Below are 288358 nucleotides of genomic sequence, written 5' to 3' on the forward strand. Positions count from 1 at the left end.
AAAGTTTTAGTCCTATCATCACTGCTAAGGCCCCTCTTCAATTGCCATGGTAATAGAAGAAGCAGCTAGAGGGGTGCAGGAGGGCTTCTCAGGTCTTTAACCCGGAAGTGACATACTTCCTTTCTATCCACATTCCAGTAGCCAGAAATAGTCATAAACTCTGCCCAACTCCAAGGAGGCCGGGAAATACAGGGCACAAACATTATCCAAATAAGCAAAAGGTCTATAGACAGCCAAAGAAGAAGAGGAAATAAAGGAAAAATGGGGAAGGGGAGATGAAAAGTATAGATGGAGGAGGAGGAAAAGAAATGAATGTAATTCAACCGCAGATGTAGAAACAAGAATCTCTAAATTTTGAATTCTAATCTCAACTCTACCCCAGGATTGTACAAGCCTTAGGATTCTTAGCCAAGTAAAGAGAATTTCTTGAGATAGATATGAAAAAGCAGCTTGGAAAAATAACTATTCTAGAGAATAAAGTTTTCTAAAAAGGGGAATTAAAAAAAAAAAAAATATATATATATATATATATATATATGCCAGAAACATAAGAAGTATAAGCAAAAAGCTCACAAAAATAGAGAATACTCTGTATTTTATGTATAAAGTATGAAGACACTTGGGAATACCAGGTACATTTCCACCTATAGGCACCAAAACATTCAACTAAACTTTCAAAAGAACTTATCTGCTTAAGAAACCACAGATTTGACATAGATATTCTGGTGGAGAAGGAGCCAGGAGCCAATATTAGGACTCACATGTGAAAATGTGATAGTAACCAAGCCTTATCAACAATTTTGACAGCTCTATAACTCAAATTCTTATGTGTAAAGTAGAACTAGTACCAGCATCACCTACCTACAATAAAAAAATATTTTAAAAGGCTCACAGTGCTCTATAAAAGAAGCGCTAACCAGAAAACTGCCATATACACAAGATGGCAGTGGCACCTAGAGGTTCCTTCAAAGAGTACTTTTGCATCCAGGAGAATTCCTTCAGTCACATGGTCACAAAGCCATTTACATTTTTGGTATTATTTCCTAAGTGGGAACAATCTGATATTAGTCATTGTCTATTAAAAACACATTTCAGAATTACAGTGGTTCAGGTTAGATTTTTCAACTTTAAGATGAGTTTTTGGGGTTATTAAATGCATTTTCTACTTAAAATGTTTTCAACATACCACGGACTTTCCGGGATGTAATCCCATCGTAAGTCAAGGAGCGTATATTATCTTCGAAGAGCATTTTTATTTTTCTGAAGTCAAATGTTATCTTGCTTAAAGAATATATATATACATTATACATGTTTGTGTACATGCTTGAGGAGATATCATTATGTATTTGTGTGCATACATACAAACATTTATGGTTGGTGTGTGTGCTCATGTGTGTGCTTATGTATATGTTCTTTTCTCTGTGACTCGTGTGTCTCTTTGCTAGAATCTGTAATAGGAGGAATGCAAAATGGACACAAGCCATATGAATTCAGCAGCCTCATGGATGTGGATGCTCAAAAGCAGCAGTCATCTATCAAAGGAAGTGTATTGGACTAAATGGAGAGATTTTTAATAAGAGGCAAGGGGGTGCACTTTACCTAATAAAAAGAGCATAGAAAGACCCTGGCTGTGGCTAATGTGCATAAAAAATTCAGCCTGTCAGATCCTCACTTTTCTAATTCAGTAATCTAAATAATTTATTTGACATTTTAGCTCAAGATGACCTTTCTTAGGAAAAAATTACTGTTTTAAACTTTTAGCAAGTGCAACCTCAGCCACAGAATCCCTATTGAAGTCTGCATTTTCCCAAATGAGCAAAGGTTAATCTCATAGTGCTCAAACACATTGCTGACCCTTTTAAACAGTTCGCAAAATGTCATTTAATTTTTTAATCTAATTTCAATTATGTTGTAACATTTGAGTTGCGTATTTGGGGGTGGGGGTAGTGATGTGAGATTCCAGTCAGGTCCTGCTTAGAGAAATTTAGGCAAATGATTCTTTTTAAATAAAACAGATTAATAGATAATGTCATTCATTTCCCCTATGGTTTGAATATACATATAATCATGAACAAAATATAATAAAATCATGCACACTTCCCCTGAAGGATTAACAAATGGGGATTAAGGTGGTTAGTTCTTGAGAGAAACAATACTGGAATCCAAGGTTCTCAAAGGTGCTGTGTGATTGAGGATATTAGCTTTTAAGCCAAGGATACTCAAAGGAAACCCATGCTCTAAGCTATATAGGGTCCACCTTCTCCTCTCATTCTAGGGCAGGTCTGAATCCACCCAAGAGATAAGGAGGGTGACAGATGTTGTAGATAGATTATTATCTCAGCCATTCCATCAGCCATTAATGAAATTTCAACTTTTTCTCTCAAAAGCTATTCTCTTAGCTTGCTAGCAGATCAGAAAAACAGAAGAAGGTAGAATTGTTACTATGAAGATAATTGGATCTTCCTCTCTGCAGAATAAGCTATCATTTCATCATTGCATCCTAGAAAGCTTATTTAGGAGATTCAGAGATGTTGTAACACTTTGTTAACCAGGATTTCCTCCTACCCCCACCAAAGGATGATAGAATTTGGTACTCTAATTTGACAAACATCCCATTTTCTCACTGTCATTTTTTAAGCAATGTCCCCTTGGGAACATTTGGGTGGCTTAAGGTTCTCTGTTATTTGCAAATCCAAAATATTATCACTGGTGGTTGTACCAATGATCTGAGTAGAATGAGCTGATGTGAATATCAAACCAAGATATGAATGCTCAGCTCCATTACTTTCCTCTCATTATCACCTCTCTTGATATAGCTTTCCCCAGAGAGTCTAGTGTTCCTTATTTGCCTTACCCTGAAATATCATATTTCCCTAAATCAAAAGTACCTATAAGCCACACTCGCAGAAGTTGCCTCAATAAAGGGAGTTTTATACATACAACCTACAGGCAGGTGAATCAGCATCTTGCCTGTTCTTCTCACTTTGCCACTTTACCAAATTTGCCTCCAAAGGATTTAGAATATGAGACACAGATACAAATAAAGATGTCTGATCATCATTTTTACTTTAAAATGCACATTTTTCACTATCATCAATGAGAACTGTGTGAGGTCTAGCATACCATGTTGTTTCATAAATGAAAAATAGTCTATTTCTGCTATTTTCATTATATCCATCCCAAGGGTTCTCGGCTCAAGGTGTACATTAGAATCACCCAGGGGTCACTGCAAAAACACAAACTTAGGAGGCCCTCTTAAATCTTACTGAATCAGAATCTGTGCGTATGGGGCAAGTGTCATATATTTGTACATAGCTGTGTAGAATTGTGTATGCTTACCTACCCCTGGTTAAGAATCACTAATTGGGTAAGTTTTCACATGGGCTATCTAGTGTAACTGGAATAGTGAATGAAAGTGTGCTCTGAAGAAGAGAATTCCCATCATGCCTAGGCTAAAGGATAATCATTCAGAACACCTGAAAGATTTGGAATGTGCAGAAGACAAAAGTCCTTGTAAAAATATCTCCAAACAACACTTTATGACTTATTTTAGATATTTTGATAAAATATATCATATCCCTTGCACTGATCATTGTTTGGAGTATTTGCTATAGCATTTGCCATTGCCAGAAATTGCTGGCATTCGTTTAAGAAAAACACACAGCCAGTCAGTCTTTGGTATAAAAACTACACAGTACTGTATTGCCCTACCACTCATAGAGGAATAACATGAGGAATTTTGCCTGGGAGTTACTGGAATTCCCACATTCCAATTTTCCTGGTTCTGATTAAAGTGCAAATGGAATCAATTGGAATCATATTAGAAAGCATGAAACACCAAAAGCTAGTTCCTAAAAATGTCTCAATCTTTTTCTTTTCTCACTCTAGAAGATTCTACAGGACTCTTTCCACTTCAATATCTCAGGTCCCAAAAGTCCAAGCTGCCCCACATTTTCCTGGAAACAATTTCCCAAAGTTTGATCCATGATACACAATTTCTGCAACAATTCTGAAGGAAAGTATGTCTTTCACATTTTCATATTTTACAGGGTCAAATAAGTTTGAAAGATCCAAATGCATGTTAGCATAGTCAGTCTTGGGGAAGCTATATTACTATAGAAATGAAACATGATTAGTCAGGCTTTCCCAAACTATGAAATAACTATCCTTATTGTATGTGATACATTAACATCCAATGAGAAGCTGTTCCAAAAAACACACTTTGATAACCACAATGACAGCTGTGAATCAGCCAAGACAGCTGTCTCTTCTACCTCTGTGATTTTTTTTTCTTTGAGACAAAGTGTCACTCCGTCACCCAGACCAGAATGCAGTGACACAATCACAGTACACTGTAAACTTGACCTCCTGGACTCAAACAATCCTCCCACCTCAGCCCTCAGCCTCCAAGTTGCTGGAACTACAGGTTGGCACCACCACATCCAGCTTATTTTTTTATTTTTTTGTAAAGATGGGATCTCACTATGCTGCCCAGCGTAGTCTCAACTCCCAGGCTCAAGTAGTCCTCCCACCTTATCTCCCAAAGTGCTGGGATTACAGGCATGAGTCAGTGTATCTGGACCTCTGTGAAATTTTTAGAATTCAGTAGAATTGAAATAAGTAGCAAAGTAAACAGTTGATAGATGTATCTGTTATCTTCCTTTAGAATGACAAATAACTGCCTGAAGACAGAATAAAATTGGGGTAAGAAGAAACTGGGGAAGAGTAAGTGTCTGAACAAGATATGCTACAGATTGAGTGTACAGATTAGGAATCATTTTGCTTTGAAAGCTCAGCAGCATTTTTTTTTTTTTTTTTTTTGAGACAGAGTCTTGCTCTGTCATCCAGGCTGGAGTGCAGTGGTGCCATCTCAGCTCACTGCAAGCTCTGCCTCCCGGGTTCACGCCATTCTCCTGCCTCAGCCTCCCCAGCAGCTAGGACTACAGGTGCCCGCCACCACGCCCAGCTAATTTTTGTATTTTTAGTAGAGACAGGGTTTCACCGTGTTAGCCAGGATGGTCTCAATTTCCTGACCTCGTGATCCAGCCGACTCGGCCTCCCAAAGTGCTGGGATTACAGGCGTGAGCCACCACGTCCAGCTTCAGCAGCATTCTGATGGAATTAACTGTTGCTCCTCTCTTTTTAACTTTGAGTAAACTTGCTTACTACGCCTAAGTGTATGATGGAAAACAATTTAATTAAATTGCAATGCCTGAGTTCCCCTAACCTATAACATAAATGTAGCCATTAATATTAATATTCTAATCTCAATATCTCCAAGCTCCATTCACTCAGGTCCCACTCTCAAATTCAATAAGTTCAATAACTTGCCTCAGTACTTGGAAGAATTTTGATTGGAATTCAGGACTGTGTGGCTTTTAAATACTCCATTCCATCGCTTGAGAAGCATAAATACTTGCTCTCAGTGTTTTCTTAAATTGGTCCCAGCCAACCAAACTTGGAGACCTGCCTGGAATACTGAGAGCTGGCACTGCATCACCAGCCCCTCCAATAAAGCTGCCAGGGTCACCACCAAAGCAGCCACCATAAACTCTATGTGGGCTCCTGCCCAGTGGCCAACGATGCTTTTGCAAAACAAAAGCCCTCCTTCCCCCCTTGCTTCTGTGTAATGGTGACTTTGAGTGTCATCAGAGCCCCAGAGAAGGTTTCAGATCTCTGTGAGACAGATTTTCTCTCAGACAAGCTTTGTCATTCCCACCAGAAGTCCAACTATGACTGCCACCCGTCAAGCTAAATTACTGTACACTCTATGCCTATCAAAGGACAGAGGAGAAATAGCACCACTGTACCTTTTGTGCTAGTTAAAAAGGAGGGAGAATGAAGACAACTTCCCTAGACCTATATATGGATAGCTCCACAAGGGGGCTAAGTGGCTTAGTCCAAAATATTCTGGTATTTTGAGAAAGGGATATTTCAATGAGCAGGCACGCCTCTTTCATCCTTGGGTTACAGAAATTCCATGAGAGCTGCAACATCATTCCCAAGATTGCATTTAGCCCTGAGGACCTGCCACTGAGTTAGCCTTCCTTTGCCAGATTCCATCTTCCATTATGGGCAGGTAGCGTTTTCTTTTCTCTCACCTTTCCCCTAAAATATGACTTCCATTCAGCCCCTCTCCTCATCCCTACCTTCTACCATCAGAAAGTATGTCCCCTGTAATAAGACTTCCAAATACTCCCTTCCCCATTTTATCACCAGACTCTACAATTCCGGTCCCCCCCAGGTCCCTTCCAGGAAGCTCCACACATCTTCAGATAAATCATGGGCTACAAAGAAAGACAGTTTGAGGAAAAGATGTTGTGCTATTCACATGTCCAACGAGGCTGAGTTGTTACTAAGCCAGCCTGACCACAAGTGCCCTTGATTCCAACTCTTCCTAACCCCGGGATTTTGCTTCATTGTCTCCAGCCTTGCCCCCTTTTCCAGCTCCTTCCCCTTGGCCTACAGAGGGCCTAATGGACCTCAATTCCTTATCTCTGGCCTTCCTTTCATTTTCTAATTTTGTTCTCTATTTTTCCTCTTAAGCATTCATTCACTTATGCAGCTCCTACAAACAGACTTCTAAAATTGTTCGTATTCCAATCCCCATTCTTAATAGTTGGTATACCTAATGGCTACTTTTCAGTCCTTAATTTTTCTGACCTCTGAGCAACACCACTGACAACACTCTTATTAACACCCTTCCTTTTGTTCCTTCTACGTCATAAGTCTTTCTCTTTGGGTTATTTTCTTGCTTCTCTGTAAACGCCCTCTATCTCTGGTTTGTTTTCAGGCTTCTGGTATACTGTCCAACCCTGAAGCATTCTTATCATCCCTGTCTTATCATTCTATACACTCTTCTTCAAAAGATCTCTATTTCAAAGTTTCCCTTACCATCAATGTACTCACATCTTCATCTTCTCCACTCAGTTGCATCCCTGGAGCTCCAGACCCTTATTTCCCACAGTCAGTTAGACAGATGCACCTGGGTGTCTAACAGACACTCAAAATATAATTACCTTATCAATTTACTCTGCTACAACATATTTCTCATTTCGGTTTAAATCTACCTAGCCACCCAAGAAAGAAATGTAGGAAGCCCTCTTTGTCTTCTCCCATGTCACCTGGTCCTGTCATTCTCATCATCTCTCTCTCAAATTTGTCTTCTCCCCACTATTCTTACTGCTGCAGTTCAGTCAGAATTTCCTACCTGGCCCCTACTTCATGCTTTCACAGCATTCAACTGCAAGTATGGTCCAATATATTTATACCGAGCTGAATTCAGTTCCTCAGTGCATCATTTTCTTGAATAGTTTTATGATTTCATGCATTCTATTGAGAGTTGAAGCCAGCTGGGCTTCTGGGTAGGGTGGGGACTTGGAGAACTTTTCTGTCTAGCCAAAGGATCATAAACACACCAATCAGCACTCTGTGTCTAGCTAAAGGTTTGTAAACGCACCAATCAGCACTCTGTAAAAATGCACCAATCAACGCTCTGTGTCTAGCTAAAGGTTTGTAAACGCACCAATCAGCACTCTGTAAAAACACACCAATCAGCGCTCTGTGTCTAGCTAAAGGTTTGTAAATGCACCAATCAGCACTCTGTAAAAACACACCAATCAGCGCTCTGTGTCTAGCTAAAGGTTTGTGAACACACCAATCCGCACTCTGTAAAAAGGCACCAATCAGCACTCTGTGTCTTTCTAAAGGTTTATAAATGCACCAATCAGCACTCTGTAAAATGGACCAATCAGTGCTGTGTAAAATGGACCAATCAGCAGGACGTGGGTGGGGCAAAATAAGGGAATAAAAGCTGGCCAAAATAAGGGAATGAAAGCTGGCCACAGGAGCCAGCAGCGACAACCTGCTTGGGTCCCCTTCCGTGCTGTGGAAGCTTTGTTCTTTCACTCTTCACAGTAAATCTTGCTGCTGCTCACTCTTTGGGTCCACACTGCCTTTAAGAGCTGTAACACTCACTGCAAAGGTCTGAGGCTTTACTCCTGAAGTCAGCAAGACCACGAACTCACCAGAAGGAAGAAACTCTGGACACATCTGAACACCTGAAGGAAAAAACTCTGGACACACCATCTTTAAGAACTGTAACACTCACTGTGAGGGTCCGTGGCATCATTCTTGAAGTCAGTGAGACCAAGAACCTACTGGAAGCAACCAATTCTGAACACACTATCCTTCCATTCAAAATGTCTTCCTTCTCCTTGTTCACATGGTAAGAACTTCAAATGTCAAATGTGAGTTCCTCCATGAAGTGATTCCTGACTTTATCATGAAGAGATGTCTTCCTCCTTTGTGCTGTCACAGCACACTGGATGCAAACCTCCATTCACAGCACTGTTCTTAGTGGTTTGCAACTCTGTCTCTACACCTTGCCCCCTGTGGACAGTAAGTGTTCCAAGGGTAGGGAGAAACTATGTTCTATTCATCTTCACATCGCCGAAATTTAACATCGTGGTGGGCTTTTAAAGATTGCTGAACAAATTGATTTGTCTAATGTACATTAAAAGAAGTGACAGAAATTAATGTTAAGAGAGAGGCAGGGATTTCTACTTGGGGGAGGCACAGGGATTTCTAGTTGGGGGAGGGGTGGAGATTTCTAGTTGAGGGGGGCGGGAAAATATACTTGCTTTCAGGGAAAGAATTCTGGACAGTCTTGCACCTGGGTTCTCTTACCCAAGCTCTGCCATTGGCTGTGTAACCTAGATTAAGTCATTCACTGTCTCAGAGCCTCAGTTTAATCATCTGAAAGCAAAAAAAAAAAAAAAAGCTACACAACTCAGTTACCACCAAGATCCCTCTCATCTCAAAGACTTTAAGTACAAGAGTTAGCCAGAAAATAAGGGGAACTGACAAACAGTCTAACATAACATGCAGGCCTGGGTTCAAAGCCTGACTCTACCAATTACCAGATATAACCAGAGTATCTAACTTCTCTAAGCATCAGTTTCCTTGTCTAAAATGCATGCATAAATAATAAATGTTTTCCCATCATAGACTCATGTAAGAATTAAATCAGTGGATACACATATAGCACTTAGAACAGTAGCTGATACAGATGGGCAAAGCACTTACCAAATAGAAGACAGTCTGACCATGAATGAACCTAAATTTGACTTCGTAGCTTTTCACTTTAATGCTGACTAGTTGTATTCCTGACTGAAATCACTTCATGGAGAAACTCACATTTGAGGTTTGAAGTTTTTACCATGTGAACAAGAAGGAAAACATTTTGAATGGAAGGATAGAATGAGTGAAATCATAAAAATGTTGAAGAAAATCATTTATTGAGGAACTGAATTCAGTTCAGTATAAATATATTGGACCATACTTGCAGTTGGATGCTGTGAAAGTGTGAAGTAAGGACCAGATTGGAAATTCTCAGTGTCTGAACTGCGGCAGTGAGAATAGCAGGGAAAAGATAAATTTGAGAGAGAGAAGATGAAAATGACAAGACCTGGTGAACTTAGGACCTCCTACATACATAAGTCAGTAAGCCATTGAGTACCAAGATAGTCTATATGTTTTGTCTCAGGTCTACTGTTTCTGCCAGAAGAACCATCCATTCTTCCACACTGTTGATACTAAGAAATTTAGCATGCATGGAATTGGCAAGCAGGATATTGAGGTTTCAGAAGTCTATCTTGGCATCTATCTTCCACCAACGCCCCCAGGGCCCTGGAACAATTCATGATCAGTTTTCCCTTAATTCTGGGGAAAGGAGTGAGATGATCAGAGGGCACTGGGGGAAAGGAGTTGATTTCTTCTGAACTCTTCCCAGAAAGAAGCCCATCAGCCTGCTTCTTACTAGATAGAAGTCAAAAGAAAGGTGTAACTCTGAAAAAAAAAATTACTTCGAGACCATTGTTTTGACTACTGAGACCATTCTTTTTCTCAGACTCCTTCCTTTTCTCCCAAGCTGATTTCTTTTAGTGAGTTTTCCAAGAAGGACCTTCACCTCCAACTTCAACCTTAGTCTTAACAGACCAACAGGTAATAAAATTGAAAAGACAGGCAACTTTTATTTCCCTCTGGCTGGATCCACACTCAGGTGGTGAGGCTTAGTAATAGGAAGCCTCTCACCTCCAACAAAGGCTAAGTGGACTCTCAGCAAGACTATATTAAAAGTATCCAGCATGTCTCATGCACTAGACAGATTCTATATTTAACCCCTCCATTTGCTGAGTAGCACAATAGGTAAAGGAGAAGCCCAGCATTGTGTTCAGGATGTCTTGAGAACAAATCATGCAGGCTGGCAATGGGATCCCATAACCATTGCTAGGAAAAAGGACTGGTGGGGCCCTTGATATGTGTGAGCCCTGGCTTCGTTATTACAGCCACTTGGAAGAAAAGGCGGGATAGCAGATTTGGGCTACGGGTTTCCACTTATCTGAATTAGTAATAAAGATCTTGAAAGACACAGGAGCAATGCCATTAGTCCCAGCTGCCTTCATTATTTTTAATATGCCTTTGTTCACCTCCATTTCCCTTTAAGATTGGAGAAAGTCCATGTAAGAATTCATGATTTTCTATCCCAATCTTCCTATTTATAAAGTGGTGCACTTGAAATGGCATGTAGCAGACCCCTGCCAGGTGGGCTGCCTCCCAAAGTTCAACAGGAACAGTGTGAGTGGGCTAAGAGATGGATGGCGGCCCTTACCTGACCACGATGGGAAAACCTTTAAAAGGACAAGCAAGCAGCCTAATTTCTTTTATTCCTCAAGGCAATGGTGGGGCGTTTTGATCTTTCCTGGGTTTGTTTCTCAGCCAGCTCTAGTCCTTTGTCTTGCCCCTTTCAATGAGGTTCTGCAGTTTTATTTTATCTAAACCAGAAAACGTCGCGTGATTCTGTAAATGTTTTCTTGCTGTTGTACTTTTCAGACTATTTTCTTCCTTGTTTTTTGGAGGCCTGAATCTGCCTTTGGTCACACTATTTGCTCCTCTATGGTCACCTCGGAGAAGATTAACCCTTTCATTAAAAAAGCCTGGCCAGGGTCAAACTACCGCCTGGCTAGGGACTCTTACATCCCTTTGATCTCCCAGCTATGGAGAAATTATTAGCAAATTCTAAGCCTTCCCATGTGATTTGTTTTTGTAAATTTGTAGAAATTATTCCTAATCCTATTACGTGGCCTAGGGCAAACCTGCATTAAATATAGGAGACTTTTTGTTATGTGGCAGATGGATAATAAAGGAATGCTGAATGCAGCTCCATTCCAAGTTATGGGAATCTGGACACTTCATCAGCATTCACTTAATCCTCTGCCATAGCTCCGCCTTTGATGAATGCTCTCATTTATGACCACTGATGCCGCTCACTTAATTTCAGAGAAGAAAAATAATACCTAGCTGTTAATGTGAATATTTGAGTTTATGGCTGTACAATGAATAATTGTGACATTATCAAAGGAACATCTCCTTATACATTATTCAGTTGTATAGACCACATTAACCAGAGATTGGAAACTTGCAATTTTGCATCTTCCATCTTCTTTGGAACGGAGACACCATGCAGACAAAAGTCAGTGTCTCAAACCAAATTCTACCTGACAATGCGTATCAGCCCGCACTATATTTTGCTCATTGTGGTGCCAATCTCCTATCTTACCAATGACATTTTTTCAAAGAAAGAGGGGATTTCCTAGAGACTCGACCCCATGCAACTTCCATAGCTTATTATTGAATAGGAAAATGTAGTTTTGGTTTCTGCTTTAAAACTGATGCCATGGAGGATGTCTTGAGGGTTAGACTGAAAATTAAGACAGCACACCTTTGCTGCTTATACTTTATATATAAACTGAGGGCCTTTTTCAATGTAAGTTTTCACTTAGACAGCAGGAGAGAATGGAAGTCACCCATGAATTACCAAGCCTTTGCTGGGTTCAGCCAGGCAGAGATCCGTGCTGGTACCATTAAGGACAGTCATGCAAAATCACTCACTTCTCTGTTACAGAATAGATATGCCTCAGCTGCTTCAGCATTGTATGCCTTTGTTTCTGGGGAAGTAGGGGATGAGGTGCCAGAAAAGGCATGTAAAGAGTAGGATGGAACATTTTCATTGTAAAACCTCATTGGATAGTGTTTTTAACTAAGATATGTGCAGATGTTATGCACAGGCATGTTGTCTGAAAATGCCAGGAATACTTTATAAAATAGCAAACTTATTTAATAAGACAGCAAATACCGGTATCAGACTATGAATGGCACCACTGAGCTATTGATTTTTAAAGTATCCTTCCATTTTAGTTTAATTTCAATATTGCTTGGTAAATACACTTTGAGGTTAAGATCAGATTTCTCTAAAGATGTTTTCCTGAGTTGCTGTTTGAGTAATCCTCATGAGATCAGTTATATTCATGATGGCAAAATGCCCGCAAATAGATCTTTGAGACTTGGGAGGTGCACTAAGGTAAATGAAATCAGCAATATGTGTCATTTTTCCAGTTTTAGTAAGCCATAAGCCAAACATTTTCATATTCTGCTAGCTTCCACACTACAGTCAATTTATTGGCATGAACCACTAACTGAAAGACTGTAGAAAAAAAGTATTTTAGCCTATATCCAGAAAATTCATTATGGAAGTTCATTTATGATTGTTCAATGCCCAGAAGCAAGGGTAAACAAGGCATACATAGTTCTACTCAAACTCCACATGATTTAGTAATGCATGGTGAAAGCAATAAACAAGACTTCTAGATGGTTAAAAGAGAGGTTCTGGTCACTGTTCATTTTCCTATTATATGAAATTAATAAACTGAATAGCAAATTTGGAGTTAGACAAATAAGGCTTTCTCACCTTTGCCTCCTGAGGCTGATAGTGATGGCACTGGGAATCAGGTATAGACTCTTGGAACCACTGAGAATGATGCTCAACTAAACAAATACTCTCAGCTGAAGAAATCGCCAAGTTACGTCTGTGATGGGTGACTAAATAAGCACCCTCAACCATTTTGCTTATGGTGGTTGTTCTCCTCGACAGACAAAATGGCTCTAAAAACAATTCTAACAGTCACTCTACCAGCATTTATCAGTGGCCATCTGGATTATCTGTCCCAGAAAAATAGATGCAAAAATATTACAAATGGAAACTTAGATGAAAGAGCCTATCAGCTATACTAAAGACCAATAGGTACTGAATCTAGTGCCAACTTAACACAAATGTCTTCTGTCTTCAGAATTGTCTTATTCTTTGTCTTATTTATCAAATACTTGATTTCCATTCCTGAAAACTAATTTAGTAGACTTAGGGTGGGAAACTGGCATGGAATTTTTTGAAACAGCACAGGTGATGCTGATGCCCAGAATTAACGGTCACAGGCATAGCTTGTCAAGGAATGAAAATCAAGCATTTGAACTTTTTTCAAGTTTTGCAGGAGGTTATTTTGATTCGCAGCCCTATTTGAGAACCGCTCCTCTGCAATTTGCCCTTACTTTAGAGGCATTGTGGAAGAGGGAAAAGAACCATGGTTTTGAAGCCAGACAACCTTACGTTGAAAACCTGGCATGTCTGTCACTGGCGGTGTGCTCTCAGACAAGTCATTTTAGCTCTATAAGTCTCTGTCTCCCACTCTGTAAAATGGGAATAATCCACTTACCTCACAGAGCTACTGTAAAGTTACTACTCCAGTGTCTGGAACATAATAGACACTCAATCACTGTGACTTTCCTGTGAAACTAACTTAATTCCCCATAGTACAGGGAGAAAAAGAGGAGGAGGAGGAGAAGAAAAGGAGGGGAGAGAGATTAGTTTTCCTAAGCCTTCCTTTACTGAAAACAAACAGGCTTTACTGTCCAAATAATTCGCTGTTAACTTGTATTCTGAAAACAAAACCCCTTTTCAAAATAGTTCCAACTCTTTTTTTCTTCCAAAATGACAGCAAAAAAAAAAACAAAAAAAAAACACCTAGCTAAAGTAAAATTTGTTTTCATTGTCACTTAAAGCAGGCAGAGAAAAGACAAGAAATCACCCTAACTCTTTTTCCATGACCTTTACCTCCCTTTGAGGAAAATTTAAAAGAATAAAGCAAAGCCAAATGAGCCATCAGGGTGAAGGCTGTATATATTTTTTTCATGTAGAAAATGCAAAAAGAAAATACCATGCAAAGTGGAATTGGGGTTGCATACCACAGCCAGAGGAAGCTGCCTGGGCAAAAATACATACATACACACATACATATATACATATACACATAAATACATACATGCATGCATACATATACACATGGCATATTAATAGAGAAAAAATTACAGTCTTCCCCCTGACCATGCTAGCATTTTTATTACTTGGAACCCCAACATCAAGTAAAGCCAGTCTCTTGGTCCCACTGGTGGTTTTATAAAGGCAAAGCAACCACTTCAGGGCTCCAGACCCATAGACTGAAATTTTCTACTTTGCTCTAATACGCCTAATGTCAGCTTTCTTCTGTGCAAACAGGTCTACAGCAAATGGGTTGGGAAGCTCACCATCTATATCATGTGTAATAAATTATACTTTGCTGAAATGTTGCCTTGCTAAAATATGCTAAGAAAGCTGTGAACAATATTTACAAATAGTTCAGGTGTCACAACAAAACACCCACCACTCATGCATTCTTACATTTCGCTATAATGAGCATGGTAATAGAGGATACCGCTCTTAAACATTAGAAAAGTATTCTTACCGAGACATAATTGGGAGAAATTCTTTAAATTTATAGAAAAAATTCTTTTTTTCTTCCTTCTTGAAGAGTCTGCTCTCTCAACTGTCAAGACAGCAGCCTCAATTTCACTCGCTTCCAGCATCTCATCACACAGCAGGCTGTTAGTACTTATTTTTATTTTGCTACATTGTTAATTTCTTGACAAAGCAAAAAACTTTGCTTACTGCTATTATATGCTACTGACATTTTAAAAAACTGATGCAAACTAACAAACGCTGTATCATTTCAGGCAAGGAGAAAAGAGTTGCCTTCCATGGAAGCCAAACGACCTGATTGTGTTTCAACCTGGGAGGCACGTGGCAAGGCAGGGCAGGTGTTGCTACTTCCACTGGTCATTGAAAAAGGCTGGGTACAGGAGAGTCAAGCATGCCTAAAGGCCTATAATGAGTAAAGAGAAGGGCCTGTATCATAACTGTTTGCCTGCCTCTAAAGCTCATATTATTTCAAGATGAGAAAAACATGAGAAGGAGTTTTCAAGGTAAAATGCAGCATACTGATGTGAGATGATATTTGGGGAAAAAAAAAAGCAGAAACAATTTACCATAGAAGATGTGTCAAACATAAGATATTTGAATATCAGGCATTTTTACAGTGAAAGAGCTCTTCCTAGGGTATATCTAAGAGAGATCAGCAAAAAGTGCTACACTAAAGGAATATAAAAGTTTTCCAATTTAATTATTCTTGATTTTGTTCATAAATCAACACTGAATTTCGATATTGTGGTGCTCACAACATTTTGTAGTCCAGCAGCTTAGACTGTTTTTCTCTACAATAAGAATCAGTCCCATGTGATGTTAGTATTTTTTAATAAAAAATGATTTTCTCATAAACATGTAAAATCACTTTTTTCATCAAGAAATCAAATATTTTTAAAATAAAGCCTTTGGTTCACTTGAAGCTGCTTTCCTTTTTTTAAGAACAAAATCCTCTCTTCTTTGGTCTTGGGTCTGTTTTCTAAACTCCAACATTGGACGTTTTGTCACTTAATTAAATTAACCCTATATTCTCGTTCTAAAGGTAGTGCTGTGAAAGAAACTCTGAGTTTTTAATTCCCCCTCATGCAAGCACCATTCTCTCAGCTGCCTTTTTGGCAGCGTGAGTACAGAAAACAGAATCAGGTGAAAAATAAATGTGTTTACCTACCATCAAAACACCTTTCAAGTCCAATACACATTTTTGTTCTATTAATGCCAACACGAATATGCAGGCACTGTGGCAAGAGGTGCTTTAAAATACAGCTAGACAGACCGATTAAAACGCGCTGCTTTCTCTCTGCCAAATTCCTGCCTATGGGGAGCAATTAACTGTGCCTTCCACGCATTCAAATACTGAATAAGAAGTGAATCTTGTATCTCTGCCACTTAGACAAGTATAATTCCAATGGAAAGATTTATCAACAACTCACAGGCAGTTTGGGGTTTGGTTTTGTTTGTCAAACAGCACAAGCCCTCACGCTGCATCTGGACTCTGTTACAAAGTCACGCGGGGGACAGGAACCCCAGGAGAAGGGCGCTCATTTTGGCCGATGAACAAGCAAATAAACCCAAACATCAAGGAAGCAGCTTTGAGCAAATAAACTACTCTGTGCTAGACTGAACACACATAACATTATCCAGGAATATAACCCAACAGCAGAAGAGCTACTTTATTGTGGCTTCTTTGCAGTTAGAGAAGTCAGTGTCAAATGTAATTGCAGAAGCCCATAATTGAAATTTTTAAAATGTGAATTTATTCTACCGATACCATATGAAGTCACCAAAGGTTTCCTGTATGATGAAAAATCCCAGCATTTAAGGATATTTGAACGCAATAACAGGATTACAAATTAGTCCAGAAAAAAAAAAAAAAAGAGATTCATGAAGATTTGGTGCTGACATTTTTATTTTTAGGTTTTAAATTTTTTTCTGCTCCATCAATTATTTCATATGTGTAGTTTTGTGATTGCTTGAGAGATAAATGGTTGACGGCTGTTATTACACTGCCCCAGTTCTGACATTTCCACCCCGACTGCCTGGCTTCAATGATCTTTTGGGTATGACATTTTAGCTTTGGCCTTGGTCCCCATCAGCCTCTGAGGCAGAATCCAGGCAATGATCTTTCCGGGACCTGACTAAATGCCTAGTTAACTACAAGGTTACTCACACTGGAGCAGGTCACAAGGAAACATTCAGGCCCCCAGATGTCTTTCTTCTTGTCTCAAACAAAGCAGATGTCTTAGATTTTGCAAGGCTGTGTGTAATCTACTTTGGCTTTGCAATTAAGAAACTATATATTTACCATGTCTTTGGACATTTTGTACTTGTTGTTTCAAGGGGAATATGTCTTTTAAGTGCATATAAGTCAAATATTTGAAACTTTGCAAGTAACAATGCTCCTTCATATGGATTTAGGATAAAATGTGGGAGGGAAAACTGTTTTTTAATATACTAATCAGTATATTCATATCATAACTATCTCAAGATTATTATGCATTGCATTTTTAATAAAAGGTAACTCCGTTAATGGTACTGAAACCATTACTGAGTATTTCTATTTTGATATCTACTTTCAAGTCTTACAAGCAGATGAATTCACACTAGGCTGAGAACTGGCAGACAAATTAATATGCCAGAGCTTTGTTCTTAATGAATTTCAATGTTTCTGTTTCAACATATAAAAACATTTTCACATGATCTTAAGAGGAAGATATTAAATTTCCTGGAAATAAAAAATAAACAATAAATAGATGAGTACTTTAATTGACATTAAGAATATCTGAATAAAACTCAATAGTTTCATAGGCTTTATGTATACACACGCACACACACACACGCTCACACACACACACGAAACAAAGGTAAATATGAGTATCAAATTTTAAAAGCTGTTCCATCAATTCAAGTAATTTGGCACATATCTTCACAGAATCTATCCAAAACCCACTCGGAAGTTTTTCTAAGTATGTTTTTTTCATGTCATTCTTTATTGGTCCCAAACATCACTGCCTAGCTGGTAAGTAACCACTATCTCTAAAGCATTATAAATATTCATTTTTAGACAATAAAGTCTTTTAAAATCCTCTCAAAAAATTTCAGGCTATTGCAAATGGATAAATCACTGCACACCTAAGTCCGTATTTGCATGGCTAAATTATATATTGTAACTATGGAGTCTTTTACTTCTATTATACCAAGGCGCACACTGGTATGTTTCCATGAATCTTTCCTTTAGCGGCTGCAGCATTATCATAATAAAGTCAAATATCCCATATTCTACGATAGGTGCTCCATTTTCACCTGAAAGGGACTCAGGCAAAAAAAGCAAAATGTACCAGCCCCAGAGTCTGAATTCCTTTGATATTGGCTGCTTATATCATCTTCTTTGTAGTAACTGAATTGCTCTTTTTCTGTGCATTAATTTTAGCAGATTTTTTCTTATTTGTATAAAGGCAAAATTTAAAGCACTTTTGAAATAAACAAAATATATTATGTTACCATCTCATTTTAGCTTTGTTTCTCTTTTTTTCTGTAAAAGTGCACAGAAGTACTATGAAGCTTTTTCAAGACTATAAGTTATGGGATAAAGTTTTAATAAAGAGAAGTGATGCCACCCTGATGTGTCAGCCACACTGGCTACAGTCATTCTTCTTTAAACTTAAAACACTGCCTAAAATGCAAGCTTATTAGAAGTTAAGACTTCAGCCAGATTTTGTGAATTCATGTTTATTTATGAGATTTGCTTTTTGGGGTGGGGTTATCTTTAATTTGATGTAATCACTAAAAACATCAACTGGGGGTTTTGGTTGTCTCCATAAATGTCTAACATCACAATAGGCTGTTGGCAGAAACAAGATCTCCACCTAAAGAAAACTTCATTTGTATAAAATTTAAGTGTCTAAAATACAAAATAATCCACAGAACATAGTTGTTCTTTAATATACTATATCTAAATTTTTGTTAAATTAATGGTAGGAAAGCTTTTTATTCTTTTGTTTTTGTATGTATTACCTTTTTTTGTTTGTTTGTTTGTTTTTTGGTTTTGTTTTTACAAAAAGTAAATGCATGAAGAGGAATTTTGTGTTTCGCATGACTGCAAACCTGATTTTTACTTCTGGTGCTCTAAGAAATCAAAGGCTATTTAGAGTAACATAAAGAATAAAAATGTAATCAGTGGAATAAAGTATTTCTGTGAAGTCTGACAAAGTAGAAATTTGAATTGCAGCCCCAAATATTTAAATAAGCTATTACAAAAGGAGTGCTAGAAACCATTATATTGTGTGATTTCTTTTGAATAATGGAAATGCTCTCTATCAGGTATTTTTGTTTAAATGGAATAAATGTTTGAGAGAGATGGTATTCAGTCATTGTAACCTTCCATGCCACAAGTATTAGAACTGTTATAACTTCATCTTTTGAAAAGGGGACATACACTAAAAAGAAATTCACAGAGTTATGAAAAGAAGTGCAATTTAAGCCTATCCTCCATCTCCATCATTTGCAGATAGATCATTTCTCCAAAAGGACACTGATGAAGACTTTCAAGCATCCTTTCCCTGAGAATTCTCCTGTCAAAGCTAAACAACATTATAGCACTCTTTGGATAATACATCTCCTCCAATTCCAAATGCCATGGTTTGACAGTGCTCTCAGAAGTTCTTAAAGAAATTAAAGATAGACTTCCTATAAATAGATTGCCAATGCCTTTATATTAATTGAATTTGCCATCTCCCAAAGATTCTTTGGTGTGGCTAGCTGAAAGGTAATACAATTTGACCATTATCCACTTAAAGCAATTGAAATAAAATCTGTGTTGCATAGAATTAAAATCATATTTGGTGGCAATATTCATCAATAAGGATCATACCTAATCATACTGGAATGCTCTGAATTTCCCATGTGTAAATAACATTTCCAACTAGAGGCTGGAGGCTGGAGAAGACATTTTGGGTATTTCTCTGTTGTAGTCTGTATTACCATGGTAGCAGAAGGAGCACCAGACGGAGAGTTAGAGGACTGGGTAGAAGTCCTGGCATGACCACCATGTGTGTCCAGATGAATCCTGTCCTGTCTATGGACCTGAGTCGCTATTGATCTAAAATGTGACCAGATGATCTAGAAACCTCTCTCCTCCTCTGCAATGGTATGCCTCATCTGAGTAAACACGAACAGGAAGACAATGTGAGATGTTGCTGAGAGAATGTTATTACACCTTGGGTCTTCAGAAATCGGGTTTTTCCCAAAGTTACTGTGTCTCAGCCAGAGCCCCGCAGCATTTTGCTATCATATAAAAGACTAAATATGGAAAATGCTTGTCTGCTAAAGTGAATAGGAAAATGCAAAAATTTTTAAGTCATTTAAATATTTAACCAGAGCATAACAATTTATAATTTATAATTTATTATATTTTAAATAACTTTCAGAAAGAAATTCTGCACAGTTGCTCAGATTGCTTGAGAGTGAAGATTGCCCTCAAGAAAACAAAGCACAACAAAAAAAGTCTTTTGTTGTTGTTATTATTGCTGCTATCCTAGCATTTTAGGTCTAAAATAAATTCTCCTCCAATTAATATTGACAGGCCTCCTTTCTGAAGATCATAGTTCTGATACAAATAACTTTTCCATGGGTGTTTTTTATTTGGCTCTGTGGTGGTAAAATGCTAGCTACTGTTTACAGAGAATTTATGTGAACATTCCTGGGATATGAATTATCAGAGAGAAGCAGTGAATGCATTATATGAGAGAAGTATTAAATTCCTCTTCTCACTTGCTAAAGAAATACCTGATTTCTGGTAACTTATTCTCTATTCTCTATACCTGAGAAACCCGAGTGTGAGAATGAAAACAGCCCCCCGACCCTGTTCACGAAAGGATCACTGTGGCCACAATGTCAGTGCACAGTCTTGACTTCACCCCCATCCCCCGGTCTGTTCCACTTTTCCTTTTTCGTTCTCCAGTTATTGCCATGAACCAGAAACTTCCCACAGCATCTCACGGTGTTTTCTTGAAAATAACAATGCTATTAGAACACAACAAATACATAAACAAATCAATGACAGCAAAATGACAGAGTTTTGAATCATCGTGTCTAGGTGGCAGAAAAATTTCTCCTCATCCTCAAAAATATATAAAACTATTGGAAGTTTGCAGGAAATTTTTTCAATTATGTTCTTTAAAACTCTTCTCTTCAAGTAAAATTCTCTCTTAACAATGAAATTTATGAGAGATACTCACACATTTAGAGTAGACGAATGTGAAACTGGTAGGTCTTCATCATAGTTTGTCTTTACATCTGTGCATGTTTACATCTCATACCTAAATACCGATTTAAATTTTTTAACAAACATAACACTTAAATTCCATTTATTATTTCTTGTAAATCTCAATATATAAACCAAATATAAGATGCACCCAGTTTATCTCTCATTTCTCTAATTACATATGCAATGGTGCCTATTTACCAGGCAGTGCCTGCTTGATCCGAACTTTCCAGTGGATTTTAGATGACTCTGTCAGTTACACAACCAGGTTAGTTCAAAGACAGCGAAAAGCACTTGCATCCAAATGAAATCTATATTTGGTAATTCTTAAAATATCATTTTTCCATGGCTTTGTAGGGCATATTGCTTACTCAGATAATGTGCATGCCTTTCCAGTGAGGCAGTTTTTTGAAATGTGATCTTGGGTCACTTTATGTTAAACTTACTTACTCCACACATAGGATGAGTAATGCCAGATAAAGTACTGTCATTAAAAGCATTTTTATTAAGGGGCTAGTAGAGAAAACCTTTAAGCAATGTTATCAAGCTCTTTGTTGAACCAGGTGGGACATCTATATGAATAGGATCTCTTCAGACCTAGACCTCAGCCACAGCACACCTGGCCTATGTTTGGAAAAGAAAGTCTCTCTTGTTTGGCTACATAGTCGGTTACAAAGAGCCAAGACAACTTTAATTTATCCGTTAAGAATGGAGGCCCATATTTAAGAGTCATCAGCAATAAAGGAAAATACACTGGATCATTTCAAGTGCATGCTAATCATTTAATGTAATAAATGGAGCAACTCTAATTATCTCCTGAGGAAATGATTTCACACTAAAACAATGGGAATGAAGAGGTTACTTCAGGAGCATAATACCCAGCTGAAAGTTACTCATGTGAATCTGGAGATTTCTCTTGCATTTCAGGGGGGAGGGACTTTTTCCCCCACAGCCCTAATTCAGTTGCCTCCTTAACGGGGTTAAAGATATTTAGCACTGACCCTGCCGTGTGCTTGTTTTGTAACCCCAAGCAAAGCTCTCACCAAGCTCAAGATCGGTGTCCTTCCTGACTGCTTTGAAAGCTGCTCCCTAATAAGAGGGTATCTGACTTCAATGCAGCAAAACAAATAAATTAGTCTAGAGATCACTGTAACCTCCTCACTTCCTATTCCTTGCCTCCCCCAAAATGATCAATCTGCCACCTACGCTAGCCATTGCAAAAGAATTTCCAGTGAAATGCTTGAAATAATTTTTTAAATGTTTCAATCTGTCGTGACCAATATTTTTAAAAATTTTAAGTGTAGTTTTTTAAAGCTATTTTTGTTTACTTGTTGGCATCACAAAATTAAGGTTAAGAAATATAATGGAGGATTTGGGGAAGAATAAAATGTTTTAATGATTTGGTTGCTTCTCTTGCAAAAGACAGATTTCACCATAAGCTTAAAATGGTTTGCTAAATTCTATATTTCTGTTGCCTCATTGTTCTGTTTCTTTTGATGAAACACATAAAATGAACACTGTCTGTTTAGGCATTTTAAAAAACATATTCACATTAAATAGAATAACTACAGTGGATGGGTACACAACCCTGAAAACTAGGTAGCAGAATGATTTTGACTTTTTCAAATCCTTCAAGTAAATCCAAATCTAAACAAACAGACAGACAATATAGACTTGATTTTTGAACAGTTCTTCCCCCAATTTCTCATTGCTCTGGTTTTGGGAATAAGGAACACATTAGAAAAACCTTTCTCTTCAGAAATAACAAAGAATCAGGAAATTGTGTCTGTTTAACTTCTACATATAAGCTAAGACATTCTAAGTACATATTTTTCATTATGAAAATAATAAATGTAAATAAATTCATAACTCTGTTTCTGTTTTGGTCATATTCAAAGGTATGTTGAATAAGGAATCAAATCCTCTTTAGATTGAAATTGATAAACACATTAGAGAACATGAAAAAATTACATAAAATAGAAAACAACCCAATGCAAGACTGATTAATTCTCCAATTAGTGTAAAAACCATAAGCGGAAATCACAATTTTGAGGGAGAAGATTTGCATTTATTTAAAGCCCACATCCATATTTTATAAAAGGGAATGCTTTGACTTTCTTTTTACCTTAGTATCCCTGCTGTCTGTGTACATGAAAACAGCCAATATCAGACATGAAGTTAATTGGAATCAACTGCGCCCATCTTTACAGGAACACACCGGAATGTGTACCATTCAGGCTCAGCTTACCATAATATTCTCTACGGAATAGTTGACCACAGGATTCTCATTCACAAACAGCCAGGTTAAACAGTTAAATGCTAGCAAATCCTGCATAGCCCTGTGGGAAATTTCACTTTAATCCCGAACTTATAAGAGGACAATCAAAGCCCAAAGCCTGGGTAACAAATCTGATCCTCTGTTGCAATCTGTGTCCTCATGGGAAGGAGAGAGGTGCTCTCCGTACAAGCCCTAGATGGATAAATACCTAAATGATGAGATAGATGGGGAATGCAGAAGAGGCGTCTGGCCTTAGCCATTCGCTTCCAATTCCATATTACACTGTGAGAGGCAATTCTTGTGCAGCTCAGGAGCAGCCAGTCCTGATTACTAGAAGTTGAAGTGTGGCTTAAGGAATGATTAATGACAGTGTCGGGAGGAAAACAAAGCACAATGAGAGTTATCTCTAATCCACCTGCTTGCAGATGCTATAGTAAGGGAATGAAAATGGCCCCGGTGAGCCCTGATGATAAAAAAATCAAACGAGAAAGGTGCAAAGCTGTAGATATGTATTAATCTGATATATAAAAACTAGGTCTTACTTGAATAAAGCATTAGGCATGAATGGAGCCCCATAGGTGATAGATACTAGGCCATAGTGGACTTCACATTGTCTGTATTTTTTAAATCAAACAGAACTGTTCCCTTCAGTATTGCCTTTGACATTAATAGGTTGGTATTTGAAAAGTCACAGTTCACTAGATGAGCAGGCTTGTGAGTGCAAGCTCATTAAACAAACCCCCTTTTCTTGTTGTTCTTAAAAAATACGATGACACCATACCACCACCTTGTGGTTTTGCTGTGCACGTACACACTACCCCCGGAGACGTCTAAAATTCAATCACATTTTCCAAACGTAGAAATCCAGGTGGAATGTAATTATAAGATCGATGGTGTACTTTATAAGCAAGTATGTTTATGAGTGGCTTTCACCTAAGACAACACAATGCCAATAAGATCATTGAAGTTTCATAATGTATTTTTGGATGCAATATGAGGTCTCAGCCTGGTCATTCCAATTATCTATTTTAATTTCAGGCCACCAATGCAACGAGATCAGAAGACATCAAATATCCATCTATGTGAAGAGAATGAACAAAAGTGTTTCACACACCTGTTCCCTGGCAAGTAGTCACTGACTTCCAATATCCAACAAAGCTAAGTAACAACACTTTGAGCTTTTCATAATTTTTCTATGTGTGGAAAAGATTGTGAAGCAGTGAAATGTGTATGTGCTTTCTTCTAAAACAAAGAACATTTTACTCATGTCTCCACATCTATAGACAGAACTCTAAGCACTTTTAAGAGCTAAATTTTTATGTTTGGGCATTTTGTTGATTTGTTGACTCGCTACGCATTTGCCTTTTGATATGATCTTGATTCGATGGAAGCAATAGCATTCCATAATTTCACCTGGTTAGCAATCATTCCTGCTAGGAGGTAGTGATGGACAATGATGCAGGCAGCCTCAGGATATTCACTTATTCCCAGGTTTGGGAAAGCTGCTTCTGCTTTTGTCCACAGTGCTAAGTGCCTATTGCATTCTCTCCCCTTTAATCTAGCTAGCAACAAGTTAGATGTTAATTCATATTTCATGCAAGATTTTTAATACTGAAAGTCTAATGAAGATTTAGCGTTCCGTTTTTAACAAGGCTGATGTTACTGTTGAAAGAAAGCACATACATTATTTTAATTAATATCAATTCATAAGTGCTCTTGATTTATATATTAAACAAAGAGAGAAAGTGTCTTGTCATACATGACAATTGATTCTGTATTCACCCATCATTTACTCAGAGCCCATTTCCCCCCTTCTTGCGTGGGAAATGCATGATGGAAGCTGCCATGTAGAATTGTGTGTCTCTCACATGCTGTTAATGCTGTGCTGTGATCACCTCACCCCTTATTTCCTTATGACGAGCTTCAAGTCAGTTCCAGCCAACTGTGCTAGTCTCCACCTGACATCTTCTCCTATCAAATAAGCAGCCTCTATTGTTTTAAGCTTAATGCCTTTGTGTATGGCACAGCCTTCCAATAATCGCAGAGGGCCTGACAACTCATGTGTTATAAAGGCATAATGTTAGGCCAAAGGAGGTAATTAATAATAGCAGTTTAATGCAGCTGGGAGCAAGAATTGCCTTACAAACCAAAACATCTTCAGCCATTTAGCCAAGTACAGAATTAGCAAGATGGCAAGGACCTGAATGGAGAAACAAATGCCCTGCCTTATGTGTTATGACACAGTAGGCAGTTAAGAAAATTCCAGAATTTTAGAAGATGCTCTGATCACACCAGACCATTATTAAATTGAATATTAGCTATTAATTAAGTTCTGGGGAATTTTCTTCTTTCTCCATTTCATTCTTTCAGTGGCAGCAAATTGTCTTCTTTTGAAGTCAATGCCATGATTTCCTCATGTGAAACCTCTACACCAAAGGAGGCAGTGTTCTGGTCCTGCTTCCCTACCTCTCTCCTCACGCCCACCCCCACATACATACACGCTGTCAAGTAACTTATGTCAATTTCCAACAACAGCAAAAAAGTAGACACTAGAGCACTTCACATTCTGTGCTTTAAATAAAAAATTTTTTCTCTGAGATTTGTTGCTACATTCCTACCCCAGAAAGACCCTAGAGATACAGGCAGAGCCCAGAAAGATCCTGTGAGTGGGCCAGTGGGAAGGGGAGGAGCTGCAGTACTTATGTAGAATGTTTTTAAGCCAAAGAAAGGATTTTATTTCTTCTTAATTGTTAGGCTGTGTACAAGTTAGTAATTATTTTGTCGTCCTCCAGTACCATGACAAACACACACACACATACACAACACACACACAGGCACACTTAATGCTTCATGCTGGAATCACTCCAACCAATAATGCTGACTGGCCACTATTTGTGGGGAGAAAACATTCCAAAGCCCCAAGTCAAGATATTAATCCCACCCTATTTTTAAGAGAAAAATAAATCATTTGCCAAGAGCAAGACAATTGAGACCATGAGAGAGGACCTGACCTGGAAAGCCAGCCAGATTCCTCTCCAGTCTAACCCAGTCTCTTCATTCCATCGGTTTAAATCTAAAGGTATATTTGTCTTTCAGACTGTCTTTCTGGACTATATGGAGGCTCCATCCCCAGCAGTGGATGTGGCTTCCTCCTCCAACCTCCTGAGAAGTAGAAATGGCATGAGTGTTTTATGCACACTTTAATACTCTGCAGGGTCAGCTCGGACTTGGAAAGATGCTTCGGAAATCAACATGCGAAGGAACACTCCACGCCAATAGGAATGAGAGTTACATTTATGCTCTATAAAATAAGGCATCTCCCAATTTATTTACCCTGGCATGATTATTTATCTGGCATTATATTGCAGCGGTAATCCAGGGAGTTGCTTTGTAGTTACTCTGTTACTGCTCTTGTTTTGCAGTAACTCTGTAAATAACTTGTGTCACCCCTTCTATGTCCCAGTTCCAGATGGAAGATAAGACGTTATTTCTGCTTCAGTGCAAAATCTTAACAGCTGATGTAAGGAGGTGTTCAGATTCCTATCTAAATTACATGCCAGATATTCTGCATTAGCATTGTTAGGCGGGTTATTTATCTACAACCTGAATATATTTCCAGGATATCAAATGATGACTTACAAGCTATCTCCTGTGATGTGATGTGCAAGCGTAGAGCAATGTAAGAAAAATTTTAAAACCCCTCCATGGATGATCTTAGCTTAGAAAAACTGATTCAACATTGTTCTATTTACCTTAATTAACACAAATCTTAGCCATATTTGTTTATAACACTGTGTTAGTGACTAAATAAAACCATTATGAAGCTGCCTACAAGGCCACTGGGTATGCAAGGAAAACTACACAGTCATTACTACCCAGTAGAGGGCAAACACATTGTATTTTATTGCTAATTTGGACCAAATCCCTGTAATTTGGTGTTTAAAGATTGTGCATGGGTTATGAGCATACAGTTGTTGAATAAATGTACCATGGTATGTTTTTAACATCTGTGGAGATTTTGATGGAATAATAGTCTCCTTTCTGTATAGCTTAATGTAATATATTATGTATTTGGAAATTTGAGCAAGGTACACTATTTGGAAAAGAAATCACAAAAGAAGATTTGCTTGTGCTGTCTAGAACTCCCTTACATTGCTAGACTCTAGAAAGGAAGAGCAGGATTAAAACAAAACAAAACAAAAAACCTACATTCAGGTGAAGAAATGTTTTTTTCCACGTGATCTTTGGTTTCCCTTTGTTAGGAATAAAGCTCTTCATCTCTCCCCCACTCCGAGGTTGCTTTTCCTCCAAGTGGAAGGTAGTTTGGGCCAATATGTTGTGTTATTCCATTAGTTTATGTTTTAAGACTAAGAAGAGATACTTCTGTGTTATAAATTATTTATAGCACAAGAACAAAGGGAGGCTGTCAGGGCTGCTGCTACTTTGAGAAAATAAAAAAGAAATGATGAATTTATGGAGAATCCAATTTAATAAAGAGGGAGGAGATGCAACTGCTAATTATTAACATCCATCTGCAGACAGAGACCTGAGAGTAAAGAATTAGATGGATACATTTACATCTGTCTGTCACCAAAAGAAATCTCACTAATGGTTTTCCACACTGTCACCAAACGCTCCCCATCCAGCTTCGAGAACCTTAGAGACACGTGAAGATATTTTAATCAACAGCAGGGCATGGAAGACATGCAAAGAACTTTAGAAATGGGCACTGAAAAACACCACCACTTCCTCCTGCACTCTCTGCCATTCTGAAAACACCAAATAATAAAATGTGGTGTGGACTTTATCTTTGTATCTAACTGATGTGGGGAGCAGTGAGCTTTGAAAACTTTTCTATTGAAGCAGCTGCAAGGCACATCTCTGCTGACATCAGGCACAGTGTAGAGACAGAGGTATGAATGAATGAAGAATGTCCAGCAAAAAAGAGAAGAAATGGTTTATCGTGGGAGAATTTTTTTGTTGTTGTTATTTTATTTTGATGCTGAACCTACCTCTTGTCTTCTGGACGTTGCTTTCATGAACAGGAGGGAACAGAAAATGGAATGCTTTGAAAACTCATGATCCTGGGCTGCTGCCTTCTTTTCTTAAAAGGAGCAGAAGAGAAGGATAAATATATTAAGAATTCGTCAAAGAAAAAGAAATGTTCCATGGCTGTGTGAAGCTTGCTGATGGGGGGGGAGGGCGCAGGGGGAAGCAGCCCTTCTCTCTTGAACATTAGTTTAAGTCTATAGACCCCTGAAAGGGGTCACAATTTCAACTTTGCCCTTGTCATCTTATTTTCAGTAGCAAGGTCATCTATACTTGGGAGGTTTCAAATCACCTTTGAAAAATTTAGGGCACTATTTTTATCTGTCACCCTTCTACACACAAGCCTTGGGCTGGTTCCCATATCGCTATTCATAGATTTGGCAGTTTTTTAGCCTGAATTTTTGATGTGTTGTCCATCATGTGATTTTTCCCAGTTGGTCTGAATTAGCCAGACAGGGTATGGGAAGAGAGGTTTTTCCAATTCTCTGACTTTATCACATATTTTAAAATCAGGCAGAAGGAAAGAGTGGTGTGACTCTTTTCAAAATTTTGGAGATGCCACTTTATTTATAGTTTTCCGCGCTATCGACAAAGTAAGACTTTCTGACAAGATCACACAGCTATTAGTTCAAACCAGATTATTTTTCCTTAAACATTCTTGTATATTTTGTTGAAATTTTCCCAGTTAATAAAACTGCCTTGCAAATTTTTATGAATTTATTTTAAAAGTTCAGGAAACATGGATTTACAAAACTGGGAATAACTATCCAGTCCTAAGATTTCATAAATGTTTCATTCATTTAATGTTTAGTGCAGGAAGTAATGACTACCCACAGGAAGCAATGACTAATGTCAGAGACAAAGACTAAATCAATAAGTAAATAAATAAATAAACCACAACCTTTGCTCTTTCTGGTTGGATACTACCCCAAAAAACATGGGACAGGTAGAAAAATGGATAAATATTTCACAATTATCTACAGGTTGATTTTGATCAAGTTATTTTCAAACATTTTATAATAATTTATGAAATGGAAATTTTAAAAAGTGTTTTCCCTCATTTTCATTTATCATTAAAGTCATTGGCTCTTATTGGGGAAATTAAATGCTGGAAATATGGCTGCAAATCTCTATAGAGTTCCATACAATGGAAAGCTGACCATGAATTTAATGGGGTCACATATGGTGAATTGGAATAGATGGGCCTGTTTTTAATAGCAATTTTGTTAGAAAGGTACAGAGAGGTCAGCCAATAAATCAATCTAAAATAAACTTTTGAGAATTGTTCATTTCTCATTTTTTTCCCAAATACTTTTCATTTATTATCTGGAATGTATAAGATGTACAGAAATTCCAGAAAAAGCTTTTCTAACATGGTTTACCAGATGTCAGGGTTACACTGGGAACCCTAGGGACTAGAGGATCAGGAAATACTCTAGAGCGGATGGACCAGTGTGGAGACTCATGGCTAGAGAAGTGACACAAGACGGGGACCTATTAGTGTCTGGAGTATGACCCTTGCCTTCCAAAGGAACACACTCCCTGGTCTCTAAACCTGTAAAACTTCTACAGAGGAGAGGGAAATAATTGAGATTTGGGGGAGTTGTGAAAGAAAGGAAAGGAACAAAAGTAGATTAACAGAGAGCACTGAAAAGAAGGAACGATTATTCTGTGGGGTCTGTGCCCAGAAACATAGCAATTGAATCCAGCATCCCTTTATCTAGACAGCAGATGTCCGGAGGCCTATCTCAGGGGCTCATTTTCACTTACACGTATCGCTTCTCGGCCTTTTGGCTAAAATCAATTGCACTTACATGTGAAATTCAGTTACTGAAGTTCTGATAAGTATGCCTCCCTGGGCTTAGAGAGAAGAAAGAAACCCTGGTCGGAAAGAAAGGATGTGACCGGAAAAGCAGAAATCCTGCCTCCACCACAAATTAGCTGGCGGATTGAGCAAACTACTTCCCATGAGTTTGGGCCTCTGTTTCTTCACCATCTATGTAAAGAACCTTGGTAACAGGCTTCTTGTAAGAAAGCTGATTACTGGGGGCTGAATTTAGGTGATGAAAGAAGCTGGAAAAAATTACCTCCTTTAGCTCTAGAAATTATATGTTCCTAGAATGTAAGCTAAGGGTATTCTAATCTTATTCTCTCTCTCACCCATACATACACGCAAACACCTGAAGAATAACCTACATAGACTTCCTTTTGGTATAAATCATACCATATATTACAGGAAGGTGAGCTTTCAACTTTTTTTAAATTTTCTCTTATCTAGATATATAAGTTTTACAAACTAAAAATAAAACCACAACCAAAGATTTACAAAGAACAAATTCTCCTCTGTTTTCTCCATCTGTTTTCAAGAGATCCAACCAAGCACACTTTTCTCAACAACTGAACTGTAGGCCTACAGAAGGCAGCAAATTCTCAGTATGTCACACAGCACAATAAATGTTTGATGAAGGCACTTCAAGTCCTGAAGATGGGACTCATGGAAAGAGGAATGCACACTCTTGTAAGAAATAACTCCAAATTTATGAGATTTGATATTAAGATAATAAGATAGATCTGTTAATCCTTTTATGCAAAACATTACTGAAAAAATTACTACGATTTCATCTTTATACTTACAGATTCTCCTCAACTTACGATGAGGCTATACCCCAATAAACCCATTGTACGTTGAAAATGTCAAGTCAAAAATGTATTCAATACACTTAATCTACCAAACATCATAGCTTAGCCCTGTCTACCTTAAACGTGCTCAGAACACTTACATTAGCTGGTAGCGGGTGAATCATTTGGCACAAGGCCTACTCTATAATAAAACGTTGAATATCTTATGTAATTTATTGAATACTGTGCTGAAAGTGAAAAACGGAATGGTTGTATTGTTACTTGAAGTATGGTTTCTACTGAACACGCATCACTTTTGCACCATCGTAGTCAAACAATCACAAGTTGAACCATCCTAAGTTGAGGATGCCTGTACTTCTCTCTCATACCGCACACCAAACTTATCTGCTCCATACCTCCAGCACCCATTTCTTCACCTGTACTCTTCCTTGCCTCTACCAGTAGTGTTCCTTACTGATTCTCATTTTCCCCACACCCAGGTTCTATTCACTCCTCAAGACTTGGCTCCCACATAGGGCGGTTCTATGTCTCTAGTTTCTCCCAAGACAGTTCTAGTGTACACTTAATGGCTCCATATAAATATTAACAACTGTACCTTTTGCTTTCTGGTTTAGGGAGCAAATTACAGAGTTACTGTGCTAGTTATCAACTTACTGCTTCTCACTTCCTAATACATAATATTTCTTTGCTCAGCATTGTCACGGGAGAGCTGGATCTTGTAAACTTTCTCCTTGCCAAATGACACAAAGCTAGGCTTTGCGTAGAGGACGCTGGAAGGACAAGACCAGGGGGCTTTTCTTCCTGGTTCTGTTTTTTTGTTTGTTTTTGTTTTTTTTCTTGCCCAGACCATGCAGTGGCCAGCTAGTGGTTTCCTGGCCAGTGATGCGTAGAACCCAGAAGGACACATCCTCCAACAAGTTCCATGGACACTCATGCATGTGGCATCTCCAAGAGTTTTCATAGCATGCCAAGGCAGTTTCTTGCTCACCCGCACCTCAGCAAACTTCACCATCAAGTGAAAAAAAGGAGAGTTTACAAACCCAGTTTCTGCCTTTTCCAAAAGAAGTATAAGACTGAGGCACTAGGCAGACACCTAACTGCCCCTATTCTGGGAAAATTTGTATGGGAGCTGACAAAGGTAAAGAAAAAACTTCAAGATACCATGTTATAATGAGACAATGTTAACAAAATAACACCCCCTTGGAATAAGGAAATGTAATGTGACTTTTTTGTTTAATGAGTATTCCTGCATAATACAAAAACCTAGAATCCAAAATCAAAACTATCTGGTGAACCCAGTGGGAAGAAGTTCTCTAGAGTGTGGAATTACGAACATATATATGTTTGTATAGCTACCTAAATTTACGAGTTTTTAAACCATTGTAATTTTCCTTAAGGTAGGACTAGTACTTTAACTTGATTATTTGCCCCTAGTATGTGATAAGAAAATATTGGTTGGAGAAGAGACATGCAAAATAGCACAGAAATCTTAGTAAGATGGGAATCTTTTTAACCTCAAACTATTTTTGTGAAGTCAAATACTAATTGATAAAGGATAAGAAGTGAAAATTCCAATCGTCCTCTGAAGAGAGATGTGATCCCAACAAAATATTTCAGCTAAGTCTAAATTGCATTACTTTTTCATCGAATAGTCCACTTTTCCTCTTTGTGCCCTGATCCCTTGACCTCGTGGACATCATGCTTGACCACATAACTTGCTTGAGACATCGATAGGTAAGCAGTAATATGGGTCACTTCCAAGACAAATCTTTCAGAGCCAGGGTGTGGTTGGCCATTTCTCCTTTCACTGTTCCACGAAATTCACCCCGTATCCACAAGGAATATGCCTCAGCCTGGGTCCCACAGCAACCACATGGAGCAGTCAACCCATGATGGACATACAAAAAAATAAACATTTGCAGTTGGAAGCCATGGAAAAGTTTAGGTTGTTACCATAGCATAACCTGATTTATTCTAACTAATTTCAGACAGCAATTAATAATTGGAAATGAGGTAAAAAGGAAAAGGAAGACTCCAAGAAATAGGTTAGCAGCCTGAATGATAGGGAGAATACAGGAGCCTATGGACATTGTAGTATTTTACTAAGAACATCTCCACAACATAACACACATCCAGGCATCCTGTTCTGAGTGACTTTACTCTGGCTTCTAAATTGCCGTTTTTATTACAGATGTGGGAGCCTCTCCACACCTCCACCATTCTAATGAAGGTACAAAATATGTTAGATTCCACATATAAACCAAATATGTGAGGGATAGATATGCATTAACAAGAGGACTGAGGCCAGGAAATACAAAAATTCAGTTAAAAATGTGCAAATGTGATGGTATGTTCATACCCTTAGATATCTACCCATGAAAGTAAGGTAAGGAGCATCTTACTTTTCCCACAAAGTTTGTAGGGCTGTGTGTTAATAGGGGCTGAGAGTTGAGTCTTAATAATGCTGGCAGACTGGTTATATTGGACAAATTAGTATATCTACCTCAATCTTAAAGTGAGAAGAATATTACACTCTAGCATATATAAAATATTAATGTAAATATGTATAAGCATACAAGAATCTATTATTTAGCACAATAAGGGGATTGGGTACTTAAGTTAATCAAATATTTCAGTCTTCTATAGTTTGCCCATTTCTAAGCAATCAGAAAGCAAAAACCAGAAAAATATACTGAACACCCGTACTATGTTGAATACAATTCTGTTTCGCAAAGATTCATATGACACCACAGGATCTTGCAAGGCTTCACGATCATCATTTATTATGATCTTTAACAATGGGAAGATGCAGACATCGCACCCCGTGAGACACTATAGAGTAATGAACAGAGTCAGGAGACCCAGAGACAAGTTCTCACTTTGTTGCTTATTAATAGGATGACCATACACTCTGATTTTCTCAGAACAGTCCCAGCTTGTGCTGTTGAACTGGCATGTTTACTAATGGTGTTCTCACTCACTCTCAAAACTATCCCCATTGAACAACAAATTATATAGTCACCCTACTTATATATGACCTCAAAAATCCATTTAAGATTTTAGAACTCCAGTTTCCTCAATTATAGATCTGAGGATACAACTGAGATAATATACATAAAAGTGCTTTGTGAGCTTCTTAAGCACTATCTACATGTTTGGTATCATTATCATCACTTTATTGGAAAAATTTAGTCAATAGAGCACCAAACAGTAAAGAGTTGCGTCTTAAAAATCACTTTGTCCTTTTCATTTCCATTATTCATTCAAAAAATATTTGTTAGCTTACTACTATGACCCAGAGACTGTTTGGCGCCAGGGATAGAGATAAAAAAAAACAAACAAATAAACAAAAAGTGACCCATACCCTAGCATTGCTTTTACACTAATGCCCCTGTGAAAATTAATCCTATTAGAAAAGACCAAATGAATAAGAGCAACTCTATTTTATCCATCTAATTGGGAGACAACTAAAGTTCAGAAAGATGAGATTCTCAGGTCACTCTGCAACTCAGTCCATTTTGCATGAAGGCTAAAACTTGTGAATCCTAGTTCACATCCATGCTCTGGCCAGTTCATTATTTTGTTTTTAAAGGATTAATGGAAATTCTCACAGAGTCCTTGATCTTACCTCAAGAGATCTCCTAGATCATCCTGGCCTCTAGGCAGGATTGCTCTTAAAGGCAAAACAAGAATCCGGCTAATTCTCACAACTGTGCAAAGTTGGCCAGTCTTGTTTATACAAGCTCCACAAACCAACCTTCAGGATGTATTTTCAAGTTTAATGGCCCCATCCTCAGAACTTTACGAGCTGCCATAGTCCTATAGACCTCAAAACAATTCAACATTCTACACTGAGAATGGAGGACTTTGAAGAGAAATGAAAGGAAGGAGGGAAGTCTTCCATATTCAAACGTCCAAACAAATCACCACTGAACAGACCTTTGGCAAAGAGTCTACAAAGGTAAGTTTTCAGAGTGAATATAAATATTAGTCTTTTTCTGCAGTCATGAAGACAGCAGCTCCTCTTGATATTAATATATCACTACTCTACAAATACACAGGGAATAAGATTATGATTCTCTAATATTAAATACACCTAAATAAACGCCTGTCTTCAATTTCAAAAGGCCAAAGTCAGAGCCTAACAAACTGTGTCTTCAACATTCCTTCCAGGTTCCAAAACCATATTTTAATCAGATCTATTCTATGGGAGTAGGAAAACATCCCTACAATCTGAGCCAAATGCCCTGCTCTGATGCAGCTGTAACAGCTATTCAGAGAGCTCCAAGTGCCCTCTTTTGGCCTACAGGGAGAATTGCAATCCCCTTCTGTTATCAAAGAAGCCCTTTGGAAAAACAATGTGTTTACAACAAAGCCCTTTACTTATGAGCAAACCACAATGATGACTAGACAAATGGAAGTTTCCTCTAGTCAAGGCACCTCTGCTTTCAGAGAGCCTCATTAAATGAGTTTCATTATACATTATACATCTCTCAACCCTGGTCGGCAAACAAGGCTCACTCCTAACCCCCTCCAGTCGAAAAGTGAATTTTAAAAGCAGTTCATCAGGGAGCACACGGCACTCCATGTTAGAAGCTGCCTCCGAGGATGAGTTGTGGCCAACAGTTACTGTCCTCTTCCTCTCTCTCCACTAGCATTTATTTCATCTTGTCCTATACTCTATATAGTTAGATATTTACAAAAGAGTTTGTCCATTCCTTGAGGGCATGAACTATATATTGTTTATTTTTACAACCCCAGAACACGCCACAGTGCTTGGCATGTATTTGGGGCTCTCTGATGATTGAAAGAATCATGAGAGGCAGCAGAGCTCATTTGGAGAAAATATTCTGTTTCATCATTGTTGGAATAAATTTTCCTCCTTCAATCTATTTTGTTCTAATTTCCTGACGAATTTTCGGTAGCTTTCCTTTTAGGAACTTGAGCACAGCAATAAGAATTCAATATGGCGGCAGAAATCTTCAAGGCAAATGGAGGAACTCAGTTTTATGGTCTCCTTAGTAGGTCTCTACCTTTTAAAAATCTAATAAAATGTATAAAGTTAGTTGTAATTCTCAGACTTACACTTTGGCAAAGAGTTATACAGCTAGTTCTACTCAGGTAACAAGTTCAAAACCTACTAGGTCAATATAAAGTCTTATAATATATTGTCATGGGAAATGCATCTTTGAGAAATATCCTTGAGCAACCCTAACGTGTCTTTTTCTTTTTTAAATAACAGAACGTTAAGGGAAATTAAAAATTGGTAGTTTAGAAAGAGCTTCTATAAATTCAATTTAATGCTGAAGTTATCATGTAATTAACAGATGTTTCTTTTTTTGAAAAGATAACTGATTTTTTTATTATACTTTAAGTTCTAGGGTACATGTGCACAACATGCAGGTTTGTTACATATGTATACATGGAACAACCATAATGTGTCTTAAGCAGTATCTTACAATAAACATTTTCTGAGGCAATCTGCATATCGGCTTCACCTTTCTGATTAGTGCTACCGAGGGGTATAATGAATGGGTACTGGAGGTGCTTCCTTTACAAATTACAGTGAATTTTTTAAAAATAACATACACCTCAGATATTATATCATACCTTTACTGAATGTGAGTTTCTGAAATTCAAAAGAATGAAGCAGAATATTCCTAAAACACATAGCACAATATAAGCTCCTAATGGTCACCTGCAAGACCTAAATAAGTTTCATCAGCAGTTATCCCAAAAGAGTATTGAAGATTTACTGGGCATACTTGGATCAGACAGGTCCATTCTTTGTCATGAGTTAGCAATTAATGAAGAGCTGCCAAAGCCAAGATACCTTGGCAGCTGTCTCACTGTAAAGGCTAGAAAGGCAGTGGATGGTGCCAAGGACTATGGTTCCCACACAGTGGAACTCAGTACACATCAGTGACTACCTGGGTTGACATTAACAGAAAGTAGTTGAAACATGAGCCCAACTAAAGGTACCCCAATATAAATGAGTAGAATAAAGCCTATTCCAGCAAGATAGTAATGGATGACACATTCAAGTCTACTTAATATCTGCCAGGATCATAGAAAACAAAATTAATCTTTTGAATGACATTTGTTGGAAGGGGTATGTAGAAGGTATAAAATACCTTCTCCTTTCCCTAGTTCAAGAAGGCTTTACACAGTAGCTAAGACAGAAACACTGCTTCCAAGTAGGAGTTGTGGGAAAGGATCAAAAATAAAAGGTTAGTGGAGAGAAAGATACTTAAGGTAACACATAAATAGAACAATATCTTTGCCAGTAACCAACAATTTTTTTAAAAGTAAATTTTTAAAAATCCAAAGTTTTACCTCTTTTTTGTAATAATATTTGAGAAACTGATAACTAAATTGCAATGTGACATAGAAAATCTAATGAGATAAAAGTAATTAAATAGTGGATATTTTATACATTTTATAAATTATTTTTTAAAACACCAGTGGATAAGAGAGTGATTCATAAACAAGGAATACCAGTCTTTAAGGTAATGAGAAAATTTCATTTTAAGTCTTAGGTCTGAAGTATTAACATTAGTAACAATAACTTAACTACACAATAGATAAAACCTTGATATCTATGTATTTGCATGTATGTATACACATAGAACTGTGTGTACAAATGTACTTGTGTGTGTGTGTGTGTGTGTATATATATATATATATTCCCACATACATAATCATAAAACATAGTTGCTTGGAGAAATATTCAAATCAAGGGACAAAGTGACAAATCTCTTTTGCAGAAATTATTTGTTACCATTTCCTAAATACATACTCAATAAAGAAAATACGTTATTAAATACAATATGTTTATTAACATTTCCAAGATTGCTCCAGGTATAAATTCTCTCTCTGGGCTGAAGCATTTTTTAGTTGCTCATCATGAACAATCATTCAGTTATGCAGAAAAGAAGGTTTTGTGAAAAATATGCCCAGTCCTTTGTTATGGCTATAATCGTCAACAATTTAAGAGTATCCACTGTTGCTGGATCATTCTCTGCTTCATGAAAATAGGAGAGGCAAAGGCGGAAGTCTGTCTTTAAGGTGATGGTATCCATCTGTCTATGTATTTCTATTTATCTATCTATTATTCTAGCTGTAATTCCAAACATTACCTAATCCAGCATTCCTAAGCTTTTTTGTGCCATAGACTCCTTTGACAGTCTGGTGAGATCTGTGGATAATTTCTGAGAAAAAAATATGTTTAATGTATATAGTAAAATACAGAGAATTACAGAGAAATCAATTATATCTAAATATATTTTAAGTTTTCAAATTTGAAGGTATTGTTTACCTTTAAAATTTTAAAGATATTGTCCTATTATGTGTTACCCTAACTATCTTTTTCTACCCTTTATTTTTGATCCTTTGCCACAAGTCTTAAGTAAAATCTACATTTCTTTAACCTGTTACACATCAATATCTAGCAGTTGATTTAATAACTACCATAATTTAAAAATAGAGATGAGATGAGCATAAATGACATTTGCGAGATCTACAACACCTATAACGTGCTGTAAAAATGTGTGACTTCTATTGGTGACAAATTCGCAGGTATTGCTAAAACTAATGTGGTTTGTTGCCTTATTCCTAATTGAAAGAAATGTTCAATTTCAGTGAGAGATTATTGAAAAGAAAGATGTAATTTTTTCCCCATCCATGCTCAGGGACTCCTGTATCTTAAAAATCTTTTAATGTGGTCTTACAGTACAGACATACAAGTCTTCAACAGTCTGATTTGGATAAAGCAATAGTGATATATATATTCCTTGTTTAGGAATAAAATGTGTCTACATCTCCTTCTTCTGTTATTGATACGACTTACGTAAATCTTTACAATGCTGAACTTAAACAGAAAAAGCAATGCTTAAAGTTACACATTTTAAGATAATTCATGAAATTGTCAAGGACAACAGTAAAGCAATGAATTGTTTGTAGACCTCGTGACACACAGAGAGAATATTAGAGAATTAAATGATAAAGGAATAAAAGAAAAGGGGCTTTGATATATATGGATATTTTAATGGACTAGGGAAGGCCCAAATTAAATGATGATTATGCAGTGGTCTGGAGATTTCACATACAAAGATATTCACTACCCAGTGTTTCCAAATGTTGTTCTGTGGCTGCAGATCTGGGATTGTGCAGTGTGGACTACAGAACTAGATGTAGAAAGAGTCTGAAAAAGCTGGAGTGAAACAGATGTCTGAAAGAATAGAAGGAAAGCATTGTTCAGGAGCTTAGCTTGAGAGGACAGTGGGGAGAATTAGTAGAATCAAGTTGGTGATGGTAAGGAGTGGAGTTCAGCATGAGAGAAAAAGAAGTCTGAAAACCCGAAACAAAATTGATGTTTCCCATTTCCTGGACATCAGTACCCACTGTCCTCTGGGTAGCAGTTGAGGCTTTATAATGCATTCCTTACTTCCAAGCAAAACTATTCATTATTTCCTAAATATACTCATGTACTTTCCCATCAGCATTACCTTTTTAATGCTCTTCATTTAGTCTGGAATTTACTTTTCATTTCTACTTATAAAAATCTCACTCATTCTTCAAGGTGCAGCTGAAAAGTCAACTTTTTGAAGTATCTTCTAATCAATAATGTTCAGTTAGAATAAATCTCTGCTCATCCAACTTTGGTCTTTCATCATAGGACTTACTATACTATGTCTTTTCATTGAGTTTGTCATATAAATAACTCATTAGAATGTCTTGATCTTTATAGCAAATATCTTCTGTTCCTCATGTTTGGTGTTCCTGCAGCACTGAGTATTATACCAAGACAATAGGTACCCAATAAATGTTTATGTACTATCAGTGACATCTCATCAACATGAACTGAATCAAATGATTCTGCACCATTCATAGAGCCCTGTTGTTTCTGACAAATAGAAATGTCCAGGATAAAGACATAAACAGCTACTCATTAGATGTTAGCTCCAGAAATGACCTTGCCAGCCATGTCTCCTTTGTTGTGTTTGGATGATGACAAAATTAGAGTTCAGAAACATGTTCACTTGTTACCCAAGATCACAGAACCAAAACAATGATGCAAATTTCCCAATACCCAGTCCACTGATCTTTTTTGTTTCACCACAAAATCTATTAAGAAGAGAAGATAATAGAAACTCTGGATTGAAATGCCATAATTTCTACCACATTAAATTTAGCTTTTAGGGAGTTTGAGTCATGCTCTTTTATTTAGTAGCTACAAATTTAAAGTAAGGGGAACAATGGAGTACTATTCAGCCATAAAAAGAATGAGATCCTGTCATTTGCAAGAACGTGGATGGAACTGGAGGTCATTATGTTAAGTGAAATAAGCCAAGCACAGAAAAACAGACTTTGCCTGTTTTCACTTATTTTCAGGAGCTAGAAATTAAAACAATTGAACTTATGGAGATAGGGAACAGAATGATGGTTGCCAGGGGCTGGGAAGGGTAGTGGGTGGGGTGGGGGGGAAGGAAGTGGAGATGGTTAATGGGTACAAAAAAATAGTTAGAAAGAATGAATAAGATCTAGTATGTGATAGCACAACAGGGTGACTATAGTCAATAATAATTTAATTGTACATTTAAAAATAACTAAAGGAGTAGAATTGGATTGTTTATAGCAGAGAGGGTAAATGTTTGAGGCAATGGATACCCCCATTTACCCTGATGTGATCCTTATGTATTGTATGCCTGTATCAAAATATCTTATGTACCCCATAAGTATATACACATACTATGTATGCATAAAAATTAAAAATAAAAAAATGGAAAAATAAACAATATGGTAAATAATATGTGACAGGAAGAACTGGGACAATCTTGAGCTTGAAGGTGAAAGATACAAATGAAAAAGCTATAAAGAGTTGAAGAAGGCAAAAGAAGCAATGTGGAGGCAGAAGATAGAGAAAGGATGAAGAAAAAAGGAGAAGCTGACATGTCTCTCTGATGTCTCCCATCATCACTGTGATTCTTTCATTTCCTCAGACCAAAAGCCTTGGAGTCATCCCTAATTATTTCTTACCACCTAATCAGCAAATCTTGTTGGCTCTACCCTTAACATCCATTCAAATTTGACCATCTCTCACCATCCCCACAATCATCTCTTAACTAAATTTTTGCAATATCTACCTAAATTATATGCAATTTTGTCTTTGCAATCTATTCTTATAGTAATTAAGATAACCTATTAAATGTTTGTGAGATCACGTAATTTCTCTGTTCAAAGCTCTCCAATGGCTCTCCATCGGCGTCAAGGTAAGTCAATGTCCCTTTAACTCTCCAATCTCAACTCCTACTATCATGCTCACTCACTCTATTCCAGCCACATTGGCCTCCTCTCTATCCTCTCTAATCCAGATCCACTACTACCTCTAGTCCTTTGAATTTTCTCTTTCGAGGCAAGGAAGAGCCTGGCTGATTCCATATGGCTATTTCAAAATTCTAGTTCTCAGTATGATCTTCCCTGGCCACATACCTAGATTGAACGCCCCTTCTCATGATTCATCTGCCTGCCCATGCTTTCTTTTTTCTCCTTAGGTTTTGGCACTAAATAATTTACTCAGTTATCTTGTGCATAGTCTGATGCTCAAGTAAAATGTTAGCTTAATGAGAGATTTTTGCCTTTTCCATTTTTTTTTTTTTTGGATCACTGATACATCCCCAGTGCCTGGAACACTGACTGATATGCAGTAGGTGCTGAACAAATATTTGTTGAATAAGTTAATGAATAAATGTGCAAATCATGTTCTGTTTCCAAGGCCACCACCGAAATTTCTGTCAACACCTTTGTCCTTAGGGGCACTAATTTCTACCACCACATCTTCAAGTGGCCTTGCGCACTCTGTTTTATGGATTTCTCCAATGCATATCCACCTACAGAGTGGTGAGATCATCAGACCAAGGGAAATATGATGCTTTCTACAAATAACAAGTCTTTTCTTGACATATTCTTACTCATATCCTTGATATATTCTTACAGAGTGATTCCCAATGTTACATAGAGAAGTGCAGAGAAGCCCAGATTACCTGGTTGTCACCTGTCTCCATATGACTGTTTGGATAGGAACAGAATAAGGATGTGTTAGGGGGAAACTCTCCATCTCTCTCCAGAACCACACACTTCACCTAGAGTTGGCCTCTCTTCCTGGACTAAGAGGAATTTCATTTTTGTAAAAATTTTATAAAATAGGTAAGATAATAAATTCATTGAAATAGTGATAACTAAACAGAATAATCTCATTAAGATTATGGGATTGAACTAAAGATGAGAATTCACAATTGAAAATCAGAAACAGCCTCTCATAAGGAAGACATATTAAGCCTTGCTCTTAGATAAAGGAAAACTATACCCACACTCTAAACCCATTTAATACCAAGCAAATTCTCCAAAGGATAGTTGCAATTTTTTTTTTTTAGAGATAGATTAGACAACTTTCTACTGACTAAAGAACTACCTACTTGGTCAGCGGAATTTATCAAGCATACCAAATTGCCAGATTATGCATAAAAAGAAGTATATGTGCAAGGAAAAGGGACCAGAGTCACATATTTTGACTCTGAGAGAGGCCACTGTTCTCCAGACCGAAAGATTGCTAAAGCCATGATTGGCAGGTACCAAATCCTTTGACTACCAAGAAACCAGAATAAAGGGTTTGGCCAAAACTGGAGAATAAACTAAGAAAATCTCCAGAAAGGACAGAAACTACATCTAGAAGTCAGAAGTCATTCTTTTAAGCCTTTGGAACTTTCTGTATTTTACCTTTCCCCTAGTCTTTACTGCTTACTTTGTCAGTATTTTCCATGATCATGAATTTTATTCATTTTGTCTATTTTATTATACAAATTCATACAGTTTTAAATCATATGTGGAATAAAGCAAAAAAGCTGGCTAGCTAAATATAGTAGATGTACATGTATAAAGACATATTATTCATATTTTACAGATGAGGAAACTGAAACTCAGAGAATTCAAATGAATATGTCCAAGGTAACATATCTCACGAAATTCTGGAGCTGAGACACATATGAGGATCATTCAACCCATGTCCCCTCTACCAAACCACACTTCCTTTCTGTGATATGCCATCAAACAAGTGTAATGCTTTGTCCAAAATGCTGATATAGTATAAAACATATTACCTTGTATTGTGTTTGCTTGCACAAGGCTGTTCCCCCAGCTATGGTACGAACTCTTCAAGTTTTCGTATGTAAACATGGAGTGATCAGTCAGATTTGCGTGTCTGCACACAGCCCTGTGATAAGCCCAGTGCCAGCAAAGCAATATTCATCCTGGCTAGAAGCACGGTCATGTGAGTGCACACACATTCACGTGAGCCTCAGTCTCTCCTAGTGCTCTGCCCTCTACCCATTTCTGGCTCTCATCCAAGGTCGTTAATGTGCACACCAGGCTATTGTCCAAAGTAGTGTGTTGGACATGAATGTAGGATTTGGGGCTGACTCTCTTGTCATGGTGCAGTACCAATCATATAGTAGATTTTTAGTACGAGAAGTTGAATTACTTAAAATGATTACAATGTTAAAATGAGGGATCAATGAGTTGTACATGGACATTTATATTATATTCATTTTTTTTCTGGCCATAGTAACATTCTTAGCAACATTTAATCTATAATGACTTTGTGAACTCTCTTTAGAATCCATTTGCCTCAGGAGGTTTCCCACCACAACCATTCAAGACAAGTGAGGGAGGCTTCAAGAAACCCGCTCAGAGACCTCAACATGCAACCCCTAGAATTTGGAGGGCACAGAGCCTGGAGACTGACTGCAGTCTGGAAAGAGTCCAAATGTGCAAGGCTTGCAGGAGTTATTGCCTTTTATGGTCGAGGAGAAGAAAGGGCTATGGTGAGAGCAGACAGCACTGCCAGAGTTTATGGGACAAAAGAGCCAAATGGTTCCTTTTAGTCAGAATGGATGCCAGGGAAAGTAGCAGAACTCGAGTTGCCATCAAAGGGCCATGCCCGAGTGGCCATCCTTCAGAGTATGATGACTCCAACAGAAAGAATCAGGTCCTCGGATCAGCCAGAGGGTGCATCTCCTCTGCCAGGGAACGAGACTATAATAGGGGTCTCCAAGGAGCCCCCAAAGTATCTCATTTGCCACCCAGAAGGCTATGATATCATATGAATGACTACTACTAATTAAGACTATTACTCCTCCTTCCCCTTCTCTCCCTCACCTCATCCTGAGCTTGAAAAGTACGCAAAACAGTAAACACAGAAAGCAAAGACAGACTGCACATCCTTTTTCCCCACTGCAGGTTTCTGAAACTGAGTGGAGCTGTGAGTCATGGGGCAGAGATAGGGAGAAGATCTAAACTGAATGAGAGGTTAAATATTTAACATTCCAGACACTGGCCTTCCAAGTTGTATACTCTTTCTGCACATTGTGCTTACTCACAGCAGCTTCCTGTTTTTATAAATACCTATTATACAGTATATATGTCAGACCACATAGGATAGAGCTTAGGAGCTCTGGCTTATGGAAACAGAGACCCAAACAAGTTACTTAACCTCTCTAAACCCCAGTTTCCTCACATGCAGAAAAAGAATAACAATAACAGTACTTGATCAGGTTATTGTGAAAAATGAATGTGATAATATATGAGATGCAGTAAACAATTCATGCATTTAATTGATATTTATGGACTACATTAGTTTCCCAGGGCTGCTATCACAAGTACCATAAGCTCGGTGGCTTAGAACAACAGCAATTTATTGTGTCATTTTTCTGGAGGTCAAAAGTCTGAAATCAAGGTATTGGCAGGGCCATGCTCCCTCTGAAGGTGATAGGGAAGGATGTGTCAAAAACTTCTTCCTAGCTCCTTACAGTTTCTTGGCTTGGGGTGGCATAGCTCCCATCTTCACATGGCGCCCTCCCTGTGTGTCTCTATCTTCACTTGGCCATCCTCTTATCCAGTCACACTGGATTAGGAGCCCATCCTACTCCAGTATGACTTCACCTTCACTAATTACATCTGCAACAACCCTATTTCCAAATGAGGTCACACTCTGAGGTACTAGGGATTAGGACCTCAATATATAAATTTTGGGGCTACGTAATTCAGCCCATAACACCTATTAGGCGTTAAACACTTCTAGTTACTGGCAGAACAGCAGTGAACAAACTGTACTTGGGGCATCTGTGTTCTAGTTGGGAAACTCACACAGTAAATGCACACATAAACCAATAAGATAATTTCAGAAATAGATAAGAACACTGAAGAAAGTAACATAATGGATTAGACCAGTGGTTCTGAAACTTTTTGGTCTCAGGATCCATTTACCTCTTGGACCCCAGGTTTGTGGCTATGTATAAAATGGTCAATATTTACCACTTTAGAAATATACCCCATTTTATTCATTGTTTCAAATTTTAAAATTTGTGGCACATGTTTAATGCTTTGCATGGAAACACCAAGTTTAATACCAAAAAAGCTAAATAAATGTATGCTCATAAAAATCAAAAATTTTAGTGTGAACAGCTATAATTCAAAAAACATTTTTATACTGTTACAGAATGTTGGTTCCAGTGCTCACTCAAAAATCATGCTAGTCAAACCACACCTAGCTGAATACCTAAGCACTGTGTACATACTGGTAAATAATTTATTGCCACTTACCTCTAAATTTGTAGTTCTCAGGCTAGCTGCACCTTAGAATCACCTGGGCAGCTTAAACAAACTTGATGACCAGGCACCACCCCAAACCATTTAAATATTTGATCAGAGTTCTGCTGAGTATTAGTGTTACTTTTTTTATTTCATGATAGATATTTAAGCTACAATAGCTAGGAAGAATCAAAATCAAATGGACACAACTATTATACAGGTAGGTGACTCTAAGCCAGGACTGAGAACTACTGGTCTAGTTGAGATGAATATGAGCTCAGAGGCAGAGATTAGTAAAAATCAACCTCTCTCTCAAATATTTTAAGAGTCCTCAGCCTGACCTTGCTTTACTCCAGGTCCATCAAATCATTTGGATCCAACATAAATAGGATCAAGAATGCGTACATTACATTAATTCCACCTGTATATAGATGGCCAAGTAATTTCAATGCTGGAAGGAAAAGTTCAGCTCTTGCTACCTTGAAAAATGCCCAACAATCTGTCCTGCAAAAAGGTTGAAATGTCAAATTACGTTGCTTCCTACAAAAGCGAATTAGAGTGTGACCTCAAATGTTAATAGATTCAGATCTTTCTTCTACCCTCAGAAGGTCAAGTATTCACAACAGCCATAAAATCTGCACGAATCTACCCTCTCAGGATTTCTGAGTCTGTAGTAACAAATTATAAAACTAAAGAAAAAGAAATCCCCTATTGAAGGAAACTTATAGTCTAAGAAAAAGTAAGATTTTATGAAGATGCAGCTAACCAGAGAAAGATGTCATCAATAACAAATTAATACCAATTAATAAGTAACAATAGTTATATCAAGCTTTACAATTTATAAAACACTTTTGCACTTGTCACCTGATTCAATCCTTGTAATAGTTGTATTTGGTGACTATTACTTATATTTTCATTTTCTATAAAGGGAAATAGAGATTATAAGAGTTTAAGTGACTCATCCAATGTTAATGGCATAGCTAAGACCCAAACTCGGGTCTTTTTCAGGAAATCTTGAGTCTTTCAACTGCCTTTTCCTATATGTGGGAATGTGTCAGTGTTTCTTGAACATGTTTTCCTGTTAGATATTACTAGGTAAGAAAGAAAAACTTTCTTACCACACTAAGTAAATGCAAAAATCTATTTTAAATTTTATCAATACATTATACCACTTATAAATCAGAAAGATTTAATTCATTCACTAAAAGAGTGTTTTTCACCAGAGATTACTGGGCATTTTCTATTCTTCGTTATTATTAACAACAGTTAAAAACCAATAGTTACACAACAGAATCAGTTTGGGACAGAGTCCTTAAATACTAGATAGAATTCTTTTAAAACTTTTTTTTTGTTTCAATATTCTCTAAAGCAAGTCAAATACGCTGTAATAACTCTGACAACTAACCAAATAGACATGAATGCAATCATCTCCAGGAGGCAGTTCTAACTTAAGTAAAGAAACACAAGGCTAAAATAAAGAACTCTCCAGCTTTTCACCTAAAAATCCAATCTAGCAAAGAATGTAGTAATGGTAACTCACATAAAAGGCAAAAGTTTAAGTAATAGTGATGAATATGAGACCCAGTCCATGTCTCATTTTAAATAACATCTGTGGCTCTTTGTAATCAATAAAAATAATAGTATGATTCTCTTTACTCTGTGTTATTGTTTAGAAGCTAAAGGAGAAATAGCTGTCAGCATAACAAGGTACCAGGGAGACTGTCCTCAGATTTTACAAAATCAAACAGCCAAAGCAAGGCTGGACGGAACAAGAGGCCAGGGGCCACAGAAAAACAGATGCCTTGGCATGAAGGCAGCCTATGAATGTTGGTTTCCCAGGATTTTGATAGCGGGAGTGTTTATCTTATTGAAAGCAGAGTCTAATTGAATAAAAGAGTTTTTTTAAATAGTGAGCCATTAATTAGGCGGCATGGGGTAAAGCACAGGCTTTAGTAATGTACAAGGCTTCTGGGAGCCACAGACTATGCTCATCGATTCTGTCAGAGCGCCAGAGGAATAAGAGAGCCGAATGTTTTGCCTCTTCTGGAAACCTACCTGATACATTTGGAAGTGGCTTCCTCATGCATTGCCTCTCTTCAAATCATCCCATAATTACTCTGGCACTGTAAGCTGCGAACTTGGCGGGCTCTGAGAGATATCAGATGTTTTTCTCATGCTTGCTAAACCTCTCTCAGACAAATTTTGCATTGTTTTTTGTGTCAGTTTTATCGTGGAACATCGTGTTGCCATCTGGGAAGAAAAACAACATGGCAGAGGAGCAGCTGGTGAATGGCAATGGCCAAATAAACATTGGCAGGCGCCTGCCATTAGGTGAGATAAGAGGGATGGGCAGCCGCCAACGCCAACGAGCCCTCACCATTGGAACATCTCTCACTGTCCTCTTCTCTTATCTTCATTCAAATTCATGGCAATTTTTTATTCTGAGGCTTAAGCTCTCCAAGTGTCAGGTGTCGGGCCTTCCCTCCTCTGTCCTGGAGGAAGAGGATAGATCTGTAAAATCCTGGCTGATTGAATTTCTCTCCCTGGGCAGGACAATGGGCAAGGGGAAGCATCTGATACCTTAACAGAAGGACTCCCTTTTGGGATGAGAAGATACCAAACCTTTACCAAGCTTTCCAACCAATTTGTTGATCTTTTTCTTTTCTCCCTCATACCTAACACCATCAGTATTCATGGATTTTAAACTCTTAAATCTTTTAAGGACTCCACGTGTTAAACAAATAAAAATAATATAAACTTGCCATTGATAGCAGGGCAACAAGAGAAGGTAAATTACATCAGATTAACAAAATTATACCCCATACTTCTTTGTTTCTAAGATATAATTTTTCCGTCGTAACATTTCTAAAAGTGAGTTGCACAGAATAGATGTCTAAAAAAAATTTGACAACATTCAGACAGCGGAATGAATTGTGAAGTGCCAACAGTCCTCACTGCCTGCACATGTGCAAACTAGTGAACACTTAAAGGTGAACATTTGTTCAACTACTTCCGTTGCATTATTTCTATTGGTGGAGCCAACATAGTTGAGTTTTTAACTTAAGTTTGGATCCCAAGTTTTGTCTTAAAATATCAAAAAAGATTACATTGTGATATAGTATTAATTCCTTTAAATTGTTCAGTTTATAGAAATTTGCTTCATAAAAGGCCATGTAATCAAAGGCAATAAGAATTGTGGAATCAATCAAAATAATTCAAAACTTTCTATGTTAGTAGGCATTGGCATGATGAGTACATGTGTCCTGGAGACTGACCCTCGACATAAAACATCTGTCTGACAAAGCCTTCCAACTGATTTTCAACATATAATTCAATTAAGGGGAAAATTCTCTCTCCCTGCCCCACTGCCTGTGTGTGCGTGTATGTGTGTGTGTGCACCTGTGCGTGTATGTGTGTGTGTGTGCATGTGTGTGTGTGTGTGAATTTAACCAAAAAAGAAATGGAAAAAAATGAAGTTACAGGAAAGAGGAGCAGTACTGTACACCACCATGTCATTTATAAAGGCCAGTGGCTGAGAACCTTTGAATGCTAAAGTGTAAAAAGCTTAAACAAATATTTGGATTATGATCATTACAAAAATGACATCAAATTATATGCATTATTAGTTATTTTTTAAATGCACAAAACTGATGTACAGATAATGGATTGTTTCTTTCATGACCAAAAAAATCATTGATGATGTTACAGGAATTATGCTAACTTTCAGAATGGTTGAGAATCATCTAATTCATCCCTTTATTTTAAAAACTAAGAAATCTGGTCCTAAGATTCCACACCTCATTTGGGGCAGAACTCAAACAGAATTTATCAGCAAAGCAAGGGGACTTCTGAAAAAGGAGAATGTGAAATCATAAAATTGAATGCCTTGTCTCAGGGACAGGTCAAATTAGGACCAGGCAGTAACTCTCCTTAAACAACATTAGAACAAATTCTCCAAAAAAAAATCCCTGGAACTAAATTAATCCTCCTTTATACATCTATGATTAAACACAATCAAGATGATTGTTGAGGAAAATCTAAGAGAAAATAAATCATAAAGAAACTTTTTAAAAGCCTTTTTAGATTCATTTCAACATTACTCATGAAAAAGTCAATCACTCTGAATGTTTCAATAAATTATAATTAATGTGCAGCGAACTTCTTTCAACAATATTCTATTCATTCTTTTGACATCTGTCAGGTAAGTGCATGACAATGGTTCTTACTTTGATTTGATCTCCAGTGAGATTAATCGTATTAGTCTCTTGTTATACTTTTAATTTAGAAAATTTGAGATTATAATCCATTAGTCTATGGTCCATAATCTCTCAATTTAATAAGGTTTTACCTATAGACCAGTCTTAATCAACATTTATAAGACATTTTGTTCTAAAGTAGCAGGAAAATATTTTCCAAAATAAACCCATAATTGTCACAAAGAAGCTACAAGCCTTTTCTTTTCTAAGCTCGAGCATTTATTATGTATGTAAACACCAGATAGACTCTGTTGTGTAATGATGCCAAGAAAGGTGAGTCTTGGCCCCATTTTACTGATGAAGAAAGAAATTGAAGTCCAGAAATGGTAAATAGCTTCCCCAAGGTCAAGCAGCTCAAAAACTTGGAGAATCTGACCCATAGGCCTGTGACTTTAACCACTATGCTGTAATAGAAGGTGTTAAATAATCACCAAATTAGCAGACTATAACTAGATATTGTAACTTTTAAGTCAGTTACAGTAATCAGTTAGGCTTCCTGGAAGAGCTTGAAAATGATATAAGCTTGAAGGATAAATAAACTTGGTAAAGGTAGATGTTGTCAAAGTAAATAAATAAATAAATACAACTGAAAAGAAACTAAAAATAAAAGGACAACAAGGAAGGGAAACTCAGAAGGGAATAGTTGAAATTTTGCAGAAGGCCTTCAAGAGAAAAAATTTGAGTTAGAATTAAATGCTGGCCAAGGCAGTGCAAATTAATTTGTAAACGATGGATGTCCCAGTTGGAAGGCTTCCAGAGAGACACAGCAGTATGGGCAGGAAGTAGCCTCCCTGTGATGAGTAAGTCACCACCTTCCTGTGAAGGGTAATAGCCTCACCTCTCAGTGGGGCTCAGATGACAAAATGCAAGAAGGTGACAAAGCTAATATGATCATTGCATGATGAATTAGAACATATAATAACATGGAGATTTTTCACCCCCAAAGATAACATCTTTTCACTTAATAGAATCAATGAAGAAAGAAGCATATCTTTTCACCATTGCAAATCACCCAGAGCAGCTTCGCCTCTGCAGTGTTGAGATGAGGTGATTTTGAGATAATTACAAGTTAGTCTTCTGATCAAGCAGAAAGTCCCTGTTAGCAACAACAGTTCATAAAAATAGAATAAAATATAACCATTAAATAGTAAATGTCTTAGTCTGTTTGTGTAGCGATAACAAAATACCTAAGATTAGGCAATTTTCAAACAATAGAAATTTGTTTCTCACAGTTCTAGAGGCTACAAGTACAAAATCAAGGTGCTAGCAGGTTCAGTGTCTGGTTATAACTGGGTCTCTGCCTCCAAGATGGTGTTTTGAATGCTGTGTTCTCTGGAAGGGATGGTTGTTGTGTTTTCACATGGCAGAAGAGATGGAAAGACAAAAAACGGCCTAGCTGTTACAGTTATCTTCAGCCCTTTTATCAGGCGCTTTTCCCATCCATGAAGTTGGCACCATCGTGGCCTTAAGGCCCTGCCTTTTAATACTGTTGCTTTGCGGATTAAGTTTCAACATGAATTGTGGAGGGACACAAACATTCAAACCATAACACCAAACATTCCAAGAATTTAACAATAGGGCTATGTAAGTTAAAGTCCAGGCTTTGAAGGGCCCAGATTCAAGATTCTGAGGCAGGAAAATCTTGTCATATTAACATCGGCAAAAAGGGCACATGGAGTTTGAAAATATAAGCAAAGTATCGAGAGTAGAAATCAAAAACGATTCTAACATTGCCTACTTTCAAATAGCCAGGCCTGGGATAAGGGGAAGCAGGTATTGAGGGTGTGAGTTCCTGCCAGTGAGTGTGCATAGATGGGAACCCTGAAGCCTACAGGGTCTGTATAAATATGGAAGGCAATTTATTATGACCTCTAAATGGAGTGCTGGCATGCAATGTCAAGTGCATGAGACCCTCCAAGTGGGAATCCTTTGGGAAAGCAAGTGCTAGGAGCTAAGAAGTTCAACCTGACAATGAACTCCTTAAAAAAATGAGATGATATCTTCTTTATATTAAAATCCTTAGAAGCAAGCACAATTCTCAGTACATATTAAGAGTTCAATAAACATTTGATAAATAAACAGAGGCATGATGTCCCTTCTATGATGCTGTGAGCTGTAGTAGACACAGAAGCAACCTTGCACAGGGATAAAATAGGATCACTTAGGAGATGTTATCTGAGAAGCACAGGAGTCTCCTTCTTTCGCTGACCTCCAGAAGCCCTCATGGCAGGCTCAGATGTGATCACGAGAGGGTAATTTCTCAGCATTAAGTATCACCCCTCTCCCTGCCAAATGGCCCTGGAAACGGCAAGTTCATGAAGTGCTAATATCTAACTGATGTCATTCTCTGAAACATGAGTGGCATTGATAGCCTGATTTGGAGATGTCAAAAACAAGTAAAGAAAAAAAAAGAAAGAAAGAAAAGAAAAAGAAATGTGCAAAAAAAGAAGCTGCTCCCTTAGCAATTTGCCTTGAACTCCAAATGGAAAAGACCCCTCATCCTTTGAAACACATAGGCACTGCCATACTTCAAAGCATTAGGCAATGTTTGGATTCTCTGCCTCTATGTCCCTCCTTTCTTTCTCTCTACTTCCTTTCAACTATTCAGTAACCTCAGTTCCAGGAAAGCCCATGTGTACAGGCAGTCTCCTCTGAGTAAAAACAGACCCACTGTGGTACATCAGCCTCCTGGCACCAGGTCATTCTATGCCCTTTCATTCAAGCTACCTACCATGTACTTACCCTACCAAATATCAAAGTATATTAAATAGCTACAATAGCTACAATTCTATGGATCTTGATAAATACAGACAGAAAAAAGGTCAATAGATGGCTTAGAAATAAACATTAGCATTTATTTTAAAAGATATATATATAGTAAATGTGATATATATAGTAAATGTGATAAATGTGTTTTCTTATATAAGAAAACACCTTGAAACAAAATTTTATGATAGACATCTAATTTATTTGGCAGCTGTGCCTTAATTTTCCTTAGGGCAAACAGTGTTCCCTCTTGGCTTAATTGTAGCTGCCTCCATTCCTCCAGTGGTGGACATTTGAGATCATTGTGACCAATCCCACATTCTACATCCCTATGCAGAATGACCATTTCAGAAATAGGCACATGGGCCATGCCTGAGACTCAGTTCAAGACGTTGTATTAAAACCACTGGGAAAGAGAATCCTCTTTACCCAGGGATGGCTGAGAAGGCTGAATTTCTGCCTGATCATTTTGCTTCCAGATAGAAAAAAATGTTGGCTTGAATGAGGTCAATCCAGAGGAAATCCGAGTTGTGACAACGGACAGATTCTGAGCCTGAATGATGCTATTAAGTCCTTCAACTCAGCTCTCTGTAAAGGCGGTTCTCCAGAGCCTTCAGTGACGTTATCCAATAAATTCTGATTTTTGTTAAGCTAGTTTGAAGTGGCTTTCTGTCTCTTGCAACTAAACAATATTAAAATTCAAAATAAGAAAAAAAGTAAACATTGCATAACAATGGTAATTTTCTGAATATATAAATTACTCATATAAATTGATAAGAATTTTGCCTCAAAAAGAAAATGAGCAATTTAATAAATGGATAAAATAGCTAGTTAAGAAAATTTAAAAATACACCATGTTAATCATCAAAGAAATTCAATTAAAGTGTATTTTACCTAAACCATTTTTTACCTATGAAGTTTACCCAAAAAGTTGTAATAATCATCCAAAATGGAAGTGAAGTTGAGGAAAAACAAGCAACTCTCAAAAACTGTTTATAGGAATATAAATCTGTGCAAATATTTTTACAAAACTAAATTGGCCAATATATAGAGACACTTCAACATGCTAACACTTTGTTACTATCATCCTACATTTAGAAATCTATCCTGGACGGGTGCGGTGGCTCACGCCTGTAATCCCAGCACTTTGGGAGGCCGAGGCAGGCGGAATGTGAGGTCAGCAGATCGAGACTATCCTGGCTAACATGGTGAAACCCCGTCTCTGCTAAAAAATACAAAAAATTAGCCAGGCGTGGTGGCAGGCGCCTGTAGTCCCAGCTACTGGGGAGGCTGAGGCAGGAGAATGGCATGAACCCAGGAGGCGGAGTTTGCGGTGAGCAGAGATCACGCCACTGCACTCCAGCCTGGGCAAGAGAGTGAGACTCCATCTCAAAAAAAAAAAAGAAAAGAAAAGAAAAGAAAGAAAGGAAAGAAATCTATCCTAAGAAATTATCTGAATCAGAGAGAAAATATTACATATAAGAAATTTCAAAAATCATGTAATTAAAATGACATTGACAAAAAGTTTTTTAATGCATAGTAAAATATTTTCATTATATCTCTAAATTATAAAGGCAATTTAAAAAACTTGTGTTTATAATATAACTGTAACTGAAAAATTTGATAAACATGGAGAAAAATGAAAGAAGAGACACCAAGTGTTCACTGTGGCTATCACTGTGTTGTTGTGTAGCATTTCTTTTCTTCTTACTACTTTCCTGAATTTTCCAAATTGCCTATAATAAGCATGATGTTGATAATCAACACGAATGTTTAAAATTCTTTCTAAAAAGTTACTTTCCCCTTTGTCCCATTTTCTCAGAAGTATATAGACTCTTTGAGGGTGCAGAATGTCACAGACTCAAAGGGTACACTAATTGGAAGGGATTTCGGAGGTGATGTGGATCAACATTTTCCCTAACACAGCTATCACATTCACAGCTTCTGTGACAGGTAGTCATTCATTTCCTATTTGCAGACCTGCAGTGAGAGTGGGAGCGGCAAGGCTCAGAGCCCTTTCATATTCAAGAATGCTTCTGGCTCTAGGTGATGAAAAGTTCCTCCTGATATTCACTCAGCATCTTATGCTGAATTTTCTTATGCTGACTCTTCTCTGGGTAACTTTAAGTCATTGATCCTAGTTCTTCTCTCTGGAGCAATAGAGATCATGTTGTAGGAAGATCTCGGCTTATCATCAGATCACAATTTGAATCTCCGCTGCACCACTGTATGTATGATGCTCTTGGACAGCAACTCTGAACCTCTGCTTCCTCACTTGTAAAATGGAGACAATGATACCCATCTGTTAGAGAAGTAAAAGAGAGTCCATGTATAATGTGCCTCTTGTAGTACACAGCAGAAGTTTATTGACTGTTAATTATCTGTCCTTCTATCCTGAGGGCTAGGCATGTTGCCCAAAATACATAAATCCAACATTTTTGTTGAATGAATGAATAGTTTTTTAAACAGCTGTGAATCCAAATAAGCAAACATTAATCTACCCGTGTTTCCCCATCCTATCTTTGAGAATGCTATGAAAGAATGTGAGGTGCTCTATGAAATTTAGGATACACTATATTTCAATGTTACCTTGCGTTACCAGACAAGGAAGAGATATGACTAGTTCAGCTACTGTTCTTCTTGAACTCATGTGTTGCTCTCAGTAATCATACTCCCCTCATAACCACTCATGGTTTTATTTACTTACCAGTCTAGTCAAGAATTATGCTTAGAATAGACATCAAGATCACTAGGATAGAGTTTTCAAAATCCTTTTCCTTTCCTTTTATTTTTCTTAATTTGATATTTTGGCAGGTTCTGTGTGAATTTCAATAAACTTTCAAGAAAAAAAGTGAAGCAACTAAAAAATAAGCTCTTCACGATAAGCAAAATGTAATCAAATTTTTGTGGATTTTTTCGCACTCAGGATATAATATATTAGGGCCTGAAGATAGTAACTTACTTAAAGCACACTGGTGCTCTCTGTTTCACCCTAGTACTTGTGATTTTAGTCCATCTTTAGGTTTTCAGTTCTACTCTTTGCAGGAGAGAGATAAGGCACTCAGAGCCAACAGCAGCAAACTGTGACTTTTGTTTTGTGTTAACTGTTGATATTGCATCTGCCACACATGGACAGTGGCTCTCACCTCCACTCCTTTTAGGATTTCTGGTAAGCCATCTCTCCTCTGGGCCAGCAATTTTTCCCAAATGGTTTATATTGGTTTCTGCCCATTTATCTTTGCTTATGTGACTCTGATTTCATTCTTTTAGGATAGGAACAGCTACAGTGATTTCATTTAATCTTCTCCTCCCTTTGTTTTTCCTCTGGATTGAAGCTAGATATAAAGTAGGAATTTTCCTGTTTTCCCAGAGCTGCATTTAAGATCAAAGTTGAAGACTAAAATATGCTAAGAACCCCCTCCATATTCTAATATATCAAACATCCCTAAAGAGTTTACTAAGAGGTTTTGCTTTTAAAAAAAAGCCTTATTACCAACAACTGCCACCTCTTCATGGACAATATAAGAAGAGAACTTAGAGAGTAGTGAGGAGGATCACCTTTATAAAGAGAAACTATTTCATGAGGGAAAAGGATAGTAGGTGATCGTGCTACCTAAAATCAAAGGAAGAAAGCGTCAAGAGAATTCATTTTAATAATAAGAGGTGACTACATAAAGGCAAGACGGGCAATTCATTTTTCAGTTGGCAATCTGTTTGGCCAGCATACCTGGGCTACCTGAGCCAAAGGAAAGAGGATTAGAGAGCATGGTGAGGTTGAGAGAAGAGGCAGCAATGAAGCTCTCTGACCCCATCATTTAACATTGCCTGAATAGATGACTTTCCTGAGAGCCAGTAGACACTAATAAATGTTGTTGAATTCTGACTGTCTTCTCAGACTTTACCAAGGGAACCGACCATCAGAAAAAGGGTCTTGGTGTTGTGGTGTGCAACTTTTGGAGGGGTTAAGGGAGTGGCAAAGATATAGCAAATTTCTCATCTTGGGAACCATGTACTAGGAAAGGAGGAACTTTGAAGACCCTCAGAAGAACCCATTTATGCAAGGACCAGCAACTGCATGTCTGCCACAGAGAGGGAACTCATGATGACATTGAGCCAAACAAGCAAGAACAACTAACCAAGTAGAGAACTCAACCTCATTACAAGCAGTTAAGTAGGGAGGCATTAGCCATTGTCCCTCTTCTATAATGCCTGAACATGATTTTGAGAGTTAAAAAAAAACAAAAACAAAAAACAAACCTCCTGGCCATAAGATGGAGGAAAGAGAAGTCAATTATTTACATAATAAAAGGGAAGAAAGAACGTTGAATTTAATTTAAAAATTTTGAAATGACAACACTAGAGTATTCTAATAACTGAAAGTGACTGGAACCTTCTGCAATCTTCCAACATTTTATTATTTTATAGACTAGAGGCAGCACAACTGCTAAGTGAATAGTCTGTGATTTCACCCACAAGGATCTGGGAAATAAGCACAAACAAAATAGTCAAGGGCTTAAAATTTAGCTGTGGGAAGTTTACTGCAGCTAAATAGAGAAAAAAACAGTTGATCTCAGGGGAAGCAAGTACATGGTAATGTAGGATGCAATAAAAAGCAGTGGCAAAGTAATTCACCACTACTGTTTGTCTCATCCAGTCACGCTGAGCAAAGGCAGCTGCAATGAGGGAATGGTCCTCTTTACTCCAGTATCTGGGAAATTCTGGGATTTTCAGCACAAAGACGCATCAGTTGAAGGGCGAAGTGACAGCGGATTCAGGGAGATTCGCTGGCTAATGGACAGGGGAATAAATTCTCCCCAGAACATTCCCCATTCCAACCACTGGAAATGGAGTCGCCCTTCAGATAATCTGTATGCCTGTTTCTTTTTTCCATTTTCAATTTATAATAACAATAACGACCTAGACATAGGACATTTCCTGGGCTTTAATGACTGTCTGAGGTTAATGGCCCTCAACTACACCTCAGGCCATCAACCCCTCCCAGCTGGTCATTAATCTCCAGGAAATATCCTGTTTCAGGGTCATTATTGTTTCAATACCAACTATACCTTAAAAGCTTTATGGATTCTGCAAATACAGATCTCTCACCAATAGAGGTTATAGAACCTGTTTAGAATTCTGAAATTATCTTGAGTTTGATCTGTCAGAGACATTTTCTTTAAAACTAAAATTGGCCCAAGAAAGCACTCAACTTTGTTTTTGTTTATCTACTTACATTTTCTCAGGAAAGAGATCTGCTAGATATTACAAAAAACTCAAGCAAAATTCATGACAATTGGTGGGGAGAAGGCCTACTTTAAAGGGAAGCACCTTCTATCCTGAACAATAGCATAACTCAGCCTTTGAAAACATATGTTATTTGTGAAAAGAGCTCTCTACAATGATGTATGTGCTTAAATGTCACCAGATTTTATTACATGCATAGAATTTTCTAAATGTATCTAATTCTAAAGTCTCTTTTTTCACTTTTATGAAATCTATACATTAATATTATTAAAACAAGCATTTCACCCACTACAGAATATCCCATAGGAGAAGAGGCTGAGACAAGAGTGAAATATAACTTTTGGACAGGGATGCTATTAGATTCCGATTCGGCAGCAAAGGGAATGATGGTTGTCCAGGAAAACATCGCAATGTAGAGATCTAGTATAGGCAAAGGAGGAGGACAGAGCAAAATCATGTTTGGAACCAAAGAAATCCAACAAATGGTAATAGTGGCATTCCCCGGTAAACAGGAAGATCACAGAAACATAGTGACTTGGCAGGCAGGGCCTTAAAGAGATGTGGAAGCCCTGGATGGGCCCCAGCTTTGGGGAAGAATTTAGAGTGAAAGATTTATGCAGGGAGGTTTTGACAAGAACAGTGTCTCAGTGCAGATTGGCCAGGACTACATTTGCAGGTCAGGGTTTCAGACCCTGAAACTGAAAATTAAGGTAGGACATTGGTCACAGGAATGAAGCACAAGCTCAGGTACCAGATCAAGAGCACAGAGTCAGTGAAAACAGGAAGGCAGGCTGTTTTCCTCTGCTCAAGCTGCTTTAACAGCATACCATAGACTAGGTGATCTGAACAAAAGAAATATGTTCCTCACAGTTCTGGGGGCTGGAAGTCCAAGGTCAAGATACCAGCCAATTCAGTTTCTGGTGAGGGCTCTCTTTCTGGTTTGCAGGCAGACAACCACCCTCTTCTCCCATGGGAGGGAGGGGAAGGAAGAGACAGAAAAAGAGAGGGAGAGGGAGAGGGAGGGAAAAGGAGGGAGAGGGAGGGAGAGAGAGAGAGAGAGAGGGAGAGAGATCTCCTGTATCTCTTTTTTTCCCATAGGTTATTGGGGAACAGGTGGTGTTTGGTTAACTGGGTAAGTTCTTTAGCGGTGATTTGTGAGATTTTGGTGCGCCCATCACCTCAGCAGTATACACTGCAGCATATTTGTAGTCTTTTATCCCTCACCCCCATCCCAACCTTGCCCCCAAGTCCCCAAAGTCCATTGTATCATTCTTATGCCTTTACGTCCTCATAGCTTAGCTCCCACATATCAGTGAGAACATACACTGTTTGGTTTTCCATTCCTGAGTTACTTCACTTAAAATAATAGTCTTCAATCTCTTCCAGGTCACTGTGAATGCCATTAATTCATTCCTTTTTATGGCTGAGTAGTATTCCATTGCATGTATACACCAGTTTCTTTATCCACTTGTTGATTGATGGGCATTTGGGTTGGTTCCATGATTTTGCAATTGCAAATTGAGCTGCTATAAACATGCATGTGCCAGTATCTTTTTCGTATAATGACTTCTTTTCCTCTGGGTAGATACCCAGTAATGGGATTGCTGGATCAAATGGTAGTTCTACTTTTAGTTCTTCAAGGAATCTCTACTGTTTTCCAGGGGGCTGTACTAGTCTACATTCCCACCAGCAGTGTAGAAGTGTTCCCTGATCACGACATCCATGCCAACATCTCCTGTTTTTTTAATTTTTTGATTATGGCCATTCTTGCAGGAGTAAGGTGGTATCGCATTGTGGTTTTGATTTGCATTTCCCTGATTATTAGTGATCTTGATCATTTTTTCATATGTTTGTTGGCCATTTGTATATCTTCTTTTGAGAGTTATCTATTCACGTTTTTAGCCGACTTTTTCATGGGATTGTTTGTTACTTTCTTGCTGATTTGTTTAAGTTTGTTGTAGATTCTGAATATTAGTCCTTTGTCAGATGTATAGATTGCGAAGATTTTCTCCCAGTCTGTGGGTTGTCTGTTTACTCTGCTGACTGTTCCTTTTGCCATGCAAAAGCTCTTTAGTTTAATTAAGTCCCAACTATTTATCTTTGTTTTTATTGCATTTGCTTTTGAGTTCTTGGTCATGAAATCCTTGCCTAAGCCAATCTCTAGAAGGGTTTTTCCAATGTTATCTTCTATAATTTTTATAGTTTCAGGTCTTAGATTTAAGTCCTTAATCCATCTTGAGTTGATTTTTATATAAGGCGAGAGATGAGGATCCAGTTTCACTCTCCTACATGTGGCTAGTCAATTATCCCAGCACCATTTGTTGAAAAGGGTGCCCTTTCCCCACATTATGTTTTTGTTTGCTCTGTCAAAGATCAGTTGGCTGTAAATATTTGAGCTTATTTCTGCGTTCTCTATTCCATTCTGCTGGTCTATGTGCCTATTTTTATACCAGTACCATGCCGTTTGGTGACTATGGCCTTACAGTATAGTTTAAAATCAGGTAGTGTGATGCCTCCAGATTTGTTCCTTCTCCTTAGTCTTGCTTTGGCTATGCGGGATCTTTTTTGGTTCCATATGAATTTTAGAATTGTTTTTTTCTAAATCTGTGAAGAATAATGGGAGTATTTTGAAGAGAATTGCTTGAAAATTGTGATTGCTTTTGACAGTATGGTCATTTACAATACTGATTCTACCCATCCATGAGTATGGGATGTGTTTCCATTTGTTTGTGTCATCTATGATTTCTTTCAGCAGTGTTTTGTAGTTTTACTTGTAGAAGTCTTTCACCTCCTTGGTTAGCTATATTCCTAAGTATTTTTTTTTTGCAGCTATTGTAAAGGGGGTTGAGTTCTTGATTTTATTCTCTGCTTGATTACTGTTGGTGTATAGAAGAGCTACTGATTTGTGTACATTAATTTTGTATCCTGAAACTTTGCTGAATTCTTTTATCAGTTCTAGGAGCTTTCTGGAGAAGTCTTTAGGGTTTTCAAGGCAAACGATCATATCATCAGCAAACAGTGACAGTTTGACTTCCTCTTTGCCAATTTGGATGCCCTTTATATTTTTCTCTTGTCTGCTTGCTCTGGCTAGGACTTCCAGTACTATGTTGAAGAGGAATGGTGAGAGTGGGCATCCTTGTCCTGCTCCATTTCTCAGGGGGAATGCTTTCAACTTTTCCCCATTCAGTATTAAGTTAGCTGGGGGTTTGTCATAGATGGCTTTTATTACATTGAGGTATGTCCCTTGTATGCTGATTTTGCTGAGAGTTTTAATCATATAGAGATCCTGGATTTTGTCATATGCTGCTTCTGCATCTATTGAGATGATCATGTGATTTTTATTTTTAATTCTGTTTATGTGGTGTATCATATTTATTGACTTGTGTATATTAAACCATCCCTGCATCCCTGGTATGAAACCCACTTGATCATGGTGGATTATCTTTTTTATATGTTGTTGGATTCAGTTAGCTAGTATTTTGTTAAGGGTTTCAGCATCTATGTTCATCAGGGATATCCATCTGAGTTTTCTTTTTTGGTTATGTCCTTTCCTGGTTTTGGTATTAGGGTGATGCTGGCATCATAGAATAAACTAGGGAGGGTTCCCTCTTTCTCTATCTTGTGGAATAGCATCAAAAGGATTGCTACCAATTCCCATTTGAATATCTGTTAGAATTCTGCTGTGAATCCACCTGGTCCTAGACTTTTTTTGTTGGTTTAATTACCATTTCAATCTCACTGCTTGTTATTGGTCTGTTCAGGGTATCTAATTCTTCCTGATTTAAGCTAGGAGGGTTGTATCTTGCCAGGAATTTTCCATCTCTTCTCGGTTTTCTAGTTTATGTGCATAAAGGTGTTCATAGTAGCCTTGAATGATCTTTTGTATTTCTGTGATGTCAGTTGTTATATCTCCCATTTCGTTTCTTATTGAGGTTATTTGGATTTTCTCTCTCCTTTTCTTGGTTAATCTTACTAATGATCTATCAACTTACCTTTTCAAAAAACCAGCTTTTCGTTTCATTTATCTTTTGTATTGTTTTTTGTTGTTGTTTCCATTTCATTTAGTTCTGCTCTGATTTTGGTTATTTCCTTTCTTCTGCTGAGTTTGAGTTTGATTTGTTCTTGTTTCTCTAGTTCCTTGAGGTATGACCTTAGATTGTCAGTTTGTGCTTTCAGTCTTTTCATGTAGGTGTTTAGGGCTGTGGACTTTCCTCTTAGGACTGCCTTTGCTGTATCGCAGAGGTTTTGATAGATTGTGTTACTATTGTTGTTCAGTTCGAAGAATTTTTTAAATTTCATTTTTGATCCAATCTTGATTTCATTTTTGATCCAATGCTCATTAAGGAGCAGGTTATTTAATTTCCATGTATTTGCATGGTTTTGAAGGTTCATTTTGGAGTTTATTTGCAGTTTTATTCCTCTGTGGTCTGAGACAGTGCTTGATGTAGTTTCAGTTTTTTTTTTTTTTTTTTTTTTTTGGAGACAGTTTTGCTCTTCTTGCCCAGGCTGGAGTGCAATGGCATGATCTTGGTTCACTGCAACCTCCGCCTCCCAGGTTCAAACGATTCTCCTGTCTCAGCCGCCTGAGTAGCTTGGATTACAGGCGCCCACCACTATGCCCGGCTAATTTTTGGTATTTTTAGTTGAGACAGGGTTTCACCATGTTGGCCAGGCTGGTCTCAAACTCCTGACCTCAGGTGATCCACCCGCCTCAGCCTCCCAAACTGTTAGGATTTCAGGCATGGCCGTGCCTGGCCATAATTTCAGTTTTCTTAAATTTATTGAGACTCATTTTGTGGCCTATCATATGATCTATCTTGAGAAAGTTCCATGCGCTGTTGAATAGAATGTGTATTCTGTGGTTGTTGCATGGAATGTTCTGTATACATCTGTTAAGTCCATTTGTTTCAAGGTATAGTTTAAATCCATTGTTTCTTTGTTGACTTTCTGTCTTGATTAACCTGTCTAGTGCTGTCAGTGGAATACTGAAGTCCCCCACTATTATTGTGTTGCTGTCTACCTCATTGCTTAGGTCTATAAGTAATTGTTTTCTAAATTTGGGAGCTTCAGTGTTAGATGCATATATGTTTAGGATTGTGATATTTTACTGTTGGGCAAGGCCTTTTACCATTATATAATGTCCCTCTTTGTCTTTTTTAACTGTTGTTTCTTTAAAGTTTGTTTTGTCTGATATAAGAATAGCTACTCCAGCTCACTTTTGGTGTCCATTTGCATGAAATGCTTTTTCCCCTTTTAGTTTCAGTTTATATGAGTCCTTATGAGTTAGATGAGTCCCTTGACGGCAACAGATAGTTGGTTGGTGAATTCTTATCAATTCCACAGTTCTGTATTTTTTAAGTGGCACATTTAGGCCATTTACATTTAATATTAGTATTGAAATGTGGGGTAGTATTCCATTTATCATGCTATTTGTTGCCTGTGTACCATGGTGTTTTGTTTTTGTTTTGTTTTTTAAAGTGCATATTTTTGTTTTATAGGTCCTGTGTGATTTATGCTTTAAAGAGGTTCTGTTTTGATGTGTTTCCAGGATTTGTTTCAAGATTTAGAGCTCCTTTTACAGGTCTGGTAGTGGTGGCTTGGTAGTGGCAAATTCTTTCAGCATTTGTTTTTCAGAAAAAGACTGTATCTTTCCTTTATATATGATGCTTAGTTTCTCTGGATACAAAATTCTCAGCTGATAATTGTTTTGTTTGAGGAGGCTGAAGATTGGGCCCCAGTCACTTCTAGCTTGTGGGGTTTCTGCTGATAAATCTGTGGTTAATCTGATAGGTTTTTCTTTATAGGTTACCTGGTGCTTCTGTCTCACAGCTTTTATCATTCTTTTCCTCATCTTAAATTTAGATAACCTGATGACTATGTGCCTAGGCGATGATCTTTTTTGTGATTAATTTCCCAGGTCTTCTTTGTGCTTCTTGTATTTGGATGTCTAGATCTCTAGCAAGGCCAGGGAAGCTTTCCTCAATTATTCCCCCAAATATGTTTTCCAAACTTTTAGATTTCTCTTTTTCCTCAGGAACACGGATTATTCTTAGGTTTAGTCATTTAACATAATCCCAGACTTCTTGGAGGCTTTGTTTATATTTTCTTATTCTTTTTTCTTCACCTTTGTTGGATTATGTTAATTCAAATACCTTGTCTTTGAAGTCTGAATTTCTTTCTTCTACCTGTTCAATTCTATTGCTAAGACTTTCCAGAGCATTTTGCATTGCTATACCTGTGTCCAATGTTTCCTGAAGTTTTTAATGTTTTTATTTATGCTATATATTTCATTGAATATTTTTCACCCTTCGCCTCTTGTATCATTTTTTTGATTTCCTTGCATTTGGCTTCACCTTTCTCTGGTGCCTCCCTGATTAGCTTAATAATTAACCTCCTGAATTATTTTTCAGGTAAATCAAGGATTTCTTCTTGGTTGGGATCCATTGCTAGTGAGCTAGTGTGATTTTTGCGGGGTGTTAAAGAGCCTCATTTTGTCATATTACCAGAGTTGGTTTTCTGGTTCCTTCTCATTTGGGTAGGCTCTGTCAGAGGGATGGTCTAGGGCTGAAGGCTGTTGTTCAAATTCTTTCGTCTCAAGGGGTGTTCCTTTGATTAGTACTCTCCACCTTTCCCTATGGATGTGGCTTCCTGAGTGCCAAGCTGTAGGTATTGTTATCTCTCTTCTGGATCTAGCCACCCAGCAAATCTGCCAGGCTCCAGGCTGGTACTGGGGGTTATCTGCACAGTCCTGTGATGTGAACCATCTATGGGTCTCTCAGCTGTGGATACCAGCACCTGTTTAGGTGAAAATGGCAGGGGGGTAAAATGGACTCTGTGAGAGTTCTTAGCTTTGGTGGTTTAATGCTCTATTTTTGTGCTGGCTGGCCTCCTGCTAGGAGGTGTTGCTTTCCAGAGAGCATCAGCTGTAGTAGAATGGAGAGGAACTAGTGGTGGGCAGGGCCCTAGAACTCCTGAGTATATGCCCTTCGTGTTCAGTTCCAGGGTGGGTAGAAAAGGACCATCAGGTGGGAGGCAGGACTAGGCATGTCTGAGCTCAGACTCTCCTTGGGCAGATCTTGCTGTGGCTGCTGTGAGGGATGCGGGTGAGGTTCCCAGGTCAATGGAGTTATGTACCTAGGAAGATTATGGCTGCCTCTGCTGAGTCATGCGGTTGTCAGGGAAGTGGGGGAAAGCCAGCAGCCACAGGCCTCACCCAGTTCCCACACAATCTAAAGGGCTGGTCTCACTCCCACCATGCCCTCCGCCCCCACCCCCAAGAGCACTAAGTCTATTTCCAGGCAGTGGGCAAGCAGGGCTGAGAATTTGCTGCAACCTACCTGCCTCCCAGCTACAAAAGAAGGTAGGGCTTTAGTTCTTCCCCATACTCTGGAGTCTGCATGCCAGATTCATGCCCTCCCCTGAGTTCTGGCCAGGTTTCTTGACCAGTTCAAACTGTTACAAAATTCAGCTGGAGGTTTTGCTCTCCCTGTGGCATTTTCCCTGCGCCTCTGGCCACCCTCCAGAAGGATCCCTGTAGTGCCAAGCAGGAATGGCCTGCTTGGGGACCTAGCAAGCTCACAGGGCCTTTCCCATTGCTTCCTCTATCCCTGTATTGTGTTCAGCTCTCTACATTGGCTCAGCTCCAGGTAAGGTCAGAATCTTCTCCTGTAAACTAGACCTTTGCTTTTCCCAGTGGGGGTGTGTGTTCAGGGGCAGAGGATCTCCATTTTCAGCTTCCACTGTTTGGGCACTCACAGTATTTGGTGTGTCTCCGAGGTCCTGCAGGAGCAATCCACTTCCTTCAGAGGGTCTCAGGTTTCCTGATTTATTCCTGCAGTTGTGCCGGAGCTAAAATTCATGATGCGGGCCTCCACATGCTGCTCTGTCCATCCGAGTCAGAGCTACAGTCTAGTCCTGCCTCTTGTCCAGCATGATGGAAAGCTATGCCTATCTCTTCTTATAAGACCATTAATTCCTGCATGGGGGCTCCACCTGCAGGACCTCGTCTAACCTAATCAGCTCCCAAAGGTCTCACCTCCAAATACCATCACACTGGGGGTTAGAGATTCAACATATGAATTTTAGGGGACACAAACATTCAGTCCCTAGCACAAGCTGACTGGATTCTACCTTAATTAGACTCCCCATGATGAATGATAGAGCTTGGCACAGAGCTGAATCTGCAGCTGTATGAATGTGGGGCAGAAAATCAAACAGGTCACACAGAGTTATCTACTCCAATATTCTATTTCCAAAGGGAGAAAAAAACTTACATGAGATGCCACTGAATATTTTAAACTACGTCATATAAGTGTTAAAACTGCAAGGTATCAGGATGCAAAGCAGGGAGTAGAAGTCAACAGCAACTTCCCAGAATTTTCAAAATAAACTCTTAATCAGAGGGAAATGAATCTTTTAACTTATAGAATATGAAATGATGTATTATTGTTTTTCTACATGACTGCTATTATAACACTTTCTGTAAGCACTAAAGTTGACACACTAATTGCTATTGGAATATTTTAATTATGAAATTAGAAAAGCGTAAAACAAAAGATGAATGTGAAAAACACTGAGACAAGGACTTGAGTGTAAATAAGTCTATTTGAAAAACTGTTTAGAATTTAGAATAATCATTTTAAACAAGTTCAGGGAACTACCAGAAAATATTAATAGAAAATTAAATAAAATTTAGGTAATAATTTATGAAAAAAATAAAAGTTTGACAAAGAAATAGAAACAATAAAAACATTAATTCTAAAGATAAAGAACATGATAACTGAACTGAAAAATTCAATTAAAAACTTCAATAGCAGACTTCATCAAGCAGAAGACTCAGTGAGCTTGAAGACAGGACATTTAAAGTTCTCCAGTTAGAGGAGTAATAAGAAAAACAAGGGAAAAGAATGATGAATTCAGGAATTATGGGACACCATCAAGCAAACTAACCTTTACATAATGGGAGTTACTAGAGGAGAAGAGAGAGAAGAGGGCTGATAATGATATTTAAGGAAGTAATGGGTGACAATTTTCCAAATCTGGTGAAAGACAACATTCAGGTACAGAAAGCTCAGAGGTCATCAACCAAATTAAGGCCAAAAAAGAGTTAGCCAAGACACCTCATAACCATCATAACCAAATTATCAAAAATCAAATACAAAGAAAAAATATCAAAAGTAGCAAGAGATAAGAAATGCCATGATCAAGGCAACCTTAATATGGCTTTCAGCAGATTTCTCAGCAGACACCCTACAGGCCAGGAGAGAGTAGGAGTACGATATATTAAAAGTGCTGAAGGAGATAATTGACAAATGGGATCTAATTAAACTGAAGAGCATCTGCACTGCAAATGAAACTATCATCAGAGTAAGCAGGCAACCTACAGAAAGGAGAAAATTTTGCAATCTATCCATCTGACAAAGGACTAATATGCAGAATCTACAAAGAACTTAAACAAATTTACAAGAAAAAAACAAACAACTGCATCAAAAATTGGGCAAAGGATATGAACAGACACTTCTCAAAAGAAGACATTTATGCAGCCAACAAACAAGAAAAAAAGCTCACCATCACTGGTTATTAGAGAAATGCAAATCAAAACCACAATGAGATACCATCTCACACCAGTTAGAATGGCGATCATTAAAAAGTTAGGAAACAACAGATGCTGGAGAGAATGTGGAGAAATATGAACGCTTTAACACTGTTGGTGGGAGTGTAAATTAGTTCCACCATTGTGGAAGACTGTGGTGATTCCTCAAGGATCTAGAACCAGAAATATCATTTGACCCAGCAATCCCATTACTGGGTATATGCCCAAAGGATTACAAATCATTCTACTATAAAGACACATGCACACATTTGTTTATTGCAGCACTCTTCACAACAGCAAAAACTTGGAACCAACCCAAATACCCATCAATGATAGACTGGATTAAGCAAATGTGACACATATACATCATGGAATATGATGCAGCCATAAAAAAGGATGAGTTCATGTCCTTTGCAGGGACATGGATGAAGCTAGAAACCATTATTCTCAGTAAACTAACACAGGAACAGAAAACCAAATACCACATGTTCTCACTCATAAGTGGGAGTTGAATAATGAGAACACATGGACACAGGGAGGGGAACATCACACACCAGGGCCTGTCAGGGGGTTGGGGTCTAAGGGAGGGATAAGATTAGGAGAAATACCTAACGTAGATGACAAGTAGATAGGTGCAGCAAACCATCATGGCACGTGTATACCTATGTAACAAACCTGCACATTCTGATAAATGTATCCCAGAACTTAAAGTATTAAAAAAAAAGTGTTGAAGGAAAATAACATGCCAACACGAATTTTTTTACTCAGAAAAGCTGTCCTTCAGAAATGAGAGGGAAATTAAAATTTCCCAGAAAACAACAACAAAAAAATTAAAAGAGTTCATCACAATTAGGCCTTTTTACAGGAATTACTAAACAGAGTTCTTTAGTTCTTTAAGCTGAAATGAAAATCTGCTAATTAATAACAAAAAACATATAAAGTAAAATAAAACCTCTATGGTGTAAGGAATACATAGCCATACTCAGAATTCTCTTATTCCGTAAGAATGTGTGTAAACAATTTTATCCCTACTAGGTTTAAAAGAAAGAAGTATTAAAAACAACTGTAGCTACCACAAGTTGTAAAGGAGTGCAAATTACAAAAACAAATGTATATTTTGACATCAAAATCATAAAAGGTAGCAAAGGGTGAAAGTGTTAGAGTCTTTTATTGTGATTAAAGACAAGTAGTTGTCATCTTAAACTAGCTTGCTTTAAGGATAAGGTATTTTAGGTAAGCCTCTCGGTAACCACAAAACAAAACCTACAGTAGTTACACAAAATAGAAAAGGAAAGGACTCAAAGCACATCGACATGGAAAATCATCACACCACACAGGAAGACAGCAAGAGAGGAAGAAAAAAAACCATCTACAACAGAACCAGAAAACAAATTACAAAATGGCAGTAGTATGTTCTTACTTATCAATAATTACCTTGAATGAAATTAGATTAAATTCTCTAATAAAAAGACCAAATGGCTAAATAGATTTTTTAAAAACTCCAACCATATGCTGTCTACAAAAGACCTACTTTACTAGTAAGAACACAGACTGAAAGTAAAGAGATGGAAAATGATATTCCACACAAATAGAAACCAAAAGAGAGTAAGGGGAGCTATACTTATATCAAAGTAGAGTTTAAGTAAGAAACCATAAAAAGAGGCAAAAAAGGTTATTACACATAATGAAGGTGTTAGTTCACCATGAACACCCAACAATTGTAAATATATAGGCACCCAACATCATAGCACCTAAATATATAAAGCAATTATTGAATGATCTGAAGGGAAAGATCAATTTCAATACCGTAATAGTAGGGGGCCTCAATATCCTAGTTTCAAAAATGGACAGATCATCTTGACAGAAAATCAGGAAAGAAGATTAGACTTGAGTTGCACTTTAGATCAAACAGACCTAATAGACATACACAGAACATTCTATCCAACAGCAGCAAAACACCCAATTTTCTCAAGTGCACATGGAACATTCTCCAGGATAGGTCATATGTTAGTCCACAAAACAAGACTGAACAAATATAAGATGATTTAAATCATACTAAATATCTTTTTAGATCACAATGGCATAAAACTAGAAATCCATAACAGGAGAAATCTTGGAAGATACACAAATATGTGGAACTTAAACAACACGCTCCTAAACAAACAATAGGTCGCAGAACAAATAAAAAATGAAATCAATATTACCTTGAGACAAACTAAACTGGAAACACAACATACCAAAACATTTGAGATGGAGCAAAAGCATTTCTAAGAGAGAAATTTATGGTGATAAACATCTATATCAAAAAAAGAAGGGGCCAGATGCGGTGGCTCACACCTATAATCCCAGCACTTTGAGAGGCCAAGGCTGGTGGATTGCTTGAGCCCAGGAGTTTGAGACTAGCCTGGGCAACATGGCAAAACCCCACCTCTATCAAAAATACAAAAATTACTTGGCCATGGTGGTGTGTGCCCTGTAGTCCCAGCTACTTGGGAGGCTGAGGTGAAAGGATCACTTGAACCTGGGAACTTGAGGTTGCAATGAGTCAAAATTGTGCCACTGCACTCCAGCCTGGGCAATAGAGTGAGGTGTCTCAAGAAAAAAAAAGAAAGATCACAAATAAACAATCTTAGATTTAACATCACACTTCAAGGAACTAGCAAAAGGAAGAACAAACTAAGCCCAAAATTAGCATAAGGAAGGAAATAACCAAGATCAGAGAAGAAATAAATAAAATAGAGATCAGGAAAACAATAGAAAAAAATTAACAAAGCTAAGAGTTAGGATTTTTTTTCTGGAAAAGATAAACACAATTGACAAACCTTTAGCTATACTAACTAGGAAGTTAAGATAGAAATTATAAATGAAAGAGGAGACATTACAGCTGATACCACCAAAACATAAATGATCATAAGAAACTACCATGAATAATTTTATACTAACAGATGTTATAACCTAGAAGAAACAGATAAATTCTTAGACACATACAAGCTACCACAACTGAGTCATGAGAAAATAGAAAATCTGAACAGACCACCACACACACAAAGAAAGACAATAAAAAATGCCCAGAGATGTGAACATGCATTTCTCAAAAGAAGACTTAAAAATGGTCAATAAGTGCATGAGAAAATGCTCAGCATTACTCCTCATTAGGGAAATGCAAATAAGAATCACCCTACACCTGTTAGAATGGCTTTTATCAAAAAGATAAGAGATACACACTGAAGAGGGTGCAGAGAAACAGAAACTTTTAAACATTATTAGTGAGAAATGTAAATTAGTACAGTTATTGTGGAAAATAGTATCAAAGTTTCTCAAAAAACTAAAAATAGAACTACTATATTATCCATAACCCCATGTGTGGGTATATAGCCAAAGGAACTGAAATCAATATATTAAAGGGATATTTGTACTACTCCATGTTCATTGCAGCACTATTCAGAAAAGCCAAATTATGGAAACAACCTAAGTGTCTATCAACAGATGACTGGATAAAGAAAATGTGATACACGCACACACACAGACACACACACACACACACAATGAGACATTATTCAGCCTTAAAAAAGAAGGAAACCTTGTCATTTTCAACAACATAGATGAATCCATAGGACATTTTGCTAAGTGAAACTAGTCAGGACAGAAAGACAAATACCACATGATCTCCCTTATATGTGGAGTTTAATAAAGTTGAACTCACAGAATTGGAGAGTAGAATGATGGTTACCAGAGGCTGGGGGTGGGAAAAGAGGGAATAGGAAGTTGTTGATTAAAGGGTACAAAGTTTCAGACAGACAGAAGAAATATATTTTGAGATTTATTGCACAGTAGGGTGACTATAGTCAATAGTAATATATATTTCAAAATAACTAAAAGACTCCATTTTAGATGTCTCACTATAAAAAATGACAGGTAAGTGAGGTGATGGATAAGCTAATCAGTTTGAATTAATCATATCACATTGTATACATATATCAAAACATTACACTGTACCTCATAAATGTATACAATTATGATTTATTGATCAAAAATAATTTTAAAAAAAATGTAATAAACAAAGTTGAGCCAAGATTAGAAGAGCAATCTCTTCAGAGGGCTGTGCTGTGACTCTATAGCTCCAAAGGGAAAGGTGCAAGGGCTACCCCTCCAAACCTAGAGAGACAAGAGGACCAAAAGGAAGGATGGGAGACCTGCTCTCCTTATGCAAGGTAAGTGAGGTAGGCTAAGTAAAGAGCTTCTAAACATGTTTACATCCTAATCTCCACAGCCTATAAATATACCTTACATGGTAAAAAGAGTCTCTGCAGATGTGATTAAGCATCTTTAAAGGCAGAGATTGTCCTAGATTATCCAGAGGGACCAGATGTAATCATAAAGGTTTTTATAAGAGGGAGGCAGGAGGGTCAGAGTGAGAGAAGCAATATGCCAATGGATGTAAAGGTGAGAGAGTCCCGGAGAGATTTGAAGATTCCATACTCCTGGCTGCAAAGATGAATGACAGGGCCACACACTAGGAATGCAGGTGGCCTTTAGAAGCTATAACTGGCAAGAAAATAGATTCTTTCCTAGAGCCTCCAGAAGGAATGCAGCTCTGCCAACGCCTTGATTTTACCCCAGTGTATTAGTCTGTTTTCACACTGCTATTAAAAACCACCTGAGACTGGGTAATTTATAAAGGATAGAGGTTTAATTGACTCACAGTCCAGCATGGCCGGGGAGGCTTCAGGAACTTACAATCATGGCAGAAGGCAAAGGGGAAGCAAGGCGCCTTCTTTACAAGGCGGCAGGAAGGAGAAGTGCTGAGTGAAGGGGGAAGAACCCCTTGTAAAACCATCAGATCTCATGAGAACTCCCTCGATATCATAAGAACCGCATGGGGGAAATAGCCCCTATGATTCAATTATCTCCACTCATTCTCTCCCCTGACACGTGGGAATTATCGGGATTACAATTCAAGATGAGATTCTGGTGGGGACAAAAAGCCTAACCATATCACCCAGTGACAGCCATCTCAGACTTCTGACCTCCAAACCTGTGCAATAGTAGATTTGCATTGTGCTAAGTCACAAGACTTGTGGTAATCTGTCATAGTGGCATAGAAAACTAATACAAGATAAAAGGTTTTAGAAAGCCCACAGGACATGTTACTACATTTCCTCTAAATCCCAGTGAACACTGGGTACTGCTATCTGACTCTCCTCTGAAAAGTCCAAGGGCTTGATACAGATCAGCTAACAGCTTTGACATCAGAGTGAAAAACTGGGAATTGGTCTGCATTCCAGAGCTGTTTAGAGACAAAGAATATGTGAGTGTGCCTTTCCTGCAAAGGACTGTCGAGGTCTTATTCATGAAGCCCACCTGCAGGGCCAACTTCATGGACATGGAACTTGTGCAGTTACACAGGGAACTACATTCAAAAGGAATCTGTGCTTAATTTAATGTTCTGTTTTCCCTGGCTTGAAATTCTTAATCATTTCTGAGCAAGGGGCCCTGCAATTTTATTTTGCCCTGGGTCTTGAAAATTATGTGGCCAATCATGGTCACCCAAAAGGGCAAGAGACCAGCAAAGGGATGCTGACAAAATGATAAAAGTCTTGCGGTTAGTAGAGAAGCAAGTGAAGAGCTAGATTAGACATGCTACTGCCCAGGTCAAGGCTACAGATCCCAGTTACACCAAGATACTGGTTGGGCAACCTCCAAAACATCTATAAGAGCAAGTAAGAACTTTAAGTCCCCTTCCCTCTCCTATGTAGTAGGTATATGTTCATCATCATAGCAAGCTTGGTGGGAGGGAAGAGCAGATGTGCTCCATGTGGAAAGAGATAAATAAACAAAGCCTCCTTCCTCAGTTACTGCTTTTCTGCCTATAGTACACCTCAGCTGCCAGAGGGTTGAATACTCAACTCTATACCAAGTTCAGAGTTTTGACTACTGCATGATATCAGGTTTCTTGATTATTGAACTGGAACATTGATCTGTGACTGGAAGCAACCAGAAAATGTCATGGGATTTCCAAGTTTCCATTTGGAGGAAGAATTAGTCCCGTGGAAAAGATAAATAAATTTAAAGAACAATGGGAGACCAAACAATCTATGGACGAGCACTTGTTCAGCCAATGATTATATCATCAGGTCAAAGTCAGGCAGTCAGAGGTAAAAACTCTCACTGACAGTTTGACAGACCTTGTGCGTGTAGAAAAACACTCAGTATTGCCTTTAAAAACCAACCAGAGTATCAATAATATAAAGGGGGAAAACTTCCAATATACTATTTTCAATAGGAAAAAATCCATGGTAAAAACTTGTATACATGTATAGAATTATTATGCGTCAATTAAAAACAAAGGAAAAAAAAGAAAAGATAACAAACAAAAATAAATTTCCAAGTGTACTCTTTTTGGTTGGAGGAAGGAAAAAAAACTTGAGCCTCCATTATAAATGGAAATAAATGTAATACATCTCCCCTCAGACATCTAATCTGAATGCATAGCATAGACAAGCACGGGGATAAGGAGAGGACTCCTTCTTTATATCCATCCTTCACTGCCCCTGAGTTATCTTTCTCAAAGACAATGATTTTACCACTCTTTTCTTAGAAGTCTCAAATGCCTCTTCAGGAGCTTTCAAGGTGAAACCTAAAGTCTGCAGCACACACACGTGGTGCTCCTCAGCCAACATAGCTGTTTCTTCCCCACCATGCCATGCCACATACACTCTTAGAGCTGTTTCCCAGACTTCAGCCACTCACACACCACCTTCACGGTGTTGGCTACATTCACGTTCTCCCAGAATTGCTATCAACTTAATATTTTTCTATAAATCAAGCAATGGTTTTACTTAAAATTATCCTCATGCTAAGCAATGTCTTTTAGTCAAGTTTTAATGTGCTACTTTCAATTTTACTAAATATTTGACTATTACTCTTGAAATTAACTTTTTAAAATTAAAAAGTTGATCTCTGTGTCATGTTATACCACTAGTTGTTCATGTAACACACATTGGTATGCACTGCTCTAGACAGAAACGACAGTGACTTCTTTATTGTACACTGAGCATACTGTGCCTTTGAACCTGTTGGTTTCCTCCTCTTACCGTGCCCTTTGCATTATCTGGTAAAGTTATTCCCTTCCTTTAGGATTAACTTAACCCAAAGTTGCCTTCTCATGGAAGCTTCCCCAAATCACTTAAAGCTTGATGTTTCTTCTCTGTATTCCAAAGCACTTTCTACCTTTCTTCAGTATGACATTTATCACATTGTAAGGCCATACTGTGTACATGTCTGTCTCCCTTATGAAACTGAGTAGTCATCCATGAGTTATCCCATTATCTAGGTCAGTACATAATAGATGCTCAATAAAAATATTTGTTAAACAAAAGAATGATAGGTATGTAGCCAAAGCTAAGTTAATGATGTCATTTATAGCATGACTATCTCAGCACAATATTACTTTGGTTAAACAAAAGATGCCCCAAAGTCTCAATGTATGGAAGATTCTCTACAATTATCAAATAAGACTAAAAAAAATTAAATGATTATGTTTTCTATATATGGCAGAAAGAACACAGAGCTGGAAGACTTGAGAAAAGAGTATAAAGTTACATTGGAAGTCAGTGTAAATTTTTTATAAGACTTTGCATGTAAGTTCTTCCGGTTATTCTTTTTTAGGAATCCTCCATTTAATTATCACTAACTAATTGCAAATTTTAAAGATAAAAGGGAAGCAAATTTAAAATAAAGCAAAGGGTGATTAAAGCAGCAACCAAGCATTGGTTACCTCTGATGAAATGACCTCATCAAAAACAAATTTAAAAAAAGTTACTAATATGAAGCATACATAAATAACTGCTCCATAGTAGCATCTCCATGTTATAATCGAGAAAATTCCCTTTTCCTGTTGCACTTTTCCAGCCTTCCAGAAGAATGAGTCAGAAAATGTTCTGGGTACAGTCATACACATGGGAGATTTTTTAATGTTGCCTTTTAATCCCAGCAAGATAGTTATTCCCTCTTGTCCTTATTTTTCTTATATTTTTTATTTTGAATACTGATTTATAAAGGGTCAAAATATAAGTTTTTTATATTTTGCTTATACTGAAAATGATAATGTTTATAAGATAAAATCTTTGAATGCTTTTATAGGGATGAGGTCTCTCAGCAACTCCACAGAATGGGGCAAAGCATGGCACCGAAAAGTTAACAAGGCAAAAACAGCTGCTCTAAAGCTGCGCTGGGTGTTAATCAAACCATCTCCCAAATAGCAGGAAGGCTTATATCAAACACCTTAATTTGCCCCCAATGCCCTGTTTTTACCTTGATTTAACAATTCCCAGTGATAGCAATCTGTTGTCCTCATCCCACACAAGGCCTCAAGCTTGGGGTTCTGCTGCTCATACCAGCTTGCCTTCGGTAGCCTCTCAAGGAGAAAAGCTCCCCAGGAAGGAGATCGAGCTTTATTTTTATCCCAGTTAAAGTCCCTGTCCAATCCATTAACAGCTTCGATAACCTTGGTCCAGGGCATTTCCTGCAGAAGCTATAACCAGCTGGGGTTAATGAACTCTCCCTACCATTAATTCCTGGGAGAGGCCATTGGCCTGAATTGTTACTTAATTACTCTTCTGTGTACAGCTTCATAAAGCAATGAAATGCCTTCTTTCAGGAAGAAGGGAGATGGTAATGGGGGTCATCAGAGGCCATTAATTTTACAAATAGTTTATTGGAAACTACAGTATGTTAAGAAGTCACTCTGGCTCACAAATCAACTCAATGTGGTCCTTACTAAGTAGAGATCCAAAACTTCCCAAGTTTCCGTGACTTGCATACACAAAAAGTTACAATGGTACAGAATCTTATCAAAGGTATATAGCTTCAGGTATGCAGAACTATATTCTTTAGATTCTGCAACTGATCATACCTTCCCCTCCAGCTCTTGTTCCTAAAGTTGGCAGAAAAGACTCAATAAAGCCAGTTTGAGACATCATAAAATTTTCCAATTTAAAATTCTCTTTCAGGTAATTTCTCAGTCTTTTAAGGAGATTCTCCCTCTCCAGAGTGCTGCTCTTTCCTAAGATGGTGGCAGGTACAAGGAAGAGCTAGGTACCCAGGAAGCATCACAGGAAAAGCTTTGGGTTTTCATGCCTTCCCTTCATGCTCCTAGATCTGCTGGACTCTGTGTCCATCTCAGCACAACTGGAGGGCTTCTCTTGTCCACCAAGCTTCTTACCACATCTACACCCCACTTAACGGGTCTGAGAATGCTCAGTCGCTTCTTCTGCGCCACCCTAATTATACTTGCAACAACCTCCTCACTCTTACCTCCTTCACCTGTTTATGTTTCCTCATGGCAGTGTTACCAAGCAAAAGAGTGTCACTGCCCAATGTGCTGGAAGCCAATACTATGACACAAGGTTTGTGAGAAAAAAAAGGCTTTTTACTGTAGGTCTACTAACAAGGACACAGGAATCCAACTCAAATCTGTCTCTCTGTGCTGGCTCTCAGGCAGTACTTTTATTAGAAAAGGTTTAGGGAGTGGATTCTGGAATTAGCAAATGACTGGTAGAAGAAAAGGGGAGGTCTGGAAAGTCCTCAGGCATGCACGATTATCTCTTCATGCCTCCTTATGGGTCCCATGTGCAAATTCAGGGGAAATTAGTATAAAACATGCAGTGGAAATTCAAGCTGTGACATCAGTAAGCTTGTTCTGCACAGACTCCAGTTGGCCTTATTGGTTCCAACCAATTTCAGCTAGGTTTTTTGTTTTGAAATCTCTCAAATAGAGGGAGTTTCAGCATTTCAGCAAGTTGTTTATTTTCTTATCTGCTATTCTGCAAGCTCAAGAATTTGTTAGTCACTGGTTTCTTTAACTCTTTGGGGTAAAATTTCAGCAGTCTCCTCTTTTATCATATCAAGTAAAAATAATTTTATTTATTTTATTGATTGTGTTACCAGTCCCCCCTACACACACGCGCGCGCGCGCACACACACACACACACACACACACACACACACATCTTAGAATATAAACTTCATGAGGTCAAGGGCTTTTGGCTGCTTTGTTCATTCTTTCCCTCCAGTGCTTAGAACAGAGCCTAGAAGATACACATCGTGTTCATTCAGTGTTTCACTGTTTGTTGAATGAATGAGTAGTTAGTTGGCTACATGATGAAATTAGACTGCTGGCCAAAAGACCTAGACTTTCCATTTTAGTCACACTGAGGCAGGAAGAGAGCTTTATCTGCCAGAGAAATAAAAGATAGAGGTTGCCCCTTCAAACAGCCCAGAAATCAAATCCATTGAACCTACTGCTATCCAGGGAAGACTTGGCCATGAAATCCACACACTTATCTAGGCTCTGGACTCTACACAAATGATGAGAAACCATTGCCACCCACCCCACTATGACATGTTGCCCCGCCCATCCTATGTCATGACCTCTCAGAATGTTCTGAGATTCTATTGGATAGTTCCAGTGGAGAAAGATTAGACTCCTCAGAAGCTAATTGACTAGGGAAGGATCAGGAAGACAAGACACATCAAAAAGGGGAGGTAGAGTTTGTAGAAGAAATAAAGGGGAAAAAAAGAAACTAAGGGGAAGGGAGAGACAAATGATTTACATATACTTGGTTTTCTGAGCCCTCTTTAATACTAAAGATCTTAATATCTGGAAATTCTGGCATAAGCAAAGATAGAGAGCAAAGATTACTTTTCAGGGATATTGTAAACCTACATCCATGCCCATGGGGCTTTATGGAAAGCAACTGGCCTAGAGCAAAAAGAGACTTATTGATTATCTCTATTTCTTTATATTGTCTTGTATAAACTTCCACAGGGTTTTATGTTGATAAACCATCTCTGACTATATCTATTAATAGGACGTATATTCCAGCATTATCTCTGTATCCTGACTGTATCTTTAATAGGGTATAATCAGAACACGGGCAGAAGAATCAAAAGGCTGAGTTTTGTCATGGTTAAAATGTGGGGATTAGAGGGAGAAAATGAGTTAACTTAATTTGATTTCTACTTTTTGGGACTCTTCCCTAGTTACTGTATTCATAAATGAACCCATTTCTCCAATTCATTAGATACATCTCTGTTGGCATTTTAGGGAATCTACAATGGAAGGACACAAGAAAGATCAGCTGGATTAAGTAGTCATGATTATGCAAAGCCATATCCAGAGACCAAGGTGTAAAGCAGGTTCGCTATTGACCCCTTGCCTCATCTTCCAGCCTCCTTCTCCCCTTCTACTCCTGTTATGCAACCACCTCCGCACCCTACCCCAAGCATGCCATACCTTCCTGAAGTGATTACTGTAAATCCCCCATCCAAGCAAGCCCTTCCAAGATAGGACTTAACTTTCCAATATTATCCTTCATTCCTATCTAAAACAAAAGCCTCTGTGCCTCACTGTGCTAATAGTGGTTAATCAACTGAAACACAAACCAATGAATTAATTTACATTAGTAGAAAAAGAAAAATATATCAAGAGCCTCCCATGTACCCTTCCCAAAATACTCTAGAGTTACCATTATTTCATTTAAATTTACTTCAAAAAAGATATTTGCATTTTTGAAAGCTATGCCTAGAGCCTATGTGGGTGTGCTCAATGGAATTACTCTCATGGTAAAAATTTCAAACTTTGTAGCAGGCAAGTGAGGGAGAGGTGTTGAGGTGGGAGAAGGAAGGGAAAGATTGAAGCCCTATCATGCTGGTGGAAACCCCTTGTGGCTCTGCAGAAAGCCAGGCCCAACCAGAAGTGATATGCCAGGTGCTTAGATAAAAGTGTTCAATAAATGTGTATTGTATGAGCAGGTTTTGTGAATAGTTTATCTAAGAAAAGATTGCCAAGAGAAACATTTCTCCCCAGCGCAAGGGGTTATTTAAGGAAGCAAAGCTTCTCAAGAAACCAGAGTGAAGGTGCACTGTTAGATTGAGCACTTTGGAGGAGAAAGCCTGGGAAAGACCCTTGCTGACTGAGCTGCGAATTATCGAAACAGTTGTAGAGCATGATCAAGAAATGTAATTTTTCAAGAATGAAAATGGTATGCCCCCAGAGAGAGTAAGGTTAATAAACTAGATGTGTTCTAAATACCCTTTTTGGCCTGATGATTATTGATCTTGAGATAACTGGCCCTTGTTCATTTTGGGGGCTGAGTCTATAGGTCGGAGAAAATGGAAATCTCAAGATTGGCTCAGTCAAAAAGAAACATTATCAGTTTGAACATGGACCTTGAAAGGGATACGCAGAGAATAGATGAAGCAAATCAGAAACTTCTTCTCAAAATCCAAGAGAGGGAAGATAAGATTCAGAGGTGAGTATTAAGGTTTCATGAGGGAAGTTCCCAATCCAAAGAAGGGGTGGAGGACCAAAACCAAAACTGAATTTTCCTGCTTGTTCTAGAGACTTCTACCTTGTGTGGCAAAAAGTTAATTTTTCATTCTTTGACATTTCTCTTGAACACTGAAGCATAGCAAGTTTCAAATAGATTCCTAAAAGATGGAGTTGAGAGAACACTGGGGTGTTTGGCTTAGGAATCAGGCAGGTCTTCCTGCTTTATGGATTCAGTAAGGAAGAGTTTTCAGCTTGAGATTCATGTACACTGTCCCTGAAGTTCCCTTATATCTGAAATCTGTGTTTTATCAGTTCTGAAACTGCCAAGCATGGGTCCTCATGGCATGTGCTTGTGTTGTCCAGGCTGGAAAGTGAGATCATTCAGACGCGGGGCCTGGTGGAAGATGAAGAGTGGGAGAAGGAGAACCGCACCACGATGGAAAGGGAAAGAGCCTTGCAGGAGCTGGAGGAAGAAACAGCCAGACTTGTAAGCAAGAAGTTGGGAAGAGCCATTTAATAGGTTGCATTCCTCATTCCATCCTTCATCAATTATCAGATAAGCTTGTCTCTCCTTTTTATACATGAACAGTAGCCATCTCAAAAGTCATGATAAAATTTGTCCATGCGTGGAAGGGGATGTGTCTGGCTTCTTGGGCAATGTTTAATCATTGGGAAGCCCTGCAGATGGGCATCTATATCCCTGTATTTCACCTGTGGTTTGATTTCAATATACACATGACATTATGCAAATAAGGTCAAGTTACTGCAGGAAAATATAGCTGGGGTGAAATGGACAGCAATCAACTGAATAAGAACAGATGGAGTACAGAGGCAGATTTACACTGTTATTTCTCTCTCACAGGAAAGGAAGAATAAGACGTTGGTCCACAGTATAACAGAACTTCAACAAAAGGTGAGGTAGGGTACTTGTGTTCTCCAGTGCCCCCACAACAGCCCCATTCATCAAAGGGGCAAGGTTTGGGGGAAGTGATCATAGAGGAACCCATAAGTCAGAGAGGCCTGTATGTGGAGTGCATATTACTCTCTAATCCACTCTCCTGAGGCCAAGGTTCATGACCTAAATGTTAGGGATTTTCTCTGTAGGCAAGAGGGAAAAGGAATGGATGGAATATTTAGTAATCTCATGGGTTCTTCATTCTATCACCAGAAAATGGATTCCAACAGATACTCTGTTGAAGTCATTGACTGGAACCTTTGCAGTGAGAGGTTAATTTTACTTTCAACAGAGACCTTTTAAACAACAACAAAAATAATTAACTTAATCCCCAAGGATTTCCTTTTTCTTGTCTAGCCATTTCCAATGCCTCAATACCTCCTCAGAATACAGTGGGCTTCCAATGACTACCCTACTCTCTGACCCATGAGTATAAAGTAGCCTTCTACTGTAGGGGGCTGTATCCTTGAGTAACCCAGTGCGAATTAGGGGTTCAGGAAAGTACTCCTGCTTTGAGTGGACTCTAGCATCAGTGGCCAAGACTAGTGAGAAGAAGACAGAGGTAGAACAAAGATGTTTCCACAGGTCACCAAATATCTACCAAAGGACCATATCCTGGAAAGGTTTATAAAGGCCATAGTTACTAATCTCCACACACCAGAGAAAGTCTTTGCCTTCTACACCTTTTAATTTAGTATATTTTTTATTTGAAACTATAGCTTACAAGGAAATCACAAAAGATAACCAATTGTGAACAAAGCAGTCCAGATGGAGCCCTAGAAGAGACAAAGGTAAATGAAAAAAACAATCCTAAATGTGGTTGGGCTATGTAACCAGGAAACAAGCTGTTAAGTTGGAAATCAATGTCAACGTTGTGACAAATTCTTGGTAGTTTTCCTCCATGTCAAGCTTAAGCTTGAACCACTGGAGTGCTGAATTCTTCTCTGCCCTTAGGTAAGGAATGTCACTTTTTAGTCTTATTTATTGTTCTCTCTTCTGTTAGGAAGAGCAGGGCACAAATGCATATGTAAAATTTGGGGCAGTTAAAGTCCCCAGTTTAAAGCCACAGAAAATAATTTGGTGTGTGAAGTTGGGTAATTTAATTACTGCCTCTCAGCCTCAGTTTCAAGATTAAATGAAATTGTGTATAAAAAATATTGTCTCCTTTTCTGGATGGCTGCAACTTCAAAAAGTTGTGTGAGTTTTACATTATTATTTAAAATTCTTGCTGAGGTGCATGTATGAATTCATAGAGGCAGAACTAGGATTTGTAAGTCTACTGAGTGCTCGGCAATTTATGTACCCTGTCCTGGATTCCAATCTAGAAAAGGGTTCAATTAGTCACTCAAGTATTTAGTATGACCACTACCTGCTAAGCACATCATACTCTGCTTGGCATGTCTCTAATTGTGTTCCAGAGCTAAGAACCTGAGACCAACCACAACCTATCTGATGAGAGAGAGAGAGAAATTTCTTGTGTATACTCATGGGGTACAAGTGCCATTTTGCCAACACTGACATACTGTGTTGCAGAGACTTTATTTTTCTTCAGAGAGCAGATAAATTTTTTTATTATTATACTTTAAGTTCTAGGGTACATGTGCACAACGTGCAGGTTTGTTACATAGGTATACATGTGCCATGTTGGTGTGCTGCACCCATTAACTCGTCATTTGATTTTTTTGACACCTTCTCTAGAATTACATCTTTGTCCTTGCCTTATCTAACTTCTCTCTACCCTCCAAAGCCTGCACTTGGTTGTGTGTATGAAGCCTCTGAAAATTTGGATACATAGAAAATAGAAATAGAAAATGAAAGTATGGAGAATTACTCCCCTATCTTCTGCTGGCCAATTTAGTTTTGATGACCACAAAAATAGGAAGTCTAAAGCCACCAAATAAGCTTGCTTGGCTGTGCTAATTCAGGTAAGTTATCTGGAAAGAGAGAAATCAGGAAGAAATTGGAGCCAAAATTAGGAAGAGCTATAAAGACCCCTGACTGAACCTGCCATCTGATTGCAGTGGTCAGGACACTGATTTTCTTCCAAGATCACCTCTTTTTCCCAGAAAATAAGACCAGCCAGAATTGAGTGGTGACACTTTCAGTCTGGCTGCACTCACATTGTCAGATGACAGAGAACAAAGTCTAGTCTTAGTCAGAATAATGGCCATTATTTTGCTGGCTAGCCCTAAAGAGTTCAAGAATATTGTTTAATCCTTTGAACCACTCTTTGCCCACCTATTTTAATGAATTATCAGGTGATATCTCTAATTCTGTGAATGTACAGAATCTCTTTTGCTTCTGTTCCTCTGGCATGCTAGTAATCAGTGCAGCAGCTTAATGGGGTGCCTAATTCAACCCTTTGTGACTCACACCATTGGCTTGAAACTATATATCCCTTAGCACATTTGGCTAACTGGTCCTGGATGTAACTGACTGAAGAGTGAACCAACTCTCAGAAGAATCTGGATGTGAAATAATGGCACCTAGATCAAAGTGGGAACAGCAGAGCTGAAAAGGGAAGGAAGAATGGTCATGTCTGCTCTTCTACAAAATTATCTCCCAAATGCATCCATTCCTCTCTACCACTTCTGTTACTACTATCCTTTTGCAAGCCACCATAACCCCTTACCTGGACAACAGGAGTCACCACTCAACCAGTCTCCCTGCTTCTACTCTCACTCCCAAACAATTCTTTTTTCCAGACACAGAAAAGGCTATTCTCTAAAAACACAAATCAGATTGTGTCTTTAGACTTCAAGCCTCTCCTGCCTTCTCACTGCAATTAGAAGAACCGAAATCCTTTTAGAAGCCACAAGGCCCTGCACAATCTAGCCCCTGTCTACCTTATCCCACCCTGTCTCGGCCCTACCTACCAATTTCCCTTATGCTCTGGCCACACAACTCCCTCATATAAGCCAAATCTGTGATAACCTCATGGTCTTGGCCCTTGCCATACCCTTCACAGAGAACATATTTCTTCCAAATCTCCATTTAGCTAGCATTTATCATTTAGACTTTAGCTCAAGTATCATCACATCAGGGAGGCCTTTGCCAACCACCTACCACCTCCTCTCACACCACCACTACCATCACTATCTTTAAACATTAATTTTTTTTCCTTCATAGCACATACCATTATCATGTAGATGTATTTGTTGTGTCTCCCTACCAGAATGCCAGCTCTGCAAGGGTGGAAAGCTGGTCCATCCTGTCTACTACTGTATCCTAAGTACTACCCCCTGCCACCTGATACACACATGCTTCACTCCAGCATAGCAGCTGATATAGAATGGTCTTTTGCCAAGTATTGAAGGAAATAAAAGGGTGAGCAAGGCATACAGGGAGGGAGAAAGGAGTGAACAAACACCTTAGAGTCTGACTGACTATATTAAAAGGAAAAGGAAGAGTGAAGTTTTTCAAAACTGGTATTATTTTTAAGAGAAATGGCTAAGTAAGAGTAGGAAGCTCAGAATTGAAGTTTAGGGGTGAAGCTAGCACCAGATGAAGACTAAAAGGTAAGGAATATAAAAGAGCAAGTTTACCAAGCAGCTGCAAACGGTGCTGGGTGGCTTAATTCCTCTATCAGGAGACGTGTGAAGTCATGGCCCTGAGGCTCCTCACAGCTCGTGAGGCCACCTTGGTGACAGCATTCCATTCCTGCACAGCTTTTACCTTGCCAAGTTAGCAGTCTCTTTTGCTTTCTTTAGGTTAAGTTACAACAGCTGGAAGCTTCCTATGCATGCCAAGAGAAGGAGCTGCTCAAGGTAACAGCAGGAACTTCAATGTGACTTCTCCCCAAAAAGGGAAATGTGATCTTTGGTCAGGCAATCTATTTCTCAAGTGATTGATTTACATTAAGGTTCCAGATCCAAGACCATGATGGGGCTAGGGAGGGGTAAAGAAAAGGAAGATAAGCACAATCCCTGAGGTTGCTTTCTCTTCAAACATTTTTTTACAGAATACACTCTACAGTTTGTATCTCGCAAATATTAGTTATCTATCTATTCCTCTCCCAACTGCCCCCAAATTCCACCTTTGACCAATAACTCCCATTTAGCTTTTTTACCCTAAAAAAAGGAAATACATTTATCTGTACAGCAAAAAAGAAAACATATTTAGAACAATTAGAAAACCACATTTAGGACCTGGGACCCAAGAGAAAACAAGTATGCTTGTGTTCTTATAGCAATTTACCGAAATATATTTACAACTAAATTTTGATTTCCTAGGTAATGAAGGAGTATGCATTTGTGACCCAGCTCTGTGAAGATCAAGCCCTCTACATAAAGGTAGAGCTTCTTGGTAAAGGGATAGCAAAGGGTTTATTAAGGTACAGGATGAAATAGAACAAGGATTTTCAAAGACTACTGTCCAGAGCAATTTCAACAGTTCAAGGTGGCACTACTAGGATACTTTAAGGTCATCAGCACCCCACCTCACTATCAATATCACTCTATTTGTCTTTGTCTCCCTGGGAATTCCTGCCCTGCTCTCCCACTCTCTGTGCTGTTAAGTTAATAATTCACACTTCTGCTATTTATAATGTCAATGATGCCCAGAAACCTGTCCAGTGGTAAGGCATAGTGAGAGATCAAGAGTAGTAGGGGGGTGAGTTTTATGAAAGCAGAGAAAGTGGCAGTGGGAATACCAAGCATTCATGGTATCATGTAATAACAAGTGCTTATTATGCTTAGAAAAATTGTAAACCTTCTAAGTAGTAACTGTGGCTTTCTTTGTTTCTCTTTGAAGAAGTACCAGGAAACGTTGAAGAAAATAGAAGAAGAACTAGAGGCTCTGTTCCTTGAGAGAGAAGTGTGAGCTTTGGCAAAGGAACATCCTGGTTTTGGTAGAAACTCCATCTCAGCCTGAGTCAGAGCAAACAGTTCTCAGACCAATTTCTATTTGGAATTGAATGAGTCCCGACGCCACATATCTTTGCCCTCTGTTAGTGATCTGGTTGACCCCAGTAGATCACACCAACTTAAAACTTCCAGTCATTCTCCCATCCTTCTAAAAAGACCACAGAAACACATCTCCCTTCGTAATGTTATCACATTATCACATTATTATTCGGGTTGATATTAAGAGTAAAAACATGTACTTTAGAAAGAGTTGGTGGTCAGTCACCTTGATAAGTAGGGTATTCCTTATATATCACAGAAAGGCCTTTTCATTAATACCATCCTCACTTCCCCCAAATATATGGACACCCAACCATAAGGGATAGGCATGAAACTAATCTCTAGACTCATACTACAGCTACCACATTATATAAATCAGAACTGTACACTGTATTGAACTACGAACATTTAAAATTAGAGATGGGAAAGCACTCCTCAAAGTACAATGAGTTTGTCAAGAGTCTAAATGGTGAGAAATCCAAACCAAAAACCTCATCTCCATTTCTTGACCCCCTCTGTAAGTTAAATCTTAATGCAGTCAAGAAGTATTTCTATTTATGAAATATTTTTAAATCCTTAGATCAAGAACAAGAGATCAAAACTGCATATAGCCTCTCTCTATATATATATAGTCCAGGGTCCTAGGACTTGTAGGTCCTTGCCCCTAAAGGACACCTTCAAGTCACTCAAGATCCCTGCTGAACATTGGTTTATGGCTTAACTGTTAAGCCAAGATTCTAGAAAAGGTTGCCCAGTAGAATTTTCTGTGCTAGTTAGTAGGTAAAACTAACTACATATGGCAATTGAGTACATAAAAGATGTACTCAACTGAGGAAATTAATTTAACTTTAATTAATTTAAATAGCTATAGGTAGACAGTAGTTACAATATTGGACAGTACAGATTTAGAATATAAAGCTTTTTTAAAATAACCATAGTGTAGTATGAATATTTCAGTGCACTTTGTTCAATTTCTGTCCTGGCTGTTATCTTCATAGATCAAAACTCGTGAGCATGAACCCTGTGGAAAAAGAGCATACCAGCCAAAATAATGAGGTAAACACTCCATTCTCTCTTCAGCTCCTCACAGTGTCATTGCCTTTCAAAGCCATCTCCAGCAAACTATAAGGCACCAAATATATACCCAATCTTGCCATGCGCATTTTCCAAGAACAGTACCAGCTATAATTACAGAGCATTCCAACCCTAAACAAACAAACTAGACTCTAAGGAACAATCTACTTTCTTCTCATTCAGCCATACAAATAACAGGCTCTCAAAAAACTAGCCGAAGACCTAAGAGAACTCAGAATGGAGGCAAGAAGCAACCTTAATTGAGGGTATGCTCTATAGAAAGAGGCCAATATAGGGCACATACACCACCTCTTCCATCTCCTACAATCACAGTACTCTTTCCTGATGATCTTGACATGGTTCCTAATCTCTCACAACACAGAGCACCCACCATCTGTCATCATCTAGTCAGAATTGGCCTGTGAGTTAAAACATAGAACGCTATTGCTTCTTTGTGACAGAGTTTCAGTGTCTGTTCATATTTAATATAGCAAAGCCACCAGCACACATGTAAAGGTCTGAAGGAAAAGAACAATTTCATACAGAGCACCAATCCTCTTGGCCTGCTTGATGTCTTGTGGCAGCAAGGATAAAAGGTTAAAGTTAAACTTTGGTTGGGCTTTAATTTTGTAATTTATATTGGCTTTAGAGTCCAGGTTGACAAACATCAGAAATTACAGATAGTCAAGATAAATACTTAGAAAAGAGAACTAAACACTTCCTTAAAAGCAAATATCAAATATTGGCCATTGTGTTTGGGTCATCCAAATGTTTGGATATATGTTAGGCCATGTCCATGGTTCTTAAGAGTACTGAACAAGTCATTCTGGCCCCGAAGCTTGCATATTCTGCTTAGTAAACAAAATCCCTGAAATTAACTCGACCCACTTCTGTAGAACCAAGTTTTTGACATCTCCAATGTGTCCTACCATCTCTCCCCACAGCTCATCAAAATATTCCTTCTAACTATGTGTCAGAGGAAAAAATTAAAGTTGTCTACATCAAGCTCATCAGGGTCCCATGATGGTTCAATGACCTAGTGATGTCTGAGCAACTTTGGAGACAGGATGCCTGAGAACTGACTGTTTGGCAGGCCATGTAATCTTACTCAAACTATAGATCAAAATTTGTAATCCTAAAAGTTTCTTTCTAATTCAAATTCTGTAAGCCTCTTTTCCACAGCTCTAATTTTTTTTAGTAGAAAGATGAAGTCTCACTATGTTGTTCAGGCTGGTCTTTAACTCCTGGGCTCAAGGGTTCCTCCCACCTCAACCTCCCAAGTAGCTAGGACTACAGGCACCCACCACCATGCCTGGCTGGCTCTAAAATGTGATCATAATTCCTCTTTTTATCTCACAAGGAAGGTTAAAGGACAATGAAATAACTGAGAAAATATTTTGAAACCAGAATGCCACAGAAATACAGGACATAGCCTCATCTTTAGATTTTTTTTTCTTCAACTTTTAAGTTCAGGGGTACATGTGCAGGATGTGCAGGTTTGTTACATAGGTAAACGTGTGCCATGGTGGTTTGCTGCACAGATCATCCCATCACCTAGGTATTAAGCCCAGCATCTACTAGCTATTCTTCCTAATGCTCTCCCTCCCACTACCTCAACCCCACTGACAAGCTCCAGTGTGTGTTGTTCCCCTGCATGTGTCCATGTGTTCTCATCATTCAGCTCCCACTTATAAGTGAGAACATGCAGTGTTTGGGTTTCTGTTCTTGGGTTAGTTGGCTGAGTAAAATGGCTTCCAATACCACCCATGTCCCTGCAAAGGACATGATATCATTCCTTTTTATGGCCGCATAGTATTCCATGATGTATATATATCACATATTCTTTATCCAGTCTATCATTGATGGGCACTTAGGTTGATTCCATGTATTTGCTATTGTGAACAGTGCTGCAATGATATTTGTGTGCATGTGTCTCTATGATAGAATGATTTATATTCCTTTGGGTATATACCCAGTAATGACATTGCTGGGTCAAATGGTATTTCTGCCTCTAGGTCTCTGAGGAATTGCCACACTGTCTTCCACAATGGTTGAACGAATTTATACTCCCAGCAACAGTGTAAAAGCATGCCTTTTTCTCTGCAACCTCACCAGCATCTGTTGTTGTTTGATTTTTTAATAATAGCAATTCTACTGGTGTCAGATGGTTTTTCATTGTGGTTTTGATTTGCATTTCTCTAATGATCAGTAATGTTGAACTTTTTTTGTGTGTTTGTTGGCTGTATGTATGTCTTCTTTTGAGAAGTGTCTGTTCATCTTCTTTGCCCACTTTTTAGTGAGGTTGTTTTTTTCTTGTAAATTTGTTTAAGTTCCTTGTAGACTCTGGGTATTAGACATTTGTCAGATGCATAGTTTTCAAAAATTGTCTCCTATTCTGTAGGTTGTCTGCTCACTCTGATGATAGTTTATTTTCCCGTGCAGAAGCTCTTTAGTTTAAGTATATCCCACTTGTCTAATTTTGCTTTTGTTGCAATTGCTTTTGGCATTTTCATCAAGAAATCTTTGCCCATGCCTGTGTCCATGGTATTGCCTAGATTTTCTTCTAGGGTTTTTACTATTTTGGGTTTTACATTTAAGTCTATAATCCATCTTGAGTTAATTTTTGTATATTATGTAAGGAAGCAGTCCAGTTTCAATTTTCTGTATATGGCTAGCCAGTTTTCCCAGTATCATTTATTGAATAGGGAGTCCTTTCCCCATTGTTTGTTTTTGTCAGGTTTATTGAAGATCAGATGGTTGTAGGTGAGCAGTGTTATTTCTGAGTTTTCTATTTCATTGGTCTATGTGTCTGTTTTTGTACTAGTACCACGCTGTTTTGGTTACTGTAGCCTTGTAATATAGTTTGAAGTCAGGTAGCGTGATGACTCTAGCTTTGTTCTTTTTGCTTAGGGTTGTCTTGGCTATTAGGGCTCTTTTTGGTTCCACATGAATTTTAAAATCATTTTTTCTAATTCTGTGAAAAATGTCAATAGTAGTTTAATGTGAATAGCATTGAATCTAGAAATAACTTTGGACAGTATGGCCATTTTCATGATATTGATTCTTTCTATCCATGAACATGGAATGTTTTTCCATTTGTTTGAGTCCTCTCTGATTTCTTTCAGCGATGGTTTGTAGTTCTCCTTGAAGGAGTCTTTCACTTCCCTTGTAAGCTGTATTCCTAGGTATTTTATTTTTTTGTAGCAACTGTGAATGGGAGTTCATTCATGATTTGGCTCTCTGCTTGACGGTTGTTGGTGTATAGGAATGCTGTGACTTCTGCACATTGAATTTGTAGCCTGAGACTTTGCTGAAGTTGCTCAAGATGCTTTTGGACTGAGATGATGGGGTTTTCTAGATATAGGATCATGTCACCTGCAAACAAAGATAATTTGACTTCCTCTTTTCCTATTTGAATAGCCTTTATTTCTTTCTCTTTACTGATTGCCCTGGCCAGAACTTCCAATGCTATGTTGAATAGGAGTGGTGAGAGAAGTCATCCTTGTCTTGTGCCAGTTTTCAAGGGGAATGCTTCCAGCTTCTTCCTATTTAGTATGATATTGGCTGTGGATTTGTCATATATGACTCTTATTATTTTGAGTTATGTTTTTTCAATACCTAGTTTATTGAGAGTTTTTAAAATTAAGGGATGTTGAATTTTATCAGAGGCCTTTTATGCATCTATTGAGATAATCATGGGTTTTTGTTTTTAGTTCTGTTTATGTGATGGATTATATTTATTGATTTGTGTATGTTGAACCAAACTTGCATCCCAGGGATAAAGCCAAACTTGATCACTCATCTTTAGATTTTTTATAGCTTTTAAGACTTATCTCTTAAGATATGTTTATATAGTTTTCTTAGCCTATAAGCTTCTCTAAGGGTCACTGGCTGAGCAGAAGATAGAATGGTATAGTTGAGAGAGCCAAGAATGTGGAGTCAGAGTATCCAGGTTCCAGGCCCCATCCTGCCCCTAACTGGCTATGTGACCTTGGGCAACATCCTTTGTCTTTCTGTGCCTTAGTTTAGTCATATAAATATGTAAAAAGGTAGGACAAATAACAATAATAATAAACATATTTTAAAATTTTGGCCTGAAAATTATATGTGCTTATGCATATAAAAAGAATTTGTTAAAGTTATCTAAATAACATATAACTAATGGCTCACTAAATATTATTGGATGATGATAATAGCCTCCAGAAATTGCTTATTTATCAATATCCTTTCTTCTTCCAGGGTACTCCTACCCAAAAGACAGCAAGATTATTCAGTAAAAAGTAAGTAAAATATCTTCAGGTAAACTTCCTATAAAATTGGGAGCCCTATTTAGCTATTCGGGCAGAGGGAAAAGTCTAGACAAGGAGAGCCTTGTATATGCGTGTGCACACATACACACACACACACAAGTCAGCAAACTAATGTCTTTGACTGTATTTCTCAATTCTAATGTTATGACTTACTTGTTTAAAGGTAATTAATAATCTCAACTTTCCATTATTAAAAATCAACAGCCTTGTGGTATTAAGAAATAGAAATTTGATTATGTAAAAGAGATGTGGCAGATCTCTTATTTACTGCCTTTTCCCTTTAACAATTTGGATTAGCTTGATGTATCTGGTTTCCTAGTACCATTGGTAGATTAGAATGAAGACTGTCACATGCTAGTATACCACTGTCTAATAAGAGATAGAAGAGAGACAAGCATTATGAGAAAGAGCATCTAACAGTATCCAACACATAATGGTTGCTTGAAAATACTTGTTAAATTGAATAAAAATTTAAGATTCAAATACCTGAGTAGATATTCATCCTGAGGGAATCACTGTGATAGCAAAGTAAAATTGGTATTCACGAAGCTCCTACATTTTCAAGAAAAGGTCAAATTATATTCAATATAATCTGTTTAAGAAGGCATAAAGAAACATATATTCAAAATGGTATGAAATATGATTTAGAGAGAGTTCCATCAAAATGTTTAACATAAAATTATTGGTGGTTAAAGGTCAGCTCCAATTGTCTAGAAAATTTGCTTAAGTAGAATACCCCTTCATACCAGATAAATGAAATATTACATCTTTCAATATTCCTGAATACAATATTCCTAAAACAACTAGCAGAATTTTCTCTAGAACTCCTAGTTTGTTCTCTTATACTCCAACACAAGGGCCCACAATGGAATTGACTGTGTGGATTTCTAGAATAAGGACTGTCTGCCTAAAGAGACTTGGTATCCTGAAGGAAATCTTAGAAAAGAGATCCTGAAAGTCTAGCTAATCATGTCAAACTATAAATGTCTTTCCTCTCATTCTGCTTCAACATCTTGTGGGGCACTGGTACACTGGGCACTAACTCAAGAGACAAGAAAGCTAGGCTACTCCTAGGATTTTCCCTGGGAATGCAATCCCAGAACCTTCTCATGCGTATTGGCTGAAATTTCATGGAGAGTGGTGGGAAGATGTGTCAAGGGCTTCTGATTCTAATTTTGACCAAGGTGTTGTACTGAAATGAGTGCTGGCTCCTGTCACCAAGATCAACCATAGCAGCAAACTTGAGAAAAGTAGAGGGAAAGGGGCTGTTTTTGACCTTTAAGGGTGAATAGTGAATTTGTCCTGGGGCAGAGGCATCCCAAAACAGCTGGGTAAGAATAATACAGGAAAGAAATGGGGAAGGTTTCCTCATGCAATTCATATTAAAGCCATAAGGCCTAAATAACTCATCAGTTGAAAGAAAAAAAAATCAAGACCACCATAAGAAGGTTTATAAAAAATTATTACAAAATGTTACAGATAACATGAATGAAAGAAAATAACATAATCATGGATAGAAACTCATATCAAAAAAGTAAGAATTGCCTCCAAATGATTAATAAATTCAACTCAATTTCAATCAAACTCTCCAAATGGTTTTTCATGGAATTGAATAAAATAATTCTAAAATATACTCTATATGGAAGAATAAAGGGTCAAGAATAACCTGGACAGTTTTAAAGAGCACGGAGTGGGGAACATGCCCTTCCAGATATCAGGACTTACTATGACGCTATAGTAATTATTATAGTGTGGTATTGGGACTGGAATAGGAAAACTGCCTAGTGGAATGGAAGAAAGAGTTCAGAAATTGTGCACATAGCAAACTTTGGTATGTGACAGTGATTGCATGTCAAAGGAAAAGGCAGAACGAACTGTTCAATAAGAACAGCAGGGAAAAAAATGGTTATCTGTATGAGATTGGATCACTAAATACAGTATATACAAAAGGCAAGCCCAGATGTGTTAAAGATGTAAATGCTAAAAAAAAAAAATAAAAATCTTCAAAACTCTGTATTATTTTCTATGCTACATAATAAATTACCCCCAAAACTTAGTGACTTCAAAGAACAAACATTTATTAGCACAGTTTCTGTGGGCCAAGTGGTACTAGCCAAGTGGTTCTAGCTAGTATCTGTCAGGAAGTTGCAGTTAGGATGTTGACCAAAATTGCAGTCATTAAAAGGTTTGGCTGGAGCTAGAAGTTATATTTCCAAGGTAACTAACTCACACATCTGGCAAGCTTTTTCTGGTAGTTGACAAAGTCTCAGTTCCTCACTGCATAGACCCTTCCATAAGGCCGCTTGAGTGTCCTCACAACATGACTGCTGTCTTCCTCCAAAGGGTGTGCAGGAAACTGCAATACCTTTATGGTGTAATCTAGGAAGCTGCACTACATACTGTGACTTTCACCATATTCCATTCTTTAGAAGTAAGTTATTAAATCCAGCCCAAACTCCAATGGAGGGGAATACTCTTGAAAGGAGGAGTAACAAAGAATCTGTAGACATATTTTTAAACTAACATAGACTTTTAATAGAAAATATAAGTATATTTCAGGTCTTGGGATAGGGAATTTTTTTAAAAAGGACACAGAAAGCATCGATCCTAATTAAAGAAAAGATGGACAAACTAGACCCTATTAAAATCGAGAATTTTTTTCTTTAACATCTTAGAGCAAGTGAAAGTTATGAAGTTGGGAGGATACATAACAATACACATAATGGAAAAGGATTGATATCAAGAACATGAAACAAACTCTTACAAATCAATAAGAAAAGCTAAAACTACCTTGTAGATAAATGGGCAAGAAGAAACACATAAAACCAATAAACCTATAACAGATGTTCGCATCATTGTTCATCAGGGAAATGCATATTGAAGCCATAATGAGAGATTATTTTACATCCATTTGATTAGCAAAAGTGTTTAAATCTGATAATATCAAGTGTTGGAGAGGATATGGGTCCACAGAAACTTATACCTTGCTAGAGGGTTATAAGCCAATGAAACTGTTTTGAAAAACAACTTGCCAAAACAAAACCAAAAATAAACAAAACAAAAAATCAGAGAACAAAATTATTTTAGTGACAAATGCTACCCAGAAAATAAAACACGGTAATGGACAGAGAATAACCAATAGGACAGAATATGGGAGGGGGAGCTGCCATTATAAAAGGTTGTCAGGAAAGGGGGTGATAATCCATTTGAATATCAATTAGGAGCCAGATATGCATTCAGGTATGATTTATTTTTTGTTCCAAGTTTTCTAAGCTTCTGGTTAACAGTTTCATGGCATTCTCTTTTTAGGATTTTTTGCTGTCTCTTTTTCATCACCCTATTTTTCATCAGACTGCTGAGCTACATGTTTTTTCATGTAAGATTCATAAATCCAGATCTCCTCGTCAATGTACTGCCCAAGGTACTGGGCAGGAGCACCTTGTGGAAGCTCAGATGCTTCTTCTTTCCATCTCTCACACTTGAGACAGAGGACATGTTACCCCACTGATTCCCTAAGAAATATCCTTGAGCAATAGAAGGGAAGTGGGATCCGAGCCTGTAGAAGGGAGGCATGAAACTTGTGGAGGAAAGAGATTTGCTTCAGTTTTTTCCTCACCGTTTGCCTGCTTGACTACCTTCTGTCACCACGTCATCTTTCCAGGATTAACCTTGACCAGTAAAAAGCTCTGTAATAGATTTATGTGGCTCTGTGGATCGGCTGAATAGTACTTGATAGTAAACAAATTTGACCATTTGGGGAATTATATAGATGCTAAGAAAAGTTAATTGATAAATTATTCTAGTGAATCTCAAAAATCTGACACACTGGATTCCTGAAATACAGAAGATTACTTACTGCTTATATTAGAACTCATAGGTTATAAGTGACCTTAGCTTAAGATAATTTATAGCAAATACATAAGTATTTATACTTACATATTTAAATATAAAATAAAAAGTCTGTGAATAAATAAGCCAGGCAAGAAATCAGAAGACTCCACCAATTATCCCCCTTCAAGGACACCAATTTAACAACTATCTAAACAAAGAAAGCACCTTTTTAAGAATCAAAAATCAGGAGAGCACTCAGAGTCTGTAGTTTTAACTTCATATTGCTGAGACACGGAAGAGATAGGAAAAACAGTCTGGAATCACCAACACCCCCCCTTTCCCATCCTCCAGCAGCAAGGGTGTGGTGTGGAGAGCATTTCTGTGTGGTGAGGAGAGAAAGACTGCAGCATTTGTGAGACATTGAACTCAGTGCTTCCCCATTATAACAGAAAACAAAACCAGACCAAACTCACCTGACACCTGCCCACAGAGGGCTAATTTAAACCAGCCCTAGCTAGAGGAGAATTGCTGATCCCAGCTGTCGGAATTTAAGTTTCTGCAAGCCTTGCCGCTGCCAAGCTAAAGTACTCTGGAGGCTTATATAAACTTGAAATTCCTAGGTGAGTCCTAGTGCTGCACTAGGCCCAGACACAGTGGACTTGGCAGGGAGTGGGGGTGGTCACAGAGTGGCTAAGGGAGTGCTGGAATCACCCCTCCCCTAATCCCAGGCAGCACAGCTCATGGCTCCAAAAGAGACCGTTTCCGACTGCTCAAGGAGGACTCAAGTTGGGAAGACTTTGTCTTGCATCTTGAATAGCAGCTCAGCCACAGGAAGATAGGGCACCAGTCAGAGTCATGAGGCCCCCTTTCCAGGCCCTAGCTCCCAGATGACATTTCTAGACACACCCTGGGCCAGAAGGGAGCCTGCTACTTTGAAGAGGACTCAGTCCTGGAAGGACACATCACCTGCTAACTGAAAAGCCTCTGGGCCCTAAATAACCAGCAGCGATACTTAAGTACTATGTGGAGGGCTTTAGGTGAGACCCTGAGAATTTCTGGCTTCAGGTGAGACTCAGCATAGTCCCAGCTATTGTGGCTATGGGTCAAGATTCCTTCTACTTGAGAAAAACAGAGGAAAAAGCAAAGTGGACTTTGTCTTCCAGCTTGGTCACAGTGAGGTAGAGCACAGAGTGAGCCCTTGGGTTCCCAATTTCAGGACTTGGCTCTTGGAATACATTTCTGGAACTGCCCTAGGCAAGAGGGGATCCCACTGCCCTGAAGGGCAAGTCCCAGGCCAGGCAGCATTCACTACAAGCTAACTGAAGAGCCTTGGGGCCTTCTTTAAGGAAACATTAGTGGTAGTCCGGCAGTACTCCCCATAGGCCTATGGTGGCAGTGGCCATGGTGGGAGGCATCTCTGCTTTTGGAAAGGGGAGGGAAGAATGGGAAGAACTGAGTCTTTTGGTTTGAATGCTACCTTATCTGCAGTACAGTACAATATCAGATGGACTTCTAAAGCTCTTGACTCTAGACCCTGGCCCCTGAAAGCACCTCTGGACATGCACAGGGCCAGGGGTAACTCACCACCCTGAAGGGAAGGACACAAGCCTGGTTGCTTTGCCACCTGCTGATTGTAGAGCCCCCAGGGCCTTGAGTGAACATAGACCATAGCCAGGTAGTGACTACAGCAGGACTCGGGTAAGACCCAGTGCTGTGCTGGCTTCAGGTCTAACGGTTCAGCACAGTCCTAGTGGTTTTGGCCACAGAGGTACTTGTGTTACACCACCCAGAGCTCCAGGTGACTCAGAAAAGAGAGAGATGCCATTCATTTGGGGGGAAGTAAGGAAAGAGAATACGAACCTTTGCCTGATAATCCAAAGAATTCTTCCAGATTTTGCTTAAAACCATCAAGGTGGTACCTCTACAAGTTGGCAAGAACCACAGTATTACTGGGCTTAGGGTGGCCCCTAAAGCAGATATGGCTTAGATCACAACATCAAAGTCCTTTTGAATATCTGGAAGGCCTTCCCAAGTAGAATGGGTACAAACGAGCCCAGATTGAGAAGACTACAATAAATGCCTAACTCTTCAATGCCCCAGCACCAAACATCTACAGGCATCAAAAACATCCAGGAAAACATGACCTCACCAAACTAAAGTAAGGCACCAGGGACCAATCCTGGAGAAACAGAGATATGTGACCTTTCAGGAAGAAATTTAAAATACCTGTTTTGAAGAAACTCAAATTCAAGATAACACAGAGAAGAAACTCAGAATTCTATCAGAAAAATTTAACAAAGAGATTAAAATAATTTAAAAGAATCAAGCAGAAACTCTGGAGTTAAAATGCATTTAGCATAATGAAGAATACACCAGAGTCTTTTAATAGCAGAATTGATCAAGCAGAAGAAAGAATTAGTGAGCTTAAAGACAGGCTAATTGAAAATACACAGTCAGAGGACATAAAAGGAAAAAAATAAAATAAAAAACAAAGCACACCTACAGGATCTAGAAAGTAACCTCAAAAGAAAAAATCTAAGAGTTACTGGCCTTAAAGGGGAGATAAACAGATAGGCATAGAAAGTTTATTCAAAGGAATAACAACAAAGAACTTCCCAAACTTAGAGAAAAATATCAATATCCAAATATAGAACACCTACAGATTTAACCCGAAGAAGACTATGTCAAGGCATTTAATAATCAAATTCCCAAAGGTCAAGGATAGAGAAAGGATCACAAATGCAGCAAGAGAAAAGAAAAAAATAATGTACAATGGAGCTGTAATATATCTGGCAGCAGACATTTCAATGAAAATCTTACAGACCAGGGGAGACTGCCATGATATATTTGAAATGCTAGATGAAATAAACATTTATCCTGCAATAGTATTCTGGTGAAAATGTCCTTCAAACATGAAGGAGAAATACAGGCTTTCTAGACAAACAAAATCTGAGGGACTTCATCAACACCACACCTAGTCTACAAGAAATGCTAAAGGGAGTACATTAGTCAGAAAGAAAAGGACATTAATGAGCAATAAGAAATTATCTGAAGGTACAAAACTACTGCTAATAGTAAGTACACAGAAAAACACAACATTATAACATTGTAACTGTGGTATGTATACTACCTTAAGTAGGAAAACTAAACAATGAACCAATCAAAAATAATAACTATAACAACTTTTCAAAACATAGACAGTATAATAAAATATAAATAGAAACAACAAGAAGTTAAAAAGTGGGGGTACAAAGTTAAGAAACAGAGCCTTTGATTTCTTTTTTCATGTTTGTTTATTCAAGTAATGTTAAGTTGTTATTAGCTTAAAATAATGGGTTATAAGATAGTATTTGCTAACCTCATGGTAATCTCAAAAAACATACAATGAATACACAAAAAAATGCAAAAGAAAAACTAAATTATATCACCAGACAGAATCACCTTTACTAGAAGGAAGACAGGAAGAAAAGAAAGAAGGAAGAGAAGACCACAAAACAACAAGGAAACAACAAAATGGCAGAAGTAATTTTTTACTTATCAACAATAACATTGAATGTAAGTGGACTAAACTCTCCAATCAAAGGACATAGACTGGCTGAATGAATTTACAAACAGGACCCAAGGATCTGTTGCCTAAAAGAAACACACTTCAGGCAAGAATAACTATTCTTATATAAGACAAAATAGATTTAAAGAGTAAAAAAAAAAAAAAAAAAAACTTAACAAGATTGAACCATGAAGAAATCCAAACCTGAAAAGACCAATAACAAGTAATGAGATCAAAGCTGTAATAAATAGTCTCCCAGTAACGAAAAGCTCAGGACCTGATGACTTCACTCCTGAATTCTACCAAACATTTAAAGATGAACCACAGGGGTTGCAATCCTAGTCTCTGATAAAACAAACTTTAAACTGTTACAAATATCAAAAGAGACAAAGAAGGGCATCACATAATGGTAAAGGGATCAATGCAACATGAAAAGCTAAATATCCTAAATATATATGCACCCAATACAGGAGCACCCAGATTCATAAAGCAAGTTCTCAGAGACCTACAAAGAGACTTAAACTCCCACACAATAATAGTGGAAGACTTTAACATCCCACTGTCAATATTAGATGGATCAACAAGGCAGAAAATTAACAAGAATATCCAGGACTTGAACTCAGCTCTGGACCAAGCAGATCTAATAGACATCTACAGAAGTCTCCACCCCAAATCAACAGAATATACATTCTTCTCAGCACCACACTGCACTTATTCCAAAATTGACCACATAATTGGAAGTAAAACACTCCTCAGCATATGCAAAAGAATGGAAATCATAACAAACAGCCTCTCAGACCACAGTGCAATCAAATTAGAACTCAGGATTAAGAAAGTCACTCAAAGCCACACAACTACACGGAAACTAAACAACCTGCTCCTGAATGACTACTGGGTAAATAACGAAATGAAGGTAGAAATAAACAAGTTCTTTGAAACCAATGAGAACAAAGACGCAATCTACCAGAATCTCAGGGACACATTTAAAGCAATGTGTAGAGGGAAATTTACAGCACTAAATGCCCACAAGAGAAAGGAGGAAAGATCTAAAATCAACACCCTAACATCACAATTAAAAGAACTAGAGAAGCAAGAACAAACAAATTCAAAAGCTAGCAGAAGGCAAGAAATAACTAAGAACAGAACAGAACTGAAGGAGATAGAGACACAAAAAACCCTTCAAAAAATCAGTGAATCCAGGAGGTGGTTTTTTGAAACGATCAACAAAATAGATAGACCACTAGCCAGACTAATAAAGAAGAAAACAGAGAATCAAATAGACGCAATAAAAATCATAAAGGGGATATCACCACTGATCCCACAGAAATATAAACTACATCAAAGAATACTATAAACACCTCTATGCAAATAAACTAGAAAATCTAGAAGAAATGGATAAGTTCCTGGATACATACACCCTCCCAAGACTAAACCAGGATGAAGTTGAATCCCTGAATAAACCAATAACAAGTTCTGAAATTGAGACAGCAATTAATAGCATACCAACCAAAAAAGTCCAGGACCAGATGGATTCCCAGCCAAATTCTACCAGAGGTACAAAGAGTAGCTGGCACCATTCCTTCTGAAACTATTCCAAACAATAGAAAAAGAGGGAATCCTCCCTAACTCATTTTATGAAGCCAGCATTATCCTGATACCAAAACCTAGCAAAGACACAACAAAATAAGAAAATTTCAGGCCAGTATCCCTAATGAACATCGATTTGAAAATCCACAATAAAATACTGGCAAACCAAATCCAGCAGCATATCAAAAAGCTTGTCCACTACGATCAAGTTGGCTTCATCCCTGGGATGCAAGGCTGGTTCAACGGATGCCAATCAATAAACTTAATCCATCACATAAACAGAACCAATGACAAAAACCATATGATTATCTCAACAGATGCAGAAAAGGTTTTCGACAAAATTCAACAGCCCTTCATGCTAAAAACTCTCAATAAACTAGGTATTGATGGAACATTTCTCAAAATAATGAGAGCTATTTATGACAAACCCACAGCCAATATCATACTGAATGGGCAAAAACTGGAGGCATTCCCTTTGAATACCGGCACAAGACAAGGCTGCCCTCTCTCACCACTCCTATTCAACATAGTATTGGAAGTTCTGGCCAGGGCAATCAAGCAAGAGAAAGAAATAAAAGGTATTCAATTCCAAAAAGAGGAAGTCAAATTGTCTGTGTTTGCACATGACATGATTGTATATTTAGAAAACCCCATTGTCTCAGCCCCAAATCTCCTTAAGCTGATAAGCAACTTCAGCAAAGTCTCAGGATACAAAATCAATGTGCAAAAATCACAAGCATTCCTGTACACCAATAATAGACAAAGAGAGCCAAATCATGAGTGAACTCCCATTCACAATTGCTACAAAGAGAATTAATATACCTAGGAATACAACTTACAAGGGATGTGAAGGAACTCTTCAAGGAGAACTACAAACCACTCCTCAAGGAAATAAGAGAGGATACAAACAAATGGAAAAACATTCCATGCTCATGGATAGGAATAATCAATGTCGTGAAAATGGCCATACTTCCCAAAGTAATTTACAGATTCAGTGCTATCCCTATCAAGCTACCACTGACTTTATTCAAAGAATCAGAAAAAACTACTTTAAATTTCATATGGAACCAAAAAAGAGCCCATATAGCCAAGACAATCCTAAGCAAAAAGAACAAAGCTGGAGGCATTGTACTACCTGACTTCAAACTATACTACAAGGCTACAGTAACCAAAACAGCATGGTACTGGTACCAAAACAGATATATAGACTAATGGAACAGAACAGAGGCCTCAGAAATAATGCCACACATCTACAACAATTGATCTTTGACAAACCTGACAAAAACAAGCAATGGGGAAAGGATTCCCTATTTAATAAATGGTGTTGGGAAAACTGGCTAGCCATATGTAGAAAGCTGAAACTGGATCCCTTCCTTACACCTTATACAAAAATTAACTCAAGATGGATTAAAGACTTAAACGTAAGACCTAAAACCATAAAAACCCTAGAAGAAAACCTAGGCAATACCATTTAGGACATAGGCATGAGCAAATACTTCATGACTAAAACACCAAAAGCAAAGGCAACAAAAACCAAAATAGGTAAATGGGATATATTTAAACTAAAGAGCTACTGCACAGCAAAAGAAACTATCATCAGAGTGAACAGGCAACCTACAGAATGGGAGAAAATTTTTGCAATCTATCTATCTGACAAAGGGCTAATATCCAGAATCTACAAAGAACTTAAACAATTTACAAGAAAAACAAACAAACAACTCCACCAAATAGTGGGCAAAGGATATGGACAGACACTTTCCAAAAGAAGACATTTATGCAGCCAACAAACATGAAAAAAAGCTAATCATCACTGGTCATTAGAGAAATGCAAATCAAAACCACAATGAGATACCATCTCACATCAAAACCACAATGAGATACCATCTCACACCAGTTAGAATGGCGATCATTAAAAAGTCAGGAAACAACAGATGCTGGGGAGAATGTGGAGAAATAGGAACGCTTTTACACTGTTGGTGGGAGTGTAAATTATTTCAACCATTGTGGGAGATCATGTGGCATTTCCTCAAGGATCTAGAACTAGAAATACCATTTTACCCAGCAATTCCATTACTGGGTATATACCCAATGGACTATAAATCATTCTACTAAAAAGACACATGCACACGTATGTTTACTGTGGCACTGTTCACAATAGCAAAGACTTGGAACCAACCCAAATGCTCATCAATGATACACTGGATAAAGAAAATGTGGCACATATACACCATGGACTACTATGCAGCCATAAAAAAGGATGAGTTCATGTACTTTGCAGGGCCATGGATGAAGCTGGAAACCATCATTCTCAGCAAACTAACACAGGAACAGAACACCAAACACCATATGTTCTCACTCATAAGTGGGAGTTGAACAAGAGAACACATGGACACAGAGGGGAACATCACACACTGGGGCCTGTCAGGGGGTGGGGGGTTAGGGGAGGGATAGCATTAGGAGAAATACCTAATGTAGATTATGGGTTGATGGGTGCAGCAAACCACCATGGCACGTGTATACGTATGTAATAAACCTGCACATTCTGCACATGTACCCCAGAATTTAAAGTATAATTAAAAAATAAATAAAGATGAACTAATACCAATCCTATTCAAACTATTCCAAAACACAGGAGAGGAGGGAATACTTCCAAACTCATTCTGTAAGGTCAATATTACCCTGACACCAAAACCAGACAAAGACACGTCAAAAAAGAAAACTACAGGCCAAAATATCTGATGAATATTGGTGCAAAATCCTCCACAAAATACTAGCAAACCAAATTCAACAATACATTAAAAAGATCATATATCATGACCTGGGATGCAGGGATAGTTCGACATACACAAATCAATCAATGTGATTCATTATATCAACAGAATGAAGGAAAAAACCCTATGTTCATTTCAATTGATGCTGAAAAAGCAATTGATATAATTCAACAATGCTTCATGATAAAAGCCCTCAAAGAACTGGAGATAGAAAGAACATAGCTCAACGTAATAAAAGCCATATATGACAGACCCACAGCTAGTATCATACTGAATAAGGAAAAACTGAAAGCCTTTCCTCTAATATCTGGAACATGTCCACTTTCATGACTGTTATTCAGTATAGTACTGGACATCCTAGCTAGAGCAATCAGAAAAGAGAAATAAAGAAAGAACATCCAAATTGGAAAGAAAGAAGTCAAATTCTGCTTGTTTTCAGATGATATTATATTTGGGAAAAAAATTAAAGAATCCACCAAAAAAAACTATTTAGAACTGATGAACAAATTCAGTAAAGTTGCAGGATACAAAATCAACATACAAAAATCAGTAACTTTTTTTATAAGTTATTGGGGTACAGTTGGTATTTGGTCACATGAGTAAGTTCTTTAGTGGTGATTTGTGAGATTCTGGTGCACCCATCACCCCAGCAGTATACACTGCACTACATTTGCAGTCTTTTTTAAAATATTTTTTTCCCTACATTTTTGTCCCTCACCCCCTACCACTCTTCCCCACAAGTCCCCAAAGTCCATTGTATCATTCTTATGCCTTTGCGTCCTCATAGCTTAGCTCCCACATATCAGTAATAACATATGATGTTTGGTTTTCCATTCCTGAGTTACTTCACTTAGAATAATGGCCTCCAATCTCATCCAGGTTGCTGCAAATGCCATTATTTCATTTCTTTTTATGGCTGAGTAGTATTCCATCATATAAATATACCACAATTTTTTTATCCATTAGTTGATTGATGGGCATTTGGGTTGGTTCCATGATTTTGCAATTGCAAATTGTGCTGCTATAAACATGAGTGTGCAAATATCTTTTTTGTATGATGACTTCTCCTCCTGGTAGATATCCAGTAGTGGAATTGCTGGATCAAATGGTAGTTCTACTTTTAGTTGTTTAAAGAATCTCCACACTGTTTTCCATAGTGTTTGTACTAGTTTACATTCCAACCAGCAGTGTAGAAGTGTTCCCTCTTCACCACATCCACGTCAACATCTACTGGTTTTTGATTTTTTGATTATGGCCATTCTTGCAAGAGGAAGGTGGTATCACATTGTGGTTTTGATTTGCATTTCCTTGATCATTAGTGATACTGAGCATTTTTTCATATGTTTGTTGGTCATTTGTATATCTTCTTTTGAGAATTGTCTATTCATGCCCTTAGGCTAATTTTTAATGGGATTGTTTGGTTTTTCTTGCTGACTTGTTTGAGTTTGTTCTAGATTCTGAATATAGATTCTGAATAGTCCCTTGTCAGATGTGTAGATTGCGAAGATTTTCTGCCACTCTGTGGACTGTCTGTTTACTCTGCTGACTATTCCTTTTGCCATACAAAAGCTCTTTAGTTTAATTAAGTCCCAACTATTTATCTTTGTTTTTATTGCATTTGCTTTTGGGTTCTTGGTCAGGAAATCCTTGCCTAAGCCAATGCCTAAAAGGGGTTTTCCAATGTTTTCTTCTAGAATTTTTATAGTTTCAGGTCTTAGATTTAAGTCCTTAATCCATCTCGAGTTGATTTTTGTATAAGGCAAGAGATGAGGATCCAGTTTCATTCTCCTACATGTGGCTATCCAATTATCCCAGCACTATTTGTTGAAAAAGGTGTCCTTTCCCCATATTACGTTTTTGTTTGCTTTGTCGAATATCAGTTGGCTATAAGTATTTGGGTTTATTTCTGAGTTCTCTATTCTGTTCCATTGGTCTATGTGCCTATTTTTATACCAGTACCATGCTGTTTTGGTGACTATGGCCTTATAGATTTGTTTGAAGTCAGGTAGTGTCATGCCTCCAGATTTGTTCTTTTTGCTTAGTCTTGCTTTGGCTATGCGGGCTCCTTTTTTGTTTTATATCAATTTTAGATTTTTTTTCTATTTCTGTGAAGAATGATGGTATTTTGATGGGGATTGCATTCAATTTGTAGATTGCTTTTGGCAGTATGTCATTTTCACAATATTGATTCTACCCATCCGTGAGCATGGGATGTGTTTCCATTTGTTTGTCATCTATGATTTCTTTCAGCAGTGTTTTTCAGTTTTTCTTGTAGAGGTCTTTCACCTCCTTGTTTAGGTAAATTCTTGAATATTTTATTTTATTTTTGAGCTACTGTAAAAGGGGTTGAATTCTTGATTTCATTCTCCACTTGGTCACTCACTGTTGGTATATAGAAGAGCTACTGATTTGTGTACATTAATCTTGTATCCGGAAACTTTGCTGAATTCTTCTATCAGTTCTAGGAGCCTTCTGGAGGAGTCTTTAGGGTTTTCAAGGTAAACAATCATATCATCAGCAAACAGTGACAGTTTGACTTCCTCTTTACCTATTTGGGTGCCCTTTATTTTTTTCTCTTGTCTGATTGCTCTGGCTAAGACTTACAGTACTATGTTGAAGAGGAGTAGTGAGAGTGGGCATCCTTCTCTTATTCCAGTTCTCAGAGGGAATGCTTTCAACTTTTCCCCATTCAGCATTATATTGGCTGGTGATTTGTCATAGATGGCTTTTATTACATTGAGGTATCTCCCTTGTATGCCAATTTTGCTGAGGGTTTTAATCATAAAGCGATGCTGTATTTTGTCAAACGCTTTTTCTTCATCTATTGAGATGATCATGTGATTTTGGTTTTAATTCTGTTTATGTGGCATATAACCTTTATTGACTTGTGTATATTAAACCATCTCTGCATCCCTGGTATGAAACCCACTTGATCATGATGGATTATCTTTTTGATATGTTGTTGGATTCAGTTAGCTAGTATTTTGTTAAGGATTTTAGTATCTATCTTCATCAAGGATATCAATCTGTAGTTTTCTTTTTTGGTTGTGTCCTTTCCTGGTTTTGGTATTAGGGTGATGCTGGCTTCACAGAATGAATTGGGGGATGGGGGTTCCCTCTTTATCTTGTGGAATAGTGTCAAAATGGTTGGTACCAATTCTTCTTTGAATGTCTTGTAGAATTCTTCTGTGAATCCATCTGGTCCTGGACTTTTTTGTGTGTTGGTAATTTTCAAATTGCCATTTCTATCTCACTGCTTGTTATTGGTCTGTTCAGTGTATCTAATTCTTCCCAGTTTAAGCTAGGAGGGTTGTATCTTTCCAGGAATTTATCGGTCTCTTCTAGATTTTATCGTTTATATGTGTAAAGGTGTTCATAATAACCTTGAATAATCTTTTGTATTTCTGTGGTGTCAGTTGTAATATCTCCTGTTTCATTTCTTAATGAGATTATTTGGATTTTCTCTCTTGTTTTCTTTATTTATATTGCTAATGAGCTATCAATTTTATCTCTCTTTTCAAAGAACCAGCTTTTTGTTTCATTTATCTTTTGTATTTCTTTTGTTGTTGTTGTTTGTTTCAATTACATTTAGTTCTGCTCTGATCTTTGTTATTTCCTTTCTTCTGCTGGGTTTGGTGTGGTTTGTTCTTGTTTCTGTAGTTCCTTGAGGTGTGACCTTCGAATGTCAGCTTGTGCTCTTTCAGTCTTTTTGATGTAGGTGTTCAGGGCTATAAACTTTCCTCTTAGCACCACCTTTGCTGTATCTCAGATGTTTTGACAGGTTGTGTCATTATTGTCCTTCAGTTAGAAGAATTTTTTAATTTCCATCTTCATTTCATTTTTGACCCAATGCTCATTCAGGAGCAGGTTATATTATGTCCGTGTATTTGCATGGTTTTGAAGGTTCCTTTTGGTGTTGATTTCCAGTTTTATTCCACTGTGGTCTGAGAGAGTGCTTGATATAATTTCAATTTTCTTAAATTTATTGAGACTTGTTTTATGGCCTATCATATGGTATATCTTGGAGAAAGTTCCATGTGCTGTTGAATAGAATGTGTATTGTGCAGTTGTTGGATAAAATGTTCTGTATGTATCTGTTAAGTCCATTTGTTCCAAGATATAGTTTAAATCCATCGTTTCTTTGTTCACTTTCTGTGTGATGACCGATCTACTGCTGTCAGTGGAGTATTGAAGTCCCCCACTATTATCATGTTGCTGTCTATCTCATTTCTTAAGTCTATTAGTAATTGTTTTATAAATTATGGAGCTCCAATGTTAGGTGCATATATGTTTAGGATTGTGATATTTTCCTGTTGGACAAGGCCTTTCGCCATTATACAATGTCCCTCTTTCTCTTTTTTAACTGCTGTTGCTTTAAAGTTTGTTTTGTCTGATATAAGAATAGCTACCTCTTCCTTGAATATTTCTCCCTTCACTTCTTGTTTCATTTTTTGGATTTCCTTGCATTGGGCTTTGCCTTTCTCTGGTGCCTCCCTGATTAACTTAATAATTAACCTCCTGAATTCTTTTTCAGGTAAATCAGAGATTTTTTTTCTTGGTTTGAATCAACTGCTGTTGAACTAGTGTGATTTTGGGGGGTGTTAAAGAGCCTTGTTTTGTCGTATTACCAGAGTTGGTTTTCTGGTTCCTTCTCATTTGGGTAGGCCCTGTTAGAGGGAAGGTCTAGGACTCAAGGCTGTTGTACAGATTCTTTTGTCCCATGGGGTGTTCCCTTGATGTAATACTCTCTCCCTTTTCCTAAGAATGTGGATTCCTGTGAGCAGAACTGCAGTGATTGTTGCCTCTCTTCTGGGTTTAGCCACCCAGCAAATCTACCAGGTGCCAGGCTGGTACCAGGGGTTGTCTGCACAGAGTCCTGTCATATGAACTGTCTATGGGTCTTTCAGCCATGGATACCAACACAGTATTTGGGGTGTCTTCCGGGTCCTGCAGGAGTAGTCCACTTCCTTCAGAGGATCTGTAGGTCCTCTCAGAATTGCTGTTTTTTTTTCTTGAAGTTGATCTGGAGCTAAAATTCACAATGCGAGCCTCTGCATGCTTCTCTCCCTGTCTGAGTTGGAGTTGCAATCTAGTCCTGCCTCCCATCCACCATGATGACCTGTCCCCACTTTGTGAAAATCAGTAGTGTTTCTATATGCCAACAGTGAACAATCTGAAAAAAAATAAAAATAATTCCACTTATCATAGCCACAAATAAAATTAAATATCTAGGAATTAACCAAAGAAGTGAAAGAACTTTATAATGAAAAATGTAAAACACTGATGAAAGAAATTGAAGAGGACACCAAAAAATGGAAAGTTATTCCAAGTTCATGGATTGGAAGAATTAATATTGTTAAAATATCCATACTACCCAAAGCAATCTACAGATTTAGTGCAATTTTTATCAAAATACCAACGACATTCTTCACATAAATTTAAAAAAACTATTCTAAAATTTATAGGGAGCCACTGAAGACCCAGAATAGCCAAAACTATCCTAAGGAAAAAGAATAAAACAGGAGGAATCACATTACTTGACTTCAAATTATACTACAGAGCTATAGTGACCAAAGCAGCACGGTACTGGCATAAAAACAGACACATATACCAATGGAACATAATAGAGAACCCAGAAACAAATATGCACACCTAAAGTGAACTCATTGTTGACAAAAGTGCCAAGAACAAACACGGCCGAAAGACAGTCTCTTCAATAAACGGTGCTGAGAAAACTGGATATCCATATGCAGAAAAATGAAACGAAATCCCTGTCTCTCACCATATACAAAAATCAAATCAAAATGGATTGAAGTCTTAAATCTAAGACCTCAGCCTATGAAACTAGCACAAGAAAACATCAGAGAAACTCTCCAGTACATTGGTCTGAGCAAAAATTTCTTAAGTAATACAAGCACAGGCAACCAAGACAAAAGTGGACAAATGGGTTCTCATCAAGCTATAAAGCTTCTGCACAGCAAATGAAACAATCAACAAAGTGAAGAGACACTTCACAGAATAGGGGAAAATATTTGCAAACTACTCTTCGGACAAGGGATTAATAACCAGGGTATATAAGGAGCTCAAACAACTTTATAGGAAATAAGTCTAATAATCTGATTTAGAATGGGCAAAAGATTTGAACAGACATTTCTCAAAAGAATACATACAAATGGCAAACAGGCATGTGAAAGGTACTTGACATCATTGATCATCAGAGAAATGCAAATCAAAACTACAATGAGATATCATCTCACCCCAGTTAAAATGGCTTTATCCAAAAAGGCAATAACAAATACTGGCAAAGATATAGAGAAAAGGGAACACTCATACATTGTTAGTGGGAATGTAAGTTAGTACAACCACTATGGAGAACAGTTTGGAGGTTCCTCAAAAAACTAAAAATAGAGCTACCATATGATCCAGCAATCCCACTGCTGGGTATATACTCAAAACAAAGGAAATCAGTACATTGAAGAGCTATCTACACTTTCATGTTCATTGCAGCACTGTTCACAATAGCCAAAATTTGGAATCAACCTAAGTGCCCATCAACAGATGAATGAATAAAGAAAATATGGTACATCTACACAATAGAGTGCTATTCAGCCATAAAAAGAAAATGAGATTCCATCATTTGCATTGGAACTGGAGGCCATTATGCTAAATGAAATTACCCATGCACAGAAAGACACACATCACATGTTCTCATTTATTTGTGAAACCTAAAAATCAATACAGTTGAACTCATGAAGATAGAGAGTAGAATAATGGTTACCAGAGGTTGTGAAGGATGATGGCAGGGAGGTGAGAATGCTTAGTGGTTTTTTTTTTTAAGTAAGACCTAGTATTTGATAGCAAAACAGGGTGACTATCATCGATAACAATTTAATTATACATTTTTGAATAACTAAGTATAATTGGTTTGTAAATACAATGGATAAATGCTTGAGGAGATGGGTACATCATTTTACATGATGTGATGATTACTCATCGCATGCCTGTTTCAAAACATCTCATATACCCCATAAATATACACACCTACTATGTACCCACAAAATTTTTTTCAGTGCGTGAATAGACTTGGGGCTTTAGGCAAGGCTACAGCAAGAAACCTCAAAACAATGTCTTGGGACATCATTTCTTTTTCTTCTCTCTTCAGATGGGCCTCCTCCTTTTAGTGGCAAGATGGCTGCCAACAATCCAGATCTCGTACTACCAGATTGGCAACCTTTGCAGAATAAAAGTCTTTTCCAACAGGTTCAGCAGTAAAGTCCAGAAAAGGTCATAAACTGGCCTATCTGAGGTCAATTGCCTACCCTGTCCCACAGTCAATGTGGCCAGAGGGATGGAGTACTCTGATTGGTCAAGCTTATGTCATATGTTCAGCCCCTTACTAAGGATTAAGAGCAGTCAAAGAAGAAGAACAAAGTAAGGGAATGACCTAAACTATATGAAATGCATTTCTCCCACTAAAAGGGGCTCAGTGCCTATGGAAGAGAAAAGGGATGCTGGACACGCAAAAGCAGAGGTCTACTTCATTGCTAAACTCTGTGTCTTCCTATAAGCAAAAATTATAACTTCTAAAGATAGTAGATTAAGACGGTGAAAGCTTCTACAAAGAGCTCAGTTTAAGAACCATGTAAATAATCAGGTCACTAGGGCTAAAGTAAGCAACAATTCTAAAATAAGTAGAATATGACTGGTATAAATTGCTTCACCAACTCAAAGTAGCATATATATCACACCTCTTATTTTTCCAATTAATTGCTGAAACATTCACATGCCTTACTAATAGGATATACTCTACATTATTTTCCAGTACAAGAGAAAATTATTTTAAATGGTAAGGTTTTAGGTCTAAAAGTGTCTCAATTTTAAGAAAGCTGATATCAAGCAGGTCATATTTTCTAGGCATTGTGCAATGACTATAGAAATTATGAAAATGTGTAACCAACCAGTAATATCTAGCCACAGGCAAATTTTATAAAAGATCCTTTTAATTAACTTCTGGATTAAATGGAAAATCCAAACTGAGATTACTTTTATAGGGTCAGTTACATGCTAAGGAGGAAGCATAGAGAGTAGAAGAATGGTTACCAGAGGCTGTAACCTTCTTAATTTAAGGTAAAAAATTCTACCTATTAGCTTAGTATTAGATGAAAACAGAAATTCTTGTCACATACAGGCACTATTCACTGCAGTGAAGTATATCTTTTCAGAAAGTTGCATAAAATCGAATAAAATACCATGTATTAAATTAAAAAAACTGGATATATTTGAACTCCTTCTTGAAGTTATTCCTCGCTCCTAAATTGTCAGGAGCCTTTATAGCTCTCAAGTCCAAGGGCAGGGAGGGGTCATTCTAGCATTCACACCAGCCAGGAGCCAACCTGGGACTCCTTGGTCCACTGCCATTGCTTTGTGAGAACACATAATGTCACTGTTGAAAACTGATCCTACACAACGTGGTCAAGTAATTTATTGTACAAATTGAGACACTTGTGATAATAGAAAGGAATGCTGTTAATAATTATGCCAGGACTGTTTCAGAAAACCAGGATGTATTGTTACCTTCTATGTAATTTGAGATCTTGTTCACCCTATGTGGTTTGCTGAGGCAGGTGGATTTCATTCTTCAGTGCTAAGTGCAGATAACAGTGTCCCATGCTTAGAATCTCAGTGCCAGACTCAAGGTGCACTTCTTCTTCCATTCAAATACTCAGCCCTACTCTGCCCTGTGCTCCAAGGTCAAGCTCCTAGAGGATCAAGATGAACTCAGGTTTCTGCCTCCCTCACCCTTGCTTCTCCAGGATGCCCTTCAGGAAGTCAGGCTACTCTCTGGAGATCCACCCCTTTGGAGGTCAGAAGTCTTACCTTCCAAAGACTCACCACCCAAACGCAAACAGCTCAAAGATACACTCCAAGGAAAGCTCCAAGGTGCACACCTTTCCTTCCAGACACTTTCCACACTCCTTTGAAGGTTCTGCATCTGGAGAAGAGAAACAGTTCACTAAAAGCCAGTGTTAGAGACACCATTCGTTTCTACGGTCAAACCTGAGTTTTCTGAGCTGTTATCAACTGGCCTGTTTAGGCAACATCTCTACACTTCTACATTTCTTTTTTTTTTTTTTTTTTTAGATGGAATCTCGCCCTGTTGCCCAGGCTGGAGTGCAATGACATTATCTCAGCTCACTGCAACTTCCACCGCCCAGGTTCAAATTATTCTCCTGCCTCAGCCTCCCAAGTAGCTGGGGTTACAGGCGCCCACCACCACGCCCGGCTAATTTTTGTATTTCTAGTAGAGACGGGGTTTCACCACATTGGCCAGGCTGGTCTCCAACTCCTGACCTCGTGATCTGCCCACCTCAGCCTCCCAAAGTGCTGGAATTACAGGCGTGAGCCACCGCACCCGGCCTACTTCTACATTTCAAAATAATTATTTATCAGAATGATAAGTTCATATTGCTCATGATTTGAGGAAAAAAGGGAAAGGAAGAAAAAGAATATTTGTTAAATCCTTAGTACTGTGTAGTGTTGGGAATACATGGATGAAGAAGACATAATATCTGGTTTTGAGAAGGTGGGAAGGAGAGACAGATATATCACGTGTATATATGATAAGTCCTATAACAGAAACATAGAAGGAGTAATTCTCCATGTCTACGTCCAATAAGAGGTGACATTAAATCTGTGAATTATGCTAGACTTGGAAGAAAAATGACATGCCACATATTAGATAAGCTGACCATGTGTTAGCAAAGCCATTCTTTACTGAAGGACTAAAAACATTTTCCATCCTAGATGAATATCTCAAATGGAAGTACCAAATACAAGTATCCCCAAAAATGAGCAACTTAGTATATCAAGTTGTCTGGAGTTGGTAAATTCTTTATAACACTAGGCCTCAGAGAAAACCAAACCCTCTTCTACTGGCAATTATTAGAGTAGTGCACAAATACCCACATTCTGATAATACCAGTAACTCTAAGATATTTACTCAAGACCCCATCACCCTAAATGAGAATACCCAACACTATGTCACTGCCTTGAGGGTTTCCAATAAAGTTCTGCTTTTTGTGTATAACTTTTTATAAAACTTTTATTTTAGGTTCAGGGGTACATGTGCTTGTTTGCTATATAGGTAAATTGCATGTCACAGGGCTTTGTTATACAGATTATTTCATCACCTAGGTAATAATCTCACTATCCAATAGGTGGTTTTCAGTTCCTCTCCCTCCTCCACCTTCCACCCTCAAGTACACTTGTGTTCATGTGTTGTTGATGTTTGCTCCCATTTATAAGCAAGAACATGCAGTACTTGGTTTTCTGTTCCTGAGTTAGTTTGCTTATGATAATGGCCTCAAACTCCATTCATGTTGCTGCAAAGGACATAATCTTGTTCTTTTTTTATGGTTGCATAGTATATATATACCACATTTTATTTATCCTGTCTACCATTGATGGGCATTTAGGTTGATTCCATGTCTTTGCTATTGTGAGTAGTGCTCTGATGAGTATATGCATGTATGTGTCTTTATAGTCGAATGGCTTATATTCCTTTGGGTATACACCCAATCATGGGACTGCTGGGTTGAATGGTTAATTCTGTTTTAAGTTCTTTGAGAAATTGCCACACTGCTTTCCACTATGGCTGAGCTAATTTACAGTCTGTATTATTCTGTTTTCACACTGCTGATAAAGACATACCCGAGGCTGGGCAATTTACAAAAGAAGGAGGCTTATTGGACTTACAGTTCTGCATGGCTAGGGAGGCCTCACAATCATAATGGAAGGTGAAAGTCATGTCTCACATGGTGGCAGACAAGAGAAGACAGCTTGTGTAGGAAAACTCCCATTTTTAAAACCATCTGCTCTCCTGAGACTTATTGACTATCACAAGAACAGCACAAGAAAGACCTGCCCCCATGATTCAACTATCTCCCACCAGGTCCCTCCCACAATACGTGGGAATTCAAGATGAGATTTGGGTGGGGACACAGTCAAACCATATCATTCTGCCTCTGGCCCGTCCCAAATCTTATTTCCTCACATTTTAAAACCAATCATGCCTTTCCTACAGTCCCCCAAAGTCTTAACTCATTTCTGCATTAACTCAAAAGTCCACAGTCCAAAGTCTCATTGGAGACAAGGAAAGTCCCTTCTGCCTATGAGACTGTAAAATCAAAAGCAATTTAGTTACTTCCTAGAGACAATGGGGATACAGGTATTGGGTAAATATGGCCATTCCAAATGGGAGAAATTAACCAAAACAAAGGGGCTACAGGCCCCATACAAGTCCAAAATCCAGTGGGGTAGTCAAATTTTAAAGCTCCAAAATGATCTCCTTTGATTCCATGTCTCATATCCAGGTCATGCTGATGCAAGAGGTGGTTTCCCATAGTCTTGGGCAGCTCTGCCCCTGTGGCTTTGCAGGATATAGCCCCCCTCCTGGGTGCTTTCATGGCCTGGCATTGAGTGTCTGTGGCTTTTCCAGGCACCTTGTGCAAGCTGTCAGTGGATCTACCATTCTGGGATCTGGAGGATGGTTGCCCACTTCTCACAGCTCCACTAGGCAGTGCCCCAGTAGGGACTCTGTGTGGGGGCTCTGACCTCACATTTCCCTTTCATACTGCACTAGCAGAGGTTCTCCATGAGGACCCCGCCCCTGTAGCAAACTTCTGCCTGGGCATCCAGGCATTTCCATACAACCTCTGAAATCTAGGCAGAGGTTCTCAAACCTCAATTCTTGACTTCTGTGCACCTGTAGACTCAACACCATGTGGAAGCTGCCAAGGCTTGGGGCTTCCACCCTCTGAAGCAACAGACTGAGCTGCACCTTGGCCCCTTTTAGTCACAGCTAGAGTGGCTGGAACACAAGGCACCAAGTCCCCAGACTGCACATAGCAAAGAGACCCTGGGCCCAGCCCACAAAGCAATTTCTTCCTTCTAGGCCTCCAGGCCTGTGATTGGAGGGGCTGCCATGAAGACCTCTGACATGCTTAGAGACATTTTCCCCATTGTCTTGGGAATTAAGTAATTCCTCATTACTTATGCAAATTTCTGCAGCTGCCTTGAATTTCTCCTCAGAAAATGGGATTTTCTTTTCTATCACAATGTCAGGCTGCATATTTTCCAAACTTTTATGCTGTTTCCCTTTTAAAACAATGTTTTTAACAGCACCCAAGTCATATCTTTAATGCTTTGCTGCCTAGAAATTTCTTCCACCAGATACCCTAAATCATCTCTCTCAACTTCAAAGTTCCACAAATCTCTAGGGCAGGGGCAAAATGCTGCCAGTCTCTTTGCTAAAACATAACAAGAGTTACTTTTGCTCCACTTCCCAACAAGTTCCTCATCTCCATCTGAGACCGCCTCAGCCTGGATTTCATTGTTCATATCATTATCAGCATTTTGGTCAATGCCATTTAACAAGTCTCTAGGGAATTCCAAACTTCCCCACATTTTCCTGTCTTCTTCTGTGCCCTCCAAACTGTTCCAACCTCTGCCTGTTACCAAGTTCCAAAGTTGCTTCTACATTTTTGAGTATCTTTTCAGCAGTGCCCCACTCTACTGGTACCAATTTACTGTATTAGTCTGTTTTCACACTGCTGATGAAGACATACCTGAGACTGGGCAATTTACAAAAGAAAGAGGTTTATTGGACTTACAGTTCCACGTGGCTGGGGAGGCCTCACAATTACAGCAGAAGGCCAAAGGCACATCTCGCATCGCAGCAGACAAGAGAAGAGAGCTTGCTCATGGAAACTGCCATTTTTAATACCATCTCCTGAGACTTATTCACTATCATGAGGACAGCATGGAAAAGACCTGCCACCATGATTCAATTACCTCCCACCGGGTCCCTCCCACAACCCGTGGGAATTCAAGATGAGATTTGGGTGGGGACACAGCCAAACCATATCACAGTCCCACCAACAATGTATACGCATTTTCTTTTCTCTGCAACTTTGTCAGCATTTGTTATTTTTTGAGTTTTTAATAATAGCCATTCTGAGTGGTGTGAGATGTTATCTCCTTGTGGTTTTGATTTACATTTCTCTGATGATTAGTGATGTTGAGCATTTTTTCATATGCTTCTTGACCATATGTATGTCTTCTTTTGAAAAGTGTCTGTTCATGTTCTTTGTTCACGTTTTAATGGGGTTGTTTTTTTCTTGTAAATTTGTTTAAGTTCCTTATAGATTCTGGATATTCGACATTTATTGGATATATAGCTTGCATATATTTTCTCCCATTCTGTAGGCTGTTTACTCTGTTGATAATTTCTTTTGCTGTGCAGAAGCTCTTCAGTTTAATCAGATTCCATCTGACAATTTTTGGGTTTTGTTGCAATTGTTTTTGGCAGCTTCATCATGAAATCTTTGTGAGGACGTATGTCTACAATGACTTTTTTAGGTTGCCTTCTGGGTTTTTATAGTTGTAGGTTTTACATACAAGTCTCTAACCTAGCTTGCATTGATTTTTGTATATGGTGTAAGGAAGGAGTTCAGTTTTAATCTTCTTCACAGGGCTAACCAGTTATTCCAGTTCCATTTGTTGAATAGGGTGTCCTTTCCCCATTGCCTGTTTTGTCAACTTTGTCAAAGATCAGACTATTGTAGGTGTGTGGTTTTATTTCTGGGGTGTCTACTCTGTTCCATCAGTCTATGTGTTTTTATTTTCTTTTTTTCCTTTTTTTTTTTTGTACCATGCTGTTTTGGTTACTGTAACCTTGTAGTATAGTTTGAAGTCAGGTAATGTGATGTCTCCAGCTTTGTTCTTTGTGCTTAGTATTGCCTTGGCTATTGGGGCTCTTTTTTGGTTCCATATGAATTTTGAATAGTTTTTTATAATTATGTGAAGAATGCCATTGACAGTTTATAGGAATAGCATTGAATCTATAAATTGCTTTGGTCAGTATGGCCATTTTAACAATATTGATTCTTCCTACCCATAAGCATTGAATATGTCATCTCTGATTTCTTTGAGCAGGGTTTTGTAATTCTCATTGTAGAAATTTTTCACCTCCTTGGTTAGCTGTATTCCCAGTGATTTTATTCCTTTCCTGGCACTTGTGAATGTGATTCATTCCTGATTTGGCTCTCGGCTTGGCTATTGTGCATTGCCCAGTGATTTTTGTGCATTGATTTTGTATCCTGAAACTTTGCTGAAGTTGTTTATCAGCTGAAGGAGCTTCTGGGCTGAGACTATGGGGTTTTCCAGATATAGAATTATTTTGTCTACAAAAGGAGATAGTTTGACTTCCTCTCTTCCTATTTCTATGTCTTTAGTTTCTTTCTCTTGCCTGATTGCTCTGGCTAGGATATCCAGTACAATGTTGAATATGAGTGGTGAAAGTGGGCATCCTTGTCTTGTTCCAATTCTCAAATGTTTCAAGTTTTTGCCCATTCAGTATGATGTTTGCTGTGGGTTTGTTACATATGGCTCTTATTATTTTGAGGTATGTTCCTTCATTGCCTAGTGTATCAAGGGTTTTTAACATGAAAAGATTTTGCATTTTATCAAAGGCCTTTTCTGCATCTATTGAAATGATCATGTGGTTTTGGTTTTAGTTCTGTTTATGTGATGAATCACATTTATTGCCTCACGTATGTTGAACAAACCTTGCATCCCAGAGATTAATCCTACTTGATTGTGGTTGATTATTTTTTTGATGTCTTGCTGGATTTTGTTTGCTGATATTTTGTTGAGGAATTTTGCATCTATGTTTATCGAGAATATTCTCCTGAGGCTTTCCTTTTGTTCTTTCTGTGCCAGGTTTTGGTATCAGGAAGATGCTGGCCTCATAGAATGAGTTAGGGAGGAGTCCCTTCTCAATTTTTTGAAATAGTTTCAATAGGAATGGTACCAGCTTTCTTTTATACATGTGATAGAATTTAGTTGTGACTTCATCTGATCCTGGGCTTTTTATGATTGGTAGGCTTTTGATTACTGATTCAATTTCAGAACTCATTATTGGTTTGTTCAGGGATTCCATTTCTTCCTGGTTCAAACTTGGGAGGCGTAGGTTTCCAAGAATTTATCCATTTATTCTAGGTTTTCTAGTTTTTGTGCTTAAAGGTATTAGTAGCAGTCTCTGAGCGTTGTTTGTATTTCTGTGGGTTGGTGGTAATGTCCTCTTTATTTCTGATTGTGTTTATTTGGATCTTCTCTTTTTTTCTTTATTTGTCTAGCTAGTGATCTACTAATCTTATTCTTTCAAAAAACCAACTCCTGATGTGTTGACCTTTTGTATGGTTTTTCACATCTCATTTTCCTTCAGTTTGCCTCTGATTTTGGTTATTTCTTGTCTTCTGCTAGCTCTGGGGTTGGTTTGCTCTTGTTTCTCTAGTTACTCTAGGTGTTATGTTAGTTGCTAATTTAAGATCTTTCTATTTGATGTGGGCATTTAATGCTATAAATTTTTCTCTAAACACTGCTATAGCTGTGTCCTAGAGATTCTGGTATGTTGTATCTTTGTTCTCATTAGTTTCAAAGTATTTCTTGATGTCTACCTTAGTTTCATTGTTTACACAAAAGTTACTTAGGAGCAGGTTGTTTAATTTCCATGTAACAGTGTGCTTTTGAGGAGTTTTCTTGGTATTGATTTCTATTTTTATTGTACTGTGATCCAAGAGTGTGTTTGGTATAATTTGGGTTTTTTAAATTTGCTAAGGATTGTTTTATGGCCAATTGTGTGGTCTATTTTGGTGTATGTGCCCATGCAAAGGAGAAAAACGTATATTCTGTTGTTTTTGGATAGAGAGTTCTGTTAAGTGTATGTTAGGCCCATTTTGTCAAGTGTTGAGTTCAGGTCCCAAATATCTTTGTTAGTTTTCTGCCTCAATTATCTAATACTGTCAGTGGGGTGTTGAAGTCTCCTACTATTACTGTTTGGTTATCTAAGTCTCTTTGTAGGTCTTTAAGAAATTGCTTTATAAATCTGGGTGTCCCTGTGTTGCATGCATATATATTTAGAAGAGTCAGATCTTCTTGTTGAATTAAACTCTTTACCATTATATAATGTCCTTCTGTGTCTCTTTTGATTACCATTGGTTTAAGGTCTGTTTTGTCTGAAATTAGAACAGCAACCCCTGCTTTTTCCTGTTTTCCATTTACTTGGTAGATTTTTCTCCATCCCTTTACTTTAAGTCTATGGGTGTCATTACATGTCAGGTGATTCTCTTGAAGACAGCATAGAGTTGGGTCTTGCTTTCTTTATTCAGCTTGACATTCTTTGCCTTTTAATTGGGGCATTTAGCCAATTTACATTCAAGATTAATATTGATCAGTTGCGGTTTGATTTTAGCTTGTTATTATTAGACTTGATTGCCTAGGCTGCTTTATAGTGTTAACAGTCTGTGTACTTCAGTGTGTTTTTGTGGCGGACAATATTAGTCTTTCCTTTCCATATTTAGCACTCCCTTAAGGACCTCTTGTAAGACAGTCTACGGGTAAGAATTCCCTTAGCATTTGCTTGTCTGAAAAAGATCTTGGTCAGGCATGGGGCCTCACGCCTGTAATCCCCAGCACTTTGGGAGACCAAGGTGGGTGGATCACCTGAGGTCAGGAGTTTGCGACTAGCCTGGCCAACATGGTGAAACCCTGTGTCTACCAATAATACAAAAATTAGCCAGGCATGGTGGTACATGCCTGGTAATCCCAGCTACTCGGGAGGCTGAGGCAGGATAATCGCTTGAACCTGGGAGGTGGAAGTTGCAGTGAGCTGAGATTGTACCACCGCACTCCAGCCTGGGTGACAGAGCAAGACCCCATCTTAAAAAAAAAAAAAAGATCTTATTTTTTCCTTCATGTTAGTCTGGTGCAGTTCCCTTTTTAGTGATCTGCTCCTTCTTTCTAGATGCCTTTAATATTTTGTCTTTCATTTCAGACTTGGAAATCTGATTATTGTGTGTCTTGGGGATAGTCATCTTGTACAGTATGTCACAGGGGTTCTCTGTATTTCTTGAATTTGAATGTTGGCCTCTCTAACAAGGTTAGGGAAATTTTCGTGGATGATGTCCGTAACTATGTTTTCCAAGTTGCTTGCTTTCTCTCCCTCTCTTTCAGGATAGCCAATGAGTCATAGGTTTGGTCTCTTTTCATAATCCCATGTATCTCAGAAGTTTTGTCAATTCTTTTTGTTTCTTCCTTACTTTTGTCTGATTGAGTTACTTCAGAGAAGTAGTTTTTGAACTCTGAGATTCTTTCCTCAGCTTGGTTGATTCTGCTGTTAATACTTGTAATTGTACTATGAAATTCTTGAAGTGAGTTTTTCAGCTCCATCAGATCAGTTTGGTTTCTTTCTTTCTTTCTTTTTCTTCTTTCTTTTTTTTTTTTTTTTTTTTGACAGAGTCTCACTCTGTTGCCCAGGCAATAGCACAATCTCGGCTCATTACAACCTCCGCCTCCCAGGTTCAAATGATTCCTCTGCCTCAGCCTCCTGAGTAACTGGGATTACAGTGCCTGCCACCTTGCCCATTTTTAATACAGACAGGGTTTCACCATGTTGACCAGGCTGGTCTCAAACTCCTATCTTAAAGTGACCTGCCCACCTTGGCCTCCCAAAGTGCTGGGATTACAGGCATGAGCCACCGCATCCAGCCTGGTTCTTTCTTAAAATTGCCATTTTGCCTTTTATCTCCTCTATCATTTTATTGTATTCCTTAGATTCCTCGGATTGGGTTTCAACTTTCTCCTGAATATTGATGATCTTTGTTCCTATCCATATTCTGAATTCTATGTCTGTCATTTCAGCCATTTCAGCCTGGTGAAGAACCATTGTTGGGGAACTAGTGCAGTTGTTTGGAGGTAAGAAGACACTCTGGCTTTTTGAGCTGCCAGAGTTCTTGTGCTGGTTCTTATTTGTGTGGGTTAGTGTTCCTTTAATTGTGGTGTAATTTGAGTATAGTCTGTTGTCTTCATTTCTGGATGTTTTCAGCAGGCTGAGGCTTCGTGCAGGGTCTTTTGTAGCTGAATTCTTGTCCTTGGTTTCACGGGGTGTATATTAGCAAAGTATTTTTGGTGTTGAAGTTTGGGTTCTGATCCAGTAGATGGCACTTAAGTGTAATAGCCAGTAGATACGCTCTTGCTTAGCCACGTGGCTCCTCTGTATTTCCTTGTGTTTGCAGCCATGCTCCATCTCTGTGCTTTGAGAGTGTGGACTCCTCTCCCACTCAAGTGTTGACTGAAGATCTCAGTTTGGCACTCCTGGGTTGCATATCCACAGCCTTGGGGCAAGCTCAGCCTTTATGTTGCCTGCCTGGCTTGGGGACAGCAGGGCCAGGGACTTCAGCAGTGGCAATGGCAAAAGGTCTTTCACTTGTTTCTTACAGCTCTACCCTCAGAGAAATGCAGGGCCCTTACCAATCTGGGAGACTGGCCTGGAGTGGGGCAGCTGTGTGGGCTTAACCTGGGGGCCCTGTCTGGCAACAAATAGTGGGGGCAGGGAACTCATGCGGAAGACAGACTTGCCTCTTCTCCTTATGGAGGCTGCAGCATGCTAGAGGTGTAAGGCACTCAGGGTCTTTGTTCCTTCCCAGTCTGAAGTCAGCAAGGGCAGTACCCCTACAATGGCAGTAGCAGTGGCAGAGGTGCTTTCAGTTGCCTCTGGGAGCCCCACTCCAGAGAAACACAGCCACTGCCAACGGGAACGGGAACGTTAAGCCAAGGGTTGGGACAACTGTACTGTGGGCCTGAGCCAGGAGCCCTGCTTGGTAAAGAGCAGGGTGTCAGGGCTTACAGGGAAGACAGAATGAGCTCCTTTCCTTAGGGTAACTGTGGCGTGCTGGAGCACAAATAAAGCCCTCAGACTCTTTGTTCCTTCCCCAGTCCAAGAGGAACAAGGGCAAAACTGCTGCAGTGGCAATGGCAGAGAGATTGTCAGTTGCCACTCAGAGCTCGGTCCTAGGGAAACACAGAGCTACTACCAGTGGGAATGCGCAGTCAGGGGTGGGGCAGCTGCTCTGTGGCCCTCAGCCGAGGACCCTGCCTGGTGAAGACTAGGGGGTGGGGGCTCACAGGAAAAAGAGTCTGAGTTCCTCTCCATAGGGTGGCTATGACATGCTGGAGGTGCCAGCAATGTGACCAGGCCCTTTGTTCCTTCCCCTGCCCAAGGGTAGTAAGGGTGGTACCACTGCAGCCACAATGCAAGAGAGCCTGAGGGTTGTCTCTGGGATTTCCTTTCCAGGGAAATGCAGAGCCACCATCGATTGATGTGTTCAGGCAGAGGCAAGGTTGTTGTGCTGGGTTGCCCCGTTTGAGAGGCTGTATTAGTCCATTCTTGTACTGCCATAAAGAAATACCTGATAGTAGGTAATTTATAAAGAAAAGAGGTTTAATTGGGTCACGGTTCGGCCGGCTAGGAAGCATGGCGGCATCTGCTTCTGGGGAGGCCTCAGGGAGCTTTGACTCATGGTGGAAGGCAAAGCAGGAGCAGGCATCTTAATGGCAGGAGCAGGACCAAGGTGGGTCGAGGGGCATTGCCACACACTTTTTAAAAACCTGATCTAGTGAGAACTCACTATCATGACAGAGTACCAAGGGGGAAATCCACCCCCATGATCCAATCACCTCCCACCAGGCCCCACCTCCCCATGATCCAATCACCTCCCACCAGGCCCCACCTCCAATACTGGGGATTATAATTTAACATAAGATTTGGGCAGGGACACAGATCTTAATTATGTCAAAGGCCCTGCCCAGTGAGGAGTAACAGGACCTGCCTGGAACACAGTCTTGTTGCTTTTCCGTAAGGCAGCGGTGCTGTGCTGGAGGTCCTCCTTAGTCCTTAGTCCTTAGTCTTTTTGCTCCCTCCCAAGCCTGAGGGCAGCAGGAGCAGGAGCTATAGAGAACAAAAATAACAGGTCTGCCCACTATTGCTGGGAGTTCTGTCCGAGGGCAGTGCAGGGCTGCCAATGCCACATGAAACTGGACTTCATTCTTGGCAGAATGTGGTAGGCTCCCATTTACCAGCACCCTGCCACACGACAGATCAAGAAATCCACACCCTCTAAACTCATGAATCTGAAAATTGGCATCATAAAAAACTACTTTCACACATTGTGGGTTTAGAACCTGCCTGAGCACCCAAGCGGGGATGGGGTGAGTGGGGACCCAGGTTATGAGGCCTTGCCCAATAAGGAGTAGTAGGGACAGCGAACCATGAGGAAAACAGAGTGGCCACTTTTCTTTAAGGCAGCTGTGCTCGGTGGAGGGCTGCATTAGTCCTTTATCTTTTCACATTCTCCCAAGCCTCAGGGCAGCAAGGGCAGGAGCTCCAGAGCAGCCAAAAAGGGCAGGCCTGTCTGCCACCACTGGGAGCTCCATCGCAGGGCAGAGCTGCTACCAGCACCCCAGGAGGGGTGAGATGGCTGGGGTCCCAGGTTGGGAGGCCCTGCCCACTGAGGGTAAGTGGGGGCAGTGACCCACATGGAAAACAGTCTGGCCACTTTTTCATAAGACAGCTGCACTGTGTCTTATGAAAAACATTCTGGCCACTTTTTCATAAGACAGCTGCACTGTGTTGGGGGCTATGTTAGTCTTTAATTGATTTGCTCCCTCCTGAGTCTGAGGGCAGCGGGAGCTGGGAGCTGCAAAGCCAGAAAACTAAGGGGCCTGCCTGCCACTACTGGAAACTCCATCCCAGGGAAGTGCAGAGGCCAGAGAGTTCAGGCGGTACCGGCGGCTGCACTAGGGTCCTAGGCCAGTGGGCCTAGGCTGGTGGGGTGCAGTGGAGGTAAGGCCTGCGGTCCGTCCACTCCTCAGCCCTGTCGATTCAGCCTCTATCCCAGGGAGGTGTGAAGGAGTCTTGCTGCCCCCACCGCCAGAGCTGCAATAGCTGGTGCCAGGGTGCCCAGGGGTCTAAGATCCTCAGGAAGCCACGTGTGCCTGAGTGGTGGCTCTGCCCAGGCTCCAAGCAGCTCATGTCAGTCTAGAGGCCCATTTCCCGGCAGTGGGGAGCCTCTCCCGGCTCCCTGCCGATCCTGGGTGGGTAGCTGTCCTGTCTCTCTCTTCTCCGTTCTCCATGAGTTGTGTTGCTTCCCCGATGAATCCCAACTTGTCCACCTGCATGATCCAGTTGAAGAGCTAATGTTTATTCGCCTTATTCGCCACTCTTTCTCCTCTCTGTGAGAGCGGCGCACACCAGCCGCTTCTAGTCAGCCATCTTGGCAAAAAAAAAAAAAAAAAAAAAAAAAATCTAGTGTCTTTCTTTCTACACTGAATGGCAGTGGAACTCTGAGATTCAGTGGAACCTGGAAGTTTGTTCCCACTGGGTGGCCAATGCTACATCAAACTGGACTTCATTCTTGTCAAAATGTGGTAGGCTCCCATTTACCAGCACCCTGCCACATGATAATGCAACAAATCCACACCCTCTAAACCCATGAATCTGAAAGTTGGCATCATAAAAAAGTGCTTTCACACATTGTGGTTTTAGAATCAATTTATTTTAAGAAAACTTTTTTTAAAATTTTTCTTTCATGAATATTTCATTATTCATCACTCTATTTTCTCTGCTGTAGCTAAGCAGAATAATGCTGAGAAAACAGTTCAAAAGTTATTGTAGAAGAATCAAATCTCCACTGCCAGCTTAAAATCCATAACATTTTCCCTTTTGTTGTTTAAAGTAAAGGTAAATGTTGACTGCATTCTTTGGAATCATACCCAGAATATAGCTGCTGAAGGTGAGAATACAAAGTACAAATTTCTGCTCAGAAGGTAGAGAAAGCCAGCAAAAAAAAAAAAAAAAAAAAAAAAACTGGTCCCAGAAGGCGGAGCAAGCCAGCAGAATAGTTTTGCCATGTAACAGTATTACCGTAGAAGGAGATTCAGTGGTATTTTAAATGGTTTTATTTTAAAAGATAAGAAAGGAAAAGAGAGAAAGATTCCTCGCCAGTGTAAACTTTTGACAATGAACAGCTGCCACTTTATGTGCTTTTATTTTACTGCAGCTATTAACTTTGCTTCCTTAAAATGATTTAAAATTTTTGATTTTATAATACTCAGAAACAGAGGTCTTAAAGGCAACACCCAATGGTTAAAATCATTGCTTTAAAAAAACCTTTCTAGCTGGGCACAGTGACAAGCGCATGTAGGTTCAGCTACTCAGGAGACCGGGGTTGGGAGGATCACTTGAGCCCAGGAGTTCAAGGCTAGCCAGGGAAACATGGCAGGACCCTGTCTCTGAAAATATAGAAAACAAAATACATTTCTGATAAGGAGCAAAACTAATAGCTGCTTTTCTGTGTTTACAGTGCAGACCTGGGAAGGTAACATTTTTATGTAGCATGAGGTTACAGCCTGACTAGAAACTATTGTAGGGGAGATAAACGGCTGTTGGCTGGCTGGCTTGCTTCTCCTGATGAATATTTACAGAAGAGACTGGCTATAGATGCCAGCAGCTGGCCTTCCCAACAGTGTCTTAATCATTACAGACAACGGAGCAGCCTGCATTGGCCTTTGAAGCAGTGTATTCCCTTATGATTTGACCACAGTAGCCTGTTTCCCTCATGAACAGTAGAGGCCACTATTCCATGACACTTGCAAGATCTCTTCAGAAGCTAGTCATTCATGTAAGTAAATTATATTCCTGCTAGATGCGGAACAGATGGACCAAGGTCCAAGATAACAGCAAACTTGTCCCATTTTTCACAGGTACATAGGCTGTAGCCAGATTTGAGCTTCAAGAGAATAGATGTGGAAAACAGATAGATGTGGATGATAAAGTATTTGAGTATCAATCCCAAGGGCTGAGACACTACCTACCATTTTAATCCACCTTAAATCTTCAGAATATGCATCCTCAGTGAATTTCTTTATGAGGTCTCTGTCCTTACACCTATGCGCACACTGAAGCAGGACTTCACACTTTGACAAGTGCCAGAGATAGATCTCACTCCACAATGCCACATATATTAGGTTACAATAATCTTATGTCTTTATAATTCTATATCTTATATATTACAATTATATACAAATATATATAACACCTATTATATAATAGATATTTTATGTATTATATATTATCTATATATAATAGATATTATATATTATCTATATATAATAGATATTATATATTATTATGATATATAATTGTTTATATATTATTTAATATATTATATATACTATAATTTATAATATATAATTATATATTATATCTAACATATAATATAGATATATAGTAGGTATATGATATATATCAGATATAATATATTAACACATATGTTATATGATCTATGTTTATAATTATATAAATATCTATAATATATAAATATATATAAATATATAATATATAAATATATTGAGTTATATTATATAACAGACATATATAATAGATATTATATTTCATATATATATGTGTGTGTATATATATATTTATATATGATTCATGGAGACAAAGGCAAAGGATGCCTGTCAGTCATCATACTGCAGAAACTGAATCATCCCCTTGGACATGTTTTATTTTTTCTATTCATAGTCCTCTCTCTTCCCATCTCTTTAATCAATCTACCTTTCCCCTCCTCATCGTAGCCTAAAATAAATTGCTGCCTAGAACCATTCAGCTCTCTCTCTTAACTTTTATTTTCTACCCAGTAAAACTAAAGTTTGGGAGCTATCCGTACAGTAAGCTGAGTTCATTCTTCCATATACATGCAAGTGTGTCAGCAGACCCAGAAAGAGCATGTCATGTGCTTGCCATGACACTCACCTTTCCCCCTTATACAAACATGATAATGTTCCATTTATGGGCACTTACGATGTGCTAGGCACTTCACTTTAGTGCTTCATGTGCATCATTGTTTTACACAATCTTCTAAGGTAGATATCATTATGCGCAGTTTCAGTTCACAAATAAGCCAGATTCACTGAGTAAACAGCACAACCTAGGTTCTGAGTTGAAAAAAAACAGGATATATGCCTGTATCTGGCCCCAAAGCTTGGCCTGTCTGTAAAATCTCTATTGCTTCTGACAACAGGCATTGAGCAGATGGCTGGCCAGGGAGATGTTGGGGCACAGCCCAAGGTAGGGGAAAGTTCACCTACCTGTGAAGGGAGAAACCCCAACCTTGACTACATTTATAGAAGAACTAGGCACCAGAGGGACTCTCAAATCACAGACTCATAGAATTGGCAAGAAATTTAGAGATTATTTCTCAGGTACCATGAGGTACTTTCCCAAGATCACACAATTAACTAGTGACAGAGCTAGAATAAGATCCCAGTCTTGTGAGTCCTTTTTTTTCTTTTTACTGTTTTTTTTTTTGTTTTTTTTTTGAGATGGAGTTTCGCTCTTGTTGCCCAGGCTGGAGTGCAATGGCATGATCTCGGCTCACTGCAACCTCCGCTTCCCAGATTCAAGTGATTCTCCTGCCTCAGCCTCCCAAGTAGCTGGAATTACAGGTGGCTGCCACCACACTCAGCTAATTTTTGTATTTTTAGTAGAGACGTAGAGACGGGGTTTCACCATGTTGGTCAGGCTGGTCTCGAACTCCTGACCTCAGGTGATCCACCCACCTCGGTCTCCCAAAGTGCTGAGATTGTCAACTACACTTATGTCTTCTGAGGTCATGAGAGGATACATGTTGCTCATCTAACTCTTCTAAGTCTTACGTATTCTAAGTGTTGCTTCTGGGGAAATAAAGCTTCATATTCCTCTCCATGCTTCTGTAAAAAGTAAGGGGGGCAGGGTAGAGAAGAAAGGGTAACACTTGAAATACATGAAGCTTTTTTTAGCAAAGCACATTAATAAATCTTAAGCTGTGCAAAGTGTGAATGAGGGAGGAGGTGGTAAGTGCTAGAGCTAAAATGCTCTTCATAATAATATAAGGATTTTTTTTTATCACAACTGGGAGACAGAGAAGCAGTAGGAGAGAAAGCTGAACAATGTCATGAGACTCTGAAATCTAAGTTGGTGGAAATGGAGAAGGGACTTTCAGAGGACCAGAAAAGCTAATATTCAATGTTAGAATATTTTCTAAACAGCGCTGCAACATGAGTACATGATTACCTCAATATCCAGTAAAATCTGCCACACATAGTTGTAGATATTTGCTTGTGCAAGTTGCTTCTTGTTGACTGGTTGTTATGGTTTGAATGCATGTGTACTTTCAAACTTCAAATATTGAAACCTATCACCAAGGCAATGGAGTTACAAGGCAGGGCCTTTGGGAGGTGATTAATGTCCTTAAAAAAGAGGCTGCAGAGAACATTTGTCTTTTTTTTTTTTTTTTTTTTTTTTTTTTTGCCTTTCCACTCTTCCACCTTGTGAGGACACAGCAACAAGCTGCCCTCTTGGAAGCAGAAAGCAGCTCTCACCAGACATCAAATCTGCCAGCACATTGATCTTGGACTTCCCACCCTTCAGAACTGTGAGACATTTCTGTTGTTTATAACTCACCCTGTCTATGGTATTTTGTTATAGCAGGAGAAATGGACTAAACTACTCTTACAAGTGAATTTTGGAAGAAAGAAAGAGTCATGTCTGAACTTTAGGTCAATGCTGGATTGGAGATAAACAAATAGCCATTAGTTATAGAATGAAGTATTCCACAAATACTAGAAGAAAGTATTTGTAGAAATGTTCAGGGAAAAAAAAAAAACAACAGAACAGAACATAGAATGGGGGATGGAGCAAGGCAATCTTAGAATCAAAGAGTGGGTGGCTTCTTCTGACATCTAGATTATAGAAGATTCTTCAACAGTGTTGTCTTCTTTCCTCTTCATTCTCTCAAAGAAGTCAATAAAAGCTCCCTCTCACTTTCCCACCACACAAGAGGCAAACCATGTGGAAGGTTATAGAATTCCACCAGATTTTAATTGTGAGGTTGTAGGGTAGGTAGGTGTTAATTTTTCTCCTAAAATTAGAATGATTTTCCCTGGGTTGTTTTATTGGATTCCATGCTCTGCTGTAAGAATATTTTAATGCAAATGAACTAAAATTGTATAATTTTTTGCTGTCATCTTTCATCCAAAGCACATAAAATTCCTAAGTTTCACTCAAATTTCTAGCAGTACATTGTAAATTTCTTAAAGTACTGTGGATAGCTATAGAAAATGTTGTACTTAACTATGCTAAGAAAATATTTTTTAAACAAAATTTTCTGTTTATTCTATTTTTAGAAAATAATCAGTTAAATTGACTTTCTCACCTCTAGACACTTCTCAGAGAACCATGAAAACAAATTCAAGGCAGAATAGTGACCTTCTTTGAGTCCCTTTAATTCATTATCTGCATCTGCATCTCCATTCTGATGCAAGTAGATGGACGTTTTGCCTTGGTCATTCCTGTTAATTGAAAACACTCTGTTATCTTTTCTAAAATCAAGTTATGTTCTTGAGAGTGTATTTATTTTAAAAGATTCTGAAACTCAATTTCTCACTAATTCATATTAGCTTTTCTTTCATATCAGCTTTTTTTTTAAAATTAACTTGTACTCTATTCTCTGTGGAGTTAATATCTTGGTTGGAACCTTTCCACTCAAGAAATAAATGGTCCAGTGAAGGAAGTAATGTGCCATTATCATCCTTATGCTTTGAAAATCTGTAGAATTTTGGAACTAGAAAAAAACAACTGAGACAATTGAGTTCTAGAGAAGTTGGGTTACACAGATAACTAGTACTAGAAGGCAGAACACACAGAATCATAGAAACTTGGGTTTATAAGAGATTTTGAAGGGCAGTTAGTTCAATCTCTCAAATATATTTTTAAAGAGAGGCTTGCACATAGTGAACATTCAACAAATAGAAATTAAATGAATGTAGAAATGTACATACTGACCAGCCTAGTGATTACTCAGCTTCTGCTTAGAAGCCATAAAGAAAAACCCCAATAAAAGTATTTTCAAATTTGAAATATAACTGAATAAAACTCTTTCTGATGGAAGCGAAAAAAGAGCCAAGGGGGGTAAGGGATGGTGTGTGTGTGTGTGTGTGTGTGTGTGTGTGTGTGTGTGTGTGTTTAAATCAAGCATTTTTATTGTGGTAAAAAATACATACGAAATTTTTCATCTTAATAATTTTTAAGTGTACAGTTCAGCAGCATTAAGTACATTCACACTTTTGTGTAACCATCACTGCCATCCATCTCCAGAGGTCTTTTTATCTTGCAAAACTGATACTCTGTACCCATTAAACAATATCTCCCCATTTCTCTTTCTCCCAGTCCCTGAAAAACACCAATTTACTTTCTATGAATTTGACTACTTTAGGTACCTCATATAAATGGAATTACACAGTATTGGTCTTTTCATGACTGGTTTATTTCACTTTATATGTCTTCAAGTTTCATCCATGTTGCAGCATACAAGATTCCCTTTCTTTTTAAGACTGAATAATTCATCTGTTAATGGACACTTATGTTGCTTCCACATTTTAGCTATGGTGAATAATGCTGCTATGAACATCGGGGTACAGATATCTCTTCAAGATTTTCCTTTCAATTCTGGCTGTATATCCAGAAGGAGAATTGTTGAAACACATGATAATTCTATTTTGAATTTTTTAAGGAACCACCATACTGTTTTCCATACAGTAGCTGCCCCACTTTACATTTTGACCAATAGTGCACAAAAGTTCCAATATCTCCACACCTTCATCAACATACATTTTTTGTATTTTTGATAGTAGTCATCCTAATGTGTGTAAGGTGATATCTCACCATGTTTTTTATTTTCACTTTTCTAATAATTAGTGATGTTGAGCATCCTTTCATGTGCTTACTGACCATTTGTTTATATCGTCTTTGAAGCAATGTCTATTCAAGTCATTCACCTATTTTTAATTAAGTTGTTATTATTGAGTTATCTCTATATTCTGTATATTAATCCCTTATCAGACATATACTTTGCAAATATTTTCTCTCATTTTGTGGGTTGCCTTTTTACTCTGTCAATTAAGTCTTTTGAGGCCAAAAGTTTTTAATTTTTATGAAGATCAATTTGTTGTTGTTTTTGTTTTGTTGCTTAGGCCTTTGGTGCTATATCTAAAAAATTGCCAAATCTAGTGTTATAAAGACTTTGTCCTGTGTCATATTTTATGTTTAGGCTTTTGATCCATTTTGAGTTAATTTTTGCATACGATGTTATGTAAAGGTCAAAATTGATTCTTTTGCAATGTGGTCATACAGTTTACCCAGGACTGTATGGTGAAAATACTAACCTTTCCCCCAGTGAATTGTCTTGGCACACTTATCAAAACTCATTTGACTATATATGTGAGGATTTATTTTTGGGCTCTCTATTCTGTTCCATTGGCCAATGTGTCTGTCTTTATGCCAGCACCACTCTGGTTTGATGACTGTGGCTTTTTAGTAAGTTTTGAAATCAGGAAGTATAAGCCTCCCATCTTCTTTTTAAATATTATTTTAGCTATTTATCGTCTCTTAAGATTCCATGTAAATTTTAGGATAAACTTTTCTATTTCTGCCCAAAAAAAAGTCATTGGGATTTTGATAGGCATTGCACTGAATTTGTATACCACTTTGGGTAACATTGACATCTTAGCAATTTTAAGTCTCCCAATCCATGAATGTAAAATGTCTTTCTATTTATTTATTCTTTAATTTATTTCAGCAATGTTTCATAATTTTCTTTGTTTCTCTTTTACTTTCTAGGTTAATACTTAAGCATTTTATAATTTTTGAAGCTATTGTAAATGAAATTTTATTAATTTCCTCTTCAGATTGTTTATTGTTAGTGTGTAGAAATGCAAGTGATTTTTGTTTATTTTTGTTTCCTGCTACTTTGCTGAATTCATTTATTATTTTAACAATTTTATTAGGTGAAATCTTTAGAGTTTTCCATGTATAAAATCATGCCATCTGTAAACAGAGATACTTTTACTTTTTCCTTTCCAATTTAAATGCCTTTTTACTTCTTTTTCTTGCCTTATTGCTCTGGCTACAACTTCCAGTACTATGTTGAATAGAAATGGCAAACATGGGCATCCTTTCCTTGTTTCTGATCTAAGAGGAAAAGCTTTTAGTCTTTCACCATTGAGTATGATGTTTGCTGTGAGTTTTTTCATACATAGCTTTTATTATGTTGAGGTAGTTTTCTTATCTTCCTAGTTTGTTGAGTGTTTTTAAAATCACATAATGGTGTTAAATTTTGTTAAAGGCCCTTTCTGCATCAATTGAGATAACTGTAATTTTGCCTTTATTCTGTTAATGTGGTGTATTACATTGATCAATTTTCACATGTTGGACCATCCTTGCATTCCAGGAATAAATTCCACTTGGTCATGGTGTATAATCTCTTTAATATGCTGTTAAATTTAGTTTGCTAGTATTTTGTTAAAGATTTTGCATCAATGTTCATAAGGGATATTGTTTTGTAGTTTTCTTTTCTTGCAGTGTTTTTGTCTGGCTTTTGTATCAGGACAATGCTGGCCTCATAGAATTAGTTAGGATGTAATTCCTCCTGTATGATATTTTTCAAAAGTTTGAGAATTGGTATTCTTCTCTAAATGTTTGGTACATTTCTCCAGTGATGCCATCAGGCCCAGGGTTTTCTTTATTGGGATTTTTTATTGCTAAGCCAGTCTTCTTACTACTTATAGGTATATTCAGGTTTTCTAATTCTTCATGCTTCAGTCTTGGTAGGTTTTGTGTTTCTAGGAATTTATAAATTTCTTCCAGGTTATTCAATGTGTTAAAATTATTCATAGTACTCTCTTATAATCCTTTTAATTTTTGTAGCATCAATAATAATCCTTTAATTTCTGATTTTAGTAATTTGAGTCTTCTTTTTCTTAGTTTATCTAGCCAAAGCTTTGTCAGTTTGTTGATAAAGAATCAACTTTTGGTTATGCTAATTTTCTCTATTATTAAACAAAAAAATTTCTGCTCTAATCTTTATTATTTGTTTCTTCCTGCTAGCTTTGGGTTCAGTGTGTTCTTTTTTTACTTTCTTAAATTATTATACATTTAAGTAGTTTATTTGAGATTTTTCTCAAATATAAATATTTATATCTACAAATTTCCTCCTCAGCACTGTTTTTGCTGCATACAGTAAGTTTTAGTATGTTGTGTTTTCATTTTCATTTGTCTCAAGGTATTTTCTAATTTCCCTTGTAATTTCATCTTGGATACATTGGTTGTTTAAGTGTGTTTCTCCACAAATTCATGAATTTTCCAATTTTCTCTCTGTTATTGATTTCTTCCTTCATCCCACTATAGTTAGGGAAGAGGATCTCTTAATACATTTGTGCTGCTATAACAGAATACCACAGACTGGGTAATCTACAAAGAACAGTTTTGGAAGGTGGGAAGTCCAATATCAAGGTGCCAGAATCTTATGAATGTCTTTTTGCTACATTCTAACATGGTGGAATAGGGAAGCACAAAAGGTGGATGAACACGGTCCTCACACAGCATAGGAGCAGAAGAAAACCCACTCCTGCATGCCATTTTTCTAAGAGCATTAATCCATTCATGAGGAGAGAGTTCTCCCAAAAGCCCCACTTCTCAACACTGCCAAGTTCCTAGCACATAAATTTGGAGAACATATTCAGACCACAGCAGATACTTTATATTATATCTCTCTTTTTAAATCTATTGAGACTTAATTTCTGATCTATCATAGGTCTGTCCTGAAGAATGTTCCATATGAACCTGAGAAGAATGTTAATTCTGCTGTTGTTGAATAAAGTGTTCTGTATATGTCTGTTAGATCTAATCGGCTAATTGTGTTGTTCAAGTCTTCTGTTTTCTTATTCATCTTCTGTCTGGTTGTTCTATCCATTACTGACAGTGAGCTATTAAAGTCTTCAACAATTATTGTAAATCTACTTCTCCCTCCAATTCTGTTTTTGTTTCATATATTTTGATGGTCTGTTAGTAGGTGTAAAATTATTATATCTTTTTCCTGTATAGAAACTTCTATTAAAATATAATGACCTTCTTTGTTCCTTGTGATTGTTTTAATCTGAAGTCAATTTTGCCAGATATTAGTATAGCCACTCCCACTCTCTTGTGGTTACAAGTTGTATGGAATATCTTTTTCCATCATTTTACTGTTAACCTATTCATATCTCTGGATCTAAAGTGAATTGCTCGATGACAGCATATAGTTGGATCATGTGTGTGTGGGATTTTTTAAAATTTATTCTGCCAATCTCTGTCTTTTGATTGGAGAGTTTAATCTATTTATATTTAAAGCACTTACTGATAACGATAAACTGATTTTGGTCATTTTGCTATATTTTTCTATATACCTTTTATCTTTTTTCACCCTCATTTCCTGCATTACTGTCTTCTTTTGTGTTTAGTTGATTTTTATATTGAAACACTGTAATTTCCTTCTAATTTCCTTTTGTATATATTCTATAGCCATTTTTATGATTACTATGGGGATTACATTTAACATCCTCAAGTTATAATATTCTCATTTGAATTTATATCAGCCTAACTTTACTAACATACAAAACCTCTGGTCCTATACAGCTCCATCCTCACATCCTTTCAGTTATTGATCACAAATTACGTCTTTATACGTTGTGTGTCCAAAAGCATAAATAACTGTTTTATGCATCAATTTTATAAACTATTTAAAAAACAAAATGTAGAGTTACAAATCAAAGTTTCCATAATACTAGCTTTTAGAATAGTAATTTTAAAAATGTTAGTCTCTTAAATCATGTAGAAAACAAAAAGTAGAGTTACAAACCAAAGTTACAATAATACTAGCTTTTATAATTGCCCAGATATTTACCTTTGCTGAGATCTTTATTTCTCCATAGAGCTTCCAGTTACTGTCTTGAATATTCTCAAGTGCATATGGAACATTTCATTTCAACCTACAGGACTCCTTTTAGTTTTTCTTGTGGGACATGTCTAGTGGTAATGAATTATCTCAGCTTTTATCTGGAAACATCTTCATTTCTCTCTCACTTTTGAAAAACAGTTTTAAATGTTTCTGAAGGACTTTGGCTTCTCACAGTTTGATTATAATGTGTCTCAGTGTGGGCCTCTTTGAGTTCCTACTAGGAATTTTTTGAGCTTGATAAATGTTTACATTTATGTCTTTTATCAAATTTGGAAAGTTTTCAGCTATTCTTTCTCTGAATACTCTCTGCTTCTCTTTCTCTTCTTCTAGGACTTCCGCAACATGTATGCTGGTCTGATGGTGTCCCACAGATCCCTTAGGACCTTTTCACTTTTCTTCCAATAGTCTTATCTTCAAGTTCCTCAATTGTTTCTTAGGCTTGCTCAAATCTGTTTTTGAATCCCTTCAATAATTTTTTTATTTCATGCAATCTTTGACAAAGCTGACAAAAACAAGCAATGGGGAAAGGACTCCCTATTCAATAAATGGTGCTGGGATAACTGGCTAGCCATATGCAGAAGATTGAAACTGAACCCGTTGCTTACACCATGTACAAAAACCAACTTAAGATGGATTAAAGACTTAAATGTAAAACCCAAATATATAAAAAACCCTGGAAAACAATCTAGGCAATAGTATTTTGGCCATAGGAACTGGCAAAGGTTTCATGATGAAGACTCCAAAAGCAATTGCAGCAAAAGCAAAACTTGACAAATGGGATCTAATCAAACTAAAGAGTTTCTGCACATCAAAAGTAGCTATCAAGAAACAGCCTACAGAATGGGAGAAATTATTTGCAAAACTATGTATCTGACAAAGGTCTAATATCCAGCATCTATGAAGAACTTAGACAAATTTACAAGAAAAAAACAACCTCATTGAAAGGTGGGCAAAGGACATGAACACACACTTTTTTTAAAGAAGACATACATGCGGCCAACAAGTGTATTTTTTAAAAGTTCAATATCACTGGTCATTAGAGAAATGCAAATCAAAACCACAGTAAGGTACCATCTCACACCAGTCAGAATGGTTATTATTAAAAGTCAAAAAATAACAGATGCTGGAGAGGTTGCAAAGGAACAGGAACTTATACACTGTTGGTGGGAGTGTAAATTAGTTCCACCGTTGTGGAAAGCAGAGTGGTGATTCCTCAAAGAACTAAAAACAGAAATACCATTTGACCCAGAAATCCCATTACTGGGTATATACCCAAAGGAATATAAATCATTCTATCGTAAGGACACATGCACGTATACATTCACTGCAGTACTATTCACAATAGCAAAGACATGGAATCAATCTAAATGCCTATCAATGGTAGATTAGATTTTAAAGATGTGGTATACATACATTGTGGAATATTATGCAGCCATAAAAAAGAACTAGATCATGTTCTTTGAAGGAACATGGATGGAGTTAAAGGCCATCGTCCTTAGCAAATTAACGTAAGAACAGAAACCCAAATACTGCATGTTCTCACTTATAAGTGGGAGCTAAATTATGAGAACACATGGACACACAAAAGGGGAACATCAGACACTGGGGACTACCTGAGAGTAGAGGATGGGAAGAGGGAGAGAAGCAGAAACAAATAACTATTTTGTACTAGCTTTATTACCTGGGTGATAAAATAATCTGTACAACAAACCCCAATGACATGAATTTACCTATATAACAAACTTGCACAAGTACCCCTGAACCTAAAATAAAAGTTTTTAAAAAATTAAAATATTTTCATTTCAGTTATGATATTTTTTAGCTCCAAAATTTCTTTTTAGTTTATTTTTTTACAGTTTCTATTTATCAATATTTTCATTCTGTTCATACATTGTTGTGTTTACTTTTTCTAGATCTTTTAAGTCCTTGAGCATCTTTATGAGAGTTGCTTTAAAGTATTTGTCTAGCAAGTTCACCATCTGGATTTTCTTGGGGTTTCTGTTTTTTTTTAAATGGGGGCCACATTTTACCAGTTTTTAATATGCTTGGTGATGTTTCTTGTTGAAAATTGAACATCTGGATTATAATGAAGTAATTCGGAAAAGAAGTTTCTCCTCCTTCCCCAGGGTTTGCTAATTTGGGTTTTTTTTTTTATTTTTGATTGTTATAGACTGTCTGCGAGGGATGAGCCTGAGGTGTCAGCATCTTCACAGGTCTTTTGAGCCTGCATGCACAAAAGGGTCTACTGTCCCTGGGTATGCACATTAACTCTCTGAATTTCTCTGTATATGTGGTTACTTTTGAATGTCTTAGATTTTAAATATCTGGTTCCCAAAACCAGATTACAATGAAGGGATAGGAGATTGGGGGTAGAATATCAAAAGAGTGCTGACCCTTTAAATCCTCTGAAAGTTAATTCAGCTTTGGGGGAGAGCCTTGCAATGGTGTGGGGAGGGTGTAACAATGGCTGCCTACCTATGTGTCTGCATCTCCAAGATCAAAAATAGCAATCATGGATCAGATCATAGATCCCCAATTTATGAAGGACAGGGCTTTGAGGCTTACCCGGCTCCCACAATGGGTACGGATGTGTTGCCTGCCCTTGGGGTGGGGCATGGGAGATGGGTAGCTGCTACTCTGCTAAAAGCTGAACTTACCCAGTTTGTCATCCAAACTTTCCCCTGGAAGTTGTAAGCCTTCAAACAGATTCTAGATCAGACAGGTTTTGCCAGTGCAGTTGTTGTCTAGGTAGGAAGACAGATTCCTGGTGCTTCCTGCTCTACCATCTTCCCAGAATCCTCGACTTAATCTAGTTTTATAAAATTGGGGAACCAACCTTAACTCAAAAAAAGAATTTAAACCTCTCCTCCATCCAGTCTTTCTCTGCAGAGCAGAGGATCCACTGTTGGTGTCCCTGTGGCCCAGCTGGAAGGTGAGGGAAGTAATACAGTGACAGAGAGGGAGAAGTCTACAGTGAAAGCCTAGTGACCCCAGAGAAAAGGGCCCAAGAGGCTCCCAGGCCTCCATTAGCAGGCTTCCAGATTAAAACAGTGTTCAATAAAAAGGACAATGCAAGATCCGGCTAAGAGAGTCAGGAACTAGAGGAGGAGAAGCATGACAAGATTTTCCAGTGGCTAGTAGGAAACAAGGCTCACATATTCCCTGAGCTGGAGTCTCACTGTTCTCATGGCTTTTTACCTGGTGCCCCTACCCTCAGATATGGATGTAAGGAAAGAGTTAAAAAAGATTATGCTAAAAGGATACCAAATATACTAAATATACGACTTGATAGTCATTGCAATTGGTTGCGCTTTTGATTCAACCTCTCATTCCAGCTGCTTGATAATCTCTGGGATCCTGCATCTGCACTTACCATGTCAGCTGGTCCACCCAGCTTCCTATCACACTTCAGTTCCATAAATGGCTGCCTACAGAGGAAAGCTTCACATGTGCCTAAAAACTCCCTTCAGATCGTCATCAGCCCGTATTCAGCCACAAGGAGGTCTTTCAATCTGAAACTCCAGAGATATTAATATCTATCGCTGTACAAGCCAGCCCAGTTCTGGGAAGGAAGGAAGGGAAGGGAATGTGTGAAGACAAGAGTGAGTGGTGGGTGGGGAGGACTGTTCTGTGCATGTTCCTATCACTTTAGTAGCTCATCAAAGAGAGCAAACGTCAGCACCTCTTGATTTGGTTTTGACTCCCCCAGATTTCTACAATTTCAGATTCTTGTTTTAAGTGCCAGTAAAACCTTTTCCCTTGGGGCTAGGGAACTGTGCAAAGGAAATAATAATACTGGCAGAGTGATTTGTTAGGTGTTCAATGGTGCTAAATCCTTATAAGCAAAAGCTCTCCCTACCTCCACCTATTTGTGCCCTCCCTACGCCCACATACCAGCCAATCTGGAAATGAGGAAAAACACTACAAAAGAGGAAAGGCAGACTCAGCCCCTCTCTAGGGACCTTTGTGCCAGCTACAAAGGAAAGACCACTACAGAGGTAAAAAAAAAATCTTTCTCCTGTCTTTGCCACCCACTCCCCCAATCATGCTCTTAAGACTTAAAGCCACAAGTCAACAGAGCTTCTCCACATTGTTCTTTTTCCCTTTTCATTCAGATTCCAAAATAATCAGAGAAACCCCACCTTACTTTCTCACTCCACAGGAGATGAACCATGCAGTTTGGTAAAATTATTTTGCATCCTGCAATCAGATTTTTATTTCTCCTCTTTCCCTCTGATGTAGCTTGCATTTCTTGGACAATAATGGTTAGAAAGTTGCCTCAGTAACAGGCCTTGGCATTTCTCACAAAGTCCAAATTGGTAACTTCCACCGAAGAGCCCAGTGGCTAATCCCAAATGTGCTTTCTAATTTATGCTCTGTCTGATCCAAAACTGCTCTGTGAATTTCCCACTGTCATGTTCCTGCAGTTCAGTCAGTCATTTTGTAGAAGCACATGATCCTTAGGATCCCAGCACTATATGGCACGGCTGCAAAAATTATTTTTATCTCTGGCTGCTCTATGAGGACTCAGAAAAGATATAAGAAATAGATGAGAAAATAACAAAATTGCGTTTCCAGAGGTATATTAGAGTGGACTGTTATGCAATCCCCTCCAAAAAAAAAACAAACAAACAAACAAAACCTGTATTCACTTTATCCACACGATGGTGCTAGCCTCAAAAAAATCGCCCTTCTCAGTCTTGCAAGAAGAATGAAAACAGTTCCACTTCCCTCTCATTAATGGCAAAGCTGTATACTGTAGCCAAGGCATCACTTACCTAGGGGGACGTTAATTCTGCAAATAAGCACCTAAAATAGATGGGTTCATCCTAATCCCCTTCCCCACCCCACTTCCCAGGGAGATAAAAAGGAACAAAATCACTGTTCTTTTCAACTCACTGATTCAATCATTTTAGCAACCCTGGGGCGTAAGAGTGATTCATGCTGGGCTTTTGGATGTGTGCAATCTTGGCACAGACCCTCACTACGCCTTAGAGGGAGCTGAGTGACTTGGGAGTATGTGGGGGAGCACTAGTCAACCAGCAGTCTAAAGCTCCTCATTGGGTTCTAATAAGTGTTGCTGGGAATGAAAGAAGATGGGAGCACCAGACATTTCACCAGGGTCACTGAATGAAAGAAGTGGATTCAACGTGGGCGCCTTCCAGGCTAATGGGCAAAGAAAACTAGGAAGTCTGTTTTGGGCTTCTCAACTCAAAAATATGCTCTCTACCTGTCTAATGACCAAGTTTCACCAGCTGCCTCTTCTTTTTATGGAATTTAGATCTTTCACTTAAATGTCTTAAAAGCTCAGGGTAATCTTGTTAAGCATGCTAAATAGTGCTTAGGTAACATTAAGATGCCAAATGGAACCAATTACCAGGTGTATAAACAAATAATTTTTAAAAGCAGGAAACCTGTCAAAACCAAAAAGCACTCTCAACTTTAGAAAGGGAGAACCAACTGAAGCTCTTTAATGGCTCTAAGTAAGCCCTTACCTGAAGCTGATACTAATAACAATGATAACCATGAGCAGTGATATGGGTCCAAAATGTCTTCAGACCTGGCCCTGGACACTGGCAGCTTGATGACGCCTGTGATTTGGGAACTAGCAGAAGGCACCACTTACCATTACACCCAAACATCCCCCTGTGGCCCTTTTACATGTTTAAACCCTCCAACTTTAGCCCAGCTGCGAAGAATATTATTTCTATAACTTCTATCTTAAAACATACATTCTAACTGAGAAGGAAGAAACGACTGAAGGAAAAAATTCTCATTAGGATGAATGAGTTCATTAGATTGGCTCATTTATCCTTAGAATAACAAGGGGGTGGCACGTGAGGAGATGGCATGTAGGATAACTAAATGTCAACAAAGAACAAACAGTTTGACAGTCATAAGTTCTGGGAGAAAAACGACCTGGGAGACGGCAACAATGAGTTTGAAAGGATTTTTCTGTTTATCACAGATCAGACATAAAAATGATGATTCACAAGTTCAAAAGATTTTACAGATGCACTCACTTCAGCTCACACCGTGTCTTTTGTTTTAATGTGTAGTTGTTGCAAATATTCTAAATGACATTTTAAAATGCAAATATTTTTAAATGACATTGTAAATTCTGAAAATGTCATTTAAAGCCCAGATTTAGGGCTTCTCTTTAAAAAGTAAAAAGGTTTTTTCCCATAAGTTCAATTGTTTTAATTTTTAACTCCCAAAATAAGTGAAAATGTGGTTTGTCTTTCCCTCCTTGGCCTATTTCACTTAATGTCCTTCAGTTCCACCCATGTTATTGCAAATGACAGGATCTTGTTCTTTTTTATGGCTGAATAGTACTCCATAGTATGTATGTATCACATTTTCTTTATCAGTTTGTCTGTGGATGGACACTTAGGCTGCTTCCAAATCTTGGCTATTGTGAATAGTGTTGCAATAAACATAAGAGTGCAGATATTTCTTCAGTACACTCATTCCTTTTCTTGTGGGTATATGCCTAGCAGTGGGATTACTGGGTCATATGGTATTTCTATTTTTAGCGTTTTGAGAAACTTCCAAACTGTTCTCCATAGTGGATGTACTAATACACATTCACACCAACAGTGTACCATGGTTCTTTTTTCTCCATATAATCGCCAGCATTTGTTATTGTCTGTCATTTGAATAACTGGGGTGAGATTATATTTCATCGTAATTTTGATTTGCAGTTCTCTGATGATCAATTATGTTGAGTGCCTTTTCATATGCCTGCTTGCCATTTGTATGTCTTCTTTTGAGAAATGTTTATTCATATATTTTGCCCATTTTTAATCAGATTGTTAAAATTTTTTCCTATAGAGTCGTTTGAGCTCCTTATATATTCCACCTATTAATCGCTTGTCAGATAAGTAGCTTACAAATGTTTTCCCCCATTCCGTGGGTTGTGTCTTCACTTTGTTGAATTTTTCCTTTGCTCTGTAGAAGCTTTTTAACTTGATGTGACCCCATTTGTCCACTTTTGCTTTAGTTGCATGTGCTTGTGGGATATTACTCAAGAAATTTTTGCCCAGACAAATGTCCTGGAGAGTTCCCTAATGTTTTCTTTTAGTAGTTTCATAGTTTGAGGTTTTAGATTTAGGACTTTAATCCATTTTCATTTGATTTTTATATATAGCAAGAGATAGGGATCTAGTTTTATTCTTCTGAACATGGATATCCAGTTTTCCCAGCACCGTTTATGAAAAGACTGTCTTTTACCCTCTGTGTGTTCTTGGCACCTTTGTCAAAAATGAGTTCACTGTAGAGGTATGGATATATTTCTGGGGTCTCTATTTGATTCCATTGCTCTCTGTGTCTGTTTTTATGCCAGTATCATATAGTTTGGTTACTATAGCTCTGTAGTATAATTTGAAGTCAAGCAATGAAGTTCCTCCAGTTTTGTTCTTTTTGCCCAGGATGGCTTTGACTGTTCTGAGTCTTTTGTGGTTCCATATAAATTTTAGGATTTTTTTTTTATTTCTGTGGTGAATGTCATTGGTATTTTGATAGAGATTGCATTGAATCTGTAGATTGCTTTAGGTAGTATGGACATTTGAACAATATTGATTCTTCCAATCCATGAACACGAAATAACTTTCCATTTTGTTGTGTCCTCTTCAATTTATTTAATCAGTGTTTTATAGTTTTCTTTTTTTGTTGTTGTTGTTGTTGTTTTTTGAGATGGAGTTTCGCTCTTGTTGCCCAGGCTGGAGTGCAATGGCATAATCTCAGCTCACCGCAACCTCCACCTCCCAGGTTCAAGCGATTCTCCTGTCTCAGGCTCCCTAGTAGCTGGAATTACAGGCATGCGCCACCATGCCCAGCTAATTTTACATTTTTAGTAGAGATGGAGTTTCTCCGTGTTGGTCAGGCTGGTCTTGACCTCCCGACCTCAGGTGATCTGCCTGCCTCAGCCTCCCAAAGTGCTGGGATTACAGGCGTGAGCCACCACACCTGGCCCAATCAGTGTTGTATAGTTTTAATTATCATGATCTTTCTCTTCTTTGGTTAAGTTTACATCTAGGTATTTTATTTTATTTGTAGCTATTGTAAATGGAATTGCTTTCTCGATTTCCTTTTCAGATTGTTCACTGTTGGCATATAGAAATGCTACTGATTCTTGTATGTTGATTTTGCAGTCTGTACCTTTAATGAATATGTTTTAGTTCTAGCAGATCTTTTGGCAGATTTTTTAGGTTTTTCCAAATATGAGATTACATTATCCACAAACAAGCAGAATTTGACTTCTTCCTTTTGAATTTGCAGGCCCTTTATTTCCTTATCTTGTCTGATTGCTCTAACTAGGATTTCTAGTACTATGTTGAATAACAATAGTGAAAGTGACATCCTTGTCATGTTCCAGGTCTTAGAGAAAAGATTTTGGTTTTTCCTCATTCAGTGTTATACTAGCTGTGGATCTATCACATATGGCTTTTATTGTATTGAGGTATTTTCTTCCATACCCAGTTTTTTAAGGGTTTTTTTCATAAAGGGATGTTGAATTTTATCAAATGCTTTTTCAGCATCAATTGAAATGATCATGATTTTGTCCTTCATTCTGTTGATATAATGTATCATGCTGATTGATTTGCATATGTTGAACCATCTTTGCATCCCTGGAATAAATCCCACTTGGTCATACTGAATGATCTGTCTAATGTGTTGTTGAATTTGGTTTGCTAGTATTTTGTTGAGGATTTTTACATCACTGTTCATCAGCGATATTGGCCTGTAGCTTTCTTTTTTTGATGTGTCTTTGATTTTGGTATCAGGGTAATACTGGCCATGTAGAATGAGTTTGGAAGTATTCCCCCTCCTCAATTTTTCAGAATAGTTTGAGTAGAATTGGTTTTAGATCATCTTTAAATGCTTGGTAGAATTCAGCAATGATGCCATCAGGTCCAAGGCTTTTCTTTGCTAGAAGACTTTTGATTATGGCTTCGATCTTGTAACTTGTTATTGGTCTGTTCAGGTTTTGAATTTCTTCATGATTCAATCTGGGTAGGTTGTATTTGTCTAAGAATTTAACCATTTCTTTAGGTTTCCCAATTTATTGGCATAAAGTTGCTCATGGTAGCCTGTAATTATCCTTTGAATTTCTGTGGTATTGGTTGTAATGTCTCCTTTTTCATCTCAGAATTTTTTTTATTAGGGTCTTCTCTCTTTTTTTCTTAATCTGGCTAAAAGTTTCTCGGTTTTGTTTATCTTTTCAAAAAACAAACTTTTCATTTCATTGATCTTTGTGTATTTTTATTTAAATTTCATTCATTTCTGTTAAGATTTTTATTACTTCTGTTCTTATACTAATTTTGAATTTGATTTGCTCTTGTTTTTCCAGTTCTTTAAAATGTATAATTGTGTTATTTATTTGAAGTTTTTCTACTTCTTTGAAGGTGCTTATTGCTATATCCTTTCCTCTTAGTACTGCTTTTGCTGTACCCTAAAAGTTTTATGTTGTGTTTCCATTATCATTTATTTCAAGAAGACTTTCAATTTCCTTCGTAATTTCTTCATTGACTTGCTGGTCATTCAGAAACATACTGTTTACCAGTGTTTGTACAGTTACCAACATTCCTCTTGTTATTGATTTCTAGTTTTATTCCATGTGGTCAGATAAGATACTTGATATTATTTCAATTATTTTGAATTTTTAAGACATTCTGTGGCCTAACATATGGCCTATCCTTGAAAATAATCCATATGCTGAGTAAAAGAATGTGTATTCTGCAACCATTGGATGAAATGTTCTGTAAATATCTATTAGGTGCACTTGGTCTATAGTGCAAATTAAGTCAGATGTTTCTTTGTTGCTTTTCAGTCTAGGAGATATGTCCAATGCTGAAAGTTGGATGTGGAAGTCTCTGGCTATTATTGTATTGGGGTCTATCTCTCTCTTTAGCTCTAATAATATTTGTTATATATATCTGGATGCCCCAGTGTTGGGTGCATATACATTTAAAATTCTTATATATCCTCTTGCTGCATTGACCCCTTTATCAATATATAGTGACCTTCTTTGTTTCTTCTTATAGTTTTTGTCTTGAAATCTATTTTGTATGATATAAATATGGCTACTCCTGCTCATTTCATTTTCATTTGCATAGAATATAATTGTCCATCCCTTTATGTTCAGTCTATGTCACTTTACAGGTGATGAGTGTTTTTTATAGGCAATAGATCATTGGATCTTGTTTTTTTTTTTTTTTTAACGAATTAGCCACTCTATGTCTTTTGGTTGGAGAGTTTAGTCCATTTACATTCAATGTTATTATTGATAAGTAAAGACTTACTCCTGTCATTTTAAAATTTGTATCCTGATTGTTTTGTGGTCTTCTCTTCCTTCTTTCCTGTCTTCCTTTAGTGTAGGTGATTTTCTCTGGTGGTATGTTTCAATTTCTTGCTTTTTGTTTTGGTACATCTGTTGCATGTTTTTTGATTTGAGGTTACCATGAAGCTTATAAATAATATCTTATAACTCCTTATTTTAGACTAAGCTCAACTTAATGCTGATTGCTTAAACAAAGTAACAAGCAAGCAAAGAGAGAAGTAATACAAACTCTACACTTTAAATTCATCCCCCACTTTTTAACTTTTTGTTGTTCCTATTTATATCTTATTATATTGTCTGTGTTTTGAAAAATTTTTGTAGTTACTATTTTTGATAGGTTCATCTTTTAGTCTTTGTACTCAAGATATGAGTAGATTACACACCACAATTATTGTGTTATAATATTCTGTCTTTCTGTGTACCCACTATTACCAGTGAGTTTTGTATCTCCAGATGATTTCCTAATGCTCACTAATGTCCTTTTCTTTCAGACTGAGGAAGTGGATTTAGCATTTCTTGTAGGACAGGTCTAGTATTGATGAAATCCCTCAACTTTTGTTTGTCTGGGAAAGTCTTTATTTCTCCTTCATGTTTGAAGGATATTTTCACAGGGTATGCTACTTTAGGATAAAAGGTTTTTTTTTTTTCCTTCTGCATGTTACTTATTTCTTTTCTCTTGCTGCTTTCTTTATCATTGACCTTTGGGAGCTTGATTATTAAATGTCTTGAGGTAGTCTCATTTGGATTATATCTGCTTGGTGTTCTATCACCTTCTTGTACTTAAATATTGATATCTTTCCCTAGGTTTGGGAAGTTCTGTTATTTTCTCTTTAAATATACTTTCCACCCTGGTATCTCTCTCTCTCTTTCTCTCTCTCTCTTTCCTCTTTAAGGCCAATAACTTTTAGGTTTGCCCTTTTGAGACTATTTTCTAGATCTTGCATTTATGCTTCATTCTTTTTTATTCTTTTTTTTCTTTTGTCTTCTCTGGTTGTGTATTTTCAAATAGCCTGTCTTCAAGCTCACTAATTCTTCTGCTTGATCAAGTCTACTGTTAAGAGGCTCTGATGTGTTCTTTAGTATGTCAATTGTATTTTTCAGCTCCAGAATTTCTGCTTGATTCTTTTTTTAAAATTATTTCAATCTCTTCATTAATTTCATCTGATAGGATTCTGAATTCTCTCTCTGTGTTATCTCAAATTTTGTTGAGACTCCTCAAAACAGCTATTTTGAGTTCTCTGTCTGAAAGGTCACATATCTCTGTGTCTTTGGTACTGGTCACAGGTGCTTATTTCATTCATTTGGTGAAGCCATTTTCTGGGTAGTCTTGATGCTTGTAGATGTTTGTGGGTGTCTGGATGTTGAAGAGTTAGGTATTTATTATAGTCTTCTCAGTCTGAGCTTGTTTGTGCCCATCCTTCTTGGGAAGGCTTTCCGAGTCCCTTTTCAAAGAGATTTGGGCACTGTGATCTAAGTCTTTGGTCACTGCAGTTGCATGTGCATTAGGGGGCACCCTAAGCCCAGTGATGCTGTGGCTCTTGCAGGCTTGTAGAGGTACTTCCTTGATGTCTTGAGTGAGACCTGAGAGAATTATCTGGATTATCCAGCAGAGACCCTTGTTCTCTTCCCTGACTTTCTCCCAAACAGAGTCTCTCTCTCTCTCTCTCTCTCTCTGTCTCCTCCCATCACTCTCTCCCCACTTGAAGCTAGGGGAGGAGTGACAGAAGCACTCCTGTGGCTACCACAACTGGGATTGTGCTGGGTCAGACCCAAAGCCAGCACTGGGGTCTCACTCAAGGCCCGCAGTTACCACTGCTTGGCTATCACCTATGTTCATCAAGGCCTAAGGGCTCTGTAACCAGCAGGTGGTAAATCTAGCCAAGCTCATGTCCTTCCTTTCAATGCAGTGAGTTATCCTTGGCCCATGGTGGGTGTGGGTCCAGAGATGTCATCCAGGAGCCAGGACCTGGAGTCAAGAACCTTAGGGATCTACTTGGTGCTTTATTCTACTACTGCTGGGCTGGCACCCAAGCTTTAAGACAAAGTCCTTCTCACTCTTCCCTCCTCTTTTCTCAAGCAGATGAGTCTCTCCCCATGGTCACCACTGCCCCAGGCCCACAACAAACAGTACCTGGCTACCACCATGTTCACTCAAGGCCCAAGGACTCTTCAGTCAGCTTGTGGTGCATGTTACCAGGCCTGGGATTCTCTTTTCAGGGAAATAGGCTCCTCTGTGGCCCAGGAAGGATCGAGAAATGCTGTCCAGGAGCCAAGGCCTGGAATCAGGAACCCCAGGAGCCCACTTGGTGCTCTACACCGCTGAGTAGAGCTGGTGGTACCCAAGCTTCAAAACCAAGTCCCCTTACTCTTCTTACCTCTTCTTTCCTTAAGCAAAAGGAGTCTCTTTTTGTAAGGCCCACAGCTGGGAATGTGCTGGGTCACACATGAAGCCAGCATGGCTCTGAGTCTCACCCAAGGCCCAAGGTGAATACTGCTTGGTTGCTACTGCTGATTATTCAGGACCCAAGGGCTCCTTAATCAGTAGGTGATAAATTCTGCCAGGACTGAGTCCTTCCCTTCAAGACAGCGGGTTTCCTTCTAGCCCAGAGTGTGTCTAGAAATGTCATCTGTGAGCTAGGGCCTAGAAAAGAGGCCTCAGGACTCTGCCTGGTGCCCCATTCTACTATGGCTGAGTGGATATCCAAGTTCCAAGACAAAGTCCTCTTTACTCTTCCCTCTCTTCTCCTCAAGCAGAAGGAAGAAGTTTCTCCCTGTGCTGCCTGGGGTTGGAGGAGAGGTGACCTTCCCCTGGCCACCCCATCTGGTCATGTGTGCCCCAAGTCCACTGGCTCTGAGCCAAGCACCGCACTGAGATTTGCCCAGGAATTGCAGTGCTTGTGGCTTAGACTGCCTTTCAAGTTTATTTTGAACCCCACAGCAGTTTAGCCAACAGTGGTGCTGGTGAAGCTTGTTGGAACTCAGGTTCCAACAGCCAGGATAAGTGATTCTCCTCTGGCTAGGGCTGGCCTAAATGCTCCCTCCGTGGGTGCCAACTGAGTTCTGCCTTCTGTTGCTTTCCACTGTGATAGGACAACACTGAGGTCATATGTAAAATTGCACAGTTACTGCATTCACCCTCCCCAAAGTGCACAGATTCTCTCTGAGCCAAATGGGTTAAGGGAGAAGTGATGGAGGCGATTCGAAGCTGTCTTTCCTACCCTCTTCAGTACCTCTTCCAGTGATGTGAAGTTAAAACCAGGTATTGTGATTGTTCACCTCAGTTTTCAACTTCATGAAGGTGCTTTTCTTGTATTGCTTAATTTGTTGTTCCTCTGGGGGGGTGTATAATTGCTGGAGGCTTCTATTTGGCCGTCTTGCTCTCCCTTCTGTTGAAGAGTAAAAAGATTTGTCACTATTAGACAGAATTCTCATGTGACAATAATTGCTCAAACAGAAATAACAGCTATTAACAGAGTACAGGTCTGTTTCTTTACAATGGTTTCCATCACCCCTATTGCATTATGCCCAGTCTATTTTACTCATTTGTGCCACCAGTATGCCCTTGTAGGTCTTAATCAACCTTTATTCCTAAGGGCACCTAGAGAGAGGATCCTTAAAAGGGAAATGACAGTGCCAATTGTTTGGGGAGGTGCCAAAAGACAGATAACTTTTGGAAAACAGTACTTGACAGAAAAAAAAAAAAAAAAAAAGGAAACACCAGACTGAGCACAATGGCTTATGCCTATAATCCCAGTTCTTTGGGAAGCTGAGCGCAGGTGTTTGAGAACAGCCTGAGTACCACAGCAAGACCCCATCTCTACCAAAAAAAAAAAAAAAAAAAAAAAAAAGCTAGGCATGGTGGTGCACACCTGTAGTCTAAGCTATTTAAGAGGCTGAGACAGGTGTCAGGGGAGGATCCCTTGAGCCCAGGAGTTTGAGGCTGCAGTGAGCTATGATCACACCATTGTACTCTAGCCTACGTGACAGAGTAAGACGCTGTCTCTAAAAATAAATTAATTAATTAAATAAAAAATTGTAAAAAGGAAACAACTTAGAGCAAAGTTAATACATTACAGCTCATACTGGGCTAAGTAGAAAGCACAAGTGGTTCCGGTGATTTAGAGCAGTGTGAGGAAAAAAAGACCATTGAAAACTGTATGATGAAAAAGTTTTCCTGAATCTCAGCTTCTGATTTATAAGAAGGCAAACCAGGAGTCTTCTTAACAGGTCATATGAACTTTAGAAATAGGCAAAGACTCCCTGTGCAGCAGGGATGCAGCCTTAAGTACTTTCTTTCTCACAGTTCATGGATGAAGACCGAAGGAACTGAACAGCAATAACGGAGGTTTGGCTTAGGCTGAACATTAGGAACAAACCCCCTTCCAATATTATATATGTTAAATCTGAGATAGCTGCACAGAATGATAAATTATTTGCACTTAAGTGATCTGTACCCAGTCTTAATTTATTGCTGGGGAGTGAGTGATGATATGAAGAGGTCAAGGCCATTGAAAGAACAATTTGTTGCTACTCACAGTTCCCCTAGAAACAAGAGGCACAGCACACCATGCAAGGCCACATGGGGAAGCAGCAGAGTAGATCAGGAGGCAGAAGCAGGAAGGAGCATGGCCTAGAGCCTTTATTGTGTTTTCTTCATGAGAGGCAAGGTGGGACAGGAGAAACAGCTTAGTACTGGCTAGTTTGAATAATGTCTGTGGGCTCTGATATAGCATAGGAGTGGTGTCTAGTTGCCTGGTATGATTCAGAGCAGGGAAAGTATTGAAATGTTGTATGGGAGTTAGAGAAATGAGGTGGTTGAGCTTATGGACTCAGGATTGGTTGGAGAATTTGTAATACGATTTTGAGCACCTGCAAAAGCTTGTTCACAGGGGATACGTAAACAACTTTGCCCACTGGTTTGGCCCTGTGATTAATGAATGCCAAATAGACAAATACAGAATCTAAGAAAACACAGAACATAAGTGAACACTGAGAAGCATTCAGTCCAGTCACTTCATTTTACAAATAAGGAAGTTGATATTTAAAGATGTGACCTCATTTGTCCAAAATCCACTGAAGCTTGCTAGCAGCACTGCATAAAATAAAATCCCTATGCACTATTCCCAACTCTATGATCTCTTGGCTACACTATATTGACTTATGCAGATAATGCAATTCCATTCATGTATTGGAAATCTAAAGCAGGGATTAGCAAACTTTTTTGTAAAAAATCACCCAGTAAATATTTTATATTAATGCTAATATTTATATTATTTTAATATTTATATTATTATTTTTGTAACAAGTCACCTAGTAAATATTTGCAAGTCATACAGTCTCTGTCACAACAACTCAAATCTGCCATTGTAGCACTAAAGCAGCTGTAGACAATGGATTAAAAAAAAATGGGTGTGGCCATGTCCCACTAAAACTTTATTCAGCAATGCTAAAATTTAAATTTCATATTAATTTTCATATGTCATGAAATATTATTTTAAAATTTGTTTTCAATCATTAAAAAATGCCATAACTATTCTTAGCTTGTGGGCTATATACAAAGACAGCAGGCTGAGTTTTGCCCATGAACCATAGTTTACTGACCCTTGGGCTAAAGAATTTGTGTGTAGACTTCCTATGTAATCTCAGATGATTGAGCCAAATGAGAGTTCAACACTCCAGGTCTTTATTTCTCCATTGATAAAATGAGATAAATACACTATAAGGTCCCTTGTGGACCTGTGGCCTTGAGGTTTTTGCAAAGGATACTCTAACACAAAAATGGGCTGTAGGCTCTTTTATGGGAAGCTCTTCAGAATACTTCTACCTGAAATATCTCCAGGAACCACAGCAATTCAGGAACTACAGTGTGAAGAACATTAGATACACAGAATATTAAAATTAAAAAAGATCTGTTGGATGATGTTTAGGAAACATGATAAGAGACATTTCTGTACTTCTCAAAGCTACTGTAAATTAGGAGTACCCAAAGAATTGGAGAAGGTCCCCTAAAACACACTCTCAAAGACTTGAGTGCAGGTAGTTAATGTCAAAGGCAAAAATAAGAGACACAAATGAGACAGGGAAAATTGAGATAGGGAAATGAGTAAACAATAAAATTGTGTTAGTGAACAAGTAAGTGCCATGAGTAACTAGAGGTCAGTTCTGCTGGAATCTGTCTAAGAAACTATGATGTGGCTTTGGAATTGTTTAACAGAGGGTGGGGAGGCCTAGGCATTTATCTATCAAGTCCAGTTTTTCAATGATTGAGGGTTGTTCTGAGGGTGTAAACTCACCCACACTTTTTTTTTTTTTTTTTTTTTTTTTTTTTTTTTTTTTTTGTGAGACAGAGTCTCTCTCTGTTGCCCAGGCTGGAGTGCAGTGGCACGATCTCGGCTCACTGCAAGCTCCGCCTCCCAGGTTCACGCCATTCTCCTGCCTCAGCCTCCCGGGTTGCTGGGACTACAGGCGCCTGCCACCACGCCTGGCTAATTTTTCATATTTTTAGTAGAGATGGGGTTTCACCATGTTAGCCGGGATGGTCTCGATCTCCTGACCTCGTGATCTGCCCACCTTGGCCTCCCAAAGTGCTGAGATTACAGGCGTGAGCCACCGTGCCCAGCCAAACTCACCCACACTTTCAGGTTTTACTTGCAAGAGTGCAGACTCTCCCAGATTGCTGAAGAAATTCGTCAGGCAAAGAAAAGAACCTGGATGAAAGTGGGAAACTATAAAAATGCTAGAAATACCGACCGTGGTACTCAGAGGGGAGCTAAAGAGATAAAGTGTGGTTGTCAATATTTTAGCTGCAGGGATGATAGAGGGAAGGGGGAAATCAACATTTTCTAAAGTCATTTGACCTCAAAACACTTTTTTCTATGAAGCATCCCAACTTAATTGACTCTAGAACTCCTTCATTCATAAAGCATCTGTCCTTGGGGAGATACTGCAATAAGGTAGATAGGATAATCTTAGTAAAATTAGAAGATCTCTTCAGGGTCTATTTTCTAGGATCAAAATGACAAAGCATTCACTAAATACCAATAAGCTTCTGATATCCCTGGGGCAGAAAGTAGGCCAATTCATTCCACACAGTGCCAGGCACGAGGTCAACTCCAACATGAAAAGCACAGTGAAAAACAATTTACCTCCAAATGAGGTTGCCATCTGAAGTGAGGCATGTCAGAGGAGGGACAGAATGTTCAAAGTGTGGTTGGAATCAAGACAACGCATGACCATCTGCCATCCAAGTACCATCTTCTGAATCGTTTAGCCACCTGCACACCTGTGCAGGCATGTCACATTGAGGAAGGGATTGCCATGCCATCATAATGAGCAATAAAAACAAAAGCTCAAGAAATCACTCTTAGGCCTCTGATACCATTACTTTCCTAAATTTAGAATCTGCCCCCAAGAAGAAACATATGGAAAAAGAGATTCATAAGCCTAAATCCTAAATCTAAACAAGACTGAAGTTTCTGTGTGATCTGAATTTTTAGACTACCGGGTCATATGTGGAAAATCAGCAAGCTGTTAAAGGAATAGCATGGCAAATGCTGAACAGATCCTAATCTGGAATCCATTACGTATCTTCTCATTTTGAACTTTGATCAACACAAAAATCACCTCTTCTCTAACCTCATTCAGATTTCACCTCTAGATCTACTTTTCCCAGGAAAGCCAAATAAATCCATCCAAAACTAATTATAGAGAAGTGCCTCTAAGTGCTCAAAGCAATCAGTTCCCCTAAAGAGCTTTGCACAAAAGAGCACAGCTCGCCTATTCTAGTTCTTTAGACCTTCAACACCAGAGATTGGGTTTGTGTAAATGTGATGTGCTTGTCTAGGATTCATTATGTGAGAAATGTTATTTACTTGGTCTATATTCTCTAGGCAACAGTATTTTTATTCTAAATGTTAGATAAGGTCCTCCCAGTTCAAGTGCCTCTCCTTAAAAAGACGTTTCAATTTGGGAACTCTAAAGATACCAAAAGTCACACCATTAGTAAGAACTCACCAAATATATTATATCCAGGAAAATAGATATGCCCTTTTCTAATTAGTTAGCTTAAGCATATAATGGGAAAGCAACACAGCAGAGCAGTTAGATATCCAAACTTAGAGGTCAGATTGCCTGGGTTCACACTGGCTTCACCACTAAATAGCTGTGTGACCTGAGTCAAGTCACTCAAGCTCTCTGAGACTCCATTTCTGTATATATAAATGAGGCATGGTAACACATGTAAGTGAAATGCATGTAAGTGAAAATGCATATAAAGTGTTTAGCATTGTATCTGGAGCATAATGAGCTTTAAAACAGTAGGTATTTATGGTAGGCTGAGAATGCCCCCCCAAAAATTATTCATGTTCTAACTCCTGGACTCTGTAAATGTCACCTTATATAGAACAAGCACCTCTGCAGATGTGATGAAGGTAAGGATCTTGAGATGAAGAGATGATCTGGATTATTAATAGAGTGGACCCTAAACTCAATTGCAGGTATCTTTATAAGAGGGAGGCAGGTCCGGGCGCGGTGGCTCCCGCCTGTAATCCCAGCACTCTGGGAGGCCGAGGCGGGCGGATCACGAGGTCAGGAGATCGAGACCATCCTGGCTAAGACAGTGAAACCCCGTCTCTACTAAAAAAAATACAAAAAATTAGCCGGGCGTATTGGCCGGCGCGTGTAGTCCCAGCTACTCGAGAGGCTGAGGCAGGAGAATGGCGTGAATCTGGGAGGCGGAGCTTGGGTGAGCTGAGATCGCGCCACTGCACTCCAGCACTCCAGCCTGGGCGACAGAGCGAGACTCCGTCTCCAAAAAAAAAAAAAAAAAAAAAAAGAGGGAGGCAGAGGGAGATCACACACACACACACACACACACACACACACAGGAAGGGGCCATGTGAAGATGGGGGTAGACAGAGATTTAAAAGTGCCATCCACGAAGGCTACAATGATGTTATCACGAGCGAAGGAATGTCAGCAGCTGGCAGGGGGAACCTGCAGAGGGAGTGTGGTCCTGCTAACACCGTAATTTCAGCCTAGTGATACTGATTTTGGACATCTGGCCTCCATAACCATGAAAAAATAAATTTCTGTGGTTTTAACCCACCAACTTTGTGGTAGTTTGTTACAGCAGCCACAGAAAACCGGTGTAACGATACTCTTTATTTATTTATTTGCTTACTTATTTATTTATTTTTGAGACAGTGCCTCACTCTGCCACCCAGGCTAGAGTGCAGTGGCTCAATCTTGGCTCACTGCAACCTCCGTCTCCCAGGTTCAAGTGATTCTTGTGCCTTAGCCTCCCAAGTAGCTGGGAGGCATGTGCCACCATGCCCAGCTAATTTTTGTATTTTTGTAGAGACAGGGTTTTGCCTTGTCAGCCAGGCTGGTCTCAAACTCCTGGCCTGAAGTGATCTGCCCACCTCGTCCTCCCAAAGTGCTGGGATCACAGGCATGAGCCACTGCACCCAGCATCTTTTATGTATCTATTGCTGTGTGACAAAACTTAGTTACTTAAACAGCAAATGTGTTATCCCACAGTATCTGTGGGTCAGGAACCTGGGCACAGCTTAGTTTGGTGTCTGTCCCTCAAGGTGTCTCACAAGGTTGGAATCAAGATATCGGCAGAGGCTGTGGTCTCATCTCAAGGCTTGAGTGAAGAAGGAACTAAGGAAGATTCAGTGCTGCATAATAGTAGACTGAGGGCCTCAAATCTTGCTGAGTGTGGACAGAAGCTACTCTCAGTTTCTTGTCACACGTGTCCCTTCATACAACAGCTTACAACACAGCAGCTGACTTCATCAGAATGAGCATGACAGTGATCGAGAGAGAGAGAGTGTGTGTGTGCGATGGTGGAAGTCAACACCTTTTTAAACTTAATCTCAGAAATGATAGCCTATCACTTTTGCTGCAGTGTCTTTGTTAGAAGTGAGTCACTAGGTCTAAGGACATTAACTATCCAGAATAGTTACCTGCACCAAGTCTTTTCATTTGACAGCTGCCCTGGCTCTTTATCACCTGCTGACCTTTTTTTTGAATACTAACCTAATCTAATTCACATTGGTCTGTTTATTATAGAATGCAGGACTGTTAATAGAAAAAGTTCCCAGTTGTTCAATCTGCAAATGCCCAAAATTCAGACTTTAAAATAAAAATCTACCATGTCTATGTAGATTTATGGTTTTACATTTGCTTCCACGTGTTTCTGTGTATCTTTTCCTGCTCTGAAAAATATGTCTGTTATGTAGTTGCCTAAGAATGGCTTCTTCTGGCCAGGCATGGTGGCTCATGCTTGTAATCCCAACATTTTGGGAGGCCAAGGCGGGCAGATCACAAGGTCATGAGATCGAGACCACCCTGGCTCACATGGTGAAATCCCATCTCTACTGAAAATACAAAAAAGTAGCCTGGCGCAGTGCCGGGTGCCTGTAGTCCCAGCTACTCAGGAGGCTGAAGGAGGAGAATGGCATGAACCTGGGAGGCGGAGGTTGCCGTGAGCCAAGATCGCGCCACTGCACTCCACCCTAGGTGACAGAGCGAGACTCCGTCTCAAAAAAAAAAGAAAAAAAGAAAAGAATGGCTTCTTCTATGTGGTGAGAGGGTTTTCATAGATTTCCTTGCATTTGGCACAAGGAGAACAACTTCCAGCCCAGAACATCTTTTCTTGCTCTCAATGGTCACTCCATATGTCTCTCACGGTGCCTCTCACCAGCCCCAGAATCCATGGCTAGCCTTCAAAACTGTCCTTTTGTTTCACTAACATTTTGCTGTTTGACATTCACACCACTCAAATCAAATATTATCGATTTTTTGAGCAGAAAATATCTTCAATTTATCTCATCAAGCCTCAAAGAGAAAAGCTCAGAGGGCTTTCTCTCTGATATTCTCAGTGCTAGTTAAGGACACAGTTGATGTTGAAGCCTGTTGTCTCAACTCCCAATAGGAGTAGTCGTGTGTGTGTGTGTGTGTGTGCACATACACGTGTATGTGTGTTGCTCATTTTGCACTGCTTTTAGATGTTATGATTAGTTCTCAAATACACAATATGTACTCAGGAAATGTTTGTAAGCAACATCAAAATCCATGCTAGAACAAAAATGATATCTAAAAGAAGCATAAAATTGTGATGAGGAGGCTGATGAGAAGTGATGTTCATGTGTGAGCTTGGTCCCATGCAGAACACTAATTCTTTCTTCGGCTTCCTGTCCTAGTATCAGTCAAAGTCAGGAGACAGAAAGAACACAGTAATTTGAAGAGGAAATGTTAATGTAAAGAATTATTAATCATTTATAGGGGATTAGCTACCAAGAAGGGATAATAGAGAAATCTAAAGATTACCTGAGGTCTGAATGAGAGAACCCAAAGAAGGAACAAACTTGGAAGGGGGCCTCTTCCTCAGGACTGGGATACAGATCACAATAAAGGGACTGTGGCTTCAGCCTGTAGGATAGGAGAGAAGTCACAGTTGGTCCATAGTCTGCAGGCCAAGGGTGGCAGACAGAGAACCACCACTGGGTGCCAGTGAAACTCCCGAGGAAGCTGTCAGCAGAGGCTGCTGATGAATTCACTGAAGGCTGTCAAAAGTTACCTACAGAACTCATCCAGAAGCCACCCACAAAGATGTTGCTAAGATCACAAAGAAGCCACCTTTCCAGGAAGCTGCCTGTGGCTAGTACCACTTAAACTTGCCAGGGGTCATCTCCACTGGGTATCCTGTATAGGCAGGCCAAGCACCACAGGAAGGAGGGAAAAGGACAGCTAAAGCAGGAAAAGAAGTCCCTCCCCCCCTCTAGTGTTCCTCTATTGCCATCTACTAAAAAACTTGACATGGTGCCAAGAGGTAAAGAAGAAATGCTTACGAGATCCATCTTGGCTATCAAGCACAACATTAAAGGGTGGATTTGGAGCTGAGAGACAGTAATTCAATAACAGCCACACTCTTGTCATCAGTGATGTGATAGGAGCTCTAATCTCAGCTCTGCTAATGTGCTAACACCTAGGGACTTCTTAAACAGATGATTCCCTGCATGTCACCTTAGTATTGCTTCACTTTTCTTAATCCAGTCTATGGAACATTTTGAGTTTGATAGACCCAATGAGCCACTCTATTACTTCAACATGTGATAATTTAAAATAGCAAATAATTTTTTCTATTTTATTTTTCCTGATACCAATCACTAAGATAATCTGGATTCAATTTATACTGTTACTATAGCAAATTATCATAAATTTAGTGACTTAAAACTATATACAAATTTATTTTCCTACAGCTCTGGAGGTCAGAAATCAAAAATGGGTCTGCTGGGCTGCATTCCTTCTGCAGGCTCTAGGGAAGAATCTGTTTCTATTTTTAGCTTCTAAAGGTGAACTGCATTTCTTGGCTCATGACTCCTTCTTTCATCTCCAAAGCTAGCAGTGTATCATCTTCTCTGCTCTCTGACCCCTGCTTCTGTCCTCACATTATCTGACTTTGTTCATTTTGCCTCCCTCTAAGGACTGTTGCAATTACATTGGGTCCATGAGGATCATCTAGAATAATTCCCTCACCTCAAGATAGTTAATTTAATCATACCTGCAAAATATTTTTTTGCCATGTAAGGTAATATATTCATAGGTTCTGGATACTAAGGCATAGATATCTTTGGGAGGCCATTATTCTTTCTATCATATACTCCTTCCTAAAATTAAAGTCTCTTGGATATTACCTAGTTTTGCTTCGTGTACATTTTGTCATTTAAAAGAATTTCAAAACCTCCCTGCTCTGACCCTGGCTTTCAAGACACCAAGATACGATCGATTACAAACACTTGATTTCCCTTCAGCTCCCCATTCTTAATTTCAAGAAAATTTTGTTTCCTCAACTTTAACCCTCCTTCTAATTTCTTCAAAAATAAAATAGAAATACTTTAGCTTATGAATTTGCTAGAACTAATGACATAAGCTTCCTGCAAACCATTAGGTATACCAATCTCTCTGTAGCTACTTCAATTGTCTTCCAAGAGTTAGAGGGATTTCTGAATTGATAGAGAGAGGTGAAAATGGCATTCAGTGCGTGTGTGCACACATGTTCTACCCCCGCAAGTTCTACCCCACAAGACTAAAATTGTTTAATGTGTTTCCCTTTCTTTCTATGTTCCCTGTACTCTCCTTCTGCCTCTCAGTATATGGCAGTAGAGAAAGTTGAATGCATAATTAATTCTAAGTCACTTAAAGATCCTAAAGGAAAAGACACTGTATTAGTCAAGGTTCTCTTAGAGGAACAGAACTAATAGGAGAAAGATTATATATATATATATATATATATATATATATATATATATATATATGAGTTTATGAAGTATTAACTTACACAATCATAAGGTCCCACAATAGGCCATCTGCAAGCTGAGGAGCAAGGAGAGCCAGTCCAAGTCCCAAAACTAAAGAACTTGGAGTCCGATGTTAGAGGACAGGAAGCATCCAGTATGAGAAAGATGTAGACTGCGAGGCTAGGCCTATCTCTCCTTTTCATGTTTTTCTGCCTGCTTTATATTTGCTGGCAGCTGATTCAATTGTGTCCACCAGATTAAGGGTGGATCTGCCTTCCGAAGCTCACTGACTCAAATGTTAATCTCTTTTGGCAACACCCTCATAGACACACCCAGGATCAATGCTTTGCATCCTTCAATCCAATCAAGTTGACAGTATTAACCATCACAGGAACTTTCCAATTAGAGGACAGAAAGTCAAATGCAACTAGGAAACAATAAGATACGAATACCCACTAACCACCATTTAATGATATTAAATTAATACCATTAAAATTGCCAAAACTCAAAACACTGACAACACCAAGTGCTAAAAGATGTGGAACAACAGGAACTGTATTCATTGCTGGTGGGAATGCAGAATGGTACAGCCATTCTGGAATATGCTTTGGCAGTTTCTTACAAAACTAAACATACCCTAATCATAAAATCTATAAATCATATTCTTTGGTATTTACCCAAAAATTTGAACACTTATGTCCACACAAAAGGTGTTTTCACAAAGATGTTTGTCACAGCATTATTCTTAACAGTCAAAGCTTGGAAGCAACCAAGATGGCGTTCAGTAGGTAAATGTATAAATAAACTATGGTACATCCAGACAATGGACTATTTATTATTCAGTGATAAAAATAAATGAGCTATCAAGTCATAAAAAGAGATGGAGGAATCTTCAACATATATTACCAAGTGAAAGAAGCCCAACTGAAAAGGCTTTTTACTATATGATTTCAACTATATGACATTCTAGAAAAAGCAAAACTATGAAGAAAGTAAAAGCATCAGTGGCTGCCCAGGGTTGGGGGAAGGAAGGGATGAATATGCAGAGCATAGAGGATTTTTAGGGCAGTGAAATTATTCTGCATGATACTGTAACAGTAGATGTGTGTCATTTTATATATCCATCCAAACCCACAGAATGTACAACACCAAGGGTTAACCCAAATGTAAACTACGGACTTCGGATGATACTGGGACGTCAATGTAGGTTCATCAGTTGTAACAAATGCACCCCTATGGTGGGGGGTGTTGATAATGGGGGAGGCTATGTGTGTATGGAGGCAGGGGCTATATGGGAAATCTCTGCACCTTCTGCTCAATGTTGCTGTGAACCTAAAACTGCTCTAAAAAATAAAGTCTATTTTTTAATGGGATTATGAAGAAATGAAAAAGGAATTTATATTAGCCCATTGCCAATAACAGTGAAAAGTGAAGATTAAGACCAGCAAGAATATTTGTGCCACTTATGAGCAATCGAAAACCTGTCAGTGTAGCCACTGTATCAGGCTCTGTGGGCAATGGGGACTCCTCATGAACTCCCAAGGTAACTTGAAAGTAAATTAACCAGCCTAAGACAGATAATCCAGTGGTCCTAAAAGATGGATGATTTGAGGGGTGCTGATTTGGTGCAAGACTAAATGGCAAAGGAGTTCAATCTCTGCTCAAACACCAGTGAATACATGAGCCATCTCAGGATCAAGCACCTACGGTAACTTCCAGAGCCGCAGAAATGAGCAGTGGTCAGTTATACTTTCAGCCTGGGCAAAGTCTAGTCCCCAAGCACAAAGGAAAGGTATATAATAAGGCCTAAGTTATAATGGAAATTATGGAATGCTCCTGCTTTAAATTTTTGGAAATATCACCCTATAATCCTCCCTTTCTGACCACTGTGTCCTCTGCCGCTTGCCTTAACACTGTCAAAAAGTTTATCTGGGTTTATTCACACCCATAACTACTAGTAGGAGAAAAGAATAAAGTTTGTTGTTGCTGTTGTTGTCATACCATAGGGGTTAGACACCCTGACCTAGGCTTTTTTTTTTCCAACTATTTAAACCTCTAAAGAACAGATTATGAACACTGGATCACAAAGACAGAGTGCAAGAAAGAGAGACACAGAATGAGAGACAGAGAGAGAGAGGATACGGCTGTATTTATATGGCCAGGGGTCTTCCACTGAAGATAGTGGACTGAGTTCAAGTTTTTTTCTTTGCATTGCTTCCACTAAAATTTCACTGACATAAAAAAATACTAATAAATATACAGCACCTGTGAAAGCAATGAAACCTTCTGCAAATGACCAGAAACTTAAGGAATTTCTGGATATTATAAAAGCATATAGAATCAAATTAATTTATAAGTTAATTGCCAAAACTTCTGCCTCCTAATACTAGTAAAGAAGGAGGGGTGATGGAGGAGTGCATAGTTTGGTTTCCTAACGGAGTTCAGAAAAGTTTAAATCTCCGAGAAGCAGGAGTGGGTCATGGAAGCATGGGAGTGCGTGGGGTCTTAGAAATATGGCAGGAGCTGGGCCAGAATCCTGCTCTGTGCAAAGCAACTCCCTAACAAAAATGGTAACCTGCCTGCCGGAGAGGAGCCAGAGAAATGGCTGTGCCTTGTTCAAATTTAGATCGGTATAATGGAAGAAAAGGAAAAGGAAAAAAGCACTCAGTGGTACAGGAAAGGCTTTTAAAGCATTGTCTTCATCATAAGAAGTTCCTGCTTCCTCAGTTGAGGGGCTCCTATTCTGTCAGTCTGCTTACCATTAAAACATCCTAGAAGAAAACACAGCTTTTAGAAGTGCCCACCTACTCACTGCATCTGAGTAAGGGTACTCAGAGGGCACCGCAGGCAGTCATCTGAAAAGCAAGGAGGCCTGCAGATATGATTTGTCTCTGTGTCCCCACCCAAGTCTTATCTCCAATTGTAGTCCCTGTATGTTGGGGGCAGGGCCTGGCGAGAGGTGATTGAATCATGAGAGTGGACTTCCCCCTTGCTGTTCTTGTGATCGTGAGCGAGCTCTCATGAGATCTGGTTGTTTGAAAGCGTGTGGCACTTCCCCCTTCACTCTCTCTCTCTCTTGCTCTGCCATGGGAAGATGTGCCTTGCTTCCCCTTTGCCTTTTGCCACAACTGTAAGTTTCATGAGGCCTCCCCAGCCATGCAGAACTATAAGTCAAACCTCTTTTCTTCATAAGTCACCCAGTCTCAGGTAGTTTTTTATAGCAGTGCGAAAATGGACTAATACACCTGCTTAGGGCTGTGTATCAGTGACATTCACAAATTCTGAAGAAACCCACACTTGATACCATCGTTAATCAAGGCAAGCCTTTACTGGTAAACAGTAATAGACAACAAAGAAGAAAGTCAACAGGCTAAGAGAAGGGCACCAACATAACTAAGCTGAAGACTTAACTCTAAGTAAAGAGCGTTAAAGCAAGAAATAGGAGACAACTTTAAGAAATTTTTAAAATTATTGTCCTCAGAGAGAGTTAAGTGGCCATTAATTAGTAAAATGAAGAAATCTGGTTTCAAAAAAGAAAGCCATTGGAGAACAAGTGCACTCTAGAAATTAAAAACATGACTTTAAAAGTAAAATTTCAGTGGGAGGCAAAATAGTAGAATGAAAATAGATTAATAAAAATTGTTGGCCTGTAAAAACAAGTAATAGAATTCTACCCAACTGGCAAAAAAAAGAGATGTAAATGATTAAAGATAAATGATATGGAAGATAGGTCTAAAAAATTCCACATATAGTAACAGGAGATGAAGAACGAAAAAAATAGAGAAAATGAATGAAAGCAATAATCAAAGAAATAATAAAGAAAATTTCCCTGATCTAAAGTTTTCTATCTTCAGATTAAAAGGGTTCAGTAAGTGAAGAGCAGTAATGTTATTTTTTTTTTTACATACAGATTTCAAAATCCAGGATTAAAATTAAAATATTTTAATTTTCCAGAGAAACACAACAATTTATGCATAAGAAATGAAAATTAGATGGGCATGGAACTTCTTACATACAACACTAGATGTTAAAAGACAATGGAGCTCTGTTTATGAAGTTATGTGGAAAAGTAGTTTAAACCTTAAATTCAATATGCAATCAAAATTATCACTAAGTATGGAGGTAAAGAATATTTTCAGATATGCAATGACTCAGATAGTATACCACCCATATATTCTGAGAGAGAAATAAAAGAGCCCCCAGAATGACTTCTGTAAAATGAAAAATAAATCATAGTGAAGAATTCAAGAAAGAGGAAGATGTGAAACTAAACCAATAAAATAGTAGTGGGCAAAGAAATCAGTAAAATCCTTGAGTCAAAATGATTGCAGATAATGTTGTGAAACTTAATGGCACTGTTAGGAAAAAGATGACTAAAATAGAAGTTAATAATATTTCTAAAACTGAAGCAATCTGGAACTAAAATTCTTAGTAATTTCAATCTCAAGTAACAAGGAAAAGGGAAGTAAAAGCTAACTAGAATATTTATTTTGCATGGATGGGATAATACAAATTCTGGTTAATTCTTCTAAGGAAAATATAGGTCAGTTTATCAGAAGTTTCAATTTTCCTTTTTTTTGTAAATAGACTTTACATTTTAGAACAGGTTTAGGTTTGTAACAAAATTGAGTTGAAAGTACAGAGAAGTCACATATTCCTCCTACCCGTTCACATTCACAACCTCCCCCACTGTCAGCATCCCCCACTAGAGTGGTACATTATACTAGAGTTCACTATTTTCTTAAGACACAGGGTCTCACTCTGTCACTCAGGCTGGAGTGCAGTGGTAAAATCATAGCTCACTGCAGCCTCAAATTCCTGGACTCAAGTGGTCCTCTCACCTCACCCTCCTGAGTAGCTGGGACTACAGGCAGTGCCACTATGTCTGGCTAATTTTTTTTTTTTTTTAATTTCATAGAGACGGGGTCTTGCCTTGTTACCTAAACTGGTCCTGTATCCCTGGCTTCAAGCAATCCTCTAGCCTCTGTCTCCCAAAGCACTAGCATTACAGGTTTGAGCCACCATGCCCAGCTGTGGTTCTATGGACTTGGACAAATGTATAATGACATGTACAGCATCAGAGGTTTTTTTTTTTGATAAATTAAATGTAATTAAAAAAATTTTTTTTTAGAGACAGGACCTTGCTCTGTCACCCAGTCTGGAGTGCAGTGACACAATCATAACTCACTGCAGCCTCAAACTCCTGGGATCAAGTGATCCTCCCACCTCAGCCTCTGGAGTAGGTAGGACTACAGATGCACCACCATACTTGGCTAATATATTTTTTTCATTTTTTTTGTATTTTCTGTAGAGATGGAGTCTCCCTGTGTTGCCCAGTCTGGTCTTGAGAGCTTCAGTTTTAAATAATAAATTGTTCTCGTCTTTCTAAATTTCAATCAAAACACAGGATGTATTTTAAAAGGGAAAAACTGTGAGGTAAAAGAATAGGGTGAGGGGAGGAAAGAAATAACTTCATAGAGAAAAATTCAATGAACCCTTGGAAGAAAATATATGGAAGTATGGTTACTGACTTGGGAAAGAAGAGAAAGGTACAATGTAACTGCACATAGAAGCCAGTCCTGAAAAGAAGCAAGCCGGCTGAAGTTATCTGCAACTCAGAAGCACTTGGTACCACCCAAGGGGAGATAAGAGGTAAGGTGGGAAAAAGGGCAGTGATTGAGACCACTACAGACACCTGGACTTGCAAAAGATAGCAATGGATACGTAATAAGCCAAGCAAATTCAAAATAATTTGGTGATGAATATGCTAATTAGCTTAATTATGGTAATCATTGCACAATTTATATGTGTATCAAAGCATCACATTAAACATCTTAAATATATATAATTTTATTTGTCAATTATACCTCAATAAAGCTGGGGGAAATTTTAAATAAAAATAAATAAATAAAAATAAGTTAACTAGTAAATTCTGAAGAAACAAAAATAATCATAGTATTGCTTTTTGGTTTAAGAGAAATAAAATTTTAGGTAAACTTTGTTGGTTTAATTTAGTAAGGTTGGTTTCAGGAAACTGTGGATGGATCAGCAATAGGAAATCTGTTAATGTATTCATGTTGTTTACTAGATTAAAAAATACAAAATGCATGGTTATTTAGGTGGATAACAAAAATGTGTTGGACAAATTTGCATTCCGGGTATTTAAAAATGTATTAGTAAACAAAAAACAATGGATACTTCCTACTTGTCAGAAACCCAAAGCAACTAAGCAGTTACCAGTACAGCACTTTTTAATGGGACATTACTATTAAAATAAGGACAGACTAAGATCCCTGACTCAGCTTTGTTTTAGAAATCATAATAAATGGAAAATATGTCTGTTTGCAGATGATATGATCATCCTTCCTAGAAAATCCAAAGCATTAATTAAGGTAGGCTAAACCACTATAACAAATGAGCACTAAGTTTCCAGTTGCTTAAAAAGAAGCTTATTTTCATTTAGATAAAGTGCTCCAGGTCTGCGTGCAGCTCTCCATGATGTAACTCAGAAACTCAGCATATTTCCACCTTGTGGCTCCACTATTCCCTGGGGACTTAATATCACATGCATAGAAGGGTGCATGTGGGGGGATTTTTTTAGAAGTGACCCCCATTGCTTGTATTCATAATCTATTATTGGACTTGGTCACATGGCCAGAGCTAACAGTCAGGGTGTTTAGTAATAAGTTTTAGCTATTTGTCCAGAAGGAAAGGGAGACTAGGTTTTGATTGACAATAGCAGTGTTCCCCACAAGAACCACTTGAAATATCCAAATGCTTATCAATATAAAAATCTAAAAAGATAAAATTTAAAAATCAGTCGTGTTTTATTACAGATTACTCAATTAAAATATACAATATTAACTTTTTAATTTTTTTAATTCAATGTAGCAAAAAACTATAACATCTTTGGAAGGTAGTTCGACAGTTTCTTTTTTTTTTTTTTTTGAGATGGAGTCTCACCCTGTCACCAGGCTGGAGTGCAGCGGCCCGATCTCAGCTCACTGCAACCTCCACCTCCTGGGTTCAAGCAATTCTCCTGCCTCAGCCTCCTGAGTAGCTGGGACTACAGGCAAGCGCCACCAAGTCCAGCTAATTTTTTTGTATTTTTAGTAGAGATAGGGTTTCACCATGTTGGCCAGGATGGTCTCGATCTCCTGACCTCATGATCTACCCGTGTTGGCCTCCCAAAGTGCTGGGATTACAGGCGTGAGCCATCACACCCGGCCAGTTTCTTACAAAACTAATCATACGCTTATCATACCATTCAGCAGTCGTATTTCTTAGTATTTACCCAAAGGAGCTGAAAACGATGTCCACACAAAAACCTGCACACGAATTTATTTTTAATTACCAAAATTTGGAAGCAACCAAGATGGCTTTCAGTAGGTAAATGGATAAACTCTGGCACATCCAGACAGTGGAATATTATTCAGTGCAAAGAAGAAATGCAAGCCAAGAAAAGACATGGAGGAAACCTAAATGTATATCACTAAGTGAAAGGAGCCAATTTGAAAAGGCTATATATGATATTATTCCAACTACATGACATTCTGGAAAATATAAAACTATGGAAAAGTTAAAAAAATCTCAGTAGTTGCCAGGGGTTTGACGGGGAGAAGAGAGGACTAGGCAGAGCACAGAGGATTTTTAGGGCACTGAAAATACTCTATATGATACTATAGTGGTGGCTACATGTCATTATACATTTGTCCAGACCCACAGAATGTACAACACCAAGAGTGAACCCTAATGTAAATCCATAGTTTTATGGGGTTTGGGTGATAATGATGTGTCAATGTAGTTCATCAATTGTAACAAATGTACCACTTTGGTGGGAGATGTTGATAATGGGGGAGGTTATGCATATGTGGAGGCAGGGGTATATGGGAAATCTCTATACCTTCCTCTCAATTTTGTTGTAAATGTAAAACTGCCCTTTTAAAATCTTTAATAAAATAACTATGATATTTTAGAAATAAACAACAAATAATATATAAAATCAATATAAAGAAAGTATGAAACTATATTAGATACAAATAGATTTGAATAATATAATTATTCTATTTCCTCTTGAAAACACTCAATTGTATAAAATAACCAATTCATTTTAAATTACTGTATAAGTTCCATGCAATCCCAATAAAAATCCCAGTGGCTTTAGTTGATGCTCTTTGAAACTTGAGTCTAAAGATCATCTGGAAATGTAATGTGCAAAAAGAATAAGAAAAATTTGGGAAACAAAATTTTTACATCTCAAGCTTTACAACAGTAATCGAAGCAGTGTGGCACAGTAACAAAAATAGACAAATTGATCATGATACAAAATAGAGTCCAGAAGCAGACATATATATTGTCAGTTAGTGATAAACCACCTCACAACATAGTAGCTTAAAATACAAGAATATTTCACTCCTGAATCTGCAATCTTAGCAGGGATGACTAGTCTCTGCTCCATATGAGCCCTGGGGGCTCTAACAGGTAGAGCTGGCCAGACATCTCTCTCTTTGTTAGTCTTCAGACCTCTCAATATGTTTTCTTATATGATCTTTTTAGCATAGCAACCTCAGAGTAGTTTGACCTCTTACATGCTGATCAGAGATCCAAGAATGTTTTAAAGGTAAACATTCTAAGAGGACTGGGATGAAGTTGCAGGCATTTTATGACCTAGCCTCAGTCATTTCTGACACTTTTCAATGGTCAAGCAGACCACTATGGCCAATCCGATTTAAGTGGAGAGGAATTAGGTCCCATCTCTCAATGCGAGGAGTAGCAAAGAGTTTGTGTTAATTTACTACATATGAGAATGCAAGGTGACAATTGGCAAAGCATTTGGCGGATGAAGGAGAGAAAAGATTGATCTCTACCTCACACCATACACAAGTAAACTATCACATGGGTTTATCTTTAAAAGTAAAAGTAAACCAAGAACATAACTTACAGAAAAGGATTTAGTATGTTTAAAGGACTAGGTAATATAAAATAGTGAAATAGCTCTGTTCTCTCATGTTACCACTCTTCAAAGTGGTTCTGCCAGATCACCATTCATTCTGTATTCTACTCCAGAAAGATCTCAGAGCTTTTCCAGTCATTTTCAGACATTAGGACATGGGAACTCCTGTGGAAAGAGTGTGTCAATTTTCAGATATTAAACACCACAATCTCATCAAAATCAAAACTTTAATCTCACATCCTAATGTACAGCTTTTCTGCTTTCCAAGCTTGGGCCTGATCAGCTGGAGAGAAGGGACAATGGTCTCTGGTTTTAATTTTCCTCTTTCTTGCCTTTCCACTCCTTCTACTGCCACACACCATGCTGCCACTGAGCTTCTCCAGGAAGAGGAAAAGGGATGAGAAGAAAGGACTGGTGCTGTCGTACCTGTTCTCATGTCCTCCATCATGGCAGTCAACTCAGTGCTGGATGTGTCAAGAGTTCAGCTGAGTTAGAAGAGAGAGCAGAACTGTCAGGTGTTGGAGTAGCTAATTAAAGTAACATGCAAAAAACAAGAGTTGAGCCTGTAATCACTCACTGTGATGGTATAAGCAAGAGATGAAAAGCAGAGAAAATGTTGACTCACCCTGTTCCATTTTCCCCCATTGAATTGTACCCTGGTGGAGGATCAGGTGAATCAGCATAGATGTGGGGGTTGTTTCACTGCTCAGGAAGCCCCAAACAAAAGATTTCAGCAGATTTATGGATCCTGAGGCCAGAGGGAAGGCAAAGGCTAAGGGAAGAGTACTAGTTATTGAGTCAGAGTGGGGAAAAATGTCTTCAATGTTTCCCCTCTTTCCCCCTTAAGGAGATCTCATCAGAGGTGCCTGAAAAGCACCTCAGCCGAAGGCCTCACATAGAGAGACCTAAGAATGAAGGCACCTGGACTAGGAATGTGAATATGTGAAAGAACATGACCGGCCAGGGGCCCTGAGTTATTGAATGCAACCCCCTTCAGACACTGCAACACACAGGCTGTGCACCAAGCCTAGTATGGGAAGGACAGCTTTTCTTCATGAGGCCTGCCAGGTAAAGCCAGCTATGAAACAGGAAGTTGACCTTCACCAGACACTGAACCTACTGGCACCTTGATCTTGGACTTCCCAGCCTTACAAACTGTAAGAAATAAATGTCTGTTGTTCATAAGCCACATAGTTTGTGATAGTTTGTTATGGCCACCTGAACAGACTTAGGCAGGGTGCCTCATTATAACCTGGCAAGGGTGTAAATTTAGGTGGTTCCCTTCTTGGACTTTTCTGGTGGAAGTGGAGGTAGGGCCACAGCTTTTGGGTGTGTGTGTGTGTGTGTGTGTGTGTGTGTGTGTGTGTGGAAGCAGAAAATGTGGTGTTTGGTGGAAGCAGAAAATGTATTGTCTAGATGTTTTCTCTCTTATTATAATAGATTACCCCTTTCATGGTCTTTTGGCTAGACAGAGTAACCTTTTTGGGGGTCTTTTTCATCAGTGCCCATTGGTGCTTTCAAGTCAATGGCTTCTTTAGCTCCAAAAAGGTACACAAAGACAACTCTGGGACCTCACCACCATATCATTCCTTAAATTCATAGTCTGCCTTCTTCTCTCCATCTTTCAAGATATTTTTATGTTTATATGTTATCTAGAGTTCTAAATTTTACTTAGCAGGAGGAATAGGGAAAAATACAACTACTCTATCATCCTGGCAACAGTTTAATATTTAAAATATGTATTTTTTAAAATCAGATAAAATACATGTTTTTTTGAAAGATTTAGTTCAATCACAAGTTACTTCAGGAAGTTTTTCCTAATCTCTCAGTCTTAGGTTAGGGCCCTGATAAGGTTTGACTCTGTGTCCCCACCCCAATCTCACTGTACTCCCATAATTTCCACATGTCCCCATCCCAATCTCATCTTTAATTATATTCCCATAATTTCCACATGTTGTGGGAGGGACCCAGTGGGAAACAATTTGAATCATGGGGGTGGTTCCCCCATACTGTTCTCAGGGTAGTGAGTAAGTCTCACAAGATCTGATGCTTTTATCAGGGGTTTCTGCTTTTGCATCTTTCTCATTTTCTCTTGCCGCTGCCATGTAAGAAGTGCCTTTCACCTCCCACCATGATTCTGAGGCCTCCCCAGCCTTGTGGAAATGTAAGTCCAATTGAACCTCTTTTTCTTCCCAGTCTTGGGTATGTCTTTATCAGCAGCATGAAAATGGACTAATACAGTAAAATGGTACCAGTGGAGTGGGGTATTGCTGAAAAGATACCCAAAAATGTGGAAGAGACTTTGAAACTGGATGACAGGCAGAGGTTGGAACAGTTTTGAGGGCTTAGAAGAAGAAAGGAAAACGTGGGGAAGTTTGGAACTTCCTAGAGATTTGTTGAATGGCTTTGACCAAAAACCTGAAAGTGATATGGACAATAAGGTCCAGGCTGAGGTGGTCTCAAATGGAAATGAGGAACTTTTTGGGGACTGGATGCAAAGGTGATTCTTGTCACGATTTAGCAAAGAGACTGGCAGCACTTTGCCCCTGCCCTAGAGATCTGTGGAACTTTGAACTTGAGAGAGATGATTTAGGGTATCTGGCAGAAGAAATTTCTAAGCAGCAAAGCATTTCAGATGTGACTTGGGTGCTGTTAAAGGCATTCGGTTTTATAAGGGAAGCAGAGCATGAAAGTTTGGAAAAATTGCAGCCTGACAATGTGATAGAAAAGAAAACTTCATTTCTGAGGAGAAATTCAAGCTGGCTTCATAAATTTGCATAAGCAATGAGGAGCCAAATGTTCATCCCCAAGACAATGGGGAAAATGTCTCCAGGGCATGTCAGAGGTCTTCATAACAGCCCCTGCCATCACAGGCCTGGAGGCCTGAGAGAAAATGGTTTCATGGGCCAGGCCCAGGGTCTCCATGCTGTGTGCAGCCTAGGGACTTGTTGCCCTGCATCCCAGCTGCTCCAGCCATGGCTGAAAGGGGCCAACATAGAGCTCGGACTGTGGCTTCAGAGGGTGGAAGCCCCAAGCCTTGACAGCTTCCACGTGGTGTTGAGCCTACAGGTGCACAGAAGTCAAGAACTGGGGTTTGGGAACCTCCGCCTAGATTTTAGAAGATGTATAGAAACACCTGGATGCCCAGGCAGAAGTTTGCTGCAGGGGTGGGGAGTTCATGGAGAACCTCTACTAGGGCAGCATGGAAGGGAAATGTGGGGTCAGATCCCCCACACAGAGTCCCTCCTGGGGCACTGCCTAGTGGAGCTGTGAGAAGAGGGCCACTGTCCTCCAGACCCCAGAATGGTAGATCCACCGACAGCTTGCACCATTTGCCTGGAAAAACGGCAGACACTCAATTCCAGCCCAGGAAAGCAGCCAGGAGGGAGGCTATACCCTGCAAAACCACAGGGGTGGAGCTGCCCAAGACCATGGGAGCCCACCTCTTGCATCAGCATGACCTGGATGTGAGACCTGGAGTCAAAGGAGATCATTTTGGAGTTTTAAAATTTGACTGCCCCACTGGATTTGGGACTTGCATGGGCCCTGTAACCCCTTTGTTTAGGCCAATTTCTCCCATTTGGAATGGCTGTATTTACCCAATACCTGTACTGCCATTGTATCTGGGAAGTAACTAGCTTGCTTTTGACTTTACAAGCTCATAGGTGGAAGAGACATGCTTTATCTCAGATGAGACTTTGGACTGTGGGCTTTTGGGTTAATGCTGGAATGAGTTAATACTTTGGGGGACTGTTGGAAGGGCATGATTGTGTTTTGAAATGTGAGGACATGAGATTTGGGTGGGGCCAGGGGCAGAATGATATGGTTTGGCTCTGTCTCCCCACCCAAATCTCACCTTGAATTTTAATAATCCCCATGGTCAAGGGCAGTAGCAGGTGGAAATAATTGAATCATGGGAACAGTTTCCTCCATACTATTGGCATGATAGTGAGTGAGTTCTCACCAGATCTGATGGTTTTGCAAGGGGTTTCCCTCTTTGCTTGGTTTTCATTTTTCTCCTGCCTACTGCCATGTAAGACGTGCCTTTGCTCTTCCTCACCTTCCACCATGATTGTAAGGCCTCCCCAGACATGTGGAACTGTAAGTATATTAAGCGTCTTTTTCTTTATAAATTACCCAATCTTGGGTATGTCTTTATTAGCAGCATGAAAACAGACTAATACCCATGGTGTCTTGCATATAATAGGTACTCAATATACATGTGTTGTTGAAGAAAGAGAAATTTTAGATTTGGAGTGTTTTAAGAGGACACAATATGAAACCGCAAATTAAGAAAATTGGTTTGTCCTAGCTCAGCTGCTTATTATAACATAGTAGTAAATAGATGAAGTCACTTAGCCCCCTGTTTTCACTTTCTTCATCAGTAACCTGAGAATAAAACATGATCATATAGACAACGTAAAATATATTTGAGATTGGTGGTGATTATGACCATGTGGTGTTTAACAGAATTGGTTTTGTCTGTGTCTTTGTTAAAGATGGCTCAAGTGACCAGTTTCATAGGAAACAGACTGTGCAAGTGACCTCAAGAGTGCAGATGTAAGTTACTAGCTCCACATTAATTCAGCCGATCTCAAGGCTCATTATATGGCAGTTGCCCCTGAGACAAGAGTCTGCCTTAGGTGACTGTCACAGTTGGTGCTGATGTTCCATTCAATCATTCTCAGCAAATGCATCTACCTGTGCCAACTCGCTTTTTTGCTCACAGATTAATTTCTCCATGAAATGTCTCAAACACAAATATTGAAAGAGTGTAGCACAGGGTCTGTTTCCAGGGTGAGTTTTGAAAGAAAAAAAAATAGTCAAGATAATTGTAATTGCACAAAGGGCTTCCTCCAAAAGGACATGGAGTCTAGCATTAACAATCAAGGGCAGATAGTGTCTGAAAAGCAGCAATGGTAGAAGGTAGTGGGCAGAGGACAGGGTAGCAAGCAGCTCAAGGTAACACCTTGTGCGCCTGCAAAGGATCTCCAGTGCACTTGATGCAAAATAGTGAGCCCTGCTGGACTCTAAAAACTACTTCCTTGAGACCACGGAAAGGACCAAAAATGACCTCATTGAAACAAACAAAAAAGTAAAACAAGAAAGTCAGAAAAAATCATCTAAAATGAAGACCCAACTTTGAGTCTATACTCAATGGAACCTAAAGGTGGAGCTTGGGATTCTAGAGAAATGCTGTTATAACTCAATAGAAAATAATTTTAGCAGTTTCTGTAGGAGGCAAGGAGGAAAGAGAAGCAGATGAATCAGACTAGCTTGGGTGTATAAAAAGGCCAGTGGGAGTAGTGATGATCTGGGAGAAAGTGCAGAGTAAAAAGAGGCATATGGGAAGTTATTTGGCTCTCTGTGTTTAACATAATTTTAACTCTTGACCCCCAGTGCCGGTTGGGTGTCATTTAGGGCTGCTATTAAGTATACAGTCTACACACACACACATATGCATACACTTTCACAAATACAGGCACACATACACATGTGCACATGTTCACACAAACATGTGTGCATGAATACACCACACACACACACACACACACACACACACACACACACACTGTGTTTGACTGCTGATAGTTCATTATCCTGAGAAGCATAATCCACAAAATCAGTAGTTTATTTTACTTATCTTGAGACAGGGTCTCTGTGTCTTTCAGGCTGAAATGCAGTGGCACAAACATGGCTCACTGCAACCTCAACCTCTGGGCTCAAGCAATTCTCCCACTTCAGGCTCCAGAATAGCTGGGACCACAGGCATGCACTACCATCCTTGGCTAATTTTTTTAAATTTTGTAGAAGCAGGGTCTCACTATGTTGCCTCGAACTCCTGGGCTCAAGTGATCCACCTGCCTTGGTTTCCCAAAGTACTGGGATTACAGGTGTGCGCCACCATGCCCAGCCAAAATTAGTATTTTAAAGTGGATTATGTTGTTAATTCAACTCTCTCAGAACTGAGAAACTTGAAGAGAAAAAGTATAGGACAACTGGCACGCACTTATAAACAGGAGGCTTTCATACCATTAAATAGGATGCAGTGGGGTTTTTTGGCAGCAAACTTGCTGTTGCACAATGGTTATGGTAAGAAATCGCAGCTGATAATACACTCTTCCTTTACCACCATATAAAACCTCATAAGATTCATTCTGTTGCCTTCTAGGCTGTGGCTTATCACGGGTAGAAAAAATATTCATAAGTCTGAGGAAATGTTTAATTTCCTGTTCTCCAGCCTCCATGGTAAGGAGTCTTTTACATTTATAGGCTCCCTTCTTTCCAGCATCTGTGACATAACTTTCAGGAGACTAAAAGCAAAATCCACCATATTGATTGTCTCCTAGCCCTGTGGGCGATTCCCAGTAACTGGATCAGACAGACTCATCCCAAACCTTGTACCTCAATTCTGATCGTTCTATCCCTGTCTAACAAATTTTGTGTCAGTTCTGGTCACCATCCAGAACTCAAGAAGATTAAGCCATGATCCTAGGCATTACCCTAGACTTCTTCATCGCCCAACAGAATCATCACCAGATTCTATTCAGTTTAATTCCTAAACCTCACTTGAATCCAATTCTCATTAACCACAGTTTGAGCCATTATCAGTTCACAGCTGTCTTATTATCACAGCCTCTAAATTCCTCTGCCAGCCTCCAGGTTTGCTGCTCTCAAATTATTCTCTGCAGCCAGAGTAATCATCATTCTAAATGATCCACCCTCTTCTTAAAGTCCTTTAGTAACTTCCTCCTGCTCCCCAAATAAACTTCAAACTCCTTAGCAAGAATAAAGGGCTCGACCTGACGTGACCCTGATAACCACACTGACTTGGTACTGCTCACCCTTCCACTCACACCTACCTGCAATCTGCACTCCAGAAATGTTGAACTACTTGCAGTTCCCCCAAACAAGCCTTTCTCTTTCTCACTTCTTGGCCTATGTTCATGCCGAGAACATAACCTGTTGCCCACTCATCCTTTGGGTCCCTGTTTACATGGCACCTCCTCAAGGAACCCTTTGATTGCCCAAAATGAGTTATATGCCTTTCGAAATGACCTCATAGAAACCTGTACTTTACCCTGTGATGGAAATCTTGCTGAGGTATAATTGCCCACTTACTTACCTTTGTCTGCCCTTGGACAGTAAGCACCAGAAGGTCAAGGTGTAAGTAGATCTCATCACCTCTGCATCCTCACATCCAATACATATCCTGGCATATCAAAGCTCCACCATAAATATTGGCTGAATTAGCATATAAACACCCAGGCTTTAGAAATGAAGTCATGCCTCCATCTTTCTGCTTTCCCTTGCACCCTTCAGGGAGAGTAATCCTGCCTAATCTCCAGTCCTGTGGATGGACTCTGTTTAAAATCCTTCCATGTCTTCTCCCTAATCATAGAATAAAGTCCAAATCCCTTAATATGACCTAAAAACTCAATTCCGCTGGGTCCCTGTTCCATTACCACTTGTGGTAACCAGCCTCCAAGATGGCCCCCAATGACCCCAGCCTCCTGGTCTTCACATCTTTGTCCCTCCCGCATTGTATCAATATTAGTCTGTGTGACCAACAGCACATAGTAGAAGTGACAACATACAACTCCTGCACTCAGGTCATAAAAGCCATCAAGTCTTCTGCCTCTCTCTCTTGAGGATTGCTTACTCTACAGGAAGTTAGCTGCCATGTCATGAGCAACCCTATGGAGAGACCCATGTGGTGAGGAAGCAAAGTCTCTACAGCAGTGAAGAACTGAAGCCTCCGGCCAACAGTCATACACCGGCACCTTTGTGGAAGCAGATCCTCCAACCCCAGTCAATCCTTCAAATTACTACAGCCCCAACCAATATTTTGGTTGCAACCCCATGAGAGACCTTGAGCCAAAAATCACCAGCTAAGCCACTCCAGAATAGCTGACTCCAGAAATGATGAGATAATAAATGATTACTGTCTTAAGCCACTGAGCTCTAGAGTAATTTATTATCCAGCAATAAATAGCATTCTAGCCCTGCCATAGCCCACTGCCCCTTGTGAGGCTTTTCTCAATTCCAGAACTATGCCAGGCCCCCTCTGGCCTGGGGCCCTTCTCACATGCTGTTTCTTTGCCTTTCTTCACCAGGACAATTGCTTTTTTTTTTTTTTAGATGGAATTTTGCTTTCGTCGCCCAGGCTGGAGTGCAATGGTATGATCTCGGCTCACCGCAACCTCTGATTCCCAGGTTCAAGCGATTCTCCTGCCTCAGCTTCCCGAGTAGCTGGGATTACAGGCATGCACCACCACGCCTGGCTAATTTTGTATTTTTAGTAGAGACAGGTTTTCTCCATGTTGGTTAGGCTGGTCTCAAACTCCCGACCTCAGGTGATCTGCCTGCCTTGGCCTCCCAAAGTGCTGGGATTACAGGCATGAGCCACCGCTCCCAGCAGACAATTGCTTTTATGTATCAGCATAAACAGCATTTCCTCAGTAGATTTCCCCATCTGCCCCACCAGATCAGGTCATCTTTCACCTACTTTAAGGACAGCAGGCATTTTTTCCTTCCTGGCATTTTTTACATCTATTATATCATTCAGTAACTAGCTGTGGAATGCCAAATGTGTGGCAAATGCTATGCTACGTAAAGGGGCAAAACAGGCATTATTCTGCCCTCATAAAGTTCAGAATCTAGAGTAGTTCTTCACTTAGTTATTAATACTTAATCATATACTTAATTACATGCAGTTGGTCATTTATAATTATTTGTTAATTTCTGTCTTTTCCACTGACATAAAATCCAGTGGGGTCAATGCCTCGATGTTCCCATGAGTGTCCCAGTGGGTAGCCAGGCATTAATTCATTCAGAGACAGGCTACAGCAGAGGCCATGTCCATAATTCTCAGAGGACTGCTCAGCAAACCAAGGGTAGCACTGTTAGGAAACCACATCATCACAAAACTCATTCTGTCTTACTTCCCTAATGGACTATTTTGCCACACATTTTGTATGCTTTGTGGATCTTTTTCTTTTCTCTCTCTGAGGACACTCAGTGGTATGTTTAAAGAGCTGTAATAGTGGAAGTAGACTGTGTTGGCTGATCTTTGTCATGAAATTTGGTCTCTTTTTTTTTTTTTTTTTTTGAGACGGAGTCTCGCCTTGTCGCCCAGGCTGGAGTGCAGTGGCGCCATGTTGGCTCACTGCAAGCTCCACCTCCCGGGTTCACGCCATTCTCCTGCCTCAGCCTCCCGAGTAGCTGGGACTACAGGCGCCAGCCACCTCGCCCGGCTAATTTTTTTGTATTTTCAGTAGAGACAGGGTTTCACCGTGTTAGCCAGGATGGTCTCGATTTCCTGACCTCGTGATCCACCCGCCTCGGCCTCCGAAATTTGGTCTCTTACCCTTCTGCACTCTCTCTTTCCTTAGGTGGAAAATGAGTCAGATAAGATGATTATGAAAGCCCTTCCAGAGCACTGAGCTTCTATTTAAAATTCTTCAAAATTAAAGCGTTAGAACCAGCCTTTCTCATTACATTTGTATAGAACATTTAATTTTGTCTAAGTGCTATTCTGTTATTTTACTTGATTCTCAAAATAAACTAATGCTGATATAATTTATCTCATGTTACAGTTAAAGAAATGGACACCTAGAAACATATGAGAATTTGAGATCTAAGATATTTCCTCCTTAATCACAAAATAGCCTTTCTCTGAATACCATATTCATGCTTCAAAAAGGCACTATATTTCTCCCTCCATTTTTTTTTTGTCTGTTTTTCTTTGTTGGTTTGGTTTGGTTTGTTTGGGTTTTTTTGTTTTGTTTTGTTTTGTTTTTTGTTTTTAGAGAGAGAGTCTCGCTCTGTCACCCAGGCTGGAGTGCAGTGGTGAAATCTTGGCTCACTGCAACCTCTGCCTCTTGGGTCCAAGCACTTCTCCTGAGTAGCTGGGATTACAGGTGTGCCCCACCATGCCCAGCAAATTTTTGTATTTTTAGTAGAGACAGGGTTTCACCATGTTAGCCAGGCTGGTCTCAAACTCCTGACCTCAAGTGATCCACCCTCCTCAGCCTTCCAAAGTGCTGGGATTACAGGCATGAGCCACCACACCTGGTCCCCCTCCATGTCTTAGTCCATTTTCTGTTGATATAACAAAATACCCAAGACAAAGTAGTTTATTAATATAAAGAATGAGAATTTATTTCTCACAGTTCTGAAGTCTGAAAGTTCAAGATCAAGGCACCATCATATTCAGTGTCTGGTGGAAGTTGCGTTCTGTTTCTGAGATGGTGCCTTGTTGCTGCATATTCCAGAGAAGACAAACACTGTGTGGCAGAAAAGATGGAAGGGCAAAAAGGGCCTGTCTAGCTCCCTCCAGCTCTTTTATAAAGTCACTAATCACATTCAGGAGAGCTCCACCCTCATGACATAATCACCTCCTAAAGACCCCACCTCTTAATATCACATTGCCAATTAAGTTTCAACATATTAATTTTAAGGGACACATTCAGGCCACAGCAACAGGTAAGAGATTGAGCACCAGAGTCCTAAAATAAATCCCTGTCCTCAAAGTCTCAGACTGCTTGTGAGCAGCTATATAATAAGAATTTGTATACCTGGGACATTGAGTGAGCACAGAGGAGAAAATGCATAAGCTTCATCGTGCTGCATTATGGATTAACTTATAAAAAATAGGATTCCTTTAAAATATCGAAACGATGAATTTTAACTTACTCCCAGAGGCTGTTGCTCCTTAGCCTCTTTCCCTGGCTCCACCTCCCCAACCACCCCCAGAGCTCTGTCCTTAGACCTTCTCTATTCATTCCAACTCATCTTCCCAGTTACAGCCATCATTCAATGACAATCCACATGCTACCAACTCCCAAATATTTATATGAAGTTCCAACTTCTTTAAGCCATAAAACTGTGTTACCAATTGCCTACCAGACAGCTCCACCAGGATACCCAATGGACACACCATGCCTAAATACAACCAAAAGGGGCCCCTGGACTCCATGCTTTAAAGTGACCCCATGTGGCTCTCCTCTGGGTGTGACCCTCCCTACATAATGAGGATCTTATGGGACAAAAGAACCTGCCCACCCAGAGCCCATGCCCCCACTTCCAAACCATGTTCCAGGTACCCAGGATCCACATCCAGAGCCTACACAGTCCTTCTTCCTTGGTTGATTCTCCTAAGGGCAAGCTGCACCACCTTGTACACATCCCAAGGTGTGAGAGTGGGTCTTTGTTGGGAGTATGGATAGAGCTTGCAGACTGGAGTATGGATACATAGTGCATGATAGAGACAGAGATGAAAAGGAAAGGAGGATGGGTCATGGGTCTGAGCATTTTCACATAGCTGCATTCTTGCATGAAGCTCAGAGGAGCCCAAGAATTCTACATCCAAACATATGCAAGTACATGGGAGAATATAACATTTTATTCAGCTACGTATTGGCTTGATTTATAACTTTTTAATATTTAGACATGTAGGATGCCAGCCTCTGTATGTACCATTTAACCAAGGCCTAAATATAGTGCCATTTAGGCTTATATATGCCTAAACTATAAGCAGAGATCCTGGACACTGCAGTTTTAACATATCCAAAACCAAACCAATCTTTTCCTCCCCACCTGTCTTAGCTTAGGGTGCTTGAAAAGTAGAGCCTAAAATAAGAACTTACACAAAAGTAGTTAACTTGAGAGGTGATTCTAGGGAGCAGAACTGCATGAGTGAAGAGGCTGAGACAGGGAAGAAGAAAAGCCAACATAAGAGTGTATTATGGAGGCTCCACTGTGGGCAAGAGAGCTTGATTCTGCCAGAGTTTCTGCAAAGGTACAGAATGCCTTAAGATTGACCACCCAAAGGATGGAAGTGGCAGCATTTACCCTTTAGTTCCTTCTACTACTGATTGATGACTGTACTGGGAATGTTAACCCCCTCAAAGTTTATTTGCTTGTATTCAGAAAGCCCCAAGGCATGAAATGAAGACCAGGGCACTCACAGGAGGCAAGATGCTCTCGCACAAAGTGTATTGAAGCTGCCCTAGAATGGTTTGCCCTAGAATGGTTTGCCCCAGCCATGGTCAAAAACAGAGAGGATGCCAAAAGGATATGAATCAGACACCAGATATGTTTGATGTACCACCCTATTTCCCTTCCTCCCTCCCAGCTAAACTTCTATCTTCTCCTGTATTCAATTTTTATTAATAATGCCACTAGCCAAATGGGTCTCCCAAGGTGAGAATACTGGAGTCAGCCTCACGTCCCCTCCATCACCCAGTCACAAAATCTTGACAATTCTACCTTGGAAATGTTTCTCAGCTGGAGCTCTTCCACTGCATTCCCCTCCAAGTGACTTAGTTTAAGTTCCAGCTCAATTGCAAGAGCTTCATACCCAGGTCTGCTAGTGGAGGATTTCTTGGAGCTGTCTCCTGCAGGCAGCCTTAACTGACTTTTAATAGAGCCTCCCTCTGCTCCATCTTTTCCAATGCTAGTCTCATCTATACACTGCTACATGTACTATCTCTTATCATGTAAATATTCTGTTTTAGGACTTCCACTACTCCCTATTGGTACAAAATCAAGTCAGAATTCCACACCCAGCCTACAACATCCTTCTCTCTCTTTCCAAACTTCTCCCACTCCAAGCTCATCACCCAGAGTCTTTCTCTCTGTTTTTGTCTCTCTCTCTCTCACACACACACACACACACACACACACACACTCTACACACTACACTTCAGTCACACCCAACTTCTCACTATTCTCAAACCAGCCATTTCCTTTCATGCCTCCATACTGTCGTTCATGTTGTTTCTCAGGCTAGAAATTATTTCTGCCGCCACCACTCCCTCATACATACCTAAACAATCTGATAAATCCTCATGGATCCGTCAAGACCCAACTAAAACACCACCTTTTCTTACTCCTGCAGGCTGATTCAGTGTTCCTATCCCTGCTAGAGGACTTATATCATGGTATAATTATGTGCTTGCATGACTCTCTCCATCTTTAGAAGCTCCTCCAGGTCAGGGACTAGTGTTTTATTCATCTTTGTATTCTCGGTACCCAGCACAGTGGTTGGCACAAAACGAGGTGACATGATTGTTAGAGGAATGCAAGAATGAGCACTTCTGAGTAAAACTAAGAACAACTGGGGTATGTACCTCCTAACATACCTCTCATTTAAAAGGCATTTGAACAGAGACACTTAAAAAAGGGGGAATTCAAAAGGTAAATAGTGCTGAACAGAGTCAAAGTCTGAGAAGTAAATTAGACTGAAAATCAGCTCAGTCATTGATGTTACTTGTGGAAATACCAGCGAGGTGTTAATGTGGTGTTTAACACATCAACAACAAGTAACAGCACAGACTGAACTGCAATAGGTGGGGCTAATGCTATGAAAATGACTTAGTGCAGCCTATATTTAAGAGGAAGAAATAAACAGCAAAATGCTTAGAATCAGCTCTATGTTGGTTTAATCCTAATGACAATGTATGCATTACACTTACTTATTTAAAGCCTTGCCCTATAGAATATTGTACAATTGATAGCTGTAATGTAAAATTAGCTCATTTCTGTTTGGGTCCAAATTAACAAGCACATATTGCCTCTATGAAAGGGCTCTGTGAAGCATTTGGAATTATGATTGTAGAACCAAGGGTAAGTAGAGTGATATTCCCAAGTTAAGGGGGCCAAGGACCTGTACAATAGGAAGAGCAACCAAGATAGTACTTGCCATCCAGAAAATTCCTACTAATAGCCAAGAGGAGTAAGTGCAGACCAATAAGTAGAGAATCAGGGGCTTCTGTTGCAGAACTAGAGATGTGGGCAATGGAATGGAGAAGTAGGGCCACATCACCACACAATGTCCCACATCATAGAGAGGTGAAAATATTTTACTGACAACTGTAAATAAAAGTAATTGTTGGCCAGGCACGGTGGCTCACGCCTGTAATTCCAGCAAGTTGGGAGGCCAAGGCAGGCAGATCACAAGGTTAGAAGTTCGAGACCAGCCTGGTAAATATGGTGAAACCCCATCTCTACTAAAAATACAAAAATTAGCCTGGCATGGTGGCACATGCCTGCAGTCCCAGCTACTCTGGAGGCTGAGGCAGAATAATCGCTTGAACCCGGGAGGCAGAGGTTGCAGTGAGCCAAGATCACGCCATCACACTCCACCCTGGGCAACAGAGTGAGACTCCGTCTCAAAAAAAAAAAATAAAAAAAAAATACTAACAATAATTGTTAAAGTAAATGAAATCAACTATGTAAATATAAACATTCCTCACCATCCTATTTGCTCCATCAGAGTGTAATTATACATTTTCTTTTATAGATATAGAAAAAAAGTGATGAGACCCTGTTCATAGAAATGTCTGTTCCTACCGTGTCCAAGTAATCTTTGTTTCCTAGCAAAACTCTTCTATGAAGTACATCACATAAAATATTACTCCATCCATTTCATCTCTGTTTCCTATGATGGGACGATGGCACTGCTATAAATAAATATAAGGGGAACCACAGTTGATTCTATCCTCAGCAGAACAAAATTTTGCTTTGTTATGTATCTACTGGTATGAGATATGGAAGATGAAAATTTCTTTTTTTTTTTTTTTTGAGACGGAGTCTCGCTTTGTCGCCCAGGCTGGAGTGCAGTGGCTGCGATCTCGGCTCACTGCAACCTCTGCCTCCCGGGTTCATACCATTCTCCTGCCTCAGCCTCCCGAGTAGCTGGGACTACAGGCACCCACCACCACGCCCGGCTAATTTTTTATATTTGTAGTAGAGATGGGGTTACACCATGTTAACCAGGAATGGTCTCGATCTCCTGACCTCATGATCTGCCCACCTCGGCCTCCCAAAGTGCTGGGATTACAGGCATAAGCCACAACACCCGGCCTCGGAAGATGAAAATTTCAGTGATGCTTGAAACTTTTACTCTACTGGGTTTCAGACATTCATTTCCCATCAATTTTAAATTGCTTCATTCTCCCAACTAGGAAACTTCCAAGTCATCTGAGGTGAGTCTGGTAATAGTTACTCACTGTATGTTATAAGCAGCACGACTTTTCATATTAGTTACTGCACACTGAGTCATCTCTACAGTGCTTGAAATTAAAGTCAGATCACCAAGGAAGTGGAGGACATTCCACATGTATCCCTCTGCTACAGGATAAGATCCACCTTACTCTCCTCACTTAAGTCAGTCAGGAATTAAATGTAACAAGACAAAATGATATGACAAGGACAGTCAAGAGATTCACATCATCAGCTGTTTCCATCTGTCTAGAGGCAGGTGGAAAAAATGCAGGTTTTAATAGAATAGATTTAATTTAATAGATTTAAATAAGCTATAAGTTAAAATTCTGAGTGTAGGGCTGTTAAATATAGATATGGATGACTAAGAAAAATGGAATCATCCTAAGTAAATTCCAAAAATAGAAGTGGTGTTCACCAGGCTGGGCTTGTTTTGCTATTATTTGGCTAAAGAAGTGTAAGAGAAAACGAATGTTAAGTTCAAGATTATAGCTTCACAGTGAGCTAAGTAAATTATAACTACAGTATAACATAAGCTATATTAGGGCATGGCCTCAATTTCATGCATATCCTCTCAGTCCCATAGTCCCTAATAAATAGTAGCTCTCATTACATAAGTTATCGTTCCTCTTGTGTTCTGATCTTTTAGTGACTCTTTTTGGAACAGGATTTGTAGAGACTCCTATATGAGTCAAGCAGACAGAGTGGAACTCTGTTTCTTACTTCTGCCATCCCTATTTTCTCATTCTAGAGTATACCCCACAGGTATAGATTACTCTATAGCAACCAAGCACATACTTGAACTTCCATGGCAGTTTATCTTTTGTGATAATCATACTGATAAGTAAACAGAATATTTGCCTTGACAAGTAAACTCAGTGGCATCCAGCCCAGATTATATAATGGAACCAAATTCTCGACTGTTCTTAATGTTGCATAACAAATTGCCACAAACTTAGCTACACAAACACCACATATTATTATCTCAGTCTTCGTGGGTCAGAAGTCTGGGCACGAATTAGCTGGTCCTCTGCTCAGTTTCAAAGGCTGCAATCAAGGCATTAGCTGGGCCACATTCTCATCAAAGGTTCAACTAGGGAAAAATCCACTTCCAAGTTCATCCCAGTTGTTGACAGAATTCATCTCTTTGCAGCTACATAACTGGAGCCTCAGCTCTTCACTGACTGTCCTCAGGTTCCAGGGGCCACCTGCAGTTCCTTGCCACATGGATTTCTCCAGCATAGCTGTGTACTTCATCAAGGCACAAGGAGAGTCTCCAGTCTACCAGAGCCCTATGTAATGTAACATAATCAACAAAGTGACGTCCCATTCATATTCAATTGGTCAGAAGCAAGTTACAGTCCCCACCCAGGTCAGAGGGAGGAGATATGACAAAGAAGTAAACATCAGGAGGCTGGGACAATGGGGATACTTAAGGTCCATCCTGCTACAACTTCCACAATGGCGTCTTGACCATGAGGGCTCCACAGACACTGAAGCGGTCACCCAGGCTGCAAGTCTTGGAGGCATTCTCTAGGAATCACAGTCCCATTCTTCTGCAGGCAAACGGAGTCGCCATATGACCCAGTAAGTTTACTCTTAGGTACATTCCCTAGAGAAATAAAAATATATGTCCGTGCAAAAACATGTATGTGAGTGTTCGTAGCAGTGTTATTCATAATAGCCAAAAGGTGGAAACAAGCCAAATGTTTGTCAACTGATGAATGGAGAAATAAAATGTGGTATAACCATACAATGGAACATTAAACAGGAATAAAAAGAAATGGAATGCTGAGACATGCAACAACATGGATGAACCTCAAGTACATTATGCTAAAAGAAAGAAGCCGGTCACAAAGGACCACAGCTTGCATGATTCCATTTATACAAAATGTCCAGAATAGGCAGATCTACAGACTGGAAGTAGAACAGGGATTGCCAAGGGCTGTGGGAAGGGAAAAGTGGGGAACAATGCTAATGGGTAAGAGCTTTCTTTATGGGATAATAAAATGTTCCAAATTTAGATTGTGGTGATAGTTGCACAATTCTGTGAAAATACTAACAATTTTTAATGGGCGACTATTATGGCATGTGAATTATATCTCAGTAAATCTTTTTTTATTAAAAAACAAAAAAGACCCACAAGTTTTGTCATGAAAAATTAAATCTAAAACATATTGCTTAGATACTAAAATATTGAAATATTCACATTTCTCTGGCATTTAAATGATGTGTAAGAACTATAAATATCCAAAATTAGGATCATCTCAGAAAATCTATGCTGCAGTAAGATCTCTTCATAGTACACACACGGAGAGGCAAAAACCAGGTACTGTACATAGATGACAAGTGGTTTTCCCAAGGGCCCAGCAAAAATAATTTAGTTTTGCCATAACATGTGCCAGAATCCATTTCCACATTTTTTGATGAAGATCTCTTCCTTTTCCCTCATTAATTCAAATATTAAATAGGTACTGGTATGGTTTGATAAAACAATAATTTCCAAAATTACTCTGTGTTTTAGAATATGAAAGTTTAACAGACAGCACTAAGGCTATCCTCTCCTGTGTAGTTTAACAGGCAACAGCTCCAGATACCTTTAAGCAAAAGCATACCGGCTTTTTAAGGTGAGGTTCAGCAGGGATCTAGAGAGCTAATAGAGCCAGAAATCTTAGCCAGACAAAGACACCTGCTAATACCAGTTTACAGGTAAGTTTAAACTGATACTAATATAGAGATGTATTTTACACATTGATTGACATGCCCATTTATAAGTTCCCTTTCCATCCAACCTACCTGGCACTTCCATATACCCTACTGCCCAGACCCACATGGAAAGGTTTTATCCTGAGAAACAGTAACTAACCAGAGGCTTTACATATCTGAGTCATTTAACTGCTGCAGACGTGCTACAGTTTTACAAGGCAGTGGTATTTCCTGTAACTTCTTTAGTGTTCTAGTTGATGCCTGCTCTGTTCCCATCCCTTATCACTTAATGGAAGAAGGAAAAAAATAAAAGTGCATTATATCCCTCGAAGCAATCTAGGGATTTCAAATACAACAATACACCTTTTCATTCAGTGCTGTTACCTAATATCTGGGTGACTTCCTAAGGTTTCACCAGAGAAAAAGATAGGCCTTTTTCTTAGCTGCAGAATATCCTTTTAAAAAAAAAAAATCACCATTTTAGGCACATTCATTCCCAGAGGTCCAGGGAGCCGGTTAAGCTAAAGTGAAGGTCCCACTGCTTCATGGCTCCCAGCAGTCATCTAAACTAGGAACTTCATCCATTTTCATAGCCCTTTGGTGAAAAGTAAAAGGGTAAGCCATTCTGTCCCCTTGAGCAAGGACTGCACCTTAGCCAGCTCTGACGTGTTTTGACCAAATTTCTAAGAAATCTATGGTAAAGAGGGCTTCTCCAACCACATCCCCAGGATACTATCTGTGCAGTGACCATTCTCAATCAAGCTCAAGCTCTTTGGCACCATCCCTTGAATGTATGCAAAGTCTCCTTTCACTCCTAGCTAGTCTTGAGAAAAATGTAAAGTGAAATAGGATTCTTTTCAGATTCCACTGAACTATCACTAGGAATTTTAACAATCTTTGGGTGCTACTATGTTTTTAAAATTCCTAAAGATATGACCAAGGATAAAACCAAATGTTTCTGCAATGTTCACATTATGGGGTCCTCTTCATAGTCATGTATCCTCTTCTTATTTTTAATCTCCCCCACTAAACAAAGACATTTTCCTGGTATAGACTATCTCCTCATTGGAAAATGCCTATTGCCCCAGTATATGACACAGTGGGAGGATGGGAGAGGAGGAGCAGTGGGGAAGCTGAGCCCACAGAAGGCATCTAACTAAAGCCTGTGGTCACAGTCGCAAAGCATAGCTCGACACATCTCTCTGGAGTGATCACTGCAACCTCTTCTAGCTCTAAAATTCCCCCCACGTTCCCACTCCTCCTCCGAGGCCCCACCTTCAGGGATGCTGGTGCCGAACAGTCTCAGAGAATCTCAAGCCCAACACCCTGTCTGCAGTTCTGCTTTATTGTTCCTCTCAGGCTGGCTGCTTACAAAATTGTTTGTTCTCCCACTTCCTTTGTCACTACTTCCTCTGGCAGCCAAAACAAGCAGCATTAGGGCAACACACCAATCCCACAACTGGAAAACAAGAAAGAAAATGAACATCTCACTGCATACATGTGGCACAGACACACAAAAACTCAACTTCTGGAGGAAAAGACAAAAGGTATTCTCTCTGTGCCTGTTTTTCTTCCCTCCTTCCCCAGCCTTATCTTTCTTCCCCATCCCACAACAAAACACAGAGGGTTTCTTCAGCCTGGGATCCCTGCCAGGGGGTCAAGGATGCTGGCGGCTCCCAGCTCACAGTCCTTCCTGAGAGGCTGGCATTTGATGGCCAGGGCTGGGCGTCCAGGTTCAAGGTCATCCACGAGAACACTGGTGTGTGTACCATTGGTGGAACCTTGCAGGGAGGTTCCAGGAGCCTCTCTCATCTAAGGATTCCCTTTCCCCACAATGGATCCACTGACGGGCCTTCAGAAATTATAATCTGCTGGTGAGAACAAGCATGAGTGTAGGGAAAAGCCCTTCACTGGGAGAAAACTGACCTCATTCTGATCCATTTCTTCCATTGCCTGCTTGTCCCCATTCGCCCCCACCAGGGTGAGGTTAGGCAGAACATTTAAGCCAGGAGGCTTTTGCTGTTAAATAGAGAAACTAAATCCTGACCTGACTAAAAGCAAAGTCAGGGCCCTGTGACAGTCTGAAGTCCCCTTCAGTTCCAGTATCAACAATTCCATGATAGTGAACGCCAAGGATGGCAAACCCAATTACCAAGAGGGCACGTGACACAAATAGGTGACACCAGCTGGAGGATTCATGCTGCATCTAAAGAGACAGCCACTATTTAGCTCCAGTAGAATTTTGGCATTGAAGAATCTAGACTTGGTTTTGCCAGAAATTCTGTATTACAAGAGAAGGCAGAAATATGATGAGGTTTTTGTACCTGTGAAATATCCTGATTTTAAAATTTTGACAACTAATTCAGCAACTTGACAATTCTATGAAAGCCAAACAAGCCATATCTTCTGGACCTTTCAACCCACACAAGTTTGTAACCTCTGTCTCAAAGCAACTCTCAACTCCATATGACCCAGTCGAGGGTGATGTGGTGAGTAGCCTCATTAAAATCTCTATGAGAAGCTTTTTCAACTAACCAAGCTCCCACTTACAATATATCTCTAGGCACATATTCCCAAACCCCCAGTCCTTGCTTTGCCCTTGGAAATTATTGTATGACATTGCATTATACATGTGAATGTTGTGACAACAGAAAAAGATGGACAATCACTAGAAAGGAAGAGCTTATGTTCATTTGGACCACACAGTTTTACAAAGTGTTTTCATGTACATTTCATATCCCTATTTTTAAAGAAAAAGAAGGAAGGAAGGGAGGGAGGGAAGGGGAAGGGAGGGAGGGAAGGGTAGGGGAGGGGAGGGAAGAAGGGAGGGGAGGGGAGGGGAGGGAAGAAGGGAAGGGAAGAGAGACAAATTACAGCTCAGTCATTAAGTCACTTGCCCGAAGCCACATAGCTGGCAAGTGGAATTCAATCCAAGATCTTCCAATGTGGAACTTTTGAGAGGCCCCTGGATACCTACCCAAAGACCTTTAGCATAACAGTCCTGGCCCATGTTCCCTTCTTCTAGGCCCTGGTCTTGCTTGGCTTTCTGGATGTTCTCAACCTTGACATGACTCCTTATTCTCCAATTCATTTGGACCTCAAGACACTACTACTCTGGCTACAGCCGGTAAGAGCTATATATACTATGGCTAGACCATTGCCTATAGTGAAGATAGTGGTTTCCCCAAATGAAATGGATATTGCCACTATTGATCATCCTAGGTTAAAAAAAAAAAAAAAAAAAAAAAAGAGGCAGGGGGGAAAAAAAGGAAAGAATCCCTCTCTGTTGGGGGGTTGACTGGGGATCCATTCAGTGGGTCAGATTTTGGACTTGGGAAAAGAGGTCAAGAAAATTACCACTGGTAAGGTAGACTGGCCCTTTCACCACGACATGACTAGGGACTGAAGAGAGAGGAAGGCAGTGAGGAACTCCCTGCATGAAGCATGGCTAATGGATCTGTGATAGCTGATGTGAGGCTTTAAATTTGCTTTTGCTTCATTGGAAACCCCTGTTATCCTCAAACTTTCAGTATAATGTTTTAAATACTACAACCTTGTCTTACTTATATTATTTACACTTGGGAGAATTACCATACACACTTGGAGTGAAGTGATTCCAGGAAAATGGAAAACATTCTGCTGGATATCTTCTGATTCTCCCTCCAATCTCCTCTCCATCCTTCTCCACCCTGCTCTGTGCCCTGCCAAGCTGATCTGTATAGACTACATCTTTGGGCCTCTTTGCTCTCAGGCTTCTAGTTGGGTTCATCTAAGGGGGAGATTGGTAGGAAGGAAGGAGGGAAGAGTCTGAGGTTAGGGTATTTATTCCTCCAGTTCTCTCACCATAGGGTTATTAGGTACTGGCTGAATCCCTACAGCTTCTGCCAAATGGTCTTCTCCATGCATTGTTCTCTGTCTTTGCATTCTGGTGACTGCTCCCTTCTATAATGGAAACTCAGGTTTCCAGTCCTGGGGTGCTACATCCTACTGACCCTTTCATAAATTGGCCTTTTATTAAACTCTTCAAATTACCCAACTGAGTGGATATCTGTTTCCTGCCAAGATCCTGACTGACACAACCACTTTGTCATTGTTGCTGCTGTTAACTAGTTGTATTTAGGAATAATTTCCATGGAGAAAAACATGTATCTTAAGGGTCCACTTCAGTAACTACTGACGATGCACACATTCCTGTAACCAACACCCCAATGAGTTAAATTTCTAGCACCCCAAAATTTCCCATTGAAAATTTCCACCACTGACTTCAATTGTCTGTATTTTCTGTATTTCTAGATTAAAATTTATTTCTATGCATTTAGAGAATCAATAAAATTAAAACTTGTACTTCATAATGTACATAGCTGATTTCTCTCACTTTGGCCTTTTCTATCACTTTACCAATATTTACAACATTTTTCCTCTTAGTAGTTGAAAAGACATGTGTCGACCCCTGTGCAAATACTCCATCTTGATGCTCCATTAAGCTCACACTTCAGAACTACACTAAATGAAGAAACGAAGGGCCCCCTCTTCTCCATTTCCCTAACCATCCTCCTTGATCTCCAGTTTCTCTAGCATTCCTGAATACCTGTGATGTCCTACCCTATGCCTGACCCCACATCAAGTTCCAAGTGTATTTCATCAGAATTGTATCTCTTCACTGCAGCTGACTTTAGTTAAGTATACAAAAGACAAAATCAAACTGAGGGTGCTCTAAGGTACAAAAATTCCCCTAAGGGATGCTCGCATTTTGCATTTTTAAAACAGATCTCCAGTTAACTGAAATGATTTGCTCATTGCTCATGTCATAGCTAAGGCAAATCTAGGCAATAGAGTGGAAATGGTTTGGAACAGCAGGTCATTTCCATCCGATGAGATGAGATCTAGCAATCTTTTACCTACTATGTCTATCCACAATGTTGCTCTGACTCATGAAAATGAGTGCATCCACTTATTCCCCCTCCCAACTCACAGGCTTGTGTGACAGAAGAGTAAGTCCTGGCCCCTTTTTAAACCATTTTCCATTAATTAACAATCTCCAACCCTGACACACACCCACATAAAAAGAAGTCAATTAAGTGTTTAGAAATTTTGGAGATGGGGAATAAGAAAGCAGCTGACAACTACGTTGCAGGTTTGAATCTGAAAAACATAAAATTTAATAGCTTTCTAAGAAGGACAAGGAAGCAGCGAATGGAAGGGGAAATTTTTCAAAGTGCTAGAGAGGTACAGATAGTGTTTAATTTTAGATACCATGCTGCTTCTATCAACAACATGAAATCCAGTTGACTATTTCAGCAGCATATGTAACTCAGCTAATCAGAAAAATATGCAAGCAGTTGAGTAGCTGTCTTCTTGACAAACTTTAACATATGGATCTGGAAAACATCCTGAATTCTGGGGCAAAATCAAATCAATCAAAAAGGCATTAGGGATTTCTTGCCATTTAGCAACAAAGCAACCCTCTTTTCAAAAGGTTCAATAACATCCTTTGGTTCCAAAACAAGGTCTCTTGAGCCTCCCTTTGTTGCAAGGGAAAAGTCACTGAACCTGAAATTTTGATTCAGCTCTGTCTCATTGACTCCATTGGTCTTGAACAAACCACTTCACCTTTCCAAAAGACTAGAGGAAGTCTAAGGTCTCATCTAACTCTCCCATTTGACAATTGTATTTTCCTGATTAGTTTTCTGACTCATGTTAATAGCTATCCATTTTATCAAGAAGTTGCAGAGCAATAAAAAAAAGGTGAGTTAACATTTTTATACCTAAACTACCTAAGATATATCTAGGAGAATCTATGCCAAAATATTTAAAGTGTGTATTAGTCTGATCCTGCATTGCTATAAAAAACTACTCGAGACTGGGTAATTTATAAAGAAAAGAGGTTTAATTGGCTCACAGTTCCACAGGCTGTACAGGAAGCATGGCTGGGGAGGCCTTAGGAAACTTACAATCATGGCGGAAGATGAAAGGGAAGAAGGTCATCCTACATGGCTGAAGCAGGAGGAAAAGAGGGAAGGGGGAGGTGCTATACACTTTTAAACAACCAGATCTCATGAGAACTCACTCACTATCATGAGAACAGCAAGGGGAAAATCAACCCTCATGATCCAGTCACCTCCCACCAGGCCCCTCCTCCAACATGGGGATTATAATTGGACATGAGATTTGGGTGGGGTCACAAATCCAAACCATCTCAAAGTGTTTCAGTCAAATTGATGGGATTGCGAATGATTTTTTCTTCCTATGGGTGAAGAAGTCATTCTTGAAGGAGGGGTAATAAAAGGGATTTGTAGCTGTATAACAAAGAATTTGGCTTTTCTCAAAGAAAAGATCTGGCCTATGCCCTGGGCCCTCCTGATGGGAGGGTGTTTGCTTGCCTGGTGGCCTTAGGTCATACTGGATGGTCTTAACAATGGGATTTAGGGTAGGGGGTGACCACAACCATACAGTCCTAGGACAAGGGCTGGCAATAGATCAACAATGTGACATAAAGTGGGGCCTTTGGGTAACACAGTAACAATCAACCTGAAGACTGAGATCAAATACGTATGCAATCAATCATGTCTACTAAATAGAGCCCCAGTAATAACTCTGGTCACTGAGGCTCAGACGGGCTTCTCTAGTTGGCAATTCTCCATGGGTACTGTCACACATCAGTGCCTGCAGAGTGATGTGTTCTGCCTTCATGGGCTGAAAACAACATATGTGTTCTTCCCTTGGCTGATTTAATCTGTATCCTTTCCTTGTAATTAACCATAACTATGAGTAGAATAGCTTTCAGTGAGTTCTGTGAGTCATTCTAGCAAATTATCAAACCTGAGGATGGTTTTGGGAACCCCCTGAACTTTTAGCTGGTATCAGAAGTGAGAACAGTCGTGGGTGCTATAGCCTCTACTTTGTAGTTGGCCTAAACTCTGCAATATCACAGCAATTAAAAAAAATTAAGATTTAAGATCAATATTTTGCTTCCTAAAAATGCTATGGCCTTTGACAATTTCCCACAAAACAGCCAACAGCCTCCAAACATGCTCTTAATTTATCCTCTCCCTTCTCTTCTGTCACTGTCCCATGTCTGCACTCCACTCTTCCCCCACCAAGAAATTATTATTTACTTTTAATGAAGGTCAGTTTTCTTATTTCTCTGGACTTTTGACTACTAATATTCATTGGAATTTCACCTTCCAATTAAGAGTTATCTTTCTTTCTTCTGGTTATTTATGTACACATTTAAAATTTTCTGCTAAGAAAATGTACATATTCTTTTAATAAAAAAGTAACCTCCTCAAAAGCAGGCCCACATATTTTTCAGTCTTCAGACAGATTTGCACATGAAAATAAAACTGTGCAGCCAGAACAACTAATTGGAAACAATTTATATTTGATAGGTTTAATATTCTCTTTTCTGATTTTTGACATTCTTGCCATAACTTATATCCTAGTTTCTAGTCCCCCAAAGTTTCTCTTCTATTTCAAAATTTTCCTTAAACTTTGGCTGACACACCCTTTACATCCTGGCCCCTTCTTCCCCTCTTCTCTATAGCATTGTCTTCTTTTCTGCTAGTTATTCTCTGCTCTTTGCTAAGTAAAACCTGCAATCCTATCTACGTTTCCTTGTCTTTTTCTCACAGAATGTCTCCAATATTCTTTTTAAGACAAAATCAAAATCATCTACATCCACACAGCTTACTGACTATATTAACATGACTTTACTACTTCAAAGTGGTCATAAACGTAATTTTACTATTCCAGGAAATTTGCTCATAAAAATAAAAGTTAAAAATGAATTTATTTTTTATTCCAGCAACTTCCTGAAATACCAATCAATTTTCAATAGAAAGCATTAAATGATAATGTATACCCCAAGACTCTTTGAACCCCTCGTCAGAATTCTCACCTCATTGTGTCCATTAACCCTAACCTGTTGTATCATAATCCATATCCAACTCTAACCAAGCCCTGCGTTGAAAGACCCACTTTCATCTAGATGAGTCTCTAAGTCTCTAAAATTTCAATAAATTTCCTGACTTTGCCTTCCCTCTTTTGAGGCTCTGTTAAGACTATGTCTACATTATGGTCTCTCTTACCATGGTAAGAACAAACTCAGCTTTGTGCCATTATAGGTAGTTTGGTGATGTTTGGGGAAGCCAGCATTCACCACAAAGCTCAGGAGAAGAATAAGATAACAAGCCATAATTTTCCTCTGTGATTGAATGTTTATACATGTGTTTTAGGTGGAGTGGGAGGCAGGGAAATGTGTTGTAGGGTGGTAGGAAAGAGAAAGAAATATACAGACATATGCCACTTTAAAATTTTAGCAGATTTCTATAACTAATGTCTCATTAGACCCTTAAAACAATGCTATGTAGCACACAGGACATATATTAGGGTCCTCATTTTAAAGACGGAGACTCTAGACTCATGGGGTGACGTGAGATTAAGATTTGGGACACATAACATGAAACAGCTAGAGGAAATTGCTAAAGCAGGAGTCAGCAAACTGCAACCTGCAGGCCAAATCCGGCCCTGAGGCCTGTTTATGTAAATAAAAGTATATTGAATACAGCCATTTTCTCATTTGTTTGCGTAATTGTCTATAGTTGCTTTGCTGCTATAATAGTATTGTTAAGTAGTTCTGACAGAGACCATATGGTGCACAAAGTCTAAAATATTTTCTGGATGGCCCTTTATAAAACAGGTTTGCCAATCCCTGTTCTAATGCAACACAACATAAAGTTAACTTCCCCCAAAATGTAATAAAATTATTAAACTCTAAAGGCCTTGAAGATGTGAGTTGGATAGTTCTTCATCAGGCAAAGGGATATACAATAATATGAAGTGATAAATTACCAGGTTCTAAAGGGTTTCTAAATAATAGGAAAGAGTTCTCCTGGGAAGTTCTCAACCCAGACACAGATAGCAATGATACTGTGAACTGAAATAGTGTAGGTAAAGGCCTATCATTCACCCAGCACTGTAGGCATCTAGGCAGCAGCAAATAGGAAGAGAAATCGCTATAATAACAAAAATATTGTTGATAAAACTTGAACTTTAAAGACAATGAGAAGAGAAAAGATCAAGAGAATGCTGTACAATTGCTGACTCAACAGTAGCTAAGAAAGGAAACAAAGCTGACACAGGCAGGCATGAATTGTTAGGAAATCAATAGCTTAATGAGTAATCGAGTCAGCTTTCCTAGAACACCCAGAATGAGTTATGTCTGCGTTTTTGCTTTTCTTTTGCAACCTAAACTTCAGGCCTCTGACTGGTCTCTCTGCTTCCAGGCTTGCTCCCCTATATTCTACTCCCCAGAAAAAATTATCCTTTTACAACAGAAATTAGGTCATGTTAATACTTTGCTCAAAACCCTCCAGTGACTTCACATTTCACCAGAGGTTGATCATTCTTGAAGCTAATAAATCTGCAGATTGAGGGCCCCTCATTGCACAGGGCTCTTCCAAGGCCCTGGAAGGGGCTCTGGCAATGTGCTCATGTGGTCATTTTTTTTTAAAATTTGCAAATATGAGATATTTTTACCAAAGCTCTTTATTGCTTATTTCCCTCTGTCACATTTCTCTTTAAGTCAAGTGGTGTGAGAATAGACAGACACTTTAGGGCCCAGGGAAGGAGAAGTTGAATTGGAGAAGCATTTAGTTTGGGTTAGTAGGATGTATTATTGTGGTTCACAGTTACTTCAGTGTAAAAATTTTCCTGGTGTTGGAATGGCTTCCAGGAATACTTCTGCCATTCTCTGTACCAATCTATGTTGTGACATTAAAGTTCACAGCCTGAGATTATAAAATAAGAACTTGTCTTCATCATACCAGAAATATGTGGCTAGTAGAGGAGAAAAGGGGGTTGAAATATATGCAGCCAGAAGCGAGTACACAGAAAATTCTTACAAATCTTATGGTCATATAAAGAAAGAAAGTTGAGAAAAGTTTTCTCAAATTGACGACAATTCTAAAAAACATACATAGCATTAGCAGTAATGAGTTATAAAATTAAAGAAGGTTTTTTCCATGAAATCAACAATAAAAAGATAAATTTTGTCCCAACAAGCTAAAGACTGAATTATCTTCAGTTCTTCCTATAGAAAATGATGTTAGAAAATAATATGAATAATCAGTTATTTCAGTGTAAACTAATGAAGAGGGAAAAAGTAATGCAACTAACTTTGTTTATACCTTTAAAGAAAAAAAAGGAGAAAAAAGTAATACAGAGAGGTGTCACAGTTAGTAAAATTATTACGGTTTGGGTTTTTTTTTTGGATTTTGTGGTATGTGTAGTATCTTTTAAAACTGATATTATTATGATTTTTTTCATTCCAAATAAGTATTAGGTTCGTAGCTAATTTTGTATTCTTTTACTTATAGAAAGCCTCAGGATTATAAGCTTCAAACCCTACAAATCCTGGATCCACCCTTGATTCTCAGAGTTAAATACAAAGCCTTTAAAATTGGCCTGTCAAGCCCCCATGATGACGGCTTGCTACTCTCTGACCCATCTCCAACATCCCACCCTTACTCACTCCATGCAAGCCACTGTAGCCACTTGCTGATCCTAGATCATACCCAGTACCTTCCTGCCACAGGACTTTTGCACTGGCTGTTTCCTCTGTATAATACGCTTTCCCCAGATATCACCATGACTTTTCTCTAACTTTCTTCAGGTCTCTGCTAACATATTACCATAACAGAGCAGCATTCCCTGATTACCTATAAAAAATAACACTGTCATCCAGCTCCTGCCACTTTCTATCACCTTACATTGTCTTATGTTCCTTAACAATTAACATCATGTAATACTTTAGTTATTTATTACCAACTTTCCCAAGTAGAATGTAAGCTTTGAAAGGAAGGAGACTCATGTTCGCTGCTGTGTCCCCATCCCCAGGGCCTAGAACAGTTCCTGGCTCATAGTTAGAACTTTAAATTCGTTACTGAGTGAATGACTAAATGAACAAAAGAATGAATGAGTGCATGGAATTATTAACACCAGAATTTAAAGGGATTAATAGTAAATACAAGACCAGATTGTGACCATACTTTATTTCATTTGCAATTTGCTGTATATAATACATAGTTTGATAAACTACATCTAACTCATTTGAGAGAAGCGTTTTAGTTCTTTTCAACTAGAACTTACAGTTGCAAATAAAGAGGCCAAAGGAAGAACCTTTTCAAGTACTCCCGAGGGCAAATAATTAAACTGTTTGGGCACATCATTATGTCTCTTTCTGAGAGGGTAAAACAGGTAAGCAAATTTTTATCAACGAGCACCTGACTGAGGCCCATTCCTATTGGCTGATAACATTCCTTTTATAATATCTTAATCTTGAAGTACCAATTGCCTTTTTAAAATATTCTTAAAATTGTGACTTACCTCTTATATAACTAAGCACAGAAATTCACATCCTACAAGTTGGAAGGAGCATCAGAGATCACTGGGCCCGATGGTTCCCAAACCAGTTGTGTATTAGGAGGACCTGAGGAATTAAAAAATATATAGATTTCCTGGCCCTGGAGCTGCTATAGCAGAATCTAATGGTGGAGCCTACAGAGCTATATTTTTTAGCAGGCTCTCCTCATAATTTTTTGCAGCCTTCCTGACTCACCAGTATTTGAGAACTACTGATCTTGTTTTCTCTTCTTACTTACTGTGTTTCCCAAATGGTGAAACTAGTATGTACACATAACCCTTGACTAGGAAATAGAAAAAAAGAATCCATTATCGTCTAGATGGTGGTTCTCCATCTGACTGAACACATGGAATCATCTAGAAAGCTTTTATTTTAATGGCTAGGCTCTCCTCCCAGCTGATGAAATCAGACTCTCTGGGTAAGACCTACAGCACTCGTGTTTTTAAAGCTCTATAGTGAGTCTAATGTTCAACCAGGATTGAGGAACCCTGATCAAGAAGACAAGAATTTCAAGAAACAGAGAAACTATATTTGTCTTTCTTCCTTAGGCACTTCCTACTTTCTGAGTCTGACATTCATATATCTAAAAAGGCAACTTGGAGACATCCCCTCCTACTGAGGTTTTTACAGTTGAGAATCTTAGATTCTAGAGAGAAACTTGCCCAAGATCAAATAATTAATTAGAGGCTGATTTAGAACCTGAACCCAGGTTTCTCATTTCCAGAGCTGATGCAACTTTTACTACATCAAAATCTTCCTATTCACTGTATTTCATTTCATAAGCAAGCCTCTGTGATCTCAGAGAATCTTTATTCAGTCTCCTGGTCATACCAGCACTCTTTCAGTGAATTACAGGCAGGAGCTAGTTATAAATTCAATGGCGGGCCAGATAAGCAGCTGCCCATGACACCAATCTATAACAGCATTTTCCAAACTTGCCTGGTCAAAAGATTCTTGTGGGGAAATTGTTAATAATACAGATTCCCAGATTTCGCCACTGAATATTTTGATTCAGTAGACTTAGTTCAGGATCTTGAAATACGTAAGTATGACAAAGGCTACAGCTGATTCATATGCTTGGCAAGTTTGGGAGAGACTGTACTAAAATATTATTAAAATAAGTGATATTTTATCCCACTTAAACTGATTTCTATATGTGACTCTTTAGAGCAGGAGTTGACAAATTTTTCTATAATGGGTCAGATGGAATTTGTTTAGGTTCTGCAGGCTGTGTGGTTTCTGTTGCAACTACTCAATTTGTTGCGGTAGTGTGAAAGCAGCCATCAACTATATAGATGAATGGGAATGGCTATATTCTATCAAAACTGTTTACAAAAACAGGCAGTGGACTGGACTGGACCCACACACTATAAGTTGGCAACTCCCTGATTTACATAACGATAAAAATGTAAATTTATAATTGTAACAAATATTTGCCTACAAGAAATAAGAATAAACAAAAATAGTGACTTAAATAAATAAGGATTTATTTCATCTCACATAACAAATTTAGACTTAGGTGATTGCTGTTGTAAGTTTAGCAATTTAATAACATGTCAAAAGTGGGACCATTTACCTTCAGAAACTTCTAGAAGGCATCTTCTTTTGTATTATTGGTTAGATTTGGATCACATGCCCACACCAGGTTTTATGACTAAGTACACTGTTCCTGAAATCAAGGGAATTCTGTCCAAAAAGTGCTGGGGTGGGGAGCAGGGAGTGTGGAGGTGGATGACTAAGATCATTAATATAGAAGAAAGCTGGGTAAGTAGTGCTTTTATGTAGCCAGCTCACAGTGTCTGTCACAGTCCAGCCCTTTGGCAATCTGACATCCACACACATCCTTCTTCCTACACATGCAGTTTTTAGGTGTACTCACCCTTCTCCCTAAGGAAGGAAAACTATGACATTCCTCTAACTACTACATTCACATCCAAATCTAGTATCTCTAGACAATGTTCGATCTTCATTTGGTCCAGAGATAAGTTCTTTCAGGTGTGGAAATTTTCTCCAAAAATCAGGTTTCCTGCTTCCAACATATCTAATATACAATTGTTGGAAAAGACTAATCTTTAATATTTGCTAGCATATACTTCATCCTGTTAGAAAGACATAGTGAGAAATGCCTGCCCTCTCAATGGAGACAGTCTTTGATTAGTCAATCTGACAATTCCTGGTTCTATTCTTGACGAAACTCTCCTGATTTTTCTTCCATAGCCTCTGGTTCTTCCCTCTAGTAAGATATGCCTTAATCACTATTTTTAATGCCTGTTTCTGAAATGAGCATTCAAGAGAAATTTCTCAAATGTTAGCAACCTCTGCGTGTTCGTACAAATTCAGATACCTAAAGATTGCCTTTGGGGTTCAATAATTACATGCAGTTGTTGGTGAGGCTTGGAGTATCTTTAAGCAATAAAGTTCCTCTCAAAAACTCAGTAGATTCCGTCTATTTGTGTCTGGTCAATTCCTTGCATTAGTAACCACAGCTAAAGATCTCGTCTAGACAGTCTTTGAGGCTAAGAATCCTTGTCTCTCTGCAGCTAGATCCTGTGCTCTTCTAAATCCTCTCGGTATTTAACTCACACAATCAGGTTTTTGTGCTAAAAAATCTCCAGTTTTATCAGTCTTAAAGATGCCACTTTCCCACCTCTGCTTGTTTTAACTTGAGATATCAAAGACACCTTCTCCAACCCTACAAAGTATGGAATTCTGTTCATTTAGACTGGAGGTCACAGTTAGAAAGCATCTCTCTCAGCAGTCATACTTTCTTCCCTCTCTGATTAGAGATTACCTATCTAATTTAAGTTTGCCTCTCATAGTAAGACTTTTTTTGCTAACAGCCATTAAAGTAACCCAACACACAGGAACATCCTGAATTTTTCCTTTCATTTCCCATGCCACTCTAACCTTAGTCAACCTGTGGTCTGCATTATAAGACAGATCAGGCCAATGGTTGCTTAAATATTTTGCTATACCGAAGGTTTTCCTGCCTGACAGTTGAGTCCGCAACCTCCACTCTGACCTAACAAAAAGTGTGTTTCTTGCAGTATTCCACTTCCAGGACCCAAATTCTCTATCAGTTAGATATGCTTTCAGCTATAAACCATTAAAACTCAATGAACTACAGATGAAACAAATAAAAATATTTTTCTCTAACAGAAATCTAGGTGTGAGTAGTAGCATTGGTTCCAAGGCATCAAGGCCCTAAGTCAGCATCTCTGTGATTCTCGTGGCCTCCTGCTCATAGTCACGAGATGGTTGCAGCACATCATCACATCACCTTGGAAGGCAGGAAGCAGGTGGTAGTGTGATGCAGAGCTTTTCTTCTCAGCCTCTGTCTCTTATATCAAGAAGTAAAATTTTTCCCAAAGCCCCTCAACAGCCTTTTACTTAAATCTCATTGGCCAGAATTGGATAAGAAGCCTGCTCACCTTAGACTTGGGCATACCTTCCATGGAATCAAAGGATCTGCACTGGGGGAAAAAAGTTAGGGTCCCTTAAGCAAGGAATACTTAGCCAACGGTGTCTGCCGTAGACTGCCCCCAACAAAACTGACAAGAGCCCAAATGGAAGTTTTAAAACTTAAGCTAAGGCTGGGCGTGGTGGCTCACTCCTGTCATCGCAGCACTTTGGAAGGCCGAGGCGGGAGGATCACTTGAGCCCAGGAGTTCAAGACCAGCCTGGGCAACATGGCAAAACACCATCCCTCTCTCTCTGTCTCTCTCTCTCTCTCCACACACACACACACACTACAAAAACTTAGCCAGGTGTGGTGGCTCATGCCTGTGATCCCAGCTACTCGAGAGGCTGAGAGGTGGGACGATCACCTGAGCCCAGGAAATTGAGGCTGCAGTGAGCTGTGATCGCATCACTGCACTCCAGCCCGGGTGACAGAGCAAGAACTTGCCTCAAAACAAAAAAAAATTAAACTAAAAACAAATAAAACCTCCTCATAAACCTTTTCTCATGACACTGCAAATTGCACAGTACAACTATGGGCTGCACTGAAACTCTGGAAATGAGCTATACTCATTTTCCTTCTTTCTTTCTTTCTTTCTCTCTTTTCTTTCTTTTCTCTCTCTTTTCTCTCTTTTTCTCTTTCTTTTCTTTCTTTCTTTCTTTCTCTCTTTCTTTCTCTCTCTCTCTCTCTGTCTGTCTGACTTTTTGTCTGACTGTCTTTTTTTGACACAGGGTCTCGCTCTATTGCCCAGGCTAGAGTGCAGTGGCACGATCTCGGCTCACTGCAGCCTCGACCTCTTGGGCTCAAGTGATCCTCCCACCTCAGCCTCCCCAGTAGCTGAGACTGAGACTACAGGCCACCATGCCTGGCTAGTATCTTTTTTTTTTTTTTTTTTTTTTTTGTAGAGACAAGGTTTTGCCATGTTGCCCAAGCTGGTCTTGAACATCTGGCCCCAGGTAATCTGCCCATCTTGGCCTCCCAAAGTTCCAGGATTGCAAGTATGAGCCACCACACCCGGCCTTATATTCATTTTCTACTGCTGCATAACAAACTACTACAGACTTAGCATCTTAAAACAATACTCATTTACTATCTCACAGTCTGTAAGTCAGAAGTCCAGAGGGTCTCTACTGGTTTCTCTAGATAGAATCTCAGGAGGTTAAAATCAAAGCTTGGCTCTGGGGAAGAATCCACTTACAAGCTCATTCAAGTTGTTGGCAGAGTTTATTTCCTTATGATTGGTAGGACTGAGGTCCCTGCCTTCCTTGCTCTCAGTGGGGAGTTGCTCACAGCTCCTAAAGGCTGATCTCTGCTCCTTGCATTCGCCTCCCTCATCTTCAAAGCCCACAGTGGCATTTACATCCTTCTTTTGCTTCGAATTTCTGACTTTTTTCCCATGACCAGCTGGAGAACACTCTAAGTTGTAATATGGTTAGATTAGACCCACCCTGATAATCTCTTCTATGGTCTACTGATAAATAACCATAATTATACCTGCAAAATCTCTTTTGCCACATAAACTAACATAACAAGCACAGTGATACCGGGGGCAAGCGTATTGGAGCCACCTTGGAATTCTGCCCATCACACAAGCAATTCCATGGCCCCAGTTAAATAATAGTTAAAACAGATATTTAAAGATTATCAGTCCAAAGTCACCAGCAGAGGCTGGTTGCATTTCATAGTCCATGTACTGGGCCTGGCATATGAATACATATGCTAAACACATATCTGTGGCTTACTGATCAAGTAAGCCTGGCATATAGGCTAAGCTGCCCATCCTAAGACAAGAATTGAGAGGTGACCATGCCCCTTATGTTTTATGAAGCCAGTACCACACGGATGAGGGGTGGAGACACAAGCAGATACTAGTGGACAGGAATGTCACCAAAAGGGCCAGAGAGTCAAGAGAAGCTAAACACAACCTGGGTATCTGTACTTTTTTTTTTTTTTTTTTTTTTTTTAGGCAGAGTCTTGCTCTGTCGCCCAGGCTGGAGTGCAGTGGCATGATCTTGGCTCACTGCAGCCTCGATTTCCCAAGTTTAAGCAATTCTTGTGCCTCAGCCTCCCAAGTAGCTGGGATTACAAGCATGTGCCAGCACGCCAAGCTAATTTTTGTATTTTCAGTAGAGACAGGATTTCACCATGTTGGCCAGGCTGGTCTCGAACTCCTGACCTCAGGTGATCCACCCGCGTCAGCCTCCCAAAGTGCTGGGATTACAGGTGTGAGTCACCACGTCCTGCCACTATCTGTACATTTTAAATAGACCTTAATATTTCATCCTTCCCCAAGCCCTAAAACAAATGGAGAGGGTTCTTTTTCTCCACATTCCTCAGTCTGCATTTTGACCTTTGGGAACCCCCTTTCCCTTTCACAGCTGCCCTTTGAATTGCTAAACTTAGCTAGATTCCACTGTCTGGGACTTTCCAGGGCTCAGCACTTTTCTAAAGATTAATTAACATGCAGGCCACTTTCCAAATCATCCTCTTAAAAGTTATCACCGTCTTCTCTCTCACTCCTCTCGTAATCCACCTCACACATGCTCACACGCACACTCGCACGCACACCCGCACACACCCTCGCGTGTGCACACACACTCTTCTCTCTCTCCACCCCAAACCTAAGTTTCAGAATGCTTTTACAGCTGGTTTTGCTAGTATATATAGTCCACAATGTGGAAGGAGTTTCTTGCTTAATTTTTACAGTTTTGAAAAATGTGTAACTAGGAACCTGTTGCCCAAACAGGCTGCAAGTTCATATCCCTCTGGAGTTTTGTTTTGTTGTTTTTGTTTTCCCCGAATCTAGTTATTCTCACCATGGAGTTTGGTTTTTGTTTTTTGTTTGTCCTCACAGGTTCCAGGTTATCTTGCTATAAAATTCCCAGGGGTGTCCCTAAGTCTATTGCCCTGGACCTTCTAGGAACCCATGGAAAATATAGCTTATTTATAGTTTGTCGCAAGTCAAGATGAGGTTAATTAAACTATGTTGGTTGTTTAAGACGAGAGAATTAAATGGAAGGAAACAAGTGGAGAGCAGTTGGTATTTGGGGCTAAGCAAGATATTTGCAAAGTACTGACAACCTAATCAATTACCTGAGACAAAGAGGACTGAGACACAAGACTGTCGATCAGAGGGAGGGAAGCGATACTTTACCATAGATGGACTTTCTAAGAAACCAATACCTTCGTCCTCAGGACCAACACAAAAGCACTCAAATTCAATTCCTTTCAGACAGGAGCCATTGATACCTAAAAGTGGAGCAGCTCTGGAGTTTTGTTTTAATTTCAAGATATTTAGATTTTACGCCTTTAAGACCTCCAGTTACCTTAGAGAGTCCAAGTGCATTATGTATAATGTGCATATGTCTCTGCAGACCACATAGTACATTCTCAGGAATTCCTTAAATAAATGTTGGCCTCTGAGTCATTTCTTGATTTCACTTGCATGTCTTCTTTTTTTTAAGCCAGGCATTAAAAAGATGACACAGAAAAATTACAGAGTCAGCATATATTTGAATACTGGATAAAAGGGAAGAGGATGAAATGGATTTTTCAAAGCTTCTAAAGAAAACAGAACTAGGTAATACATGATGTTGGACTTAGTCTAATGATTTGGACATTTAATGAGACATGAATAAAAATGGAATAAAGTGGTAGAGTTGTGGCTTTTTATCCTTATTTTGAAAATAAATTTTCAAAAGAGAACCCAAATACAAAAAGGATAAAAATAAAGATTCTCTGCTTGAAGTAAAGACATGGAACCCAGAGCCCTATTCAATGTCTGAGCTTAATTTATCCTCCAAGTTTGTCCTGACTTAACTCTATGGAACTTTCAGAGATCTTTGGAGCACAGTTTGAAAATATACAACCATCTGATGGGTAAATTACCTGAAACTTTGACCCCATATAAGTTGCTTAATTTTTGACTGGCAACTGGGTAGTATGAAGGACAGCTAGAAATGTTTCACCAAAGCCATCTCAGGTGACATAAGACATTGAAATATCAACACAAGGGAACAGTATATGTGGCCAGCACCTTTGAAAACCAACTTATATATTTAGTCTAAATGTAAGAAAATCCGCAGTAAAAACCTTGAATGATATTTCTTTGTCAAGGCAAGTGAAGCTAAATCTGAGACGAAAAAATAACATGTGCAAACTCTCCCTGATTGCCTCATTTCTTTTTTATAGTGTTGAATAATACATGTATATTTATACATATGTATATATTTGCGAATCACCTCAAGCTCTTTTTGGCAAGAGGTGAGAAACGGAAAATAGTGAAGGAGGAAAGAAAGACTTCAAAGACAAGGTGGAAAAGAAAAGCTAGGTGTGATAAAGATCCAGGGGTCAAAATGGATAAATTTGGGGAGAATTCAGCCACTCATTCATTAATTACTTATTAAACACTGAGCTAAGGATCACATGCCAGGCCCTGGGATACAAAGATGAGAGTACTGCCTCAGTAGAGCTGACAAGCTAATAGTCCCTTCGTCTGCAAAATGAGGCTAATAATAGTAATCACTTCACAGGGTTGTGAGGATTAAATGAGATGATCTGTGCAAACCACCTTGCATTACTGAACTACTTAATAAATCAACTACTTTTCTCCTCGTTTCTTCCTGATATTTCACTCTAAATTGGAGACGGAAAGAGAGATTCATAAGAGTGTTTGGATTTTAATACACTCACACTCCAAATTTATTTTGAGCTGCTCATGTTAATAGCAGCAGAACATTTCTTTCTTCTTTTACTCCTGGTGTTAGAAAGCTTTAAGCAATGAATTGCAGTAGAGACTATAGGAGTAAAGTGTGAATGTATGCAAGAATATTTGAGAGAAGAAATAAAAACAGAAAATAAAGACCAAAGGGATGTGTACAATAATTGAAGAGTGGCCATTGTATTTAGGACAACCTTCCAATTATCCATAAGGATCATTAAATAAGGGAAAGAAGAATCAGCCAGCTAGTGCAGCTCCAGGTGACAGTCTCCAGGCCTATTCAGAGGTTTGGAGTACATTGGAATTACAAATCAATGCAGATTAAAGTCATCTCTCCCTGATCAGCACCAGGTACCGAACCTCAGCATCAACAAGACCGGCCCAGATTCACTTGGATCGCTGTAAGGCCGCCTATCTCATGGAGGCAGTCTAGATGAGTCTAGATAGAGGACAGATACGTTAAGATTTTTGTTTTTGTTTTTTGTTTTTTAGGCCCAGTGCGGTGGCTCTAGCCTGTAATCCCAGCACTTTGGGAGGTCGCAGCAGGAGGATAGCTTGAGCCCAGAGTTTGAGACCAGCCTGAGCAACACAGTGCGACCTCCATCTCTACAAAAAAAATTAAAATAAAAATAAATTAGGTGGGTGTGGTGGTGCATGCCTCTTGTCCCAGCTACTCAGGAGGCTGAGGTGGGAAGATCGCTTGAGCTTAGGAGGTCAAGGCTGTAGTGAGCTGTGATCACACCACTGCACTCCAGCACTGGGTGACAGAATGAGATGCTGTCTCAGAAAAATAAAAAAAAAAAAAAAGTTTTTTCAGAAAAAGAAGAAACAGGAGCGCAGTCATTAGGGAGCAGCAGAGTAAATAAAATCCTAAACACCTGTCTCCAAACCTCAATCAATGGTAAACAGCCGCTGCTTGCTGTCCTTAATTTTAACGTTTTTTTTCTTTTCTAGTGAAGAAAATGTCCCGATAGAAGAAATGACTGATGACATAAGGACAGTGCTAAATTAATAACCAATCATTCCTCTTCCTCCTCCAGCTGTGTAGCAGACTCCTCTTATAAACCTCTGCGAAGTTCTACTTGAAAAGCTGTGGTTTCATTTCAAAGGAAACCAGCAATCAGGGGGATCTCTACAGGAAAATCTCTTCCCTATGTCTTCTTTAGACTCTTCAAAAAGGAGAGAGAGCACAAAAAAAGAAAATACACAAGTAAATAGGTTCAAGTACATCAAGAATCACAGTTTCTAAAAAGGCTAGTGAAAGGTCAATGACTTCAGAGTCAAGAAATCCATTTCTAATGTTTCTTCAGCTGTGACTCATTGTGAAATGTTGAGGAGGGTCACAGAAGCCTCCAGCCCTCGGTTTCCCCAGCTGTAAAACAAATATTTGAATAAGTGGCCAGTCCACATTATAGCTGATGTGCTTTCAGGGACTCAAAATGAGAATCATAAATATGTAAAAATACAAAGATAAGGTGTTCCCTGTAGAAAAACACTAAACTAGCAGAAAAAGAAACATCACATTTGTGTGCTAATTGGGTATTCCAGATTAAAGTAATTTGTTAAAAATTATTGGAAGAAAAATCCATAATTTGGCAATAAAAAGGATTTCCGTAAGAAGAGACAGACAAGATCATAACAGATTCAGTGACTCTAGGTTACTCAGCCAAATTAAAATGCTCTCCTTTCATCCTCGAAGGGAAATCCTTGAGAAGTTTGTGGACCGTCACCATCTGTTCAGCAAAACATGCATCAACATAATATTTTCCACATGTTTTTTGTTTTCTTTTTAATTTTGCAAACGGAGATTAATCTTTTCCTAGTCAGAATGTTTTACTATAACCATTGTCAGAGGAAATAAGTGGAAACTCGGTTTTGATCCCACTTCTCTCCCTACCCACTCGCCACCATTTGCGTTTTCTATGGTGATGTGTGGATTAAAGCTGAGGAGAAACTAATAATTCACATCCTTTGCAGATCATGACAAGTCTGTATTTCATAAAACTGGAGAAATCCTGCTCTGAAGCTCATTTTTCATGCAGCTACAAAATCATCTCTTTCTTCTCATCAGAACTCCATAGTGACATCCATCAATAGCTGGATCAAGGCCAAGAGTGCCATAACCACCTACGGATTCACTCTTCGCTGTGCCATGCCAGTCAACTATGCCCTTCCCTACTATCCTTCTTCCACCACCATTCCTCTGACTGTCAGGCTCAGCAAACAGCTTGCAGTTGGTCAATGAGTGCTTACCAAGCCCCGGCTCTGTGCCCAGCATCATGCAAAGCATAAATGGACATGGACAACAGTCTTAAACTACTTCCTACCCACAAGCAGCTCACAAACTTGTTGGGAAGAAAGTAGAACAAGGAGAGGAAAAGACAGTAAAAGCACCCACTGTGACATGGTAAAAATGATGTTGACAACAATAATGATGGTGCTGGGATCTAACTCCTCTATTTTGCCTGTAACTTGTCTTCCGAGTTTCTACACATTGGTTGGCCAGAGGAAAATTAACTTTGAATTCCATCTAGTCAAAAGTTTAGTATGGTCCAATAATTATAGTAGTCCCTTTAAGAAATGCTCAGCTGTACAATACTCATTTTCCAAAAAGCTTAAATCTTAGAAAACAGTTCCCTTGTCCATTTAGGTGGGTTTGTGTAATGCTGATCAAAGTCTGGTCCATCTAGGACCTCTGATAATATTACTGTCACTCCCAAAGCTAGGTTTATTTCCACCTGGTTGCAATACTCATAAAGAAAGAAAACCACTAAGTGATGTGTTAATAACAGGTATGTATAGAAAGCACCACTGTTATTTTAAACAAGTAAAATGAAACCCAAAAAGTTTGGCAATACAAGAAGTGCTATGGGCTAAACTGTGTCCTCACAAAAATTCATATATTGAAGCCCTAATGTCCAGTACCTCAGAATGTGACCGTATTCGGAGATAGGGCTTTAAAGAGGCGATGAAGTTAAAACAAAGTCATTGAGGTGAGGCTCTAATTCAACGACTGATATCCTTATAAGAAGAGGAAATCTGGACATAGATGGGCCCAGAGGAAAGATCACATTAAGACAGAAAAAGAAGATGGCCGCCTACAAGCCTAAGAGAGAAGCCTCGGGAGAAACCAACCCTGATGACAACTTGATCTCAGATGGCTGGCCTTTAAAATTGTGAGAAACTAAGTTTTTGTTGTTTAAGGCACCCAGTCTGTGGTACTTTGTTATGGCAACCCTAACAAGCTAATACAATAACCAATCTCTAAAAAACATCTCTCTGTGAATGATACAAGAATCCAGGGTTCTGTTTTTCTCACTGACATTTTTGCTGTTTTAATACTAAAATGGTGTCTGGCATAAAAAATGTTTGATAATGTTTGTTGAATTAATAAGTAGATATTATCTTTGCTGTTAATTCATGATACAATTTTAATACATTTTACCAACCTAAATAGAAAATCAAACTGAAAAAGTAACTTCCTCATTAAACAAACACAAAAAAATTCTAAATTTACATGCTAGGTAATTTCTAACAATAATTTTTTAAAAGGATTTTATCTTAATTTTCATTTATGTTTCTATAGCCAGAGTCTTCCCAAGATTCAATACTTTGTTTGGTTTCCTATCATCTCAATGATCTCTTCCAAATCCTGCTGAAGTTGTTAGAAGTAAAATTATCTCCATCTTATAAATGGGAAAAGTAAACTGGCAAGTCAAAGAATTTTCTAGAGAATAGGCCCACAGAGAAGGCTGTTAAACCAGGATGGAGAGATTTAAACACATACACCTAGGGGAGGCAGAGAAGAGACGGGAACATGAGGTGGCCTGAAAATGAGCACAGTATTTGAAGGTCTCCCAACATGAGTTTGATCACATTTAAAGCCCACCAATTTAGAGCTTTTTCAAACTCCATTCAAAGGGGGTTTTCCTGACGTATCTGCAAAACCTAATAAGAAGGCCCTGTCCTCTGTGTAAGCAGCTTTTCATACATGCATATATTCATTTATTGATTCATTCAGTAACTACTTATTGAGCATCTACTATGTGAAAGGCATTCCTATCAGCCCTGGAGATGCAATCGTGAGTAAAACAGACAGAAATGTCCCTGCCCTCACGGAGTTTACATCCTGGTAGTGGGGACAGAAAATTTAAAAAAAATAAATAAGTAAAATATGTGTCAGTATTAAGTACCATGGAGAAAAAATTAAACAGCGATGAAAAATATAAAACGTAAGGATGGTTGAAATATTCGGTCAGCCAGGAAAGGTGTCATGAAGTTGAGTTAGGAAACTGACTACATGAGAAACATTTAAACACCTTCTTACCTTGTCAGACGGTATTCTGAGTTCCAGATTCAAGCAGCCTGGTTTCCATACACAGTACCACTTTTTATTTATTGTGAGAAAATTGCCTAATTTTGTGTCTCAGTTTCTTTATCTGTAAAATGGGGATAATTTTTTTAACTAGTAGAGTTGTGAAGAGTCAATTTAAAAACAAAACACATTTAGTGCTTAAAACAGTGCCTGATGTATAAGAACTCAATAAATATTAGGTTTTGTAGTTGCTTTTGTGTTTTTTTTACTTTCTATGATCTAATTTCAAGATTGTTAAAATGGGACTCATAATGCCAGGCTTCACTGAATTTTTGTAGGAATCTCACGAGACAAGACATAAAGAGCCCTTGGAGTTTGGATCATAGTAAGCACTAAATGTATGCTTCCTGCTCCTGTTACCATTGTAACCAGGCAACATTTTTGTTTTCTTAACTATTGCAACAGTATTTGACTTGGAACAATAGCCATCGGGAATAGAAGGTTAGATCCTGAGGACATGGACGTACATCCACAATAATCTTAGCATAAAAGAAAAGAGAGATAGTTAAGCTTCTCTGCACTTGAAAACAAGAGGATGGGAGTATTGGGAGAAACAGAAAGCAGAAGAGAAAAAGGGGAAGGAGAGAGGCACCGAGGAGCTGTTGTGAAGCTGGGGATTTTATAGGATGAGGGAAGGGTATCTATTCGCTAAGGATGGGATAGTGGAGAAACATTTTACAAATAAAGATGAGTCAAGTTAAATTTGAAATTATTTTTGTTTCAACATGAACTGCACTTCTGTCTCCTCATGCCACCAAAAGTTTTAATAAATACATTATACTCACAAGTGCTTTGTAGGGTCTTTTGTGCAAATTAGATGTGCCAAAAATGACCGTGAAAATGTGGACTTCACAGAATTTGGAGAAAACTTAGGGAGGACTTTGGACTTCTACAGGGAATGAATAGAGCTTGAGACAATCCTACCTAGGTCTTTGATATCTGCATAACAACATTAATATTAGTAATATTAATTCAATCGGAGAAGCAAAACCATTAGGAAGTGTGTGTGTGTGTGTGTGTGTGTGTGTGTGTGTGTGTTTTGCTTGGGAGGAGTGGATTTATTATGGAGATTTGAACTTACACAATGGGGGCTGGTTAAAAAGTCTTTGTAAGGCTGTTGTCTTTGTGCCTGATGCTGGAGCTTGAAGTCCACAGCATGGGTCTTCAGGAAGAGAAGATAAGATAGAAAGTAGGAGTGAGCAAGTACAATCCGGAATTTACAAGGACAGGAACAGACTGCAACCCATATCAGTTATAATCGCCTCTAACCTTGATGATGTGGGCATCGTGCCTGAAGGAGCCAGGGCTCTTTGTCACAGAACTAAATACACATGTGGCCCAAGAGTCAGAAAACTGAAGGGAGGATCCCAGAAAGGTGGGGCAGTTTTAGGCCAAGCTAAAGCTATAATTCTAATCAAACTAAATTAAATGTATTTATTAATAAATCTTAATAAAAATTCCTTAATGTTTTAAAATCAAAGATAAGTTATTATCTCTGGTAATTATCCCTTCTGGCTACTTCATTCTCAATGATGAAAGCCTGTGGTTGGATAGAGAAGTCAGAAAAGACAAGAAAGGGAAATGTCCTATTGATGACCGCATCCAATGCTCAGTTTAATTTCTTTAAGCCCCCAGGATAATACTGTTTTGTTGTCTTCGATTATCGTTTTCTATAAGCTAATGGCCCTTCACCTATTTAAGCCTGGTGTTCCATTATTGGAATGCTAAGCACGTGGGAATTATTTATATCCTACTGCTCAAGGTCATCACCAAGGTCTGATTCCAAAAATTCCAAAAATTGCAACCTCAGGCATGAATGGGTTAATTGGAAGAGGAATCCTTAGTCCGTCGGTAAGTTCTAGTACAGGGAAAAAAAAATAGGCAAATCAATACCTAATTTTCTGACAGAGAAAATCCATTACAAGGATGGTTGCCTTTGAAAGTATCTCAATAGGAGTCATATCAAGTCTTCTCATTTCAATGACTAGAAAAATGAATAAACTCTGGCTAGACAACTTATGAAATTATCCATCCCTGCATCATCCATCAGTCAGATGATAAGGTCCCAAGCTATAGTGACTGGATAATATTCATATAAAACTTCAGCCTGGTGGGAGAAAATAAATCAAGTTGTTACACTGTCACTATTTCCTAATAAAGATTTTACAGCCTGAGGTTGTGAAAGAATAAGGGTAATTTTTAATCGTTCCTTTAAATATACATTTCTATGTGTATAAATACACAAGCATATTAAATATATTATTTTCATTAAAATAACTTTCTCATATCAGGTGAATATCTGGAGCTAGGTAAGCAAAGCTAAAATGCAAATGTGGTCCACCATAGTAAGACAAGCCATTCTACTTATAGGATGACCTTACATAAAAATTTCCAAGGCGTGGTAGGAAAGCAAGTGCTGATCTTTCCATCTTCTTGCTAAGTGAACATTGCTCACTCCCAGTACCATGTTTCAAAGACCAACGGGCAAATATCCAATTCTCCCAATTGTTCATTTTTCTAGAAAAATAGAGATTACAACAGAGACCACCTAACTGCAATCAATTACAATATAGATGATGATGATTGATTGATTGATGATGACTATGATAGCCAGCATTTTGATGACATATTTTTACACATGTAGCTATTAATTTTGACTAAAACTACTTTTTATATTCCATTGTCTTCTGCGATGTCATGAAAAGGCCAAGTATAGCACTCCAAGTACTGGTGGACTGGGGATTTTTTAAGAAAGAGAGGAAAAGTACAGAAACAGATGCAAGAACTCTGGGTCAGCCAGATCAGCAATCAGGGGGTGTCTGAGGGTTTCAGTCCTCATCACTCCACCACCATAACTCCCATTCACCCTTTAAAATTCTATTTTGTCTTTACTGTTATTCTTCTAATATCAGCACTATTCTCTATGAATGAATCCTTCTTATCATGCAGCCAAAACTTATATTACTTGGGTACAGAGAACAATCACATCATACCACAAGTCTCCCTGAAGCAAAATAGTTAAAAGCACATTCTTTTTAGTTTAAAATTAAACAGCCTCATCTGACTTTCTTTTTCTTTTTTTTTTTTTCTTTTTTTTTTTTTTTTTTGATGGCAGCAAACACTGGATCTGCCTCAAGCCTTCCCTGGCTGCCCTGCAAACTTACACCAGTCCACAGAGGTGCTGAAACCTCTGAGAGGCAAGTAACAAGCAGCATGAAAATGGAACTAATGATCCACAGCTTCATCCTTTGTTTCCAGAAGCAACTGGTGTCCGCTTTCAGAATCTCTGAGACTGGAAATGATGGGAAATAGTAAGGGAAGCTATGTGGTCCAGAAAAAAAATAGTTGTGGACCTGAATGGCTTGCCATTATTACATTTCCCTATTGGGCCAGCATACTGCCTCTTTGCAGTTTGCCAGATTTCGCCTAACCTCATCCACATTTAAAAGTCTATGGAAAAACAGGAGGGCCTTTCAGGGGGAAATTCATTCATGTTTGGATTCAGGCAGATTTAGGAACCTTTAATAGCACTGTAATTACCCTGCAGGGCACACCACAGAGCAGCCAGCAAGCTCTCCCTCAATGGACACAAAATTTCCTCTGGAATTTACAGAGCAGAAACCTTAAACACACATCGCCATAAGAACCAGATTACATAATGTCTCCATCACCCTCCTGACAGCTACAATTATGAGTCAATCCCTGGTTTAAATATGAAACCGGAAGCTCCGTGTTTCCCCTCTGACTATGTGGCAGGCTGAGTTGAGCTCTTCGGGGCTGTCAGTTTGGAGATCTAAGCTGCTCCCACAGTCACTAATTTAGCATGAGACCAAATGACGGGGTAATTAAAAGCAGTGCTGCAGAGACCCGCTCCAGGACCAGATGTTCTCCTTGTTTAATCGCTGCCCACATAAGGAACAGAAATAGCCCCCTCCTTTAATTTTTCCTTTTCTTTATCCTCTCCAGATAATTTCCGGCTTCTGATCTTTCAATCCCACAAAATAAAATAAAAATAAAAGCCCCATTAGGAAAGATGACATGTTATTGAACATATGACTGTAAGTTGTAATGCACTCTTGCAGTCTCCTCTTTGTACTTCTTGAAGCATTCCAACTCATAAGACATTAAGTTGCCCTGGCAACCTCACATGACTAACAGCTCCAGAGAGCCCCACCTAACTGCAAGGGCTCATTTAAGTCAACATGGGCCACCCCAGCACTTAGTAGCCCAGGTCTGAGTAAATAGCCTTGCTTTTTGGCTTTTTAGAACAGGCTGGAGGAGGCGGCCCCTCCCCTTTTATTGCCCCAAACACAGGACAAATAAGTCTCCACCCTAACTTCTCCAGGAACTTGACTAAAAAGGCCAGGGGTCATCTGGCAAATCAAGGCGAGGTCTTCTCTTCACGTTTCTGGCTTCTGGACAAATAAGGCAGAAGAAAAGGGAAGTTGAGCTAATAATGTATACCTTCCAAAAATGGAAAAGCAGTATGCAATATGGCTATCTCAATCTTATCAAATCAGACGAGGCAGCTTTCTTATGTCCCTTGGGATGCAGAGTCTGGTCTCTATCTAAATAGCAGGCTTCCTTGGCATTAAAGCACTAGAGGCCTTGAGGACAGTCTTGGAAATCAGGAGAATAGAGATCCAACTCTAATTCCACCGTTTGTGACAACAGACAAGCCACTTTACCTCTCTGAGGTTATTTCTTAATTGGCAGTACGGAATGACCATCCTTGTTTTTTTCTCTTCTGGGACCTGTCTCTGCAAACTTCATCCTCATCCACAATTCTCAAGCATGTGGAGTTCTAGGTTTTTAAGATAAAAGGTGCTAATGAATTGTATTTCCAGATAAATAGGTATAGTCTTTTTAAAAAAACAAGTTAATCAAAATTTATAAAACATGATCACTTGAGATTTTTGACTTTATGGAGGTAATCAGACAAGAACCTTTGATCCTTGCTTTCACTAATCCCTTCTGAATCATTGATTATTTGCTAGTGTCAGGTAGATCGACTCAAGTCACTGCCTAGTAATGACCAATCTGAAATGAGGATAAAGGTGCTCTACAAAAGCATATTGTAAATCAGAAAGAAACAGAAATACCCAATGATTTGATGAAAACTCACTAGTTCTGTAAAGGGAGGGAAACCACAACTGTTACTGTTGTACAACTTTTGTTCTATCCTGGAATCACCTCACATGTGAGATTTTTAAGTGGGTTGTACTCACCTGGTTAAATAGACACGAATGGGACAGTCTGAAAAACAGTCTCCACTCTCAGGGTTGATGCCCACATCAAGACAAAAAGCCAAACGGACCCACAGGACAAGAAACAATGTTGTGGGCAGCCGTGTGTTTCGCATATTGCCCCTGACACAAACAAGGAATTATGGAGGTCCCATCTTTAAACAGACTTTATATTACTCACCATCTGATCAGTGTGTGTGTGTGTGTGTGTGTGTGTGTGGTGTAAGAGTGAGGGAAAAAGACAGGAGCAGGCATTTGCTTACCTAGGCATTACTTGAATGGTATTTCCTGCAGACATGTGGAGGTATATTTAAGGTAGCAAGTACTCTACTATCTCATGTTTATCAACTTCCTGATTGGGATGCAAAAGTGTATTGGATTTTCTGAGTGGAAAACATATTCGTGTATTCCAGACCTCAGAGGAAAACAACCAAATAGAAGTCTAAACCAGGCCCAAAATAACAAGAACCATGGGGACACATTTAGAGCAACGTATAAGAAACAATGATGTCCATCATGCATGGCCATTACTCTTCCCGCCCTGCTTCTCTGGGGTGTTTAAAGAATCAGTGATTGACTAGGCACACTCCTTATGAATATAAAACATGATTCATGTTTGCCAGTATTAACCATCCACTCAGTTGGAAAAAATGACTCCTCCACCTGAGTGCTGCACTCTTCTTTGGGGCATTTCAGGAAACACTTGTAGCATGTTTGTGCTCTCAAAAATGTTTTCCTACCCTTTCCTTCAAACTTCTCCTGAACTTACGCCTCGCCGAGGACCCCAAATACCTACCATGCTCTCCCTATTTCTTATTTAGATTTATAAGGAACAGAAAACAGCCAACAAGTTAGTATCAATCCCTACACTCCTGAATGTATTTGTTCATTCACTCAACATATTTGTTGAACCCTTATCAGGGCCAGGGACTGCTCTGGGCACAGGAGATACAGAATAAAAGACAGGTTTGGCTGGGTGCAGTGGCTCCCTCCTGTAATCGGAGCCCTTCAGGAGGCCACGGTGGGGCAGGAGGATAGCTTGAGGCCAGGAATTCTACCTTACTGTAGGCTGCGATTGCACGATTGCACGCTGCACTCTAGCCTGGGAGAGCAGACAGGACTTTGTCTTCGTGTTGTTATTGTTGTTGTTGTTGTTTAAAGGTTCATGTTCTCAAGGAGGCATACACTAGTGGAAAGAGACATTAGACAATTAGCCCTAGTAAAAAGTGACACAAAGTCAACCAAATAGAGGTCCCAATAGGATCTTTTTGTTTACCGGAGTTCCAGACCCACATATCTTCCACCTGTGCAGGTAGATAAAGTGTCCACCTCCAACTTAGAAAGAATTCCACAAGCACCCAGAACTTCATCACATTCGTTCTCCGGCTTTGTGATACTCATTTTAACACACACACAAAAATACTAAGTTCAGAGAGGCTATGTGGATTTTCTGAGGTCACACAGTTGTCTCAATGGAAAAAGCAGGGAAATGTTATAAAATAATACGAGTATCAAAATAGCTGTCCCATCGTCGTCCTTCAACACTTGCAGGTTACATCATTTTGCAGGTCTGGCTGTGACATCACTTCTGGATATGCGACACGGCCCACCCCACCACTGAGAAAATGGAAAATGCTGAGCAGTAACCTCAGAAACAACTTCCTCCTGCAAACGCAATTTCTTTTCCGCCTAAACCTTTACAGCAGGGAAGGTGGGTGTAAGGCGCACCAAAGAGCCTTTCAAAGTAGGAACCCCGGCCTGCAGGTCAGCCTGGATCGTGTCCAAATTGAGTTCCACCCCTGGTGAAAACCAATCTGTTTATGGGTACGCTTTTCTGATGTTACAGAACGTCTGCGAGAGAGGGAGCTCAAGTTCCCGCCTGGTCTCTAAGTAACCCGGCCCACAAAGGTGCATACACACGTCCGAGACAGAAAAAAGCTTGCCGGTCGTTCCCTCCTCCCAGGCCTGCAATGAAATGCGCTTTAATTGCATCAAAGGGTTCTTCTCAATGGGGTTTCAGAGGCGCGAGAGCGGCGTTCCCAGCGAGGGTTCCTTTCCGGCTGGCCAGCATTCCTCAGCCCCGCGCGGGGAAGGGGATGGGGCTCCTTCGGCAGGGCCTGAGGCTCATTTCCATTCCTCTCGCATACAGCCTCTGTTGTGCGGGCCGGGCCTGCAGAGGGTAGCCGCGGCTGCCTACGAACAAAGCCCCATTCATCCCCAGGGACGCTTCCTCCCCGCCGGCCCGCGGCCGCAGATGGGCTGGCCTGGGCACGCCATCCTGCAACCCGGGCGCGCGGCCCGGCCTGGCGCGCACAGGGCTCCGATTCAGGACGCCGGGGCTGGCCGGGGCGACCCGGGCTGCTTTTTCAGCAGGCCCCACAATGAGGATCGGCTGAAACTCGCTTTCATTTCTGGGCCGGGGACAGGCAGACACTGAGTCCTTTCAGCCGGGAAATCCTCAGTTTACTCACGGCTTGTTGAGAACGAAGATGTCAATTTCCACTGCCCTCTCCCGGCCTCCCCCACCCTTGCCCCCTCGGGATGGTACGGTCCGAAGTTTCCCGAGTTGTGAGAGGACTTTGTTTCTCCTCTGCGGCCTCTGAAATCCCGACGAAAGGGTCATTTCCTGACTTTTGTGTCTCTTCAATCCAGTGCCTTGAAAGTTCTTACCCTCTTGTTGTGACTGAGTGCATAATTGCAAGGCTGCTCCCTAACTTTTTTTCAGAGCTTTAACATTCCTCTAGGTTCAAGTTTGGGACCGTGGCTTCACAACAAAGACCAGTTTTTTCCTCCCCCTCCTCACTCCTGGGAAAAAGGAAAAAAGGAAAAGAAAGAAACCAAAACGCGTTTGTTCAGCAACCATGTTCACAGATTTCGAGCACACTTCTTCTGGCCCCACAGGTTAGACCAACAACAGGTTAATGCCACGGAGAGCTCTAACGCCAAATCAAAGGACTGCAGTCTCACTTTTTCTTAAGTCTCAGGCAGCTGGGGGAGTTGGGGCGGTGTGTGCTTAATTTCTAGTGCACAATCTAAAACAGAAACAGCCTCCAGATCTAGATTCCTAGGCTCTGGCTTAAACAGGGAATGGCAGAATCAAAGAACACCAGATATAGGAAGACTTATCAACCCTAATGCATTCATTTTACAGATAAGAAGCAGATAAGATCTAAGAGGGGAAGAGACTTGTCCGCCCTCCAAAAGAAGCTGGTTCATCCCAGTAAAAATTGCCTCAAACAAACTTAAAAATAATTTTCAAAAAGAAAGCCTCCAAGAAAAAAGTGTTGTTCAAAAATATGTTTTCTTTTCTCCCTTTGTGTCAGAAAAAGTTTTCTCTGAGTTGGTGGGAAAAGGGTGGGAACCCAGGTTTGAGCTGAGGATTAGAAAAAAACCTTCAAGTATCTTTCCAAAGAATGCTCTCTGTGTTTCTTTCACTTCCTGCATTTTGAACATTGCTACTCTCTCTCTTCAAAGTACAGTCATTCCCCCGTATCCGTTGGGATTGGTTCCAGGACACATCCCCACCCATAACCCAAACCCTGGGTGCTGAAGTCCCGTATATAAAATGCAACATATTTGCATATAACCTATGCACATCCACCCTTATACTTTACTTCGTCTCTAAATTAACTTACGATGCCTTAAACAATGCCTACACATCACTTGATTCTCCTGGATTCAATGTAGTACTTGGCGTGGGACAAATTCAAGGTTTGCTTTTTGGAACTTTGTGGAATTTATTTTCTGAATATTTTTTATCTGCGGTTGGTTGAGTCCATGGATGCAGAACTGACGGATACAGAGGGCCGACTGTATTGCATCCTTGGTGTGGCTAAAAAATACAACGAAATAAAAACTGGTTACTTGCTACTCCAAGACTTCTTTCGTCCTGCAGGAAAAAACCTTCACAATCTTAAAATGGAGATAGGATTACTTTGCATGGGTTATTTCTAAATGTACAAAATGAATCAGTATACACACAGATAGAGAGAGAGGAGTGCTTGTCATATACCAAGTACCATACTAAGCACTTTACACGCATTCCCTCATTGAATGCTCACAATAGCCTATGAGGAAGATGCTATTACTACCCCCATTTTACAGAAAACAGACCAAAGCTGAGAGGGGTTAATTTTAACTTTATCAAGGTCACACAGATGTTAAATGGCCAAGTCACACAATGTGACTCCTGGGCCTGATCTCTTTCACGCTAGGCTTCACTGATACTTGAGGCACAAACACGTGGGGACACACTGGACACAGAGGTCTAGACTTGGAAGCCAGGAAAGCTCCAGCCAAGACATAGGTTTTTGTGTTTCAGCAAGGGAGGGGCTACAATGGCATGCCTGAAGGCCACAGGAGGGAGAATCTGCCTCATCCTACCCCACTTGGAAAGAAAGAAGGCCATGTGAGGACCTGCTAATTTCACACCGAAACTCTCTTTTGAGAAAGCAAAAGAGTGTGAATTCAGTCACTCCCTATTCTGAGCGGTCTTGTGATTTTATCTTTTAAACAATGCTCTGTAAACAATCGTGTCAAACCTTGCTAGTTGTCACGGCAAAGGGGACAAGACAGTGCTTAATTATACTGCTAATAAAATGTGCAGCCTATAATTGACACACATCACTTTTCCCCCATAACTCATTAGTCAAAACTAATACACCACCTCAACTACGATAAGTCCAGGAAATGAATTCCAGCCCTGTGCCCAGAATAGGGGACAAGAAGGACTAAAAATGCATGGTAACCAGCCCTAGTGATGACCATGACGCTCAATAAACACTGCTCTTCTTCCGATGAATGGCGAATACCAGTCCTTTTTTATAACTTCCTATTTTATAGCTAGTCCATGAGACTTTAGAGCAGCTCTCATGTGGAAGGCTCTGTAATCTCAGGAGTCATGCGTGTCATGACAAGATTCAACAAGAGCTTCTGGCTGCACCAGGCTACAAAGGCGTTCTCTTGCTTCTTATGAGCTCCACCATCCCAGAAGAGGAAAAAATGAAAATAAAGTCTTAAGGAAAATGGTCTGCTTTGGCATACCCAACTTGAAGATCATTGTGGGAGGGAGCAGGAAATATTCAAATAAAAGCAAAAGCAAATTTTGACCACAGAACTAAGAAAGTCTGTAGGAAAGATGCTGGAGTGACAGGAAACATCACTGACATTTTCATTTTCTCTCACATCAGATTTGCCCAGCTGTGTCTTATGGAAATGATTCTTAACCTCTCCTCAATATTTCCCAAACGAACTTGCCTTTGTTTTGGTGTTTTCTGAGCAATTCAAAGCTCATCTGGAGTTAATACGATACATACTTTGTTCATTGACTGACCTGTGTAGAAATGCCGATCAACTTCTCTCTTTTTTGACTTCTGCTTAACTTCAGACTCAAATTATCCTATCCTATTCTTATCTGATCATTCCTCGATTGTTGGGCATTGTAGATTGTTACTAATTTTTAAAAATCATACGTATAAAAAGAAGCACTAAAATAAATATTCTGGTACATAAAATCTCTCTCTGCGTATATAATTGTCTCCGGAGACTGGAATCACTCAGTAAAATTGTGCAAATTTTGCTCCAGAAAAGCACCCTGACCCGTGTCTTTACCTCTACTTGTAGAAAGACCACACAAAGGGAGTAGCTGCTGAAGAGAAACAGCATCACCTGGAGTTATGGGAATTACCTGGCCTTTGTGTTTCATGGACGACAGTGGAATTCAATTCTTCAGGAATATTGTTCAGGACGGTATATATGTCTCAAGATTTCCCTATTTACAAAATGTAGCATAAAAGTGGCCTGATTTTAAATGACTATACAACCACATAGCAACAGACTGCTTATGATCCAGTAAGTGAAAAAAGTGGACCCTACAATGACAATCAAATTTTTTTTAAATGCTGGCAAAAAGGAATGTCAAATACAACCTCAAAGTATCAATGTGTGCAGATAATAGGAATGTTTTTTTCTTGAATCTTCCAAAATTTTAGAATATGATGAGATTGGTTTATAATGATGTAAAAAAAAAAAAGTTGCATAAAGGACACATCTGATGAGAATGTGAGCTGGGAAAGCTGTGTCACAGCTGCACTTTCAGAAGTACCCGGCCATTGTTGCACTGGAGCCAGCCCCAGTTGCCTGGATGTAGAGGCCACATTTGGCATCCCCAGGGTTTTCATGTAGCTACTTCCTCTCCCCACAAACAGGCAACCACCCGGGCGGCTAAGCCAACAATGCGATGTCGTGCTTCATCACCAGACCTGACTGGGAGGCCCGCTGCAGGCCCCAGACCTCCTCCGAGAGAGCGGACTAAACTCGCAGGGGTGTTTCAGAGCAAAATGGTTTCAAAGCAAGAAACCTTTTAAAACAAACAGGAAACGAGCCCCTCAAACCCAAACCATGTGGAAAGATAGGCCACATGATTTAAACAAACCAACAAGAATACAAGTTTGTATAAATACCCTGGTACTTGCGCATTTCTAAAAATCATTGCAGTCCAATTGGGAAAAACCTGTTTAAGAAACATTTATTAAGAACCTTCATAGGCCAGGCATTGTGTTCATCTTAAGGTTTCAAATTAAATAACATCTCAGCCCTCCTGGGACACCCATTCTACCGAAAGAGATACACATGCAAATAATGAATCAAGCCTGGCAATATGAAAATTTTAATAAAAAAGGCAACGCATGCCTCTATCTTAACAGAAAAGGAAACTAAAAGGGCCCACTAGATTTAGCAATTAAGTAAAAAATTCCTAGGCTAGGGGATGAAAGATGCAGTGAATTGAGGAGGTAAGGTAATGGAGACGAAATAAACACTATTCTCTCAAGAAGCTTAGCTGAGAGGAAAAGAGAAAAGACAGGAGGATAACAGGTTAAGTTGGAATTCAGGATTCATGAGGCTATTTTCCCTAGTGGGAGAGGTGTGAATACGTTTGTAGAGTGAGAGGAAGATTTCAAGGTAGAAGTTGAAGATACAAGACAGGGACGATGGAAGGGGATGGCGTTCAGCACATATTTAACTAGTACAAGCTTTTCCTCTTGGAATTTTTACCCTACCAACCAGAAACACAACGTTTCTGCCCGTATAAAGAGCTCATCTTTTCCAGCTTTTCACCTTGCATGGTTTTAGCAGGACATTAGATGTATGATCCTGTCTTATGTAAATCTGGAATTTTAAAAAATAACAAAGATCATTTAGAATTTACGAATTTTTGTCTACTCTAAAAGGAAACAAATTTATAGCTATTTCATACTTCCCTTTGCATTTTCTTTCTTCCTCAAGATCATTACGTAAATGATGCGACTTCCAAGTTGTAAGAAACAAAGATGCACTGCAAATCACTGAGTCGAGAGAAACCCCGTTATCCATAAGTTAGTTTGATGAAGAAAAAGGGAAGCATTACCAGGGAGAATATTATATTTTTCTTTTCTTTTTGAAGTGTTTGAGATTTTAGTTACATTTCCTTTTAACTTATTTTAAATTATTTATTTTTTCAAAATTCACTGGTTTATCACAAATGTGCATCTGTTCACCAAACATGGATAAAATCAAAAGAATGAAAATATTTCTTAATAGAAATAATACTTTTTCCATGCATTAGTTGCTTTGCTTTTTTCTTCAGTTAATCAAAATTAATGTTGGTTTCCTAAAAACAGATGTTTGAGTGGAAAAGACAATAATAAAATGAAATAATCCTTTGCAATGAATTTTTTCAAGTCTTTCAAATATGAAACTTTCTGCAGAGTTCTAGTGGTCAAAGGAAATTACAGGATACAGGGTCTAGTCAGCTTGAATAGCAAATCTTATTTTATCCATTCTTGATCTTTTAGAGATAATGTTACAATCTAAAAATGAACACTTCCTGTTGCTGTGAACAGTAGACTGCCCATCGTTGCTAACATACAAGATATTTATTATTTCACTTCACACAGAACCAGGACCCAAACTAGCACTGATAAACGAAGTGGCCATGGAATCTGGAGTGGAAGCAGAGAGCTGAAAATACCACTGTCTTTTTTCAGATGGTAATTGTGTGTCTGAAAAGTACATAAATATTGTTTTCCTTTTCATTGCATTTTTGCTTTAAATACATTGTATTAGGTTGATCTTCAATTAACAGTCTTTTTTGATAATTTAGCCAGTTTTTCTCTCCCCAGCTTCCTCCTATGTTGTTTAGTAAGATATTGTCTGTAAATAAATAGTGTGGTGTCAGGGAAGGACAGAAGCATTTTAGAGAAACCCTTCAAGGAGTTATTTTGCAAAGCAAGAAAATTCTTGTTAGGTGAATAACCATCCCCTTTATTTACTATTTTGAAATTTGGGGTCTTCTATATTATGTTTTCTTAAAACAGAGCATTCCTGAATAGAAGAAGCCTATCAAAGAAACCTTCAACTCTGCCATTTCTGAAAACATAAAAACCCAAATGTGACTTATCACATCAGTACAGCATAAAGAATTTGGTCAAATTTAATGAAAATGGTCATAAGAAAAAAGATGGACAGAATAGAAAGCAGGAATCAATTATTTTACCACGTGGAAGCAACCTATGGTCTGGGCCGGGGATTGGCACACTACAGCCGTGGGCCAAGTGCAGCCTTCCACCTGTTTTTGTAAATAAAGTTTTATTGGAATGCAGCCACACACATTCGCTTATGTATTCTCTATGGCCATTTTTGTGCCACAGTGACAGAGTTGGGGAGCTGCCACAAAGGCCATATGGCCTGCAAAGCCTAAAATATTTACTCTCTGGCCCTTTATGGAAAAGGTTCGCTGAAGCTGGTCTAAAGGAGCATGAGGGCTGATGTCTGTTGGAAACATTACATAAACAATTACAAAATCTTTTAGACCTGTGGCTCAAAGAATGTCTGTACCTTTACCCAGAAAAAAAAGAGCAATTCAAAACTTATTTAGATAAACAATTGTTTCTTAAACTTTTAAATTGTCTGTTCCTGGCAACTGTAATAAGAAGTAGTAACTCCTTTTCTAATGCACTTTGAAAATTCATCTTTAAAAAGTATGGTTTGCCTTCCCATACCACTTTAGAATGTTAAGAGCCTCATCTAATGCTATATATATATACATATTTTGGTCAAAGTGGTTTCTTCCCCCACGTAATGCTCAGTTCTATTTTCAACATTTATCCTTCTATGTGAGGTTCTTCCTTCTAAACAATAGCTAATATCTTAGCCCACTTAGCTATTATCTCTATCCTTGGGCTCCTTTCAGTGTATTTGGGTTGGAGTTTTTTTTTTCTAGTGTATCTCTGGAAGTGTACTTGTCTATATTTATTCTGCAGATGACTAGTTCAGTGTGCTTCATTTTACTTCCTTCCTTAATAAACTATTTGTCAACAGTGTTTATTTTTTCCTCTCACCCTTTATCCTGTTGCAGTTATTTTTAAGGTGCTACTGATTCCCTGACACCCAAAATGCAAGGTAGAATATGTGACTTCAACTTCTCACACAGATTGTCAAAGGATCACATTAATCTTTGTTTCTCCTAAGGTAATTTCCACTGTTGTCATTCTCTGAAAAACCTGCCTGCTTATTAAAGGTCCTTTCTAATTGGGCACGGGTGGCTTATGCCTGTAATCCCAGCACTTTGGAGGCCAAGGCAGGCAAATCACCTGAGGTCAGGAGTTCAAGACCAGCCTGGACAACACAGTAAAACCCCGTCTTTACTAAAAATACAAAAGTTAGCCAAGTGTGGTGGTACAAGCTTGTAACCCCGGTTACTCAGGAGGTTGAGGTGAGAGGATCGCTTGAACCTGGGAGGCAGAGGCTGCAGTGAGCTGAGATTGTGCCACTGCATTCCAGCCTGGATAACAGAGCAAGACTTGACTCAAAAAAAAAAAATTGTTGGATGAAAACTAGTACACATGTAATTATTTCTTCTTAATAATCATTGCCAAAGCCAAAACCTTTCCAGATGGCTTCCAGAAACCTTGCCTTTCCCACATTTGAGAAAGTCCCCAAATAATAGCTTTCAAGGACTAAACTGCTTCTATTGATCTATAGGTCCCTACCGAGAGATAGTTTTACAAAGATTTCCATTGCCTTCACAGTTTTAGAAATGATGACTTTGCTTTTATCCCTGAAAGAGCCCATATTTTGAAATTCAATACTACACTTATCTTATTTAAAAGATTAGTAAGAGTCTTAGAAGAATTTGTGTGCCTCCCTGATAAGGAAGCCTGTGATATGCCCCCACATAGTCCTTGAAACAACATCCTGGTTTTTGAAATAAAATTTTTATACGGATAGAATATCAACCTACCCCCAATACATTTCAGAAAGATGAACAATCCCAGCTTCTTTACTTCCTCTAAGATGCTGATAGCAAGCAAATGTTGCAAGACTGCATGGCCTTTTTAGACCACAATTTATGTTGCTAATAGGCACATTGAAAACATTAAGACAGAAATATTTCATATTTTGCTGAATTGTAAAATCTGTCATTTGTTTTGGTATGATTCAATTTACTTTATAATATCTCGTTTGCCTCTGGTATTTAATAAATACTCTATTACCAACTAAGAACAATTTTAGAAAATACTACAAAATAAGAGAAAACTAAATTCTTTATTCCCTCTCTGGCAATATCCAATACTTCATCTCAGTTAGATCTATACAAAAACAATACCTGAAGTATCAAAGATTGATAATTTTTTATTGCAGCCAGCAAAGCCCCATAAAGAACCAAGTGTAGGCTAGGTACATCTAAAGAAGCAAAAGATGATAGACCCCAGATGTGGTCAGACTGGCAAAATTCATCACAAAAGCAATATAAAGAACCAGACTCTAGAATCAGGTAGACCTGGGTTTGCATCCCTCCCCCATTGTTACCAGCTTTGCTAGCTTGGGCAAATTATTTAACCTTTTTAAATGTTAGATTCCCTCTCTGTAAGGTAGTAATAATAATGGTGCACACCTTAAAGCGTTATCCTGTGAGTAAAATGAGACAATAAATTAATTATCTCAGTCCCTCAAACATAGTAAACTGCATCAGTTACTTATTATTGCATGGCAAGTCATGCTAAAACTTAATGGCATAAAGCAACAACTATTTATTTGCTCATGATTCTGTGGATTGGTGATTAGGGCTGGGCTCATCTGGGCAGTTTTTTTGCTTGTTTGTTTTTGTTTTTTGTTTTTTGTTTTTTGTTTTTTGTTTTTTGAGGTGGAGTCTCGCTCTGTCGCCCAGGCTGGAGTACAGTGGCGCAATCTCGGCTCACTGCAAGCTCCGCCTCCCGGGTTCACGCCATTCTCCTGCCTCAGCCCCCCAAGTAGCTGGGACTATAGGCGCGAAACACCATGCCTGGCTAATTTTTTGTATTTTTAGTAGAGACGGGGTTTCGCCATGTTAGCCAGGATGGTCTCGATCTCCTGACCTCATGATCTGCCCGCCTCGGCCTCCCAAAGTGCTGGGATTACAGGTGTGAGCCACTGCGCCCAGCCCGTTTTTTTTTTTTTTTTTTTTTGTCTCCACATGGCAATGACTGGACTCACTCATGTGATTACAGTCTTTTGACATGTTGGCTGGGCCAGAATGGTCCTGAATGGCCTTATTCACATATCTGGGGACTCAGGTGGGATATTTGGAAAGGTCAGAATGACTGAATGGCCTCTTTCTATTTTCCAAATGTTCTCTCTTTATATATATGTGTGGTACCTCATTCTAAAGGAGGTTAGCCTGGGCTTGCTCACCAGTAGCAGTATTCCAAGAAGACAAAGCATAGGAGCTTTGTTAGGCTTCTGCGTGCATCATGTTCACTGATGTCCTATTAGGCAAAGCAAGTCACACGGTCAAGCTCTGCATGACTCTAGGAGTACACTACACAAGCTGTAGATACAAGTTCACAACTCATTGGGAGCCATTCCTTGTTTACTGCTGTGATAAACTAGTAAACTGACTTAGTAAATTCAACTGTCTTCAGCATTATCACTATACTCATCATCATCTATTCAGGACATCTTAATCTGAATTGAGTTTATTATCTTTGGAGGAATAAAGAATTTCAGATTTCTAAGATCAGCAATTTAGCAGGCAGATACACATTACACAAGTATTTATTGAGCACCTGTATACACTTTGTTCTTTTTTAGGTGCTGAACATTGATAACAGTAAGTGACTAAGGCGCTCCCTGCCTTCAAGAAACTCATGTTCTAGTAGATAGAAGAGGAGACTTCAGAAAGAATGGTAAACACATCAAATGTTAAGGAAACCTGGACAATATTAGGGCTTTTATACTGAAGTTGTGAGCCTACTGAGAAATTTCTTCTATTGAATACATCGTGAAAATTCTTAGTCTTGATTGTCAAAGATTAAAGAAAATATGATTAGAAAATAGCACAGTGCATGATACATTGTATATATTTTATTTTATTTTACTATTTTGAGACGCAGTTTTGCTCTTGTCACCCAGGCTGGAGTGCAATGGTATGATCTCGACTCACTGCAACCTCTGCCTCCCAGGTTCAAGCAATTCTCCTGCCTCAGCCTCCCGAGTAGCTGGGATTATAGGTGCCTGCCACCACGCCCAGGTAATTTTTGTATTTTTAGTAGAGACAGGGTTTCACCATGTTGGCCAGGCTGGTCTCAAACTTCCTGACCTCGGGTGATCCACCCACCTCCACCTCCCAAAGTGCTGGGATTACAGGCGTGAGCCACCGCACCCAGCCAGATACATTGTATATATTTTAAAAACCCATGCCTGGGCATGGTGATTCACACCTCTAATCTCAACACATTGGAAGGGTGAGGCAGAGGATCCCTTTAGGTCAGGAGTTCAAAACCAGCTGGGGCAACATAGCAAGACCCTGCCTCAACTGAAAAAAAGTGAGAATAGAAAAAGAAAACCCTGAATACATCAGTGATTATTTTTACTCCTCTAGGGAACTTCATCTCCCTTTTCCTGCCATATGCCTTCAACCTTGGTTTTCAATGGAGAGTCTCATTATTAAGCTAGATTAGGGTTCAACAAGAGTGTTCCTACTCTTGTCTGGAGCTGTTTGAAATGATTAGCTCATAAAGCAATGTGATCAGCCTTTAGCTTAAAACTCCACCTAAGCAAATTCTTACAGTATAGGATTACACATCCAGGACCCTAAAATTCAGCAGATCTTTTTTACCATCACTTTGGAGGTAAGTCAATAGATATCTATTATAATTCTGAAGTAGTCTGAAAATCCCTGGACATTGCAAGGATATTCTAAGGACATACTTGGCATCTTAAGGGATAAACCCACAGCCTCAGGGCAATGAAGGGAATGTAGCACTATGCCAGATATCATGAGGACACAACAGGCCGCAGGAGCCCAGCATCAATTGATTATGTACAGAACTCTGGCTAGAAGTGGGGAATCAAAAGCTCCAACAAATAATTTATCATGAAAGTTAAAATTGAGGAGAAATGTGGGATTAAATACAAAAAGGAAGATCCATTCTATGCATAAAGGAATGAGGATGGAAGCTTATTGAAGCCATGAGCCATCATCGTTTCAGCTGAACATTGATTAGGCACCTATTATATGCCAAACACATATCCTGTCTAGATTCTAGAAATATATAGAAAAATAGAGTATGAGTAGAATATGAGCTTCAGGCAGACTGACCAACCAAAGGAAATGATCAAAAGCAAAAGTTGGGTCAGTCAGAAATCAAAATGCAGGAAGCTGGCTGGTGTTATACCACAAAGTGTGCTGTTTTTACATGGTATAGAGTCAGTTCCTCTGGTTGAGCCTTCCTTGACCACAGGCAATTAGTCATTGCTTCCTCCATCCCTACAGCTCTCTGTTCTTACCTCTACTGGAGAATTTATCCTGTTCTACCTCTTTTACTTTTTTATTTTCTTTTCAACAGAATTTGTAAGTCTCAATGTTCTACCTCTTTATGTTTGCTTTTCCCTAGATTGTATCTTCAACCCCTAGCACAAACCTTGGCATATAGGAGACATGTAATAAATGTGTTTCCATGATAAGCTTGAATCAATTAATAAAAGAGGAAAGTAACGTGCCTTGTTTGAAACCTCTCTTTAAGGCCACAGGTCTTGTCCTGCTGTATTAGAAAAGGCTGTTCTAAGAAAAAGGACTGAGTTAGAATGAAGTACATCCTTCACTCATCTTACAAAACCCTCTTTAAATTTCTTTAATACATAACTTGATGTAACACTGCAGAACTCTATAACTAAGTTAATGGCAATTCCAATTTAATAATTTTATTTATCAAGAAAGCTATAGGAAATAAAATCTTTCCATTACAGTAACAATTGGTTTGTCTATTGTACACTTCTTAAGGGCAAAAATTAAAAAGCATGTTTAAGGGAAAATAAAAGTTAGACATTTCAAGAAAATTGATATACCGTGAACCTCATCTTTCTATATGATGGTTTTCATATTCACTCGAAGAATGGGATTTAACTCTCTTCTCTCTCTCTCTCATTGTCTCTCCCCACCTCTCTCGCACGTGTGCGCGCTCACACACCCACACCCACCCACACACACAGACACTGTGGTACTTTAGTCTCATTAACAGGTGCCTTTCAGCTACTTCCTTTTTCTAAAACAAGAAGTATTGAGTCAGCAACTTGGCCAGGGGGAACTCAAAACAATGTCTATTAATAATGAAGACTTCCTAATGTTGGCAAAATCTGTTTCCCCTTTAGAAGACTGAGAGAGCAAGCTACTAAAAGTTAGTATCCCTCACGAAGTCAAAGAGATTTAGGAAAAGCTTTCTAGAAGTCTTGATTTAGTTAAAATTTGGGCCACATATTTTGGGACAGAGCCCAGAGTTCTTTATGTTGGCTGTTGATAGAGGCAGCTTCCATTTCAAGATAAAAACTAACAAATAATTAAAATGTGTTAAATATTTACTGTGTTCTAAGTATTGTGATAAGCTCTTGTATGAACTTATTATTTGACCCCAACAACAGCCCTGATAGTGAAGCTGGGAGTGGAGATCTGGTCTTTCTGATTTAAAGGAGATGCTCTTTGCTGTTACCTTAAACTGTGTTCATCTGAAGTCCCTAATTTAGGATAAACGTGGGTGAGACATGGATGGAGTCTCTATTCTGAAGAACTTGCATTCCACAAATTTCTCATTGAGAGAAGCAGAGAAAGAGAATGCCAGTTTCCCAAGATGTCTCAGGAATAGGATTCAGGGTTTGGGATTGAATATCAGACAAACCTACATATTCCCTCCCTCTGCTTACATTGTAAGGTGTTGGCTCATTTCTGAAAGCAAAGGCATTTAAACTATCTCACGGACAACTCACTCTGGCCCAAACCACCACATTCACTTGAAACAAGAAGTGTATGCAGTGGTTCAGGGTGACCCAGCTAAGAGCAGTCCCATTTAAAGCTATTAAGTGTGGTTTCTTTTTCAGTGAGGTCATCCTGTTTAATCTCTCTGAATTGAAACAGCCTATAAAGCAGCCTCTCAAAAAGCTTATCTCAATTTGTTTCTGGGTGGACTAGAAGCTTCAACTTTTTAAGAGTGCCTTCTTAAAGTGAGGAGGAGGAAGAGTTTGGTAGCAAGAGGAAGGACTGGTAAGAAGGACAAAAGCAGTAAAATGTAGTCACATGGAGAAACTACTGAAGGGATTGCAAAAGGACACAGAAAGAGGTTGGGAGCACAGACAAGGAGGAAGTTTGAAGACTCCCTGTCCATTTTCTCACCATTCAGTAGATCTGTTCTTGCTTAGAACCAACTGTAAGAAAGAGAAGATATAGGAAGAATCACATTTCAGAGAATGTGTTTCCATATCCCACCATGGAAAACTGCCCACTGCAGTTTCAGCTTGTTTATAATGCATCACAGTGATGCCTTCCTGGAAACATGTATAAAATAAAAGGTATATGTCTTATTTAAAATTCTCTATTGACAGGTTTCTAAAATCAGAAACTTTGGGCGGAATGGGGAGGATGTGAGTAGTAATCTCACTTGAACATGCCCTCCAGGTAAAGTTAGAGGACCAGTGGCTTCTATGCCTTTGTCTCACCCACACATCTCCAGCAGGAAAAGACAGTCAAAGCCATGTGAGCGTCCTTCAATTCAGACCACCAGATAAAAATAGATCTGTATATTCTGATTGCTCAAGTGAAAAACAAGTTGCAGAATAATATGAAGAGCATGATATCATTTTATCTATATGTATCTGTCTATCTGCTTTGTTTATTAACAGCAAATTTCCCAAGGAACTTTGTTTTTTTGATAGTTACATTTAGGGATCAAGATATTTGGGGGTGGGAGAGAGGAGACGAACTTTTTATGTTTATGAACTTTTATACTTTGGTCACCATAAGAATTCCTTCCTTTAATATTTTTGTATTTTTTAAGTTTCACAGATGAATCTGATCAGCCCAAATTAGGAAACACTGTAGACAACTGGTTGTTAGTTTCTATCAGTTTAGTAGCCATTAAGTGACTGTTTAAACATTTGTTCATTGACTCTGTGATTCTCTCAGGCTCACTGTTTTCTGTAGCTTCCTTAGAAGTCTTGCTCCAGAATATACGTGCATTCAAGATGGGACATCCTTGGGGTAGCACCAGTCTACCAGGACCAGCCTTGGAGCTCTGCAGCACAGAAGCTTCTCAAATTCATTGCACCAACAGGTCCACAGTTCCCCACATTGATTCAGCAGCAGTGTGGCCAGATCCAGGAAGATGATACTGAGAAAACCAATATGGTTTGCACGGGTGAATTCAATTAGCAAATATCAAAACCATTTGTCTAAAAGCGTCCTGCTTGTTCCCTCTACAGAGATCAATATGCCCTGTTAGCATCCAGGATGGAAAATAATATCCAAGAGCAAAACAAATCTGTGTCAGCATTATAATAGTCTCATCTTTTTCATTCACCTAAAAGCAAGAAGAGCCCCAGGCATAATTGTTAAGTACCTTAAACTTGTGTTCAGGTCTTTCTAATCTCCACTTTCCAAGCCTTTCTCATCCTCTTACTGCCAGGTGTTATGCTGGAAACCGAACTCCGTGTCTGTGCCCTGGAGTACCCAAAATTGACATTGGAAGGGAGCAGGAATTCTGCAGCACCCTCCCATGACTGCCTACCATGAAGAATGTTTAAAACTATTCAAGCAGCCGGATCATTTGAGGTCAGGAGTTCAAGACCAGTCTGGCCAACATGGTGAAAGCCCATCTCTACTAAAAAAAATACATAAAAAATTAGCGGGGCATAGTGGCATATGCCTGTAATCCCAGCTACCAGGCAGTCTGAGAAGGGAGAATCGCTTAAACTCGTGAGGCAGAGGATGCAGTGAGCTGAGATCATGCCTCTGCACTCCAACCTGGGCAACAGAGTGAGACACCATCTAAAAAAAAAAAAAACAGAACAAAACTATTCAAAATTGCTGCACCCAGCATCAAAATTATACCTTCTTCCTCCCTTCCCCATCCAAATGTTTAGTGTCTTAATATTTCAGTCTTATTTAGCTGTAACTAAAGAAGGCAATTCCAAAAAATCACACCAAGGATTACATCAGTAGTTCTCCATCTTGTCCCAAACCAGCATGCCTGGAAGCTAAGACACATGGAATAGTGGGGAAAAGGAGGAGAAAAGGGGGAGAAAAGGGGGAGAAAAGGGGGAGAAAAGGGGGACTGTTTCAGAATTTTAAGGAGGATGAAGCATGTAGTTTGAAAGAATCCTCAATTTCGATATGTAGTCTTTGAGTGACCTCTTTGAGAGTCATTTGATTAGCTATCTATTAATTTCATAGTCAATTTTCCAGGGGTATTTGTATGTCAATGGGGCAATTTTTTAAACCAAAACTGAATCTTGGCTGGGCCCAGTAACTCATGCCTGTAATCCCAGCACTTTGGGAGGCCGAGGTGGGTGGATCGCGAGGTCAAGAGATCGAGACCATCCTGGCCTACATGGTGAAACCCCATTTCTACTAAAAATACAAAAATTAGCTGGGTGTGGTGGCGCGCACCTGTAGTCCCAGCTACTTAGGAGGCTGAGGCAGAAGAATTGCTTGAACCCAAGAGGTGGAGGTTGCAGTTAGATGAGATCTTGCCACTGCACTCCAGCCTGGGTGACAGAGCGAGACGCAATCTCAAAAAACAAACAAACAAACATATAAACAACTGAATCTCTAATTATGTAACTACAGCTACATTGCTGGTCAGGAAGATATTTTGGAAGAAGGGAGCCTAGCTGGGTTTCCTCCAAATACACCAGTGAGTAACTATCTCACCTAATATTGGGCTTGCTGTTCTGCTCAAAACTTTGTGAAAGATTTGCTAAAAATCCTGTAGAACCTTCCCAGTAGGTCACTTGAAATTCCACTTATTAGGTTGGTCTTGCCAAAGTAAGGCAAGAGAGGAAAACTATGCATTCCATCACCTCTTTGTTTTTAACACAGTATTGACTCTTGAAACCCAGAGGAATGCTAACTTCCATAAGTTTCTCTCCTCAGAATGATATTTTAAGTCTGGAATGCTAAGAACTAACAACCTTCATTCTGCCCTTGTGGACAGGACATTCGTGGCTAGTTTACCTGACCTAGAATAGCCAGCTCTGTTTTTCTGATGAAAATCTTGGAAACCAATGTGGAAAATATAATGACAGTAGCCTCAGAAAACAAGGAAATATCCACCCACAAATACTCTTTAGAGCCCACAATATAGCAAATGCTTTGCCTTCATTTGAATGGTCACTTTACTTTCTCTAGGATACCTAAAAAATACCAATTTCTTAGCCCCTCTAACTGAAAATGAACTCCACTCTCAATATTGATCTACTCATTATACCCTAACCCAATCTCCAAATGTTTTTGTTGTCACCAAAACCAGAGTAACATCACTTTTACAAAAGCCAAATACCACCCCTAAAAGTGAACTACAAAGACATTGTCACCAAACAAATGTTTTGGTTTAGAACAATTAGACTTGGGGTCAGACTAACCTAAATAATCTTCCACAGAGTGAAAATATAATAGTCTAAAAGGCTAATCACATTTTTTATGAAATTCATTGCAGAAAAGCTGAATGTTGATTCCAGGCATTAAAATTACAGTCTAAGATCTAAAAGATGAATCTGACGTCCTTTCACCAAGAAAAGCTACCGTCACTTATTAGAAATCGACATGCTGACCAAAGCCTCAGAGTGAAATTCACTTGAAATTCTGGTACCCTTAAAAACTGTAGCCTTGAACTATCTGCTAGGAAGTTAACAAATATCTTACAGCAGTTTTTGTTTTAACAAGTCTCGTTGGTTGCAATTAACAGGAGCCTACTTGAACCATCTTAGTGAAAACAGGGGTTATTAAGGCAATCTCATGGATCCCAAGAGCAGGGAGAACAGGCCTAGAAGGAGCAGGGCGACACAGGAGAAAATTCTCCAGAACTAAGGCAGCAATTCATTTTCTTTCTCTCTCTCTCTCCCCCGCTTCATTCTGTCTCTCTCTTTCCCTGTGTGTTTCTATCTCTCCCTCCCTGTCCCTCCCTTCTCTGTTTCTGAGGATTTGCCTCCTTTTAACTCTCAACAGAAGCACTTTCTTGCTTCTCCCAGCCCAAGCTACAAAAGACCACCTCTCAAACAGCACAGTCTGACCAGAAGTTCAGTGGCAAGCTTCCGAAAGACAATTGGATTGGCCCATCCTGGGTGTGCTCTCTCTCTCTGAGTCAGTTGAGGTACATAGGGTCAGGGTCTTATACGATAAACATCAACATCTTGGGCTCCACTCCCAGAGGGGAGGAGGCAAGTCGCCTAGAAAAGAGAGTCCTTTTTGGCTGGGAAAATATTAATTATCCGTCTTCCTGAAAAAATATTTTTTAAATGTAAAGGTCAACAAATTGACAAATGGAAAAACTATTAGCCTAAACCTTTGGGAATTCTTTCCCTAGTTGTTTTCCACTAACATGAGAACTTATAAAATATCCTTTAGTGCTCTTTCTTGGGGGAAAAAACAAATATATACATATAAACAATAAAAAGACTCTTTTTTGGTCTGCTAGACTGAGAAGGTTCAGGAGACTCAGGCTCCACCACTAACTAGCAATGAGTAACTTTACTCCCTTCTCCACTGCTTTGGGGCTTTCCTTGCCCTATGCCAAACTCTAAGGCCCTTTCCAGCTCTGACGTTCTAATTCTTCGGAGGTTTTAACATCTGCTGTCATGATAACTATGTAGAAAAAAGGCCATCTGACTTGCACAGTGCCTTTTGGAGAAATATTTATTCAACGCAGAGATCAGCCAGGTCTATGTCTTGTTTGATTTTGTGCTTAGTGCTTTGGAACTCTGGAGATTAGAATTCATGGGGTAAATTGCTTGCTGTTGGTAGCTTTATTCACTCTTTTAAACTGTTTGGGTGCCAATTATGGAAGTCTCTAAAGGAATTGGAATATTAAAAGTGAATTAATTTACCTTATATTCACCAACAAAATTAACCTCCAGGGCATTCAAACATACTCCTGCTAAATGGGGCATTTTTTTGTGTGTCACTTAAATTCCAATGCGCATTCAAAATAATCCCCATGATAGTGCCCTAGGCCTTATTAAGTTCTGCTCTGGGAATTCATGCAAGAGTGATAGTGGAAGAGCATTAAACATAGAAAGAGAGCATCTTGAAGCCTGCTAACTCATTTCCTCTGATGCAAATCAATAAGCTTTTGACCACCACCACCAACATTATCAAAAAGCAGTTGCTCAGCAGGCCAGCCACACCTTCGACATCACATCCTTTCCCATTAGAACTGCTGAGTATGGCTTTTGAACTGGGCTGGATCAATCAGATAGGAAAGAAGATATCTCTATCACAAGTTTCCGCTCTAAAAGGAAAGTGGGTGCCTATTTTACAAGACTGATAATAAATCAGGGAAGTTTGACATCCACCAGGCCAACCATACTTTCTTTTCTTGAATATGTTTTCAATACTTTGAATACATTTTCAATACTTCAATACTTTGCTATTGAAGATACTTACAAAAGTCAATTAGGGATTTCACTACTAGAAATATTATCTTACAAATGGCCTCTCACCCAAAGAAATACTATGACTACCAAGAAAAAGCAAGGCTAGTCATATGTTCCATTGTAATGTATACAACTTATTGAGCACACATACCTGTCACATAATAAGTGACCAATAGATGTATGTTTTTCCTTCTTTTCTTCAGTTGAATCAAATGTGCCAAAAAAAAAAAAAAAGAGAGAGGGAGAGAGAGAAAGAAAGATGCTGGGCTGGGCACGGTGACTCACGCCTGTAATCCCAGCACTTTGGGAGGCCAAGGGGGCAGATCACCTGAGGTTAGGAGTTTGCGACCAGCCTGACCAACATGCAGAAACCCCGTCTCTACTAAAAATACAAAATTAGCCGGGGCATGCCTGTAATCCCAGCTACTCTGGAGGCTGAGGCAGGAGAATCGCTTGAACCTGGGAGGCAGAGGTTGCGGTGAGCCAAGATCATGCCATTACACTCCAGCCTGGGCAACAAGAGCAAAACTCCGTCTCAAAAAAAAAAAAAAAAAAAAGAAAGACAGATGCCTGAAAAATTTTAAAAATATGTTCATATGACTTATTTTTTATTCAATTTAATTATAAATTTTCCTCATGATCTCAAAGTATTTTTCACATTTATTATTGATCCTTTACAATCACTATGTGACACAAACAGAACTAAATAATTTTAAACTTTATCTTTAATAAAAAGTAATTTAACCAATGAAAGGACAAGACAGCCAGATGTGGTGGCTCACGCCTGTAATACCAACACTTTGGGAGGCTGAGGCAGGTGGATCACTTGAGGCTTGAGGTCAGGAGTTCAAGAACAGCCTGGCCAACATGATGAAACCCCATCTCTACTAAAATTACAAAAATTAGCTGGGCATGGTGGTGCACACCTGTAATCCCAGCTACTTGGGAGGCTGAGGCAGGAGAATCACTTGAAGCCAGGTGTGGGGGGAAGGTGGAGGTTGCAGTGAGCTGAGATCATGCCACTGCACTCCAGCCTGGGTGACACAGCAAGACTCCATCTCAGAATCTCTCACACTGGTTTATTACCCAAGTGATAATCCCTCATTAAGAATCCTATACCAGGCTGGGTGCCGTGGCTCACACCTGTAATCTCAGTACTTTGGGAGGCTGAGGCGGGCAGATCACAAGGTCAGGAGATCGAGACTATCCTGTCTAACATGGTGAAACCCTGTCTTCACTAAAAATACAAAAGAAACAAAAATTAGCCAGGTGTGGTGGCGGGCGCCTGTACTCCCAGCTACTCGGGAGGCTGAGGCGGGAGAATGGTGTGAACCCGGGAGAATGGCGTGAACCCGGGAGAATGGCGGAGCTTGCAGTGAGCCAAGATAGTGCCACTGCCCTCCAGCCTGAGTGGCAGAGCGAGACTCCATCTCAAAAAAAAAAAAAAAAAAGAATCCTATACCAGGGCTGGGCACGGTGGCTCACACTTGTTATCTCAGCACTTTAGGAGGCCAAGGCAGGCGGATCATGAGGTCAGGAGATCAAGGCAATCCTGGCTAACATGGTGAAACCCCATCTCTACTAAAAATACAAAAATTAGCTGGCCATGGTGGCAGGCACCTGTAGTCCCAGCTACTTGGGAAGCTGCGGCAGGAGACTCGCTTGAACCTGGGAGGCAGAGGTTGCAGTGAGTCGAGATCACGCCATTGCACTCCAGCCTGGGTGACAGAGTGAGACTCCATCTCAAAAAAAAAAAAAAAAAAAGAATCCTGTACCAATAAGCCTGTGTAACATGCTGTATGATTTTCCTTAAAGGACTTGTTTATATTCTTTAAATGATAAATTACCAATATCATACAAAAGAAAGAAAAATTAATAGTCAATTCGACTTTCTCCTTCTTTCTCTCTCTTTGTGTATGTATACATAAATATATATACATACATACACATACATACTAGCTGATCATATCCCAGAATTACTTAACAGAAGAATTCCAATTCTGAAAATCTGGTAAGTTTAAATACAAAAAATGAACAAGATTCTACCAAAGGTGTGCCATTCATATTGCAATCCCATCTCAGGACTAGGCCCCTCATGACAAACTCTGATGGAGTTTTTCAGCTTGAGCAGAAATAATATAGAATTTTCATAGCTTCAGATGCAGTAAAGCAATATCTAGAAGACGAAAAACTGTTATAGCTCCTAATTGCATTCAGGGGTCATTTGGAGAACTCAGCAAGTCTAGAATAATGAGCAGGAGGGTGATTTTTACTCTGTAGTTTATAACAGACTATTATCATTGTTATCTTTTACATTTTTGCCACACACCCATCACATGAAATCTGATTCGTAGCAGTAACCAGCATTGTTATCATGTTCCCTGGAGATGCCATTTAACCGCAACCCTACCTAGTGCCAAAGCCTGAGTATGAAAATGAATAAGCCTTTCAGTAAGAACCTCCCCCTTTCCATTCAGGCCTCCCTACGCTCACTTTCCTTATGCTGCAGTTTACATCAGATATGGACCCAGTATTCTTAAACTTTGATGAACTGGTACGCACCAATGAACTTGAACTCGTGACGATGCAGTGGAAGACGAGGAGATTCATACTTTCCTTCAGCCATCCACTAAAACTGCCCTCTGGTCTCTTTCCCACTCCTTATAGATGTGTGTGTGTGTGTGTGTGTGTGTGTGTGTGTGGCCTTCATTTTTTTCATTTTTTTCCTTTTAAAATTTTCTTCATTTTTTTTCTTTTTAAAACTTTGATTGAATATTCAGATTCCATTTTCTAAAAAACATATGTGCATGTATCAGGTCATATAAAAGGTCAAATGGTACCAAAAATCTTATAATAAAGAATAGCAGTCTCCTGTCTCATTTCTGCCCAGAGGCAACCACTTTCTACCCTTTTAACTATTTCTTCTGTTTCTTACCTCATATTTCTAGATAATTCTCTTCTACTGTTATTTCTTTCTCTCTTTCTTTTGATTTATTTATTTATTCATTTATTTATTTATTTATTTTGAGATGGAGTCTCGCTCTGTCACCCAGGACAGAGTGCAGTGGCACTCCCTTGGCTCACTGCAAACTCCGTCTCCAGGTTCAAGTGATTCTCTTGCCTCAGCCTCCCTGGGATTATAGGCATGCACCACCACACCCAGCTAGTTTTTGTATTTTTAGCAGAGACAGGGTTTCACTATGTTGGTCAGGCTGGTTTCAAACTCGTGACCTCAAATGATCCACCCACTTTGGCCTCCCAAAGTGCTGGGATTATAAGCGTTTGAGCCACCATGCTTGGCCCTCTTATACTGTTATTTCTTAATTTAGTTTTTCTCCTCTGTATTTGATCTATTGCCTTCTTATGGGACAACATGGAATTTAATACTCTTACATAAACTCCTCACCAAGTACATACATATATTTCCCATTTTCCCAATATTGAGTTTTTTATTAAATCACTTGTTGGTATTTATGTTATTCTAACTGTATGAATATAATTCATAGATAAGACACATAATGTACTTTGATTGCATTTTCTTTCATATAAAACTTCTGTTTTTTCTTGAGCTAATGATTGTCATTACTTTGATTTTCTGTGTACCTATCACTAATCCATGCCCAACTTTCTGTTAGTTATGAAACTTTTTCAATTAATCAAATACACCATGTAGTCTGTATTAGTCAGGGTTCCCTAGAGGGACAGAATATATATATATATATATATATATTACATAAAATATATTAAGTATTAATTTACATGATGACAAGGTCCCACAATAGGCTGTCTGCAAGCTTGAGGAGCAAGGAGAGCGTCTGAGTCTCAAAACTGAAGAACTTGGAGTCCCATGTTCGAGGGCAGGAAACATCCAGCATGGGAGAAAGGTGTGGGCTGCGATGCTATGCCCGTCTTGCCTTTTCATTTTTTTCTGCTGTTTATATTCGCTGGCAGCTAATTAGATTGTGCCCACCAGATTAAGGTTGAGTCTGCCTTCCCCAGCCCACTGACTCAAATGTTAATCCCCTTTGGCAACACCCTCACAGACACACCCAGGATCAATGCTTTGCATCCTTCAATTCAATCAAGTTGTTATTACCCATTTCAATTCAATCAAGTTGTTATTACCCATCACATAGTCCGTAAATTCCTTCCTCCTTCTCCCTTGAATCAACCCCTTTTGAAGCCCTCTTCCCTCTAGCTCCAATCTGAACCATTTCCTCTTGAGGCCTACTACAAAACTGCCATCCTGAGACTTTCCATCACCATCATTCTGAAAATGCCCTTTACTTTTCTTCTGTGTTGAATCCCATTTTTTTTTCTGAATCTCATGTGTTCTTTTTATTAGTTGTATTACCTATTTTTAATGCAGCCTTTATTCCAGTAAGTTTCTCAGAGAGGTTGCATGGTAGGTAAATGACACATGCAGGTCTAAAATGTTTTTCTCTATCTACATACTTGATTGATAGTTTGGTTGGGTATAGATATCTAATCTGGAAAAAGGTTTTATGCAGAAATTTGAAAGGATTGCACCATTGATTTCTGGTTTACAATGTTGCTATTGAGAAGTCTTAAAATAATCTAACCTTCAATCCTTTCTGTGACTTTTGTTCCCTTTTCACCGGAAAGTCTAGATTTCCTATTTGACACTAAAGTTCAGAAATGTTACAATGATATGGGTTTTTAAAAAAATTTACAGTTCTAAAACCTTTGAGAAATATGGGACTATGTAAAAAGACCAAACCTATGATTGAATGGAGTACCTGAAAGAGACAGGGAGAATGGAACCAAATTGGAAAACACACTTCAGGATATTATCCAGGAGAACATCTCCAACCTAGCAAGACAGGCCAACATTCAAATTCAGGAAACACAGAAAACACCACTAAGATACTCCATGAGAAGATCAACTCCAAGACACATAATTGTCACATTCTCCAAAGTCGAAATGAAGGAATAAATGGTAAGGGCAGCCACAGAGAAGGGCCAGATCACCTACCAGGGGAAGCCCATCAGACTGACAGTGGACCTCTCAGCGAAACACTACAAACCAGAAGAGAGTGGAGGCTAATATTTAACATTCTTAAAGAAAAGAATTTTCTTTTTTCTTTTTTTTTTTTAATTATACTTCAAGTTTTAGGGTACATGTGCACATTGTGCAGGTTAGTTACATATGTATACATGTGCCATGCTGGTGCACTGCACCCACTAACTGGTCATAAGAAAAGAATTTTCAACCCAGAATTTTATATCCAGCCAAACTAAGCTTCATAAGTGTAGGAGAAATAAAATCCTTTCCAGACAAGCAAATGCAGAGGGATTATGTCACCACCAGACCTGCCTTGCAAGAGCTCCTGAAAGAAGCACTAAATATGGAAAGAAAAAGCTGCTACCAGCCACTGCAGAAACACACCAAAATATAAAGACCAATGACACTACGAAGAAAATGCATCAACTAGCGTGCAAAATAACCAGATGTCATCATGATGACAAGATCAGATTCATACATAACAATATTAACCTTAAATGTAAATGGGCTAAATGCCCCAATTAAAAGACACAGACTGGTAAATTGGGTAAACAGTCAAGACCCATCAGTGTGCTGTATTCAGGAGACCCAGCTCACATGCAAAGACACATTTAAGCTCAAAATAAAGGGATGGGAAAAAAAACTTACCAAGCAAATGGAAAGCAAAAAGAAAAAAAAGGCAGTGGTTGCAATCCTAGCCTCTGAAAAAAGAGACTTTAAACCAACAAAGATAAAAAAAGACAAAGAAGGGCATTACATAATGGTAAAGGGATCAATTAAACAAGAAGAGCTAACTATCCTAAATATATGTGCACTCAATACAGGAGCACTAAGATTCAAAAAACAAGTTATTAGAGACCTACAAAAAGATTTAGAATCACACACAATAATAATGGGAGACTTTACCACCCCACTGTCAATATTAGACAGATCAACGAGACAGAAAATTAACAAGGATATTCAGGACTTAAACTCAGCTCTGGATCAAGAGGATCTAATGGACATCTACAGAACTCTCCACAATAAAATATACCTTCAACAGAATATACATTCTTCTGAGTAGCTACATGGCACTTATTCTAAAATTGACCACATAATTGAAAGTAAAACATTCCTCAGCCAATGCAAAAGAACAGAAATCATAACAAACAGTCTCTCGGACAACAGTGCAATCAAATTAGAACTCAGTGCAATCAGAACAGTGCATCAAATTAGAAACTCACTCAAAACCACACAACTACATGGAAATTGAACAGCCTGCTCCTGAATGACTACTGGGTAAATAATGAAATTAAGTCAGAAATCAAGAAGTTATTTGCAACCAATGAGAACAGAGAGACAATGTACCAGAATCTCTGGGACACAGCTAAAGCAGTGTTCAGAGGGAAATTTATAGCACTAAATGCCCATATCAGAAAGCTAGAAAGATTTCAAACTGACACCCTAACATCACAATTAAAAGAGCTATAGAAGAAAGAGCAAACAAATCCAAAAGCTAGCAGAAGACAAGAAATAACTAATATCGGAGCATAACTGAAGGAGATAGAGACATGAAAAACCACTCATGAAATCAGTGAATCTGGCCTGATTCTGATGTGTAAGAAGAGTTTGGGGCTGGGCGCTTTGGCTCACACCTGTAATCCCAGCGCTTTGGGAGGCAGAGGCAGGCAGATCATGAGGTCAGGAGATCGAGACCATCCTGGCCAACATGGTGAAACTCTGTCTCTACTAAAAATACAAAAATTATCTGGGCATGGTGGTGCGTGCCTGTAATCCCAGCTACTTGGGAGGCTGAGGCAGGAAAATCACTTGAACCAGGGTGTCAGAGGTTGCAGTGAGCTGAGATCGTGCCACTGCACTCCAGCCTGGTGACAGAGTGAGACTCCATCAAAAAAAATTAAATAAATAAATAAGTCTATGAAACCAGAAGCTGGTTTTTTGAAAAGATTAACAAAATAGATAGACTGCTAGTTAGATTAATAAAGAAGAAAAGAGACAAGAATCAAATAGACACAATAAAAAATGACAAAGTGGTCACTACTGACCCCAGAGAAATACAAACTACCATTAGAGAATACTATAAACACCTCTACGCAAATAAACTAGAAAACCCAGAAGAAATGGATAAATTCCTGGACACATACACCCACCCAAGACTAAACCAGGAAGAAGCTGAATTCCTGAATAGAGCAATAACAAGTTCTGAAATTAAGGCAGTAATAGCCTACCAACCAAAAAGAGCCCAGGACCAGACAGAGTCACTGCTGAATTCTACCAAAGATACAAAGAGTCGCTGGTACCATTCCTTGTGAAATTATTCCAAACAATTGAAAAGGAGGCTCCTTCCTAACTCATTTTATGAGGCCAGCATCATCCTGATACCAAAACCTGGCAGAGGCAGAACAAAAAAAGAAATCTTCAGGCCAATATCCCTGATGAACATCTATGCAAACATCCTCAATAAAATACTGGCAAACCAAATCCAGCAACACATCAAAAAGCTTATCCACCATGATCAAGTCAGCATCATCCCTGGGATACAAGGCTGGTTCAACATAGCAAATCAATAAATGTAATCCATCACATAACAGAACCAATGACAAAAACCACATGGTCATCTCAATAGATGCAGAAAAGGCCTCTGATAAAATTCAACATCCCTTCATGTTAAAAACTCTCAATAAACTAGGTACTGATGGTATGTATCTCAAAATAATAAGAGCTATTTATGACACACCCACAGCCAATATCATACTAAATGGGGAAAAACTGGAGGCATTCCCTTTGAAAACTGGTGCAAGACAAGGATGTCCTCTCTCACTACTCCTATTCAACGTAGTATTGGAAGTTCTGGCCAGGGCAATCAGGCAAGAGAAAGAAATAAAGGGTATTCAAATAGGAGGAGAGGAAGCCAAATTGTCTCTGATGGCAGGTGACATTCTATATTTAGAAAACCCCATCATCTCAGCCCCAAAACTCCTTAAGCTGATACGCAACTTCAGCAGTCTCAAGATACAAAATTGATGTGCAAAAATCACAAGCATTCCTATACACCAACAACAGACAAGCAGAGAGCCAAATCATGAATGAACTCTCATTCACAATTGCTACAAAGAGAATAAAACACCTAGGAATACAGCTAACAAGGGATGTTAAGGACCTCTTCAAGGAGAACTACAAACCACTGCTCAAGGAAATAAGAGAAAACACAAACAAATGGAAAAACATTCCATCCTCATGAATAAAAAGAATCAGTATCTTGAAAATGGCCATGCTGCCCAAAGTAATTTATAGCTTCAATGCTATTCTCATCAAGATATTATTCACAGAATTAGAAAAAACTACTTTAAATTTCACAGGGAACCATAAAAGAGCCCCTATAGCCAAGATAATCCTAAGCAAAACGAACAAAGCTAGACGCATCATGCTACCTGACTTCAAACTATACTACAAGGCCACAGTAACCAAAACAGCATAGTAACCAAAACAGATATAGAGACCAATGGAACAGAACAAAGACCTCAGAAATAACACCACACATCTACAACCATGTGATCTTTGACAAGCTGGACAAAAACAAGCAAGGGGGAAAGAATTCCCTATTAATAAATGGTGCTGGGAAAAGTGGCTAGCCATATGCAGAAAACTGAAACTGGACCCCTTCCTTATATCATATAAAAAAATTAACTCAAGATGGATTAAAGACTTAAACATAAGACCTAAAACCATAAAAACCCTAGAAGAAAACCTAGGCAATACCATGCAGGACATAGGCAAGGACAAAGACTTCATGAGAAAATGCCAAAAGCAATTGCAACAAAAGTCAAATTGACAAATGGGATGTAATTAAACTAAAGAGCTTTCGCACAGCAAAAGAAACTATCATCAGAGTGAACAGGCAACCTACAGAATGGGAGAACATTTTTTGCAATTTACCCATCTGACAAAGGTCTAATATCTGGAATTTACAAGGAACTTAAACAAATTTACAAGAAAAAAAAGCACCATCAAAAAGTGGGCAAAGGATATGAACAGCTCTAAAAATAAAACATTTATTAGACCAACAGACATGAAAAAAAGCTCAACATCACTGATCATTAGAGAAATGAGAATCAAAACCACAATGAGATACCATCTCACCCCAGTCAGAATGGAAATTATTAAAAAGTCAAAAAACAATAGATACTGGCAAGGCTGTGGAGAAACAGGAATGCTATTATATGGTTGGTGGGGATGTAAATTAGTTCAACCACTGTGGATGACAGTGTGGCAATTCCTCAAGGATCTAGAACCAGAAATACCATTTGATGCAGCAATCTCATTACTAGTTATGTACCCAAAGGAATATAAACCATTCTAATCATTCTACTATAAAGACACATGCATGTATGTTTATTGCAGCACTATTTACAATAGCAAAGACGTGGAACCAACCCAAATGCCCATGAATGACAGACTGGATAAAGCAAATGTGGTATACATACACCACGGAATACTATGCAGCCATAAAAAGGAATGAGATCATTTCCTTTGCAGGGACATGGATGAAGCTGGAAGCCATCATCCTTAGCAAACTAACACAGGAACAGAAAACCAAACACCACATGTTCTCACTCATAAGTGGGAATTGAACAGTGGGAACACATGAACACAGGGAGGGGAACGTCACATATCAGGGTCAGTCGGTGGGTGGGGGGCGAGGGGAGGAAGAGCATTAGGACAAATACCTAACACATATGGGGCTTAAAACCTAGATGACTGGTTGATAGGTGCAGCAAATCACTATGGCACACATATATCTATGTGACAAACCTACACATTCTGCACTTGTATCCCAGAACTTAAAATAAAATAATAATAAATTTAAAAAATAAAAATAAAAACAGTTGAAAAAAAATTTACTGTTCTGGGAACTTGGTAGACCCTTTCAACCTAGAGACTTGTATCTTTCAGTTGTGGAAAGTTCTCTCATATTATTTCTTTGATAATCCCTTCTTCTTCATTTTCTGTTCTCTTCTTGTGACATTTATTTTGGTTGAGGCTAGATCTTGTGGATGAATACTCTAATCATTTTATCTTTTCCTTCTCATTTTTTATCACTTCTTTTAGGTTTCTTCAACTTTATCTTCCAATCCTTATTTTGAATGTTTTTACTTCTGCTCTCATACTTTAACTTACAAACAAGTTTCCTTGTTCCTTAAAGTTCTCATAATGCATTTTCTTCTTTATTTTTCTGAGGATTTTTTTTCCTGAAAGTTTCTACTTGCTAAATTCTCTTTTCAAAAAATATTTGTTGGATTTAGTCTCTTTTTTATATTAGAAGAATCTGGTAAGCCTTCATTCTCTGTTTATATTTAAACAAGGCACTAAAGAGCTGATAAAAAGCATTTTGGGTAATTCATATGTTTGGTCAGAGTTTGATAACTGCTTGGCCTTACTGTAGTATGACCAGGAATATTTACTGGGTATGCCAACTGTTAGTGCCTGTAGGTTTTTTTTTCCTAAGCCAGTCAGATTTTCCAGATAAATCCCTCTATTGCCTGCCTGGCTGCAAGTGTTCTATCCGCCATGTAAGGAAAGGAAACTCAGGTTCACACTCCTCAGGCCGCAGATCGTCATTAATCCCTCAACTTTCAATACTGTTTCTCACACATATTCTCATATGCGTCTTGGGTTATTTAATCCCAAACCCTGCTGGTTAAACCTCTTTAAAAGGTATGCTTTATTTCAACTTTCTGCCAGAGGAGATGGAGGAGTCACAGCTGAACTGATTTGAGGAGGAATCAGGAAATCTAATTCTTCCTTTATAGAACCCAATTTTCAGCTCCACTCATACCCACTTCCAGAGTATCTTGCGTCCACTTCCTGAGTTTTTCTTTTTTTTTTTTTTTTTTTTGAGACGGAGTCTCGCTCTGTCGCCCAGGCTGGAGTGCAGTGGCGGGATCTCGGCTCACTGCAAGCTCCGCCTCCCGGGTTCACGCCATTCTCCCGCCTCAGCCTCCCCAGTAGCTGGGACTACAGGCGCCCGCCACCACACCTGGCTAATTTTTTTGTATTTTCAGTACAGAAGGGGTTTCACCGTGTTAACCAGGATGGTCTCGATCTCCTGACCTCGTGATCTGCCCATCTCGACCTCCCAAAGGGCTGGGATTACAGGCGTGAACCACCGCGCTGACCCAATTCCTGAGTTTTTCTTAGGTTCATCAGCAAGAATCCACTTGTTTCCTTTCATCCCACGTCCTACAAGTGCACTTAATTTTTTGGCTTTCCCTCCTTTACTAAGTCATAATGTCTTTTAAATTTTGATGAAATCTCTTTTACACTTCACATCTTGTTTCTCTGTTGGATGAGTTTAAATCTTTGTCACTTCTTTACTGTCAATTTAGTTGAGTTGGGGGAGATGATTCATGTGTTTCACCCACCATGTTGACTGCAGATGCCTTGGTCCTCTTTCCGCCATGCTTTGTTAATGACTAATATTCTCTCAGTATGAGTATATGCCAGGGGATAATAAGAAATACAAGAAGGTATAATATATATATAATTACTTTATACATATACATTAGAAAACCCTTAAACAAATTAACACAAATTTTAAAAATATCATAAAGTCCTAATTAGGTACTATATATGATTAAGTGAAAGGAAGTGATATATAGCTAACCACTGCAGGTATTCAAAATTGAGAAAAATCTCCTTCACCAAGAAAGTGAAGGCAGGTTTCACTAAACATGTAGGACTTAAATTTCACAGAATTTGCAAAACTTTTGAGAGAAGGGAATTCCAGGCGAGAATATAGAAAACATAGAGAAGGCATGGGGAATGAGAAATGAATTTGGTAAGAACAGAAGACTCATGCAAGGAAACTATAACTTGGTTATCATCAATTTCACCACTTAGGTGAAAAATATGCTAAGAAAAATATAAATAATAATTTTTAAAAAGCATTGTGCTGAGACTCCAGGTTGTGGTCCTCGCTGGACCTTGAACTTAATATATAATTAGGATGAGTCACTTACTGCCTCACATTCAACTTCCTACCCATAGTTTGTGAATTCAATATAACAGGACTGCCCTTTCTTCTTTATAGTGGAACTCCCAGGTACAACAATTAGCCTCTGCTAGAAGAATTAGCAGATGAAGGAGAAGATTCTATAATACCTGCTTTCTGAATACTGTATACAGAAGATTTGTGTATCAACATGGCTAAAAGTTAAAAAAAACAAAAACTAAAACTAAAAGCAGGTAGGTGGACTACAACTACAAAGACTATGGTAATGAACTTTTAGAAAGAGAGAAACTGAACACAGTATAAAAGATTCTCTGGGACAGCAAATATGCTGAAGGTTGTACCTACATAAGAGTTCAGAGTATAGTATTTGCACTCCTGTGTCTATTGCAGCACTATTCGCAATAACCAAGATATGGAATCAACTTAAGCGTCTATCAACACATGAATGCATAAAGAAAATGTAGAAATATATATATATATATATATACAATGAAATATTATTCATCCATATAAAATAATGAAATCCTGTCATTTGCAGCAACGTCGAGGGAACTGTAGGACATTATGTTAAGTGAAATAAGCCAGGCACAGAAAGATAAATATCACATGCTCTCATACATTGTGGGACCTAAAAAAAAAGCTGATCTCATGGAGGTAGAGGGTAAAATGGTGATTACCAGAGTGTGGAAAGGGTTGGGGGCACAGTGGAATGAAAAGAAGTTGGTTAATTGGTTTCAAAAATACAGTTACAAGAAATAAGGTGTTTAACAGCACAGGAAGGTGTCTATAGTCAACAATAATTTATCGTGTATTTCAAAATAGCTAGTAGAGAAGATTTGGAATGCTCCCAATGCAAATAAATAATAAATGTTTGAGGTGATAGATATCCCAATTACCTTGATTTGATTATTGCACATTGTATGCATGTATCAAAGTATCACATATAACCCCACAAATTTGTACAATTATTATGTATCAATAAAAAAGAGTTCAGAATATAACTTAGCACAGCATTAATGCATACTATCAAAAGAAGAAAAAGAAACAGGAAGAAACAATTCAATCTGGAACACTGTACATTTATAAGAAACTAAAATATAATTAATTTATTATCAGAAATGGCTTATAGCTATTTAGTGGGAGAGAAAGATTTGTAAATATATGAAATTATAAATACTGTTTATGGCATGCCAATATCTTCCAAAATGTACTAAAATCTGGATAACCAATCTGAACACTAGTAACTTTTGAGTTTTGTTCCTTTTTTTTTCTTTATTCTTCCTCCTACCCCAGACCCTTCCAGGACCCTTCAATATTCACAGGTTAATATTCCTCCTTCCATTTTCTTTTAGTTTTCTTGTTTATTTTGTTTTGAAAGATACCAAGAAATCCTTTGTATCAAACTCCCACGGCACCTCCCCAAATGGATGGATACTTGCCTTTTCCTTGGAAATGCTGAGAATAGCTAGATGTTTCCCTAGTGACCTTGCAAAGAAGCTGCCTTTTTCAGCAAGGTGTAAGAAGGACCTTGCTTCTATGAAGTGACCGACTGCCCTATCCCTGCTGAGACTCGCTACAGGAGCACAGCTCTTCCACTAGCAGCAACAGATGCAGTTGCCAAAGGCAGGCTCAATGCCGCACAGTGGCCAGAGAGAGGTCCAAGAAAGCCAAATTTGAAGTCACTTTCTTCACATCTGAAGAGAAACTGTGTTCCTAAATTACATCTTTATTTACAGAAAAAGCCAACTGTCTGTAATTACTGTCAGTGCATTTTTCATGTGTGTTGTGCTGGATGCCTTCTACTTGCCCTTCCAGATCCACTCTCCATTGTACTCTGTGCCTTGCTAGGCTGACCTACGAGGACCACATAAACAAGACTACCCTGCCCTCTGGCCTCCCACTGGGTTTTGGCCAGTGAGAGCGTTGGCAGGATATCAGAGGGTGGGACGAGAGAGAGAGAGAGAGAGAGAGAGAGAGAGAGAGAAGGTGTGTAGTCTTCTGGTCTCCTCCCTGTGAGGTGGCCCTGGGTTGGACATGTCCTTTCATCTAGGGTCAGTGTGCCTCTCCCAGTGACCTTCTCCACACCATTTTTTGTTCAGGCCCAGGAACTGCTCCTTCTTCTGACCCTTCCAGATCTAGGTGTAGGGACACTTCACACTTTATCCACAGCCCGTAGCCTCAGGTGGCTGCATGGTATCTTGTGATTCCATTATGCTCCATCCCCCACCGCACACACACCTTTACAAACAGTCTTTTTGTAAACAAACTCTCCTGGAATCTTCTTACTTTGCGTCTGCCATCTGTTTTTGGCTAGAAACTGACAGAGGTAATCACTCAAGAAACAAATCTATTCTTTTATTTATTTATTTATTCATTGATTTATTTTTTGAGATGGAGTCTTGCTCTGTCACCCAGGCTGGAGTGCCGTGGTGCAATCTTGGCTCACTGTAAGCTCCGCCTCCCGGTTCACGCCATTCTCCTCCCTCAGCCTCCCAAGTAGCTGGGACTACAGGCACCCGCCACCATGCCCCACAATTTTTTTTTTTTTTTTTGTATTTTTAGTAGAGACGGGGTTTCACCATGTTAGCCAGGATGGTCTCAATCTCCTGACCTCGCGATCCGCCCACCTTGGCCTCCCAAAGTGCTGGGATTACAGGCGTGAGCCACTGCACCCGGCCACAAATCTATTCCTGATAAAAGATTTTATTTAAAACGTTTATACTTGAAAAAATGTTAAAATATTATTAATATAGCAAGTAAAAACATTCCAGCTTTGAAGTCAGAGAAAGGTTAGTTCGAGTTTAAACAACTGAGGCTCTGAAAGTTTTGAGTATCTTGTCCAAGGACACACAGTTTATAAGAGGAATATCTGGAACTTGAACCATCTGAGCCTACCAACATACTTTTCAGCTACCCAGTCTTTAAGACCAAATTCAAGTTCATTGTCTGGATTAAGCTTCCTTCAGAATAATTAATCATTAGCTAATAAATATTTATATTATTATTATGATTGTTTTTATTAGCTAATATGAATGGAGAACTTGCCTTATAGGAACTCATTTATCTCAATTCATCATTTAAACTCATTTAAAATTATGTCACTTAATCTTCACACAAATTCTATGATGTAAATATCATTATCTTTATTTTCAGGTGGGACTTACTGCAGATATATTTTTTTCACACAGGATATAAGAATGGCTGCTTTTGATTTTCCATCAGTGTTATACTACCAGACTTCTAAAAGGAAAGTTACTTTGAGATTTTATAGAGTATCAAGATCAGAAGTCACTTCATTTGTTGCCAAATATAGTGACCACCTTGCCCAGAAATCCTCCCCAAGATGGTCATAAACAAGTACCATTGCATATATCTGTAACTTCATTAAAAAGGAAAACAAGGGCCATCATTCTGCTATCAGTACCATGAATTAATCACTAGCTTTAATTAAGAATCACATTGCAGACGCCTCTATAATTGGAGAGTTAATTTAATGAGCTATTACAAGTTAAAGTAATTTCCACCTCCTTGAACTTAACTGTGTTGAATGGAGTATTTTCAGGAAACCTTCATTACCTGCCCCATTATCCTAAGCCTTCCAGGCCATCTACTTTTGATCGTGTTTGACTACAACATAGGGAGCAAAATCCTGCAAGGGTTTGAAATCAGAAAGAGGATGACAGTATGTTCATGAAGCAGATATACTTTTGTTGCCCAAAGTTTACATATGTTAACAGATTTAAATTGATCTATGAACAATGTCAGTTGCCATTTCTTGATTATTCATATAAATTAAAGGATGGCTTAATTTAATTTGTACCATGTGTGCTCTCTGGAAATAAAGTTGCTAAAGATTTCAGTTCTTATTTTTCAAGAGATTGGAGAAGAAAGACTACCTACTATTTGCCAGCATTTAGCTATATTTCATAAGGGGCAGTTTATTTCGGAGCCTATAATCTAATCAAGAAAACCATGGATCTGATGTAACTTCCCCCTACTCAGCTCCAGTGCCTCTCCTAGAAAAGACCATAAACTGCAAACAAAAGAAATAAAGCTGTATAGGATTTCACCACCAGGCACAGTCCCAAATCAAGACATGCAATTTTAAGGGTCTTGACATCATGGCCAAAATAGACAAAGCAGATGTGGTTAGCTTGGTTGACCATGGAGTATTGGGAAAAAATGGCAGCAGCATACATTAACCCGTGTACCCAGAATCAAAGAACGAGGTGCGTCTGAAGACAAGAGAGAAGGATTTGTGATTCTTTACCAGTATTGGCTTGTATGTATGTGAAGACAAACCTATTCATTGAACACTATCACTAAATAGCTCTTTTTCAGCACCTCCATTTTTTGGGGAAAAAAAAAAAAGCCCAGGTGCAGTGCCTCACACCTGTAATCCCAGCACTTTGGGAGGCCAAGGGGAGCAGATCACTTGAGGTCAGAAGTTTGAGACCAGCCTGGCCAACATGGTGAAACCCTGTCTCTACTAAAAATACAAAAATTAGGTGGGCATGGTGGCGCACACCTGTAATCTCAGCTACTCAGGAGGCTGAGGCTGGAGAATCGCTTGAACCCGGGAGGCAGAGGTGGCAGTGATCTGAGATCATGCCGCTGTACTCCAGTCTGGGTGATAGAGCGAGACTCAGTGTCAAATATATATATATGATATATATATAATATATGTCATATATATATTATATATATATCATATATATGTAATATATATATTACATATAATATATATATGTAAATTACTGCAGTAAATTCTAGCACCTTTTTGATAGAGGGTCTCCAATACGAGAGCAAATAAGAAAAAGAGGAAAGTTTTTGACTTATCTCATATATAGCTCTATCAAGGCTTGGTTTCCGCAGTAAGAATGGGTAGGACCTAAAGTTCTTGCCTGAGTTTCCCAACTCAAGATAGATATACTCTGCCTCTACTTACTCTTGTCCTCTATCCTAAGAATAGGTAGGGAGGGAGGATCATGTCACAGCAGCAGAATTGTTTCTAACCTCATTTCTGCCTCTAAGCCACTTTGTGTCTTTGGCCAGGTAACATAACACCAAGCCTGAAAGGTAAAGTTGAATTGTTACATAGACATGAATTTTAGAAACTTTAAAGCGTTCTACAAATGAAGGTTGAATGACAAGAAACTTAGCTCTATATTTCTGTTTCTGGAGGCCGAGGCAGGAGAATCACTTGAACCCGGGAGGTGGAGGTTGCTGTGAGCCAAGATCGCCCCACTGCACTCCAGCCTGGGTGACAGCAAGACTCCGTCTCGAAAAAAAAAAAAAAAAAAGAAAGAAAAAGAAATAAAAATCTAGTTATTAACACGTCAGTAGTAAAAAGAAGTACAAAATTTTCTCATTGATATTTTTGTAGTCAATAAAAAAGGTAATTATAGGCATAAGGCAATACAGTTATACATTTTATGTAATAAAAATATATTAAGTTTTTAAAATGCAGCTTATAAACTTTATTTTCTGAATCACCTTTATGGAAAAAAGGTTCTTAGACCAATGTCGTAGATAGACTCAAGGGTAATTTTACCAATGGCTTAGATACAATCAAGGTTAATAATTCCATGAGAGGTAATAGAGTTATAAATGAACTTTAAAAATAACATTTTGTATCTGATTGCCAAGAGTAGTGCATGCTTATTGGAGAACATTTGGAAAATACATATATATATATATATATATATATTTTTTTTTTTTTTTTTTTTTTTTTTTTGAGACGGAGTCTTGCTCTGTCGCCCAGGCTAGAGTGCAGTGGCGCAATCTCGGCTCACTGCAAGCTCTGCCTCCCAGGTTCACGCCATTCTCCCACCTCAGCCTCCTGACTAGCTGGGACTAAACATCATTAATATTTTTAAGTATTATGATTCCCTTTTGTCCCCTAGTCAAATTATGTATGTATTGCTCCTTATAAAATGTTCTCTCCTTCACCAAAGATTAGATCATATTGACAATTGTATCCACCTCTATGCTACCTTCTGGTTCCATAAAGTGATGGTACTAGACTCAGTGGGTGAGATCTATTCCTTGATAGTAGTTTTTTTTTATATGGTCTATGTTTTAACAGAGCAGAGAAAGGAGTGAAGTTAAGAGTGTGGTAGGCAGAATTCTAAGATGGTTCTCAGGATACCCAGACCCTGGTGTACGCACATCTTCTCCCAGGTATTCAATCAAACACAGATCCAGGTGCTCCTGTAAAGGAATTTTGCAGATATATATAATTAAGGTCTCAAATCAGTTGACTTTAAGATAGGGAGATTTTCCTCAATAGGCCTGGCCTGATCAGATGAACCCATAAAAAAAGACAGGGCTGGCCGGGAGTGGTGGCTCAAGCTTGTAGTCCCAGCACTTTGCGAGACCGAGGTGGGCGGATCATCTGAAGCTAGGGATTCAAGACCAGCCTGGTCAACATGGTGAAACCCCGTCTCTACTGAAAAATACAAAAATTAGCCGGGCGTGATGGCAGACACCTATAATCTCAGCTACTCAGGAGGCTGAGCCAGGAGAATCGCTTGAACCGGGGAGGCGGATGTTGCAGTGAGTGGAGATTGAGCCAGTGCACTCCAGCCTGGACGACAAGAGTGAAAATCCATCTCAAAAGAAAAGAAAAGGAAAAAAAAAAGACAGGGCTATTCCTAAAGAAAGAGACTTGAAGCATGAGAAGGATTTGACGAAAGAGAGATGTTCCATTGCTGGCTTGGAAGATAGAGGGGGACACATGGCAATGGATGTGGGCAGCTCTAGGAGCTGAGAATAGGCCTCCAGCTGACAGCAAATAAACAGGTACCTTGGGCCTATAATTGCAAGGAACTGAATTTGCCCACAACCTGAATGAGCCTGAAAGCACATTCTTCTCTATGTCCTTCAGAAAGCCCAACACCTTTATTTCAGCCATCTAAAAGCCTGAGTGGAGAACACAGCCATGCCATGTTTGGGCTTTTGACCAACAGAACCATGAGTTAATATGTGAGTGTTTTTTTAAGCTGCTATTTGTGGTATTTTGTTAGACAACAATAGAAAACTAATACAGAGTCCTATTTTCAAAGGCCTCTGATTTGCTTTAAGAAAAGTTGTTCATTCCTTTTTATTGTTGCTGTAGTATTCTACTGCATAAATGTACCACCATGTATTTACCCAGTCAGCTGTTGAGGAGCATTTGGGTTGTTTCCAGTTTGGAGCTATTATGAATAAAGTTGCTATGATCATGTGTGTACAAGTGCTTTTTGAGGAACATCTGGTGCTAGTTTCAAGGCCAGCACAGGAAGCATATAAGGAACAATTAACTCCGGGATACATCAGGTCAACATCTCACCTGTTATTCAGTCAGCCCTCATATATTAGTTCTGATCCCTGAAAATCAAGGGCCATGGATGGGTCCCTCAGCCTATTTCCCCATCTAGTCTTAGGCCATGCTCCACAATGCCTGCTTTGAACTTTTTGGCAGTCCTATACAGATAAAAAGCCTAAAGATAACCAGAGACCACAGCAGCTTACTTTCAAATTAGCTAGCCAATGAAAAGACAGTAAATGAGCAGAACAGAAATCACCTGGTTTCCATACTTATGAGTGAAAATAAGCTTTACCACGAATGCTAATGCCAGTACCTCTGCAAATTCAATGCTCTTAACAATGCTAGTAAGACTTTCCACTGGTTATCATCCCATTTTTCCTTCCCCAAAGAAACTATTAGAGAAGCATTTTATAATCACTGATGCCATATTTCTCACCCAGTGATAGAAGAGAATAACAACTTCACAGGCTCTTTTTTATACAAAAAGTGGAGAAGAATAAGTTTGGCAATTTACCTAGAAATTCGGTAAATCAACAAGAGAGTAAGAATGCAGGTGTCTGGAATTCCCAGCAGGTACACTCTACATAGGCAAATAGTGCTTTTCACATGAAATAAACCTAGAATAAGAGACACTAGAAATACAGTCAGCCACAATGAATACTTACATAGTTTTAGCTTAAGCTTAACTTTTTTGCGAGTGTTTTTCCCCCGGAGGGGAGGGGTGAGATTTCTTTTTAATCTAGTTGGTTGGTTGAATGAGATTTGTTTTTGTCAATGTCAAGAGCCACAGAAAACAAAATGGAAAAGGGGAGAGGGAAATACTGACTTGGGAAGCTTTCTCCAGATGTTCCATTCCAAATTTATATTGCCTCAAAATGCCTCTCTTGGTTGATAAAAGACTATCAAATTATCAGATACATACAGGTTTTAGAAATGCTTACTTCAAGAATGATTGTCAGTCATGAGAGGTAGTACATTGAAGTAACCAACATTGAGGAAAGAGAATTGTTACAGAAACTGGCATGATGAGATGTATAATTTATTTGAGAAGAGAGAGAAATTTTTCCAGACAGATAAAAGTGGGCTACATAACAGGAACATGTCAACAGAACTACTGGAGAAGGTAAAAATGCCTTTAGCGTCCAGCTAATTTTAGAACAAGCATTTTCGGCTAAATACAATATCCATTTGACCACCCCCTGCTTTTTGAAACCCTGGCTGACTGTGAAGTCCTTTCTTCTATCTGAAATCAACAATAACCATCACCACTTAATTCTCCCAACTTCTTTCAGCATTGGGGCCCTCTCAATGACCTAGCTTGTGCCTGTTCATCTGTGTGTGCGTACGTGCGTGCGCGCGTGTGTGTGTGTGTGTGTGTGTGTGTGTTTTCTCGCCAGCTTCTCAGACTTGTTCCCATTCATCCAACACTAGGTCCTTACCTTGAATCCCTGAACCATTTCCCACTCTGAAGTCCTTGATTGGTAGCAACAGGATGTTATTGGCAGGAGAAAACCTTTCAATAAGTAATCCTTTGACCTTTTTAGTCACTCTAAACTAGGAGCACTCGGTGTGAGTGGGACTCTGGAACTTCCATATCAATTATTCATCTAACCGTACCCAAAGCCCCAGGGAATGGCTCATTTCCTTTTGGGATGATTCTTTCTCATATTCCTTTGGGCTCCCCCATTGCTTTTGGCACCTGCCTGTTTTGTGAGTTACATCTTGTAAAGACTTTATAACCCAAGGGCCAATGCCATGGTTTTGAGACTATCCTTTATTTGTTGTAGAACTGTCCCACAGGTGATTTTAGGAAACACTACTCTTTGGCCTACAGAGTCAGGGAGGGCCAATGCATTTAATAATACCTGCAATTCTTAAGGGAATAACCCCTACATTCCACCGGAGCAGGCAGCTGCCTCGGGCATGGAGCTTTTATAAATTTCCTGTTGTGTTAGAGTCAATTCCAGTTTGTGAAATTGAGTCTCACAGAGGGAGGTCAGTAATTGGTAGCACCTGGCTTGGATGAAGGGCTTCACTCATATGAGAGAGAGAGAGAGAGCATGTGTGTGTGTGTGTGTGTGTGTGGGTGTGTGTAAATACAGCAGCTTCTCACAGGTAAAACTTTCTACACCAAAGTAGGATCTTAAGACCATTTTTCTTCATCTTTCTTCTCTGTTTGCCAGGGTTTGATCATTTCCTGAAGGAAAGACTCCCCTGAGAGAGGGAGCATAAGGGAAAGGGCAAGTCTAACTTCTGCCACCAACTAACCTTGTGAACTTAAGTTAATAATTTAGTTCTTCATTTGTAAAATGGGAAAGTATCCTCTTGGCCACAGGATGCCTCTTGAATACATGATCTCCTAAGAATCTGTAGTTCTATGATTGATCTACCTGCTTCATATGACTAAATATATGACAACCCTAAGAAGCCTCCCATGTGGCCACAAAGATATACACATGTAGGGATATGGACACATACATTGTATCTACTCAAAATGTTTAGTTAACTAGTTATGCATACATATTCAAAATCATATTTATAAAATAATCTGTTGATTTTTAAAATACTGTATTTTTCTACTTTCATTTTGTAAAACGATGTTATTCCTCACCACTGCCATTTTGTGACTAATCCAACAGTTTTCCCAGCACATCATCATCACTTCCAAGTTATTTGAGATTTAACACTGAGTCCATGCACAATGCTGTCACTAGAAATGTTATCCCAAGTCACCAACACCCATTTGCATCACATGCAGTCATTTTTTCATTTCCTATACGACTATATTTGTAATCTCCATAATGTATCACTTAGCGTATTGCAGTTTTACTTGATCTCTAAAAGGACTATTTTTAAAAATTCTAACACTTGCATTTCAGGGCTAAAAACTTCAGGAATGACTACTAAATCAGTGATACATTTCTTTTTTTCTCTTTTTAAGTAGTTCTAACAGATGATCTTCAAAAGCATCAACAACAGACATTAACTTAGATCATTTCACCCCAATTCATCTTCCACTAACAGTAGTTTTTTATTCCAAGTTTGGTATCAAGAGAGCACCAAAAGATGACTAAATAAGGATGTGTACAAAAGGTGACTTCCTTTTTTTCTGGGAAATAATTTTGGAGACAAAAAAATTCACCTTATATTTGGAAAAATGGGTATACATAAGGCCATGAGTCAAATTAATTTCAGAAATGTAAAAGTAGCATATGCTTTGTTTTTCCTCCACTTATCCTTGGAACCCAAAGTCACATCATTCTAAGTAGACGATTTATTTTAAGATTATATTATTATTATTCTCCATTTAAAAGGAAGCATCAGAATTTGATGTATCTGCTCAAACAACAAGCCTCACTCTACACTGCAAGAAAACTAAAAGCAAGCTCTTTTAAAAGTAACCACCCCAGTGGTTTATCAGGCACAGCCCAACACTGGCAAAGATGGTAGAAAAAAGAGTGAAAAGTTCACTCAGTACTCTTTGCTTTCAGTTTTCCCTCAGAATTCAACTTTCCAACAATAATCTGAGCCCTGTCTTCTTCCTCTGAATTTTGTCCTTTACATGGAAGGGAAAAAAATGCTGGTGCCTATAATAGTTGCTGATAGTTACTGCCTTAAATTTGCTCTCCTGGTCATGAGAAAGTGTTTCCACTTTCTAGTGACCCTTCCCACGTACTAGGGCATTCTTGCCAGGACTCAACTATGGAAACTTATTCCAATTAGGCAGGAAATGAAAAGAAACCTGTCCTACCATTTGGCTCAAAGTAAGAACGAGTATATATAGAAGAGTCCCAGAAAAAAAAAAAAAGGCAAGAAAAATAAACTCAGCTTCCTACCACCAACACCACCACTGTTTTTTGTCCCCAACAGAAACCTACAGGCAATCTGTTCTCCATAGATGTTAAATATTCAAAATTCTAGGAGGGAAGTGTTATGAGTGACTAGAGCAAAAAAAATGGAGCAAAGCTGTTGTGTTCTCTTTGACTCTATTACAGGCAAAGCTATTTGTATGACCCATTGTCCAAATGCCTCCTTCACCTACTTCAGCTGGGGGATGGGAAGAAGAAAGAGGCTTTGGCCGCAACAACAAAATAAGTCAGTTCTAAAGACACCGAGAGTCACCTTTTTAGAGCTCAACTTTTATTTCCACCTGAATGAAAAGCTCAGTCTGAGGTGAGAGCATCCTCAGGCAGCCAATCATTGGGATGCATAGTTCCTAACCCTTTGGAGTCACTGGGAAATCCCAGTGATGAATGTCCCCTTCCACATCCTGGACATTTGTCACTCAATTTCACCAGGTCTCTGTTTCCTCTCTTGAGGCAAAAAAAGAGAAAGGTCTCCCAGTGTCTTTATTAGGAGAATTTTGAATAGAATTGTTTAAGAAGAGGATTAACATTGACTTGGTATTGAAAATGGCCAACTCCTCTAGACAAAAATCTGAAAATAATTCTGATAAAAAGAGCAATTCTGCTTGTGAGCAAACCAGATGGCTACACACCCCTTCATCCAGTCTGTTGGTTTTCACATTGCTGCCTTGGAAGTTTCTCCCCAGAAAAACACATGGACGTGAGACTTTCTGACTGAGTTAGGAATCTGGTTCGAAAAAGGGCCTATCCACACTAACCCCTAGGTCTGCCCAACATAATTGCCCGCTTCATTTTCTTCAGGATATTTTCCCTGACAGATTGACTACACTTCTGAATAACTAAATATATCACTTATGGTCAACAAAGAGAAAACATTGAGGCTTCTTTGTGGAGCATTCAAACCAAAGCTTAGCGTTTGACCAAATTCCCTGGATTCATGCAGTAAATTGGGTCCAGGTGTGCTCTGAAGAGTTAGAACACTCATATTTAGAAAATTTCTCAGCTTCTACTTGAATGTTTATTTGTAGAGCTGATCATTAAAGCATGAGTAGAAAGAACATCAGAGGCCATCTATTAAGGGAGGCTTCCTGTTTCATCAGGAAGTGGTGATTGAACACCTTATAATCCCACACAATCCCACTTCCTCTAAGTAATTGTCATATCCCAAAAAGATGTGATAATTAAAGTTCAATCTTGGAACTCACACAATTGGTGCTAGGAACTGACACAATTGGTGCTAGGGTGAGTGTCAATTGCCCAAGACACTGTGGGAGTCCATTAAGAAAAAAAAAAGTTTATCATCTCAGCAAATACAGGATTACTGACAATAGCTTGGATTGACCAAAACGAGCATTAGTATGGACTCAACTATTCTCCAGGTTGGTATGGAGTTCTCAGCAATGGGTGAAGAGTCCATGGATGAACTTTAGAGTGGACCTTCTAAAAATATTGTGGAAAAGCACATGTGCATTTTAGAGGGAGGGCCCATAGCTTCTTTCATACTGTCATAGGTCATATTGTACCTAACAAAAGCCGTTAATGACCATAAGCACTGTACATTAAGATGTTATAACCTCAAGACTTGATTTTACGAAGTCAATCTTTGACGTAAATTCAGTGCCCTCTTCCAAAATCCTAACTCTGCCATAAGTTAATGATTATATGTTATAGTTAATCTAGTTTAAACCATAACTGTGTATGAGATATTGATAAGCATATTTCCTTCTCCCAGTTAATCTTTTTTTAAAAAAATCTCTTTTTAATTATATGACTCAATTAACCATCAATCAGAATAAGTCATATCTTGTGAAACAAATTTTTAAGAAATGAATGTTGGTGATAATTTAGTATCCTTCTCACTAATTCTAATTTAAACTTAATCATCACTATGGATTGTAATCTGTCTCATGCAATGCCTAATCTTGCTTAGGATCAAAGCACTCTCAAATCTTGTGTTATATGTGAAAAGTTTTTTTAGAAGTGTTAATCACCCATTATATATGTTAGATATAATCAAGGAGATCCAGTATATGATAAGATTTTTTAAAAGCATTAGATTTAGGCTGGGTGCGGTGGCTCATGCCTGTAATCCCAGCATTTTGGGAGGCCGAGGTGGGCAGATCACGAGGTCAGGAGATCGAGACCATCCTGGCTAACACGGTGAAACCCCATCTCTACTAAAAAAAAAAAAAAAAATTAGCCGGGCATGGTAGCAGGTGCCTGTAGTCCCAGCTACTCAGGAAGCTGAGGCAGGAGAATGGCGTGAACCTGGGAGGCAGAGCTGGCAGTGAGCCAAGATTGCGCCACTGCACTCTAGCCTGGGTGACAGAGCAAGACTCCATCTCAAAAAAAAAAAAAAAAAAGCATTAGATTTAAATAGAACTTCAGCACTTTATTAACTTCATCACTTGATCAATGTTTAACCCAATTTTAACTTCCCTATCTCAGCATACTTATGTACCAAAATTTTCATAGGAGCATCTCAAAATTTTTTTATGATTAAAAACACTTTTATTGAGATACAATTTATATACAATAAAATACACCATTTTAAATGTATAATTTGATGTTTTACAGTATACCCACAAAGGTTGTGAACCATCAAGTCTGTCTAATTTTAGAACATTTTCATCACTCCAAAAGGAAATCTCATATCCATTAGCAGTCGCTCGCCATGCCCTCCTCCTCTAACCCCTAGCAGCCACTAATCTACTCTCTGTTTCTATTGATTTGTCTATTCTGGACATTTCATTTAAATGGAATCGTATACTATGTGGCTTTTGTGCCTGCCTTATTTTACTCAGCATAATGTTTTCAAGGTTCATCCACATTGTAGAGTCCATCACTACTTCATTCTTAGTGGCTGGCCTTTTGGAATTTCAAATGAGATTTTTTTTTTGGCTATTACTAAGCATTATGGTGATGTCTGTCAGATGTCATTGTGCTGAACAGGTCCTGTGGCACAGTACATAGCAAGGTGTAGCAGTCAGTAAGAGGCATGGCATGATGTCAAACTCTTTCCAAAGAAGCATCATGTGCATGTAGTTTGTTTAGGGAGTACATAAGAGAGCTCAGAAAAGGCATCGAGCCATGAGACCTCCTCACAGAGTAGCAGAGTACTGAAGTCAGTCTGGTAAGAAGACAGCAGTAGCTGTGAGGTCATTTTAGAACACTGAGACATGGCTTTGGTCCTTCCAAGATTTTTATTCCCTTCAAGCAGGCTGCCAAAAATTTTAGTGTTCAAATATATACAAAGGACAGAAAATGGTTGAGAACCACCATTTCATCAACTCTCATTGTCTGTACTCAACTAAATGATAACTGCCATCAATATACACTGAATTCCTTTTTGGCTGAGCACAAAATGCTGTAGATTGAGGTGGGGTTTGTTTATATTTTAGAAGAGGATGCTTTGCTGGGTAATAACCAAGGTGGTCTATTTTCCATGGCTTTTGCTCTCTTTTTCCATAGGCAGAGGTGGAAGGACAATCTACCTGGTGCTCTGATGCCACTGAAACCATAAAAGGCTAAGGCTGTATGTCCTTACTCCCTATCATGAAGAGATCCTTTTCCATTTGATTCTTATTAAGCATCACACCATGCCCTTCTTCTCCTTATAATGCATCCAGTAGTCACAAGAGTTTCAACTGACTGATTTGGAGGCAGGTGTGATTTCATTTGACTACAATTGCATGATTCTCATGTATTTTAAGCACAGTCCTAGAGCAATGGCTCCCAAATGATCCATACTACACGTAGAAAGCATGTTAAAAATGCAGATTTCCCAGCCAGGCGTGGTGGCTCGTGCCTGTAATCCCAGCACTTTGGGAAGCCAAGGTGGGTGGATCACTTGAGTCAAGAAATTCGAGACCAGCCTCAGCAACATGGTGAAACTCTGCTCCTATAAAAAATACAAAACTCACCCCGGCATGGTGGTGCACGCCTACGGTCCCAGCTACTCAGGAGGCTGAGGTGGGAGGATGGCTTGAGCCCAGGAGGCAGAGGCTGCAGTGAGCTGTGATCACACCACTGCACTCCAGGCTGGGCAACAGAGTGAAACCCTGTCAAAAAAAAAAAAAAAAAAAAAAAGTTCAGATTCCCTCGGTTTGACTCTGATTAGGTAAGTCTGAGGTAGAGCCCAGAAATTTGAATCTGAAGCAAGCATACTTGTCCCATGTTGATGTGGGAGATTCATTAGAAGAGTCTGAGAAATACTGCTGTACTAGCTTTTGTTTACAGATTGCCTCAGGTGCCATTTCAAAAATGTCCCTCTTAAATGTTTATGTATTCCATAAAAAAATAAAGTTGGTGGGGACATAAACTTTAAGATTTTGTTATTGCATCTCTCTTAGTATGCCCTTCTCTTGCCAGTTTTTATTGATTCTCCACCTATAGTGTAAAATATCTCCATACACAGTGTAAAATCTACTTGATGAGAAGATGGTGGCAGTAGAAAAGGCTCTAGAGAGATAAAGCTTGCTTAAAAATACGGGAATGTGGGTGGCTGGCAAGATGGCCAAATAGGTACAGCTCTGGTCTGCAGATCCCAGCAAGATTAATGCAGAAGGCAGGTGATTTCTGCATTTCCAACTGAGGTACATGGCTCTTCTCACTGGGACTGATTAGACAGTGGGTACAGCCCACAGAGGGTGAGCCAAAGCAGGGTGGGGCGTCCCCTCACCCGGGAAGTGCAAGGGGTCTGGGAACTCCCTCCCCTAGCCAAGGGAAACCATGAGGGACTGTGCCATGAGGAATGGTGCATTCTGACCCAGATACTATGCTCTTCCCCTAGTCTTCACAATCTGCATACCAGGAGATTCCCTCAGGTGCCTACGCTACCAGGGCCCTGGGTTTCAAGCACAAAACTGGGCAGCCATTTGGGCAGACACTGAGCTAGCTGCAGGAGTTTTTTTTCATACCCCACTGGCGCCTGGAATGCCAGCAAGACAGAACCGTTCACTCCCCTGGAAAGGGGGCTGAAGCCAGGGAGCCAAGTGTTCTAGCTCAGCGGATCCAACCCCCACAGAGCCCAGCAAGCTAAGATCCACTGGCTTGAAATTCTTGCTGCAAGCACAACAGTCTGAAGTTGACCTGGGACTCTCCAGCTTGGTGCAGGAAGAGGTGTCCACCATTACTGAAGCTTGAGTAGCTGGTTTTCCCCTCACAGTGTAAACAAAGCCACCAGGAAGTTCAAACTGGGCGGAGCCCATGACAGCTCAGCAAAGCCACTGTAGCCAGACTGCCTCTTTAGATTCCTCCTCTCTGGGCAGGGCATCTCTGAAAGAAAGGCAGCAGCCCCAGTCAGGGGCTTATAGATAAAACTCCCATCTCCCTGGGACAGAGCACCTGGGGGAAGGGGGAGCTGTGGGCACAGCTTCAGCAGACTTAAGTGTTCCTGCCTGCTGGCTCTGAAGAGAGCAGCGGATCTCCCAGCCCACACTCGAGCTCTGCTAAATGACACACTGCCTCTTCAAGTGGGTCCCTGACCCCCATGCCTCCTGATTGGGAGACAACTCCGAGCAGGGGTCGACAGACACCTCATATAGGAGAGCTCTGGCTGGCATCTGGCGGGTGCCCCTCTGGGACGAAGCTTCCAGAGAAAAAAAAACAGGCAGCAATCTTTGCTGTTCTGCAGTCTCCACTGGTGATACTCAGGCAAACAGGGTCTGGAGTGGACCTCCAGCAAACTCCAGCAGACCTGCAGCAGAGTGGCCTGACTATTACAAAGAAAACTAACAAACAGAAAGGAATAGCATCAACATCAACAAATAAGAGGTCCACACAAAAACCCCATTCGAAGGTCACCAGTATCAAAGACCAAAGGTAGATAAATCCATGAAGATGAGGATAAAACAATGCAAAGAGACTGAAAATTTCAAAAACCAGAATGCCTCTTCTCCTCCAAAGGATGACAACTCCTCGCCAGCAAGGGAAAAAAAACTGGATGGAGAATGAGTTTGACAAATTGACAGAAGTAGGCTTCAGAAGGTGGGTAATAACAAACTCCTCCAAGCTAAAAGAGCATGTTCTAACCCAATGCAAGAAAGCTAAGAACCTTGAAAAAAGGTTAGAAGAATTGCTGACTAGAATAACCAGTTTAGAGAAGAACATAAATGACCTGATGGAACTGAAAAACACAGCACGAGAACTTTGTGAAGCATACACAAGTATCAATAGCCCAGTCGATCAAGCAGAAGAAAGGATACCAGAGATTGAAGATCAACTTAATGAAATAAAGCATGAAGACAAGATTAGAGAAAAAAGAATGAAAAGGAATGAACAAAGCCTACAAGAAATATGGGACTATGTGAAAAGACCGAACCTATGTTTGATTGGTGTACCTGAAAGTAATGGGGAGAATGGAACCAAGTTGGAAAACACTCTTCAGGATATTATCCAGGAGAACTTCCCCAACCTAACCAGACAGGCCAACATTCAAATTCAGGAAATGCAGAGAACAGCACAAAGATACTCCTTGAGAAGAGTAACCCCAAGACACATAATCATCAGATTCACCATGGTTTAAATGAAGGAAAAAATGTTCAGCATGGCCAGAGAGAAAGGTCGGGTTACTCACAAAGGGAAGCCCATCAGACTGTCAGCGGATCCCTCTGCAGAAATGCTACAAGCCAGGAGAGAGTGGAGGCCAATATTCAACATTCTTAAAGAAAAGAATTTTCAACCCAGAATTTCATATCCAGCCAAACTAAGCTTCATAAGCGAAGAAGAAATAAAATCCTTTACAGACAAGCAAATGTTGAGAGATTTTGCCACCATCAGGCCTGCCTTACAAGAGCTCCTGAAGGAAGCAAAGGAAAAACTAGTACCAGCCACTGCAAAAACATACCAAATTGTAAAGACCATTGACACTATGAAGAAACTGCATCAACTAATGGGCAAAATAACCAGCTAGCATCATAATGACAGGACCAAATTCACACATAACAATATTAACCTTAAATGTAAACAGGCTAAATGTCCCAATTAAAAGGCACGGACAAGCAAATTAGATATAGAGTTGACCCATCAGTGTGCTATATTCAGAAGACCCATCTCATGTGCAAAGACACACATAGGCTCAAAATAAAGGGATGGAGGACTATTTACCAAGCAAATGGAAAGCAAAGAAAAAAAAAAAAGCAGGGGTTGCAATCCTAGACTCTGATAAAACAAACTTTAAACCAACAAAGATCAAAAAAGACACAGAAAGGCACTACATAATGGTAAAGGGATCTGTGCAACAAGAAGAGCTAACTATCCTAAATATATATGCAACCAATACAGGAGCACCCAGATTCATAAAGCAAGTTCTTAGAGACCTACAAAGAGACATAGACTCCTACACAATAATAATGGGAGACTTTACCACCCCACTGTAAATATTAGACAAATCAAAGATACAGAAAATTAACAAGAATATTCAGGATTTGAACTCAGCTCTGGACCAAGCAGACCTAATAGGCATCTACAAAACTCTCCACCCTAAATCAACAGACTATACATTCTTCTCAGCACCACATCACACTTATACTAAAATTGACCAGATACTTGGAAGTAAAACACTCCTCAGCAAATGCAAAAGAACTGAAATCATAACAGTCTCTCAGACCACAGTGCAATCAAATTAGAACTCAGGATTAAGAAACTCACTCAAAACTGCACAACTACATGGAAACTGAACAATCTGCTTCTGAATAACTTCTGGGTAAATAATGAAATTAAGGCAGAAATAAATAAGTTCTTTGAAATCAATGAGAACAAAGACACAATGTACCAGAATCTCTGGGACACAGCTAAAGCAGTGTTTAGAGGGAAATTTATAGCACTAAATGCCCATAGGAGAAAGCGGTAAAGATCTAAAATCGACACCCTAACATCACAATTAAAAGAACTAGAGAAGCAAGAGCAAACAAATTCAAAAGCTAGCAGAAGGCAAGAAATAACTAAGATCAGAGCAGAACTGAAGGAGATAGAGACACAAAAAACCCTTCAAAAAAATCAGTGAATCCAGGAGCTGATTTTTTGAAAAGATTAAGAAAATAGATAGACCACTAGCCAGACCAATAAAGAATAAAAGAGAGAAGAATCAGATAGACACAATAAAAAATGATCGAGGGGAGATCACCACTGAACCAACAGAAATGCAAACTACCATCAGAGAATACTATAAACACCTCTACACAAATAAACTAGAAAATCTAGAAGAAATCGATCAATTCCTGGACACATACACCCACCCAAAACTAAACTGGGAAGAAGACGAATCCCTGAATAGACAATAACAATTTCTGAAATTGGGGCAGTAATTAATAGCCTACCAGCCAAAAAAGCCCAGGACCAGACAGATTCACAGCCGAATTCTACCAGAGGTACAAAGAGGAGCTGGTACCATTCCTTCTGAAATTATTCCAAACAATAGAAAAAGAGGGACTCCTCCCTAACTCATTTTATGAGGCCAGCACCATCCTGATACCAAAACCTGGCAGAGTCACACACACAAAAAGAAAATTTCAGGCCAATATCCTGATGAACATCGATGTGAAAATCCTCAATAAAATACTGGCAAACTGAATCCAGCAGCACATCAAAAAGTTTATCCACCACAATCAAATCGGCTTCATCCCTAGGTGCAAGGCTTGTTCAACATACGCAAAACAAGAAACGTAATCCATCACATAAACAGAACCAATGACAAAAACCACATGATTATCTCAATAGATGCAGAAAAGGCCTTCGATAAAATTCAACACCGCTTCATGTTAAAAACTCTCAATAAACTAGGTATTCATGGAACGTATCTCAAAATAATAAGAGCTATTTATGACAAACCCACAGCCAATATCATACTAAATGGGCAAAAGCTGGAAGCATTTCCTTTGAAAACTGGCACAGAACAAGGATGCCCTCTCTCACCCCTCCTATTCAACATAGTATTGGAAGCTCTGGCCAGGGCAATCAGGCAAGAGAAAGAAATAAAGGGTATTCAATTAGGAAAAGAGGAAGTCAAACTGTCTCTGTTTGCAGATGACATGATTGTATATTTAGGAAACCCCATCATCTCAGCCCAAAAACTCCTTAAGCTGATAAGCAACTTCAGCAAAGTCTCAGAATACAAAATCAATGTGCAAATATCACAAGCATTCCTGCATGCCAATAATAGACAAACAGAGAGCCAAATCATAGGTGAACTCTTATTCACTATTGCTACAAAGAGAATAAAATACCTAGGAATACAACTTACAAGGGATGTGAAGGACCTCTTCAAGGAGAACTGTAAAATGCTACTCAAGGAAATAAGAGAAGATGCAAACAAATGGAAAAACATTCCATCCTCATGAATAAGAAGAATCAATATCTTGAAAATGGTCATACTGCCCAAAGTAATTTATAGATTCAATGCTATTCTCATCAAGATACCATTCACAGAATTGGAAAAAAACTACTTTAAATTTCATATGGAACCAAAAAAGAGCCCTTATAGCCAAGACAATTCCAGGCAAAAAGAACAAAGCTGGAGGAAACACACTACCTGACTTCAAACTATACTACAAGGCTACAGTAGCCAAAACAGCATGGTACTGGTACCAAAACAGATGTATAGAACAGAACAGAGGCCTCAGAAATAACGCCACACATCTGCAACCATTTGGTCTTTGACAAACCTGACAAAAACAAGCAATGGGGAAAGATTCCCTGTTTAATAAATGGTGCTGGAAAAACTGGCTAGCCATATGCAGAAAACTGAAACTGGACCCTTCCTTACAGCTTATACAAAAATTAACTCAAGATGGATTAAAGACTTAAACATAAGACCTAAAACCATAAAAACCTTAGAAAAACCAAAAAACCTAGGCAATACCATTTAGGACATAGGCATGGGCAAAAACTTCATGACTAAAACACGAAAAGCAATGGCAACAAAAGCCAAAATTGACAAATGGGATCTAATTAAACTAAAGAGCTTTTGCACAGCAAAGGAACTATCATCAGAGTGAACAGGCAACCTACAGAATGGGAGAAAATTTTTGCAAATCTATCCATCTGACAAAGGGCTAACATCCAGAATCTACAAGGAACTTAAAGTTACAAGAAAAAAAAACCCCATCAAAAAGTGGGCAAAGGATATAAACAGACACTTCTCAACAGAAGGCATTTATGCAGCCAACAAACATATGAAAAGAAACTCTTCATCACTGGTCATTAGAGAAATACAAATCAAAACCCAATGAGATACCATCTCATGCCAGTTAGAATGGTGATCACTAAAATGTCAGGAAACAACAGATGCTGGTGAGGCTGTGGAGAAATAGGGACACTTCTACACTGTGGGTGGGAGTGTAATTTAGTTCAACCATTGTGGAAGACAGTGTGATGATTTCTCAAGGATCTAGAACCAGAAATACCATTTAACCCAGCAATCCCATTACTGCGTATATACCCAAAGGATTATAAATCATTCTACTATAAAGCCACATGCACATGTATGTTTACTGCAGCACTATTCACAATAGCAAAGACTTGGAACCAACACAAAAGCCTATCAATGATTAACTAGATAAAGAAAATGTGGGCTGGGCACGGTGGCTCACGCCTGTAATCCCAGCACTTTGGGAGCCCGAGGCAGGTGGATCACAAGGTCAGGAGATTGAGGCCATCCTGGCTAACACAGTGAAACCCCGTCTCTACTAAAAATACAAAAAAAATTAGCTGGGCATGGTGGCATGTGCCTGTAGTCCCAGCTACTTGGGAGGCTGAGGCAGGAGAATCACTTGAACCTGGGAGGCAGAGGTTGCAGTGAGCCGTGATTGCGCCACTGCACTCCAGCCTGGGTGACAGAGAGAGACTCTGTCTTGGAGAAAAAAAGAAAAGAAAATGTGGCACATATATACCAAGGAATACTATGCAGCCATAAAAAATGATGAGTTCATGTCCTTTGCAGGGACATGGATGAAGCTGGAAACCATCATCCTCAGCAAACTGACACAGGAACAGAAAACCAAACACCACATGTTCTCACTCATAAGTGGGAGGTGAACAATGAGAACACATGGACCCAGGGAGGGGAACATCCCACACTGGGGCCTGTCAGTGTGTGGGCGGCTAGGAAAGGGATAGCATTAGGAGAAATACCTAATGTAGATGACAGGTTGATGGGTGCAGCAAACCAACATGGCACATGTATACCTATGTAACAAACCTGCACGTTCTGCACATGTATCCCAAAATTTAAAGTATAATAATAAAAAAGAAATTAAAAAATGTAAATAAAATAAAAAGGGAATGCACATAACTGTCAACTAAAATTGCCTACCTAAGTCTAAAGCAGTCCTTTTTCATCAAAAGGCTATGTTCCAATATATAACAGCCGTTAACAGTCAAAGATTTTCAAGATTACTTCTCTCCCAGAAGTTTTCTCTAGTTAAGGGAGAGCAGTAAGATTTCTATTTTACTTTGGATTCTATTCTTGGGCATCTAGCACTAAGTTCTATCTGCTCCCAAGATTCAAATTCCTAATTGACATAATGGAATATATGAGTGCACATGTCAGGAGGCATGGAGGTAGTGTGTAAATCAAGGGGCAAAAATATAATTTAAGGCCCTCCAAAAGAAAACATAAATCAAAGGTTAGAGTTAGCAGAGAGACAGGAACTAAGCAAGGAAGCAGAAATCAGATCATGTGAATATATGGGGAAACGAGAAGCAAACGAAGGTAAAATTAGAGGAAATCTCAACACTAACAGAAAGCTCAGGGGTACAAAGTTAGAATAAGATAGAAGGAATAAGTTCTGGTGTTTCATTGCACATTTGGGTGATGATGGTTAACAGTAAGCCACTGTATATTACAAAATAGCTTAGAAGAGAGACTTTTGAAGTTTCTCACAGCAAAGAAATGATAAATATATGAGTGATGGATAAGCTAAATATCTGATTTGATCATTATAAAACATATATATGTACACATTAAATTATATATACCTCATAAATATGTACAATTACAATGTGCAATATAAAAAAGAAAGAAGAAAAAGAAGCTCAGGTAAGTGGTCAGTAGCCAGGAGATCCATCTGCATAGAATGCTAAGGTAGTGTGGTCTCCAAACAGATAGGGTGCATCAGATGCAAAAATTATCTATTCCCAGGCATTCAGCTGTCCTACTCCAATGCTTCTTAGCTCTTTTCTGCTGAGCTTGATCCAAGCATCTAACCTGGGAGGTAAGTGGGAAGGAAGACATATGAGTAGGAAATAAGAACAGATCATGTATTTACAGCTACTACTTATAAATTCAGATATGGATGAGAAGGGAAGAGCGATGTGGAAATGGGGGGAAACCATTCTGAAGGACTTCAGTCAGGCACTATGTCCTTGGGGAAGACATCCTGGAATCCCTTGCGTAGGCTGGAGCCCCTCCTGCTGCTCTCACAGACTCCTTCTCTTCCACCTGCCATGACATCTACCACACCCAGTGGTGACTATCCATCTCCCATCCAGGCTGCAGCCACCTTGAAAACAAGCATGATGGCTTATTCACTTTTACATGCCCTATCTACAGCAGTTTTGCAACAAGGGCTTATCAAATGTCAACAATTACCTTTATCTTATCAAACCACAAGTTCCTTATAGACAGGAAGTACACTTTTATGATACTTCATAAGGATGATATTTCAGTTGATAAAGAAGATGAAGTAATGGCCTTTGTCCTCTTATGACTCATTCAAGCAATATCTAAGACCTTAGGTGTCTACAGTCATGCCAAAGAACTCCTCTTCTTGACACTAGAAGCATATTCCTCTTACTGACTATTTCTCAAAAAGTGCTTGTCTGTGTTTGAGACTAAGTTTCAAGAATTTGAGTCTTTTAAATGCATTCCTCTCAGCTCTGTTTTCTATAATGGGCTCTTGGTAGTTTTTCAAAGAGGTAATATCACATGGTGATTAAGAGGTTGGACTGATGAAACACATTACCAGAGTTGTAGCCCAGCTCCTTCTCTTATCATCTGGTGACCCAGGGCAAGTTACATAACCTATCCGTGCCTCTGTTTTTCCATCTGTAAATGGGAATCAAGGTGGTTTTGAGGATTATCTACAATACTGGCAATTTTTATAAGTACTGGAAACAGTGCCTGGCACATAGTAAGCTATATACGTTATACAAAAATTAGCTATTATATTTTGCTTCACCAGATGCCAACTGATTACTTTGATCAACAACTATAATATCCACAATATATTGGGGTCCCACCTCAAAACATTACTGCTCTAGCCCAAATTTTGGTAAGAGGGCATTTTGTTGTAAAAATAAGTAAATATGCTTAAAATGGGGGAAAACAAGCACATGTTAATATTTCTTCATTTGTCATGAAAATAAACCATAATAAACTTCCTGAATTTATCATACAAAATTCCAAGGATTTATCTGAAGAAACTAAAATTGAGGAAGGTATGTATCTTTTTGCCTTAATCATTTCCTAAGAAGTTACTAAACCTGAGGTCATTATTATTTATACAGGAAGAGAATCTCTTATACTTCTGGAAAATTTCAAAACATGGCCAACATGTTTTCTGATCATCACCACTTCCTGTGGTGGGGTTTAAAAACCATGCCAACTTTCATAACTGCTGAGATTTACAGAGTAAAGTCTCATTTGATAATCTTGCAAAATGGATAGGCAGAATTTCTCTTCCTTTTCTAAATGCCACATATGCCAGCTTTGCAGAGAGTTAAAAAAAAAAATTCCAACCAGCTCCAAGCCGGCTTCACGCAGGAGTACACACTATTCCTCAGCTCTGTCTCCAGCGTAGCCTGGGAAATCCCTCTTGCCTCATGATGTCTCCTAGATCTAGTTATTCCAGCCTGGAATCCCTCATACTAAAGGAAGAAAGGGTTTTCACTCCAGTCTCCTAGGTTCTGGCTAGTATCTCTGGTATCTAAATAATAAAAAATAGGAAAGAATTAATTCAAAAAATAAAATGTTCATTTGTCTAAAATAACAAAGGACTAAGATATAATTTCAAATGATTGTGAATAACTTTCTCAGAATTAGCCATTTTCAAAGATTTTGTAAATAAAATAAAATAACACATGGTACTAAAATCATGCTTGAACATAACTTGATTTTTCAAAGATGTGTGCTCTGCTTTATGATCGTCTCCAGAAAGAGCAGTCCTGGTTTAATAGGATCAGAATGTGTAGCCTATGGAGCCAGAATTAAATGGTTCAAAGCGTCCTTCCAAAGTTGCTTTTTAAATAAATCCTTGCTTATTTGTTTATTTTTAGCTTGCCATTTGTCACAAGTTGAGGGGGAAAACAAATTCCACTTATTTAAGATTTTTATTTTTTTCTGATTTTGTTTACATTGCTCATCCTGGCCTTTAAAAAATATCTTTTAAATTTTATCTGGCTCATTTTGACCTATTTATATCATGTGCTTATCCCCCATTTATAGCTGTGTTAATAGGCATAGACAAGCCAGTAGTATCTCCTTTGTAAAATAGCAAAAATAACTGCTTTTTTTTTTAGTCCAACCAGCTCACACTATTAGACATATAGAGCACATTTGAGTCAAAGTCCTCTTCCTCAGAAACCCTGTTGTTACCATGGGAAAACTGTAAAAATGCTCAAATGTGGGCATGTTATAATTAGAACCAAACGTGGGCTTTATGGGACCTGTCATGATGTTTCTAGGAAGCTAGTTCTGCGTTGGCTTCATAAGACATCCTTTTCCTACAGTCATGACTCACTCCTCCTTCTCCTCACTCACCCCCACTTGTTCTGGGGTGGAAGAATGCCCAAATGCTCCAGAGACAGATGCGTAGGCGGATGTCCAGTCCACTAACGAGAACACACTTCTAGGCATTGTGGAAGTGGGACAAAGGGTTTTGCTGGGCATATTCAGAGCCAACAATGTGATGGTTATATGTTTATCACACATGGAGAGACTCATTTCTTTGGCAACCAACCCTAGCCTACTCACTAATCCACCCAACCCCTCCCATCCCTCCCTCCTTTCTTCCTTTCAGGAAAGCGTGTGCAAGTTCTCCGCAAAATGATGAATCTCTGCTCCTCAGGGGAATGTACGAATCAGAAAAGCTTTTAAAAAGGAAAGAGGAACCAAAGCCTTTGCATAAGTAGGCCAGCTGCAGAGCCTTAAGAGAGAAGGGAGGGGAGAAATCTCCTTGCGGCCATGGCCCCAAACCTCCCGGCTGCCACTTGTCTCCATTGTCTTCCCACAACCCCAAACAAGTCAGCCCACACCTCCGTGACTGCACCCGCTGTCATTTTCAGGAAAAGAGATTTTCTGAGCCCATCTTGGCATTTCTGTGAAATCACAGAAATAATTCATTGAATCACAGAACTGAAAGAGATGATCTAATCACTTTTATTTTTAAGATGATGAGAATGCCACCAGGGGAGTTTCACTGACCTGTCCATGCTCGCACAGATCTGGAAACACAGAGCCAGAACTAGAGTCCGGATCTCCTTGTCCTACTCTTTCGTCTTTCTCACATGGGCTTGTAAAAGCAAATCGTTCTGTAGATACACTCTTTTCGCCTCAGTTCCCTGGCTAGGTTTCCTTTAAAGCTTGCTTCTTCTTCGCCTGGTGTGACGTATAACGGGCATACAGATGAGCTGAGGCTGATTATAAAGACTCATCTGTAGTAACTGTTAAAAATGGAGATTCCCAGGCCTTTCCCTGGGAGATTCTGGAATAAGGCTAAGGAATTGTTTAACCAGTTTCCTGCATGTGTTTTATGATAAAGCCAGTTGAGGGAATAATGTAGTAGAGGGACGCTGGAAAAAAAAAAAAAAAAAAAAGTATGTTTGACAGGCAGCGTGTCCCAATAAGAATAGAACAAGGGCATGGAGAGGACCAGGAATTTTGCCTTCTAGCTGCTTTTTCAGTGGGTTAACCACTAGACCACACTTCCTCTCTAGGAGAGGCAAGGGATTAAAATCAAAGGTTTGCCACTGATTCATGCTGCCTGCTAATGCTGCTTATTGCGCCATGCTGTGACCCTAAGCTCTCTGGCTTGGAAACAGATGTGGGGAGTGAGAGGCCTGAGGTACTGGGGGATGGAGGAGGCGGGGGAAGGCAGACGGCCAGGGAAAGAACTTCCTCTGCTGCAAAATTTCAGGCAGGAGTGGAAGTCAGTCTAAATTGTTACCATGCAGATCTGGAATCATTTTTGCAATCTCCTGGCTCCAATTCCAGGTTTGTGCATTCTGCAACAAGAACTGAAAACTTGTTAATTAATGCTCCTCGCCTGACTTTTGCCTCTGCCCTCGTCTGAATACATATTAATATTACACGTTTAGCTTGACAGTCATTTCATTAGGCAAGAGAGTTTGGTTACCCTCCTACTCTTGCCCCATTCTCTCCCCCGTGCACACTTTAAAAGGAAGTACAGAAGAGTTAAGCAATTTGACCAAGGTTACGCTGATCTCAATATTGTAGTAGTTTGAGTAAAAGTGTAACCGAGACATTTTCAACTAAGCTTTTCAGACTGCCTTCAATATATTCTTATCATTAGGCAACTGAAAAAATGTTTTGGATTTATTTTCTCCTATGTGATGAGTACATGACATGTCCTTGGGCCTGTAGTTTACCACGTCAATGTTTATCAAAAACATGTAGGCTTTGAGTGTTAAATATCAATTCTAGAAATAGTTTTTGTACCTTCTCTGCTCATCTGGAAGTTCCATGAAGGCAGGGTGGGAATTTCAGCCTTGGTTGTCACTAGATACTGCACATGCGGTAGTGCTTAATGGCCAGGGGGTATAAGAGCTGGATTTTAGGTCTGTAGGAACTAGAGTTCTCAGATTTAACAAAGAAAAAAGCAGGATGGCCAGTTTAATTTGAATTTTGGGTTTTAAAAATGTTAATATGAGCAAGTCTCATGCAATGTTTGGTAGATACTCATATTCAACAATCATTGGGTTGAAAAAATATGATAAGTTTAGTGTAGCTGGAGCATCTAGTCTGTGTGTATTTAGCAAGGGGGCAGGGTTGATCAACATCAAGAGGTAAGGTTTGAAGTTTTTATTGGGGGAGCCTTGTGAAGTGCCTTTATGCCATGCATATGTTGGTGGAGAGAGGAGCCAGCAAGAATTTTTCAGCTGAGTGGTATGATCATTGCTGTTTTTGAAAGATAATTCTGTGGCAGATTGGAGTGGGTAGAAATTGTAGGCAGGGGGACCAATTAGGAGGTTATTGAAATAGCCTGGGCAAGGAAGGATGAACTTATTTCAACTAAGGCAGTGGTGGTGGAAATAGTGAGAGAAATTACAGGGACATGTAGGTGATAGAATCAACAAACCTTGTTGATTGATTGCCTAAGGACAGTAACATAGAGGATGGAGTTAACATAGTGTAAATCTCCAGACAAACAATAGGCATTGTTTTTAATCTAATTGTCTATCTGTAGAATGGGCTGACAATACTGACTCTACTTACTTCATTAGGCTATTGTGAAGACCAATTAAGATCATTTACGTGAAAGTGTTTTTTGACTATAAAGTGCTATAAAATACACCGTTGTTAAGAGTATATGCATCTATCTCAGTAGACACTGAACTCTTTCAGGACAAAGATTACATTTTGTTCATCTTTGGTACCCCCAGCACCTAGCACACTGCCTTGAATGTATAGATCACCAACACATTTGGAGCATCAAACCAAATTTGAAATTCTACCCTGAAAAACCAAAGTAATAAACACAGTTTTTCAATGGATCTGGCTTGGTGAAACCTTCAACAAAATCAGGGCTACAAATTCCAGGAGAAATGCCCACTTAAGGAATGCTGATGCTGAAGACAATCTCTTTCTCTTTGTTCACAGACACACTAAACACTGACGGCCATCTTAGCTGCTCATCTAGCTTTCCCTCTTTGTATCCCTCCCATTATAAATTATTTAAAATCCTAAAGAAATAATCACTTATCAAGAGGTCAGGAGATCGAGACCATCCTGGCTAGCATGGTGAAATCCCATCTCTACTAAAAACACAAAAAAATTAGGTTAGCGTGGTGGCACACACCTGTAGTCCCAACTACTTGGGAGGCTGAGGCAGGAGAATCGCTTGAACTGTGTCTGAAAAAAAAAAAAAAATCACCTGACCTGTTTTAGATATCACCCTGGTAGTGTCTGGTAAGTCCCACTAGACTCTTGAGCTTAGCTTAGTTTAGGTGAGGAATACTCTGTCCTTTATCTCTGTATTTCTGTATCTACCACCAAGCCTACTCTGTGGTTGGTGCTCAATAATAATCTTATAAATAAAAAAAGATAATAATTTGCAAATTAAATACCACTCAAACTTTGAATATGTCCAAGTCTCTATTTTCAACCAAGCAAAAAACTTGTGAATTGTATTGCAAAATATAGGTACCACATTTTCAAATAATTTCATTGGAATTTTATCCTCTCATAATAAATTTATCTCTCTTGATCATTTTTCTTTTCTTTCCTTTTTCTTGTTGATTCTGTTTGCCATTTCTTACAATATTTTGATTCTAAGGATTTTTTTATACTTCCCTGTAACTTTTTTTATTCTATGTATAATCAAAACAATATCCAGAGAGACTGCCAAAAGCAGTCTTCCACTTCCATCAACTGGAAATTATTATATATGGGTATCATTATTATTATTATTGTTTATGGTTATCATTTATTGAGCACATATCATGGGACAATTATTATACTAGACGCTTTAGCTATATTATTTAATTTAAACATTAAGCAGTCATAAAACAGCTCCTACTACCCCCTTTTTATATATAAAAACCTGAGGCTTTAAAAATGTTAAGTAAGTTATTTCAGGTCAAAGAGTTTAAAGGTGACAGAGACAGTATTTAAGCCAGGCCTCACTGATTCTACAGTCATTTTCTCACTACTCAACCAATTACTCTCAAATTCTATCAGGCATCAGAGTCTCCTGGAGAGTTTTTTAAACTACAGATGGCTGTGTCTCCCCTCCAGAGTTTCTGATTCAGTCAAGCTGGATGGGACATAATTTATAGCGCTAACAAGTTCAACCAGGTGATGCTGATGCTGCTGATCCAGGGATCACACTTTAAGAATCAACAGACTAAACAGTACTGCCTAATATTGGCTCATTATTGATCACTAGTTCTATGACATAGACCTGAGCAGCGAGGATACAAAGATAAGTGAGGCACCAGACTGGGCAACGTAAGGAGAGTCCATCTCTACAAAAAAAATTTAAAAATTAGCCTGGTGTTGTGACGCATGTCTGTAGTTCATGCTAGTTGGGAGGCTGAGGCAGGAGGATTGCCTGAGCCCAAGAATTATAATTGCCCATTGCACTCCAGCCTGGGCAACAGAGCAAGACCCAGTCTCAAAAATAAATAAATAAATAAATAAGACGAGTGAAGCAGTTGTTTCTGCCCAAGAAGTTCCTACACACTCTGCTCATCTGGCTCATTGCAAAAAGTTCCTCAAGACTGCAACTTTTCAGATCAGCCACCCTCACAAGAACAGTTGCCTAGCAATGGCTGTTTTCACCAATGAGTTAACATCAGCTCCTGCAGCAGGTCCCTGTGGCCAATGACGTTTGTTTCAAAGCAGCTTATGTGTACTTCTTCTTTTTGCCTTTAAGAGTTTTTCCTTATCCCAGCCTCTCCAGACATGCCTATGATTTGTCATAACATGAGTTTTAACCCCCTGTTTATTCCCAATTGAATTCATTTCTATCGATAGGAATTCTCTCTGTTGTTATCTTAGATTGACACATATGAGTAAACAGAATATCAATAATATAAACATAGTAAGTTCTATGGAGCCATATGCAAGGGTGCTATGAAAACACTGAGTGGCAAGGTAGGAGGCAGCCAAAGAAGCCATGCTACCCAAAAGTAATCCTTAAACTGAATATTAAAGAATGATCAAGAGCTAGGGAAAGAGGAAAAAGGGAGAGGGTATTTTCCTTAATGGAAACAACATATGCAGAAACACAAAGACATTACATTTTTGGTGTACCAAGAAAACTACAAGTATTTTATTATGACTGGCACATAAGCAGTTGCAGAATATTAGAGAAAGTCTTACATGTGACCCTGAGTTTGAATTTTATACTTGAAGAAAGACCAGCCTTTTTTGTTGTATGGAGACTCCAGATGTGGGAACTAGAGTTACAGTAAGAAACGGGGGAATCAAGAGGGCATTTGAGTATCATAATTATCTGTGAGAAGGTCAATAAAAATTGATGAACCTCTAGCCAAATTGAGGATAAAAAGACAGAAGACAAAAATTACTGATAGTAGGATTGAGAGAGGGTATATCACTACAGATTGTACAGATATTAAAAGGGAAATGAGGAAATATTAGAATAATTTTAAGCCAATAAATTTGACTACTTAAATGAACTAGATATGTTCTTTGAAATACATACGCTAAAGCTCACTCAAGAGAAATAGATAAGCTGAATAGTCCTACATTTATTAAAGCACTTATATTTGTAGCTAAAAGCCTTTCCATAAAGAAAACGCTAAGCCAAGATCATTGGGGAATTCTACCAAATACTTAATAAAAAAAAAACTAATTCTATATAAAATCTTCCAGAAAATTGAAGATGAAATACTTCCCAATTTATTCTATAAGACCAGCATTGCCCTGATACCAAAATGAGGTAAAAGCATAAAGAAAACTACTCTCGATAATTCTCATTGGCACAAAATTAAGAAGATTGTATAAAATCAAGTCCAGCAATATATTTCAAATAATACATCCCAGGAATGCAAGCTTGGTTTAACGTCTGAAAATCAATCAATGTGATTAACCCTATAAACAGAATTTTTTAAAAGACTGCTCCAATACATCTATAAAAGCACTTAATAAACTCCAAAACACATACTTAATTAAAACTTTCAGAAAACTAGGTGTATTCATTTGTTCTTGCATTTTTATATAGAAATACCTGAGCCTGGGTAATTTATAAAGAAAAGAGGTTTAATTGGCTCACAGATCCACAGGCTGTACAGGAAGCATGATGCTGGCATTTGCTCAGCTTCTGGAGAGGCCTCAGGAAACTTTCAATCATGGCAGAAGGTCAAGGAAAAGTAGGCACATTTTACATGGCCAGAGCAGGAACAAGAGAGAGAAAGTGAGAAGTTGCTGCACACTTTTAAACAACCAGATGTCACAATAATTCACTCACTGTCATGAGAATAGCACCAAAGGGATGGTACTAAGTCATTCAAGGACCACCCCCATGATCCAATTACCTCCCATCAGGCCCCACCTCCAACATTACGGATTACAATTCAACATGAGATTTGGGTGGAGATACAGTTCGAAACCATATCACTAGGAATAGAGGAAATATTCCCAACCTGAAAGGGCAACTATGAAAAGTATATAGCTAACATACTTAATAGTATGAAATTGAATGCTTTTCCCCTAAGATAAGGAACAAAGCAAAAATGTCCATTCTTACCATTGCTATTCAATATTATACTGGAGTTTCTAGTCAGTACAATAAAGCAAGGAGAAAACACACATCCAGATTGGAAGGAAAGAAAGAACACTGTTTTCATTAATGCACAACATGATTACCTATAAAGAAAATCCCACAAAATCTACAGAAACACAACTAACACTAACAGGTAATTTTAGAAAAATTGCAGCATACAAGATCAAAATAAACAATGTCTGCTCCTTGGAACACACTGTTAAGATGTAAAGAAGAGTCACAGACTGGAATAAAATATTTGTTTCTTTTTTTATTTTTATTTTTTAAATTTTATTATTATACTTTAAGTTTTAGGGTACATGTGCACAATGTGCAGGTTAGTTACATATGTATACATGTGACACGCTGGTGTGCTGCACCCATTAATTCGTCATTTAGCATTAGGTATATCTCCTAAAGCTATCCCTGCCCCCTCTCCCCACCCCACAACAGTCCCCAGAGTGTGATGTTCCCCGTCCCGTGTCCATGTGTGCTCGTTGTTCAATTCCCACCTATGAGTGAGAATATGCGGTGTTTGGTTTTTTGTTCTTGCGATAGTTTACTGAGAATGATGATTTCCAATTTCATCCATGTCCCTACAAAGGACATGAACTCTTCATTTTTTATGGCTGCATAGTATTCCATGGTGTATATGTGCCACATTTTCTTAATCCAGTCTATCATTGATGGATATTTGGATTGGTTCTAAGTCTTTGCTATTGTGAATAGTGCTGCAATAAACATACGTGTGCATGTGTCTTTATAGCAGCACGATTTATAGTCCTTTGGGTATATACCCAGTAATGGGATGGCTGGGTCAAATGGTATTTCTACTTCTAGAACCCTGAGGAATCGCCACACTGACTTCCACAAGGGTTGAACTAGTTTACAGTCCCACCAACAGTGTAAAAGTGTTCCTATTTCTCCACATCCTCTCCAGCAACTGTTGTTTCCTGACTTTTTAATGACTGCCATTCTAACTGGTGTGAGACGGTATCTCATTGTGGTTTTGATTTGCATTTCTCTGATGGCCAGTGATGGTGAGCATTTTTTGATGTGTTTTTTGGCTGCATAAATGTCTTCTTTTGAGAAGTGTCTGTTCATGTCCTTCGCCCACTTTTTGATGGGGTTGTTTGTTTTTTTCTTGTAAATTTGTTTGAGTTCATTGTAGATTCTGGATATTAGCCCTTTGTCAGATGAGTAGGTTGCGAAAATTTTCTCCCATTTTGTAGGGTGCCTGTTCATTCTGATGGTAGGTTGCCTGTTCGCTCTGATGGTAGTTTCTTTTGCTGTGCAGAAGCTCTTTAGTTTAATTAGATCCCATTTGTCAATTTAGGCTTGTGTTGCCATTGCTTTTGGTGTTTTAGACATAAAGTCCTTGCCCATGCCTATGTCCTGAATGGTATTGCCTAGGTTTTCTTCTGGGGTTTTTATGGTTTTAGGTCTTATATTTAAGTCCTTAATCCATCTTGAATTAATTTTTGTATAAGGTGTAAGGAAGGGATCCAGTTTCAGCTTTCTACATAAGGCTAGCCAGTTTTCCCAGCACCATGTATTAAATAGGGAATCCTTTCCCCATTGCTTGTTTTTCTCAGGTTTGTCAAAGATCAGATAGTTGTAGATATGCGGTGTTATTTCTGAGGGCTCTGCTCTGTTCCATTTATCTATATCTCTGTTTTGGTACCAGTACCATGCTGTTTTGGTTACTGTAGCCTTGTAGTATAGTTTGAAGTCAGGTAGCATGATGCCTCCAGCTTTGTTCTTTTGGCTTAGGATTGACTTGGCAATGCGGGCTCTTTTTCGGTTCCATATGAACTTTAAAGTAGTTTTTTCCAATTTTGTGAAGAAAGTCATTGGTAGCTTTATGGGGATGGCATTGAATCTATAAATTACCTTGGGCAGTATGGCCATTTTCACCATATTGATTCTTCCTACCCATGAGCATGGAATGTTCTTCCATTTCTTTGTATCCTCTTTTATTTCATTGAGCAGTGGTTTGTAGTTCTCCTTGAAGAGGTCCTTCACATCCCTTGTAAGTTGGATTCCTAGGTATTTTATTCCCTTTGAAGCAATTGTGAATGGGAGTTCACTCATGATTTGGCTCTCTGTTTGTCTGTTATTGGTGTATAAGAATGCTTGTGATTTTTCTACATTGATTTTGTATCCTGAGACTTTGCTGAAGTTGCTTATCAGCTTAAGGAGATTTGGGGCTGAGACAATGGGGTTTTCTAGATACACAAACATATCACCTGCAAACAGGGACAATTTGACTTCCTCTTTTCCTAATTGAATACCCTTTATTTCCTTCTCCTGCCTAATTGCCCTGGCCAGAACTTCCAACACTATGTTGAATAGGAGTGGTGAGAGAGGGCATCCCTGTCTTGTGCCACTTTTCAAAGGGAATGCTTCCAGTTTTTGCCCATTCAGTATGATATTGGCTGTGGGTTTGTCATAGATAGCTCTTATTATTTTGAGATACATCCCATCAATACCTAATTTATTGAGAGTTTTTAGCATGAAGCGTTGTTGAATTTTGTCAAAGGCCTTTTCTGCATCTATTGAGATAATCATGTGGTTTTTGTCTTTGGTTCTGTTTATATGCTGGATTACATTTATTGATTTGCGTATATTGAACCAGCCTTGCATCCCAGGGATGAAGCCCACTTGATCACGGTGGATAAGCTTTTTGATGTGCTGCTGGATTCAGTTTGCCAGTATTTTATTGAGGATTTTTGCATCAATGTTCATCAAGGATATTGGTCTAAAATTCTCTTTTTTGGTTGTGTCTCTGTCCGGCTTTCGTATCAGGATGATGCTAGCCTCATAAAATGAGTTAGGGAGGATTCCCTCTTTTTCTATTGATTGGAATAGTTTCAGAAGGAATAGTACCAGTTCCTCCTTGTACCTCTGGTAGAATTCGGCTGTGAATCCATCTGGTCCTGGACTCTTTTTGGTTGGTAAGCTATTGATTATTGCCACAATTTCAGAGCCTGTTATTGGTCTATTCAGAGATTCAACTTCTTCCTGGTTTAGTCTTGGGAGGGTGTATGTGTCGAGGAATTTATCCATTTCTTCTAGATTTTCTAGTTTATTTGCATAGAGGTGTTTGTAGTATTCTCTGATGGTAGTTTGTATTTCTGTGGGATCGGTGGTAATATCCCTTTTATCATTTTTTATTGCATCTATTTGATTCTTCTCTCTTTTCTTCTTTATTAGTCTTGCTAGCAGTCTATCAATTTTGTTGATCCTTTCAAAAAACCAGCTCCTGGATTCATTAATTTTTTGAAGGGTTTTTTATGTCTCTATTTCCTTCAGTTCTGCTCTAATCTTAGTTATTTCTTGCCTTCTGCTAGCTTTTGAATTTGTTTGCTCTTGCTTCTCTAGTTCTTTTAATTGTGATGTTAGGGTGTCAATTTTGGATCTTTCCTGCTTTCTCTTGTGGGGCATTTAGTGCTATAAATTTCCCACTACACACTGCTTTGAATCTGTCCCAGAGATTCTGGTATGTTGTGTCTTTGTTCTCATTGGTTTCAAAGAACATCTTTATTTCTGCCTTCATTTTGTTATGTACCCAGTAGTCATTCAGGAGTAAGTTGTTCAGTTTCCATGTAGTTGAGCAGTTTTGAGTGAGTTTCTTAATCCTGAGTTCTAGTTTGATTGCACTGTGGTCTGAGAGACAGTTTGTTATAATTTCTGATCTTTTACATTTGCTGAGGAGAGCTTTACTTCCAACTGTGTGGTCAATTTTGGAATAGGTGTGGTGTGGTGCTGAAAAAAATGTATATTCTGTTGATTTGGGGTGGAGAGTTCTGTAGATGTCTATTAGGTCCACTTGGTGCAGAGCTGAGTTCAATTCCTGGGTATCCTTGTTAACTTTCTGTCTCATTGATCGGTCTAATATTGACAGTGGGGTGTTAAAGTCTCCCATTATTATTGTGTGGGAGTCTAAGTCTCTTTGTAGGTCACTCAGGACTTGCTTTATGAATCTGGGTGCTCCTGTATTGGGTGCATATATATTTAGGATAGTTAGCTCTTCTTGTTGAACTAATCCCTTTACCATTATGTAATGGCCTTCTTTGTCTCTTTTGATCTTTATTGGTTTAAAGTCTGTTTTATCAGAGACTAGGATTGCAACCCCTGCCTTTTTTGTTTTCCATTTGCTTGGTAGATCTTCCTCCATCCTTTTATTTTGAGCCTATATTTGTCTCTGCACGTGAGATGGGGTTCCTGAATACAGCACACTGATGGGTCTTGACTCTTTATCCAATTTGCCAGTCTGTGTCTTTTAATTGGAGCATTTAGTCCATTTACATTTAAAGTTAATATTGTTATGTGTGAATTTGATCCTGTCATGATGATGTTAGCTGGTTATTTTGCTTGTTAGTTGATGCAGTTTCTCCCTAGCCTCGATGGTCTTTACAATTTGGCACGATTTTGCAGCGGCTGGTACCGGTTGTTCCTTTCCATGTTTAGTGCTTCCTTCAGGAGCTCTTTTAGGGCAGGCCTGGTGGTGACAAAATCTCTCAGCATTTGCTTGTCTGTAAAGTATTTTATTTCTCCTTCACTTATGAAGCTTAGTTTGGCTGGATATGAAATTCTGGGTTGAAAATTCTTTTCTTTAAGTTGAATATTGGCGCCCACTCTCTTCTGGCTTGTAGAGTTTCTGCCGAGAGATCCACTGTTAGTCTGACGGGCTTCCCTTTGTGGGTAACCTGACCTTTCTCTCTGGCTGCCCTTAACATTTTTTCCTTCATTTCAACTTTGGTGAATCTGACAATTATGTGTCTTGGAGTTGCTCTTCTCGAGGAGCATCTTTGTGGCGTTCTCTATATTTCCTGAATCTGAATGTTGGCCTGCCTTGCTAGATTGGGGAAGTTCTCCTGGATAATATCCTGCAGAGTGTTTTCCAACTTGGTTCCATTCTCCCTGTCACTTTCAGGTACACCAATCAGACGTAGATTTGGTCTTTTCACATAGTCCCATATTTCTTGGAGACTTTGTTCGTTTCTTTTTATTCTTTTTTCTCTAAACTTCCCTTCTCACTTCATTTCATTCATTTCATCTTCCATCACTGATACCCTTTCTTCCAGTTGATCGCATTGGCTCCTGAGGCTTCTGTATTCTTCACGTAGTTCTCGAGCCTTGGCTTTCAGCTCCATCAGCTCCTTTAAGCACTTCTCTGTATTGGTTATTCTAGTTATACATTCGTCTAAATTTTTTTCAAACTTTTCAACTTCTTTGCCTTTGGTTTGAATTTCCTTCTGTAGCTCGGAGTAGTTTGATCGTCTGAAGCCTTCTTCTCTCAACTCGTCAAAGTCATTCTCCATCCAGCTTTGTTCCGTTGCTGGTGAGGAGCTGCGTTCCTTTGGAGGAGGAGAGGCGCTCTGATTTTTAGAGTTTCCAGTTTTTCTGCTCTGTTTTTTCCCCATCTTTGTGGTTTTATCTACTTTTGGTCTTTGATGATGGTGATGTACAGATGGGTTTTTGGTGTGGATGTCCTTTCTGTTTGTTAGTTTTCCTTCTAACAGATGGGACCCTCAGCTGCAGGTCTGTTGGAGTTTGCTAGAGGTCCACTCCAGACCCTGTTTGCCTGGGTACCAGCAGCGGTGGCTGCAAAACAGCAGATTTTCGTGAACTGCAAATGCTGCTGTCTGATTGTTCCTCTGGAAGTTTTGTCTCAGAGGAGTACCCGGCCATGTGAGGTGTCAGTCTGCCCCTACTGGGGGGTGCCTCCCAGTTAGGCTGCTCAGGGGTCAGGAGTCAGGGACCCACTTGAGGAGGCAGTCTGCCTGTTCTCAGATCTCCAGCTGCGTGCTGGGAGAACCACTGCTCTCTCAAAGCTGTCAGACAGGGACATTTAAGTCTGCAGAGGTTGCTGCTGTCTTTTTGTCTATGCCCTGCCCCCAGAGGTGGAGCCTACAGAGGCAGGCAGGCCTCCTTGAGCTGTGGTGGGCTCCACCCAGTTGGAGCTTCCCCCGCTGCTTTGTTTACCTAAGCAAGCCTAGGCAATGGCGGGCTCCCCTCCCCCAGCCTCGCTGCAGCCTTGCAGTTTGATCTCAGACTGCTGTGCTACCAATCAGTGAGACTCCATGGTCATAGGACCCTCCGATCCAGGTGCAGGATATAATCTCCTGGTACGCCGTTTTTTAAGCCCATCGGAAAAGCGCAGTATTGGGGTGGGAGTGACCCGATTTTCCAGGTGCCGTCTGTCCCCCGTTTCTTTGACTAGGAAAGGGAACTCCCTGACCCCTTGTGCTTCCCGAGTGAGGCAATGCCTCGCCCTCCTTCGGCTTGCGCACGGTGCACTGCACCCACTGTCCTGCGCCCACTGTCTGGCACTCCCTAGTGAGATGAACCCAGTACCTCAGATGGAAATGCAGAAATCACCCGTCTTCTACGTCGCTCACGCTGGGAGCTGTAGACCGGAGCTGTTCCTATTCAGCCATCTTGGCTCCAGCCTGGAATAAAATATTTGTAAATCACATGTCTGATAAAGGAAAATCCGATAAATTTCTATAGAAATGTATTATATTATTAAGTGATTGTAATGGATAATTGAAAATTGAAATAGGAAATACAATTTACAATAGCATCAAGAATAAGAACGTGACAGAAGATGTATATGAACAGTACACTAAAAATTACAAAATATTTCTGAAAGAAATTAAAGAAGACATAAACCAATGAAGAGCAATAGCGTGTTCTTGGACCAGAAGATTCATTTTTGTTAAGATGTCAACTCTCTCCAAATTGATCTATCATTTCCATGCAATCTCAATCAAAATCTCAGCAGGCATTTTTGGAGAAATCAAAAAGGGGAGTCTAAAATTTGTATGGAAATGAAATGGACCTAAAGGGCCAAAATAACTTTTAAAAAGTGGAGCAAATTCAAGGACTTAATATTATCTTTCAAGATTGTTCCTAAAGCTACAGTAATACAGGTTGTGTGATGTTGGTATAGAAATAAACGAATACATCAAATGAAATCAAATGGAACAGGTTAGAGAATACAAAATACATCAATACATGCATGAACAACCGACTTTTGACAAAAGTGTAAAGCTAACTTACTGGAGAGAGAAGAATGTCTTCAACAAATAGATCTTCATATACAAAAATAACTGTAATCCATACCTTCTACAATATACAAATATTAACTGAAAGTGGATCAGAGAACTAAATGTAAAACCTAAAACTCTAAAACTTTTATTTAAAAAAGTAAAAGAAAATCTCTGTGAGATTGGATTGGGTAAAAATTTACTAGTTACTACAACAGAAGCATAGTCCACAAAAGAAAAAAATTGATATCTTGGACTTGATCAAAATTAACAGTGTCTGTTCTTTGGGTCATACTGTTAAGAAGATGTAAAGAAGAGTCACAGACTGGAATAAAATATTTGCAAATCACATTTCTGATAAAGGTCTTGTATTCAGAATGTATAAAGATATAAAATAAACACACACCCATGAAACTATTTTCAAGATAATGAACATATTTGTTATACCTCCAAGTTTTCTTATGCCGTTTGTAATCCCCTCTCAACCTTCCCCGTATCCTCCCCATTCCAAGGCAACTACTGTTCTGATTTCCGTCAGTATAAATTAGGTTGCAAAACCCAATATGACAACAAACAACCCAATTTAAATATTTGGCAAAAGTTTTGAACAGACACTTCACCATAAAGGTATAAAGATGGCAAATAAGCACATGAAAAGATCAGTACTCAACATCATCAGTCCTTAGGAAATGAAATTAAATTGAAACAACAAAACCACAACGAGTACCTCTACATACCTATTGGAATAGCTAAAATTAAAAAAAAAAAAAGAAAACAACTACAAAGCGTTGGTAAGGATGTGGGGCAATTAGAACTCTCAAGCATCACAAACGGGACCGTAAGTGGAACCATAATGCTGGAAAACAATTTGGCACTTTCTTAAACACTCAATCATACACTTACCACATCACGCAATCATTTCACCTCTAGGTATGTACCTAACAGAAATTTCCATACAGAAGCTTGTCCAGAAATATTCAGAATAGCTTTATTTGTAATAGCCAAAAAGTGAAAGTAACTCAAATATCCACCAACAGATGAATGGATAAACAAAGTGTATTATAGCCATGTAATAAGATAGCACTCTGCAATAAAATTGAACTCTTCACATGTACAACACCACAAATGAGTCTCAAAAGTATTATGCTAAAAGAAATCAGCCAGAGAATAAAAACATCACATTCTATGTTATTCTATTTACATAAAATTTTATAATATGCAACCTAATTTATAGTGATGCAAATCAGAACAGTTGTTGCCTTGGAATGGGGAGGATACAGGGAAAGTTGAGAAGAGATTACAAAGGGCATAAGAAAACTTGGAGGTATAACAAATACGTTCATTATCTTGAAAATAGTTTCACAGGTGTGTGTTTATTTCAAAATTTGTCATATATAAATTTTAATGTTTTAAGTCAGTTTTATTTTATTGCAGTTTATTTTATGTTGGTTATACCTCAATATATCTGTTTTTCTAAATATACCTCAATATATCTGTTCTTTTCTAAAAAAGAACTTAATCTGTGTTGTGTGTTTTCAGTGTCTAGGACAGGAGAGGAAAACAACTTTATGATGTATTTCAAATAGTATATGATGTCTAGATATTATTGCTAAGAACTTTTCTACATTACAGAGTATATGAATCACAATAT

The 288358-nt window shown here is 39.0% G+C and overlaps 1 protein-coding gene and 2 long non-coding RNA genes across 14 annotated transcripts, besides 7 other annotated features; 2 read left to right on the plus strand and 1 right to left on the minus strand.

The window, feature by feature from the left end:
• Positions 7251-8450: an enhancer, noted in NCBI's record as "BRD4-independent group 4 enhancer chr15:38156188-38157387 (GRCh37/hg19 assembly coordinates)". NCBI's record gives its function as "activates an origin of replication core promoter dependent on BRD2, P300/CBP, MED14 and CDK7 cofactors, and independent of BRD4, by STARR-seq in HCT116 cells {active_cell/tissue: HCT116}" and the evidence as "EXISTENCE:reporter gene assay evidence [ECO:0000049][PMID:35650434]".
• Positions 10570-12070: an enhancer, noted in NCBI's record as "VISTA enhancer hs830". NCBI's record gives its function as "enhancer in: midbrain (mesencephalon)[5/5]" and the evidence as "EXISTENCE:transgenic organism evidence [ECO:0001131][PMID:17130149]".
• Positions 77904-184129, plus strand: TMCO5A (transmembrane and coiled-coil domains 5A). Of its 10 annotated transcripts, none has more exons than NR_163585.1 (14): positions 77904-77958; positions 78521-78612; positions 79578-79727; positions 80111-80234; positions 80610-80660; positions 81422-81493; positions 84413-84469; positions 84935-84994; positions 85455-85519; positions 86605-86662; positions 90920-90960; positions 94300-94366; positions 136666-136750; positions 137831-138300. NR_163585.1 is itself a non-coding variant. In NM_001370737.1 (14 exons), exons 3-14 carry the CDS (start codon positions 79588-79590, stop codon positions 137913-137915), a joined length of 912 nt encoding a protein of 303 aa, NP_001357666.1. In that variant the 5' UTR covers positions 77904-77954; positions 78521-78612; positions 79578-79587; the 3' UTR covers positions 137916-138300. The 10 variants fall into 10 exon arrangements, 8 of the variants coding, with proteins under 8 accessions (NP_001357666.1, XP_047288132.1, XP_047288133.1 ...); NM_001370737.1 differs by lacking the exon at positions 94300-94366 and adding an exon at positions 111868-111941 and having other exon boundaries at positions 77904-77954; XM_047432176.1 differs by lacking the exons at positions 94300-94366; positions 137831-138300 and adding an exon at positions 183260-184129.
• LINC02345 (long intergenic non-protein coding RNA 2345) lies at positions 183657-205604 on the plus strand. The gene is made up of 4 exons (NR_120330.1): positions 183657-183693; positions 187838-187939; positions 203159-203274; positions 205455-205604. It is a non-coding gene; the product is annotated as a long intergenic non-protein coding RNA 2345 (long non-coding RNA).
• Positions 205605-212075: 6471 nt separating this feature from the next.
• On the minus strand, positions 212076-216254 carry LINC01852 (long intergenic non-protein coding RNA 1852). 3 transcript variants are annotated; one of them, NR_147201.1, is made up of 3 exons: positions 215312-216254; positions 215094-215221; positions 212076-213204 (listed from the first exon to the last, which is right to left on the minus strand). It is a non-coding gene; the product is annotated as a long intergenic non-protein coding RNA 1852 (long non-coding RNA). The 3 variants fall into 3 exon arrangements; NR_147200.1 differs by lacking the exon at positions 212076-213204 and having other exon boundaries at positions 214887-215221; NR_147199.1 differs by lacking the exons at positions 212076-213204; positions 215094-215221 and having other exon boundaries at positions 215282-216254.
• Positions 215732-216597: an enhancer, noted in NCBI's record as "NANOG-H3K27ac hESC enhancer chr15:38364669-38365534 (GRCh37/hg19 assembly coordinates)". NCBI's record gives its function as "activates a minimal SCP1, AML or CMV promoter by ChIP-STARR-seq in naive H9 embryonic stem cells {active_cell/tissue: H9 hESC(naive)}" and the evidence as "EXISTENCE:reporter gene assay evidence [ECO:0000049][PMID:30033119]".
• Positions 229279-229338: a silencer, noted in NCBI's record as "silent region_6298". NCBI's record gives its function as "represses an Ori minimal core promoter by ATAC-STARR-seq in GM12878 lymphoblastoid cells {active_cell/tissue: GM12878}" and the evidence as "EXISTENCE:reporter gene assay evidence [ECO:0000049][PMID:35858748]".
• Positions 263237-263426: an enhancer, noted in NCBI's record as "active region_9198". NCBI's record gives its function as "activates an Ori minimal core promoter by ATAC-STARR-seq in GM12878 lymphoblastoid cells {active_cell/tissue: GM12878}" and the evidence as "EXISTENCE:reporter gene assay evidence [ECO:0000049][PMID:35858748]".
• Positions 273276-273325: an enhancer, noted in NCBI's record as "active region_9199". NCBI's record gives its function as "activates an Ori minimal core promoter by ATAC-STARR-seq in GM12878 lymphoblastoid cells {active_cell/tissue: GM12878}" and the evidence as "EXISTENCE:reporter gene assay evidence [ECO:0000049][PMID:35858748]".
• Positions 273456-273585: an enhancer, noted in NCBI's record as "active region_9200". NCBI's record gives its function as "activates an Ori minimal core promoter by ATAC-STARR-seq in GM12878 lymphoblastoid cells {active_cell/tissue: GM12878}" and the evidence as "EXISTENCE:reporter gene assay evidence [ECO:0000049][PMID:35858748]".

The sequence above is a fragment of the Homo sapiens genome, chromosome 15 (genome assembly GCF_000001405.40).
Source record: "Homo sapiens chromosome 15, GRCh38.p14 Primary Assembly".
Classification (NCBI taxonomy): Eukaryota; Metazoa; Chordata; class Mammalia; order Primates; family Hominidae; genus Homo; species Homo sapiens.

Excerpts from the sequence above, each read along its gene's own strand:
- TMCO5A (NM_001370737.1), top strand. The coding sequence starts at position 79,588 with ATGGAAATCTCAAGATTGGCTCAGTCAAAAAGAAACATTATCAGTTTG. Across the intron at positions 79,728-80,110 it reads AGGGAAGATAAGATTCAGAG|GCTGGAAAGTGAGATCATTC; the intron begins GTGAGTATTAAG and ends TGTGTTGTCCAG. Across the intron at positions 81,494-84,412 it reads GAGCCCTAGAAGAGACAAAG|GTTAAGTTACAACAGCTGGA; the intron begins GTAAATGAAAAA and ends TGCTTTCTTTAG.